Source organism: Ornithorhynchus anatinus, chromosome 1 (assembly GCF_004115215.2).
Source record: "Ornithorhynchus anatinus isolate Pmale09 chromosome 1, mOrnAna1.pri.v4, whole genome shotgun sequence".
Taxonomy (NCBI): Eukaryota; Metazoa; Chordata; class Mammalia; order Monotremata; family Ornithorhynchidae; genus Ornithorhynchus; species Ornithorhynchus anatinus.
Window position 1 is genome coordinate 167,856,148 of NC_041728.1, and position 282,128 is coordinate 168,138,275.

General features: G+C 48.0%; 2 protein-coding genes, 1 long non-coding RNA gene and 1 other non-coding gene across 6 annotated transcripts; 1 reads left to right on the forward strand and 3 right to left on the reverse strand.

Annotated features, from left to right (window-relative positions):
* Positions 1–19,170: 19,170 nt before the first annotated feature.
* Positions 19,171–19,308, reverse strand: LOC114816039. Its single transcript, XR_003763817.1, has one exon. It is a non-coding gene; the product is annotated as a small nucleolar RNA SNORA7 (small nucleolar RNA).
* Positions 19,309–126,511: 107,203 nt separating this feature from the next.
* On the reverse strand, positions 126,512–129,738 carry LOC114810086. Its single transcript, XR_003757821.2, has 2 exons — positions 129,681–129,738; positions 126,512–126,765 (listed from the first exon to the last, which is right to left on the reverse strand). It is a non-coding gene; the product is annotated as an uncharacterized LOC114810086 (long non-coding RNA).
* On the forward strand, positions 126,759–241,527 carry PPP2R3A (protein phosphatase 2 regulatory subunit B''alpha). Of its 3 annotated transcripts, none has more exons than XM_029059712.1 (13): positions 126,759–129,141; positions 155,817–156,086; positions 157,801–157,904; positions 163,968–164,070; positions 176,218–176,292; positions 189,711–189,797; positions 198,251–198,407; positions 203,757–203,805; positions 209,920–210,009; positions 217,147–217,322; positions 220,423–220,541; positions 222,384–222,490; positions 238,350–241,527. In XM_029059712.1, the coding sequence occupies exons 1-13, from the start codon at positions 127,171–127,173 to the stop codon at positions 238,474–238,476; spliced, it is 3,435 nt and encodes a 1,144-aa protein (XP_028915545.1). In that variant the 5' UTR covers positions 126,759–127,170; the 3' UTR covers positions 238,477–241,527. The 3 variants fall into 3 exon arrangements, with proteins under 3 accessions (XP_028915545.1, XP_028915562.1, XP_028915555.1); XM_029059729.1 differs by lacking the exon at positions 126,759–129,141 and adding an exon at positions 129,858–130,075; XM_029059722.1 differs by lacking the exon at positions 126,759–129,141 and adding an exon at positions 139,900–140,350.
* A 6,990-nt stretch (positions 241,528–248,517) lies between these two features.
* On the reverse strand, positions 248,518–278,196 carry MSL2 (MSL complex subunit 2). Its single transcript, XM_029071487.2, has 2 exons — positions 277,738–278,196; positions 248,518–250,173 (listed from the first exon to the last, which is right to left on the reverse strand). Exons 1-2 carry the CDS (start codon positions 277,877–277,879, stop codon positions 248,573–248,575), a joined length of 1,743 nt encoding a protein of 580 aa, XP_028927320.1. The 5' UTR covers positions 277,880–278,196; the 3' UTR covers positions 248,518–248,572.
* Positions 278,197–282,128: the final 3,932 nt, after the last annotated feature.

Below are 282,128 nucleotides of genomic sequence, written 5' to 3' on the forward strand. Positions count from 1 at the left end.
CATCAGGTCGGACAGTCCCTGTCCCACAGGGAGCTCACGATCTTAATCCTCATTTTACAGATGAGGTAACTGAGGCCCAGAGAAGTGAAGCGACTTGCCCACGGTCACAGAGCAGACAAGGGAGAACCTGGAATTAGAACCCAGGTCCTTCTGACCCCCAGGACCATGCTCTAGCTACTAGACCTCATTCTCACCGTTCAGGGTTCTCCTCCTATCTTTGGCCGTTCCTTCCCGGTCTCTTTCGTGGGCTCCTCCTCTACTTCCTGCCCTCTAACTGGGGGAGTTCCTCAGGAGTTAGTACCGGATCCCTTCTGTTCTCCATCTACACCCACTACCTTGGAGAACTCACTGGATCCTATGGCTTCAGTTATCATGTCTGCATAGATAATCGCTAAATATGTATCTCTAGCCCCATTGTCCTTTTTCCTCCACAGTCCCACAATTCCTCCTGGCTTCAGGACATCTCTACGTAGATGTGTCACCGATACCTCTAGACTGTAATCTCCTTGTGGGCGGGGAATGTGTCCGTTTATTGTTGTATTGTACTCTCCCAAGCGCTTAGTACAGTGCTCTGCACACAGTAAGCACTCAATACGATTGATACCTCAAATTTAACATGTCCAAAAAAACCCTCCTCATCTTCCCACTCATACCCGATCCTCCCTGTGTCTTTCCCATCACTATAGACATCACCACTATCCTCCATGACTCACAAGCCCGTAATCTTGGCATTATCCTCAACTCATTTCTTTCATTCAACTCCCATTTTCAATCTGTCACCAAATCCTGTCAGTTCTACCTTCCTAGGATGGCTAAAATCCACCCTTTCCTCTCTATCTTAACCGCTACTATGCTAATACAATCATTCATCATATCCCTCCTTGACTACTGCACCAGCTTTCTGGTTGACCATCCTGCCTCCTGTCTCTCCCCACTCCGGTCCACACTTCATTCTGCTTACTGGGTCATTTTTCTAAAAAACGTTTTGTCCGTCTCTCCCAACTCCTCGAGAACCTCCGGTGATTGGCTATCCACTTCCATATCAAACAGAAACTCCTTACCATCACCTTTAAAGCATTCAATCAATCAGCTTACCCTCACCTACCGTACCTTGTTGATTTCCTTTCGCAACCCACCCCACACACTCTGCCCCTCTAATGTCAACCTAGTCTCTGTACCTTGATCTCGTCTAGCTCACCGGCGATCTCTTGCCCATGTTTCCCTTTGACCTGGTACTCCTTCCCACTTCTTATATAACAGACCACCAAACCCCCCATCTTCAAAGCCCTATTAAAATCCCACACCTCCGAGAGGTCTTCTCCAACTAAGTCCTCATTTCTTCTACTTCCTCTCCCTTCTGCATCACCTATGCACTTAAATCTGTCCCGCTTAATAACAATGCTAATAATAATTGTGGTATTTGTTAAGCGCTTCATTCATTCAATAGGATTTATTGAGCTCTTACTATGTGCAGAGCACTGTACTAAGCGCTTGGAATGTACAATTTGAATGTACAAGCGCTTACTATGTGCCAGGCACTGTACTAAGAGCTGGGGTGGATCCAAGCAAATAGGGTTGGATGTAGTCCCTTTCCCACGTGGTACTCACAGTCTCATATTCATTCATTCATTCATTCAATAGTATTTATTGAGCGCTTACTATGTGCAGAGCACTGTACTAAGCGCTTGAAATGTACAAATCGGCAACAGATAGAAACAGTCCCTGCCCATTGACGGGGTTACAGTCTAATCCCATATGTCCATATGGGAAAAGGACTGTTCAAACAGATTCACTTGTGTCTTCCCTATCTTTTAGGACAGTGCTTGGCGCATAGTAAGTGTTTAACAAGTACTATTATTATTGCTATTATTATTATGTATTGGCTCCAGGTGGTAAGCAGAGTGGCAATCGCCCCATCAAAGGAAGAGTGGCTGGGCTTTGGTAGAAACTCTTAAAATAATAATAATTCTGGTATTTGTTAAGCACTTACTATGAACAAATCACTGTTCTAAACACCGGGATAGATACAAGTTAATCAGGTTGGACACAGTCCCCTTCCCACAAGGGGCTCACAGTCTTAATCCCCATTTTACAGATGAGGTAACCGAGACCCAGAGAAGCGAAGCGACTTGCCCAAGGTCACACAGCAGACATGTGGCAGAGCAGAGATTAGAACCCAGATCCTTCTGACTCCCAGGCCTGTGCTCTGTCCACTAGGCCATGCTCCTCCCTCCACCTCAGGCCTCTGCAGTTCGAACTGTCAAATTCCACGGCTCAGAAGCGGTGCCCGTTTCATTTGGGATTTGGGAAGAGAACGCGACCGGTCCAGATGGCTCCAGAGCAAGGAGGAGGAGCTTCCACATCAGGTTACACGGCGTGCTCGCCATAATTCCTACAGCAGCACCCACATCTGGGCACGGCAAGGGTTTTTCGCCTCACGAAGGCCGGGCATCTCAAACCGGTCCTGCTTCTGCTTCCTGGTTTTCCGCCACCTCCTCTTCCAATGGGGCGGTGACGCACGTTCCAATCTGTCCATCGTTACAGGCAGAACGGCAAACCCCAAAAGTTCTAACCATTCCTCAAGCAAGATTTAGCCCCAGCCCTAACCTTACCAGATGAAAGAGTTGCCCGCTCCAACCTCCCCTCCACTGCACGGGCCGTAAAATCGGTCTCGTTTATAGCCGCGTAGAGGTAGGTGCGGTTTTCCACTTTTTCCATTTACAGGTAATGGATCCCACCCGATCCATTCATGAAAATTGATCTATATTTTAATGTTCGTAACGGTCGACCGGTAGTAAAAACGGGCCCTGGTTTTAAAGAAAGGTTTTAAAGAAAGGAGCGGGAGGATGGGAAAGCGGGAAAGAGCCAAAAGATATTTCAGTACTTGACCTCTCTAGCCTATCCCCTTTTTTTTTCCAGAACTTTCATTTGAATACATGCAAGGAGAACGTGAACTTATCCATTGTGTTCACTGAGCCTGAGAACAGAGGGGATGTTTATGAATAGGAGGCAAATTTGGGCCAGATTAATGCAAATTCGGTGGAAAAATAGAATGTCAAGCTCTAAATGATTTATAGAAATCTCAGCATACTAAAATATTTACATCAAACCAGATAACTGAGGAAAATTTTCTGGCACGGTGCTTTTTCATTTGAGTCTACTGGTCGCGGTCGGGTTTTGGGTTAGGGGAGAGGGAGAGGGGGATGGAGGCCGAGACGCAGAAGCCCAGCACTTCAATTCCCCAGCCCCCACCCAAAAAAGAAATGGTCCTCCGGGTCCAAAGGAGAGTACATAGGAAGTCACACATCTCGGATCATTCCCTCTCCCCAATCCCTGGCACCCCAAGGAAGGGCGAGCAACTTTTATCTGTCCCTCCCCTCCAATACGTACACAACACACACACACATGTATATTCCCCTTGCTCTTCTACAAGACAAAAATGAATACAGAACACGGGAAAGCCTACAGCTAAGTCCTCCGAAACAGAATTACCTCTGCTGGGTATTTTTGTCGAAACATCTCTACCTCTGAAATCTAATTTCTTGCAACTTTCCATTCAGTATCCTGTATTGTATTATTTATAAGAAAAGAATATTCTCCCCTCCCCTGCCGGTGTCTCCTGGCTGCCGAAAGCACTGCAGCACTGAAGCGATGGGATGATTTTGGTAATGTTTCCATAGCTACCTTGCTTCTAAGTGTGGTTTATTCCTTTTAAAAGTCCACTGACCCGCTCACATCATCAGATGAGGTATTTTCAATCTAATCCCTCGTCTGCCTATTATTGACTAATGTTCTTGCGATTCATATATTTAAAGGGGTCCCAGCCGCATAAATACATGGTAAGTAGGCATCTCCGCTACCTACAGAAGGATGATAAATACGTTGTTTCTTTATTCTTCTCTTTTTCTATCTGTGTGTTCCATTCCTCCCTGAAAATACTGGGGGATCCTTTCAACGAATTTTGGAATTCAGGTGCGTTTGAGGTAGGCTGGTGCCCTCTAGTGGGTCCAAGCTTTTCGGGACTAATATTTGAAGAAGGAATCTTTCGAGCTGTTCATTAATAATAATAAACAATAATAATAATAATAATAATAATAATAACGATGGCATTTGTTAAGCGCTTACTAATAACGTTGGTATTTGTTAAGCGCTTACGATGTGCAGAGCACTGTTCTAAGCGCTGGGGGAGATACAGGGTCATCCCATGTGAGGCTCACAGTCTTAATCCCCATTTTACAGATGGGGTAACTGAGGCACACAGAAATGGAGTGACTTGCCCACAGTCACACAGCTGACTGGTGGCAGAGTCGGGATTCGAACCCATGACTTCTGACTCCCAAGCCCGTGCTCTTTCCGCCGAGCCATGCTGTTTCTATGTGCCAACCCCTGCTCTAAGTGCTGGGGAGATAAAAGGTTGTCCCAGGTGGGGCTCACAGTCTTCATCCCCATTTTACGGATGATGTAACTGAGGCGCAGAGATAATAATAATAATGTTGGTATTTCAGTGCTTACCATGTGCCCCCACTGTTCTAAGCACTGGGGGAGATACAGGGTAATCAAGTTGTCCCGCATGGGGCTCACAGTCTCAATCCCCATTTTACAGATGAGGTAACTGAGGCAACAAAAGGTGAACTGACTTGCCCAAAGTCACACTGCTGACGGGTGGTGGAGCCGGGATTCGAATCCATGACCTCTGACTCCTAAACCCAGGCTCTTTCCAGTGAGCCACGCTCCTTCTCTATTGAGAAAAAATAATGAGATGTTAAGTGACTCACTCAAGCTCACACAGCAGACAAGTGGTAGAGCCCGAATTAGAACCCAAGACCTCTGACTCCCAAGCCCGGGCTCCATTTGTTTTTCCAGTGGTATATGTTATATATATATATATATATATATATATATATATACTATATATATATACTATACTAAGCGCTGGGGCAGATACCAGATAAGGAGGTTGGGCACACTTGGGGCTAACGGTCTTTATCCCCATTTCACGGATGAGGGAACTAAGGTACAGGGAAGTGAAATGCCTTGCCCAAGGTCACACAGCATTCATTCATTCATTCATTCATATTTATTGAATGCTTACTGTGTGCAGAGCACCATACTAAGCGCTTGGAATGTATAATTGGGCAGACAAGTGATGGAGCCGGGATTGGAACCCAGGTCCTCTGACTCCCACGAGGCTACACTGCTTCTCTATTCATTTTCAGGAATATTGTTGTATTTGTGTTCTCTTCGAAGGAGGAGTCCATATAATAATAATAATAATAATGTTGGTATTTATTAAGCACTTACTATGTGCAGAGCACTGTTTTAAGCCCTGGGGTAGATACAAAGTAATCAGGTTGTCCCACGTGGGACTCACAGTCTTAATCCCCAATTTCCAGATGAGGTCACTGAGGCACAGAGAAGTGAAGTGATTTGCCCAAAGTCACACAGCTGACAAGTGACAGAGCTGGGATTCGAACCCGTGACCTCTGACTCCCAAGCCAGCGCTCTTCCCACTGAGCTATGCTGCTTCTCTATCACTGTATGAAATGTACACCCATTTGATGCAATAGTTACCTGCTGTGGGGTTTATTCTAGAAGAAGAGGATTTACAGAACAAGTAGAAAATTGGGTCTTAAGGAACAGACCAAATGGGTGGTTTTGGCTGTAGTAGTAGTAGTTAAACATAATTCTATTTATTTTACAAACAATTAATTATTTCATGAATTTATGTTATTATTTATTTTATTAATTTATTGTATTTATTGATTATTATTCTAGTAGTTAAACATAATTCTATTTATTTTACCAATAATTAATTATTGCATTAATTTATGTTATAATATATTTTATTAATTTATTGCATTTATTGATTATTATTCTATTATTTTATTAATATGCCTATAATTCTATTTATCTTGATGCTATTGGTCCCTGCCTACTTGTTCTGCTGTCTGACTCGCCCTTTTAGACTGTGAGGCCGTTGTTGGGTGGTGATGATCTCTGTCTGTTGCCGAATTGTACATTCCAAGCGCTTAGTACAGTGCTCTGCACGCAGTAAGCGCTCAATAAATACCATTGAATGAATGAATGACTAATTAATTGATCTACTTAAATATCTGTCTACCCTAGTAGACTGTAAGCTTCTTGTGGGCAGGGTTCACATCTAGCAACTCTGTTGTACTGTACTTTCCCAAGCACTTAGTACAGTGCTTTAAAGAAAGTAAAACACTCAGTGCATAGCATTTATTCATTCACTCATTCAATAGTATTTATTGTGGAGCACTACTACCTTTCCTTTCCAAAATCTTAGAACGAGTCGTCTACAATCGATGCCTAGAATTCCTTAACTCCCATTCTCTCCTAGACCCCCTCCGATCTGGCTTCCGTCCCCTCCACTCTACCGAGACTGCTCTCTCTAAGGTCACCCGTGACCTCCTTCTTGCCAAATCCAATGGCTCCTACTCCATTCTGATCCTCCTTGACCTCTCTGCTGCCTTTGACACTGTCAACCATCCCCTCCTCCTCCATACCTTATCTCACCTTGGCTTCACGGACTCTGTCCTCTCCTGGTTCTCCTCTTACCTCTCTGGCCGATCATTCTCGGTCTCCTACGCTGGAGCCTCCTCCCCCTCCCATCCTTTAACTGTTGGAGTTCCTCAAGGGTCAGTTCTTGGCCCTCTTCTGTTCTCCATTTACACTCACTCCCTCGGTGAACTCATCCGCTCTCACGGCTTCGACTACCATCTCTACGCAGATGACACGCAGATCTACATCTCCGCCCCTGTCCTCTCCCCCTCCCTTCAGGCTCGCATCTCCTCCTGCCTCCGGGACGTCTCCACCTGGATGTCGGCCCGCCACCTAAAACTCAACGTGAGCAAGACTGAGCTCCTCATCTTCCCTCCCAAGCCCGGTCCGCTCCCAGACTTCTCCGTCACCGTGGATGGCACGACCATCCTTCCCGTCCCGCAGGCCCGCAATCTCGGTGTCATCCTTGACTCGTCCCTCTCGTTCACCCCACACATCCTATCCGTTACCGAGACCTGCCGGTTTCACCTCTACGATATCGCCAAGATCCGCCCTTTCCTCTCCACCCAAACGGCTACCTTACTATTACGGGCTCTCGTTATATCCCGGCTAGACTACTGTGTCGGCCTTCTCTCTGACCTCCCTTCCTCCTCTCTCGCCCCGCTCCGGTCTATTCTTCACTCCGCTGCCCGGCTCATCTTCCTGCAGAAACGATCTGGGCATGTCACTCCCCTTCTTAAACAACTCCAGTGGTTGCCTGTCGACCTCCGCTCCAAACAAAAACTCCTCACTCTAGGCTTCGAGGCTCTCCATCACCTTGCCCCTTCCTACCTCTCCTCCCTTCTCTCTTTCTACCGCCCACCCCGCACGCTCCGCTCCTCTGCCGCCCACCTCCTCGCCGTCCCTCGGTCTCGCCTATCCCGCCGTCGACCCCTGGGTCACGTCCTGCCGCGGTCCCGGAACGCCCTCCCTCCTCACCTCCGCCAAACTGATTCTCTTTCCCTCTTCAAAACCTTACTTAAAAATCACCTCCTCCAAGAGGCCTTCCCAGACTGAGCTCCTCTTCCCCCTCTACTCCCTCTGCCATCCCCCCTTTACCTCTCCGCAGCTAAAGCCTCATTTTCCCCTTTTCCCTCTGCTCCTCCACCTCTCCCTTCCCATCCCCACAGCACTGTACCCGTCCGCTCAACTGTATATATTTTCGTTACCCTATTTATTTTGTTAATGAATTGTACATCGCCTTGATTCTATTTAGTTGCCATCGGTTTTTACGAGATGTTCTTCCCCTTGACGCTGTTTAGTGCCATTGTTCTTGTCTGTCCGTCTCCCCCGATTAGACTGTAAGCCCGTCAAACGGCAGGGACCGTCTCTATCTGTTGCCGACTTGTTCATCCCAAGCGCTTAGTACAGTGCTCTGCACATAGTAAGCGCTCAATAAATACTATTGAATGAATGAATGAATGCTTCAACTGTACATCGGTAACAGATAGAGACAGTCCCTGCCCTTTGACGGGCTTACAGTCTAATCGGGGGAGACAGACAGACCAATAATAGCAATAAATATCCACTCATTCAATCATTTATTTATTTAATTTATCATATAATTCATTTATTGAGCGCTTACTGTGTGCAGAGCACTGTACTAAGCACTTGGAAAGTACAATTTGGCAACAGAGACAATCCCCACCCAACAGCGGGCTCATGGTCTAGAAGGGGGGAGACAGACAACAAAACAAAACAAGTAGACAGGCATCAGTAGCATCAGTATAAATAGATAGAATTATAGATGTATGCACGTCATTAATAAAATAAATAGAATAATAAATATGTACATTTAAAAACAAGTGCTGTAAGGCGGGAATGGGGGTAGAGCAGAGGAAGGGTGTCAGAGCGATGGAGACGGGAGGAGGAGCAGAGGGAAAGGGGGCTTCAGTCTGGGAAGGCCACCTGGAGGAGGTGAGCTCTCAGTAGGACCTTGAAGAGGGGAGGAGAGCTAGTTTAATAATGATTATGGTATTTGTTAAGTGCTTACTATGTGCCGAGCACTGTTACAGGGTAATAAGATTGTCCCACGTGGGGGTCACATTTTTTTAACCCCCTTTTTTTTACAGATGAGGTAACTGAGGCACATAGAAGTTAAGTGACTTGACCAAGGTCACACAGCAGACAAGTGGTGGAGCCGGGATTAGAACTCACACCCTCTGACTCCCAAGCCCGGGCTCTTTCTACTAAGCCACGCTGCTTCTAATCAGCTCCCTTCTATTCTTTAACTCATTCGATCGGATTTATGGAGCACTTATTGTGTGCCAAGCCCTGTACTAAGCACTTGGGATGATGATGATGGTATTTGTCTAGCGCTTACTATGTGTCAAGCACTGTTCTAAGTGCTGGATAAGGATGGCATTTCTTAAGCGCTTACTATGTGCCAAGCACTGTTCTAAGCACTGGGGTAGATACAAGGTAATCAGGTTGTCCCATGTGGGGATCACAGTCTTAATCCCCATTTTCCATTTCCCCAATTCCCCATTCCCCATAGTTTGGCAGATGTGAGGAGGGAGGGCATTCCAGGTCAGCGGTAGGACGTGGGCCAGGGGTCGACGACGGGACAGGCGAGAACGGGGGACCGTGAGGAGGTGAGCGGAGGCAGAGGAGCGGAGTGTACCGGGTGGGCTGGACAAGGAGAGAAGGGAGGTGAGGGAGGAGGGGGCAAGGGGATGGACAGCTTGGAAGCCAAGAGGGAGGAGTTTTTGCTTCATGTGAGGGTTGATAGTCAACCACTGGAGATTTTTGAGGAGGGGAGTGATGTAGCCAGAGCATTTCTGAAGAAAATAATCCGGGCAGCGGAGTGAAATATAGACTGAAGTGGGGAGAGAAAGGAGGATGGGAGATCAGAGAGGAGGCTGATGCAATAATCCTGTCGGGATAGGATGAGAGATTGTACCAGTAAGGTAGCAGTCTGGATGGAGAGGAAAGGGAGGAACTTAGCGATGTTGTGAAGGTGAGTCCGGCAGGTTTTGGAGACAGATTGGATGTGTGGGGTGAATGAGAGAGCAGAGTCAAGGGTGACACAGTGGTTGAGGGCCTGTGAGACGGGAAGGATGGTCGTGACGTCTACAGAGACGGGGAAGTCGGGGAGAGGACGGGGTTTGGGAGGGAAGATAAGGAGCTCGGTCTTAGGTTGAGTTTTAGGTGGCGAGTGGACATCCAGGTGGAGATGTCCCGAAGGCAGGAGGAGATGCCAGCCTGGAGGGAGGGAGAGAGAACAGGGGAGGAGATGTAGATTTGGGTGTCATCTGCATAGAGATGATAGTTGAAGACATGGAAGCGAATAAGTTAACCTAGGGAGTGAGTATAGAAGCAGAACAAAAGGGGACCAACAACAGTGAGAAGCAGTGTGGCACAGTGGAAAGAGCCGGGTTTAGGAGTCAGAGGTCGTGGGTTCTAATCCCAACTCCACCACTTATCAGCTGGGTGACTTTGGGCAAATCACTTCACTTCTCTGTGCCTCCGTTACCTCATCTGTAAAGTGGGGATTAAGACTGTGACCCCACATGGGACAACCTGATTACCTTGTATTTCACCCAGCACTTAGAGCTTGGTACATAGTAAGCGCTTAACAAATACCATCATCGTCATCGTCATCGTCATCTACTAACCCTTGAGGAACTCCCACAGTTAGGGGGTCTTCTGTGAGAACTTGGGCAACTCACTTCACTTCTCTGGGCCTCAGTTGCCTCATATGTATAATGGGGAATTCAGACTGTGCGTCCCATGTGGGACAGGGACTGTATAATAATGTTGGTATTTATTAAGCACTTACTCTCTGCAGAGCACTGTTCTAAGCGCTGGGGGAGATACAGGGTAATCAGGTTGTCCTACGTGAGGCTCACAGTTAATCCCCATTTTACAGATGAGGTAACTGAGGTACAGAGAAGTGAAGTGTCTTGCCCACAGTCACACAGCTGACAAGTGGCAGAGCTGGGAGTCGAACCCATGACCTCTGACTCCAAAGCCCAGGCTCTTTCCACTGAGCCACGCTGCTGTATACAGCCCTATTACCTTGTAAGTACCCTATTTGCTCGGCATACAGTAAGTGCTTAAAAATACCACAATTATTATCATTATCCAATACATTAGAGTTTGTACGCACGTTCCCTGTCCACAAGGAGCTTATGGTTTAGAGGGAGAGACTAACATTTAAACATCTATATAATAAATACATCACGGATATATAGTGGTGTGGGGCTGAGGCGGGGGGGTGAATGCTAAGTGCCCGAAGGGTGGAGATCCAACCACATAGATGACGAGGAAGGGATAGGGCGTCGGGGAAAACAAGGCTTTACTGGGGAAGGCCTCTTGGAGGAGATGTGATTATAATGACAATTTTAAGATCTTAAACTCTGGGACGAGTGATGGCCTGGCATATATGGAGGGGGAAGGAGTTCTAAAGCCAGAGAGAGGATGTGGGCAAGCATTTGGCAGACAGAAAGATGAGACTGAACCCCAGTGAGCAAGTTCGCACTAAAGGAGCAGAGTGTGCAGGCTGGGCTGCAGTAGGAGATCAGTGAGATAATACAGTAGGGGCGAGCTGATGGAGTGATTTAAAGCCGATGGTAAAGCGTTTCTGTTTGACACGGAGGTGGATGGACAACCACTGGAAGTTCATGAAGTGTAAGGAGGCTTAGACTGAGTATTTTTTTTTTTTTGGTGGGAGATGTTGTAGAAAAATGATCTGGGCAGCAGAAAGAAGTATGGACTAGAGGGGGAGAGACAGGAGGCAGAGAGGTCAGCGAGGAGGCTGATGCAAGTGGTCATGCAGGAGAGGACAGTGCTAAATCACTTGGAAGTGACTCATCTGAAGAATTTTACAGTGGATTAAACCGTGTTGGGTCCACTAGAAATAGAGATGGCATGTTCTTTAAGGGGAGAGTTCCCCATTTCTCAGTGTTTGGGAAGTTTCTGATTTCTTCAGCTTCTACTTTAGTCCAGCAGTGAAACTGGGAATGGTCGGTGAGCAAGCAGGATTCTAGTGGCAGAGCAGAAGCAGTATGGCCTAATGGAAAGAGCCCAGGCCTAGGATCAGAGGACCTAATGATAATAATATAATAATGATAATGATAATAATAAGGACCTGGCTTCTAATCCGTGCTCCGCCACTTGTCTGCTCTGTGACCTTGGGCTAGTCATTTAACTTCTCTGTGCCTCAGTTCCCTCGGCTACAAAATGGGGATTTGGTATCTGTTCTTCCTCTTCCTTAAACTGGAAGCTCCATATGAGACCCGATTAGCTTGTCTCTACCCCAGAGCTTGGTAGAGTGGTTGGCACAGAGTAAGCACTTAACAAACTCCACAGTCATTATTATTGTCATTAAAGAAAAATATCTAGGTCCTGGTACCTTAGTATTGGCTACCAACGTATTCAATAGATGGAGATGGTGCAGACCACTGTACTAAGCACTTGGAAAGTAGAATTCAGAAATAAAGAGAGACAATCCCTGCCCACAACAGGTTTACACTCTAGAAAGGGGCAGATGGACATCAAAACAAGTAAAAGGGCATCAATATAACTAAAAAGAATTAGAGATATACAAGGGAGACAGACAACAAGGCAAGTAAAAAGAAAGACATCAATAGAACCAAATAGAATTAGAGATATATACACATCAAAACAAGTAAACAGGCATCAATATAAATAAATAGAATTATAAATTGAGCAAAGGGAGCGATTGAGGCGACGGGGAAGGGAGGGGTCCCTTTTTAATAGTAATTGAATACTCACCAAGTACAAGATTCCTTGCTCACAAGGAACTTAACCTTCAGTAGGGGAGAAAATCCTAAAAATATTTACAAATAGTGGAATCAGAATCAATAATTGAGTGTTTAATCAATTTTGCACTTATGCCCAAGTGCTGAGGGTGAGCATAAATAGATACAAAAGTGCTAAAAGCAGCTTTGGACTGATACAACCCTGGATGTTGGGATTTAGTGGGAGGAGACTTGTTGAAAAAAGTGGGATTTGGGGAGGGGATGAGGCCTGGCAGTTCGGGTGCTTATTCTCTAAGTTCGATGTGGGCAGAGAATGTGTCTGTTTATTGTTATACTGTCCTCTCCCAACTGCTTAGTACAGTGCTCTGCGCACTGTAAGGGCTCCATAATTATGATTGAATGAATGAATACTTTTGGTTACATTTCCCTCCTAGGAGAGCAGACGGAACAACCGATGGAGACAAGGCCTAATAAGGTCAGCTCTCTAGGGAAAGAAAAAGTTCAGTGCTCGAGCTTCCGCACATATTGAAGTAGTAAGTTTAGGGGAGCAGCATCGGTTTCCTGATTCTGTCATTTTTCTACACGCAAATGTAAAACCCCATCAGTGGTAGGAGGGATTAGAGGAAATCTATGTCAACCCTCCGAGTCCATAGTTGTTCAACCTAAAACAGAAGTCTTAAAAATGACCCTGAATGAATAATGTCAAATGAAATGACAGCTCAGCTGGACTTCTAAAACCGTCTTTCTAGATGGGAAAAGCGCTTCCCGAAGAAACTGACCCCAAAATGCTTGGCTCTCCAAGAGGTGATGTCAGGAGAATCCGACGTGGCTGAGGATCCAGCCTCTAGCCCTGCCACGTCTATACGAGGAAGTATGCCTGGGGAAGTGGGAGGAGAGAAGGGAAAAGGGGAGGAGAGAAAGAAAGACCCAAGAGAGGAAAACCAAGTTCTACCCCTAGCTGCCCACTGTTTCTATGAGCTCAGGAATTATGGTGATGAGAGTGATTAGGAAGAAATAAATAAAAACCTAAAGTGGAAATGTGGACCTCCCAGAGAATTCCAGCAGTCGTAAGGAAACTTGGCCACATTAGAATCCAGGGAGTTTGGGGTTTTTTTCCTTGCTGGATTGAATTTGGAACCATTTTGCTATATAGCCATAAACAACGACCAACATTTAGATTGCTAAAAGAAGATACCTAAGCCTCAATAGAGGGTTCTGTGAGGCCCCAGAAACCATGACCCAACTAAACTTCCAAACCAGACAAGCTCAAAATCGGGACTGAATTAGTAACACAGATGGAATGATGACAACAGAGACTATGAGAGAGCAGATTTGCCAGGGAGTCTTTACATCCACAGACGTTTAAGACCATCAGGGGCAAACCGTAGGTCTGATCATTCAGCCACGTGTTTTGGCCATGTGCTGTCTGAGAGCTTTCCCCTGAGGAAAGCGGTCAGACAGTCAATGGTATTTACCGAGAGCATTGTGCAGAGCACTGTACTAAGCACTTGGGTGGTACAATATAACAATAAACAGACACATTCCCTGACCAGAACAGTTCCTGGCTAAAATAACTCACAGATTAAGCTATTAACTAAATTAGTCCACCCTAAATTCCCTTTCCCTGAGGAGCAGCATGGCGCAGTGGATAGAGCACGGGTCTGGGAGGCAGAGGATCGTGGGTTCTAATCCTGCCTCTACGATTTGTCTGCTCTGTGACCTTGGGTAAGTCACTAAATTTCTCTGGGCCTCGGTTACCTCATTTGTAAAATGGGGATTTGAGACTGTGAGCCCCACGTGGACCATCTCCTGCCTTCAAGACAGCCCTACTTGGATGTCCTCCTGTCACTTCAAGCTTAGTCAGGGACAGCCTCTTGGAGGAGATGTGCGTAACTTATCCTAAACAGAACTTCTATCTTCCCACCCAAACCCTGTACTTGCCTTGAATTTCCCATCACCGTCGACAACACTACCATCCTTCCTGTCTCACAAACCCATAATGGCATTATCCCTGACTCCTCTCTCTCTTTCAACCCACATATTCAATCCATCACCAAATCCCGATGGTCCCACCTTCACAACATTGTTAAAATCCGCCCTTTCCTCTCCATCCAAACTACTACCAGGTTAATACAATCACTCATCCTAAGCTCCTGGATTACTGCATCAGCCTCCTTGCTGACCTCTCAGCCTCTTGTCTCTCCCCACTCGTCCATATTTTACTCTGCTGCCCAGATCAGTTATCTATATAAACATTCAAGACACGTCACCCCACTCCTCAAAAACTCCAGTGGTTGCCCATCCACCTCCGCATCAAACAAAAACTCCTCACCATCGGCTTTAAAGCCGTCCATCACCTTACCCCCTCCTACCTCACCTCACTACTTTCCTTCTACAATCCAGCCCACACGCTTCACTTGGATGTCGTCTATCTTGCTGCTGACCCCTCACCCACATCCAGCCTCTGGCCTGGAAGACTCTCCCTCCTCAAATCCCACACATAATTACTCTTCAAAGTCTTCTTGAAGGCCCATCTCCTCCAAGAGGCCTTCCCTGACTAAACCTTCCTTTCCTCTTCCCCCACTCCCTTCTGCATCTCCGACTTGCTAACTTTGTTCTCTCCCTGTCCCGGCCCCACAGCACTTATGTATATATTGATAATATATTTATTTCTATTAATGCTTGTCTCCCCCATCTCTAGACTGGAAACTTGTTGTGGGCAGGGAATGTGTCTGTTTATTGTTGTACTGTACTGCACCAAGTGCTTACTACAGTGCTCTGCACATAGTAACAGCGCTTAGAGAAGAGCATGGCTCAGTGGAAAGAGCCCGGGCTTGGGAGTCAGAGGTCATGAGTTCGAATCCTGGCTCTGCCACTTGTCAGATGTGTGACTGTGGGCAAGTCACTTAACTTCTCTGTGCCTCAGTTACCTCATCTGTAAAATGGGCATTAAGATTGTGAGCCTCATGTGGGACAACCTGATGACCCTATATCTTCCCCAGCGCTTAGAACAGTGCTCTGCACATAGTAAGCCCTTAACAAATACCAACATTATTATTATTATTATTATTATTATTAAATGTGATTGAATGAATTAATTGAATTAATTGAATGAATGATTGAATGAATGAAGGTGGATTGTGTCCACCTTGATTTGCATGTAACCACTCCTATGCTTAGTACAGTGCCTGGCACAGAGTAAGCGCTTAGCAAATACAATTATTATTATTTCACTCTAGGTATAGTTTAGTGGAGAGAAATCCAACACCACATGCAGATCTTTCTATATTTATATGGTTTTTGTTCATTAGTCAACCCATCAGTGGTATTTCTTGACCATTTACTCTGTGTCGAGTACTGTACTAAGTGGTTGGGAGAGTACAATTCAGTAGAGTTGGTAGACACATTACCTGCCCACAAGGAGAAGCAGTGAGGCCTAGTGGTTAGAGAATGGGCCTGGGAATCAGAAGGACCTGGGTTCTAATTCCCGCTGGGCCTCTTGTCCGCTCTGTGATCTTGGTCAAGTCACTTCACTTTTCTGTGCCTCAGTTTGCTCATCTAAAAAATGGGAGTTAAGACTGTAAGTCCCATGTGGGACAGGGACTGTGCCCAACCTATATCTCAGTGCTTAGGACATCCCAGACAAATACCATTAACAAATACCATTAAAAAGGAGCTACGGTTACTCGTGGCCTAGTGGAGAAAGCATGGGCCTGGGCGTCAGAGGACCTGCGTTCTAATCTTGACTCTGCCATTTGCCTGCTGTGTGACCTTGGGCAAGCAAGTCATTTCACATCTCTGTGCCTCAGTTTTCTCATCTGTAAAATGGAGATTCAATACCTGTTCTCTCTCCCTTCTTAGACTGTGAACCCCATTAGGTACAGAGACTGTGTCAGGCTTGATTATCCCGTATATACTCCAACACTTAGTTACAGTGCTTGGCACATAGTAAGTGCTTAACAAATATTGTTGTTATAATTATTATTATTATTCTCCTCCTGCAGTCCTGCTAACCCAACTAACTCACCCCTTTACCAACTCTGTTGTAGTGTACTCTCCCCAGAACTCAGTAAAGTGCTCTGCACACAATAAATGCTCAATAAATATGACTGATCGATCTCCCTACTTCTTCTATCTTTGCTCTTCACTCACTCCATTTCTCCCTTTTCTCCCCCAGTTTCCAAGCTGAGCGATAGCGTAGGTTTTATTGTTATACAGGTCTTGAGAGTATGTCATTTTAAAGTGTATTTCTGATTTGTGTTTCCTCTTCATTAGACCAGATTGTAAAATCAATTAAATTAAATTAAATTAAATGATGTACAAACCCACAATGGATAACCTAAATGTGGCACTCTAAACTGCTTCATTTGAACTGGAAAAATTCTTCTTCGGTTGGAAGAGGAGAGGGTTGCGTGGGGGTGGTGTTACTGATTTGGTGACTATGGAAGTGGTGTTAATTCACTGTGACCTGTCTGATGGAGTATATTTAGGGGCTTCACATTTCCTCGTGTGGTGGGTCCTTTCATTCGATTGTATTTATTGAGCGCTTACTGTGTGCAGAGCACTGTACTAGGTGATTTGCAGCTAAGAAGCCTATTGGGAAGAGAATCCTGATAATGAGATCTCCAATGCCTCCTCTCTCCCCTTTATAATCCATATGTCATTCAGCTGCCCAGATCATTGTTCCCAAACTTCATTCTGCTTACTTTTATTATTATCGAATATTATTATTATTACTATATGTCTTAAGTGCTTATCAGGTGTCCAGCACTGTTCTGAACACTGAGGCAGATGCACATTAATCAGGTTATAACTCCCCTACTCGTCTTGTTGAGTCTTGTCTTGTTGCTGTCGAGTCGTCTCCGACCCATCTCTCCCAGAACGCCCCACCTCCATCTGTAATCGTTCTGGTAGTGTAACCAAAGAGATTTATTGGTAAAAAATAAACAGTTTACCATTGCCTCCTTCCACGTGGTAAACTTTAGTCTCCACCCTCGACTCTCTCCCATGCCGCTGCGGCCCAGCACGGGTGAGTTTAGACTTGTAGCAGATGGTCTTCCGCTCCTTAGCCAGTGGCCAAGCTAGGAATGGAATGGACAGGCCTCGGTTTGACCCTCCCTCCCGTAGCCGAGACTGGTAGACTACTGGAAACTCTCCAGGTGCCATCCCGACAGGAGCGCCTTACTCCTCGTAAACCTCCGATTACTGCCCATCCCTCTCTGCATTAAGCAGAAATTCCTGATGCATGGCTTTAAGGCATTCACTCTGCTTTCTCCCTCCTCCTTCTCCACTCTCTTCTCCACTAAACCCTAGCTCACACTCTTCATTCCTCTCAAGCTCACCTACTGACTGCAGGCCTCTTTCTCGGCAGTGTGGCTTAGCGGAAAGAACCTGGGCCGAGAGTTAGAAGGTCATGTGTTCTAATCCCAGCCCTGCCACATGTCTACTGTGGCAGCAGCGGCAGGGGAGAGAGTCGAGGGCGGAGACTCGAGTTTACTGGGCGGAAGGTGGCAATCGTAAACCGCTTCTGGATTTTTACCAAGAAAACTCTCTATCCACTACCAGAACGATCGCAGATGGAGAGCGGGGCGATCTGGGAGAGATGTGTCCGTGGCGTCGCTATGGGTCGGAAACGACTCGACGGCATAAGACAAGACTCTCCCAAGCTATTAGTACAGTGCTCTGCACACAGTAAGTGCTAGATAAATACGATTGATTGAAATACGGTTGATTGATTGATTGTGGTATTTAAGTTCTTATTGTGCACGTGTCCAACAGTGTTCCGTAGCCACCCTAGTATAGCTACAGAAAAGTGGCAGAGCTGAGATGAGAACCCAGGTCCTCTGACTTCCAGGCCCGTGCTTTTTCCCCTAGTCTATGCTGTTTCTACTTTCTACCAGTGGGCTAAGAGTTATTTCTGCCATTAATCAATCAGTGGTATTTACCGAGTGCTTACCGTGTGCAGAACACTGTCCCGAGCCCTTAGGAAGAGTACAGTACCACAGAGTTGGTAGACACGGTCCCTATGCTCAAGGAGTTTATAATCCTACTGGGGAAACAGGCGTTAAAATCAATTACATATAGAGGACGTGATGGAGTATACGGTTATGTACCTAAGTGCTGTGAGCCTGGGGGTAGGGGAGTATCAAAGTGCTTAAGGGATACAGACCCAAGTGCTTAGGTGATGCAGAATTGAGAGATTAGGGTGGGGAAAAGAGAAGTGAACCAGGGAAGACTTCTTGAGGGAGACTGATTGAAGCGAGGTAAACAAGAAACTATGGAAGTGTATCCAGTTTTTCTGAAACACAAGAGTTGTGTGTCTGCAAAACCTGGGTTTAAGAATGCTGGCAATGTAGGACTCGCATGTTTTGACCCCGTGTACTTGCTGTCTGTCTCCCCTGTTTAGAGTGTGAGCCTGTTATTGGGCAGGGGTTGTCTCTATCTGTTGCCATATTGTACATTCCAAGCGCTTAGTACAGTGCTCTGCACATAGTAAGAGCTCAATAAATACTAATGAATGAATGAATGAATGAGATATGATTTTATTAGGGCTTTAAAGAGGGGAGAGAGTTTGACTAGCGGATAGGAAGGGGGGGAGTTCCAATCAGTCAATCGTATTTATTGAGTGCTTACTGTATGCAGAGAACTGTACTAAGCACCTGGGAGTGTCTTGCCTTATGCCGTCGAGTCGTCTCCCATGCCATGGACACATCTCTCCCAGGATGCCCCACCTCCATCTGCAATCATTCCGATAGTAGATTCATAGACTTTTCTTAGTAAAAATTTGGAAGAGGTCTACTATTGCCTCCTTCCATGCAGTTAACTTGAGTTTCTGCCCTCAACTCTCTCCTATGCTGCTTCTGCCCAGCACGGGTGAGTTTTGACTTGTAGCCCGTTGCCTTCCACTCGCTAGCCACTGGCCAAGCTAGGAATGGAACGGACAGGCCTCTGTTTGACTCTCCCTCCCGTAGCCGAGACTGGTAGACTACTGGAAACTCTCCAGGTGCGACCCTGAGAGGGGCCTTGGGAGAGTACAATATAATACGGACACATCTGCTGCCCACAGTGATCTTACAGTCTAAGATTCCAGGTCAGAGTGTGGAAACGAGCAAGAGGTCAGCAGTGAAAGAAACAAGATCAAAGTACTGTGAGAAGGTTGGTGTTAGAGGAGTAAAGTGTACAGGCTGAGTTGTAGGAGGAGATCAGTGAGGTTAGGTAGGAGGAGAGAATTGATCGAGTGCTTCAAAACCTACAGTGAGAAGTTTTTCTTTGATTCAGAGATGGGTGGGCAACCCCTGGAGGTTTTTGAGGAGTGGAGAGACGAGCGCAGAACTTTTTTTAGAAAAATGATCCGGGCAGCAGAGTGAAATACTCATTCATTCATTCATTCAATAGTATTTATTGAGCGCTTACTATGTGCAGAGCACTGTACTAAGCGCTTGGAATGAACAAGTCGGCAACAGATAGAGACAGTCCCTGCCGTTTGACGGGCTTACGGTCTAATCGGGGGAAACGGACAGACGAGAACACGTACTGGAGTCGGGAGAAACGGGAGGCAGGGAGGTCAGCGAGGAGGCTGAGGCTGTAGTCAAGGCGGTATAGGATAAGGACTTGGACCGGGGTGATAACAGTTTGGATGGAGAGACAGGGAAGGATTCTAGAGATGCTGTAACGATAGAACCAATGGATTTCATGACTGAATATGCCGGTTGAATCAGAGAAATGATGGAGGCTAATGCTAATGTTGTGAGTTTGTGAAAAAGGAACGGTGGTGGTGTCATCTACAGTGATAGAAAAGTTTGGAGGAGGACAGGGTATGAGAGGGAAGATGAGGAGTTGTTTTGAACTTGTTAAGTTTGAGGTCATGACAGGACATCAAAGTAAAGTGTCTTGAGGCCAGAGGAAATGTTAAATTGCAGAGAAGGGGAGAGGTCAGGCCTGGAGATGGAGATTTGAGAATCATCTGCTTGGAGATGGTAGTTGAAGCCAAGGGAGCCAATGAGTTCCCCAAGAAAGTGGGTGTAGATGGAGAATAGAAGGGAACCCAGAACTGAGACTAAAGGGCTTTCCACAATTAGGGGATGGGAGGCAGAGGAGGAGCCCGCAAAAGAGAATGAGAATAAGCAGCCAGACAGAGAGGAGGAGAACCAGGAGAGGACAGTGGCAGGGAAGCTGAGCTTGGAAAGAGCTTCCGAGAGAAGGGGGAGGTCTACAGTGTCGAAGGCAGCTGAGAGGGCGAGGACTAGGATGGAGTAAAGGATGTTAGAGTTGATAAACGGTGACCTGAGAGAGGGCAGTTTCCATGGAGTGAGTGGGTTAGAAGCCAGATGACCGAGCATCAAGGAGAGAATCGGAGGAGAGGAAGTGGAGATGAAGGCAGTGAAGGTAAACATCTCGCACAAGGAGTTTAGATCCGAATGGTGGGAAGGAGATGGGGGCGGGGGAGAAAACTGGAAGGATCCAGGAGGTTTTTAAGGAGGGTGAAAGAGAGGAGTGTTTGAAAGCAGCGGGGAAGGAGCCTTTGGAGAATGAGTGGTTGAAGATGGTGATCAGGGAGGGGATGAGTATTTTAATTAGATTATCAAATAATAATTAAGGTGTTTGTTAAAAGCTTACTCTATGGTGTTTCCTGCGATGATGTACGGATCCGAAAGCTAGACAGCAAAAAAACAGGATAGAAAGAACATCTATTCTTTTGAAATGTGGTGTTGGGGAAGGCTTTCGCAAATACCTTGGACTGCCCTAAAAACAAACAATTGGATTTTGGAGCAGATTAAACCAAAGTGGTCTTTGGAAGGCCAAATGACTCGACTTAGATTAGCATATTTTGGACTGATTCTCTGGAGAAGACACTCATGCTAGGAAAAGACCAGAGGAATCGTGGAAGAGGCAGACCGGCAGCTAGATGGATAGAGACCGTAACAACGATAACGGAAGAACCGTTAGAAAGGTTGCGTATTATGGCAGAGGACAGGACGTTCTGGACAAAGTATATCCATGGAGTCGTTATTAATTGGAAACGACTCGACGGCCCTTAATATTAATAAAAATGCATCAAGCACTGTTCTAAGCACTGGGGTAGATACAAGGTAATCAGGTTGTCCTACGTGGGGCTCACAGTCTTAATCCCCATTTTCCACATGAGGTAACTCAGGCCCAGAGAAGTTAAGTGGTTTGCCCAAGGTCACACAGCAGACAAATGGCAGAGCAAGGATTAAGACCCGTGTCCTCTGACTCCCAGGCTCACGCTCTTTCCACTAAGCCACGCTGCTTCTCAGATCAGAGGCACAGGTGGAGGAAGTGGTAAATCTTGAGACGGATACTGGAATGATGGAAAAGTGGAAAAGAGGAAGGAGGAGAGTGAGAGAGGAGAGGTGCAAAGGACATTGTAGGGAGATCAACCTTGATGGTTCCAATTTTTTTTCAATGGCATGGGCGGCAAGTTCAGTATGGGCAAGAGATGGGGAGGCAAGGGAAAGGGGATTTGATGAGAAAGTCAAAAGTCTGTAACACCTGAGTGGCAAAGGAGACAGGAGTCGATAAAGGTGAAGAAGTGTTGTTGACGGGCAGAAGTCCTTCTCTCCCCAAACTACTGCTTCTTGTCTGCTGGGTGATCTTGGGCCAGTCACTTAACTTGCCTTTGAGTCAGTTTCTTCATCTGTAAAATGGGGACTGAATCCTAAATCCCTCCTACTTAGACTGTGAGGTCCTTGTTGTGGGACGGGATCCGTGTCCAACATTTTTTTCATTCATTCAATTATATTTATTGAGCACTTACTGTGAGTAGAGCCTTGAGCAAATCACTTCACTTCTCTGTGCCTCAGTTACCTCATCTGTAAAATGGGGATTGAGACTGTGAGCCCCATGTGGGACAGGGGCTGTGTCCAACTCGATTTGCTTGTATCTGCCCCAGTGCTTAGTACAGCGCTTCACACATAGTAAGTGTTTAACAAATACCACAGTTATTCTTATTATTATTACAATATAACATTAAACAGACACATTCCCTGCTCATAATGAGCTGCCAGTCTAGAGAATGAGCTTAGTCTCACAATGATTATTTTGTGTTTTCCTCAGTACTTAATACAGTGTGCAGCACATGCTAATACATAACAAGTACCATAATTATCATTACTGATCATTATTAAACCTAATAATAATTATGGTATTTGTTAAGCACTTACTATGTGCCAGCCACTGTACTAAGCACTGGGATAAATACAAGCGAATCATGTTGGACAGAGTCCTTGTCCCACATGGGGCTCACAGTCTTGATCCCTATTTTACAGATGAGGTAACTGAAGCCCAGAGAAGTGAAGCGACTTGCCCACGGTCACACAGCGGACAAGTGAAGGAGCTGGGTTGAGAACCCATAACCTGCAGACTCCCAGACCTGTCCTCTATCCACTACACCATGCTGCTTCTCATAATAATAATTGTGTTATTTTTTTAAGCGCTTACTATGTGCCAGTCCCTATATTAAGTGCTGGGGTGAATACGAGCAAATCAGGTTGGACACAGTTCTTGTCCCACTTGGGGCTCACAGTCTCAGTCCCCATTTTACAGATGAGGTAATTTAGGCCCAGAGAAGTGCAGTGACTTGTTCAAGGTCATACAGCAGACAAGTGGTAGACCCAGGATTAGAACCCATGACCTTCTGACTCCCGGGCCCGGGCTCTATCCGCTACACCGTATTTTTATCCAGAGCAGAGATTTGAGGAGGAGGAGGAAACCCACTTCCCCTAGAACATGATCAATAATTTTCACATTCCTCAACCCGGATGTGATAATTAAGGTATTTAGTTAGCCCTTACTGGGTGCAGAAAACTGTACTAAACAACTGGGGAAGTATAATAGACTTAGGGAAGCAGCGTGGCTCAGTGGAAAGAGCATGGACTTGGGAGTCAGAGGTCATGGGTTCAAATCCCGACTCCGCCACTTGTCAGCTGTGTGACTGTGGGCAAGTCACTTAACTTCTCTATGCCTCAGTTACCTCATCTGTAAAATGGGGAAAGTCTGTGAGCCCTATGTGGGACAACCTGATTGCCTTGTATCTACCCCAGCGCTTAGAACAGTGCTTGGCACATAGTAAGCGCTTAACAAATACCAACATTAAAATAGACTTATTAGGCACATAAAATTATGGTTTTAAGACAAAGGTAACTAAAAGAATAGCGGGTCTAACCGCGAGTCTTCTGATTGTTTCCAGATGTTATATTCATTTCCATACACCGCCGTCAGATACTTCCAATTTTGCAATCTTACTGCCGCAGCTTTGCTGTTTATTACAGGCATTAAGACCGTAAGCCCAATGTGGGACGGGGGACTTTGTCCAACCTGATTAGCTTGTATCGACCCCAGCGCTTAGAACAGTGCTTGACACATAGTAAGCGCTTAACAAATACCATCATCCTCGTCGCTCAGTTCTTCCATTTACACCTCCCACAGTGGGTTTTATATAGCAACCCAGGAGTGTTTCCTAAAAATGTCACACTCATTTAAAACACTCCCTTTTTTATCATTCTCTAGGATGTCTAGGCAGTCTACATATTGCCTGAAAAATAGCAGACACCTCATGAAATATTGATAGAAAAGGCAAAGTTTGGAATTCAATATTTATGAGATTAAGTAGTCTCCTAGTGCAATTGCTTCACAACAGTATAATCAGATCAAGTAGCATGGCACAGTGTAAAGGGCACGGGTCTGGGGGTCAGAAGGTCATGGGTTCTAATCTTGACTCTGCTACTTGTCTGCTGAGTGACCTTGGGCATGTCACTTCACTTCTCTGGGCCTCCGTTACCTCATCTGTAAAATGGGGATTGAGACCGTGAGCCCCACGTGGGACAGGGACTGTGTCCAACCCAAATAGCTTGTATCCACCCGGCACTTAGTACAGTCCCCGACACACAGTAAGTGCTTAACGTGTGAGCTCGTCCCTCTAGACTGTGAGCTCATTGTGGGCAGGGAATGTGTCTGACGTTATAGTGTACTCTCCCAAGTGCTTAGCACAGTGCTTTGCACACAGTAAGCACTCAATAAATATGATTGAATGAATGAAATATCGTAATTGTTATTATCAAGGATGTGTGAAATGTCCTTGCCGAAAACCAAAGTATAAAGTGGGTGAAAAATCTCATTTCTTTGCCTGTTAGAATATCATTTTCTGGTAGAAAATAGTTCACTCTTTTTTATCTCTTTTGAAGTTTTTGTTTCCTCTAGAATGTAGACGGGTAAACTCCCTGTGGCCAGGGAATATGTCTACCGATTCTGTTATGTTCTACTTTCCCAAACATTTAGTACAGTGCTCCGCCCAGAGTATGAGCTCAATAAATATGATTGATCAATTGTTTTCAAAAATAGTACAGTTAGTCTAGTCTGAAGAGCCTTAAAAGTATAACCAGTTATCAAGAGAAGCAGCGTGGCCTAGTGGGTAGAGCACAGGCCTGGGCGTCAGAAGGACTTGGGTTCTAATTCCGGCTCCATCACTCGTCTGCTGCGTGGCCTTGGACAAGTCATTTTACTTCTCTATGCCTCAAACCGCTCATCTGTAAAATAGAGATAAAGGCTCTGAGACCCACGTGGGACTTGGACTTGTCCAACAGGTTAGCTTTTATCTACTCCAGGACTTAGTATGGTGCCTGGCAAATAGTAAGCACTTAACAAACACCATAAAATAATCAAGGGAAAGAGTTAAACAGCTTTTGTGTGATCACTTATATTATCAGAGTTCAATATTGCCCTGAATATAACCAGTCCCCTGACTGCACAAGTATTCATACTTTTATTTACTCATTCCATCTTATTGAGTACCTCCGGAATGATGGTTCTTCAGAAGATTCTTTAGAGTGAAGGAAGGAAACTTTATAGTAGTAATAACTGCATTTATTTAGGCCCCACTGGGTTCAGTGTACTTGCACTGAGTGTTTGGAAAACACACCGCGACGAAGCGATATATTCCCTGTCCACAAGTAAACAAAATAAATAACCGCGAGTACAACTGAACGTATGTAGACGCACAAGGGCTGAGGATAAGGACTTTAGTGCTCGAGTTGGGTAGTGGGGTTGTACAATTTAAGATGCCGAGAATGAATTAGGGAAAGCTAGTTGGAAAATCCCGGGTTTCAGGAGGATCCAAAAGTGGGGAGGACTTTGGTCCACTTGATTTGGGGAGAGAGGGGAGTTCTGAACCGTGAGAAGGGGGGAGAGTGGAGAGCAAGGAATAATTAGGTTTGCTTGGGAACGAACTTTCCCCCTGTTCTTTCTCAGCCTCCTCCTCTGTCCCCGTCCCTCTAAATATGGGAACCCCTCAAGGCTCGGTTCTGGGTCCCCTTCTATTCTCCATCTGCACCCCCTCCCTTGGAGAATATATCTGTTCCCAACTACCATCTCTATCCAGATGATTTCCAAATCTACCTCTCCAGCCCAGATCTCTCTCTTCCTCCACAGTCCCCCATTTCCTTCTGCCCTTAGGACATCTCTCTGTGGATGTCCGGCTGCCATCTCAAACTTAAGGTGTCCAAAACAAAACTCTTCCCACCCAAACCCAGTCCTCCCCCTGTCTTGCCCGTCACTGTAGACAACACCAGTAGCTTTCCTGTCTCACAGGCTGGTAAACTTGGCATTGTCGTCTAGTCATCTCTCTCGTTCAACCCACGTATTCAGTTTGTCATCAAATGCCAATCCTGCCAGTTCTATATTAAGCATTAGTCCAAATATATGACAATCAAGCAGATAACTATGGTGTTCTTAGATCAGATCGGATTTTAGAGCAGATCTAGTAGTTTTGTTTTTCTTTTTTTTTAAGAAAAAAAGCCTGGGAATCAGAAGGACCTGGGTTCTAATCCCGGCTCCATCACGTGTCTGCTGTGTGACGTCGAGCAAGTCACTTCACTTCTCTGGGCCTCAGTTACCTCATCTATAAAATGGGAATTGAGTGTGAGCCCCATGTGGGACAGGGACTGTGTCCAATCTGATTAACCTGTATCTACCCCAGCTCTTAGAATAGTGCTTGGCACATAGTAAGTGCAAAACAAGTCCATAATTATTATTATTATTGTTGTGTGGCAGAGCTGGGATTAGAACCCAGGTCCTCAGGCCTGTGCTTTATCCACTAGGTCACACTGCTTCCCAGTTACCCTAGGACTCAACAAAGGCACAGGAGCATGGCGTGGTGGATAGAGCATGGGCCTGGGAGTCATTCTTTCATTCGATCCTATTTATTGAGCGCTTACTGTGTGTAGAGCACTGTACTAAAGGCTTGGAATGTACAATTCGGCAACAGAGAGAGACAATCCCTGCCCAACAATGGGGTCAAAGTCTAAAAGGGGGAGACAGACAGCAAAACAAAGCAAGTAGTCAGGCAACAAAACAAGTAGTCGGGCATTTTTCAATACTATCAAAATAGATAAATAGAATCATAGATATATACACATCATTAATAAAATAGAGTAATAAATAACATATACAAATATACCCAAGTGCTGTGAGGAGGGGAAGGGAGTAGAGCAGAAGGAGGGAGTAGGGGGAATGGAGAGGGGAGGAGGAGTAGAGGGAAAGGGGGGCTCAGTCTGGGAAGGTCTCCTGGAGGAGGTGAGCTCTCAGTAGGGCTTGGAAGAAGGGAAGAGAGCTGGTTTGGTGGAGGTGAGGAGGGAGGGCGATCCGGGACAGCGGGAGGACGTGGCCTGGGGGTCGACGGCGGGAGAGGCGAGAACGAGGCCCAGTGAGGAGGTGAGCGGCGGCAGACGAGCGGAGGGTGTGGGGTGGGCTGGAAAAGAAGAGAAGGGAGGTGAGATAGGAGGCGGGAAGCGGATGGACAGCTTTGAAACCAAGATTGAGGAGTTTTTGTTTCACGTGAAGGTTGATAGGCAACCACTGGAGGTTTTTGAGGAGGGGAGTGACGTGCCCACAGCATTTCTGTAGAAAGATGATCTGGGCAGCGGAGTGAAGTATAGACGGAAGCGGGGAGAGACAGGAAGATGAGAGATCAGAGAAGAATTGTCATGGAGTCTAATCCTGGTTCCACCACTTGTCTGCTCTGAGACATTGGGCAAGTCACCTCACTTCTCTGGGCCTCAGTTACCACTTCTGTAAAATGGGCATTGAGACTGCGAGCCCCACATGGGACAGGGACTGGGTCCGGCCCGCTTTGCAAGTATTCACCCCAGTGTTTAGTTCAGTGCCTGGCACGTAGTAAGTGCTTAACAACTATCATTATTATCATTATGCACATAGTAAGCGCTTAACTATCATTATTATTATCATTATTATTAATAAACAGCAACATTCCCTGCCCACAACGAGCTCCCAGTGTAGAAGGGAGAGGCAGACATCTGTACAAATAAATAAAATGACAGATATATATGTAAGTGCTGTGGGGTTTTGGATGTGGGGGAAGAGCAAAGGGAGCAAGTTGGGGCGATGCAGAAAGGAGTGGTAGATGAGGAAAAGTGAGGCTTAGTCTGGGAAGGCTTCTCGGAGGAGACGGGCCTTCAATTTGCAGGGGAGGAGAGTAATTTGTTGGATTTGAGGAGGGAGGGCGTTCCAGGCCTGAGGCAGGATGTGGGCCAGGGTTGGGATGAGTATCAACGTGTTTAGGGGTGCAGACCTAAGTGTATGCATAGGTGACCCAGAGGGGAGGGTGAATACGGTGGGGAAGAGAGAGATTAGCCGGGGCAGGCTTCTTGAAAGACATATGATTTTAGCAGGGCTTTGAAGCAGATATTAAGGAGGATGCCAAGGGGAAGATGAAGGCAAGGGGGCGGCAAGACAGGAAAGACTCTGGAACAGCAAGCAGGTGTTTTATGGTATTTGTTAACAATAATAATAATAATGGTATTTGTTAAGCCCTTACTATGTACCAAGCACTGTTGATAATTATAATGATGGCATTTGTTAAGCCCTTACTAGGGGCCAAGCACTGTTAATAATGATGATGGTATTTGTTAAGCACTTACTATATGCCAAGCACTGTTAATAATAATAATGATGGTATTTGTTAAGCCCTTACTATGTGCTTAGTGTCCTTCCTCACTCTAGGCTTCAAGGCTCTCCATCACCTTGCCCCTTCCTACCTCTCCTCCCTTCTCTCTTTCTACCGCCCACCCCGCAAGTTCCGCTCCTCTGCCGCCCACCTCCTCGCCGTCCCCCGTTCTCGCCCGTTCCGCCGTCGACCCCTGGGTCACGTCCTGCCGCGGTCCCGGAACGCCCTCCCTCCTCACCTCCGCCAAACTGATTCTCTTCCCCTCATCGAAACCCTACTTAAAACTCACCTCCTCCAAGAGGCCTTCCCAGACTGAGCTCCCCCCTTTTTCCCTCTGCTCCCTCTACTCCCCCCCTTCACCTCTCCACAGCTAAACCCTCTTCTCCTCCTCCCCCTCTCTTGTCCCACCCCCTCAGCACTGTACTTGTCCACTTAACTATATATATCTTTATCACCCTATTTATTTTGTTTAATGAGATGTACATCACCCTGATTCTATTTATTTGCCATTGTTTTTATGAGATGTTCTTCCCCTCGACTCTATTTATTGCCACTGTTCTTGTCTGTCCGTCTCCCCCGATTAGACCGTAAGCCCGTCAAAGGGGAGGGACTGTCTCTATCTGGTGCCGATTTGTACATTCCAAGCGCTTAATACAGTGCTCTGCACATAGTAAGCGCTCAATAAATACTATTGAATGAATGAATGAATGAACGTGTCAAGCACTGTCAATAATAATAATGATGGTATTTGTTAAGCGCTTACTATGTGCCAAGCACTGCTCTTAAGCGCTGGGGTAGATACAAGGTAATCAGGTTGTCCCAGGTGAGGCTCACAGTTTTAATCCCCATTTTCCAGATGAGGTAACTGAAGCCCAGAGAAGTGAAGTGACTTGACCAAAGTCACAGAGCTGACGAGTGGCGGAGCCGGAATTTGAACCGAGGTCCTTCGGACTCCCAGGCCCGTGCTCTTTCTACTAGGCCACACTGCTTCTACGCATGACGTGGACAATCGACATAGAGAGAGGCCCCAGGCAGACACTCAGCAGAGACTTAATTTCATTCCTTCATTCATTCGATCGTATTTACTGAACGCTTACTGCGTGCAGAGCATCGCACTAAGCGCTTGAAATGTACAATTCGGCGACAGATAGAGACGATCCCTGCCCAACATTGAGCTCACAGTCTTAAAGGGGGAGAAGAGAGCAAAACAAAACACACGGCTGGTGGTGCATTGGGCATGCCCAGAGCCGTGACGGAGGGGTGGGAGAGACAGGTTCCAGGAGGAGTCAGGAGGTTGGCAGTGTCCCAGAGCTCCACTGCTGTAAGCATTACTTCAAGGCTGTGAGCCCCATGCCGGACAATAACTGTGTCCAACCTGATGAACTTGCACCTACCCCATCGCTTAGAACAGTGTTTGACCCAATTGACGAGTCCCACGGACGGCCCGAAAACCAACAGATGGATTTTGGAGCAAATTCAACCAAAGTGGTCTTTGGAAGGCCAAATGACTCAACTTAGCTTAGCCTATTTTGGTTGCGTCATCAGGAGGACTGATTCCCTGGAGAAGACGCTAATGCTAGGAAAAGTCCAGGGAAAACGTGGAAGAGGCAGACCGGCAGCTAGATAGATAGAGACCGTAACAACGATAACAGAAAAAAACGTTAGAAAGGTTGCGGGTTATGGCAGAGGACGGGACGTTCTGGAGAAAGTATATCCATGGAGTCGCTACGAATCGGAAACGACTCGACGGCACGTAATAATAATAATAAGAGCTTAACAGATGCTGTAAAAGAAAGCCGGTGAACCGTGTTTGGGATCTCATTGGTGGCGATCTGATTCCGCCCTTTGATACTGTGGGAGCTTCACGGATCGCGGTATTTATCGAGCGCTTACCATGTGCGGAGCACTGGACTAAGCAATTGGGAGAACACAATACCACAGAGTCGGTAGTCGCATTCCCTACCAATAACAAGTCGGAGTCTAGGGGATGCTTCTTTAACTAGGCTGCCGCTCCCTAAATTGCAGAATTAGGTGGCACCACTCGGTTCTGAGTTGCCGACGGAAATTTTTAGCACAGTATAGTGTCTCCTCGCTGCAGGCTGGAACGTATCTCCATCTTATCAGATTTACCGCAATCTGGTCTTGACTCCGTGAAGCTATGCACAAATATCTGCGTCAGTCAGGCAGGCAGTCAATCCTATTTAATGAGTACCTACTGTGTGCAGAGCACTGTACTAAGCCCTTGGGAGAGTACAAAACATCAATAATCAGACACATTCCCTGCCCACAATGATCTTACAGTCTAGGGAGAGACGAGGACACGACTCCATGTATATCCTAACCCTAACCAGGGTATAATTATTGAAATAGAAGAGTTGCTGGATGAAGACCATTTCAAGGACTTTCTATAAGATTCATGAGCTTTCGATTTGGAAGGCTTTTCCTGTATTTTGGAAGTATGTTCTAACACAAGCTTCCAGATCCCCTGTTGCATTCTCAAGCAGTACAGCAAAGAATAGGTTGAACAGGATTGGATTTATCATAACCCTAAACTCAATCATTCGATCGATCAATCATATTTATTGAGCACTGTGTAAACAGTGCTGTACTAAGCACCTGGGAGAGTATAATATAACAGAATTGGTAGACAAGCTCCCTGCCCACACCAGGCATACACCAATGGGGAAAGGGATTAGAAAGAATTCTTTCATCTCCGCCTCAAGCAGCCATCCATTCACGAATCAACCTTGGAATTTTGGAGAATTTCTGACGGTAGTCCAATTCACTCGGCTTCCAGAATCCAGATCCGCCGATGGTGTCAAATTATTTTGTAAGGTCTACAAACGCAGTACTGAGGTTCGTTCATTCAATCAGTCGTATTTATTGAGCGCTTACTGGGTGCAGAGCACTGTACTAAGCGCTTGGAAAGTACAATTCGGCAACAGAGATGATCCCTACCCAACATCGGGCTCACGGTCTAGAAGCGGGGAGACAGACAACAAAACAAGTAGACGTCGATAGCATAATCAATAGTTTCGGCACTGCTCCTTGATCTTATCCTGAACCCCAGTACTATTACAGCAAAGATCAGATGTGTTCGGCTGCGTTTTGGTCTGGAGCCGTATTAGGATTCAGATAATCAGCGTGGCTCAGTGGAAAGAGCACGGGCTTTGGAGTCAAAGGTCATGGGTTCGAATGCCGGCTCTGCCACTTGTCAGCTGTGTGACTGTGGGCAAGTCACTTCACTTCGCTGTGCCTCGGTTACCTCATCTGTAAAATGGGGATGAAGACTATGAGCCCCACGTGGGGCAACCTGATTCCCCTGTGTCTACCCCAGTGCTTAGAACAGTGCTCTGCACATAGTAAGCACTTAACAAATACCAACATTATCTTTCTTCTTGAAGATAGCGATTTTGGTAGCATCAATCAATATTATTTATCGAGTGTCAAGCCTAATATGTGCTAAATACTGTACTAGGTGCTTGAGTGAGTACAATAGAGTCCTGTGTGGCTCCTCAATATTCCACTGAGGAAAATTCTAGGCCAAGATCTCAGCGATAAATCCCCACCAGGCTTGTAAACTTCCATAGAAAGCCATCCATTATTGATGCCTTTCTATTTTTTCTGGCTTTGACTACAGACATGATTACCACAGGTTTGGGGCATAAGTCCCTTTATTCAGATGATGGTGTGAGGCTACATTACTTCTTCAGTAACAGAGAACCCCTCATTCAACGATATTTATTGAACACTTATCGTAAAAATAATGTTAGTATTTGTTAAGCACTTACTATGTGCAGAGCACTGTTCTAAGCACTGGGGTAGATACAGGGTAATCAGGTTGTCCCACGTGAGGCTCACAGTCTTCATCCCCATTTTGCAGATGAGGTAACTGAGGCACAGAGAAGTGACTTGCCCACAGTCACACAGCTAAGTGGCAGAGCCGGTATTCGAACCCATGACCTCTGACTCCCAAGCCCAGGTTCTTTCCACTGAGCCATGCTGCTTCTCAAATGGTGGTATTTGTTAAGCGCTTACTATGTGCAAAGCACCGTTCTAAGCACTGGGGGATACAAGGTGATCAGTTTGTCCCACGCGGGGCTCACAGTTTTATTCCCCATTTTATAGATGAGATAACTGAGGCAGCGAGAAGTTAAGTGACTTGCCCAAAGTCGCACAGCTGGCAAGCGGCGGAGCCGGGATTAGAACCCACGACCTCTGACTCCCGAGCCCAGGCTCTTTCCACTGAGCCACGCTGCTTCTCTATGGTGTGCAGACCACTGTACTAAATGCTGGAAGACATGGTCCCTGCCCACAGGGAGCTTTCAGTCTAGAGGAGGAGATAGACAGTAAAATAAATTACAGACAGGAAAAATAGTAGGGGGGCAAGAATACAAACATAAGTGCTGTGGGGCTGAGGTGAGTAGCATTCGTTTATTCATTCAATGGTATTTATTGAGCGCTTACTTTGCACTGAGCGCTTGGGAGAGTGCAATATAACAATAAGCAGACACATCCCCTGCTTACCAGGAGTTTACAGTCTAGCAAAGTGCTTGGGGAAGCAGCGGAGGCTTTTCTTGGGAAAAATACGGAAGTGGTTACCACTGCCTCCTTCTGCGAGCTCGATCTCTAGGACGCGCTAGACCGTAAGTTTGTTGTGGCGGGGAAAGTGGCTGTTTTATTGTGATATTGTGCTCTCCCAAGCACTTAATGCAGTCCTCCGCACTCAGTCAGCGCTCAATAAATATGATTAATTGATTGCTGCTGGTCTCCCTTCCTCTTGAGGCTTCCCTGGGTTCATGCCCTCAAGAATTAGCTCCCTGTGGGCATGGAGAGTATCTTCTAACTCTGTTGCATTATAATTTCCTAAGTATTGAGAAGCAGTAGGGAAAAGAGCCCGGGCCTGGGAGTCAGAGGACCTGGGTTCTCGTCCCGGCTCTGCCACTTATCTGCTGTGCGACCTTGGGCAAGTCGCTTAACTTCTCTATGCCTCAGTTTCTTCATCGGTAAAATGAGGAATAAATCCTATTCCCTCCTTCCTAGACTGTGAGCCCCAGGTGGGACAGGGACTGTGTCCAACCTGATAACCTTGTACCTACCATCGTGCTTGGCACATAGTAAGCGCTTAATAAATATCATTATTATCGTTATTCATTCATTCAATAGTATTTATTGAGCGCTTACTATGTGCAGAGCACTGTACTAAGCACTCGGAATGTACAAATCGGTAACAGATAGAGACAGTCCCTGCCCTCTGACGGGCTTACGGTCTAATCGGGGGAGACGGACAGACAAGAACAATGGCAATAAATAGAGTGAAGTAGGAGGAGGAGTATTTAGTACAGCATGGTCATATAGTAAGCACTCAATAAATGCCTTTGTTTGTTTCACTGATGCAAAAACAGCTACAACGATGCATACGCTTTTCAGATTCCACTGAGACAATAATTTAACCCAAGAGCTGTCACTGTTTGGACCTTGGGTACGTTGCCGTGATTATTTGGAAGATGCAAAATAACATTAATAACTCCGACCCGATGTTTGGAGCACCGAGTGAGCCGAAATAAGTTAACAATCTTTCGAGGTCCAACGGAAAGTTCCCGAGTTTCTGCATCACTATCCACTTAAGCAGTGAAATCCCCCATGACGATCGGTTTGTCAGATTTGGATACTACCGTGATGAGCCCGCCTAGACCCTATTTGAATTTTTCTTTGGGATTGTCATTATCTGTCAGTGTTGGGACATACAGGCACTGATGATCTTGACAAAGCAATTTCGTTTTAGAGGCCGGAGTAGGGATATCAATCAGTCGCTCGTACCTCCGTGCAGATTTAGGAGGCTGGAGTCTAAGGCCTATCTATTTGCAAATCCAATGCCTGAAAGACCTCAGTCTGAAACAGAAGCCCTCTCCAGAAGAAGGTCTATGTTTAAACACAAAGATGTAAGTTATAGTTCAAGCTCTTTCTCACTTCGGGTCGGTTTTGAAATATGAATCTAGATGACCACTGCTAAGCTGTGGAAAGGATAGAGTTGTTTTGCTTGGCATACTTAAATAACCTTATAAGCACTGCAATTATCCCGTATCTATCCCTACGCAACGTACTTTGCACATAGTAAGCGCTTTCAAAATACCACAATTATCGCTATCACTGCTTTTCAATCCCCTCTTGGCTCCTTTGGAATATCCATCATTCACTTTTTGAGAGCATTATCTTTGATCTGTCTCCATGGAACTCTCCATCCATCTCGTCTTATTCATTCCTATCGAAGAGGATTTCCACTTCTCTATTTGACGTAGAAATTCGTTCGGATGTCAAGCTGTATAAAGCCATCTCACATTCCAGATCCCCGGAATACGGATCTGTCAACACATATCAATATTAACCTTCGGTCCTGCTGGTTTTTCCAAACGTACATAGTTTGAGGCGGCCTTGCCTTTAGCGAGTAGACACTCGCCTTTTCCCAATCTCTCTTCCCAATCCCCTTCCCCTGTGGGTAGTCATCCTCCAGAGTGGAGGAAAGAAACCCGGGTTCTGATCCCAGCTCCACCGCCAGTCTGCCGTCTGTCCTTGGGCAAGTCGCTTCACTTCTCTGGGCCTCCGTTACCTCATCGGTAAAGCGGGGATTAAGACTGTGAGTTCCATGAGGGACAGGGATGGGTCCAACCCGATTACCTTGTATCTACTCCAGCGCTTAGGACGGTGCCTGGCCCTTGGAAAGCACTGAACAAATGTCATAAAAACAGACAAAATATCCCAATTCCAACTCCCACTTAGGCTTCCATCACAACCGCGCCCAACAAAGAGCCAAATGAAGGTAAATATCTAGAGGGGGAGTCCTTTTTTGAAGTATCAACATATACAGAGGTTGGTTTAAGGGCGCCTCCGGTCAGATTTAATATCTCCCTAGTAGCCAGTTGATCTACCCGAGGCCACACCGAACCCAGTAATGCTATTCCCTACTAAGCAGGTTTGAGAATGAGTCAGTGACTAGCACATGCAGATGGAATGGATACCTACGTTAAAAAGAATGGGTGCTTCCCTTGCCCTGGAGAAACGAACTTAAGCCAAACCTCAGCTGCAGAGCTGACTATATTATTTCCCTGACGTGATTTCGGCACGTACCTATGCACACCCACTTTACTCTTTCCCACTTGATATGCTCTGACACCTCACACATCTCCTATTTTGTGGGGGCAGGGAAGAAAGATAAGCTCTGCTGGAGTAGGGAAGTATAATTTCAACTCCATCCCCACTATTATTACTATTTTGTCGTTTATAGAACACTCTGTGTTTAAAAATGCTTCGCTCATTCATTCCTCTCAAACCCACAAATCCTTCCCAAATACATAGTCTCCCTATATTTCAAGTACCAACTTTCAACGTGCCAATATTCTACCTATAATAGATGGGGGCTTAGGAGGGAAAGAATGTTGGGGGTGAAAAAGAGCCAAACCAAAAATTTGGACCCACCAAAGGAGTTAGTAGTCCTAACCATTCCCCGGGAAGATCTGGAACCGTTCGGATCATTCCCACCGTACTGAGGCTGACCCGTTCCAAGTCGGACTCCAAAGACCTCTCTCTCCTGACATCGGGCCTGCCTCAGCCTGTCTTCCATTCCTTCATTCACTGTTATATTTACTGAGCGCTTACTCTGTGCTCTGCACTGTACTAAGCGCACCATCATCCTAGAGGTTAAGTGGCAGAGATCGGCCATTCTGGAAGCTGGAAATGAAGAAACACACATCTAGGTGATGGGGAAGACTTGGGAGTTCGGTCCGGTGAAGCAGCATGACCCCGTGGAAAGGGCACGGGCATGGGAGTCAGAAGACTGTCTCTATCTGTTACCAATTTGTCCATTCCAAGCACTTAGTACAGAGCTCTGCACATAGTAAGCGCTCAAAAAATACTATTGAATGAATGAATGAATGAAGACGTGAGTTCTAATCCTGGCTGCTGGGTCATCCTGGGCAAGTCACTTAACTTCTCTGAACCTCCATTTTCCCATGTGTAAAATGGAGATTTCAATCCTACTCCCTCCTACTTGGACTGTGAGCCCCTTGTGGGGCGGGGACTGGGTCCGACCGGAAAAACTTGTATCTACCCCAGTTCTTAGAACAGTGTTTGGCACATAGTAAGCTCTTAACAAGTACCATAAAATGTCTGTAAATGGTGAGAGGATGAATTAATGGCAATAGTTTAGCCAGGGTTTAAATCACCTAGTCTCAAAGTATTTCCTATAAATTCTTCAGTAGCGATGGAGAGATCGGCCTGGCGTGTCTTCCAGTAGATGGAGAGATGTAAGCAAGTCTCATTTTGTTTGAACTATGAAAACGCTGGAGGTTGACGATAATGATGGTATTTATTAAGCACTTACTATGTGCCAAGCACTGTTCTAAGCGCTGGGGAGATACAAGGTAATCAGTTTGTCCCATATGGGGTTCACAGCCTTAATTCCCGTTTTATAGATGAGATAACTGAGGCACGGAGCAGTTAAGCACCTTGTCCGAGGTCACATAGCGGAGAAGTGGAGGAACCAGAATTAGAACTCACATCCTTTAACTCCCAAGCCCGGGCTCTTTCCAAGAGTTAATTAGACCAAGCATGGGACCTGAGGAGTCTAAATAATAATCATGGCTCTTTCCACTAAGCCACGTTGCTTCTCTGATGAAGGGGCAAGAGCTTGAACAAGGGGATTATATCTTGGTCAACTCTGAAATGTGTCTGGGGCCCAGGAAACGAAAGCGAGCTGTAAACTGAGCTTTAACCAGGCTGGATTTTAATATTATAAGTCCCGTATTCATTTTCATTCACTCATTCATTCATTCGATCGTATTTATTGAGGGCTTAGTGGGTGCAGAGCACTGTACTAAGTGCTTGGAAAGTCCAATTCGGCAATAAAGAGAGACATTCCCTGCCCACACTGGGTTTACAGTCTAGAGCGGGGGAGACAGACATCAATACAAATAAATAAAAAATGACAGGTATGTCCATAAGTGCTGTGGGTCTGAGGAAGCGGAAGAGCAAAGGGAGCAAGTCGGGGCTACACAGGAGTGGGAGATGAGGAAAAGTGGGACGTAATCTGGGAAGGCCTCTTGAAGAAAGTGGGCCTTCAATAAGGCTTTGAAAGAGGGAAGAGTAACGGTCAGATTTAAGGAGGGAGGGCGTTCCAGGCCAGAGGCAGGACGTGGGCCAGGGTTCGACGGTGAGACAGGCGAGCGATCGAGGCACAGTGAGAAGGTCAGTACTAGAGGAGCAAAGTGTGCTGGCTGGGTAGTAAAAGGAGAGAAGCGAGGTGAGGTAGGAGGGGGCAAGGTGATGGACTGCTTTGAAGCTAATAGTGAGGAGTTTCTGATGCAGAGGTGGATGGACAACCACTGGAGTTTTTTGAGTAGGGGGAGGTGGAGACATGTCCTCAACGTTTTTGTAGGAAAATGATCCAGGCAGCAGAATGAAGTATGGACTGGAGTGGGGAGAGATAGGAGGCAGGGAGGTCAGTAAGGAGGCTGATGCAGTAATCCATCAGTATTAATGTGCTAGACTAATAATAATAATAATGTTGGTAGTTGTTAAGCGCTATGTGCAGAGCACTGTTCTAAGCGCTGGGGGAGATACAGGGTAATCAGGTTGTCCCACGTGAGGCTCACAGTCTTCATCCCCATTTTACAGATGAGGTAACTGAGGTCCAGAGAAGTGAAGTGACTTGCCCATAGTCACACAGCTGATAAGAGGCTAAGTTGGGATTCAAACCCAGCCTCTGACTCCCAAGCCCGGGCTCTTTCCACTGAGCCACGCTGCTTCCCTGGAAGTTTGGATGGAGAGGAAAGGGCGGATTTTAGCGACATTGGGAAGGTGGGACTGACAGGATTTAGTGACGGATTGAATGTGTGGGTTGAATGACAAAAAGGACTCAAGGACAACGCTCGGTTTAAGGACTTCTGAGGTAAGGATAGTGGCGCTGTCTACGGCGATGGGAAAGAGATAATAATAATTATGTTGGTATTTGTTAAACGCTTGCTATGTGCAGAGCACTGTTCTAAGCGCTGGGGGAGATACAGGGTAATGAGATTGTCCCACGTGAGGCTCACAGTCTTCATCCCCAGTTTACAGATGAGGGAACTGAGGCCCAGAGAAGTGAAGTGACTTGCCCACAGTCACCCAGCTGCCCAGTGGCAGAGCCGGGATTCAAACCCATGACCTCTGACTCCCAAGCCCGGGCTCTTTCCACTGAGCCATGCTGCTTCCCTATGGGGAAGACAGGGTTTGGGTGGGAAGATAAGGAGCTCTGTTTTGGACCTGTAAAGCTTGAGGTGACGGGAGGACATCCAAGCAGAGATGTTCTGAAGGCAGGAGGAGATGTGAGTCTGGAGAGATGGAGAGAGATCAGGGTTGGAGATGTAGATATGGGAATCATCTGCATGGAGGTGGTCGTTGCAGCCATGGGAGCAACAGATGGAAGCAGCGTGGCTCAGTGGAAAGAGCCCGGGCTTGGGAGTCAGAGGTCATGGGTTCGAATCCCACCTCTGCTACTTGTCAGCTGGGTGACTGTGGGCAAGTCACTTCACTTCTCTGGGCCTCAGTTCCCTCATCTGTAAAATGGGGGTGAAGACTATGAGCTTCACGTGGGACAACCTGATGACCCTGTATCTACCCCAGCGCTTAGAACAGCGCATAGTAAGCGCTTAACAAACACCAACATCATCATTATTATTATTATTCTCCAAGGAAGTGGGAGTAGATGGAGAAAAGAAAGGGGCCCAGAACTGAATCTTGAGGGACCCACACAGTTAGGGGATGGGAGGCGGAGGAGGAGGAGCCCGCAAATGGACTGAGAATGAACGGCCAGAGAGAGAAGAGGAGAACCAGGAGAGGACGGAGTCAGCCTTTTCATGTGGGAAAGGAGAAGAAAATTCATTCATTCATTCATTCAATAGTATTTATTGAGCGCTTACTATGTGCAGAGCACTGTACTAAGCGCTTGGGATGAACAAGTCGGCAACAGATAGAGACAGTCCCTGCCGTCTGACGGGCTTACAGTCTAATCGGGGGAGATGGACAGACAAGAACAATGGCACTAAACAGCGTCAAGGGGAAGAACATCTCGTAAAAACAATGGCAACTAAATAGAATCAAGGCGATGTACAATTCATTAACAAAATAAATAGGGTAACGAAAATATATACAGTTGAGCGGACGGGTACAGTGCTGTGGGGATGGGAAGGGAGAGGTGGAGGAGCAGAGGGAAAAGGGGAAAATGAGGCTTTAGCTGCGGAGAGGTAAAGGGGGGATGGCAGAGGGAGTAGAGGGGGAAGAGGAGCTCAGTCTGGGAAGGCCTCTTGGAGGAGGTGATTTTTAAGTAAGGTTTTGAAGAGGGAAAGAGAATCAGTTTGGCGGAGGTGAGGAGGGAGGGCGTTCCGGGACCGCGGGAGGACGTGACCCGGGGGTCGACGGCGGGATAGGCGAGACCGAGGGACGGCGAGGAGGTGGGCGGCAGAGGAGCGGAGCGTGCGGGGTGGGCGGTAGAAAGAGAGAAGGGAGGAGAGGTAGGAAGGGGCAAGGTGATGGAGAGCCTTGAAGCCTAGAGTGAGGAGTTTTTGTTTGGAGCGGAGGTCGATAGGCAACCTGGAAGGAGGCTGAGAGATGCAACTCCTTACTTGCTTTAGCAGCTCTGCAACGAGAATCTTGCTAACAGATTTGGGAGGAAGACGGGAGTTGAGTGTGGAAAAGAACCGGGTGACTGGAGGCTGTGGGGTGAGAATGAGAATTGGGGCTGGGGTTGGGGGGATCAAGAGCTAGGGGATATGAAGATGAAAGGATGTGAAAATGGAAGGAAGAGTCTTGATAAGGGCCACCAGCTTCTCCTTTTAAAACTATTCTATGTTCAGGATGAAAAGAGGAGCTGTGTGGTCTACAGCGCAGGCCTGGGAGTCCAAGGACCTGGGTTCTAAACCCGTTGTCTCCTGCGTGACTTGGGTGAGTCACTTCACTTCTCTGGGCCTCAGTTCCCTCATGTGTAAAATGGAGGAATTCCATTCCTGCTCTTCCTCCTACTTGGATTGCGAGCCCCCAGACTGAAAGGGGGCTCCCCCAAATCGACGGGGACCCCTCCCAACTTAAGCAGGGGGGTGGACCACCACCCCCATCAAGTCTGTGAGCTCCATGTGGGACGGGGACCGGATCCAAGCTGATTACCTTAAGACAGTGCTTTGCACAGAGTCAGTGCTTAACAAACATCATCACTGTTATTACTCTCCCAAGGGCCCAGAACAGTGCTCCGCACAGAGTCAAAGCTCAGTAAACACTAGAGATCGAAGGCTGCTCTGAGGCTCAACTGGGCTTCGGATGCCTTAGTGGAGGCTCCCACTTCTGGCCCAAAGTGGCTCTTGGCAGGACCCCTGGCCGAAGAGGTGGTGAGGAAGCGGAGGGGAAGGTGAGGTGATGGGGGTGGGGGGTAAGGGGAGATGGGGTGGCGGGGGGGAGGATGTGGATGGAGTGATGGGGGGATGAGGAGTATGAGGGGGTTAGGAGAGTGAGAAGGGTGTAGGGGGTGAAGGGGGTGAGGATGGTAAGGGGGTGAGGAGGATGAGGAGGGTGAGAAGAGTGAGAAGAGTGACGGGGGTGAGGATGGTAAGGGGGTGAGGAGGATGAGGAGGGTGAGAAGAGTGACGGGGGTGAGGATGGTAAGGGGGTGAGGAGGATGAGGAGGGTGAGAAGAGTGAAGGGGGTGAGGATGGTAAGGGGGTGAGGAGGATGAGGAGGGTGAGAAGAGTGACGGGGGTGAGGGTGGTAAGGGGGTGAGGAGGATGAGGAGGGTGAGAAGAGTGATGGGGGTGAGGATGGTAAGGGGGTGAAGATGGTAAGGGGGTGAGGATGAGGAGGGTGAAAACGGCAGGGACTGTCTCTATCTGTTGCCGACTTGTTCATTCCAAGCGCTTACTACAGTGCTCTGCACATAGTAAGCGCTCAATAAATACTATTGAATGAATGAAGGGGGTGAGGGGAGTGAAGGGGGTGAGGGGGTTGAGGAGAGTGAATGGGGTGGGGGGTGAGGGGAGTGAAGGGGGTGAGGGGGTTGAGGAGAGTGAATGGGGTGGGGGGTGAGGAGGGTGTAGGGGGTGAAGGGTGAGGAGGGTGGGGGGTGTAGAGGGTGAGGGGGTGAAGGGGGTGTAGGGGGGTGAAGGGGTGAAGGGGGTGTAGGGGGGTGAGGGGGTGAAGGGGGTGAAGGGGGTGAGGAGGGTGTAGGGGGTGAAGGGGGTGAGGAGGGTGTAGGGGGTGAAGGGGGTGAGGAGGTGTAGGGGATGTAGGGGGTAAAGGGGGGTGTAGGGGATGTAGGGGGTGAAGGGGGTGAGGAGGATGTAGGGGTGAAGGGGGTGAAGCAGGTGAATGGGGTGAGGGGGTGATTGGGGTGAAGGGGGTAGAGGGGGGGAGCAGGATGAAGGGGTGGGGGGTGAAGGAGGTGAAGGGGGGTGAGGGGGTGATTGGGGTGAGGATGAAGGGGGTGAGGAGGATGAAGGGGTGAGGGGGTGAAGGGGGTGAGGGGGTGATTGGGGTGGAGGGGGTGAGGAGGGTGGAGGGGATGAAGGGGGGGTGTGTGTGTTGTGGGGAGGCGGCGAGGAGGGTGTTGCGGAGGGTGCGAGGAGCGTGCAGGTGTGTGGCAGAGGAGGCGGGGCCGTGAGCCGTGCGGATCCCATCCCATCCCATCCCATCCCATCCCATCCCATCCCATCCCATCCCATCCCATCCCTGCCCTGCCCTGCCCTGCCCTGCCCTGCCCTGCCCTGCCCTGCCCTGCCCTTTCCGTCCGTCCCTCCCTCCGCGCGGCGTCCGGAGCAGGCCGGAGCAGGCCGGGCAGGCCGGGGCGGGGCCGGAGGAGGCGGAGGCAGGAGGCGGGGACCCAGGAGGAGGGAGGCCGCTCTTCCCCTCCCACACACCCGCCCTCCCGGCCGGGAGAGAAGCGGCCCCGAGCGGCGGCGGCGACGGCGCCCACCCCCGCCCCCCCCCCCCCCAGGACCGGCGGCCCAGGACCGGCGGCCCAGGACCGGCGCGGCCCCCAGCCCGACGAGCGCCCGCAGAGGTACGAGCCGCCCCCGAACCCCGCCGAACCCAGCCCGAGCCCGGCCCGAGCGCCGCCGAACCCAGCCCGAGCCCGGCCCGAGCGCCGCCGAGCGCAGCCGAACCCCCGCCGACGCCGTTGGTAGGGACCGGGTCGGCCGCTAGGGGGCGCGAGGGAACCCCCACCCCCCCCTCCCGCGCAGGCGCAGAGCAGCCGGGCCCCGGGGGGGGGGGGGCCCTGCCGTCCTCTGCGTTGCGCTGCGCTAGGGGCGGCCTGGGGGTGGGGGGCGGTCGGGGATGTTGTCATCAACCCCCGAGCGACTCCTTGCCCAGCCTACCACTTCTTGTGGGCAAGGAAAACTTGGCAAAGAAATAAATGCCAACTTGTTGGAAGACCGTGCCTCCGCCCTGCTGCCGCCTTCTCTCCCCTCCCCTTCTTTTCACCCCCTTCTCCTCTTCCACCTCCGCTTCTCCTTGCACCCTCTTCCTCCTTTACACCCACTTCTCCTTTTCTCCCTCCATTTCCCCTTGCACCCCTCCTCCTCTTCCACTTCCCCTTGCAGCCCCTTCTCCTTCTACCACCTCTTCCCTTTCCACCTCTTTTCTTCTTTTCCACCTCCACTTCTCTTTCCACCCTCTTCTTTTCTCCCTCCATTTCCCCTTGCACCCCCTTCTCCTTCCACCACTTCTTCTCTTCTTTTCCACCTCCACTTCTCTTTCCACCCTCTTCTCCTTTTCTCCCTCCATTTCCCCTTGCACCCACTTCTCCTTCCACCACCTCTTCTCTTCTTGTCCACCTCCACTTCTCTTTCCACCTTCTTCTCCTTTTTTCCCCCCCATTTCCCCTTGTACCCCTTCTCCTTTCCACTTCCCCTAGCACCCCCTTCTCCTTCCACCACCTCTTCTCTTTCCAACCCTTTTCTTCTCTTCCACCTCTACTTTTCTTTCCACCCTCTTCTTTTTTCCCCTCCATTTCCCCTTGTACCCCTTCTCCTTTCCACTTCCCCTTGCACCCCCTTCTCCTTCCACCACCTCTTCTTTTTCCACCCCTTTTCTTCTCTTCCACCTCCACTTCTTTCTCCACCCTCTTCTTCTCTACCTCCATTTCCCCTTGCACCCCTTCTTCTCTTCCTCTTCCCCTTGCACCCCCTTCTCCTTCCACCACCTCTTTTCTCTCCATCCTCTCTTCTCTTCCACCTCCACTTCTTCCCCTCACTCGCCATTCTCCTTTCCACCTCCACTTCTCTTTCCACCTCTTCTCCTTTTCCACCTCTTTGCACCTCATCTCCTCTTCCACTTCTTCCCCTTGCACCCCTTCTCCTCTTCCACCTCCACTTCCCCTGCACCCCTTTCTCCTTTCCACCTCCACTTCTCTTTCCACCCTTTCTTCTCTTCCACCTCCACTTCTCCATGCACCCCCTTCTCCTTCCACCTCCCTTTGCACCTCGTTCTCCTCTTCCATCTTCACTTTACCACCTTCTCTCCTTCCACCTCCACTTCCCCGTCCACCCCCTTTTCCTCTTCCACTTCCACTTGTCTTCTTCCCCCTCCACTTTTCCTCTTCTTCCACCTCCACTTCTCCTCTTCTTCCACCTCCACTTCTCCTTGCACCCCCTTCCTCCTCCACTTCTCCTTCCACCCCCCTGGACCCTCCTCCTTCCAAGCCCCTTTCCACCCCTCCTCTCCCTCCACCGACCTCTCACCCCCGAGGTTGGGCTGAGCTGGCCAAAGAAGGAGAAAGAAGTCATAAGGCCCCTTTCCTAAGGGCAGGGCTTTTGGTTTGGGTTTTTTTTTTGTCTTTCTTCGCCCTGGCACCTGAGCAGGGTGACTATCCGAGGCACCTTCCTCCACTCCCTGCAGAGGCAGCTCCCGGGAGCTGCAAAGCGCTCTGCGCTCCCACCTCCTACGCTCGGGAGCGAGTTTGTCTTTGGAGGTTGGAACCTTGTCCGGGTGGTAGCATCAGGATGCTCCTGACCGGGAATTGTCGGCTAGTTTGGAATTGTATGAAGCACGCCTTTCCAAAGAGGGAAGGAAGAGCAATGGTGTTCAGGGCTGGGGAGATCCGTTGCTGTTGGAAACTTGATGAGGTTAAGGCTGCTGGTTTAAAAATCGCGGGACGTCCCGGAGTTCAAACTCTGGGACGGGGCTGACGTCTTTCCCCTTCTCCCCCTTCCTCCAGTCATCCATCCCTCTCCCTTGTTCCCCAGGCCCTCCTGCTTCGTCATCAAATAGACGCCTCAGCAGGGCAATGGGTAAAAATAATTGGGCGGTGGAGACGTGGGTCTTACAAGAGCTGTCGTTGCTTCCGAGCTTTTTCCCTTCTTTTCCTCTTCCCGTCCGTCATAGCAGTTGGTCATTCATCCAGTTGGTGTCCTAAGAAATACCATTATTCAAGCAGGGCCCAGGAGGGAGTAGAATAATAATTATGGTATATGTTAAGTGCTTACACTGGGCCAGACACTGTACTAAGCGCTGGGGTGGATAAAAGCGAATCATAGACTGTGAACTCGTCGACTAGACTGTGAGCCCGTCATAAGGCAGGGATTGTCTCTCTCTGTTGCCGAATTGTACATTCCAAGCGCTTAGTACAGTTCTCTGCACATAGTAAGCGCTCAGTAAATACTGTTGAATGAATGAATGAAAGGTTGAACACAGTCCCTGTCCCACGTAGGGCTCACAGTCTCAATCCTCATTTTACAGATGAGGCAACGGAGGCCCAGAGAAGTGAAGTGACTTGTCCAAGGTCACGCAGCAGACCAGTGGCGGAGCCGGGTTTAGAACCCATGACCTTCTGACTCCCAGGCCCGTATTCTGTCCACTACATCATGCTGCTTCCCATAGACTCCCCCAACTCCGCTGCTGGTGGGAGATGGCTTTCCTCCAAGAGGCCTTCCCAGACTAAGCCCCCCTTTTCCTCATCTCCCACTCCCTTCCGCGTCATCCTGACTCGCTCCCTTTAATAATAATAATAATAATAATAATAATGTTGGTATTTGTTAAGCGCTTACTATATTCAGAGCTCTGTTCTAAGCGCTGGGGTAGATGCAGGGTAATCAGGTTGTCCCACGTGAGGCTCACAGTCTTCATCCCCATTTTATAGATGAGGTAACTGAGGCACAGAGAAGTTAAGTGACGTGCCCACAGTCACACAGCTAAGTGGCAGGGCCGGGATTCGAACCCATGACCTCTGACTCCCAAGCCCGGGCTTTTTCCACTGAGCCACGCTGCTTCTCTTTCCTCCTCTCCCTGTCCCCCAGCACTTATTTTTAGATGTCATTTTATTTATTTGTATTTATGTCTGCTTATTTCTACTGATGTGTGACCGCCCCCCCCCCACAACTCCAGACTGTGAGCTTGTGGTGGGTAGGGTTTGTCACCCTTTCTTGCTGGATTGTACTTTCCCAAGCGCTTAGTACAGTGCCCTGCACGCAGTAAGCGCTTAATAAATACGATTGAATGAATGAATGTGTCCTGGGGGAGGTGGAGTGGAGAGGGCACACCCAGAAAAGAAGGGGAGAATCCGATCCCCCCCGTTATCACCGGCCAGCTAGGAACTGTGGTGACAGCCCCTGCTGTGACCTTAAGCAAGACACTTAATAATAATTATAATGGTATTTAAGTGCTTACTTAACTTCTGGGTGCCTCAGTTCCCTCATCTGTAAAATTGGGATTAATAATAATAATAATGGTGTTTGTTAAGCCCTTACTATGCCAAGCACTGTTCTAAGCGCTGGGGCAAATACAAAGTAATCAGATTGTCCCACGTAGAGCTCAGTCTCAAGCCCCATTTTCCAAATGAGGTAACTGCGGCACAGAGAAGTTAAGTGACTTGCCCAAGGTTACACAGCAGACAAGTGGCAGAGCCGGGATTAGAACCCATGACCTCTGACTCCCAAGCCCGGGCTCTTGCCATTATTCCACACTGCTCCTCTAATTTAACTTTTCTGACATTCTGTTTCACTACCTGGAAAAAACGAAGATGAAATACCTGTCTTCCCTCCCTTTTAGGCTGTGAAACCCGTATAGGACCGGGACTGTGTGCGAACTGATTGTCTTGTGTCTACCCCAATGCTTAGCACGTAGTAATCAGTGATATCTAGAGAAGCAGCGTGGCTCAGTGGCAAGAGCCCGGGTTTGGGAGTGAGAGGCCATGGGTTCTAATCCTGACTCCACCATTTGTCTACTGTGTGACTCTGGGCAAGTCACTTCACTTCTCCGCACCTCAGCTACCTCATCTATAAAACGGGGATTGAGATTGTGAGCCCCATGTGGGACAACCTGATTACCTTGTATAATAATAATAATAACGTTGGTATTTGTTATGCTCTTACAATGTGCAGAGCACTGTTTTAAGCGCTGGGGTAGATACAGGGTAATCAGGTTCTCCCCCGTGAGGCTCACAGTCTTCATCCCCATTTTCCAGATGAGGGAACTGAGGCACAGAGAAGTGAAGTGACTTGCCCACAGTCACACAGCTGACGAGTGGCAGAGCTGGGATTCGAACCCGTGATCTCTGACTCCCAAGCCCGTGCTCTTTCCACTGAGCCACGCTGCTTCTCACGCTGCTTGTATCTCCCCCACCTCTTAGAACTAGGCTTGGCACATAGTAAGCACTTAACAAATAGCAGCATTATTAATATTATTATTATATTTAATGAACACTTATTTTGTGTGTTACACTAAGCACATGGGAAAAGTACAGTGCATTAGAGTCCTTGTGTACCCAGCCTGGCGTAGTGGCTAGAGCCCAGACCCGGGAGTCCCAAGGTCATGGATTCTAATCCCGGCTCTGCCGCTTGTCCTCTGTGTGGCTCTTGGGCAACTCACTTCACTTGTCTGTGTCTCAGTGACCTCATCTGTAAAATGGGGATTAAGACTGTGAGCCTTCTGTGGGACAGGGATTGTGTCCAACCCGATCTGCTTGTATCCAGCCCAGTGCTTAGCACAGTGCCTGGCACATAGTGAGTGCTTAAGAAATACCGTTATTATTACTATTGTTGTTATTATTTACCATATAGCAGTTGTATCCCACAGTATTTATGGATTTATATTAATGTCAGTCTCCCTCCTTGACTGTAAACTCGCTGTGGGCAGGGAATGCATCTGTTATACTGTTAAATTGTACTCTCCCAAGCGCTTAATACAGTATTCTGCACACAGTAAGTACCCAATAAATACCACTGATTGATTGAACAGAGCCAGAGGACGTGTTCCCTACCCCAAATGAGTGTACAGTCTAGAAGGGTAGACAGTCATTAATATAAATAAATTACAGATAATAATGTTGGTATTTGTTACGCGCTTACTAGGTGCCGAGCACTGTTCTAAGCGCTGGGGGAGATACAGGGTAATCAGGTTGTCCCACGTGGGGCTCACATACTTTTAATCCCCATTTTACAGATGAGGGAACTGAGGCACAGAGAAGTTGATTTGCCCACAGTCACACAGCTGCCAAGTGGCAGAGCCAGGAGTCGAACTCATGACCTCTGACTCCGAAGCCCAGGCTTTGTCCACTGAGCCACGCTGCTTCTCCACCAGACTGCTTCTCCATACATATCTTAGAAACAGATATGTATCTAAATGCTGTAGGCCTGTGGAGGAGTGAATATCAATGGTTTAAAGGCTACAGATCTATTATTATTATTATTAATAAGGGAAAGAGATGCCCAAGCAAGCAGTTACCCTAGGCACCGGAATATTTAGATGTGATGCTATATCCCCCAGACGCCTTGAAAGCAAAAACAGAGAATAAATCACCTTATGCCCCAAGATTTCTAAATCCATGTTTTTGGAGGGGGGTGATGATTTTGAGGGATAGAAAAACCAAAGAATTTCAGTATTGAAAGGGAACTCTGAGAAGCTTGCCCCGGGCACCTGACTCTAAGCAGAATTGCATGGAACTATTCTATTCTTAAACACCTATTGTCTGTTCTATTCTTAAACCTCTCCAGAGAAGGAGATTTCCCCCCAAGCCAGGCCTCCTCTGGAGGGGCATTCCGGTGGGGAATGCTTGCCTGGGGCATCTCACCCAACCCTGCCAGACACACGGAGCTGTGAGGATAGAAAGAGTGGGTGTACTTATTGAGCACTTACTGTGTGCAGAGCGCTGTATAAAGCACTTTGGAGAATAAGAGGTTCTAATCCCGGCTCCGCATTCGTCTGCTGTGTGACTTTCGGCAAGTCACTGAACTTCTCTGTGCCTCAGTTACCTCCTCTGTAAAATGACTGTGAGCCCCCAAGTAATAATAATGTTGGTATTTGTTAAGCGCTTACTATGTGCAGAGCACTGTTCTAAGCGCTGGAGTAGATACAGGGTCATCATGTTGTCCCACGTGAGGCTCACAGTTAATCCCCATTTTACAGATGAGGTAACTGAGGCCCAGAGAAGTGAAGTGACTTGCCCACAGTCACCCAACTGACAAGTGGCAGAGCCGGGATTAGAGCCCATGACCTCTGACTCCCAAGCCCGGGCTCTTTCCACTGAGCCACGCTGCTTGATTACCTTGTGTCTACCCCAGTGCTTAGAACAGTGCTCGGCACATAGTAAGCGCTTAACAAATACCATAATTATCATTATTATTATTCGAGAAGCAGCAGAGCAGGATTGCTCTTCAATCCTTTTTGAAGGCACACCTCCTCCAGGAGGCCTCCCCAGCCTAAACTCCCCCTTTCCTCATCTCCCACTCCCTCCTGCGTCGCCCCGACTTGATCCTTTTGCTCTTCCCCCCTCCCAGCCCGGCAGAACTTATGTACATATCTTGCAATTTATTTATTTGTATTTTTGTCTGCCCCCCCCCCCCGCTCTAGACTGTCAGCTCACTGTGGGCTGGGAATGTAATAATAATGTTGGTATTTGTTAAGCCCTTAGTATGTGCAGAGCACTGTTCTAAGCGCTGGAGTAATTACAGGGTAATCAGGTTGTCCCACGTGAGGCTCATAGTCTTCATCCCCATTTTACAGATGAGGCAACTGAGGCACAGAGAAGTGAAGTCACTTGCTCACAGTCACACAGCTGCCAAGAGGCAGAGCCGGGATTCGAACCCATGATCTCTGACTCCCAAGCCCGGGCTCTTTCCACTGAGCCACGCTGCTTCCCTAAAAGACATAAACCCTGGACCCTCAGATTAAAAGTCTGATGCTCTACCGACTGAGCTCTCCGGGCTCAGGAATGTGTCTGTTTATTGTTGTACTCTCCCAAGCGCTTAGTACAGTGCCCTGCACACAGTAAGCACTGAACAGATATGATTGAATGAAAGCATAATCCTGGCTCCGCTGTATGCTGCTGTGTGATCTCTCCCCCCGATTAGACTGTTCTCCCCCGATTAGACTGCAAGCCCGTCAAAGGGCAAGGACAGTCTCTGTTACTGATTTGTCCATTCCAAGCGCTTAATACAGTGCTCTGCACATAGTAAGTGCTCAATAAATACTATTGAATGAATAAATGAATCTTGGGCAAGTCACTTAACTTCTCCGCGCCACCGTTGCCTCATCTGTAAAATGGGAATTTAGAGTGTGAGCCCCATGTGGGACAACCTGATTACCTTGTATCTACCCAGCGCTTAGAACAGCACTTGGCACATAGTAAGCGCTTAGCAAATACCAAAATTATTATTATGTGGGACAGGGACTGTACCCAACCTAATTTACTGGTACCTATCCCAGCACTTAGAACAGTGCTTGACTTATAGTAAGCGCTTAACGAATGCCATCGTTATTCCACTTGTCAGCTGTGTGACTTTGGGCAAGTCACTTCACTTCTCTGTGCCTCAGTTCCCTCATCTGTAAAATGGGGATTAAGACTGTGAGCCTCACGTGGGACAACCTGATTACCCTGTATCTCCCCCAGCACTTAGAACAGTGCTCTGCACATAGTAAGTGCTTAACAAATGCCATTATTATTATTATCATATAAGAATTGGTAGACTCGCTCTCTGACTACAGTTCTTCCCAACAAGCCCGTCCCTCTAGACTGTAATCTCATTGTGGGCAGGGATGTATCTGTTTATTGTTATATTGTACTCTCCCCAGTGCTTAGTGCAGAGCTCTGCACACATTAAGCCCTCAATAAATACGATTGACTGACCCAACTGGACTGTGGATTGATTGGCAATAGATGTCAATCAGTTGAACTTATTGAGCACGTACTGTGTGCTGAGCACTGTAGCAAACGTTTGGGAAACTACGAATTAGCAGAGTTGATGACTCATTCCTTGCCCACAACGAATTTACAGTCTAGAGGTGAAGGCTGACATTAAAATAAATTATTGGTAAGTCAATAATAATAATAATGTTGGTATTTGTTAAGCGCTTACTATGTGCCGAGCACTGTTCTAAGCACTGGGGTAGACAGAGGGGAATCAGGTTGTCAGAGCAGCAGCACGGCATAGTTGATAGAGCCCGGGCCTGGGAGTGAAAAGGTCGGAGGTTCTAATCCCGGTTCCCCTACTTGTCTTCTGTGTGACCTTGGGCAAGTCACATTTCTCTGCACCTCAGTTACTTCGTCTGTAAAATGGGGATTGAGACTGTGAGCCCCGTGTGGGACAGGGACTGTGTCCAACCTGATTTGCTTGTATTCATTCAATAGTATTTATTGAGCGCTTACTATGTGCAAAGCACTGTACTAAGCGCTTGGGATGAACAAGTCGGCAACAGATAGAGACAGTCCCTGCCGTTTGACAGGCTTACAGTCTAATCGGGGGAGACGGACAGACAAGAACAATGGCACTAAACAGCGTCAAGGGGAAGAACATCTCGTAAAAACAATGGCAACTAAATAGAATCAAGGCGATGTACAATTCATTAACAAAATCCATCCTGGCACACAGTAAGTGCTTAACAAATGCCACAATTACATGTAAAGGCTGTGGGACTGAGGGTGTGGTTCATTCAACTGTATTTATTGAGTGCTTGCTGTGTGAATAAAGGGCACTCACTTCTCTGTGCCTCAGTTACCTCATCTGTAAAATGGGGATTAAGACTGAGCCCCACGTGGGACAACCTGATTCCCCTGTGTCTACCCCAGCGCTTAGAACAGTGCTCTGCACATAGTAAGCGCTTAACAAATACCAACATTATTATTATTAATGAGAGAAATGAGGGCTTAGTCAGGGAAGGCGTCTTGGACGAGATGTGCCTTTAATAAGGCTTTGAAGTTGGGAGGGCGATCGTCTGTCGGATGTAACCGGAGAGGGAGTTTCATGTAGGAGGCAGGATGTGGACGAGAGATCGGCCGCAAGATAGATAAGATCACGGTACAGCGAGTAGGTTGGAGTTAGAGGGGCGAAATGTGCGCGTTGCGTTGTAGAAGGAGAGAAGCGAGATGAGGTAGAAAGGAGCAAGGTGATAGACTGCTTTAAAGCCAATGCGGAGGAGTTTTTGTTTGATGGGGAGGTGGATGGGCAACAACTGGAGTTTTTTGAGGAGCGGGGTGACACGTCCCGATCGTTTTTGTAGAAAAAACGATCCAGGCAGCAGTGTGACATGTGGACTGAAGCAGAGAGACACAGGAGGCGGGGAGGAATCGGCAAGGAGACTGAGGTAGTAATCAAGGTGGGATAAGTGCTCGGATTAACGAGGAAGCAGTTTGGATGAGGAAGAAGGGGTGGATTTTGAGGGATTTTTTTTTTTTTGATTTTGATTTGAACTGATGAGATTTGGTGACAGGTCGAATATGTGGGTTGATTGAGAGAGCTGAGTCTAGGATAACGCCAAGATTACGGGCCTCTGAGACATTGCTTTCTACCGTCATGGGAAAGTCATATTTATTGATGTTGTTTTGTTTTGTTCTGTTTTGCTTTGCTGTCTGTCTCCCCCGTGTAGACTGTGAGCCCGTCAGGGGGCAGGGATGGTCTCTATCTTTGGCCGAATTGTACATTCCAAGCACTTAGTACAGTGCTCTGCACATAGTGCTCAATAAATACTATTGAATGAATATTGAGCGCTTACTGTGTGCAGAGCACTGTACTAAGCGCTTGGGGAGTACAGTATAACAGACATATTCTCTGCCCACAGTGAGCTTACAGTCTACAGCAGGGGAGACAGACGTTAATATAAAATTACAGATACGTACGTAAGCGCTGTGGGTCTAGGAAGGGGGATGAATAAAGGGAGCAGGTCAGGGTGACGCAGAAGGGACGGAGGGAAGAGGAAAGGAGGGCCTAGTCTGGGAAGGCCTCTCTGAGGAGATGGGCCTTCGTCAAGATGGGGAAAGTCGTTGTCTGTCGGATATGAAGAGGGAGGGTGTTCCAGACCAGAGGCAGGATGTGGGCGAGAGTCGGCGGCGAGACAGACGAGACCGAGGCACGGCGAAGAGGTGAGCATTAGCGGAGCCAAGTGTGCGGGTCGGGTTGTAGTAGGAGAGGAGCGAGGTGAGGTAGGTGGTTTAAAGCCGACGGTAAAGAGTTTCTCTTTGATGCAGAGGCGGATGGGCAACCACTGGAGATTCTTGAAGAGGGGGAAGACGGGGACTGAACTTTTTTGTAGAAAAATAATCCGGGCCGCAGAGCGAAGAGGGAGAACAGGGTTTGAGCGGGAAGATGAGGATCCTCAACCAGCCAGTGGGATCCCACGTATCTGTTCCCTCGCAGGTGACGGGGAGGTGAGGGGAAGCAGCATTTGGCTCCGTTGACCCCACCCCAAGTTGCCCCACGGGGCAGCTGGTCTGGAGAATCCCTGGACATGGAACTCAGAGCGATTGCCCAAAACTTCGACGGGCCAGTAAGGCTTTTCCTACATCCAACTTAGTGACTCTTGCTGTAATTTAGGGAAGGAGTGGATAGAGCACACGGGCCTGGGAGTCAGAAGGACCTGAGTTCTCACCCCAGCTCTGCCACCTGTCTGCTGGGCGACTTCGACAAGTCACTGCATTTCTCTATGCCTCAGTTACCTCTTCGGCAAAATGGGCATCTAAGACTGTGAGTCCCATTTGGGACAGGGACTGTGTCCAACCTGATCATCCTGTATCTACCCCAGCGCGTAATACAGTACCTGGCACACAGTAAGCACTCAATGAATACCATAAAAAAAAATTAAGCCAGTTTCCTCCCATGTTTTCCTCAGTAGAAATAGCTTCTGGTCATATATATTTGAAAACTGATTTTTTTTCCCCACTCATTCCCCCAGCCTTCTATTCTCCCTTGAATAAATAATTTTTGTAATCTTCTCCCTAGACCCTCTAATCTTTCTACACATCCTGCGTAAAAAGTCTAAACTAAAACTCCACGTAGGGACCCGTAAAGGGACGATCGATAAGAAATGTAGTTGGAGGATTATTTCCACATTTTTTTGTTTCATACTCTTGCTAAGTTTCCTTGGTCTTGGTATCATTCAGTCATTCATTCAATTGTATTTATTGAGCGCTTACTATGGGCAGAGCACTGTACTAAGCACTTGGAATGTACAAATCGGTAACAGACAGTCCCTGCCCTTTGATGGGCTTACAGTCTAATCAGGGGAGACAGACAAAAACAATAGCAATAAATAGAATCAAGGGGATGAACATCTCATTAAAACAATAATGAGATAAATCATTATTATGATTTACCATCATCAATAAATCAAATCAATCAATTAATGCCACTTATTAAGCACCTATTAAATATGAGACATTGTACCTGGCGCTTAGAGTTCAAAAGGAATAAAACACATATTCCTTGCCCTGAAGAAGTTTACAATCTAATGACGGAGACGGACAAAATTATTTACAGATAGTAAAGTCGAAGGAAGCATAGGGTAAACAGAACAGATGGGATGAAAATCCAAACAAAAATCGAGTGTAGAGATAACTGTACAAATGAATAAAACGTGCATATGGGTAGGAGAGCTGAGGGTAGAATCAGATTACATAGTACACACCTCAGGGTCAGTTCTGGCTCCCTTCTTTTCTGCATCTACACCCACTCCCTTGGAGATTCCATTTGCTCCCATGGCTTCAGCTCCCACCTCTGTGCGGATGATTCCCAGTTTTCCATCTCCAGCCCTGCTATCTCTCCCTCTCCGCAGTCTCGCATTTCCTCCCGCCTTCAGGACATCTCCACTTGGATGTCCTCCTCTGTGCGGATGATTCCCAGTTTTCCATCTCCAGCCCTGCTATCTCTCCCTCTCCGCAGTCTCGCATTTCCTCCCGCCTTCAGGACATCTCCACTTGGATGTCCTCCCGTCCCCTCACACTTAATAGAACTGACAGGATTTAGTGATGGCTTGAATCTGGATTGAATGAGAGAGGGGAGTCAAGGACAATGCCAAGGTTACGGGCTTGTGAGGCGGGAAATGGTAGGAGGGCTTTAAAGATGGGGAGAGCTGTTATCCCAGCTCTGCCACTTGTCAGCTGTGTGACTGTGGGCAAGTCACTTCACTTCTCTGGGCTTCAGTTACCTCATCTGGAAAATGGGGATTGACTTTGAGCCTCATGTGGGACAACTTGATTACCTTGTGTCTACCCCAGCGCTTAGAACAGTGCTCTGCACATAGTAAGCGCTTAACGAATACCAACATTATTATCTAGAGAGCTCCCCTCCTCCAGGAGGCCTTCCCAGACTGAGCCCTCCCTTCCCCTCCGCTTCTCCTCCCCTCCCCATTCCCCCTTCCCCTCCCTTCAGCACTGTGCATATTTGTATATATTATTTATTACTCTATTTATTTTGTTAATGAGGTCTATATATCTACGATTCTATTTATCTTGATGATATTGACGCCAGGCCACTTGTTTTGTTCTGTTTTGCTTTGCCGTCTGTCTCCCCGCGTTTAGACTGTGAGCCCGTCATTGAGCAGGGATGGTCTCTACCTGTTGCCCAATTGTACATTCCAAGTGCTTAGTACAGTGCTCTGCACCTAGTAAGCGCACAGTAAATACTATTGAATGAATCTGGCAGATTTGAGGGGGAAAGGAGTGCCAGGTGAGGGGGCAGCGTAAATTAGAAGCCAGAGGCAGGAGAGACAAATAATAAATAATAAATAATGTTGGTATTTGTAAAGCACTTGCTATGTGCCGAGCACTGTTCCAAGCGCTGGGGTAGACACAGGGGAATCAGGTTGTCCCACGTGGGGCTCACAGTCTCAATCCTCATTTTACAGATGAGGTAACTGAGGCACCGAGAAGTGAAGTGACTTGCCCACAGTCACACAGCTGACAAGTGGCCGAGCCGGAATTCGAACCCATGACCTCTGACTCCAAAGCCCGTGCTCTTTCCACTGAGCCACGCTGCTTCTCAAGAGCGAAGGGTATTTAGAAGCTCGGGAGAGTGGGTGAAGATGGCTCATCTACAACCTATGATTCTATTTTTCGTGATGGTATTGATGTCTGTCTACTTGTTTTGTTGTCTTTCTCCCCCGTTTAGACTGTGAGCCCGTTGTTGGGCAGGGATTGTCTCGATCTGTTGCCGAATTGTACGTTCCAAGCGCTGAATACAGTGCTCTGCACACAGTAAGCGCTCAATAAATACAATTGAATGAATGAAAATGGAAAAAGAAAAAAGATGGTCGAAACCCTTGCAGCCAGCTCTAATTATGGTATTTGTTAAGCGCGCTGGGGTGGATACAAGCAGATGGGGTTGGACAAAGTCCCTGTCCCACGTGGGGCTCACAGTCTCCATCCCCATTTGACAGATGAGGTAACTGAGGCCCAGCGAAGTGACTGGCCCAAGGTCACCCAGCAGACAAGTGGCGGAGCCGGGATTAGAACCCATGACCTTCTGACTCCCAAGCCCGTGCTCTATGCATTACGCCATGCCGCTTCTCTTGAATGCAGAGCGGAATTGCACGAAAATCAACACGATCAGGTCTGAGCTCCCCAAAGTCACCCCTCCGCCTCTCCCCTCCCCCCATCCTTCCCTTCAGTATCCTCAGAGGAGATCTCCTCCCTCCTCGCAAGTGCCACCCCCTCCACCTGCGCCTCGGACCCCATTCCCTCTCACCTTCTTAAAACCATCGCCCCTGCCCTCCTCCCTTCCTTAACTTCTATTTTTAACCACTCAATCTCCAAGGGCTCCTTCCCCTCTGCCTTCAAACACGCCCACGTCTCCCCCATCCTAAAAAAACCCGCTCTTGACCCCACTTCCCCCTCCAGTTATCGTCCTATCTCCCTACTACCCTTCCTTTCCAAAATCTTAGAACGAGTCGTCTACAATCGATGCCTAGAATTCCTTAACTCCCATTCTCTCCTAGACCCCCTCCAATCTGGCTTCCGTCCCCTCCACTCTACCGAGACTGCTCTCTCTAAGGTCACCCATGACCTCCTTCTTGCCAAATCCAATGGCTCCTACTCCATTCTGATCCTCCTTGACCCCTCTGCTGCCTTTGACACTGTCGACCATCCCCTCCTCCTCCGTACCTTATCTCACCTTGGCTTCACGGACTCTGTCCTCTCCCGGTTCTCCTCTCACCTCTCTGGCCGATCATTCTCGGTCTCCTACGCTGGAGCCTCCTCCCCCTCCCATCCTTTAACTGTTGGAGTTCCTCAAGGGTCAGTTCTTGGCCCTCTTCTGTTCTCCATTTACACTCACTCCCTCGGTGAACTCATCCGCTCTCACGGCTTTGACTACCATCTCTACGCAGATGACACGCAGATCTACATCTCCGCCCCTGTCCTCTCCCCCTCCCTTCGGGCTCGCATCTCCTCCCGCCTCCGGGACGTCTCCACCTGGATGTCGGCCCGCCACCTAAAACTCAACATGAGCAAGACTGAGCTCCTCATCTTCCCTCCCAAGCCCGGTCCGCTCCCAGACTTCTCCATCACCGTGGATGGCACGACCATCCTTCCCGTCCCGCAGGCCCGCAATCTCGGTGTCATCCTTGACTCGTCCCTCTCGTTCACCCCACACATCCTATCCGTTACCGAGACCTGCCGGTTTCACCTCTACAATATCGCCAAGATCCGCCCTTTCCTCTCCACCCAAACGGCTACCTTACTATTACGGGCTCTCGTTATATCCCGGCTAGACTACTGTGTCGGCCTTCTCTCTGACCTCCCTTCCTCCTCTCTCGCCCCGCTCCGGTCTATTCTTCACTCCGCTGCCCGGCTCATCTTCCTGCAGAAACGATCCGGGCATGTCACTCCCCTTCTTAAACAACTCCAGTGGTTGCCTATCGACCTCCGCTCCAAACAAAAACTCCTCACTCTAGGCTTCAAGGCTCTCCATCACCTTGCCCCTTCCCACCTCTCCTCCCTTCTCTCTTTCTACCGCCCACCCCGCACGCTCCGCTCCTCTGCCGCCCACCTCCTCGCCGTCCCTCGGTCTCGCCTATCCCGCCGTCGACCCCTGGGTCGCGTCCTCCCGCGGTCCTGGAACGCCCTCCCTCCTCACCTCCGCCAAACTGATTCTCTTTCCCTCTTCAAAACCTTACTTAAAAATCACCTCCTCCAAGAGGCCTTCCCAGACTGAGCTCCTCTTCCCCCTCTACTCCCTCTGCCATCCCCCCTTTACCTCTCCGCAGCTAAAGCCTCATTTTCCCCTTTTCCCTCTGCTCCTCCACCTCTCCCTTCCCATCCCCACAGCACTGTACCCGTCCGCTCAACTGTATATATTTTCGTTACCCTATTTATTTTGTTAATGAATTGTACATCGCCTCGATTCTATTTAGTTGCCATCGGTTTTTACGAGATGTTCTTCCCCTTGACGCTGTTTAGTGCCATTGTTCTTGTCTGTCCGTCTCCCCCGATTAGACTGTAAGCCCGTCAAACGGCAGGGACTGTCTCTATCTGTTGCCGACTTGTTCATCCCAAGCGCTTAGTACAGTGCTCTGCACATAGTAAGCGCTCAATAAATACTATTGAATGAAATTGCAAAGGTTTAATGCAAAGAGAATTAGATAACCAGCTGTTTGAGGAGCGGAGAGGGGTGTGCTGAGTGACCACGCAAGAGCGGGATTCCTGCAACAACGTAGAGATTGGACTGAATGGACGAGAGGGTGGAGGCTGCTGTGTGACCTCCGCCAAGTCACTTCACTGTGCCTCAGTTACCTCATCTGTAAAATGGAGATCAAGACACTGAGTCCCATGTGGAATACTGGCCGTTCCCAACCTGATTTTCCTGTATTTACCCCAGCGTTTAGTACAGTGACTGGCACATAGTAAGCGCTTACAAATACCGTTAAAAAAAAACAAAAAACCTTACATTAAGGAAAATCGTGTTATTGTGTTCAACTCTCTAGGAGTCACGTTTCCATTATGAATGTGGGGAAATAAAAGAGGGCAGTCATTTTAGAGGGAATGAAGGCTGGGAGGAGGGGAATGATAGGAGCTTTAAAGAGCTATTATAAATAATAATAATAATGATGGTATTTGTCAAGTGCTTACTATGTGCCAAGCACTGTTCCAAGCACTGGGGTAGATACAAGGTAATCAGGTTGTCCCATGAGGGGCTCACAGACTTAATCCCTATTTTACAGATGAGGTAACTGAGGCACAGAGAAGTTAAGTGACTTCCCCAAAGTCACACGGCTGATAAGTGGCGGAGCCAGATTAGAACCCATGACCTCTGACTCCCAAGCCCAGGCTCTTTCTTCTAAGCCACACTGCTTCTCTGCATAAGAAAACCACAATTAGGGGTCTTTTCATACATTCATTCAATCGTATTTATTGAGTGCTTACTGTGTGCAGAGCACTGTACTAAGTGCTTGAAATGTACAATTCGGCAACAGATAGAGACAGCCCTGGCTGAAAATTCTCAGATCTTACCTGAGATTGGGTGTAGACGCCTAAGACAAACACCGTGGCCTGGTGGATAGAGCATGGGCCTGGGACTCAGAAGGACCTGGGTTCTAATCCCAGCTCCGCCACTTATCTGCTGTGTGACCTTGGGCAATCACTTCACTTCTTTGCGCCTCAGTCACCTCATCTGTAAAATGGGGATTAAGATTGTGAGCCCCATGTGGGACAGGGACTGTGTCCAATCTGGTTTGCCCCTATGCACCCCAGTGCTTAGAACAGTGCCTGGCACATTCATTTTTTAAGCGCTTACTGTGTGCAGAACACCACAAAGCACTTGGAAAAGTACAATTCAGCAATAAAGGGAGACAATCCCTACCCACAGTGAGCTCACAGTCTAGACATATAATGTTGATATTTAAGTGCTTACTATGTGCAGAGCACTGTTTTAAGCGCTGGGGTAGATACAGGATAATCAGGTTGTCCCACGTGAGGCTCACAGTTAATCCCCATTTTCCAGATGAGGTAACTGAGGCCCAGAGAAGTGAAGTGACTTGCCCACAGTCACACAGCTGACAAGTGGCAGAGCTAGACATCAACACAAAATGACAGATATATATATAAGTGCTGTGGGGCTTGCGGGGGAGGGAGAGCAAAGGGATCAAGTCAGTGTGACGCAGAAGGGAGTGCGAGATGAGGAAAAGTGGGGCTTAGTCAGGGAAGGCCTCCTGGAGGAGATGTCCCTTCAATAAGGCTTCGAAGGAGGGGAGAGTAATTGTCAGATTTGACATTATTATTATTCTGACCCACGAATGTGGCCTAGTGGATAGAGCCTAGGAGTCAAAAGGACCTAGGTTCTAATCCCAGCTCTGCCCCTTGTCGGCTGTGTGATCTTGAGTGAGTCACTTCTCCTGTGTGACCTTGGGCAAGTCACTTCACTTCTCTGTAGCTCAGTTACCTCATCTGTAAAATGGGGATTAACTGTGAACCTCACGTGGGACAACCTGATTACCCTGTATCTCCCCCAGCGCTTAGAACAGTGCTCTGCACATAGTAAGCGCTTTCTCTGTCCCTCAGTTCCCTCGTCTGTAAAATGGGAATTAAGACTGTGAGCCCCATGGGGGACAGGGACCGTGTCCAACCTGATTTGCTTCAGTGCTTAGCACAGTGCCTGGCACATGGTAAGCACTTAAATATTATTATTACTGAGAATAAGTGAATCCAGGAATCAATCGATCAGTGGTATGTATTGAGTGCTTACTGTGTATAGAGCACTGTACTAAGCGCTTGGGAGAGTCCAATAGACTGTAAGCTCATTGCGTGCAGGGAATTTATCTGTTATATTGTTGTGTTGCACTCTCCCAAGCACTTAGTACAGTGCTCTGCACACAATAAGAGCTCAATAAATACGATTGATTGGTGCAATATATAATAATAATGATGCTATTTGTTAAGCACTTACTATGTGCCAAGCACTGTTCTTAGCACTCAGAGTCAATAGTCACATTCCCTGCCCACAGCAAACCTACGGGCAAACCTACGGTGTAGAAGGGGAAATAGTATGATCTTCCAAGCTCGCGCGGATGCAGAATGCCATGCGAATTCAGAATCAAAGGACTTGCTGAAGTTCAGTGGAGTGTGATGATTTTAAAGGAAATCATCAATCAGTCGGTCAGTGAGTCAGTGGTATTTATCGAGTGTTTATTGTGTGCCCAGCCCTGTATTAAATACTTGGGAGAAAACAGTCCAGTACCGTTGGAAGGCACAGTCTCTGCACACCAGGGGTTTACGTACTCTGATAGCAGCTTACTCTAATTATCTTTTTCTTAGTGCCGTCGAATCGTTTCCGATTCACAGCGGCTTCATGTTTCTTTCTCCAAAGGGTTTCTCGGTAAAGACCCGGAAGTGGTTTACCTCTGCCTCCTTCTGCGCAGAAAAAACTCAAGTCTCTGTCCTTATCATTGATCAACATTTCAATCACTTGATCATCCACCTTTGACTCTTTCCCCTGCCGCTGCTGCCCAGCACAGGTGAATCAACTCTGTCTGCTGCTTCGGCCTAGGCCTTTCCATTACGGGTAACTCTGACAGGAGAATCTCTCTCATTCATTCATTCAATAGTATTTATTGAGCGCTTCCTATGTGCAGAGCACTGTACTAAGCGCTTGGAATGTACAAGTCGGCATTGTTGCGTTCATTCGATCGTATTTATTGAGCACTTACTCTCCATGGAATAGCTCTAAGCTTCATTAACCTGGGCAAACTATTCTGCCACAATAAGGCCTTAATTCCCGGGAGAGTTGTGGCATAACGTGGCGTCCCTCAGAAAAGCTTTTCCAGCTTTGCGTTTGCTCCTAATCTTCTTTCTTCCTCGTCCCCCTTCTTCTCTTCCTCCTCCCATTTTCTTCTTCCCGACTACTCCAAGGCAGACACCAAGCTTCAGGTTACCGATCCCCAGCCTTCCTCCCCAGGTATCGACCCTACCCCTCACCTAGTTACACAATTTCCGCACACGCACGCACCTTTCTCCTTGCAGCTCATGTTGAGCTGTGTTTCTAAGGCGTGCCTTTGTTATCAGAGGAGACAACAAACTAATATTGGAAACGTCAGAAAAACATATTGAGCCCTGCCAGCATGTTGTAAGATTAGATGGCATATTTCTGCTATCTCAGCCCTAGGAAAGTAAGCAAAATGAAGACGTATTAGGAGAAAATAAACATATTTTATTGTATGGGATGTACTGCCGTATTTTTTTTTTGATTTTTTTGATTTCTGGGTGATGTACTGCAAGTCTTGCATGCCCTGACTTGAATTTACCTCTACTATGGTTTAGATATATTGTGTCCCCCACGTCTACATAACCTGACTTGCCATAAAAGAAGGTGAGATTGATTTAACAGGGTTTGCTCATCCATTTTTGCTCCATGCTAGATATTTTGGAATTCACTGATTGTCTCAGTATCTCGCTGGTTAAGTCGTCTAATCTTTTTCACCTCTCGTAAAGATGCGGATTGCAGTTGGTCTTTTGTAGTAATGATAATAATAAATTGGGGTATTCAGTGCTTACTATGTGTCAGGTACTGTACTGAACACGAGGGTGGGTACAAGCAAATTGGGTCAGCGTTCCCAAGTGGGGCTCACGGTCTCAATCCGCATTTTATAGATGAGGAACTGAGGCACAGAGAAGTTAAGGGACTTGCTCAAGGTCACTCAGCAGTCAAGTGGCAGAGCTGGGATTAGAACCCATGACCTTTTGCTTGAAGTTGGGGAAAGAACCCTGGAATGTGAATTCAGAGACCCAGGTTATCATCCCAACTCTTATCGTCCCAACTCTTATGTCCCAACTCTTCCACAGGGCTGCTGTGTGAACTTGGTTAAATCACTTTATCTCTGTGCACCTCTGTTTCCTCATATGTGAAAAGGGAATAAAACAGATGGTAAGCCTGGTGTGAGACAGACACAGTAAGGGCTCAATAAATGTCATCATTATCATTATTATTATTATTATTCAGTCATTTTTCCTATCCTTTTAAAGTTCCAAAATGATTGGTGGATTGTCAATAACATCTGCCAATTCCTTAAATGCCTTCAGATACATTCATCAGTCCCTGCTGATTTCAATTTATCCAGCTTTAAAAGTAATTTCCTTCCCTGTTCTGGTTTGCTATCCTTTCTCCTGTTATATGTAGTGTATGCTTTGGTTATCTAATAATAATAATAATGTTGGTATTTGTTAGGTGCTTACTATGTGCAGAGCACTGTTCTAAGCGCTGGGGTAGACACAGGGGAATCAGGTTGTCCCACGTGGGGCTCACAGTCTTAATCCCATTTTCCAGATGAGGTAATTGAGGCCCAGAGAAGTTAAGTGACTTGCCCACAGTCACACAGCTGACAAGTGGCAGAGCCGGGATTCGAACCTATCTAATTAGAGTTAACCTTGTACATTTCATCCCTTTTAATCTTTCCTCCCTATCTAATAAAGGGACAAGGCTGGGGAGGAAAAAAGAGGAGATTACAGATTCGGGGTATAGACTGAGATTACAGACTGCAGCTAGCTGAGTTAAGTGGGTGAGTCAACCAGACCCCTTAATGTTCAATTCTCATTCTCCAAAGGAACGAGCTATTGTTCCATAGTGCGCAGAGGCCAGGGTTGTAAACTCCACATAAAATGAAATAGAATGGAACTATTCAGCTAAAAGGTCAACTTGGCGTGGAAAACATTAACCAAAAGTCTTCATTTATGTGTGAGTTAGAACTGTAAAAAAAAAAAAGGCTTGTATTTCCCATTTAGGAAAACAAGGGGTCATTCCTTAATCTAGAAGAGCAGAATTTTAGTATTTTATTAAAGCAATCAATCCATCAGTGGTTTTTGAGTGCTTACTATGTGCAGTATACTGTACTAAGCGCTTGGAAGAGTAAAATAGAATCAGGAGCAATGTTCCCTGTCCTTAAAGAGCTTCCAATCTAGAGGGGGAGACAGACATTAATATTGAAGCTGTCAGAGACACGCCAATACAGTGAGAGAAAAAGGGCATCTTTCTTGCCACCGTGTTCGAAGGAGGTCCTGTTGCCCTCTCCCTGGGTGAATGAATGGGCCCCATTGAAATAATGAGGGTATTCATTAAGCGCTTAGCACTGTTCTAAGCGCTGGGGTAGATAACAAGCTAATCGGGTTGGACACAGTCCCCGGTCCGCCTTGGGGCTCACAGTCTTAATCCCCATTCTCCCCCATTAGACTGTAAACCCGTCAAAGGGCAGGGACTGTCTCCATCTGTTGCTGATTTGTACATTCCAAGCGCTTAGTACAGTGCTCTGCACATAGTAAGTGCTCAATAAATACTATTGAATTCTCCAGATGAGAAGCAGCGTGGCTCAGTAGAAAAAGCCCGAGCTTGGGAGTCAGAGGTCATGGGTTCTAATCCTGGCTCTGCCACTTGTCAGCTGGGTGACTGTGGGCAAGTCACTTCACTTCTCTGGGCCTCAGTTACCTCATCTGTACAAGGGGGATGAAGACTGTGAGCCCCAAGTGGGACAACCTGATTACCCTGTATCTGCCCCAGCGCTTAGAACAGTGCTCTGCACATAGTAAATGCTTAATACCAACATTATTATTATTATTATTATGAGGGAACTGAGGCCCAGAGAAGGGAAGTGACATGCCCAAGGTGACATAGGGGACAGTTGGCAGGGCCGGGATTAGGACCCAGGCCCGTCTGACTCCCAGGCCCAGGCGTTGAACCGTGATTCATTAATTCAATAGTATTTATAGAGCGCTTACTATGTGCAGAGCACTGTACTAAGCGCTTCCGTGATGACAGGCTCGTCGGCCCAGCCAGCAAACCAGAGCTTCCCTTGAGTTGATCTTCAACCGAGAAGCAGAGAACTGCCAATGTAGCGGTCACTGGAAGAGAGGTCATCTGTTCCTTATTCAGTTGCATTTATTAATAATGTTGGTATTTGTTGAGCACTTACTATGTGCAGAGCACTGTTCTAAGCGCTGGGGTAGATACAGGGTAATCAGGTTGTCCCACGTGAGGCTCACAGTTAATCCCCATTTTACAGAGGAGCTAACAGACACATTGAAGTGAAGTGACTTGCCCACAGTCCCACAGCTGACAAGTGGCAGAGCCGGGAGTCGAACCCATGACCTCTGACTCCGAAGCCCAGGCTCTTTCCACAGAGCCACGCTGCTTCCCACACTGCTTTATTGAGCGCTTACTGTGTGCAAAGCACTTACTAAGCACTTGGGAGACTACAGTGTAACAGCAAATAGACCCATTCCTGCCCACTGTGAGCTCACAGTCTAGAGGGGGAGATAGACATTAATATAAATAAATAGATAAATAAATTACAGATATATAGGTATGTGCTGTGGGGATGAGAGGGAGGATGAACGAAGGCGCGATTAAGCGGCGCAGAAGGGAGTGGGAGAACAGGAGAGGAGGGCTTAGTCAGAGAAGGCTTCTTGGAGGAGATGGGCCTTCAATAATAATAATAATGTCGGTATTTGTTAAGCGCTTACTCTGTGCAGAGCACTGTTCTAAGCGCTGGGGTAGATACAGGGTCATCAGGTTGTCCCACGTGAGGCTCACAGTCTTCATCCCCATTTTACAGATGAGGTAACTGAGACACAGAGAAATTAAGTGACTTGCCCACAGTTAAGGCTTTGAAGTGGTGGAGAGCCATTATTTATGTGATACGAGGAGGGAGGGCGTTCCGGGCCAGAGGTAGGATGTGGGCGAGAGGTCGGGCGGGGAGACAGACGAGGTGGAGGTAGAGTGAGAAGGTGACCGTTAGAGGAACGGAGCGTGCGGGCTGGGGTGTGGGAGGAGAATAGCGAGGTGAGGTAGGAGGGGGCAGGGTGATTATGCGCTTTATTCCTACATAATCAGGGTGGCCAGCGATGACGTTCCAAAATGGTAGAACTGGAGACCCACCTCCCCAACACCCCCTCCCCCAGCACACAGCGGGGATGTGGTGATGTCACATGGCCACCGTACAGTCCGTGAAATAATAATAATAATAATTGTGGTCTTTGTTAAGTGCTCACTCTATGTGCCGGGCATTCTACTACGTGCGGATGCGAGCAAGTTGGGTTGGACACAGTTCCTGTCCCCCATGAGGCTCACAGTCTTAATCCCCATTTTGCAGGGAGGTAACTGAGGCCCAGAGATGTGAAGTGACTTGCCCAGGGTCACCCAGCAGACAAGTGGCAGAGCCGGGATTAGAACCCAAGTCCCTCTAACTCCCAGGCCCGGGCTCTGTCCACTGAGCCTTCCCGAGTCCCACGTGGGGCTCACGGTCTTCATCCCCATTTTCCAGATGAGGGAACTGAGGCACAGAGAAGTGAAGTGACTTGCCCAAGGTCCCGCAACAGACAGGCGGCGGAGCCGGGACTAGAACCCAGGTTTCCTCTGGCTCTGATGTTGATGATGATGATGGTATTTGTTAAGCACCTACTGTGTGCCAAGCACTGTTCTAAGCGCTGGGGTAGGTACAGGGTAATCAGGTTGTTCCACGTGGAGCTCACAGTCTTAACCCCCATTTTTACAGATGAGGTAACTGAGGCACAGAGAAGTGAAGTGACTTGCCCACAGTCACACAGCTGACAAGCGGCGGAGCCGGGATTAGAACCCACGACCTCTGACTCCCAAGCCCGGGCTCTTTCCGCTAGGCCACGCTGCTGCTCACTTTGCGGCGGTTCATTTGATTTGGCCCACGCTGGCCCGAACGTAGCGTATTTCTCAGGAATATCCCGACCCTCCCAATTTCTCCAGAACCTCTGCGTTCCCCTCCCCAGAGCCCGGTCGAGACCGGCACGGGATCTGAGCGGGGAAACCTGGCGCCAGGAGCTGTGGCCGGGGGGACGTTTGGTGTCGGAAATCAACCAGAGCACGGGCCTGGGAGGAGCAGTGTGGCCTAGTGGATAGAGCCAGCGGGGCCTGAGTTCTAGTCTAGGGAAGCAGCGTGGCTCAGGAGAAAGAGCCCGGGCTTGGGAGTCAGAGGTCATGGGTTTGAATCCCGGCTCTGCCACTTGTCAACTGGGTGACTGTGGGCAAGTCATTTCACTTCTCTGTGCCTCAGTGACGTCATCTGTAAAATGGGGATTAACTGTGAGCCTCACGTGGGACAAACTGATTACCCTGCAATAATAATGTTGGTATTTGTTAAGCGCTTGCTATGTGCCGAGCACTGTTCTAAGCGCTGGGGTCGATTCAGGGTCATCAGGTTGTCCCTCGTGAGGCTCACAGTCTTAATCCCCATTTTACAGATGAGGTAACTGAGGCACCGAGAAGTGAAGTGACTTGCCCACGGTCACACAGCTGACAGGTGACGGAGCGGGGATTAGAACCGGTGACCTCTGACTCCCAAGCCTGGGCTCTTTCCACTGAGCCACGCTGCTTCTCCACCCCAGTGCCTAGAACAGTGCTCTGCACATAGTAAGTGCTTAACAAATACCAACTTTATTATTATTATTATGGGTTCTAATCCCAGCTCTGCCGCTTGCCGGCTGTGTGACTGTGAGCAAGTCACTTCACTTCTCTGGGCCTCAGTTCCCTCATCTGTAAAATGGGGATGAAGACTGTGAGCCACACAGGGGACAACCTGATCACCTTGTATCCCTCCCAGGGCTTAGAACAGTGCTTTGCACATAGTAAGCGCTTAACAAATGCCACCATTATTTATTATTATTATTAGTCCCGGTTCCGCCACATGTCTGCTGTGTGACCTTGGGCAAGTCACTTCACTTCTCTGGGCCTCAGTAAAATAAGGATAAAGCGTGTGAGCCCCGTTTAGGACAGAGACTGTGTCCATCTGATGAACTTTTATATACCCCAGTGCTTAGAACAGTGCTTGGCACATGGTAAGAACTTAACAAGCACCGTTATTAACTAAAAAGAGACGTGAGAGAATTCGGTTCCATACTGGATGGGCCGTCCGTGAGCTCGTTGTGGGCAGAGAATGGGTCTGTTTGCTGTTGTAGTGTGCTCTCCCCAGTGCTTAGTACAGTGCTCTGCACACAGTAAGCGCTCAATAAATCTCTGCCGCCTGTCAGCTGTGTGACTGTGGGCAAGTCACATCACTTCTCTGGGCCTCAGTTCCCTCATCTGTAAAATGAGGATTAACTGTGAGCCTCACGTGGGACAACCTGATTCCCCTGTATCTCCCCCAGCGCTTAGAACAGTGCTCTGCACGTAGTAAGCGCTTAACACATACCAACATTATTATTATTATTAAATGCAAATGAATGAATCTGAAAATCAGATTGTCCAGTCCAATTTCAGACCTATGTATAGTGTGAGTGAGTTTGTAGTCTGCTGTGTGGCCTTGGGCAAGTCACCTGACTTCTCTGTGCCTCAGTTCCCTCATCTGGAAAATGGGGCTGAAGACTGTGAGGCCTTTGTGGGACAGAGACTGTGTCCAACCCGATTATCTTGTGTCTACCCCAGCGCTTAGAACAGTGCCTGGCACATAGTAAATGCTTTTAACGAATACCATGATGATTATTATTATTAATGTGGGTATGTGTGTGTACCACTGCAGACCCTCTAAGCAGCATGGCTCAGTGGAAAGAGCACGGGCTTTGGAGTCGGAGGTCATGGGTTCGAATCGCGGCTCTGCCACTTGTCAGCTGTGTGCGAGTCACTTCACTTCTCTGTGCCTCAGTTCCCTCAACTGTAAAATGGGGCTTAGGACTGTGAGCCCCATGTGGGACAACCTGATTCCCCTGTGTCTACCCCAGCGCTTAGAACAGTGCTCTGCACATAGTAAGCGCTTAACAAGTACCAACATTATTAATCATAATAACAGTTTCTGCTTAGCACCAACTACCAGTGCTTAGAACAGTGCCCAGCACTTAGAACAGTGTTTGACACATATTAAGCGCCTAACAAATACCTTCATCATCATCATTATTATTATGTACCAGTGTAATGCAGATTAGGCACTGTCCCTATCCCGCCCCGGCCTCGCGGTCCAAAAGGGAGGGAGAAGAGATTTTTACAGACGAGGAAACCGAGGCACAAAGAAATAATGATGATGGCATTTGTTAAGCGCTTGCTATCTAAGCGGTGGGGAGGATACAAGGGGATCAGGTTGTCCCACGTGGGGCTCCCAGTCGTCATCCCCATTTGACAGTTGAGGGAACTGAGGCACAGAGAAGCGACTGGCCGGCGGAGCCGGGATTAGAACCCAGGACCTCTGACTCTCCAACCCCTGCTTTTCCCCTCCAGCTTGTTCACTTGGGTCTGCGAGCAACCACCTTTTTGAATTAGGTAAACGGAGCCACCCCAGAGGATTCCGCGTCTGGCCGAAAGATATGGGTCGGGGTGGGGCTTCTGGGCCGCCCACCAAAAGCAGATCACGCGTCTGCTCCTGGTTCGGCACACAGTGTTCCCAACACCTTTTTTAGGTTCGCCCGTGGACTCAAATAACCACCCCGTCAGCAGCATTGTCTTTAAATACTGCCTTTCGAACGGAGGGGGATTTAGGTATTAAGAGTCGGAGTCGCTTTCCAGCGCTCAAAGTGGGCTTCCTTGGGGAAAAGGTACCTTGCGATATAGCTGAAATTTAATTATGGAGAAATTCACAGATGCAGAGAGATGAAAAATACAGCTGGGTATTTTTGATAATCAAGTTCCCGTCTCATAATTTATTCGGGGAAACAAAATAGGCGGTCTGGCGTCTCGTTGTGGGAGATTAATTGATAGGAGATCTTTAGCACTTAAGGGAATTAAAAATATTGAAAATCTCCAACTACATCACTTTCAACGTTCAGAAGCAAATTTACCTCTGGCTTCTGGTTTCGTGTTTTTTTTAATTTTCAGCAAAGGCTTTGTGCGTGGAAATGGCAGATGAGTGCCAGAATTTCCATTTTCCCCAGCTTTTCAACTCCGAACTCCATCCTGGATTTTGATTCATATCTCTGAGCTTCCTCCCTGCAGATGCTCTGAGTTTCTGGAAATGGCATTAAATGGTTGGGCAGAGAGACGGAAATTGTACCGGTGGGGGCACGTGGAGTTATCCGGAATCATCTGGATTTCCCGAGGGGCCGTGGCGAATTCTCGCCGGAGGCTTCGGCTGCATCGGCTGAATTTTCTAGGCCGAGTCTATAAAACAGGGCTGAGCTGGCCCCGTTGTACCCAGACGTGGGTGGAGATCGAAGGATCAGACTGTGAGCCCGTCACTGGGCAGGGATCGTCTCTATCTGTTGCCGAATTGTCCATCCCAAGCGTTTAGTACAGTGCTCTGCACATAGTAAGCGCTCAGTAAATACTATTGAAGGAATTAATCCTGCTATTTGTTAAGCGCTTACTATGTGCAGAGCACCGTTCTAGGCGCTGGGGTAGATACGGGATGATCAGATTGTCCCACATGGGGCTCACATTTTTTAATCCCCATTTTTGCAGACGAGGTAACTGGGGCGCGGAGAGGTTGAGTGACTTGCCCAAGGTCACACAGCAGACAAGTGGCGGAGCCGGGATTAGAACCCACGACCTCCGACTCCCAAGCCCGGGCTCTTTCCACTAAGCCACGCTGCTTCTCGAAAGGAGGAGTCGGAGGAGAAAGGAATAGGAGTGAATGAAAAGAGACCGGGTGGTGGAAGCGCGGCATACTGGACGAAAAAACACGGGCCTGGGAGCCGGGAGGTCATGGGTTCTAATGCCGTCTCTGCTGCTTGCCTGCCGTGTGACCCTGGGTAAGTCACTTAACTTCTCTGGGCCGCAGTCACCTCATCTATTAAACGGGGATTGAGACCGTGAGCCCCACGTGATGCGTCCGTCCGATTCGTTCATATCCATCCCGGTGCTTAGCACAGGGCCTGGCATAGAGTAAGCGCTTAACAAATACCATCGTTATTATCGTCATTATTATTATTAGCCCTGCAATCCAACCCTGCACTTGAATCTGCACCCTTATTCACTCTTCCATCAGCCCCACTTATGTACAAATCCGCAATTTATATATTTATAATAACGTTGGTATCTGTTAAGCGCTTACTATGTGCAGAGCACTGTTCTAAGCGCTGGGGGAGATCCAGAGTTATCAAGTTGTCCCATGTGAGGCTCACGGTCTTTATATCAATGTGTGTCTCTCCCCCCGCCAGACTGTAAACTTGGGGTTTTGGGGGTGCGGGGCAGGGACGGTGTCCAACCTAATTAATTTGTACCTGCTCCAGCGCTTAGAACAGTGTCTGACTCCTAGTAAGCGCTTAACAGATGCCACTTGGGAAGCAGCATGGCGTAGAGGATAGATGATGGGCCCGGGAGTCAGAAAGTCACGGGTTCGAATCCCGGCTCCGCCATTTGTCTTCTCTGTGACCCTGGGCAAGTCACTTCTTTTCTGTGGGCCTCAGTCACCTCCTCTGTAAAATGGGGATTGAGACTGAACCTCGCGTGGGACAGGGACTGTATCCAACCTGATTAATAATAATGTTGGTATTCGTTAAGCGCTTACTATGTGCCGAGCACTGTTCTAAGCGCTGCGGTAGATCCAGGGGAATCAGGTTGTCCCACGTGAGGCTCCCAGTTAATCCCCATTTTCCAGATGAGGGAACTGAGGCACAGAGAAGTGAAGCGACTTGCCCACAGTCACACAGCTGACAAGCGGCAGAGCCGGAATTCGAACCCAAGACCTCTGACTCCCAAGCCCGGGGCCCTTTCCAGTGAGCCACGTACTTGTTACTGATTACTGCCTGTCTCCTTGTTTTGTCTTGTTGCCTGTCTCCCCCTTGTAGACCGTGAGCCCGTTGTTGGGCAGGGATCGTCTCTCCCTGTTGCCGAATTGTACTTTCCAAACGCTTAGTACAGTGCTCTGCACACATTAAGCGCTCAATAAATACGATTGAATGAATGATTATCTCGTATCTACCCTGTGGGACTGTGGACAAGTCACTTCAATTCTCTGTGCCTCAGTTACCTCATCTGTAAAATGGAGATTAAACTGTGAGCCTCACGTGGGGCAACCTGATGACCCTGGATCTACCCCAGCGCTTACATAGTAAACGCTTAACGACTACCGACATTATTATTATTTCCCCAGCGTTTAGTACAGTGCCTGGCACATAGTAAGCGCTTAACCAATCCCATGATGATGATGATGATGATTAGAAACAAAAGGCCTGCCTTTTGGGGCCGCAGGGAGAAAAATATAAGCGACCTTTTTGTCCGTAGAGGTGACCGAAATGAGCGACGGTCGGCCTCAGAAGAAAGGAGAGGAGGGAATGTGATGTGAGCCCGTTATTGGGCAGGGGCGGTCTCTATCTGTTGCCGAATTGTCCATTCCCAGCGTTTAGTACAGTGCCCTGCACATAGTAAGCGCTCAATAAATACGATTGAATGATGAGAAGCAGCGTGGCTCAGTGGAAAGAGCCCGGGCTTCGGCGTCAGAGGTCATGGGTTCGAATCCCGGCTCGGCCACTTGTCAGCTGTGTGACTTCGGGCGAGTCACTTCACTTCTCGGTGCCTCAGTTCCCTCATGTGTAAAATGGGGATTAAGACTGTGAGCCCCACGTGGGACAACCCGATTCCCCTGTGTCTACCCCAGCGCTTAGAACAGCGCTCGGCACATAGTAAGCGCTTAACGAATACCAACATTATATTATTGACCCTTAAGTAAACGGGAGAGTGGCTTGCCTGACTTCATATTGCCCTCTGGTGGGAAGAAAATATTCGGATGGACTTTCTGGAGTGGAGGACCGTGTTGTAGATTGATTTATTTTTTAATGGTATTCACTAAGGACTTAAATACCATAATAATAATGATGATAATTATTATCATCTGCTAAGCGCTGGGGCTGATACGAGCGAATCGGGTTGGACGCGGCCCCTGTCCCATGTGGAGATCACGGTCTCTGTCCCCGTTTTACAGACGAGGTGACTGAGGCCCAGAGACGTGAAGTGACCTGCCCGAGGTCACGCGGCAGAGAAGCGGTGGAGCCGGGATTAGAACCCGTGGCCTTCTGACTCCCGGGCCCGTGCTCTGTCCGCGCCATGCTGCTTACTATACGCCAGGTACCGAACAGCGCACTGGGGTGGACACAAGTTAATCGGGTTGGACACGGTCTGTGTCCCACCAGGAGCTCACGGTCACTTAATAATAATTACTAATAACTGTAGTATTTGTTAAGGGCTTACTATCTGCCAGGCACTGTACTAAGCGCCGGGGTGGATACAAGCAATCAGATGGACGCAGTCCCTGCCTCACGTGGGGCTCACGGCGTCGATCTCAACAGAGGAGGTAACTGCGGCCCAGAGAAGTGAAGTGACTTGCCTAAGGTCACACGGCCGGCAAGCGGCAGAACGGGGATCAGAACCCAGGTCCTCCGACTTCCAGGTCAGCGCTCCCTCCATTAGGCTTCCCCATGCTGCGATAGAGAAGCGGCGTGGCTCAGTGGAAAGAGCCTGGGCTTGGGAGTCAGAGGTCATGGGTTCGAATCCCAATTCTGCCACCTGTCAGCTGTGGGACTGTGGGCAAGTCACTTCACTTCTCTGGGCCTCAGTTACCTCATCTGGAAAATGGGAATTAATAATAATAATAATAATGTTGGTATTTGTTAAGCGCTTACTATGTGCAGAGCACTGTTCTAAGCGCTGGGGTGGATAAAGGGTAATGAGGTTGTCCCCCGTGGGGCTCACAGTCTTCATCCCCATTTTCCAGATGAGGGAACTGAGGCACCGAGAAGTGAAGTGACTTGCCCACAGTCACACAGCTGACAAGTGGCAGAGTCAGGTTTCGAACCCATGACCTCTGTCTCCCAAGCCCGGGCTCTTGTTATTATTAAATATCATTGATCCACTGATGAAATGCAGATCAGGCGGTCCCTACCGTCAGGCTGCTCCAAGACTAAGCCTTCCAGCCTGGAGAAGGAGTGTTCGGCCCTCCCTGCCAGATCGATCCATCCAACCATCAATCCTACTCATTGAGCATTCAGTCGTATTTATTGAGCGCTTACGGTGTGCAGAGCGCTGTACTGAGCGCTTGGGAGAGTACAATACAATAATGACCGGACGCATTCCCTGAACACAGCGAGCATACGGTCTAGAGCCGGGAAGAGACAGACACTGGTACAGATAAATTACATGATATGCGTACGGGTTCATGAGACGCAGCGTGGCTCGGTGGAAAGAGCCCGGGCTTGGGAGTCAGAGGTCGTGGGTTCCAATCCCGGCTCCGCCGCCTGTCGGCTGTGTGACCTTGGGCGAGTCACTCCACTTCTCTTTCGTCTCAGTTCCCTCATCTGAAAAATGGGGATGAAGACTGGGAGCCTCACGTGGGACCACCTGATGACCCTGGATCTCCCCCAACGCTTAGAACGGTGCTCGGCACATAGTAAGCGCTTAACAAATACCAACATTATTATTCTGTGGGGCTGTGCAGATGGTCGTTTTTATTGAGTGCTTACTGTGTGCAGAGCGGTGTGGCCTAGTGGATAGAGCACGGGCCTGGGAATCAGAAGGACCTGGATTGGCTTGTTGTGAGCAGCGAGCGTGTCTGTCTATCATTGTAGTATACTCTCCCAAGTGCCTAGTACAGTGCTCTGCACTCAGTAAACGCTCAATAAATAGGATGGAATGCCCTGCCACTTGTTTGCTGTGTGACCTTGGGCAAGTCACTTCACTGGGCCTCAGTTACCTCATCTGTCAAATGGGGATTAAGATTGTGAGCGTCACGTGGGACAACCTGATTCCCCTGGATCTCCCCCAGCGCCTAGAACAGTGCTCGGCACATAGTAAGAGCTTAACAAATACCAACATTATTATTATTATTAGAATAGAAGCAGCAGTGTATCCGAAGCAGCGTGGCTCAGTGTAAAGAGCCTGGGCTTCGGAGTCAGAGGTCATGCTGTGTGACTGTGGGCGAGTCACTTCACTTCTGTGTGCCTCAGTGACCTCATCTGTAAAATGGGGATTAACTGTGAGCCTCACGTGGGACGACCTGATGACCCTGTATCTCCCCCAGCCCTTAGAACAGTGCTCTGCACATAGTAAGCGCTTAACAAATACCAACATTATTATTCCCTGCCCACAGCGAGTTTAGAGTCTAGAGGGTGGGGATAGTACCCAGGTGGGCTAAATCTGCCTCGGGAGCAATCGAAAATTTCACTGATGGAGTCGGTGTCTGCAGTGGCGGAGGAAGATTCGGTCGTCTTCGGGGCCATCCCAGCAGCTCCCTTCAACACCCAAGGGAGGTAGGAAACCTCTCATGGGGTTTCATTCAGTTCACTCATTTAGTCGTATTTATTGAGCGCTTACTGTGTGCAGAGCACTGTGTTAATCGCTTGGAGAGCCCGATTCCGCAACAGAGACAATAACAATAATAATAATGTTGGTATTTGTTAAGCGCTTACTCTGTGCAGAGCACCGTTCTAAGCACTGGGGGAGACACAAGGGAATCAGGTTGTCCCACGTGGGGCTCACAGTCTTCATCCCCATTTTCCAGATGAGGGAACTGAGGCCCAGAGAAGTGAAGTGACTTGCCCACAGTCACACAGCTGACAAGTGGCGGAGCCGGGATTCGAACCCATGACCTCTGACAATCCCTGCCCACGCCGGGCTCACAGTCTAGAAAGGGGGAGACGGACATCAAAATGAGTAAACGGGCATCGTTAGCATTGATATAAATAAACAGAATTATAGATATATGCACATCATTAATAAAAATAAATAGAATTATAAATATGTACATAATAATAATAATGTTGGTATTTGTTAAGCGCTTACTATGTGCAGAGCACTGTTCTAAGAGCTGGGGTAGACACGGGAATCAGGCTGTCCCACGTGGGGCTCACAGTCTTAATCCCATTTTCCAGATGAGGGAACTGAGGCACAGAGAAGTGAAGTGACTTGCCCACAGTCACACAGCTGACAAGCGGCAAAGCTGGGATTCGAACTCATGGCCTCTGACTCCAAAGCCCATGCTCTTTCCACTGAGCCACGCTGCTCCTTCTACATGTGCACACCAAGTGCTGAGGGGCGGGGAGGGGGGTAGAGCAGAGGGAGGGAGTCGGGGCGATGAGGGGGGGGGACGGGGGAGCGGAGGCAAAGGGGGGCTTAGTCTGGGAAGGCCTCCTGGAGGAGGTGTTGCTTTAGCCCTGTCAGGGAAAGAGGAAGAAAGCAAGAGTCTGCTTTGTGACCTTCTGCGACTCACTTCTCTTCTTTGCGCCCTCAGTTACCTCATCTTTAAAATGGGGATTAAGAGTGTGAGCCCCATGTGGGACGGGGACTGTGTCTAACCCGATTAGCTGGTATCTGCCCCAGCGCTTAAGTCAGTGCTTGGCACAGAGAAGTGCTGAACACGTACCATTCAAAAAAATAATCAAGCATGGCTGACTTGACTCATCCGGGGCATCAGGCACCTTTTTGTTGTTGTTAAGAGCTTTCTACGTGCCCGGCAGCGTACGAAGCACTGCAGTACATATTTATTACTCGGTACATATTTGTTAGTCTGTTGTATTAATGATGTGTACATATCTGTGATTCTCTTTATCTATTTCATTTATCTTCTCTTTATCAGAGAAGCAGCGTGGCTCAGTGGAAAGAGCTTGGGAGTCAGAGGTCAAGGGTTCGAATCCCGGCTCTGCCACTGGTCAGCTGTGTGACTGTGGGCAAGTCACTTCACTGTGCCTCAGTTACCTCATCTGGAAAATGGGGATTAACTGTGAGCCTCACATGGGACAATCTGTTTACCCTGTATCTACCCCCAATGCTTAGAACAGTGCTCTGCACATAGTAAGCGCTCAACAAATATCAACATCATTATCATTATTATTATTATTGTTATTATTTTGATGGTATTTATGCCTGCTTACTTCTTTGGGTTTGTTTTGTTGTCTGTCTCCCCCTTCTAGAACGTGAGCCCGTTGTTGGGTAGGGATCGTCTCTTTCGGTTGCCAAATTGAACTTTCCAAACGCTTAGTACAGTGCTCTGCACACAGTAAGCGGATTGAATGAACGAATGATGATCTCGTATCTACCCCAGCGTTTAGTACAGTGCCTGGCACATAATAAGCGCTTACCAAATACCATGATGATTATTATTATTAGGGGAAAAAAAGCCCTGGCTTTTGGGGCTACAGGGAGAAAAATATAAGTGACTTTTTGTCTGTAGTGGTGACCGAAATGAGTAACGGTAGGTCTCAGAAGAAAGAAAAGGAGGGGGCATAATGTGAGCCCGTTATTGGGCGGGGATCGTGTCTATCTGATGCCGAATTGTACATTCCAAGCGCTTAGTACAGTGCTCTGCACATAGTAAGCGCTCAATAAGTACTATTGAATGAATGAATTGGAACAGTCCATGTCCCACACCTGGCTCACGTTCTTAATCGCCATTTTACAGATGAGTTGACTGAGGCACAGTGAACTGAAGCGACTCGCCCGAGGTCACAGAAGTGACAAGTGGCAGAGCCGGGATTAGAACCCAGGTTTTTCTGACCCCCAGGCCGGGGCTCTATCCATTACGCTGCTTCTCTGTCTTCCTCTTGGGTTCTTGGATGGTCAAGGCTGAAGTCTACAATGAGCCTGAGAGCCCTAAGAGGAACAGAGACTTTGATCAGATTATCAGACATCTACCCTAGCACCTAGTAAAATGATTTGGTATCTAGTACGCACTTAATAAATACCAAATACCATATTGCCCTCGTAATCTCACCAGGAGATAGCGATTCTTTTCACTTGCACAGTATACGTAATGGTCGTTATTGGGCCCCCTCATGTTGCAATATACTACTGAATTTGCCTCTTCTTTATTGTTGTTTGATATTCCTATTTTTGCTTGGTGAATAATTTATTTGGGATTAGCGTAACTTTTCCCAAGTGTCCGCTGGTGCCGTTGTTTTTTGTTTCCACTCCTAAATTCCTTAAGCTCATTTTAATTTTGTTCGCCGTTCTGACCGAGCTTTGCAACTCCTTCCAATTTTAGCGTCGTCCTCGGATTTCCTTTCCACGCTGTTTTTCCCCCCGTTCTGAACCATTTAATAAAAACAGACCACATTTAGCAGTTGCCCATTTGACACCTCATGTCCAGCTCATTGTTCAGCCGGTTGCGATCCCCATCGTCATTTCTTTTATACTAAGCATCTTTCAGCCAGCTCTGTGTTTGTGATTTTGTGTATGTACAAAGTATTTCATTTAATTCTGCAAGCATCTTTGGGTAATGCTGTACACCGATATCTTGAAGTCTAGATAGGGGACCCGTAGTTCATTTTGGAGATTCTTAAAATACGTCTCATCACCTTCCTTTAGGCTGGATGGTTTATATATTATATCTATGTATAACTTGATTCTATTTATTCTTGATTCTGTTTATTCTTGATTCTATTTATTTGCTATTGTTTTAATGAGATGTTCATCCCCTTGATTCTATTTATTGCCACTGTTTTTGTCTGTCCGTCTCCCCTGATTAGATTGTAAGCCCGTCAAAGGGCAGGGACTGTCTCTATCTGTTACCGATTTGTACATTCCAAGCGCTTAGTACAGTGCTCTGCACATAGTAAGCACTCAATAAATACTATTGAATAAATACTATTGAATGAATGAACTAGCTGTATAACTATATAGAGATGTTTATACCTAGATACCTATATTCTGATAATAATAATTATGGTGTTTGTTAAGCACTTACTATGTTCTAAGCACTGGGGTAGATACAAGGTAATCAGGTTGTCCCACGTGAGGCTCACAGTCTTAATCCCCATTTTTACAGGAGGTAACTGAGGCACAGAGACTTGCCCAGGGTCACACAGCAGACAAGTCACGGAGGTGGGATTAGAATCCACGTCCTCTGACGTATTCATTCATTCATTCAATCGTATGTATTGAGCACTTTCCGTGTGCAGAGCACTGGACTAAGCGCTTGGAATGTACAATTTGGCATCTAGATATAGAAGCAGTGAGGCTTAGTGGATAGAGCACGGGCCTGCGAGGCAGAAGGACCTGGGTTCTAATCCCAGCTCCTCCACTTGTCTGCTGTGGGACCTTGGGTAAATTACTTCGCTTCTCTGGGCCTCAATTCCCTTATCTGTAAAATGGGGATGAAGACTGTGAGCCCCATGTGGGACAGGGATGGTGTCCAACCCAATTTGTCTGGTCAACCTCAGCGCTTAGTACAGTGCCTGGTACATAGTAAGCGCTTAACAAATACCAAAATCATTCTTATTTTATGTATGGATATAATAATAATAATAATAATAATAATAATAATAATGGTATTTGTTAAGAGCTTACTATGTGCCAAGCACTGTTCTAAGTGCTGGGGTAGTCACAAGGTGAGCAGGTTGTCCCACAGTCTTAATCTCCATTTTCCAGATGAGGTAACTGAAGCACAGAGAAGTGAAATGAGTTGCCCACAGTCACACAGCTGACAAGTGACGGAGCCGGGATTAAAATTCATGACCTCTGACTCCCAAGCCCGTGCTCTTTCCACTAAGCCACGTCGATATACCAATATATGGTTTATATGTTTATACAAATAGAGATATACAGATATAGTTCCCTACCCCTGATTTTATAACCGTTTAAATTTTACAGTCTTTATAGATAGGCTTTTGTTCCAGACTCCCTGAATTTCCAGACTTCTCTTTGGAACAATCTGATCTTTTTCTGCTATCTCGCCCGCTTCGAATTCTTTATTAACAGAGTTAAGGGAAGTTAGGCGGATTTAGGGTGTTCCATTTTCTCCGCGCCTTCACAAATCTCAGACCCGGCCTTCCACCGAAAGCCGAGAAGCACGGGCTTGCCTAAACTAGTTTTGCCTGGCCGGGGGCCTCGTCTTTCCAGTCGTCTCTCTCGCGACGACCGGATGAAATGGCCGCGAGCGTGGCTCCAGCCAGTTGGACCCCGGCCATCCGAAGACGGCTGTGATGAGAAGGGAACTTCAGTCAATCAGCCAGTGGTACTTATTGAGCGCTAACCTTGTGCAGAACACTTGGGAGAGTACAGTAGAACAGAGTCGGGAGGTACGTTCCCAGCCCACCATGAGCTTCTTCATTTATATTGCTTTATATTAATGTCTGTCTCCCTCTTGAGACTGTAAACTCGTTGTGGGTAGGGAATGTGTCTGTTTATGTTATTCATTCATTCGGTCGTATTTATTGAGCGCTTATTGTGTGCCGAGCACCCTACTAAGCGCTTGGAATGTATAATTGGGCGACAGAGACAATCCCTGCCCCAACGACGGGCTCACGGTCTAAACGGGGGAGACAGACAACAGAACAGAACAAGTAGACAGGCGTCGATAGCATCGATATAAATAGAATTAGAGATATATACACATCACTAATAAAATAGTCATAAGTATGTACAAATCAGAACAGTGCTCTGCACATAGTAAGCGCTTAACAAATACCAACATTACAAATATACAGAAGTGCTGTGGGGAGGGGAAGGGGATAGAGCAGAGGGAGGGAGAAGGGGCGATGGGGAGGGGAGGAGGAGCAGAGGGAAAGGGAGGGCTCAGTCTGGGAAGGCCTCCTGGAGGAGGGGAGCTCTCAACTTTGTGCAGAGCACTGTACTAAGCACTTGGGAGAGTACAATAGAACAGAGTTGGTAGGTACCATTCCCAGCCCACCAGGATCTTATTTATTTATATTTATATTGATGTCTGTCTCCCTCTTTAGACTCTAAGCTCGTTGTGGGTAGGGAACATATCTGCTTATTATTGTACTCTCACAAGTGCCTAGTAATAATAATAATAATGTTGGTATTTGTTAAGCGCTTACTATGTGCAGAGCACTGTTCTAAGTGCTGGGGTAATCAGGTTGTCCCACGTGGGGCTCACAGTCTTAATCCCCATTTTACAGATGAGGGAACTGAGGCATAGAGAAGTGAGGTGACTTGCCCACAGTCACACAGCTGACAAGTGGCAGAGCCAGGAATCGAACCCATGACCTCTGACTCCCAAGCCCGTGATCTTTCCACTGAGCCATGCTGCTTCTACAGCGTTCTGCACACAGTAAGCGCTCAATAAATGCAATTGACTGACTCACAGCGGTGTGGACACTGCACACAGTAAGCACTCAAGAAATATGATTGAATGAATTTTGTATTCTCCTCTCTCAAGCGCTTAGTACAGGGCTCTGTACTCAGTAAGCGCTCGGTAAATATGACAGTCTAGAGGGCTGCCAACCAGTGGTATTTGCTGAGCAGTCACAGTGTACAGAGCATGGATTAGTGGACAGAGCAGTCAGAAGGTCATGGCTTCTAATCCCTGTGTGACCTTGGGCAAGTTATTATCCTTATTATTATTATGGTATTTAAGCGCTTACTATGTGCCAAGCACTGCTCTAAGCGCTGGGGTAGATACAAAGTCATCAGGTTGTCCCATCTGGGGCTCACAGTCTTCATTCCCATTTTGCAGATGATGATGATGATGGTCTTTGTTAAGCACTTACTATGTGCCACGCACTGTTCTAGGAGCCGGGGTAGATACAGGGTACTCAGGTTGTCCCACGTGGGGCTCACAGCCTTAATCCCCATTTTGCAGATGAGGGAACTGAGGCACAGAGAAGTGAAATGGCTTGCCCTGGGTCGCAGAGCAGATAAGTGGCGGAGCCGGGATTAGAACCCACGTCCTCTGACTCCCAAGCCAAACTCTTTCCACTGAGCCCACGCTGCTTCTCACGTCATTTCACTTTTCTTGGCTTCAGTTACCTCATCTATTAAATGGGGATCGAGACCGTGAGCCCCAGGTGGGACCCGGGACTGTGTCCAACCTGATAAACTTGTATCTACCCTAGTGCTTAGTTGAGTGCCTGGCACATAGTAAGCGCTTAACAAATACTAATTATTATTGTTAATATTATTATTCCAGGACACACAGAGAACGGTTTCCGTTCTGGTTTAGAGCCTCCCTTTTCCGCTTCTCTTCCCTAAGATCAGTGGTTTCAAGAGGTGCTCTCTGGCCTTTACTATTCGAAAAACTGTAGTTTCCTAGGCCGCACCCTCCCATCGACTTTATTTTCAGTCAGATCTGCTGCCTGAGAGCGCGGCCGGAACACCGAGGGCCGGGACAAGGATTCAGCCGTTGCTGGACGTTTGTCAGTCAGTCGGTCCTATTTATTGAGCGCTTACTGTGAGCAGAGACATTTGTCAGTCAGTCGATCCTATTTATTGAGCGCTTACTGTGAGCAGAGCACTGTACTAAGCACTTGGGAGAGTAATAATAATGATGGTATTTGTTAAGCGCTTACTATGTGCAGAACACTCTTCTGAGCGCTGGGGCCCGGGGGGATACAAGGTGATCAGGTTGTCCCACGTGGGGCTCACAGTCTTCATCCCCATTTGACAGATGGGGGACCTGAGGCCCAGAGAAGTGAAGTGACTTGCCCACAGTCCCACAGCTGACAAGTGGCAGAGCTGGGATTCGAACCCGTGACCTCTGACTCCCAAGCCCGGGTTCGTTCCACTGAGCCACGCTGAGGAGGGAGGGCCTTCCAGGCCAGAAGTGTCCATGAACAGTGGCAGACGTCTGACCAGATAGACGCCCCAAACTGGAGGAACACAACGTCTACCAGGCAGCGCGAAACCACGCTCGTCCGCTTGTTTAATACAGAGCCCGAGGCATCGACGGACACTTTTGTAGAGCGACGCGTCCGGGCCATACGATGGATGCCGTCGTCCCGGCCGCTGCTCCCTGCTGGCCCGCGGCCGGGCCAGAGGGCTTCCGAAACGAAACGGACCAAGGCCCTTCTGTCCGTCTGAACACACTCCGAAGGGGGAGGGGAACGAAGACGAGGAGCAGATGGGAGCGATGGCCTCCTGCCATCCGAACGCCCTATCCGTGCGCCTCAGAAAGGTAGCTCCTCTTTAGTCATCGGCTATTACCGGATCCAAGTTTCCCTTAGTTAGTGTGGAAAATGTTCCCCTGGGCGGTCGAGTTTGGAAAACAGGCTTTGCGGGAGTGCATTAAAGCCCCGCCCTCCCCAATAATTCACTTGTCTCACCTAAACCGTTCACGGCTCCTCTCTTCTAGGCTCCGAGGCGTCTCTCGTCAGAGAGCCCCGGAGTGCCTTGTAAAATCCTCATTAATAATAATAATGGTATTTGTTAAGCGCTTACTATGTCCCAAGCACTCTTCTAAGCGCTGGGGTAGATACAGGGTAAGCAGATTGTCCCATTTTATAGATGAGGTATCTGAGGCCCAGGGAAGGGAAGTGACTCATTCAATAGTATTTATTGAGCACTTACTATGTGCAGAGCACTGTACTAAGCGCTTGGAATGTACAAATCGGTAACAGATAGAGACAGTCCCTGCCCTTTGACGGGCTCACGGTCTAAGCGGGGGAGACGGACGGACGAGAACGATGGCAATAAATAGAATCGAGGGGAAGGACATCTCATTAAAACAATAGCAAATAAATAGAATCAAGGTGACGTACATCTCATTAACAAAATAAATAGGGTGATGAAGATATATACAGTCGAGCGGACGAGTACAGTGCTGAGGGGGTAGGATGGGAGAGGGGGAGGAGAGGGAAAGGGGGGAGAAGAGGGTTTAGCTGCGGAGAGGTGGGGGGGGTAGAGGGAGCAGAGGGGAAAAAGGGGGGAGCTCAGTGTGGGAAGGCCTCTTGGAGGAGGTGAGCTCTAAGTAGAGTTTTGTAGAGGGGAAGAGAGTTTGGCGGAGGTGAGGAGGGAGGGCGTTCCGGGACCGCGGGAGGACGTGGCTCGGGGGTCGGCGGCGGGACGGGCGAGAACGGGGGACGGCGAGGAGGTGGGCGGCGGAGGAGCGGAGCGCGCGGGGTGGGCGGTAGAAAGAGAGAAGGGAGGAGAGGTAGGAAGGGCAAGGTGATGGACAGCCTTGAAGCCTAGAGTGAGACTCGCCCAAGGCCACACAGCAGACAAGTGGCAGAGCCGGAATTAGAACCCAAGTCCTCTGACTCCCGGGCTCTTTCCGAGAGTTAATTAGACCAAGCACCGGCCAAGCATGGGACCTGAGGAGTCTAAGTAATACTCATGGTAGTTGTTAAGCACTTACTATGTGCCAAGCTCTGTTCTAAGCACTGGGATAGATAGAAGTTAATCAGGCTGGACACAGTCCCTGTCCCACCTGGGGCTCACACTCTTCATCCCCATTTTACAGATGAGGTAATCGAGGCCCAGAGAAGTGACTTGCCCGAGATCACACAGAAGACGTGTGGCGGAGCTGGGATTAGAACCCAGGTCCTTCCGACTCCCTGGCCTGTACTTTATCCGCTAAGCCGCGCTACTTCAATTGATCGGTGGTATTTATGGAGCACTAAACTGTGTGCAGAGCACTGTACCAAGCACTCTGGAGAGGACAGTACAACAGAGTTGGGAGACGCATTCCCCCCCTACCGCGAGCTTACAGTCTAGAGGTATAGCAAGCAGGCGATGCTATCCATTTTGGCTGAGACAAACATCTTGCCACGACTGGCCTGTGGAGAAACGTACTAAGAAATCTGCTGTGATTCGATCACTGGTATTTACTGAGCGCTTACTGTGTGCAGAGCACTGTACTAAGCACTTAGGAGAGGACACTGTTTGATTCTATTCATTGCTATTGTTCTTGTCTGTCCGTCTCCCCCGATTAGACTGTAAGCCCGTCAAAGAGCAGGGACCGTCTCCATCCGTTACCGATTTGTCCATCCCACGCGCTTAGTACAGTGCTCTGCACATAGTAAGCGCTCAATAAATACTATTGAATGAACGAATGACACTACAACAGAAAGAGCCTGCAGTCTATTCAGGAAGATTCAGCTCACGACTCACAGCGCCTGCTTCAGAGAACCATCCGAATTCATTCATTCAGTCGTATTTATTGAGCGCGTCCTGTGTGCAGAGCACTGTGCTAAGCACTTGGAAAGTTCAATACGGCAACAGATAAAGACAGTCCCTGCCCACCGACAGGCTCACGGTCTAGAAGGGGGAGACAGACAAGGGCAACTAAATCTCTCAGCTTCTAATAATAATAATAATGATGGTATTTGTTAAGTGCTTACTTTGTGCCAAGCACTTTTCTTCTTCAGGTGGGTTCTTTCAGGGATCAGTTTTCCCATTATGCTTTTTAGTGAAGGAGCAATTATTTTATTTCCCCTGTTGCGAGAGAATCCATTCTTCATCTGGGTTTTTGTCAGGGCTGATTTCTTCGGCTCCCTCTCCTCCTCTAGACTGTAGGCTCGTTGTGGGCCGGGAACGTGCCGGTTCTGCTGTACCCTCCCAAGCGTTTAGTATACTGTTTTGGGCACAGTAAGCGCTCACTAAATATGCTTGAAAGAATGAATGCTCTGATTTTTGTCGAGACACACCATCGGGGCCCGCCGGCTTCGTTCATCCCCATCATCATTAGAGAAGCAGCGTGGCCCGGTGGAAAGAGCCCGGGCTTTGGAGTCGGAGGTCATGGGTTCGAATGCCGGCTCTGCCACTTGTCAGCTGTGTGACTGCGGGCAAGTCATTTCACTTCTCTGGGCCTCAGGTACCTCATCTGTAAAATGGGGATTAACTGTGAGCCTCATGTGGATCAGCCTGGTTAACCCTGTATCTCCCTGGCGCTTAGAACAGTGCTCTGCACATAGTAAACGCGTAACAAATACCAACATTATTATTATTAGTATTAATCCTGGCTCCGCCCCCCCCCCCCCCAGCTGTGTGACTTCGGGCAAGTTACTTAACTTCTCTGTGCTTCAGTTACCTCATCTGTAAAATGGGGGTTCATTCAGCCATTGTCATATTTATTGAGCACTTACTAAGCGCTTGGAGAGTACATTATGGCAGCAGATAGAGACAATCCCTACCCAACAACGGGCTGTGAGACAACCTGATTACCTTGTATTCATTCATTCATTCAATAGTATTTATTGAGCGCTTACTATGTGCAGAGCACTGTACTAAGCACTTGGAATGAACAAGTCGGCAACAGATAGAGACAGTCCCTGCCGTTTGACGGGCTTACAGTCTAATAAGATTTTAGATTTTAGGAACAAAGGAGTGAGATCTAGGTAACAGCCCTAAACCAAACACCAAGTACAGTGCTCACCACGCAGTAAATGATCACTAGGTAGCACTGACTGATTGATAAGTGAGCCACTATTTAAGGCTCTGCATCAAATCTTCCCATCCTTTAAGTCAACTGTGAGGAGTTTGGATTTGATGAGAAAGAAAAAGAAGTAACTTGTACTGACCCTGAAATTCTGCATAACTAGAAAAAACCCAGCATCAGTAGTGCAGAAGGACTCACAGACCCAAAGCTAAGCAAAGGATCCGTTTCACCTTGGGCCACGGTTCACTTGGCAACCGGCATTCACCACAAGTCATCTGAGACCAACAAAAAAGGCTCCCTAAAAGGAAGACACACCGTCGTCATTTTCTACTTTACGTGTATCGTTTTCATTCATTCAATAGTATTTATTGAGCGCTTACTATGTGCAGAGCACTGTACTAAGCGTTTGGAGTGTACCTTGTATCTACCCCAGTGCTTAGAACAGTGCTTGGCACATAGTAAACACTTAACAGATACCATCATCATCATCATCATTATTATTATTATCCTTCTGCTTCTTAAGGTGGGTTCTTTCAGTGATCAGTTTTTCCATTACAGTTTTTTAGTGAAGGAGCGATTGTTTTATTCAACGACAGACTTTATTTCCCCTGTCTACAGAGAGTCCATTTTTCATTTGAGGAAATGTTTTTTTGTGGAGCTAATTCCTTGGCTTCCTCTCCTGCTCTGGTCTTGGTTGAAAGGCACCACTAGCTTCATTCTTCATCAGGTATTTACTGAGCGCTCACTGTGTGCCGAGCAGTGTACTAAGCGTTTGGGAGAGTACAAAGAGAGAAGCAGCGTGGCTCAGTGGAAAGAGCCCGGGCTTGGGAGTCAGAGGTCATGGGTTCAAATCCCGACTCTGCCCCTTGTCAGCCGTGTGACTGTGGGCAAGTCACTTCACTTCTCTGGGCCTCAGTTCCCTCATCTGTAAAATGGGGATGAAGACTGTGAGCCTCACGTGGGACAACCTCATTCCCCTGTATCTACCCCAGCGCTTAGAACAGTGCTCTGCACGTAGTAAGCGCTTAACAAATACCAACATTATTATTATTATTATTACAACAGAGTGGGCATTGATTATTCATCGTTATTGACTGACCATTTCTGTTCATTAGAGGCACATAAGCAGTAGTCCCAGGGCCTAAGCAAAAGTCTCAAAGAGAGGGGCCTAAATATCCTAGCTGAGCCCCTGAACACCAGGAAGTCAAGCAAGTCCAAGAGGAGATCAAGGGCAAATTGTGAAATCTGCAGAGGCCTAAATATAGTATCTCATCAGACATTTCTTAAGAGGTATCATTAAATAGGGAGGAGGGAGCTTGAAAAATCACTCGGTGTATCTTCTTATTTGGGAAAAGATAGTCGTGCCTGCATGTGGGGACAGAGGAAAAGGTGATGCTAGCGCTGGAATTATTACATTTATGCCAACGCCTCCCCCTTCCACCCTTCATTCGGCATGATGAATTTCGGGATTTGGGGTGACAATTTTGATAAGTTCCTTGAAGACAGTCACCAGGGCAATCCCCATCTACTCTCTGACAAGCACACATTCATTTTCCGGGCACCTTAGTGCTAAAGACAGCTTACTTTATCTGAAGTCTGCCCTGGAGATGTGAAGCCTTAAATTCCTTTCCCGTTTTCAGGGTGGGATTGTATTTTTCTTCGTTTTGGAAAGGGATAAAACAGTCCAAACCTAGGCATCTCAATAATCAACTCTCCGTCCAGGCCTTTCGTCTTCATCATTGTAACTCGTCTTTTTCCTCATTAACTTCATTACCTCTCCAGCTCCTTTACCAACTGCTGTTTTGAGTCCTTCATTCATTCAGTCGTATTTATTGAGCGCTTACTGCGCGCAGTGCACTGTACTAAGCACTTGGAAAATACAATTCGACAACAGATAGAGACAATCCCTACCCAACAACGGGCTCACGGTCTACAAGGGGAGGAGACGGATAAGAAAAATGCTTTGATCGGAGCTTTCCTCCCATGAAAATGTCCGCTGATTCCCAGTCACCTAAATGCCAGATTATAATTCTGCATTTATTTAGCCTCTACTCTGTGGTAAGCACATCAATCCATATGGATCGAGGTCTTAACTATGTGCAGAGCACTGTACTAAGTGCCTGGAAGAGTTCCAGCATGGCCTGGGAGAAGCAGCGTGACCTAATACAGGCTTAGACGTCAGAAGGACCTGGGTTCTAATCCCAGCTCTGCCTCGTGTCTTCTGTGTGACCTTGGGTCTGTCACAGCGCTTGACACGCAGAGCACTGAGAAGCAGCTTTGCCTGCTGGTTAGAGCACGGGCCTCGGAGTCTGAAAGACCTGGGTTCTAATCCTGGATTCGCCTCTTGTCTGCTGGGAGACCTTATGGACAAGTCACTTCACTTTTCATTCATTCAATAGTATTTATTGAGCACTTACTATGTGCAGAGCACTGTACTGAGCGCTTGGAATGGACAGATCGGTAACAGAGACAGTCCCTGCCCTTTGACGGGGTTACAGTCTAATATCTAGAGAAGCAGCGTGTCTCAGTGGCTAGAGCCCGGGCTTGGGAGTGAGAGGCTATGGGTTCTAATGCCGACTCCACCATTTTTCTGCTGTGTGACTGTGGGCAAGTCACTTCACTTCTCTGCCCCTTGTCAGCTGTGTGACTGTGGGCAAGTCACTTCACTTCTCTGTGCCTCAGTGACCTCATCTGTAAAATGGGGATTAACTGTGAGCCTCACGTGGGACAACCTGATTACCCTGTATCTACCCCAGTGCTTAGAACAGTGCTCTGCACGTAGTAAGCGCTTAACAAATACCAACATTATTATAAATCGGGGGAGACGGACAGACAAGAACAATAACAATAAATAGAATCGAGGGGAAGAACATCTCATTAAAACAATAGCAAATAAGTAGAATCAAGGTGATGTACATCTCATGAACAAAATAAATACTCTGGGCCTCAGTTCCCTCATCTGTAAAATGGGGATTAAGGCAGTGAGCCCCATGTGAGCCCCGTGTCCCATGTGGGACAGGGAACTGGGTCCAACTTGATCTGCTTGAATCCACCCAGCACTTAGTACGGTGTCTGACACGTAGTAAGCCCTTAACAAATGTCATTATTATAATATTATATAATAAATATATTAATATTATTATTATTATTACAATACAGCAGAGTTGGTAGACCTGTTCCCTGCCCACAAGGAGCTTACAGTCTAGAGGGGGAGACCTAGAAGGTTATCAGATGAACCCCAGTCCATGTTCCACACAGAGCTCACAGTCCCTCCTAAATGGGGATGAAGACTGTGAGCCCCACGTGGGACAACCTGATTACCTTGTATCTCCCCCAGCGCTTAGAACAGTGCTCTGCACATAGCAAGCGCTTAACAAATACCAACGTTATTATTAATCCCCATTTTCCAGATGAGGTAACTGAGGCACCGAGAAGTGAAGTGACTTGCCCAGAGTCACAGAGCTGACAGGTGGCGGCGCCGGGATTAGAACCCATGATCTCTGATTCCGTGATCTTGGGCAAATCACTAAACTGCTCAGTGCCTCAGTTCCCTCATCTGCAAAATGGGGATTCAATACCTATACTCCCACCTGCTTAGAGTGGAAGCCCCATGTGGGACCTGACTCTCTTATCTTAGTGGTGGAGCCAGGATTATCTCAGTGCAGCGCTTGACACATAGAGCATTGAGAAGCAGCTTTGCCTAGTGGTTAGAGCACGGGCCTCAAAGTCAGAAAGACCTGGGTTCTAATCCTGAACTCAGCTCTTGTCTGCTGGGTGGCCTTGTGGGCAAGTCACTTCACTGCTCTGTGCCTCAGTTACCTCATCTGTCAAATGGGGATTGAGACTGTGAGCCCCACGTGGGATGGGGACTGTGTCCAACCCGATTTGCTTGTGAATACCCCAGTGCTTAGTACAGAGCCTGGCACATAGTAAGCGGATAACAAATATCAACATTATTATTAGAACCCTAGCCTCCGGCTCCCAGTCCGTGCCAGATTGTGGATCTGAGAGCCAGAGGACCTGGGATCTAGTCCCTGCTCCTCCACTTACCTGCTGTGTGACCTTGGGTAAGTCACAACATCTCTGAGCCTCAGTTTCCTCATAAGCAGAAAGGGAAGTCAGTATCTGTTCTTCCTCCTACTTAGACTGTGAGCCTCATGAGGGACCTCATTATCTTGTTTCTGTCCCAGTACTTATTCATTCGTTCAATAGTATTTAGTGAGCGCTTACTACGTGTAGAACACTGTACTAAGCGCTTGGAATGTACAATTTGGCAACAGATAGAGACAATCCCTGCCCATTGACAGGGCTTACAGTCTAATCAGGGGAGACAGATGGACAAAAACAATAGCAATAAATAGAATCAAGGGGATGTACATCTCATTAACAAAATAAATACGGTAATAAAAATATATACAAATGAGCAGATGAGCACAGTGCTGAGGGGAGGGGAGGGGGGAGGAGGGAAAGGTGGGAAAGAGGGCTTAGCTAGGGGGAGGAGGGGGGGCAGAGAGGCAGCAGAGGGAGCAGAGGGAAAAGGGAAAGCTCAGTCTGGGAAGGCCTCTCGGAGGAGGTGAGCTCTCAGTAGGGCTTTGAAGAGGGGAAGAGAGTTAGTTTGGCGGAGGTGAGGAGGGAGGGCGTTCCGGGACAGCGGGAGGACGCGGCCCGGGGGTCGACGGCGGGACGGGCGAGAACGGGGGGCGGCGAGGAGGTGAGCGGCAGAGGAGCGGAGCGTGCGGGCTTGGTGGTGGAAAGAGAGAAGGGAGGAGAGGTAGGAGGGGGCGAGGTGATGGACAGCCTCAAAGCCTAGAGTGAGAAGTTTTTGCTTCGTGCAGAGGTCGATGGGCAACCACTGGAGGTTTTTAAGAAGGGGAGTGACATGCCCAGAGCGTTTCTGCAGGAAGATGAGCCGGGCAGCGGAATGAAGAATAGACGGGAGCGGGGAGGAAGGGAGATCAGAGAGAAGGTTGACACGATAATCCAGTCGGGATATTATGAGAGCCTGTAACAGTAAGATAGCCGTTTGGGTGGAGAGGAAAGGGCGGATCTTGGTGATATTATAAAGGTGAGACCGGCAGGTCTCGGTGACGGATCGGATGTGTGGGGTGAATGAGAGAGCAGAGTCAAGGAAGACACCAAGGTTGGGGGCTTGAGAGACGGGAAGGACGGTCGTACCATCCACGGTGATAGTGAAGTCAGGAAGAGCTTGGCACACAGTAAGTGCTTAACAAATGCCATCACTGTTATGGTATTATTATAATAATGATGTATTTCTGAAGTGCTTACTATGTGCCAAGCACTCTTTGTTCTAAATGCTGGAATAGATACAAGGTAATCAGGTTGGACACAGTCCATGTCCTACATGAGTCTCATAGTCTTAATCCCTTTTTAATAATAATAATAATAATGGTATTTAAGTGCTTATTATGTGCCAGGCACTGTACTAAGCACTGGGGTGGATACAAGCAATTTATGTCGGGGCCATGTCCCGTGTGGGGCTCATAGCCTCTATCCCCATTTTACACATGAGGTCACTGAGGCCCAGAGAAGTGAAGTGACTTGCCCAGGGTCCCACAGCAGACAAATGGCGGAGCCAGGATTAGAACCCACATCCTTTGGCTCCCAAGCCCGTGCTTTGGTCACTAGGCCGTGCTGCTTCATCGTTAGGCCACACCCGCTCCACAAACAACTTTCATTCGTTAATTCAATCGTATTTATTGAGCACTTACTGTGTGCAGAGCACTGTACTAAGCGCTTGGGAAGTACATTTCGGCAACAGAGACAATCCCCACCCAAAAACAGGCTCACAACTCTAGAAGGGGGAGACAGTCAACAAAACAAGTAGGCGGGCATCAGTATCGTCAAAACAGATCAATAGAACCATAGATAAATGCACATCATTAATAAAATAAATAGAGCAATAAATAGGTACAAATGTATACAAGTGCTACCGGGAAGGGAAGGGGGTAGAGCAGAGGGAGGGAGTCGGGGCGATGGGGAGGGGGAGCAGAGGAAAAGGGGAGCTCAGTCTGGGAAGGCCTCTTGGAGGAGGTGAGCTTTAAGTAAGGTTTTGAAGAGGGGAAGAGAATCAGCTTGGCGGAGGTGAGGAGGGAGGGCGTTCCGGGTCCGCGGGAGGACGTGGCCCGGGGGTCGACGGCGGGAGAGGCGAGAACGGGGGACGGTGAGGAGGTGGGCGGCGGAGGAGCAGAGAGTGTGGGGTGGACAGTGGAAGGAGAGAAGGGAGGTGAGGTAGGAGGGGGCCAGAGGATGGAGAACTTGAGATTTTAAGGCTGTCCTCCAGTTTCCTTCTGCTTATATCACCTGCTCTCCCTATCCTAGCTCATCGACTCATTCTGCTCTGATAACCCCATCCCTCCACCTAGCTCTAAATACCACTTCATCCTCCACTCCCTTGGAGCCTTAAATGGAAATGAGTCGTGAAGTCCAAATACCTAACAATTCTTGGCCACCCCCCAGACCGGAAAAGGAAAACAAAGGGAGCAATCCTAGCTTGTCTGTCCTGCTTTCATATCCTACTCTAACAGCGCACGGACTATGTAGCTTATATTGTATCTTACGGGCGACGTCGTGAACCTGATAAATAATAATTGGGGATGAAGAAAACTCTGTGAATCCGCTACCACGATGATTGCAGAGAGCGGTGGGGCGTTCCGGGAGAGATGCGTCCGTGGCGTCGCTAAGGGTCGGGGACGACTCGACAGCGGAAGACAAGATGGATTTATGATTTTTTCCATTTTGAATTTTCTGTTGGATTTGTTGTGCAATAAAAGGGGGCGGAAAGTGGGGGAGTAGGTAAGATTTTCGGTAGAATTTAGTGAAGGATTAGCAAAGGGATTAGCGGTGGTTTGTGACCCCAATCCATTAGGCTGGGCCCAACACACACAAGATTTTAGATTTTACCATCAGTGTAACTGCTTTAAACATGGAGCAGTTATAATCCTTTGTGTCACTATATGGTCTTCTAAACAGTTCAAAGGATTTTACACCCCTATAGCAGCCGATTAATTGCCACATCATTTTTATTAAATCGTAAAAGAGCGGGTCCTATAAAGTTCAGGGATTTCCTTTACAAACCGGTTCCTAACCACATCTCTGCTGGCTAAATCCGTCCATCCCTTTCCATAGCTAAGCATCTTACTGAATCAATATCGTTCGGTGCCTATTTCACAGTCGTCCCTCGGGTTTAAACCGAAAAGAATCTCATTTTGCTTTCTGTTTCTCCATTGTTTAAAAAAAAAAAATCAATCCCTTCTTGTTCCTAATTTCCTTCTGCTTTCATTCTTCCAGCTGTTGAGGTAGGACAGTCTTACTTTTAAATACCTTATTGCAGAGATTCGCCTGTAATGCACGAGCATTTATTGCTCTCTCAGTGTCTGTGCACGCCATTCCATTTCTGAATGTCTCATAAACTCTTCCTTTATAAGATTGATTTCTTAGATATGACATTTTCAGACTCATTACTGGTTTCTTCCAACGTGTTTTAGAAATGGACACTCACCGATGAAATGTTTCGCCGGTTCTATTAATTTCCCACAAGCAGCTCCAGAAGATGAACATTCTTGCATCTCTCTTAACTTCACATTTGCTCTTACAAGCAATTTCCCACACTGAATCATCCACAGAACGCCTGTGTTTTCCAGGCATTTTACTGGTGTTAATCATTCTAAGTGACTCGTACTTCTGATTCATCACATCCCATTTTTATAGACAAATTTAGCCCCGAAGATAACTTCATTCATTTTCTCCCTTGCTTTGCCATTTAAATCTCTCGTCTAAATCTTCCAGAAACATGCTCCTTTTGATCATCCTCTCTGTTTTCTTCCTCAGCAGAGAAGTTTCCATCCACCACTTCCTCAGTCGAGACAAATTAAAACGACACCTCCTTCCTTGTTCTTTCTGCTCCAGATGTTTCTTGGAATTGAAACGAACGTGCCTCCACACCAAAAATAGAATAGGGATGATCATCCCACAGTGTACTTCATTTTCATTTTCGCTGGGTCCAATTTTAGTGGGTTCACGGTTTTCCTCCCGTAAAGTTAGGGAAAGTGTCTCTGTGAAAGCCTATCGGCGTGACTGGCTTTTGGTAGAGAAATTACATAAAGAAAAGTTGGCTTTCAGGGATTTTTCTGTTCACTCTCTCCCACGAGCAAGTGTATGCAAAGTATTGTTTGAAAATGATACTAATGTAGGACAGTTTCGACGCTTGCCTGTTCTATGCTGTACTTTTTAAAAGCAGTGCGGCCTAGTGGAAAGAGTACAGGCCTGGGTGTCAGAGGACCTGCGTTCTAATTCTGCTTTTATCATTTGCCTGCCGTGTGACTCTTCTGTGCCTCAGTTTCCTCAACTCTAAAATAGGGGTTAGATAACTGGTCCCCCTCCTACTTATCAGTCACTTAATTCATCGTATTTATTATGCGCTTACTGTGTGCAGAGCACTGTACTGAGCACTTTGGAGAGGACACTGTAACAGTATAGCAGACACATTCGCGGCCCACAGTGAGCTTAGACGGTTAGACTGTAAGCCCATCAAAGGGCAGGGACTGTCTCTGTTACCAATTTGTACATTCCGAGTGCTTAGTACAGTGCTCTGCACATAGTAAGCACTCAGTGAATACTATTGAATGACAGAATGAATGAACCCCATATGGGTCAGGGATTGTCTGACCTGGTTACCTGATATCTACTCCCTCCCTCTGCTCTAACCCCTTCCCCTCCCCACAGAACTTATGTGTATTTGTCTAGATCATTTATTATTCTATTTTATTAATGATGTGTATATATCTATGATTCTATTCATCTATTTTGATGGTATTGATGCGTGACTACTTGTTTGGTTTTGCTATCTGTCTCCCTCTTTTAATAATAATGGTAAAAATGTTGGTATTTGTTAAGCACTTACTGTGTGCCAAGCACTGTTTTAAGCGCTGGGGTGGATGCAAGGTAATCAGGTTGTCCCACGTAGAGCTCACAGTCTTCATCCCCGTTTTACAGATGAGGGAACTGAGGCACAGAGAAGTTAAGTGACCTGCCCAGGGTCACATAGCTGACAAGCGGCAGAGCTGGGATTGGAACCCATGACCTCTGACTCCCAAGCCTGGGCTCTTGCCACTGAGCCACGCCAGTCAACTGCAACTTTTAGACTGTGAGCCGTTGTTGGGCAGGGATTGTCTCTATCTGTTGCTGAATTGTACATTCCAAGCGCTTAGTACGGTGCTTTGCACACAGTAAGCGCTCAATAAATACTATTTGAATGAATGAATGAATGAATGAATGAATGAATAACCCGATCTGTCCCAGTCCCTGTCCCTCATGGGGCTCACAGTCAAAGGGACGGAGAACATTATTTCATCATCAGGGGAAGCAGCGTGGCTCAGTGTAAAGAGCCTGGGCTTTGGAGTCAGAAGTCATGGGTTCGACTTCCTGCTCTGCCACTTGTCAGCTGTGTGACTGTGGGCAAGTCACTTCACTTCTCCGTGCCTCAGTTACCTTATCTGAAAAATAGGGATGAAGACTGTGAGCCTCACGTGGGACAACCTGATTACCCTGTATCTCCCCCAGCGCTTAGAACAGTGCTCTGCACATAGTAAGCGCTTAACAAATGCCAACATTATTATTATTATTATTATTTATCCCCATTGTAAAGGTGAGGAAACTGAGGCCCCCTAGAAGTTAAGTGGTATACCCCAGGTCAGTCAAATACCTGTAATTTATTTAAATATCTTCCTCCCTCTTTATTCTGTAAGTTCCTGGAGGGCAGGGATCATGTCTACCAACTCTAGGGTACTTTCCTAACAGCTTAGTACAGTGCTCTGTGCGCAGTAAGCGCTCAATAAATACGATTGAATGAGTGAATGAATGAACTTAGTACAGTGCCGAGGCACGTAGAATGTGTTTAACAAATGCCGCTATTATGACTGTTTTTATGATGATGATAACAATATTCTGATGTGTGTAATAGTATTAACATAATTAATTATTATTATTATTTGCCATTATTATTATTACTATTCTCTTTTCTCATCACTGTGACACCCAAAGATACCTTCACTACTTGCCTACAGAATGACCATGGGCATGTCACTTCTCTGCGCTTCCGTTTTCTCCACTGTAAAATAAGGATTAAATACCTATTCTTCTCCCCCCTTCGACTGTGAGCCGCAGATAGAGATTTTATCTGATGTGACTGTCTCGTGTGTCCTGGTGCTTATTACAATGCTTAGCGCAGAGTGACAAAGACCGTTATCATCGTCTCTTATCATTATTATCTTTTTGCTTCTTCTTACCTTTTCATTTGGTGTTCAGTCAGTGCCTAGGAATAATAAATTCACTCAGTCGTATTTATTGAGCACTTACCTTGTGCAGAGCACTGTATAATAATAATGATGATGATGGCATTTGTTAAGCGCTTACTATGTACAAAGTACTGTTCTAAGTGCTGGGGGGGATACAAGGTAATCAGGTTGTCCCACGTGGGGCTCACAGTTTTAATCCCCATTTTCCAGATGAGGGAACTGAGGCACAGAGAAGTGAAGTGACTTGCCCAAAGTCACACAGCTGGCGAGCGGCGGAGTCGGGATTAGAACCCATGACCTCTGACTCCCAAGCCTGGGCTCTTTCCGCTGAGCCACGTACAATAATTACAGTATTTGTTAAGCGCTTACCATGTACCAGGCGTTGTACTAGAGAAGCAGCGTGGCTCAGTGGAAAGAGCATGGGCTTTGGAGTCAGGGCTCATGAGTTCGAATCCCAGCTCTGCCACTTGTCGGCTGTGTGACCGTGGGCGAGTCAGTTAACTTATCTGTGCCTCAGTTCCCTCATCTGTAAAATGGGGATTAAGACTGTGAGCCCCACGTGGGACAACCTGATTCCCCTATGTCTACCCCAGCGCTTAGAACAGTGCTCGGCACATAGTAAGCGCTTAACAAATACCAACATTCTTCTTATTATTATTACTAAGCACTGGGGTGGCTACAAACAAATCGCAGTGGACACAATTCCTGTCCCACATGGGGCTCACCCTCGCGATCGCCATTTTCCAGATGAGGTAACCGAGGCCCAGAGAAGTGAAGTGACTTGCTGGAGGTCACCCAGCAGACAAGGGGCGGAGCCGAGATTAGAACCCACGACCTTCTGACTCCCAGCCCCCGTGCTCTATCCACTACGCCACGCTGCCTCTCCTGTAAGGTCCGAAAATGAGAGCTAGTGCCCTGGCGTCGTCCTTGCCCAGAAGGACGCATCCCGGTCTCCAACGAGCTGGAGGGAATCCTAGCCCCAGCCGGGGTCAGGCGGATTTCTGCAAGCTGTTTTGACATAGTTGAGGCCGTCCCAGAAACCCGGTGGGGCCTGCAATCCCAACCACCCACTGGGACAATGACACGAGTATAAAATGTCAGGCATGCTAGCGTAGCCAGACTCCTGCTCTGTACAGGAAAGCCACAATCCCCCTTCCCCTTCCCCTTTCCCCATCCTCTTCCCCTTTCCCCATCCCCATCCCCTTCCCCTTTCCCCATCCTCTTCCCCTTTCCCCATCCCCATCCCCTTCCCCTTTCCCCATCCTCTTCCTTCCCTTTCCCCTTCCCTTTCCAATGCCCATCCCCTTCCCCTTCCCCTCCCCTCTCCTCCCCTCCCCTCCCTTTCCCCTCCCTCCCCTCCCCTCCCTTTCCCCTCCCCTCCCTTCCCTTTCCCCTCCCCTCCCTTCCCCTCCCCTCCCTTTCACCTTCCCTCCCCTCCCCTCCCTTCCCTTCCCTTCCTTTCCCCTCCCCCTCCCTCCCTTTCCCCTCCCCTCCCTTTCACCTCCCCTTCCCTTCCCTTCCTTTCCCTCCCCTCCCTTTCCCTCCCCTTTCCTTCCCTTCCTTTCCCCTCCCCTCCCCTCCCTTTCCCCTCCCCTCCCCCTCCCTCCCTTTCCCCTCCCCTCCCTTTCACCTCCCCTTCCCTTCCCTTCCCCTCCCCTCCCCTCCCTTTCCCCTTCCCTCCCCTCCCCTCCCCCCCCTTTCCCCTTCCTCCCCCTCCCCTCCCCTCCCTTTCCTTCCCTTCCCTCCCCTCCCCTCCCCTTCCCTTCCCCTCCCTTCCCCTCCCTTCCCCTCCCTTCCCCTCCCTTCCTTTCCTTTCCCCTCCCTTCCCTTCTCTTCTCTTCCCTTCTCTTCCCTTCCCTTCCCCTCCCCTCCCTTCCCTTCCCCTCCCTTCCCTTCCCCTCTCTTCCCTTCCTTTCATCATGGGGTCTAATCCCTGCTCTGCTTTGCAACTTCAGGCAAGTCAGCATATCTTAGTGGGGATTGAGATTGTGCTCTATCTGGTACATGGACCGTGTCCAACCTGATTAGCTTCTATCTATCCCAGTGCTTAGTACAGTGCCCAGCACATAGTAAACACTCAACAAATACTGTAAAAGCATAACAAAATGATTCTAGAGCTATAACTCTGTGATTCTAGAGCTATATAATGATTCTATAAAATGATATAATGATTCTAAAATGATTCTAGAGCTATATAATGTTTCTAGAGAAGCAGCGTGGATCAGTGGAAAGAGCCCGGGCTTGGGAGGCAGAGGTCTGGGTTCGACTCCCGGCTCTGCCACTTGTCAGCTGTGTGATTGTGGGCAAGTCACTTCACTTCTCTGGGCCTGAGATACCTCATCTGTAAAATGGGGATGAAGACTGTGAGCCTCACGGGGGACAACCTGATTACCTTGTATCTCCCCCAGCGCTTAGAAACAGTGCTCTGCACATAATAAGTGCTAAACAAATACCAAGATTATTATAGTAAATGTTCAATAAATACCAGTATTTGAGGAACTGAGGCAGCAGGTTGATACAAAGCGTACAAGGAGTTGGGCCAGGAATGGGAGCGGGAAGCTGGGACGCTTACTAGTGTCTGCTGTGTGACCTTGGGCAAGTCACATCACTTCTCTATGCCTCAGTTATCTCATCTGTAAACGGGGTTTGAGTCTTTGAGCCCCATGTGGGACAGTATCCAACCTGATTGTATCCACCCCAGTGCTTAGTACAGTTCATGCCACATAATAAGCACTTAACAAATACCACAATTGACATTATTATTACAGTAGAGGAGAGGCTTAAACATGCAGCAGCGTAGCTCAGTGGAAAGAGCCCGGGTTTGGGAGTCAGAGGTCATGGGTTCAAATCCCGACTCTGCCGCTTGTCAACTGTGTGACTGTGGGCAAGTCACTTCACTTCTCTGGGCCTCAGTTCCCTCATCTGTAAAATGGGGATGAAGACAGTGAGCCTCACGTGGGACAACCTCATTCCCCTGTATCTACCCCGGCGCTTAGAACAGTGCTCTGCACGTAGTAAGCGCTTAACAAATAGCAACATGACCCCAGCACTTAGAACAGTGCTTTGCATAGTAAGAGCTTAACAAATACCAACGTTATTATTATTGTTATGTTTGAAGATAGAGGGGAAGGAGCCAGGGAAGATGACAGACGTTGATTTTAGCCGAAAGGGAGGGGTGAAGAGTGGAGACAGAGTGGTTTTAGGGGGTGAGAGAGCAGAAAGAGCAGATTTTGGGACCAAACGGGGGGCCTCCTTCATTATGGTACTTATACTTGTCCTTTTTGGTGGTTTTGTGTTTTTTTTAATAGCATTTGTTAAGCACTTACTATGTAAGCAGCATTGTTCTAAGCGCTGGGATAGAGACAAGGTAATCAGGTCAGACAAAGTCCCTGTCCTATGAGGGGCTCACAGTCTTAATCGCTGTTTTACAGACGAGGGAACTGAGGCCCAGAGAAGTGAAGCTAAACTCCAGGTCACACAGCAGACAAGTGGCAGAACCAGGATTAGAATCCAGGTCCTTCTGACAAATTCATTCATTCAATCATTCAATGGTATTTATTGAGTGCTTACTATGTATAGAGCACTGTACTAAGCACTTGGAATATAGAATTCGGCAAGAGATAGAGACAATCCTTGCCTAATGACGGGTTTACAGTCTAGTCGGGGGGACAGACGGGCAAAAACAAAACAACATAAACGTGATAAATAGAATCAAGGGGACGTACACCTCATTAAAATTAAATAGAGTAATAAAAATCTATACAAATGAGCAGAGTGCTGAGGGGGAGGAGCAGAGGGAAAGGGGGCTTAGCTGAGGGGAGATAAATGGGGGGGAAGGGGCAGGGGGATTCCTAGGCCCGGGCTCTTTCCGCCTGTCCACGCTGTGTGCCAGGCACACAAGAGCATGCGAAATCAGTCCCTGTCCCACGTGGGGCTCACAGTCTAAGTAGGAAGGAGTAGGATTTAATCTTCATTTTCCAGATGAGGAAACGGAGGTTCAGAGAAATTCAGTGACCGTTAAGGTCACACAGCAAACAAGCAGCCGAGCTGGGATCGGGACCCAGATAATAATAATCATCAAGGTATTTGTTAAGCGCTTATTGTCTTCTGACTCTCAGGCCCGGGCTCTTTCCGCTATATCATGCTGCTTCCTCCTCTTTAGAGCCAAGAGAAGATGTAGGGAGGAGAGGGTAGGAGAGGGTTGAAGCTGATGAGGAGGAGACGTAATGGTTTGTATTTCTATTTACTGACAAATTAGTCGATGATATCGTGTGGGGTTAAAGAATGAGGGGGAGGGGGGGTCCCTACTGTCTTTGGGAAGACGTTAAGAACTTCTGAGACCAGTAAAGTAACGCTTCTGAGCATTTTATAATAATGTTGGTATTTGTTAAGCGCTTACTATAGGCAGAGCAGTTTTCTAAGCGCTGGGGTAGATACAGGGTCATCAGGTTGTCTCATGTGAGGCTCACGGTCTTCATCCCCATTTTACAGATGAGGTCACTGAGGCCCAGAGAAGTGAAGTGACTTGCCCACAGTCACCCAGCTGACAAGTGGCAGAGCTGGTATTCGAACCCATGACCTCTGGCTCCCAAGCCTGGGCTCTTTCCACTGAGCCACGCTGCTTCTCTAATTCACTGGACTCTAAGCTCATTATGGGCAGGGACCGTGTCTACAATCTCTTTTGTTTTGTACTCTCCAAAGCTCTTAGGACAGTGCTCTGCACACAGTAAGCGCTCGATAATCACCACTGATGGATTCGTTCATTCGTTCATTCATTAGTACCATATTGAATCTCATGATTTTTCTCCACCGCATAATTGCCCCACCTCGATATTTATAATGTTGGTGTTTGTTTGTTAAGCGCTTACTATGTGCAGAGCACTGTTCTAAGCGGTGGGGTAGGCACAGGGGAATCAGGTTGTCCCACGTAGGGCTCACAGTCTTAATCCCCATTTTACAGGTGAGGTAACTGAGGCACGGAGAAGTGAAGTGACTTGCCCACATTCACACAGCTGACAAGTGGCAGAGCCAGAGTTCGAACCCATGACCTCTGACTCCAAAGCCCGTGCTCTTTCCACTGAGCCAGGAAATCAGTCAGCAGTATCTGTTGAGCACTTACTCTGTGCATCACACTGGACTCAGGGCTGGGAGCATAAACTAGAGTGAGTAGACTGGTTATCAGCGTGGCTCGGTGGAAAGAGCCCGGACTTGGGTGCCAGAGGTCATGGGTTCGAATCCCAGCTCTGCCACTTGTCCGCTGTGTGACTGTGGGCAAGTCACTTCACTTCTCTGGGCCTCAGTTCCCTCATCTGTAAAATGGGGATGAAGACTGTGAGCCCCACGTGGGACAACCTGATGACCCTGTATCTACCCCAGCGCTTAGAATAGTGCTCTGCACAGAGTAAGCACTTACCAAATACCAACATCATTATTACTTATTATTCAAGGAGGTTACGATCTAGTGAGATGGTCGGACACTGAAGTATTTTCTAAGTCCGGAGGAGCGACCTAGCGTAAAGGTTTGTTCGGAAGTGCCGTGAGCGGAGGGCGGGGTGAGTTCTTAGTGGGGAAGAACTCAAGCGCCGACGTGACGCAGAAAGAAAAAGAAAGGGAAATAGCATGGGGGAGATGAAATTGTTTTGGTGCCACATATTTGTAAGCAGTGATAGCGGCTCACGCTGGGGGAGGAGGAGGAGAGGCAGAATGAGATGATGCAACAGCGCGGATTTGCACTGGGGAAGGAGAGTTTCTTCTTCGAAAGAATAGTGATCGTGGTATTGGTTAAGCGCTTACTATGTGCCGGGCACTATACTAACCTCGGGGGTGGATACGAGCAGATCGGGCTGGACACAGTCCCTTAGCCCACGTGGGGCTCACAGTCTCAATCCCCATTTTCCAGATGAGGTAACTGAGGCCCAGAGAAGTGAAGTGACTTCCCCAAGGTCACACGGCCGGCGTGTGGCGGAGTCGGCATTAGAACTCATGACCTCCTGGCTCCCAGGCCCGGGGTCCAGCCGCTGCACCGTGCTGCCTCTCACACCAAGGGCAAGCACTGGGGAATAATAATAATAATAATAATGTTGGTATTTGTTAAGCGCTTACTATGTGCAGAGCACTGTTCTAAGCGCTGGGGTAGATACAGGGGAATCAGGTTGTCCCACGTGAGACTCACAGTTAATCCCCATTTTACAGATGGGGGAATTGAGGCACAGAGAAGTTAAGTGAGTTGCCCGCAGTCCCACAGCTGACAAGTAGCAGAGTCGGGACTCGAACCCATGAACTCTGACTCCCAAGCCCGGGCTCTTTCCACTGAGCCACGCTGGGAAGGGAGAGGAGAAGGAGGTGGGGGTTCGTTCATTCAGTTGTATTTATTGAGCGCTTTCTGTGTGCAGAGCACTGTACTAAGCGCTTAATCCATCATGTGCTGCATTTGAGAGAGTGCAGTGGAAGAGATGCCATCTCATATCAATTAATAATCCATGTAGAGGAGAACTGTACTAAGCACTTGGAAAACTACAGTATCATGCCCTCTTAATCTTCTTCTTTGCCCCTCCTTTCCTCTTTTATTTATGTATGTATGTATAATAATAATAATAATGTTGATATTTGTTAAGCACTTACTATGTGCCAAGCACTGTTCTAGGCGCTGGAGGGAATACAAGGTAATCAGATTGTCCCACCTAGGGCTCATAGACTTCATCCCCATTTTTCAGATGAGGTAATAATAATAATGTTGGTTATTTGTTAAGCGCTTACTATGTGCAGAGCACTGTTCTAAGCGCTGGGGTAGATTCAGGGTCATCAGGTTGTCCCACGTGAGGCTCACAGTAAATCCCCATTTTACAGATGAGGTCACTGAGGCCCAGAGAAGTGAAGTGACTTGCCCACAGTCACACAGCTGACAAGGGGCGGAGCCGGGATTCGAACCCTTGACCTCTGACTCCCAAGCCCGGGCTCTTTCCACTCAGCCATGCTGCTACTCCTCTATATTAATGTCTGTCTTCCCCTCTAGACTGTGAGCTCGTTATGGGCAGGGAACGTGTCTTTTTGCTGTTACATTGTCCTCTCCCAAGCACTTAGTACAGTGCTCTGCACCCAGTAAGCGCTCACTAAATGCGGTGGAACAAATGAATGTGACCTTTTTTCTTCCTTTAATGCCAGACTTATTCATAAATGACCAATATATCAGTCCCCTCTCCTGTTTCAGTGTGACAAAAATTCTGCCCCAAATGGGACCATTAGAGAAGTAAATACATTATTTATTGAGCACCTACTATTTTCAGAGCCGTTAACTAAGTGCCAGGAAGAGGCAGTGGAGGATAAATTAGAAGCAGGCTCTCTTGTCCCTAGACTGTAAGCCCACTGTGGGCAGGGAATGTGTCTTTTTATTGTTGTATTATACTCTCTCGAGCGCTTACTCCAGTACTCTGCACACAGTAAGCGCTCAATAAATACAACCGTATTTATTGATTCACTGTCTGACAGGCCTCCAGTGGGGTGGGGAGGTTGGCCAAGGGCTCCCTGTCTACCACCTCTACTCTGTTGCTCTTTCTCGTTCATTCAGTTGTACTTATTGAGCGTTTCCTGGGTGGAAAGCACTGTACTAAGCGCTTGGGACAGTACACTACATTCCCCGCCCACAACGAGCGTACGGTCAATGGGAAGCCACGAGGCCTAGTACCAAGAGCACGATTCTAGGAGTCAGAGGATCCGGGTTCTAATCCCAGCTCCGCCACGTGTCTGCCGTGTGACCCTGGATAAGTCATTTCACTTCTCTGTGCTTCAGTTATCTCATCTGCAGAATGGGGATTTAATACCCGTTCTCCCTCCTCCTTAGATTGCGAGCCCTGTGCGGAACAGGGATTGCGATCCGATCGTCTTGTATCTCTCCCCCGGCCCTCGCCGAGAAAGGAGGGCGGAAGGAAGAGGAAAGCGTCTCTTGTTTCTGGTTTACTCTAATAATAATAATGTTGGTATTTGTTAAGCGCTTACTAGGTGCCGAGCACTGTTCTAAGCGCTGGGGGAGATACAGGGTCATCAGGTTGGCCCACGTGGGGCTCACACACTTTTAATCCCCATTTTACAGATGAGGGAACTGAGGCACAAAGAAGTGAAGTGACTTGCCCACAGTCACACAGTACCGAGGGCTGCGTCCACTAGGCGCTCAGTGGATGACTATGGTCCTCTATCTCCCAACTTCTTGTTTCTGCAGCGTGACTTTGTGGATAGAGCAAGGACCTGGGAGTCAGAAGGTCGTGGGTTCTAATCCCAGCATGTCTTCTGTAGCGTGGCTCAGTGGAAAGAGCCCGGGCTTGGGAGTCAGAGGTCTTGGGTTTGAATCCCGGCTCTGCCACTTGCCAGCTGTGTGACTGTGGGCGAGTCACTTCACTTCTCTGGGCCTCAGTTACCTCATCTGGAAATTGGGGATTAACTGTGAACCTCACGTGGGACAACCTGATGACCCTGTATCTCCCCCAGCGCTTAGAACAGTGCTCTGCACGTAGTAAGCGCTTAACAAATACCAACATTATTATCTTGGGCAAGTCACTTCACTTCTCTACGCCTCATTTACCTCATCTGTAAAATGGGGATTAAGAGTGCAAACCCCACGCGGGACGGGGACTGTCCAGCCTGACTAACTTCTATCTACCCCAGAGCTTAGAACAGTGCTTGGCACATAGTAAGCATAGTAATCCCTACTGAAAGCTCACCTCCTCCAGGAGGCCGTCCCAGACCGAGCCCCCCTTCTCTCTTCCTCTTCCCCTCCCCATCGCCCCGACTCCCTCCCTCTGCTCTACCCCCTCCCCACCCCACAGAACTTGTGTATATATGTACGTATTTATTAGTCTATTTTATTAATGATGTGTAATAATAATAATAATGTTGGTATTTGTTAACCGCTTACTATGTGCAGAGCACTGTTCTAAGCGCTGGGGTAGACGCAGGGGAATCAGGTTGTCCCACGTGAGGCTCACAGTCTTAATCCCCATTTTACAGATGAGGTCACTGAGGCACAGAGAAGTGAAGTGACTCGCCCACGGTCACACAGCTGACAAGCGGCAGAGCATGGATTCGAACCCATGACCTCTGACTCCCAAGCCCGTGCTCTTTCCACTGAGCCACGCTAGTCCTCCATGCCCTCCCTCCCTCCCGGGCCTCATGTGGAAATCTCCCAAAAACACTTGACAAACTAAAACGGTTAAAAACGGATTTTAAACCCACCTGTAAGAACCCGAAAGAATGCCAGGCATGTACGTCTGCGCCGACGTGGAAACGGAGCCGCTAAATCTGGAAATGAAATCAAATGTGGCTGAGGTCATTGGCGGTAGCCCACACGTGTCCCCGCAGCTGGGGCTATTTAGTTATGTCGGGGCCCGGGACCTAGTCCCAGAACTGCGTCTCGGTTGCCTCTCGCCGGCAAATAGGAACATTTCGGAACGCGCGCGTGCTACGTAAATGACTCAGAATAAGGCCGAGGGGCAGACACAGAATTTAGAATTTCATTTCATTGGTTTGGCAGAACACTTCTAGCAAATCTAGGGCAGAGAGGGAAGCAGCACGGAGTAGTGGATAATGATAATAATACTAATGGGGGTATTTGTTAAGCGCTTACTATGTGCAGAGCACTGTTCTAAGCACTGGAGTAGACACGGTCATCAGGTTGTCCCACGTGGGGCTCGCAGTTTTAATCCCCATTTTCCAGATGAGGTCACTGAGGCACAGAGAAGTGAAGTGACTTGCCCACGGTCACACAGCTGACAAACGGCGGAGCCGGGATTTGAACCCATGACCTCTGACTCCCAAGCCCGGGCTCTTTCCACTGAGCCACGCTGCTTCTCTGCGTGGATAGAGCCCGGACCTGGGAGTCCGAAGGTCATGGGTTCTGATCCCGGCTCCTCCGTGTCTGCCGTGTGACCTGAGGCAAGTCACTTCACTTCTCTGGACGTCAGTTATCTGTAAAATGGGGATTAAGAGTATGAGCCCCATGTGGGACGGGGACTAGGTCTAACTTGATTAACTTATATCTACCCCAGGGCTTGGCACATAGTAAGGGCTTAAAAAAGAACAAAATTATTATTGTCACTATAATTAAGGAAGAACCATGGCAAAGAGTAATAATAATAATAATTATGGTATTTCATTCAATCATTCAACCGTATTCATTCATTCAATAGTAATAATAATGTTGGTATTTGTTAGGTGCCTACTATGTGCCGAGCACTGTTTTAAGCGCTGGGGTAGATACAGGGTAATCAGGTTGTCCCACGTGAGGCTCACAGTTAATCCCCATTTTACAGATGAGGTAACTGAGGCACCGAGAAGTTAAGTGACTTGAGCGCTTACTATGTGCAGAGCACTGTACTAAACGCTTGGAATTCGGCAACAGATAGAGACCGTTCCTGCCCAACAACGGGCTCACGGTCTAAGAGGGGGAGACAGACAGCAAAACCAAACAAGTAGTCAGGCATCAATACCATCAAAATAGGTAAATAGAATCATAACTATATGCACATCATTTGTAAAATAGAGTATTAAATAATTTATACAAAGAGAGACAAGTGCTGTGGGGAGGAAGAGAGGGTAGAGCAGAAGGAGGGAGTAGGGGGAAAGGGGAGGGGTGGAAGGAAAGGGGTCTGAATCTGGGAAGGCCTCCTGGAGGAGGCAAGTTTTCAGGAGGACATTGAAGAGGGGAAGGGAGTCAGTTTGGCGGAGGTGAGGAGGGAGGGCGTTCCGGGACAGCGGGAGGACGTGGCCCGGGGGTCGACGGCGGGACGGGCGAGAACGGGGGGCGGCGAGGAGGTGGGCGGCGGAGGCGCGGAGTGTGCGGGGTGGGCGGTGGAAAGAGAGAAGGGAGGAGAGGTAGGAGGGGGTAAGGGGATGGACAGCTTTGAAGCCAATAGTGAGGAGTTTTTGCTCGATACGAGGGTTGATAGGCAACCACTGGAGATTTTTGAGGAGGGGGGTGACGTGCCCAGAGCTGTCAAGGCACAAAGCCGGGCAGAGCACAGGCCCGGGAGTCAAGAAGGATACGGATTCGGAGCTCGTCTGCTGTGTGACCTTGGGCAAGTCGCTTCATTTCTCTGGGCCTCAGTTACCTCATCTTTCAAATGAGGTTTAAGATTGTAAGCCCCGCGTGGGAAATTGACTCTGTCCAACCTGATCAGCTTGTTTCTATCCCAGCTCTTAGTACAGTGTCTAAGCGCGTAAAAAACACCATAAAAATAGTGGGAAAGAGACGGGGCTTGCCAAAGAATGGCATGTGCCTAAGTAATAATTGTAATAAAAATTGTGGAAATTTTTAAGCATTTGCTTCATGTCAAATAATGTACTAAACACCGCAGTCACTGGAATAGAAGCAGTTCAGACACGATTCCTGTCCCCACAAGTGGCTCACAGTCGAAGAGGGTGGGAGAATAAGTATTTTATCCTCATTTTACAGAAGAGGGAGCTGAGGCACAGAGGAATTAAGCGACTTGCCCAAGGACGCACAGCAAAGAGGTGAAGCGGCCAGGATAAGAACCCAGCTCCTCTGACTCCCAGGCCTGTGCTCTGTCCAAGAAGTAGCGTGGCATATGGATAGAGCCCGAGCCTGGAAATCAGAAGGTCATGAGTTTTAATCCTGTCTCCGCCACTTGTCTGCTCTGGGATCTTGGGCAAGTCCCTTCACTTCTTCGTGCCTCGGTTCCCTCATCTGAAAAATGGGGATTGAGACTGTGAGCCCCATGTGGGACAGGGACTGTGCCCAACCCGATTTGCTTTTAATAATAATATAATAATATTGATGGTATTTGTTAAACGCTTACTGTGTGCCAAGCGCAGTTCTAAGTGCTGGGGTAGATGGAGAAGCAGCGTGGCCAGGCTTGGGAATCAGAGGCCATGGGTTTGAATCCCGGCTCTGCCACTTGTAAGCGCTCAATAAATACGATTGAATGAACTCTAAATCCAACTTTCACCCTGTGAGAGGAAAGTCAGAAATGGAGGGCGTCGGAAAAAGTCATTTTTTACCGAAGGCTGTAAAAGTATTGCTGTAAATCATCACGCGGTCGAGGCGAATTGGTAAATAAAAGGGCCGCTTTCATCACACTGTGTCCCCTCTTAGCTCCTTTGGTAAACTTATTCAATGAAAAAAGCATTTTCCCTGGAGAAGCGGCATGGGAAATGGTGAGTTCCGGCCGCCTGTGAAGGAACTCTAGAAGAGGCCTTGGTCGAAAGTTTCGTCGACCAAATCAGTCCCCAACAGAGGCGATGGCGTCTCTTGCCAATAACTGGAGTGTGTGTATGAGTGTGTGGGGCGGGAGACCCGCTCAGGTGATTAGCACCATTACCGTTCCCCACCTAAGTAAAGAAGGAGCAGCGTGGCTTAGCGGAAAAAGCCCGGGCTTGGGTGTCCGAGGTCATGGGTTCTAATCCCGGCTTTGCCACTTGTCAGCTGTGTGACTGTGGGCAAGTCACTTCACTTCTCTGGGCCTCAGTTCTCTCATCTGTGAAATGGGGATGAAGACTATGAGCCCTATGTGGGACAACCTGATTACCTTGTATCTTCCCCAGTGCTTAGAACAGTGCTTGGCACATAGTAAGCGCTTAACAAATACCAACATTATTATTATTATTGTGCCCTGTGTGACCTTGGTCAAGCCACTTCACTTCTCTGTGCCTCAGTGACCTCATCTGGAAACAAATGGGGATTAAAAAATGTGAGCGTCACGTAGGACAATCTGATTATCCTGTATCTGCCCCAGCGCTTAGAACAGTGCTCGGCACAGAGTAAGCGCTTAACAAATTCCATAATAATTATTATTTTTATTACCCTTCTCTCAGCCTCAGTTACCTCAGCTGTCAAATGGGGATGAAGACTGGGAGCCCCTCGTGGGACACCCTGATTATCTTGACTCCCCCCACCCAGTGCTGAGAATAGTGCCCGGCACAGAGTAAGCGCTTAACAAATGCCATCGTTATGATTATTATTATAAGCGGTTGGGGGAGTTGGATAAAAGAGAGTTGGTGGTCACCATCTCTGCCCTCAGGGAGCTCACAGTCTAAAAGGTTTCGGGGGACAGAAGCAGGGCATGGCAAGGAGATCTGCTTTATTCTAAGGTCTTCCCCGATGCACGGGGAGCATGTAATAATAATGATAATAATGTTGGTATTTGTTAAGCATTTACTATGTGCAGAGCACTGTTCTAAGTGCTGGAGTAGATACAGGGTAATCAGGTTGTCCCACGTGAGGCTCACAGTTAATCCCCATTTTACAGATGAGGGCACTGAGGCACAGAGAAGTGAAGTGACTTGCCCACAGTCATTCATTCATTCAATAGTATTTATTGAGCGCTTACTATGTGCAGAGCACTGTACTAAGCGCTTGGAATGAACAAGTGGGCAACAGATAGAGACGGTCCCTGCCCTTTGACGGGCTTACGGTCTAATCGGGAGAGACGGACAGACGAGAACGATGGCAGTAAACAGAGACGAGGGGAAGAACATCTCGTAAAAACAATGGCGACTAAATAGAATCGAGGCGATGTACATTTCATTAACAAAATAAATAGGGTGATGAAAATATATACAGTCGAGCGGACGAGTACGGTGCCGAGGGGACGGGAAGGGAGAGGGGGAGGAGCAGAGGGAGATGGGGGGAAAAGAGGGTTAAGCTGCGGAGAGGTGAAGGGGGGGTGGTAGAGGGAGTAGAGGGAGAAGAGGAGCTCAGTCTGGGAAGGCCTCTCGGAGGAGGTGAGTTTTAAGTAGGGTTTCGAAGAGGGGAAGAGAATCAGTTTGGCGAAGGTGAGGAGGGAGGGCGTTCCGGGACCGCGGGAGGACGTCGCCCGGGGGTCGACGGCGGGATGGGCGAGACTGGGGGATGGCGAGGAGGTGGGCGGCGGAGAAGCGGAGCGTGCGGGGTGGGCGGTAGAAAGAGAGAAGGGAGGAGAGGTAGGAGGGGGCGAGGTGACGGAGAACCTCGAAGCCTAGAGTGAGGAGTTTTTGTTTGGAGCGGAGGTCGACAAGCGACCGCTGGAGGTGTTTAAGAAGGGGAGTGACAGGCCCAGAGCGTCTCTGCGGGAAGATGAGCCGGGCGGCGGAGTGAAGGATAGACCGGAGCGGGGCGAGACAGGAGGAAGGGAGATCAGAGAGCAGGCTGATGCAGTAGTCTAGCCGGGATATAACGGGAGCCCGTAGCGGTAAGGTAGCCGTCTGGGTGGAGAGGAAAGGGCGGATCTTGGCGATATCGTAAAGGTGAGACCGGCAGGTCTCGGTAACGGATAGGATGCGTGGGGTGAACGAGAGAGACGAGTCAAAGATGACACCGAGATCGCGGGCCCGAGAGATGGGAAGGACGGTCATGCCGTCCACGGTGATAGGGAAGTCTGGGAGAGGACCGGGTTCGGGAGGGAAGATGAGGACCTCAGTCTCGCTCACGTCGAGTTTTAGGTGGCGGGCCGACATCCAGGTGGAGACGTCCCGGAGGCGGGAGGAGATGCGAGCCCGAAGGGAGGGGAAGAGGACAGGGGCGGAGATGTAGATCTGCGTGTCATCTGCGTAGAGATGCTAGTCGAAGCCGTGGGAGTGAATGAGTTCACCGAGGGAGTGAGTGTAAATGGAGAACGGAAGAGGGCCGAGAACTGACCCTTGAGGAACCCCTACAGTTAGAGAATGGGAGGGGGAGGAGGAGCCCGAGAAGGAGACCGAGAATGAATGGCCAGAGGGATAAGAGGAGAACCCGGAGAGATCGGAGTCAGTGAAGCCAAGGTGAGATAAGTTGTGGAGGAGGAGGGGACGGTCGACGGTGTCAAAGGCGGCAGAGAGGTCAAGGAGGATCAGAATGGAGTAGGAGCCATCGGATTTGGCAAGAAGGAGGTCACGGGTGACCTTAGAGAGAGCAGTCTCGGTAGAGCGGAGGGGACGGAAGCCAGATCAGAGGGGGTCCGGGAGAGAATGGGAGTTAAGGAATTCTAAGCGGCGATTATAGACGACCCGTTCTAGGATTTTGGAAAGGAAGGGTAGTAGGGAGATAGGGCGATAACTGGAAGGGGAAGTGGGGTCGAGAGAGGGTTTTTTTAGGATGGGGGAGACGTGGGCATGTTTGAAGGCAGAGGGGAAGGAGCCACTGGAGATCGAGTGGTTAAAGATAGAAGTTAAGGAAGGGAGGAGGGCAGGGGAGATGGTTTTTAAAAGGTGAGCGGGAATGGGGTCCGAGGCGCAGGTGGAGGGTGTGGCATTTGTGAGGAGGGAGGAGATCTCCTCTGAGGATCCTGGAGGGAAGGATGGAAAAGTAGGGGAGAGGGTTGGTGGGGAGGGGTGACTTTGGAGAGCTCAGACCTGATTGTGTTGATTTTCGTGATGAAGTAGGTGGCCAGATCATTGGGGGTGAGAGATGGGGGAGGGGGAGGAACAGGGGGCCTAAGGAGAGAGTTAAAGGTCCGGAACAGTCGGCGGGGGTGACGGGCGTGGGTGTCGATGAGGGAGGAGAAGAAGTTTTGCCTGGAGGAGGAGAGGGCGGAGTTAAGGCAGGAAAGGATAAATTTGAAGCGTGTGAGGTCGGCTCGGTGCTTGGACTTTCGCCAGCAGCGCTCGGCAGCTCGAGCGTAGGAGGCGGACGGAGGAGGTGATCCGGGGCTGTGGGTTAGCGGAGCGAGAGCGGCACAGCTGACAACTGGCGGAGCTGGGATTCGAACTCATGACCTCTGACTCCCACGCCCAGACTCTTTCCACTGAGCCAGTCTGCTTCTCTATGTCTATGATGGTACTGGGTAAGTGATTATTATGTGCCAGACACTGTTCTGAACGCTCAGCATCCACCGAGGCTACAGGGAGCATCCGAGAATTGAGGGGGAGGGCAGAGAGGGAAGGAAGAAACACGACAAAGGGTGGCAAAGAAAGTGCTAGTGCGGGGCTTAGTGAATAGAGCGCCGGCCTGGGAGTCAGAAGGACCTGGGTTCTAATCCCAGCTCTGCCGCTTGTCCACTGTGTGTCCTTGGGCAAGTCACTTCACTCATCCTTGCTTCGGCTGCCTCATATGGAAAATGGAGGTTAAGATCGCGAGCGCTGCGTGGGACAGGGACCGAGTCCAACCCGATTACCTTGTACCAACCCAGTGCTTAGTATTCATTCATTCATTCAATAGTATTTATTGAGCGCTTACTATGTGCAGAGCGCTGTACTAAGCACTTGGAATGTAAAAATCGGTGACAGATAGAGACAATCCCTGCCCTTTGACGGGCTTACAGTCTAATCGGGGGAGACGGACAGACAAGAACAATAGCCCGGCACGCAGTAAGCACTTAAGAAATACTACAATTATTATTATAAATATAAAATATAAGTCTAAGTGTTACAAGTATTATAGAGAAGCAGCATGGCTTACTGGAAAGAGCACGGACCCGGGAGTCCAAGGTCGTGAGCTCTAATCCCAGCTCCGCCACTTGTCAGCTGTGTGACTTTGGGCAAGGCACTTCACTTCTCCGGGCCTCAGTTACCTCATCTGGAAAATGGGGATTAAGACTGGGGATAAAATGGGGAAAATGGGGATTAAGACGTGTCTCCATGTGGGACAACCTGATCGCCGTGTAGCCATCCCAGCGCTTAGAACTGTGCTTGGCACATAGTAAGCGCTTAACAGAGACCATCATCATTTGAATTATCATTAAGGAAAACGTCCCTTTGCCGGTCTCTTTTTCTCAGTCTCCTCGCAGGCCCACTCGAGGCCATTTGCAGGACTTTCGCTGCCACCTTCCGTTTCTTCATCAGCACGGAGAACCGGTGCTACCCAAAGCTCCCCGGGGTCCTGGAAGCGAGGCTGAGGGCTCTATAAATAACCTTATTTCGCTCCCCCCGCCTCCACCTGCCCATCCTCACTCCCTCCACCCTCTTCTCCTACTGCTCTCTCGTCAGACGGCGGGAAAGACAGCAAGAACCTTAAATCTTTCCACGCTAAATATACTAAAAGGGGCTACATCGTTGCAGCAGGTCCTCTCTTTACGCTCCGCAATATCATCCGGGCCCTGATCGACGATGCCTCTTTTCCCGCGGCAGAGGATCCGGCGAAGGCCACTTCCTTTAAGGTTTACCGCCTAGGGGAAGGAGACGGTACCTGGGCGAATTCCAGAAAATGCTGCAGAAAGCCGGGACCGTCTTTCGGTCGCCTGTTTCTCCCCAAACATATTCCCCGCCGCCGTCCCCTCTCACGGTGAACGCCGCCGGGTGTCCGATTCGGACGGAAAACCACCGGGCTTGGACCGTGTCCAGTTGCGTTCTGTTCGAATGACTCGTGGGAGATTGTGGTTCCATAAATATTAAGTAAACATTAAAAGATAACGTACCCTCTGGCCACCGGGTTATAAGAGCGTTATCGAAAGGAAAGTTAGTGTTGAGACTGAATACCGATAATAGTTAGTATTTTTTTTTTATTTTTAGAGTTCCTGTCCTCTGAGGAGTGCAAGATGTTTGACCAGCTTAACTATCAAAAACATTACAACTCTGTGAGGTCAGTGGAGCTGCAATTACTTAAGGAAGAAATGGAATTAAGCTTAAGAACTAAAGAAAATCCAAACTGCTGATGATGGCCGTGGGGTTGAGTGGTGGGCGCGTAGAGCGGTGCTGAGGGAACGAGGAATGGATTATTTCCACCTCGGCGCTTAGTACAGTGCCTGGTACGTAATAAGCGCTTAACAAATACCACAGTTATTATTATTATTATCAATTATTAAGGAAGGAAAGCGACAGAGAAAGCGTCTTTAGGTGTAGTCACTTTGTGGCACTCAGGAGTTACCAAAAACAAATTCATTCCTTCGTTCAATCGTATTTATTGAGCGCTTACTATGTGCAGAGCACTGTACTAAGCGCTTGGATTGTACAATTTGGCAACAGATAGAGACAGTCCCTGCCCAACAATGGGCTCACAGTCTAAACGAAGGTGTGACCGCTTGATAAAGGGACCGCTGACGCTAATATTCATTTAGTGATGGTCTTTGTTAAGTAAAGCAGCATGGCCTGATAATAATAATAGTAATAATTATGGAAAGAATGGAATCCTGGAAAGAACACGGACCCAGGAGTCAGAGGACTGGGTTCTAATTCCGGCTTCATCACTTGTCCGCTGTTTGACCTTAAGCAAGTCACTTCTCTGTGGCTCAGTTACCTTAAGTGAAAAATGGGGATTAAAGCGTGAGTCCCGGCTGGGACATGCACTGCGTTCAACCTGATTATCTAGTATCTACCCCAGCACTTAGTACAGTGCCTTGCACGTGGTAAGCGCTTGACAGATGCCATTTAAAAAAAAAATGAAATGACCTTTATTTGAGAAGCAGTGTGTCCTGATGGGAAGAGCTCTAGCCTGGGAGTCTGAGGACCTGGGTTCTAATTCTGCTGTGTGGCCTTGGGCTAGCCACTTAACTTCTCTGTGCCTCAGTTACCTCATCTGTAGAATGGAGATTAAGACTTTGAGCCCTATTTAGGACAGGGACTGTGTCCAACCTGATTAACTTGTGTCTATCCCAGTGCTTAGCACAGTAACTGTCACAGAGGTCACACCCTTAACAAATGCTGTTAAAAAAAGGTGCTTACTATGTGTCAAGCACTGTTCTAAGCATTTGGGTAGATGGAAGTTAATCAGCTCAGACGCAGGCTCAAAGGGTAACTAGAAGGGAGGACGGATGTTGGATTTCCATCAGTGCTTAGAACAGTGCTTGGTAAGCACTTAATAAATTCCATTATCGTTACTTTAAAGATGAAGAAACTGCAGCCCAGAGCCATCAAGTGAATCGTCCAAGGTCACGCAGTACAGAAATGGCGGTGCCGGAATTAGAACCCAGGACCTCCTAAGCTCACGCTCTTTCCACTAGGCCACGTTGCTTCTCATTTGTATCTGTAGCCATTTCAACTAGCCACTCTAGCCATCCTCCTCTGAGTCCAGTGGAGCAGGGCTGCAAAATCACTCTAACAACAGGCTGAACTAATGAGGTTGCATGATTTGAGTGGCATTCAGATACTTTAAATACATTTAGAAATCCGTTAGTTTTTTTCCACTCCAGCGTGCAGTGCATTTTCCCATCTCATCACTGTTGTGTGAGCGAGTGTGTGTATCCCAGCTCAGCCTCTTGTCAGCCCTGTGACTTAGGGCAAGTCACTTCATTTCTCTGTGCCTCAGTTACCTCATCTGTAAAACGGGGAGGAAGACTGTGAGCCCCACCGTGGCCTCCCTACGCTTCAAGAACTTCCAGTGGTTGTCCATCCAGCTCCGCGTCGAACAGAAACGCCTTAGCGTCGGCTTTAAATCACTCCATCAGCTCGCCCCTACGGCATTATCTCACTGATCTCCTACTCCACACTCTGCTCCGAACTTGCTCACTGGGGTTCAGTCTCATCTTTCTATCTGCCACCTGCTTGCCCACATCCTCCCTCTGGCTTTAGAACTCCTTCCCCCTCCATATATGCCAGACCATCACTCGTCCCAGGTTTTAAGATCTTCAAATCGTCATTATAGTCACATCTCCTCCGAGAGGCCTTCCCCAGTAAAGCCTTGTTTTCCCCGACACCCTGTCCCTTCCTCGTCATCTGTGCGCTTGGATCTCCACCCTTCGGGCACTTGGCATTCACCCCCCCCCCCACACCGTAATATATACATATCCATAAAGTATTCTATTAATTTTTAAATGTCAGTCTCTCCCTCTAAACCGTAAGCTCCTTGTGGACAGGGAACGTGCCTACCAACTCTGATGCATTGTAATAATGATAACTGTGGTATTCGTTAAGCACTTAGTATATACCCAGCACATTGGGTAGTTACAAGCTAATCTGGTTGGACACAGTCCCTGTCCCACATGGGGCTCACAGTCTGAATTCCCCTTTATACAGATGAGGCAACTGAGGCACAGAGAAGGAGACTATGAGCCCGTGATTGGGCAGGGATTGTCTCTATGTGTTGCCAAATCGTACACTCCAGGCACTTAGTACAGTGCTCTGCACATAGTAAGCGCTCAATAAATACTGTTGAATGAATGGAGTTGCCCAACATCTCACAGCAGACCCCCTAACTGTAGCAGTTCCTCAAGGGTCACTTCTTGTTTCCCTTCTATTCTCCATCTATACTCACTCCCTTGTTGAACTCATTCGCTCCCACGGCTTCAACTATCATCTCTAGGCAGATGACACCCAAATCTACATCTCCTCCCCCGTTCTCTCGCCCTCCCTCCAGGCTCGTATCTCCTCCTGCCTCCGGGACATCTCCGCCTGGATGTCCGTCCGCTGTCTAAAGCTCATCACGTCCAAGACTGAGCTCCTCATCTTCCCTCCCAAACCCTGTCCTCTCCCCGACTTTCCCGTCACTGTGGACGGCTCGACCATCCTTCCGGTCTGACAAACCCGCAACCTTGGGATCATCCTTGACTCCGCTCTCTCACTCACCCCACACATCCAATTCATCACCAAAACCTGCCGGTCGCACCTTCACAACATCTCCAAGATCCGCCCTTTCCTCTCCATCCAAACTGCTACCGAGCTGGTACAAGCTCTCATAATACCCCGACTAGATTATTGCATCAGCCTCCTCTCTGATCTCCCATCCTCCTGTCTGTCCCCGCTTCGGTCTCTACTTGACTCCGCTGCCCGGATTATCTTTCTACAGAAACGCTCTGGGCACGTCACCCCCCTCCTCAAAAATCTCCAGTGGTTGCCCGTCAACCTTCACATCGAGCGGAAACTCCTCACTCTTGGCTTCCAAGCCGTTCATCCCCTTTCCCCCACCTCCCTCACCTCCCTTCTCTCCATCTCCAGCCCAGCCCGCACGCTCCGCTCCTCTGCCGCCGCTCACCTCCTCACTGGACCTCGTTTTCGCCTGTCCCGCCTTCGACCCCTGGCCCACGTCCTACCTCTGGCCTGTAACGCCCTCCCTCCTCACATCTGCCAAACTAGCTCTCTTTCCCTCTTCAAAGCTCTACTGAGAGCTCCCCTCCTCCAGGAGGCCTTCCCAGACTGAGCCTCCCTTTTCCTCTGCTCCTCCTCCCCATCGCCCCTACTCCCTCCTCTGCTCTACCCCCTTCCCCTTTCCACAGCACTTGTGTATATTTGTACATATTTATTACTCTGTTTTATTAATGATGTGTATAAATCTCTGATTCGATTTATATCGATGGTATTGATGCCTGTCTGCTCGTTATGTTTTGTTGTCTGTCTCCCCTTTCTAGACTGTGAGCCCGTCGTTGGGTAGGGATTGTCACTATCTGTTGCCGAACTGTAGTTCCCAAGCGCTTAGTACGGTGCTCTGCACCCATTAAGTGCTCAATAAAGAACACTTTATTTTTTTGCTTCTAGAGAAGCAGCGTGGCTCCGTGGAAAGAGCCCGGCCTTGGGAGTCAGAGGTCATGGGTTCTAATCCCGGCTCTGTCGCTTGTCAGCTGTGTGACCGTGGGCAAGTCGCTCAACTTCTCTGTGCCTCAGTTACCTTATCTGTAAAATGGGGATTAACTGTGAGCCTCAAATGGGACAACCTGATTCCCCTGTATCTACCCCAGCGCTTAGAACAGTGCTCTGCACATAGTAAGCGCTTAACAAATACCAACATTATTATTATTAATAAATATAATTGAATGAATGAATGAAGGGGCAGAGCCCACTTAGAACCCAAGACCATCTGACTCCCAGGCCCTCTAAACGCTGCACTGTGCTGCTTCTCTCCCAATCGCTTAGTACAGTGCTCTACATACCATAAGTGCTCAATAAAAACCACTGATTGATTGATTGATTGATTGGCCGATGGCTCTCACAAGCTCAGTGATACCAAAAATGGTGGAATGGGCCAAAAAGAATGGTGATGAATATAATAATAATAATAATGTTGGCATTTGTTAAGCGCTTACTATGTGCAAAGCACTGTTCTAAGCGCTGGGGAAGATACAGGATTATCAGGTTGTCCCACGCGGGGCTCACAGTCAATCCCCATTTTACAGATGAGGTCACTGAGGCACAGAGAAGTGAAGTGACTTGCCCAAAGTCTCACAGCAGACAAGTGGCAGAGCCGGGATTAGAACCCATGACCTCTGACTCCGAGGGCTCTTTGCACTGAGCCATGAATACCTAGCTCCCACTGGTTTGGTTAGGAAAAGAAAACAAAGATTACTCTCTTGGTGAATACTGACATTTTTCTCCTTGTTTGGACCACAGCAGGAAGGAGAAATGGGAATCCGTCAATCAGTTGTATTTATTCATTCATTCATTCAATAGTATTTATTGAGCGCATACTATGTGCAGAGCACTGTACTAAGCGCTTGGAATGAACAAGTCGGCAACAGATAGAGACGGTCCCTGCCGTTTGACGGGCTCACGGTCTAATCGGGGGAGACGGACGGACGAGAACGATGGCGATAAATAGAGTCGAGGGGAAGAACATCTCGTAAAAACAATGGCGACTAAATAGAATCGAGGCGATGTACATTTCATTAACAAAATAAATAGGGTAATGAAAATATATACAGGTGAGCAGACGAGTATGATGCTGAGGGGATGGGAAGGAAGAGGGGGAGGAGCAGAGGGAAATGGGGGGAAAAGAGGATTTATTGAGTGCTTATTGTGTGCAGGACACTGTTCTGAGCGCTTGGGAGAGTACCATTCAACAATAAACAGACACACTCCCTGCCCTCAACAAGCTGACAGTCTAGAGTGGCTCAGTGGAAAGAGCCTGGGCTTCGGAATCAGAGGTCATGAGTTCGACTCCCGGCTCTGCCACTTGTCAGCTGTGTGACTGTGGGCGAGTCACTTCACTTCTCTGGGCCTCAGTTCCTTCATCTGGAAAATGGGGATGAAGACTGAGAGCCCCACTTGGGACAACCTGATCACTTTGTATCCTCCCCAGTGCTTAGAACAGTGCATTGCACATAGTAAGCGCTTAACAAATGCCATCCTTATTATTACTATTATTATTCTCAGTCTCTTTTGCAGGCTCCTCTTCTGCCTCTCACCTTGGGACAGTGGGGGTCCCTTAAGGCTCAGTTCTGGGTCCTCTTCTATTCTTCATTTACATCAACTCCCTTGAAGAATTCGTTCGCTCCCATGGCTGCAACTTACGTCGCTACTCGGATGATTCCCAAATCTACTTCTCCAGCCCTTTCCTCTCTCCTTCTCTGCGGTCTCGTATTTCCTCCTGCCTTCAAGACACCTTTTACCTGGATGTCCTGCCAACGCCTCAAACTAAATACGTCCAAAACGTAACTCCTTCTCTTTGCACCCAAACCCTGTCCTCCCCTTGTTTTTCCCATCATCGTAGACAATACCGCTCTCCTCCCTGCCTCCCGAGTCCATAACCTTGATGTTGTCCTTGACTCATCTCTCTCATTCAACCCACCTATTCATTCTATCCCCAAATCCTGTCAGTTCTATCTTCACAGTGTTGCCGAAAGCAGTGCGACTCAGTGGAAAGAGCCCAGGCTTGGGAGTCAGAGATCATGGTTCTAATCCCGGCTCCGCCATGTGACTTTGGGCAAGTCGCTTCACTTCTCTGGGCCTCAGGTACCTCAACTGGAAAATGGGGATTAAGACTGTGAGCCCCATATAGAACCTGATTATCTTGTACCCCCTTCCCAGTGCTTAGAACAGTGTTTGGCACATAGTAGGTGCTTAACAAATGCCATCATTATTATTATTATTATCATTATTATTATTAAAACCTGCCCTTCCTTCTCCATCCAAACTGCTACCAGGCTGATCTAAGCACTTTTCCCATCCCACCTTGACTACCGCATCAGCCTCCTCGTTGACCTCCCTGCCTCCGGTTTCTCCCCCCTCCAGTCTATACTTCACTCTGTTGTCCGGATCATTTTTCTAAAAAGTCATTCAGTCCACGTCTCCCCACCCCTCAAGAACCTCCAATGGTTGTCCATCCACCTTCTCATCAAAGAGAAATTCCCTTCCATCGGCTTTAAAGCACTAAATCATCTCCCCGCTTCCTACCTTACGTTGCCGTCTTTCCTACTGCAACCCAGCCCGTGCACTTCACTCCTCCGGCACCAGCTTAGTCACTGTGCCGAGATCTCATCGATCTTCCGGCCAAATCCCTTTCCACTTCTTCCCTCTGGTCCCGAACTCCCAGGAGTCCCTCTCCATAAATATCAGGCTACCACTCTCTCCACCTTCAAAGCCTTAATCAGGTCACATCACCTTCCGAGAGGCCTTCCCCGATCAAAATCTCTTTTCCCCGGCTCCGCCTCCCTTGTGTCACCTTAGATCTATACCCTCTAAGCACTTGATATTCACCCCACCCTCGGCTTCACAGCGCTTACGTATATGTCCATACTTCAATTATATTAATGTCTGTCTCCCGCTCTAGTCCTCTTGGAAAAGAGGTGATTTTAGGGTGGCTTTGAAGGTGGGGAGCGTGACGATCTGTGATACGTGAAGGGGAAAGGAGTTCCAAGCCAGAGGGACGATGCGGGCAAGGGGTTGGCAGCGAGATAGACGAGATGGAGGTATAATAAGTTGGTGTTATGCTGTCGAGTCAACTCTGACCCATAACGTCTCCGTGGACCCATCTGTCCCAGAACACTCCACCTCCATCTGCAGTCCTTCTGGTAGTGTATCCAAAGGGTTTTCTTGGTCAAAATACAGAAGTGGTCTTCTTCAGTGCGGTAAACTTGAGTCTCCGCCCCGACTCTCTCCCGTGTCGCTGCTGTCCAGCACAGGTGAGTTTTGACTAGTAGCAGATTGCCTTCCACTCGCTAGCCACTGTCCAAGCTAGGAATGGGATGGGTAGGCCTCTCTGGTTGATTGATTAGGTCACCATGATTGACTGATAAATAGAGACAGTAAAGCTCATTTTATTATAAAAAGTGAATACAGTTGGCTTTGTGTGGGATACAGGGGCTCCTACCTGCAGTTTTTTTCCAGGGACAAGCTTCTAGCAATCTACCTTAATCTGCTGATCGGCAAACTTTGGACTAATGGAAGTGACAATAAAATTTTTATAGAAATTTTCCTCTGTGGAGTTTATGAATGAGCTTTTTAGTACTATAAAGAGCTCAACAATAGCTACCTTAAAATAACCTGATTATTGAATCATAACATTCTCTCACTGCATTAAATAACTGAAGGCTTGTTAACTAAGAATTTTTTATTCGGAATGTCTCGTCTTAACTGGGATATCCTAACCTCTACAACCCAATCTTCAAAAATAGAAATTTTAGTTAAACATTTTCAAGAGTGGCACGTTCTACTTAATAGAGCATCGGTCTGGGAGTCAGAAGGACCCGGGTTCTGATCCCAATCCCGCCTCATATCTGCCGTTGGGACCTTGGGCAAATGATTTCACTTTTCTGTGCCTCACTTATCCCATGTGTAAAATGGGGATTAAGACTGTGAGCCCCATGTGGGACAGGGATTGTGTCCAACCTGACTAGCTGGTATCTACCACAGCGCTTAGTATACTGCGAGTGAGTGCTTAGTAAATACCATTTTAAAAAGTGCTGTGTGGCTAAGGTCGGTGTGAATGAAAGATGCAAATTCAAGTGTAGACTCGGAAGGGAGTGGGAGAAGAGGAAATGAGGGTTTAGTCGGGGAAGGTCTCTTGGTGGAGATGTGCTTTGAATAAAGCTTTGAAGGTGGGAAGTATAATCAATCATCGGTCGGATATGAAGAGGGAGGGAGTTCCAGGCCAGAGGTAGGAGGTGGGTGAGAGGGCAGTGGAGAGATAGATGGCAAGATCTGTAAAATCTGAGAGGCAGCTGAGAAACTGCGTGGCTCAATGGAAAGGGCACGGGCTTGGGATTCAGAGGTCGTGGGTTCTAATCCCGGCTCTGCCGTTTGTCAGCTGTGTGACCTTGGGCAAGTCACTTCACTTCTCTGTGCCTCAGGGACCTCATCTGTAAAATGGGGATGAAGACTGTGAGCCCTACGTGGGACAACCTGATTACCCTGTATCTACCCCAGTGCTTAGAACAGTGCTTGGCACATAGTAAGCGGTTTAACAAATGTCAACATTATTATTATTAAAATGGGGATTAAGACTTTGTTCCCCATGTGCAAAAGGGACAGCGTCCCACCTGATTATCCTCTATCTGCCCTGGTGCTTAGTACAGAGCCTGGCACATAGTAAGGGCTTAACAAATCCCTTAAAAAAAGTAATCATCTATTGTGAGCCCCCCAAGAGACTACAGACCATGTCTAATTCTCACTTTTGAATTCTTTCTCAGGGATTAGAACAGTGCTCTGCACACAGTTAGCACTTAATAAATACTATTACTATTGCTGTCACTACTAAGACATTTTAGCCGAAAAGTTCTTAATGTGGTCAGCGGCTGCTGCTTCAGTCTGCCTCCCCTTTCTCTCCCCCAGGTCCCTGTAAAACCTGGTTTTTATTCCCTTCACTCCACTGCAACAACATTCTCCTAAGTTACCAATGACCATGATGTTACGGGGTGCTCGGCCCTAAACCCCAGCCGAAACAGCCGCCTGGAGTCACTTTGAGAGTTCCCAGACCCCGGTAGTCTTCCGCTGGATCCTGAAACCCTCTAGTTTTCCCATTCCGGGGCAGGTTTTGGAGGCACTCTCAGGATTCCCCAAATCCCTGCACCCCATAGCTGCCAACACTCTACAGCTGAAGTCCAGACATCTCCCCAAAAGGCATAGAGATCATCGGGGGACTAGTCTAATAATAATAATAAAAATAGTACTTGTTAAGTGCTTTCTAGGTGCCAAGCACTATTGTAAGTGCTGGGGTAGATACACGTTCATCAGGTTGGACGCAGTCCCTGTCCCACAAGGGGTTCACCGTCTTCATCCCCATTTTACAGTTGAGGTAACTGAGGCTCAGAAAAGTGAAGTGATTTGGCCAAGGACATACGGAAGATGAGTGGTGGGGCTGAGATTAGAACCCAGGTCCTTCTGACTCCCAGGCCCGTGCTCGATCCGCTAAGCCACGCCCAGGGCAGGCTGCAGGAAGCCCACGGACAAAACTCTCCCATCCACACCTGCACCTCCTCCACCTGGCTCCTGGAGCTTCTCCCCTTGCTCCAATCACCAAGATCTGAGATGGCCACAGTGTTCGATCCAGGTCACAGATGAAAGCAAATCCGGTTCCAACTGGCTTTCCTTGGAGGGCTGCCCCCTCCGGGAGTCCCTCTAGGCATTCGGGGACTTACGTTCTTCTCCCCCGTGAGGGTCAAGAGCCTCGTTCCTCCAAAGTAGTAGCCTCTGGACTCTGAAACTCCAGACATCCTCTCCAGTCCTTCCTTGTGCCCCAGGTCCATCCAGCGACCGCAGCAAGATCTCTCCCCATGTCCCGCTCTTCCAAGCACTCAGCTCCCTACCCTCTCCTCAAGATGGCCCAGGGTGGTCTTCTTGTCGCCCCGGCAACCTGGCCTCTCTTCTTCCTCCCCAATCCCTCTCTCCGGTTGGTTCGGCTTAGTTTTTACACTTCCTTGAGGGAGGGTCGCCACAGAATGACTTTTCTGGCTTCCTCCTCCTAAGTGTGGGGCCGAGCGGAACTAGTCAGCGCACCTCCTCCTTGCCAAATCCAACGACGTCTACTCGATCTTAGCCGACTCAGGTCTCGTGGCTGCTTTCGACACTGCAGATCGTGCCAACCAACCAGTCGGCCAGTGAGAAGGAGCGTGGTCTAGTGAAAAGCAGCATTACCTAGTGGAAGGAGCTCGGGCCTGCTGTGTGACCTTGGGCAAGTCACTCAACTGCTCTGTATCTCAGTTTCCTCAACTGTAAAATGGGGATTCAGTAGCGTTCTCCCTCCTACTTAGAACGGGAGCCCCATGTGGGATTAAGGTCTGTGGCCATGGCCAACCTGATTGGCCATCAGGCTACTCGCTGCCTGGCCTAGCGGAGGGAGGCCGGGCCTGATAGCCGGAGGACCTTGGTTCTCATCCCAGCCCTGCCAGTTCCCTGCTGTGTGACCCCGGGTGGGTCACCTCACTTCCCTGCGCCTTGGTCTCCTCATCTGTAAAATGGGAATTCAATAGCTGGTCTCCCTCCCCTCAACTTTAAAGCACTCGATCCCCTTGCCCCTTCCTTTCTCACCTTGCTACTCTCCTACTGCATCCCAGCCCGCTCGCTTTGCTCCTCTAGTGCTAACCTTCGCACACTGTACCTCGATCCCGTCTATCTTGTCACGACCTCTCACCCGTATCCTGCCTCCGGCCTGGACCGCCCTCCGTCTTCATTACCTACAGACGATCGGTCTCCCAGCCTTCAAAGCCTTATTGAAGGCCCATCTCCTCCAAGAGACCTTCCCCGACTGAGCCTCCCTTTTCCTCTTCTCCCACTCCTTTCTGCATCGCCCTGACTTCCTCCCTTTATTCATCCCCCCGCTTCCAGCCCCACAGTACATATCTGTAACTGTATTTATTTTAATATCTGTCACCCCCTTTAGATTGTCAGCTCGTCATGGGCAGGGAATGTGTTTGTTATATTATACTCTCCCAAGTGCTTAGTACAGTACTCTGCACCCAGTAAGCACTCAGTAAGTACAATTGACTTGACTGACTGACTGAATGACCGCAGAGCTTAGAACAAGGCTTGACATATAGTAAGTGCTTAACGTATAATAATAATTCATTCAATAGTATTTATTGAGCGCTTACTGTGTGCAGAGCACTGTACTAAGTGCTCGGAATATACAATTCGGCAACAGATAGAGACAATCCCTGCCCAATGATGGGCTTACAGTCTAATAATGAGAATAATAGTAGTAATATATATTGAGCACTTCTGTGGAGAGCACTCAACGAAGGTCTTGAGAGAGGGCTTTTTTTAAATTTACAATAGAGTTAGTAGATATGATTTCAACCCTCAGGGAGTTACCAATCTAGCAGGGGAAAGGAATTACAAATAGGGTGAAGCAACAGAGTTTAAAGTACTGTTGTGGGCAGCGGATGTGAATGAGTACTTAATGCTGAGGTGCAGAGGAGGGAAAATAGGGTGGGGAGATTAGGTCTCTTGGAAGAGATGAGATTTCAGAAGGATTTTGAAAATGGGTCGAGCAGTGGTTTGCAGGATGTGAAAGGGTACGGCATTTTAAGCATGAGCAAGAATAATAATAATAATGTTGGTATTTGTTAAGCGCTTACTATATGCAGAGCACTGTTCTAAGTGCTGGGGTAGATACAGGGTCATCAGGTTGTCCCACGTGAGGTTCACAGTCTTAATCCCCATTTTCCAGATGAGGTAACTGAGGCCCAGAGAAGTGAAGTGACTCGCCCACAGTCACACAGCTGACAAGTGGCAGAGCTGGGATTCGAACCCATGACCTCTGACTCCCAAGCCCGCAGTCTTTCCCCTGAGCTATGCTGCACTTCTTCTGTGCAGAGCACTCAACGAAGCCCTTGGGAGAGGGCTTTTTTTATTTTCAATACAGTTAGTAGATATGATTTCAACCTTCAAGGAGTTACCAATCTAGCAGGGGAAAATGAATCACAGATAGGGTGAAGCAACAGAGTTTAAAGTACTGTGGTGGGCAGTGGATGTGAGTGAGTACTTAATGCTTAGGTGCAGAGGAGGGGAAATGGGAATGGGGAGATTAGGTCTCTTGGGAGAGATGAGATTTCAGAAGGATTTTGAAAATGGATCGAGCAGTGGTTTGCAGCATGTGAAAGGGAAGGGAGTTCTAAGCGTGAGCAATAATAATAATAATAATAATGTTGGTATTTGTTAGCGCTTACTATGTGCAGAGCACTGTTCTAAGTGCTGGGGTAGATACAGGGGAATCAGGTTGTCCCATGTGGGGCTCACAGTCTTCATCCTCATTTTAATAATAATAATAATGTTGGTATTTGTTAAGCGCTTACTATGTGCCGAGCACTATTCTAAGTGCTGGGGTAGTTACAGGGTAATCAGGTTGTCCCACGTGAGGCTCACAGTTAATCCCCATTTTACAGATGAGATAACTGAGGCACAGAGAAGTGAAGTGACTTGCCCACAGTCACAAAGCTGCCAAGTGGCAGAACCGGGATTCAAACTCATGACCTCTGACTCCCAAGCCCAGGCTCTTTCCACTGAGCCACACTGCTTCTCCAGAAAGATGGTAAGCTCGTTGCGGGCAGGGAATGGGGCTAGCAATTCTGTTGGATTGTACTCTCCCGAGTGCTACGAACAGTGCTCTGCACACCGTAAGCATGCAATAAAGACCATTGATCGTTGATTGAGACGGGAAGTGCTTAGTGGAGCGCTGTGCACACAGTAAGCGCTCGATAAAGACCATTGGTCGACAGAGATGAGAAGTGCTTAGTACGGTGTTCTGCACCCAGTAAGTGCTCAGTGAATATCATTGTTTGAAACAGATTGTTAGAGAAGCAGCGTGGCTTAGGGGAAAGAACACGGGCTTGGGAGTCAGCGGTCATGGGTTCGAATCCCGGCTCTGCCACCTGTCAGCTGTGTGACTGTGGACAAGTCACTTAACTTCTCTGGGCCTCAGTTACCTCTTCTGTAAAATGGGGATTAAGACTGTGAGCCTCACCTGGGACAACCTGATGACCCTGTATCTCCCCCAGCGCTTAGAACAGTACTCTGCACATAGTAAGCACTTAACACAAACCTACATCATTATTATTAAACAGATGAGAATGAGGCAGGCTGGTGTCGGAGGAGTAAAACGTGCCGGCTGGGTTACGGGTTTTTTTCTGCATCCTTCAGGTTTCCGTCGTAACAAGAATCAATCAGTCGATCGTGAAGCAGCATAACCTAGTGAATAGAGCGCGGGCTTGGGAGTCAGGAGGACCTGGGTTCTAATCCCGAGTTTGCAACAATGAGCCCGGTCCATAAGGAGCTAATGCAATTAATCGTCTCTTATTATTCATTGAAAGCATCAATGGTTTTAGGTTTTCTTGAAGATGTTTGTTTTCTTCTGTCTGTTATTAAGGAAGTATAGGCCATTCTTTCCGACTCTTCATTTTTGTTGTTCTTGTCGCAGGTGCCTCTCGTAAATGTAAGAGATGGATTATTCGGAGTCACGGTGGTCTCTGGGATCACGGCGCATCCGCAATGCAGACTGAGACCCGCCTCCCCTCTCCACCTCGAAGACCTGCAGAATAACCAAAGGGAAAAGGTTTTCCAGGAAAGAACTTGGGAATGATCACGTTACATTTCCTAAAATAGTCTACCAACGGGGACTGCATTTGAGAAGTTGGAGAAGTACACCTTGTCCCTTGGGTCAGCAAAATAACCGCAGGATGTGACCTCCCCCACCCCCCGGCCCCAAGCCCCACTTCACATGTGCACAGGCTACTGTATTCAGGCAGGAAAGTCCCATCTCAGACTTTGGGGGCGGTCGGTGTTTCCCAGTGAAGGAAACGCCATTTCTCTGAATGAGCGAGTTACCTGCGAAACTTGAACGCCCTCAGATACGTACCCGGCCCGGGTCTGGAGACAGCCCGAAGCCCCGCTCGTTCCCGATTTCGGAGTCCCCCTATTGAGAGGAATTAATGGTATGGCAGCAGCCTATCGGCTTGTAGTTAGCACCGTGAACTGCTACAACAGCGTCGTGATAGATCGACGCTTTCAACAGGCCGTCCACTATTGCACCGGCACGTGCCAAACCTTCCGACATGGAGTGGACTGCATCGTGGCCCATCATGGTGTCTGCGCGGGCCTCCTGCCCACGACCGGGCCCGTCCACGGAGACCCGGAACTGGGCCGTAGATTTTTGCCCCAGGAGAATGGACTCTCGCTGGCCGGGAGTGACGAGAATCCTCAGGTTTTCCCGGGGATTGCCAAGGTCAAGAAGGGATTTGCCGTTCAGAGCACCTGCAATCTAAAAGACATCGCGGGAGAGGCTATAAGTTTTGCCAGTGGAAAAATAAAGGAATTCTCCCTCGAGAAAATCAAGAACAGCAACCACGCAGCGTACAAAAAGGGAAGGAAGGTGAAGTCGGACTCGTTCAGTCGGAGGTCGGTGGATTTCGACCTGATCTATGGCCAGTGCCAAGGTGACGGGAGCGGGCCGCCTTTCGGACTGCTCCGGAGCGCCTCGGTGGAAGAGAAACCTCTGTCCCACAGCGGCTCCCTGGAGACCAACGTGGCATCCTGGTTTCTCCAGAACCTCTCCGAAGAGAACCTGATCGCCCAGATTTTGGAAAAACACAAGCTGGACAGTTCGGCTTCGGGGGCGGACATCAAGATGTGCTTAGATATCCTGCTGAAGTGCTCCGAAGACTTGAAGAAATGCACAGACATCATAAAGCAGTGCATCAAGAAGAAATCGGGGGGCAGCGGCAGCGAGGACGGTGGTCAGGACTCATTTCACAGCTCGGAAACCGTCTACGTGAACGTCATGACCAAGTTGGCTTCTTACCTGAAAAGGCTACCCTTTGAATTCGTCCAGTCCGGCTATCTCGAGGGCTCCGATCTGACGGAACTGGCCAACAGTTTTCCTGCGCTGCAGCCTCCTCCGTTCTCCCCGATATTTGGCACCGAGCAACCCCCCAAATACGAGGACGTGGTCCAGATACCTTCCTCAGTCACGGGGCAGTTCCGGGCCGCCGAGTCACAAGGGGGTAAGGAGGACAGCAGCCGCGCGGAGGACCCCACCGGTGTCCTAGCCAACATCGGGCGACGCGATCCCCGAACCGTGAGATCTGGCCAACGGGCCCAGAGTCCAAAGCCGTCAGAATGCGCGTCTTCCCCGGATTTCATGGAAACTCTCTTCATCGACGAAGAATCCGAGGGGGAGAAAGGAGCGGGCAGGGCCAAGACGAGCGAGAACCAACTTCCCCAGCTCCCTTTAAAGGGAAGTCAAAGTAGGACAGAATGTAGAGATGAGAATTCAGATTTTGACAAAGTCCCTGCCTCACCGCCAGCCGAAACGCCCGACGAGGTCTTTGAGAAACCAGCCCTCCTTCACGTATTCGAAGAGGGGCCGGGGTCGAAAGGCCCCGGAGACGAAGCGCCGGGCCACAGGGATTCGACAAAGCTTAATAACCAGGAGGAGATCGATCGGTTGCTGTTGGATTTGGAATGCTTTTCCCAGAAGATGGAGAGCACCCTGAGGGAGCCTTTTGCGGCGGGGGGTGCCGTCGCGTCTCTTCCCGACCCAAGTCGATCGATCGGGCAGGCCCCCGTGGATCCCGAATCCAAATCGAAAGTCCCCTCCCTCTCGGAGAAAGCCCCTTCTTCCTGTTTGTCGAGGATCATAGAAACCAATGGCCATAAGATGGAGGAAGAGGACCGAGCCCTCTTACTCCGGATCCTGGAGAGTATTGAAGACTTTGCGCAAGAGCTAGTCGAATGCAAATCAGGACGAGGGAGTCTATCCAAAGAAAAGGAAGTGATGCAGATTCTCCAAGAGACCTTGACAGCATCCTCCCAGACCCCGGCACCTCTGTGTAGGAATCACCCAAGTGATAAAACCAAAGAAACCACTTCAATGGTATCGATTCAGCAAACCCCGGAGGTGATCAAGGTAAGGCCTGACAATCCTTCTTTCTTGTCTTTTTTTTTAAATGGTTGAGCACTTACTACGTGTCACGCACCGTTCCAGGAGCTGGGGTAGGGACAAGCCAATCAGGTTGGACCCTGTCCCTGTCACAGTTTTAATCCCCATTTTGCAGATGAGGTGACTGAGGCACCAAGGAGTGAAGTGACTTGCCCAGGGTCACGCAGCAGACAAGTGGCGGAGCCGGGATTAGAACCCAGGTCCTCTGACTCGCAGGCCCGTTCTCTATCCACTAGGCCACGCTCCTATCAGGAGACCCCATCTCTCCCAGTTGGAGATTTGGGAGGAGGAGCTTTTAATCCTCATTTTACAGATGAGGTAACTGAGGCGCAGAGAAGGTAAGTGACTCGGCCGAGGTCACACAGCCGACGAGGGGCGGAGCCGGGAATAGAGTCCAGGCCCGCGCTCTTCCACTAGCCTACCCTGCCTCTCTGGCGACTTGCAGATAAATGGTTGAATTGTTTGAAATGCACAGGTGGAGGGAATGGTTTTGTGCTTTCCCTTACCTTCCCGTCGTTGAGAAGGCCAGGCCCCCCGACCTGACAGGAGAATGAATTGATTCTACCCAGGGTAGAATCATAGAATCCGAGGCCTGGAAGTGTTCTCTTGAAGCAGGACTCTAACCCCTATCCATTGTTGCCTCCCATTTTCTTAAAGCCCCCCCTCTCGGGAGAAGAATCCGTAGCCGCTCTCGATAATGTGTCTCCGGTTTGCCGCAAGTCTTTGCGGTCGGGAAGTTCTGCCTCGCGGCCAACCTCCAACTCTCCGGCTGCAAATGTAATATTGGGGATGGTTTTGCTATCCGGCCGAGTCTTCCTCTCTCTGAAGAAAGTGGATGCCTCCCAAAACGGCACCTGGGCAGAAGGACCAGCCCTGTACGTCAGCACTTATGCCCTCTCAGGTCGATATTACCCTCTCTGACTACGACCCTCTGGGAAGTTAGGCGTATGCCCAAATCAGCCGTATTATGGGCTACGATAGGACACCGTGCCCACATGTACAGGGAAGTAAATTAGGCAGGGCAAAACCAAAATCCGCTTTTCGGACAAGCATGTTCACCGCTTCGCTTCAGCGTAACAAGTCTGCCGCTCTGTCTTGGGAGAAGGTTAAGTACATTCAGCAAGATTTTTTCTTAGCCAAAATGGGGCAGGGGGGGAATAATTGATGCAAAAGCTAATTAAAGGAGACAGCTACCTCAAAATGTGAAGCTTGGAAAGTTATTTAATCGTGACTGGGATAAGGCTTTCGTCCCTGGCTCAGCTGACTTCCTGTTCTCCTGACGGCGTGCTGAGCCTTGTTCTAGGAGCAGAGGGTCGTAAGATTCTCTCATCTCCGCCTCTCCTCTTGCAAGGTAATATTGTCTGCTGGAAAGAGCACAGGCCTGGGATCAGTCAATCCACTGATGGTGTTTATTGAGCGCTTACTGTGTGTAGAACACTGTACTAAGCCCTTCGGAGAGTGCAACAGAGTTGGTAGACATGTTCTCGCCTCACAGGGATGCACTACAGTCCAGAAGGAGAGACAGACACTAGAATAAACTACACACATGTACATAATAATAATAATATTGTGGGTATTTGTTAAGCACTTACTATGTGCAGAGCACTGTTCTAAGCGCTGGGGTAGACACAGGGGAATCAGGTTGTCCCACCTGGGGCTCACAGTCTTCATCCCCATTTTACAGATGAGGTAACTGAGGCACAGAGAAGTGAAGTGACTTGCCCACAGTCACACAGCTGACAAGTGGCAGAGCCGGGATTCGAACCCACAACCTCTGACTCCAGAGCCAATTTAATTCATTAATGATGGTATTTAATAATAATAATGTTTATTGCTATTGTTCTTGTCTGTCCGTCTCCCCCCGATTAGACCGTAAGGCCGTCAAAGGGCAGGGAATGTCTCTGTCTGTTACCGATTTGTATATTCCAAGCGCTTAGTACCGTGCTCTGCACATAGTAAGCGCTCAATAAATACTATTGAATGAATATTTGTCAAGCGCTTACTATGTGCCGAGCACTGTTCTAAGCGCAGGGGGAGATACAGGGTCATCAGGTTGTCCCACATGACGCTCACACTCTTAATCCCCATTTTACAGACGAGGTAACTGAGGCACCGAGAAGTTAAGTGACTTACCCAAAGTCACACAGCTGACAGGTGGCGGAGCCGGGATTAGAACCCATGACCTCTGACTCCTAAGCCTGTGCTCTTTCCACTGAGCCACGAGTTTACTATGTGCCAAGCACCCTTCTAAGCGCTGGGGTAGATACAAGGTAATCAGGTTGTCCCGCATGGGGCTCACAATCTTAATAACAATGCTCGGCACATAAGTGCTTAACAAAGGCCATCATTATTATTTTTATTAATCCCCATTTTACAGATGAGGTAACTGAGGCACAGAGAAGTGATTTTCCCAAGGTTATACAGCAGACAAGTGGCAGAGCTGGGATTGGAACCCATGCCCTCTGACTCCGAAGCCGTGCTCTAGCCACTAGGCCATGCTGCTTGGACTAGAGTGGGGAGAGATAGGAGGCAGGGAGATCAGCGAGGAGGCTGAGGAGTAGTAAAGACGGCTAGGAGAAGTAATTAAATCAATGTCGTAGCGATATGGCTGGAGAGGAGAGGGCAGCTTTTAGCGATGTTGTGAAGATAGAACCGACGATATTTGGTGACAGATTGAAGATGTGGATCCAAGGAGAGAGATGAGTCGAGGATAATGCCAAGGTTACGGGCTTGTGAGACAGGACGGGGAGTGGTGTTGCCTAGAGCGATGGGAAAGACGGAGAGGGCAGGATTTGGGGGTGAAGATGAGGAGTTCTGATTTGGCCATGTTAAGTTTGAGGTGTCAGCGGGACATCGATGTCGATACGTCCCGAAGGCAGGAGGCAGTGCGAGACCGTCGAGTAGGAGAGAGGTAGATCTGGGAATCATCTGTGAGGCGATGGTAGTTGAAGCCGTGGGACTGAGTGAGTTCTCCAAGGGAGCGGGTGTAAATGGAGAATAGAAGGGGACCCAGAACTGAACCCTGATGGACTCCCACAGTTAGAAGGTGGATGGCAGAGGAAGAGCCTGCGAAAGAGACTCAGGAGCAATCGGAGGAGAGATAGGAGGCAGGGAGATCAGTGAGGAGGCTTAGAAGTAGTAAAGATGGCTAGGAGAAATAATTAAATCAACGTTGTAGCGATTTGGCTGGAGAGGAGAGGGCAGCTTTTAGCGATGTTGTGAAGATAGAACCGACGGGATTTGGTGACACATTGAAGATGTGGATAGAAGGAGAGAGATGAGTCGAGGATAATGCCAAGGTTATGGACTTGTGAGACAGGAGGGGGAGTGGTGTTGCCTAGAGCGATGGAAAAGACGGAGAGGGCAGGATATGGGGGTGAAGATGAGGAGTTCTGATTTGGCCATGTTAAGTTTGAGGTGTCAGCGGGACATCGATGTCGATACGTCCCGAAGGCAGGAGGCAGTGCGAGACCGTCGAGTAGGAGAGAGGTAGATCTGGGAATCATCTGTGAGGCGATGGTAGTTGAAGCCGTGGGACTGAGTGAGTTCTCTAAGGGAGCGGGTGTAAATGGAGAATAGAAGGGGACCCAGAACTGAACCCTGACGGACTCCCACAGTTAGAAGGTGGATGGCAGAGGAAGAGCCTGCGAAAGAGACTGAGGAGCAATCAGAGTCACAGGAGGAGAACCAGGAGAGAACGGTATCAGTGAAGCCAAGAAGCAGCGCGGCTTAGTGGAAAGGGCACGGGGTTAGGAGTCAGCGATTGTGAGTTCTAATCCCGGCTCGGCCGCTTGTCAGCTGTGTGACTTGGGGCACGTCGCTTAACTTCTCTGTGCCTCGGGTACCTCATCTGTCAAATGGGGATTAAGGCTGTGAGCCCAAATGGGACAACCTGATTACCATGTATTAGGGCTTAGAACAGTCCTTGGCACATAGTAAGTGCTTAACAAGTACTGTCATCATTATTATTATTAATATAATGTTTCCAGGAGGAAGGGGATGGGTCGACTGTGGTGAAGACTGACATAAAGTCAAAGGGCAGGGACTGTCTGTATCTGTTGCCGATTTGTACGTTCCAAGCGCTTAATACAGTGCTCTGCACATAGTAAGCGCTCAATAAATACTATTGAATGAATGAATGAAAGACTGCTGAGCGGTCGAGGAAGATTAGGGTGGAGTGCCTTTGAATTTGGCAAGAAGGTCTTCGATTACCTTAGAGAGGGCAGTTTCTGGGAGTAAAGGGGGTGGAAGCCAGAGTAGAGAGGGTTGGAGGAGAGGAAGTGGAGGTAGCGAGTGTGGACGATTCGCTCAAGGAGTTTGGAGAAAAATTGTAGAGGGAGATGGGGTGATAACTGGGGAGGCTAAGCTTTTTTTAGGGTAAGGGATACCTGAGCATGACTGAAAACAGTGGGGAAGGAGCCACTGGAAGTGAACAGTTGAAGATGGCAGGGAAGGGAGAAGCAGCGTGGCTTAATAATAATAATAATAATAATTTAATAATAATGATGTTGGTATTTGTTAAGCACTTACTATGTGCAGAGCACTGTTCTAAGTGCTCGGGTAGATACAGGGTCATCAGGTTGTCCCATGTGAGGCTCACAGTCTTAATCCCCATTTTCCAGATGAGGTAACTGAGGCCCAGAGAAGTGAAGTGACTTGCCCACAGTCACATAGCTGACAAGGGGCAGAGCTGGGATTCGAGCCCATGACCTCTGACTCCCAAGCCCGGGCTTTTTCCACTCAGCTATGCTGCTTCTTTAAGTGGATAGAACACAGGCCTGGGGGTCAGAAGGACCTGGGTAATAATCTTGGCTCCGCCACTTGTCCGCTGTGAGACCTTGAGCAAGTCATTTCACTGCTCTGTACCTTGGTTACCTCATCTGTAAAAAAAATGGAGATTAAGAGCGTGAGCCCCTGCGTCCAACCTGATTACCTTGTAATTGTCTCAGCGCTTAGAACTGCGCCTGGCACATAGTAAATGCTTAACAAATACCATAAAAAAAGAAGAGAAGGAGGCTGGGAGGAGAGGCACAGTTGGAGGGGGGTACATTTTGAAAGGAGGTTGGAGATTTCCTCTGGAGGTACTGCTGGGAAAGATGGGATAGTCAAAGAGGGAATTGAGCCACCTGGGTTCTAATCCTGGCTTTGCCATTTGCCTGCTGTGGGGTTTGGGCAAGTCATTTAACTTCTCTGTGCCTCAGTTTCCTCATCTGTAAAATGGAGATTCAATACCTGTTCTTCCACCACCTTAGACTCTAAGCCTCATGGGGGACAGGGACCGTGTCTGTGTCTGACTGTCTGCTTATTTGCCCACTATTTTTAGTGCAGTGCTTCACACCCAGTAAGCACTTAACAAGTACCATAATTATTATCATTAGATTTATAGTTATTATTAAGACCTCCCAAACATATCTCTAAGGGCGTGGCTCAGAGGCCTGTTCTCCTCAGAATCCCGGCATTTATTGAGTACCTATCCCTAAAGTGGTCCGAGTGAAGAACTATTAAGCCTTACTTAATAGTAGTAGTAGTAATAATAAAAGCAATTATTATTATAGCATTTGTAAAGAGCTACTATGTACCAGGTACTGGGCTAAGCACTGGGGTGGTTACAAGCAAATCAGTCACTGTCCCACATTGGGCACACAGACTCAATCCTCATTTTACAGATGAGGTAACTGAGGCACAGAGAAATGAAGTGACTTGCTCAAGGTCACACAGCAGACAAGTGGCGAGGCCGAGATTAGAACCCATGACCTTCTGACTCCCAGGCCCGGGCTCTGGGAGTAGTAGTATTAGCAGCAGCAGGAGCAGGAGCAGTAGTTTTTATTAAGTGTTTACTGTGTGCAGAGCACTGTTCTAAGCACTGGGAAATAATACACAGGTGGGTATTAGACATGGTCCTTGTCCCTTCAATAATAATAATAATGTTGGTATTTGTTAAGCTTTTACTATGTGCAGAGCACTGTTCTAAGCGCTGGGGTAGACACAGGGGAATCAGGTTGTCCCACGTGGGGCTCAGTCTTAATCCCCATTTTACAGATGAGGTCACTGAGGCACAGAGAAGTTAAGTGACTTGCCCACAGTCACACAGCTGACAAGTGGCAGAGCCGGGATTCAAACCCATGACCTCTGACTCCAAAGCCCGTGCTCTTTCCACTGAGCCACGCTGGGAGGAGGGTTGAGCTCCCAATTATGGGGTGATGATCAGCCAAGTCAAGCTGCCAATTAGACTGGTCTGTGACTGACCTCTGAGAAAATGGCAGTCAGTCAGTTCTTGTGAGAAGAGAGAAGGGGGTGGGAAAATAATATTTTAACATGTTTAGACAGTGAACCCGATACTGGACAGGGATTGTCTCTATCTGTTGCCGAATTGTACATTCCAAGCTCTTAGTACAGTGCTCTGCACATACTAAGCACTCAATAAATACGATTGAATGAACATGTACCAAGTAACATGACGCGTCTCAGTGCTGTTCAGTACCATTAATAATAATAATAATAATAATAATAATAATAATGGTATTTTGTAAGGGCTTACTATGTGCCAAGCCCTGTTCTAAGCACCGGGGTAGATACAAGGTAATCTTGTTGTCCCAAGCTGGGCTCACAGTTTTAATCCCCATTTTACAGATGAGGTCACTGAGGCACAGAGTAGTTAAGAGACTTGCTCAGAGTCACACAGCTGACAAGTGGGGGAGACGGGATTAGAACCTGCGTCCTCTGACTCCGAAGCCCGTGCCCTTCCCACTAAGCCACGCTGCTCCTCAGTTTGGCAGCTACTTATCTAATTTGCAGTTCATGGGTGGTATGTGGCTGGCCTGGGAGTTGTAGCCTTAGATGTCATTCCAAAAATGTGTGTTTTATATAAACACACACACAGACAAGCATATGCCTCTACTGTGTGTATCTAGCTCTCCTAAGTATATAAAGATGATGTTCCTGATAGCGAGATTCCCTCCACGTGTACGAGTATTGTTAAAAGAAACTCGTCTTCTCCGAGCTCATGAAAATGAAAGAGGGCCTTTTTTCTAGCCCTTCACCCGAGGTGGGTGACTAGGGCACCCTTAAATATAGGTGCTCAGATAATTGTTTTCTCTTCAGCAGTGGAGTGAGGCTTCGTAACTTCTTAGGGTTTGAATGTAGGGATTGTTCATGGGAGGAAAAGGGATATTTCCTGCAGTCAACCAAGCGTACACTGGGTCTTTATTTTAGTAATAGTGATAGATTGCACGGAGCCATCCCCACTCCCTCGCCCATTCTTCAACAGCTTGCAGTGGAAGATGGCTGGCAGGGGCAAAGAAGGGCAGATGGTTCGACTATTTCGCTCCCTTTCCCCCCACCTACTCTGATGGGCTCTTGCTGGGATGACAGTGTAAATAGCTGGGGGGGAGAGGAGGAGGGAAGACAGGGTGGACGACAGCACTTCATCCTGCCCGCGAAAAGAACCGGGTGAGATCAAAAATGGTGTGAAATTGCACGTTCCATTTTTTAGATTTTACAAAGGGGTGAAAATTGACATTATCATTCAAAGCATTTCCCCATTAGCTTAAAGCTCTCACTTCTTTGGGGAATCAGTTATTAAAATGTTTCATTTATTAGAAGTTGGGTGGAAAATGGGGGTTTAAATGTCATATTAAAGAAGGGTGAGATGACCACAGCCATGACTCAAGGGTAATTGACAATTACCTTTCCGGAAAAGAGGACTGACATTCCATTGAAGGCCATTAACCCTTGAATCCACTCTACAGAGAATTAGCAGGAATTCTTCTCAAGGCGATAGCTACATTTATAGGCAAGGTGGCTAAAAGAGTTCAAACAAGTGAAATAAGGGGGAAGAAAATAGAGATAGTTTGGGATATTAAGAGAAAGAGCAGACCATGCAGAAAGCAGAGAATAGCCAGGCTATCTTTTAAGTGTAGACCAGGAAAGAGCTTATGATAAGGAAGGACATGATCTTTTATTTAGACTATTGCAAGTGTCAGTACAATTGGTTAAATGAATGAAAATAGAATGTAATCTAAGAGATAACTAATCCGCAAGTGTCCAGGCAAAGACAGAAATGCTAGGAAATGACTTTCAAAGACCACAGTTCCAAAGCTCTTCATCGTGGTAAACATCACCTGCTTTCTACTTATCCTTAACGACTCTCTTCCTCATTGTGTGTCCTTGGACAAGTCATATGACTTCTATGCCTTGATTTCGTCATCAGTAAAATGGGAGCCCTGTGTTGGAAAGGAACGGTACCCTATATGACTCCCTTGTTTCTTCCCCAGTGCTTACTCCAGTGCTTGGCACTTGGTAAGCCTTTAACAAGCCCTTCCCTTCTTTGCCTACCTTTCTCCTGGGTTTAAAAAATTCTTTAAAAAAAAAAGAGACTTTGGAAGTTGGCACAATAGAAATTAATAAAAATAATAATTGTAGGAATTTTTTAAGCACCTACCGTGTGCCAGGCACTATACTAAGCGCTGGGGTGGATACAGGTAAATCGGGTTGGACACAGTCCCTGTCCCTCGTGGGACTCACAGTTTCAATCCCCACTTTAGAAATGAGGGAACTGAGGCCCAGGAAAGTGAAGTGACTTGCCCAGGGTCTCAAGTCGGACGAGTGGCGGAGCCGGGATCTGAACCCAGGTCCCTCTGATTCCCAGGCCCGTGCTCTATCCACTAGGTCATGCTATGGTTATTCCTCATTCTCCGTATTCCTAAGTATGCAGAAGGTACATCAGCGCTTAGTACAGTGCCTGGCACATAGTAAGCATTTAACGAATACCACTATTATCATCCAGGGGCTAAAGGTGCAAATCAACGCTCTGTTTTCTAGTTGAGGACACTTTTGTCCCTCACAACTCCCTAGAACTTAACTCCTGCCCTTCAAAGGGTAGGCGACTCAGACTGTTTACCTTTCTTATCCTCAGCATCATTTTACCAATCCTGCCTCCAGTGATTTCCTTTGCTATGGCCCAGTGCTCCAACACTGTGATCGTAATTCCCTTTATTTCGATCAATCGGGCCTGGGATTGATCGATCAATCAGTGAAGTTTATTGAGCACTTACTGTTTGTAGAGCATTTGCTAACCACTAGGGAGAGTACAAAGAGTTGGTAGATATGTTCCCTGCCCTCTTTAGCCTAGAAGGAGAGACAGATATTAGAGTAAATTACAGATATAATAATAATAATTATTATTATTATTATTATCATGGTAGTGGTTGAGGTCTTATTATATGCCAGGCACTATTTATTAAATGCTCAATTTATTGAGTGCTTATTAATAATTATTATAATAATAATAATCGTATTTGTTAAGCGCTTTCATTCATTCAGTAGTATTTATTGAGCGCTTACTATGTGCAGAGCACTGTACTAAGGGCTTGGAATGTACAAATCGGTAACAGATAGAGACAGTCCCTGCCCCTTGATGGGCTTACAATCTAATTGGGGGAAACAGACAAGAACAATAGCAATAAATAGAATCAAGGGGATGAACATCTCATTAAAACAATAGCATATAAATAGAATCAAGGTGATGTACATCTCATTAACATCAACCACTGTTCCAAGCTTTGGGGTAAATACAAGTTAATCAGGTTGGATCCAATCCTGTCCCACATGGAGCTCACAGTCTTCATCCCCATTTTACAGATGAAGAAAGCGAGGTACAGAGTAGTGAAATGACTTGCCTGAGGTCACCCAGCAGACAAGTGGCGGAGCCGGGATTAGAACCCAGGTCCTTCTCATTCCCCCGTCGGTGTTCTGTCCGTGCTGCTTCCCATATCTACCACCTGTCTTACATTATACTCGCTTATTATACTCAGAACACACTACTAGGCTCTTGGGAGAGTCCAGTACAACAGAGTTGGTAGACACATTCCCTTACCCCTCTAGACCGTAAGCTCGTTGTGGGCCGGGAATGTATCTGTTTGTTGTTACATCGTATTTATCGAGTGCCTACTGTGTGCAGAGCACCGGAATAAGCACTGGGAGAGTACAATATAACAATAAACAGACACATTCCCTGCCCACGACAAACTTACCCAATGCTTAGTTCAGTGCTCTGCACACAGTAAGCACTCAATAAATACAACTGACTGGCTGACTGACTGCCCACAATGAGCCTACAGTCTGTATTTCTTCCAGGAATTGGTTTGAAGGACTTCAGACCGTTATGCGTTTCCACCAGAGATCTGTAAAGGATTCCAGGAGTACAGTTAGTTGATCTCCAAGTAGTCTTCTCCTATTTGATATCCGAAGTGAAATTTAGAGGAAACGAAACAGAGGAAGCACCTTATCGAGCCCATTTGGCCTAGAACCCTATTGTTTCTTTCCCAAGGTGTTTTCCTGGACCTATTTTATTGAGATTTGGAAAAAAATGAATGTTTCCTTTCTTTTTCCCAGATGAGAAGTAGAGTTTAAGGCGTGCTTAAAACGATAGCCCAAAATTTGAAGTGGAACCTGTTGTCTCGTGTCACAAAAAATGAGAGAAAGAGAGGAATTGTTGAGGCGTCTAATGCTGTTTTTACTGCCGATTTCCACGTGAAGATAACTTTTTCCATTCTAAGAGGAGCTGGTGGTAGAGGTTTACCCCTCGTATTGAAGTTGGAAGTTCCCAAAGTTAACACTGAAATGGATATTTTTAGGCACAGCTGTAATGTTTCTAACTTTAGCGCTTTTGGTGGTGGTTGCTTTCTTTCCCAGAATGCTCCTTAGCCAGTCCATGTGCAGGTCAGATTGTCACAAAGCCCACAAGAGCATAGATCCTGTTGCACGTTGCGATTCTGGGTTGAAAATTATGAGCAGCCTACGGGACCCGCTAGCCGCGTTGGGGAATCGTTCGAATGTCAGAAACAGCGAGGGTTGTGGTCACAGGAAGCCAGGAGGCCACAATGATTGAATACTGTCTCAGTGAGACCCAAGAAGAAGCAATCCACTGCTACCCGACAAGACTCCCGACTTTCTGCCTGTAAAAACCGTAGCCTAAGAGCCGAACCGAACCCTTTCCACGAGGGGCGTGCTGGACTGTGGCTAAGCGAGCGGCTGTTTTTCAAAGATGATGATCAAGGAGACCTCTCTTCGAAGGGACCCGGATTTAAGGGGCGAGTTAGCCTTCCTCGCCAGGGGCTGCGATTTTGTTCTGCCGTCACGGTTCAGGAAGAGGCTAAAGTCGTTCCAACAGACCCAGGTTTGAAACGCGGGTGCTTTTTCAAGAGCGCCCGTCTTCTTTGATCGCGTTTATTTCGGTGACTGATAAAATAAACTGCCCCCCCGAATTAAATTATGAAGTGATCTAACTATTCACTTCTATCTTGATATTGGATCACGGCAAAAAAAAAAAACAACTCTGCCCCCTCTTCAGTTGTCTATTTGCAGAAAGCTATTTGCAGCTAGATACCAACCGATTTAAAAATAGACCCGTTTGACCTGGAGTTGAGTATTCACATTTTTCATTAGTACAGAGAGGGAACAACTTTCAGAGACAATGACTCCGGTTTCAGGAAGATTTAACAACAGAGTTAAAATGTGTTGAAACTTTCTGAAAACTACTTCAGAAAATCCAGCTGCCCTGTATTAGCAGCCTTCTATGGGCATTTTGATATTTTGTCATAACTGAGTAGTAATAATAATGTTGGTATTTGTTAAGCGCTTACTATGTGCAGAGCACTGTTCTAAGCGCTGGGGGAGATACAGGGTATCAGGTTGTCCCACGTGAGGCTCACAGTCTTAATCCCCATTTTACAGATGAGGGAACTGAGGCACAGAGAAGTGAAGCGCCTTGCCCAAAGTCACACAGCTGACAAGTGTTGGAGCCGGGATTCGAACCCATGACCTCTGACTCCCAAGCCCGTGCTCTTTCCGATGAATATGGTACATAGTGTGTGGAATTAAGGAGAGGAAATGCTGTCGTCGAATGTATCGAGCTCGCAACACCTGTGGTGCTATTAATTGATCGATCAATGATATTGGAAGGCTTATTGGGTACAGAGTACTGTGCTGAACGCTTGGGAAAGTACAGCGTAACAGAGTTGGTAGACATGATCCCGGCCCACAAGGAAGTTACGATTTACAGGAGGAGGCTGACATTGAAATAAATAACAGATAGCCACATGTGTTCATAGAAGCGGAGTGGTCTAGTGGATAGAGTGCAGGCCTGGGAGTCAGAAGGACCTCAAAAGGACCTGGGTTCTAGTACTGGCTCTGCCACCTATCTGCTGTGTGACCTTGGGTAAGTCACATAACTTCTGGGTACCTCAGTTCCCTCATCTGTAAAATTGGGATTAATAATAGTAATAATAATAATGGTATTTGTTAAACCTTTACTATGTGCCAAGCACTGTTCTAAGCACTGGGGTAATAATAATAATAATGTTGGTATTTGTTAAGCGCTTACTATGTGCAGAGCACTGTTCTAAGCGCTGGGGTAGACACAGGGGAATCAGGTTGTCCCACGTGGGGCTCAGTCTTAATCCCCATTTTACAGATGAGGGAACTGAGGCACAGAGAAGTTAAGTGACTTGCCCACAGTCACACAGCTGACAAGTGGCAGAGCTGGGATTCGAACTCATGACCTCTGACTCCAAAGCCCGGGCTCTTTCCACTGAGCCACGCTGCTTCTCTAATCCCCATTTTACAGATGAGGTCACTGAGGCACAGAGAAGTTAAGTGACTTACCCAAGGTCACACAACAGACAGGTGGTAGAGCTGGGATTAGAACCCATCTCCTCTGACTCCCAAGCCCGGGCTCTTGCCACTAAGCCACACGTGAGCCCCATGTGGGACAGTGACTGTGTCCAACCCGATTAATTTGTATCTACCCCAGAGCTCAGTATAGTGCCTGCTACATAGTATGTGCCTAACAAATACCGTGATTATTATTATTATTAGATATACTTCTATCAAAAGGGCAGCTGATAGCAGTGTTTCTAACTAGACCACATTTTCCAAGCCCCTTGGAGGAGATGTGCTTTTTATAAAGCTCTGAAGTTGAGGAGGGCGATCGTATGACAGATATGAAGTGGTCTGTCTGAAAGAGCATGGGCCTGGGATTGATCGATCAATCACTGATGTTTATTGAGCACTTACTGTTTGTAGAGCACTTTACTAACCACTAGAGAAAGTACAACAGAGTTGGTAGATAATGTTCCCTGCCCTCTTTAGCCTAGAGGGGAAGACAGATATTTAGAGTAAATTACAGATATAATAATAACAATAATTATTATTATGGCCTTTGTTCTTACTTATTATATGCCAGTCACTGTTCTAAGTGCTGGGGAGGATACAAACAAATCAGGTTGGACCCAGTCCCTGTCCCATGTGGGGTTCACAGTCTCAATCCCCATTTTCCAGATGAGTGAACTGAGGCACAGAGAAGTGAAGTGACTTGCCCAAGGTTACACAATAAGGGCTTTGGGGCTGATGGTGCGGTGAATATCAGTACTTTAAAGGTGCAGATCCAAATGCATAGGTGACCCAGGAGGGAAGAGGAGCAGAAGAAATGAAGGCTTAGTCGGGGAAGGTGTCTTGGAGGAGGTTTGATTTTAATAAGGTTTTGAAGGTGGGGATGGTGGTGATACTGTCATATACGAAGGGGAAGGGAGTTCCAGGCCGGAGGCAGGATGCGGGCGGGGGGTCGGTGGCGAGGAAGTTGAGATCGAGATAAGATGAGTGGGTTGGCATTAGAGGAGCAAAGTGTATGGGCTGTTGTAGTAGGAATTCAAAGCGGTAAGGTCGTGTAAGGTGGTTGAACGTCTTCAAGCCGGTAGTTGGGAGTTTCTGTTTGATGATGAGGTGGCTGGGCGACCTCTGGGGGTTCTTGAGGTGTGGGGAAATGTAGACCGAACGTAGAAAAACGAGCTGGGCAGCAGAGTGAAGTATGGACTAAAATGAGGAGAGGTAGGCAGGGAGCTCAACGAGGAGGCTGATGCAGTAATTTTGTTTTAATGGTATTTATTGAGCACTATGTACCAGACAAATAATAATAACTGTGGTATTTGTTAAACGCTTACTATATACCAAGCACTGTGCTAACCACTGGATAGAAACAAAGTAATCAGGTTAGATACCATCCCTGTCCCACATGGGGCTCAAAGTTTTAATCCCCATTTTACAGGTGAGGTAAGTGAGGCCCAGAGAAGTGAAGTGATTTGCCCAAGGTCACACAGCACACAGGTGGCAGAACTGGGATTAGAACCCAGGTCCTTCTGACTCCCAGGCCCCAGCTCTATCCACTAGGCGATGCTGCTTCTCAAGACGGGAGAGGATAAATGCTTGGATTATCATGGTTGGAGAGGAAAAGGCAGATTTTAGTGACGTTGTGAAGGTTGAAACAACAGGGTTTTGTGACAGATTGAATATGTGGATTGAATGAGAGAGATGAGTTGAGGATAATGTCAAAGAGGCAGGATGGATGGAGGATGGTGATGCTTTCTACAGTGATGGGAGAGTTGGAGGAAGGCACGGTACGAGTGGAAAACGAGGACTTCTGTTTTGGACGTGTTAAGTTTAAGGTGTCAGTGGGGCAGACACTCTGGGCGTGTCACCCCCCCCCCCCTCAAAAATCTCCAGTGGTTACCTATCAATCTCTGTATCAAACAAAAACTCCTCACCCTTGGCTTCAAAACTCTCCATCCCCTTGCCCCCTCCTACCTCACCTCCCTTCTCTCCTTCTCCAGCCCAGCCTGCACACTCCGCTCCTCAGCTGTTAACCTTCTCCCTGGGTCTCGTTCTCGCCGCTCCCGCCGTCGATCCCTGGCCACCTCCTACCTCTGGCCTGGAACGCCCTCCCTCCTCAAATCTGTCAAACAATCACATTTCCCCCTTTCAGAGCCCTACTGAAGGCTCACCTCCTCCCAAGAGGCCTTCCCAGACTAAGCCCCCCTTTTCCTCAGCTCCACCTCCCTTCTGTGTCGCCCCGACTCGCTCTCTTTGCTCTACCCCCCTCTTCCTGCCCCACAGCACTTGGGTATATATGTACATATCTATAATTGTATTTATTTATATTTATGCCTGCTTACTTGTTTTGATATCTGTCTCCCCCCTTCTAGACTGTAAGCCCAGTGTGGGCAGGGATTGTCTCTCTTTATTGCTGAATTATGCTTTCCAAGCACTTAGTACAGTGCTCTGCACACAGTAAGCACTCAATAAATACAATTGAATGAATGAATGAGCATCCAAGTAGAGATGTACTGAAGATAGAAGGAAATGCGAGACTCCAGAAAGGAAGCGAGATCAGGGATGTAGATTTGGAAATCGTGCACATATAGATGGTAATTGAAGCAGTGGAAATAAATGAATTTTCCAAAGGATGGGAGGCAGAGGAGGAGTCTGTGAAAGGGCCGAGAAAGAGTGGCCAGAGAGATAGGAGGAGAATTGGGAGAGGATAGTGTCGGAGAAGCCGAGGTTGGATAATATTTCCAGGAGAAGGGGGTGGTCGACAGTGTTGAAGGCAGATGAGAGATCAAAGAGGATTAGGATGGAGTCGAGACCACTGGATTTGGCAATAAGGAGATCGTCGGTAACCTTTGAGAGGGTAATTTTGGTGGAGTTAAGGAGATAGAAGACAGATTGTAGGGGGGGTCAAAGAAAGATTCGCAGGAGAGAAAGCGGAGGCAGCGGGTGTAGATAACTCGTTTGAGGAGTGTTGACAAGAAATGGTAGAAATATGATGAGATGATAACGGGAGGGAGTCATGAGTTCCCGGGAAGATTTTATTTAGGCTAGGGGATAAATGAGCATGTTAGAAAGCAGTGAGGAAAAGCTATTGTAGAGTGAACATTTGATGATGGTACATCAGGGAGGGAAGAAGGGAGGGGGTAAGTGTTTTGAAAAAGTGCAGAAGGATGGAGTTGGAGGTGGAGGGGTTGGATTTTGAGAGGAGATGAGATGGGAGAATCAAAGAAGGGGCAGGCGGACAGAGGGACTGGAGATGATCAGGGAAGCTTTTTCAGAGAACACGCCTGATGGTTTCAATTTTCTTAATAAAGTATATGGCCAGGTCATAGAGGCAAGAGATGGGGGAGGCAGGGGGCAGGGGGTGTGAGGATGGAGTTAGACGCCTGAAACAAATGGCGATGGCAATGGGCTTGGGAGTCAATAACGATGGAGAAATAATATTGCCGGGCGGAGGAGAGGACAGAGTTAAAGCAGACAAGGATGAATTTGGGATGGTCAAGGTCGGCCTGCTATCTGGATTTTTGCCAGCATCTCTCTGTGGTTCATGCGCTGGAACGAAGGAAGTGGACCGGGGAAGTCCACTCAACAAATACCACAGAATGATAAAACTCAAGATGAATAGGAATGAGACCAGGAATAGTTTCCACATTTCTGTAGAGAAGTGGGTAGACTTATGGGCAACAAATAGGGTCATCATTTGTCCAGCTGAACAAGAAGACAGTGAGCTTTTTCCGCAGACCTGTGCTCTTGCCTGGTGTCAGTGTGATCCGGGATGCTTTTATGCCATCAGCTGTGTGACTTTGGGCGAATCCCTTAACTTCTCCGTGCCTCAGTTCCCTCATCTGTAAAATGGGGATTAAGACTGTGAGCCCCACGTGGGACCACTGGATAACCTTATATCTGTCCCAGCGCTTAGAACGGTGCTTGGCACATAGTAAGCGCTTAACGCATACCATCATTATTATTATTATTATTCTCTTCTTCCACCATCCTTCACCCAGAGAGCCTGCCTTTGGCTTCCACGGCTCAGACGTGGCATCCGAGTTCACATAAACACAGGAAGGGTACACAATGACTCTGGAATCATTTGGGCAAGGGGGTCAGAAGAAAGTCCAGTAGTTGCCCATCCATCTCCGCATCAAACAAAAACTTCTCCTCATTAGCTTTAAAGCATATAATCACCCTGCCCCCTCCTACCTCACCTCGCTACTCTCCTACTACAACCTAGCCCGCACGCTTCATTCCTCTAATGGTCACCTTCTCATTCTACCTCCATCTCATCTATCTCACCGCCGACCTCTCACCCACATCCTAACTCAGGCCTGGAACGCCCTCCCTTCTCATATCAGACAGATAATTGCTCTTTCCCACTTCAAAGCCTTACTGAAGGCACATCTCCTCCAAGAAGCCTTTCCTGACTAAACCTTCCTTTCCTCTTCTCCCACTCCCTTCTGCGCTGCTCTTACTTGCTCCCTCATTTTTCCTCCTTCCCATCCCCACAGCACATACGTACATATCTGTACATATCTGTAATCTGTTTATTCAGTCAGTCATATTTATTGAGCGCTTACTGTGTGCAGAGCACTGAACTAAACACTTGGAATGCACAATTCAGCAATATCTGTCTCCCCCTCTTGACTGTGAGCTCGTTGTGGGCAGGATTGGATCTGTTGTTGTTGTATTGTCTTCTCCCAAGCGTCTAGTTGAATGAAGGAAGGAAGGAAAAACTGTAGTTTGAGGCAGTTTCTGGTCAAATTGGGTGTACTTCTACAGAAATGATGACTGTAGAACATCTCCTCTGGTCAGCATGGCAATATGTGACATTATGCACATTTAGAGGTCTAGTTTTTTCTAATGCTTTCACTGATTACCATAGATTCAGTGAAGGACAGGTCCAAGCTACCATTAAGTTTGGGATTATTTTCCATTCCTGAGCAGGCAGGTGGTCCAAAGAGTTTAATAGTTTTTCAGTCGTATTTAGTGAGCGCTTACTGTGTGCAAAGCACTGTACTTGGAAGAGTACAGTATAACAACAAACAGGTATATCCCTTGCCCACAACAAGCTCACAGTCTAGAGGGAGAGACAGACATTAATATAGATAAATAAATTACAGATACATACGTATGTGCTGTGGGGATGGGAGTTCATTGATTAAGTTCAATTCATTCAGTCATATTTATTGAGCACTTACTGTGTGCAGAGCACTGTACTAAGCGCTTGGAAAATACAATTCGATCAATCAATTAATCATATTTATTGAGTGTGCAGAATGCCGTACTAAGTGTGACAGAATTGTATACAATGAACTTGCAGTCTAGAGAGGAAGGCAGGCATTAATATGAATAAATAAATTATAAATATGTACGTAAGTGTTGTGGAGCTGTATGGGGCTGGTGAATAAAGCGAGCAGATCAGGGTATTGCAGGAGGGAGTCGGAGAAAAGGAATTAAAGGCTTAATCAGGAAAGTCCTCTTGAAGGAGCTGTGCCTTCAATAAGACTTTGAAGGTATGGAGAGTGAAATTCTGTCGGATATGAAGAGGGAGAGCATTTCAGGCTAGGGACAGGACACGGGCACGAGGTTGGCGGTGAGATGGGTAACATCAAGGTGCAGTGAGTAGGTGGGCATTAGAGAAGCAAAGTATATGGGCTGGGTTGTCATAGGAGGGAGAGCATTTCAGGCTAGGGACAGGACACGGGCAAGAGGTTGGCGGTGAGATGGGTAACATCAAGGTGCAGTGAGTAGGTGGGCATTAGAGAAGCAAAGTGTATGGGCTGGGTTGTCATAGGAGAGTCTGGAGGTGCGTAGCAGAGGGAAACATGGTGATTGAGTGCTTTGAAGTTCACAATTTCATTTGTTCCTGTCACAGAATGAATAGAGGACTACACTTAGGTCTCTTCTGACTCTGAGCCTTGCTCCAAAAGACTATGTTTTCCAGGCTTTTACTTTTCACTGTCTCTAGCATCAGCAAGCCGCCAAAACCCCAAGAAAGAAGTGTCTGTAAGTCAGGGGGTCACAGGCCCCCAGAAGTCAATATGTAACTTACCATTTGAAAAATCCTGAAATAAAGGCCTAAGTTCAAATGTCAAATGATCGGGCTTTGAGACCTTCAATCCATAAGAAATGTCATTTGAAAGGCTGTAGGAATTGATCCGTTGAGACCAATATTCTCTCTCCAACAGTGTCTCCATAAAGCGGTATTAGAAACACCTGACGATCTCCTTTCTTTTAATTTATCTTCATCAATCAATCAGTGGTATTTATTGAGTGCTCATTGTGTGCGCTTGGGAGAGTGCAAAACAACAGAGTTCATAGACATAATCACTGCCCAGAAGAGGCTTACAGACTAGAAGGGGAGACAGACGTTAAAATAAATTACAGAGGGGTGTGTATATAACTGCTATGGGGTTGAGATAAATTTCATAGTGCTTAAAGAATACAGTCCTAAGTGCATAAGTGATACGAAAGGAAGAATTTAGGGATGGTCTGTTGAAGGAGATAAGATTTTAAGAGGGCTATGAAGGTGGAGAGACTGGTGGTCTGTTACATATGAAGGGGGAGGAAGGTCCAAGCCAGAGAGAGGACATGGAAAAAGGTCGGCGATGAGATAGATGAGATTGGGGCTCAGTAAGCAAGTTGGCTCTAGAGTAGCAAAGTGCGTAAACTAGGCCGTAGTAGGAAATCCATGAGGTAAGGTAGAAGAGGCGAGCTGATTGAGCGCTTTAAAAACAAAAGTAAGAAGTTTCTGTTTGATATGGAGGTGGCTGGGCAATCATTCATTCATTCAATAGTATTTATTGAGCACTTACTATGTGCAGAGCACTGTACTAAGCGCTTGGAATGTACAGTTTGGCAACAGATAGAGACAATCCCTGCCCAGTGACGGGCTTACAGTCTAATCGGGGGAGACAGACAGACAAAAACAATAGCAATAAATAGAATCAAGGGGAAGTATGTCTCATTAACGAAATAAATAGGGTAATAAAAATATATACAAATGAGCAGATGAGCACAGTGCTGAGGGGAGGGGGAGAGGGGGAAGAGTAGAAGGAAAGGGGGGAAAAGGGGGCTTAGCTGAGGGGAGGTGAAGAGGGGGCAGAGAGGCAGCAGAGAGAGCAGAGGGAAAGGGGGAAGCTCAGTCTGGGAAGGCCTCTCGGAGGAGGTGAGCTCTAAATAGGGCTTTGAAGAGGGGAAGAGAATTTGGCGGAGGTGAGGAGGGAGGGCATTCTGGGACAGTGGGAGGACGTGGCCCGGGGGTCGACAGTGGGATAGGCGAGAACGGGGGATGGTGAGGAGGTGGGCGGCAGAGGAACCGAGAGTGTAGGGTGGGCAGTAGAAAGAGAGAAGGGAGGAGAGGTAGGAGGGGCAAGGTAATGGAGAGTCTTGAAGCCTAGAGTGAGAAGTTTTTGTTTCTTGCGGAGGTCAATGGGCAACCACTGGAGGTTTTTAAGGAGGGGAGGGACATGCCCAGAGTGTTTCTGCAGGAAGATGAGCCGGGCAGCGGAATGAAGAATAGATCGGAGCGGGGAGAGACAGGAGGAAGGGAGATCAGAGAGAAGGCTGACACAGTAATCCAGCCGGGATATTTTGATAGCCCGAACCTGTAAGATAGTCGTTTGGGTGGAGAGGAAAGGGTGGATCTTGGCAATATTATAAAGGTGAGACCGGCAGGTCTTGGTGACGGATCGGATGTGTGGGGTGAACCACTGGAGGGTCTTGAGAAGTGGGGAGATTGGATGGAACAGTTATTTTAGAAAAATGATCGAGGCAGCAGAGTTAGGTATGGACTGGAGTGGGGAGAGGCAGGGGGCCATCAGCAAGGAGGCTGGTGCAGAAGTTGACAGGATATGATAAGTGATTGAACCAGCGTGGTAGCAGTTTGGTCGGAGAGGAAGGCATAGATTCTAAAAAGTTTTGAAAGTAGAACAGACGGGATTTGGTGACAGGCTGAAAGTGCAGGTGAATGGGAGAGTTGAGTTGAGGATAACGTCAAGGTTGTGGACTTGTGAGAAGAGGATGGTGGTGGTGTCTAAAGCGACGGTAAAATCACAGGAAGGACAGGATTCGGGTGGGAAGATGAGGAGCTCTGTTTTGAACATGTCAAGTGTGAGGCGTCAGAGGGACATCCAAGTAGAGATGTCCTAAAGAAAACAGGAAACATGAGATGGCAGAGAGGGAGAGAGGTCAGGGCTGGAGAGGTAGATTTGGGAATCATCCACGTAGAGATGGTAGTTTTAGTCATGGGAGCAAATGAGTTCCTCGAGGGATTGGGTGTACTTGGAGGATAGAAGGGGACCCAGAACTGAACTTGAGGGGTGAGGTGTGAGAGTCAGAGAAGGAACCTATGAAAGAGACTGAGAATGAGAATGATAGAAGGAGAACTAGGCAAAGACGGTGTCAGAGAAACCCAGATTAGATAATAATAATAATAATAATGTTGGTATTTGTTAAGCGCTTACTATGTGCCAAGCACTGTTCTAAGCGCTGGGGTAGACATAGGGGAATCAGGTTGTCCCACGTGGGGCTCACAGTCTTAATCTTAGATAGTGTTTCCAAGGCTAGACAGTTTTCTTCATGTTTAGAGATGCATCTAATAATAATAATAATAATGATGTTGGTATTTGTTAAGCGCTTACCATGTGCAGAGCACTGTTCTAAGCGCTGGGGGAGATACAGGCTAATTAGGTTGTCCCACGTGAGGCTCACAGTTAATCCCCATTTTACAGATGAGGTAACTGAGGCACAGAGAAGTTAAGTGACTTGCCCACAGTCACACAGCTGACAAGTGGCAGAGCTAGGATTCGAACCCATGACCTCTGACTCCCAGGCCCGGGCTCTTTCCACTGAGCCATGCTACTTCTCTAATAGCCCCCTAATAATAACCCCCTAATAGTCCAACTTGAGCCTGTCAGCCAAACCCTCTTGAACCTACTGATATTTTTTGCCAGCACAATTTTGTGAGGTAGCAAATTTCATAGAATGGCCCACTCCAAACCCCACCAGGGTCTTTTAGGGTACTGCTTTGCCTAATAGCTAGAGCATGGGATTGGGAATCAGAAGGACCTGAGTTCTAATCCTGATTTCACCCCTTGTCAGCTATGTGACCTGGGGCAAGTTACTTCACTTTTCTGTGCCTCAGCAAACTCATCTGTAAAATGGAGATTAAGACCACACAGTGGTCCAAACGCCTATATGAATAGAATGGCAGGGAAAAAATAGCACCGATGTTTGCAAAGCACTCCATGGATAATGGCCAAAAAGAACTAGAAACTGTCTACTAAAGGCTATTTTTTAAAATTACCTTCAATTGGCTTTTCACTATGATAGTCATGGTTTGAAATGATGAATATGCTCTTCTGATTCTCCTAGAGCATCTTACCTAATTACATATTACTTCGTGGCTCAGTGGAAAGAGCACGGGCTTTGGAGTCAGAGGTCATGGGTTCGAATCCCGGCTCGGCCCCTTGTCAGCTGTGTGACTGTGGGCAAGTCACTTCACTTCTCTGTGCCTCAGTTACCTCATCTGTAAAATGGGGATTAAGACTGTGAGCCCCACGTGGGACAACCTGATTCTCCTGTGTCTACCCCAGTGCTTAGAACAGTGCTCTGCACATAGTAAGCGCTTAACAAATACCAACATTATTATTCTCCCTAAAAATCTCCCCTGCTCCTCTTTATTCCCTCCTCCTCCTGCCCGTTTTTCAACTCTCCCATCTTTCCCAGCAGTATCTCTAGTGGAGATCTCCTGCCTTCCTTAAAAACCACCCCTCCACCTGCGCATCTGACCCCATCCCTTTGCACCTTATCAAAGCATTTGTCCCCTCCCTCACCGCTCTCTTGAACTGTTCGCTCTCCAGTGGCTTTTTCCCCACTGGTTTCAAACATGCTCACATCTCCCCTTACCTGAAAAAGCTCTTCCCTGATCCCACGGCTTCCTCCAGTTATCGCCCCATCTCTCTCCTACCCTTCCTCCCCAAATTCTCTGAGCAAATTGTCTACACCTGCTGTCTCCAGTCCCCCTCCTCCAATTCTCTCCTCGACCCCCTCCAATCAGGCTTCTGCCTTCCCCCCGGCCGAAACTACTCTCACAAAGGTCACAAATGATCTCCTTCCTGCCAAGTTCAACAGCTTCTCCTCTCTCCTAATCCTCCTCAACCTCTCAGCTCCTTTCAACTGTCAGCCACACCCTTTTCGTAGAAAAAATTATCCAATCTTGGCTTCTCTGACACTGTTCTCTTCTGGCTCTCCTATCTCTCTGGATGTACTTTTTCAGTCTCCTTCACAAGGAGTCTCTTCCTCTGCCTTTCACCCCCTAACAGAGGGAGTCCCTCGGGGTTCATTTCTGAATCCCCTTCTGTTCTTCATCACTTGAGGAACTCATTCACTCCCATGGCTCCAACTACCATTTCCCAAATCTACATCTCCACCTCTGACCTCTCTCCTTTTCTACAGTCTCATATTTCCTCCTGCCCTCTGGGCTTCTCTACTCAGAAATCACACCAACACCTCAAATTTAACATGTTGAAAATAGAACTACTTATCTTCCCACCCAAATCCTGTCCTCCCCCTGACTTCCCATAACTGTAGACAGCACCACTTTCCTTCCTGTCTCACAAGCCCCTCATGGCATTATCCTTGACTCATATCTCTCATTCAACCCACGTATGCAATCCGCCACCAAATCTTGTCGGTCCCACCTTCACAAGATCACTAAAATCTGCCCTATTCTCTCCATCCAAACTGTTATCATGTTAATACAGTCACTCATCCTACCCTGCCTTGGTTACTCTATCAGCCTCCTTGCTGACCTCCCTGCCTCCTATCTCTCCCCACTCCAGACCATATTTCATTCTGCTGTCTGGATCATTTTTCTACAAAAACGTCCAGTCCACGTCCCACTCCTCAAGAACCTCCAGTGGTTGCCCACCCACCTCTGCATCAAACAGAAATTCCTTAAAAGCGCTCAATCGTATTGCCCCTTCCTACCTTACCTCACTACTTTCCTATTACAACCCAGCCCCTACACTGATGCCAACCTACTCACTGTATCTCATCCATCTCGCCGTTGACCTCTCGCCCACATCCTGCCTCTGTTCTAGAAGACCCTCCCTCCTCAAATCTGACAATGACTCTCCCCACCTTCAAAATCTTACTGAAGTCACATCTCCTCCACGAGGCCTTCTCTGACTAAGCCCTCATTTCCTCTTCTCCCACTCCCTTGTATGTCACCCTTGCACTTGTATTTGAACCCTGTCTTCACCCATCCCGCAACCCTCCAACACTTATCAATCATTCAATCGATGAAATTTAATGAGCACTTACTATGTGCGGAGCAATGTTCTAAGTGTTTGAGACAGTACAAGGCAACTTAACAGATATGTTTCCTGCCCATAATGAGCTTATGTACTTACCCATAATTTTTTTATAGTGATGTCTGTCTCCCCTTTAGACTCATTGTGGACAGGGAACATGTCTACCAACTCTGTAGCCTAAGCCCCAAGCACTTAGTACAGTGACCTGCCACAGTAAGCACTCAGCAAATGTGATTGATTGATTGACATCTTCATCTTGAGGAGCAGTAGTGAGGAAAGCAACATGGCTCAGTGGATACATCACGGGCCTGGGAGTCAAAGGACCTGGCCTCTGCCACTTTTCTGCTACGTGACCTTGGGCAATTCAGTTCACTTGTGAATGTCTCGGGGTTTTAATACCTATTCATCTTCCTCCTTAGACTGTGAGCCCCAAGTGGGATAGAGACTGTGTCCAACCTGATTAACTTGTATCTACCCCCAGTGCTTAGAACAGTGCTCGACACATAGCAAGGGCTTAATAAATACCATACTAAATAAATAGCTACGATTATCCAGGCCACGTGAGCCCGTTTCTAGACTGTGAGCCCGTTGTTGGTAGGGATTGTCTCTATCTGTTGCCAAATTGTGGTTTCCAAGCGCTTAGTACAGTGTTCTGCACACAGTAAGTGTTCAATAAATACGGTTGAATCAATCAAGCAGGATGTTTTGTTTTAATTGCAGCCACTGCAGTATGTCAAGTCGTATTTTAGTGCCCATTTTCTCTGTAGGAATCTTAAAATTCTACATCCAGGAGCAAGCGCAGTCAGTTTTGATTATCTCAGGAGATATTGGTCCACTCACTGAAGATCAATTGCACTTAAAATTCTCAAGAAGAATGATATTTGATTCAAGGGATGCATTATAGCGTAAGGTCCTTGAAGACAGAGACTACATATGACTTAGACTTTTATATATTCCCTATGCATCGATCAATCACCAGTCAGATTTAGTGAGCACTTACTGAGCGCTTGGAAAGTATACTCTAACAGAGTTGGTCGACATGTTCCCTGCCCACGACGAACTTACGGTCTAGAGGGCCAGAGACATAAATAAATACATTTTGGATACGTACATAAGTGTTCTGGGGCTGAGGGTGGTGAATTAAGGGTGCAAATCCAAGTGCAAAGAGGATACAGAAGGGAGTGGGAGAAGACGAAATGAGGGCTTAGTCAGGGAAGGCCTCATGGAGGAGATGTGCTTTGAATAAGACTTTGAAGATGGGGAGAGTCAGATACGAAGGAGGGAGGGAGTTCCAGGCCAGAGGCAGAACATAGGCTTGCAAACAGGTAATATTTTAAAAATGTGGTGGCTAATGAGAATAATGACGATGAAGGAGCGGATAATTAAGAAGAACATCAGGACTTTGTGTGCCCAAATTGCTATGGAACAGTGACTCAAACTTTCTCATCCTCCGTGCCCTTCCACACCCTTCCCGAAGGATCCACATTCCACAACCCCCTGAATAATTTCCATGTGTCTAAGCGGCTTTGAGGAGGCATATTTCCTTTGCTGAGTCCTGTAGGCGCTGCAGAGAGAGGAGGCCAGAAGTGAGATGATAATGAGGAGGTTAATGGGGACAAACTACCGGGGCTCAACAAATAGCCATTTGAAGGGCACGGCGTAGTGGATAGTCAGAAGGTCATGGGTTCTAATCCCAGTTCTGCCACTTGTCTGCTGTGGAACCTCGGTCAAGTCACTTCACTGCCCTGGGCCTCAATTACCTCATCTGTAAAATGGGGATCGAGACTGTGAGCCCCTCGTGGGACAGGGACTGTGTCCAACACCATCTGCTTGTATTCACCCCAGCGCTTAATATAGTGCCTGGCACATAGTAAATGCTTAATAAATGCCATAGTCATTATTATCATTAATATAGCGTCAAGTCTAAACAAGTGCCATAAAAAACAAACAAAATTGGCCTGGAGTGAAATTTTTACCAATCATCACTGACCCTGACAACTTACCTAAATCTTTAACCAGCTCAAAAAACAAGTTAGAGCCCCCAGGGTGAAGATACCAGAAATATCACATATGAAATTAGAAGCAAAAACCCAAAGGCAGGAGTTTGCCCTTTTGCCCCTTTCAAGATGATAAACAGAAGGAAAAGGAATAGAAGATGGCATTCTACTATACCCAAAAACAAACTACAGAAAAAGGAAAAAAAGGCTTAGTCCCCCCCAGTGCATTCTAGATCTAGGGTGAAAGACGGGAAATAAAATCTAGACAATCACACTGATGAAAGAGGAGCCACCCGTACATTCTAGATCCGTGTGTCGAAGAGAATCACTAAAATCTAGACAGCCACAATGAGGAAAGGGAACTGAGAGATTATAGAAAGATCCAACACCCAGTCAGATTGGAAAATGGGATCTAGAAATATTTAGAACATCTAGAGGGACATTGACTTTTGATGATTTTGAGTGACAGAAATAGGGTGATATTGAATCTGCCAAATTGAAATCTATCATGGCTGGGGAAAAGCGCCAGTATATTTAAAAAGAGAAGGCAGAAATGGGCGGGTGAGCCTCTGCCCTCTCCAATTACCAGCAAGGTCTCTCGATAGTACGTGCCTCTGCTCTATTCTATATCAAGATAGTATTTTTTGTTGTGTTTATGTTGCCTTTTTAGGTTCAAAATAAGCAAGATAAGAAAGCCGCAACACCGCTTCCACCTTCGGGAAACTTTGCAAGTAGCCCTCGCCCTCTGTCCCCTCTCCCGAACGTGAATAATGCCGCCAGCCACGCGCCTTCGTCTGTAAACATTCCACGCTTCTACTTCCCCAAAGGCCTCCCCGATACCTGCACAAACCACGAACAGTCCCTAGCAAAAATCGAAGCCACCTTTGGGGAAATCGAGGATGAGAAATCGGACATCTACGAAATGGGGAAAATTGCAAAGGTAATGTATGTTCCCCGCCTCGGGAAGGGCATTGCCAACCGGACTCCAGGCTCGTGCGGGGCACTGCCCCGATCGATTCAAGGCTGATGGCGATTGGGACGGCGGCCCGCGGTGCGGGGAGAAAATGGCTAAAAGCTGGGAGACCTGGCTCCTGAAAAATTATTGGGGCAGCCCTGCTGGGTGTATGTAGGTGGACGGGAAATGAAAGAGGGGGATGCTGAAAAGGCTTAGGGCTTTAAGGGAAATTAATCACTTGTTTGGGTCAGAAAATGAACTCATCCATTTTAATCCCTTCGGACTATTTGTGCTGAGGCTTAGGAGGAAAGGAAGAACCGTGAGGAGCTATGAAAAAGATTATTGGGAAAAGAAAGAAAGAAAAGTAACCTGTTCCCCTTTTATTGTAAGCTTCCCCAAACCCTCCTAGAACATTGGGAAATAGAATGCCTTTTTTATAGATGATGATTTCCAATCATCAGTAACGGCTACCTCGTTCCAGTTTCTCCTGATATCTTCTGTGAGATTTTCAGCCATCTTCTACTGCCCCCTGGCAATCACTTTCGAATAAACAGTGCCGTTTGAGTAGATTCCCCTAACTGATTTCTTCTACAAGTGAAGCTGTTCTGGTTTTCCCCTCACGATGCAGGCTTTAGAGCAAGAGCAAGCTAAGAAGAGGGCTAAAAAACAGCCCACCGCCCTGACCTTTCTCACCTGATTTTGGGGAGGGAGGGGTGTGTCTCTGGGCGTTATTTGGGGGGCTTGACACAGCCTTAAAATTCTACCCCCCGTTTCCAATTTGAAGAATTCGAAGACGACAATACTGATGGTGAAGTTTCCCATTAAGGGTATGCCTCTGTGTGTGGTGTGTGTGTATGTGTCTGAAAAGGTCAATGCGGGATCCACATTGTGCACAGAACATCGTTGGCCACTGTTGTGCGGGCATGCTTGATGTTTGTGCTCTTTACTCTTTTATCTCCTTGTCTCTCCTTCCTTTTTTTTATGGTAGTCGTTAAGCACTTCATAGGTGCCAGGCATTCTACTAAGCGCTAATCGGGTTGGACACAGTCTTCGTCCCATAAGGTGCTCACAGTCTTAATCCCCATTTTACAGATGAGGTAACTGAGGCACAGAGAAGTGAAGCGACTTGCCCAAGGGCACACAGCAGGCAAGAGGCAGAGCTGGGATTAGAATCCAGGTCCTCTGACTCCCGGGCTCGTGCTGTGTCCATTAGGCCATTCTGATTCTGCAGTCTTTGCTTCAAGAGGACTGATAAACAGATAAATTCAGATTAACAGTATTCAGTCATTCAGTGGTATTTATTGAGCACTTACTATGTTCAGAACACTGTACTAAGTGCTTGGGAGAGTATAGTACAACAGCAGACACGTTGCCTGCCCACAATGAGCTCACAGTCTAGAGGGAAAGACAGACATTAATATAAATAAGTTAGAATATATAATTCAAAGGTATGAAGAGAAGTGCTGGGTGGTGGGGCGAATATCAAATGCCCAAAAGTCACAGATCCAAGTGCATAAATGATACGTATCACCCGATATGCTTATCACTCAGCTAGAGAATTCTTACAATTAGATCTGCCCACTTTCCTACCACCCAAAGAGGCAGCTGAGCCATAAAAACAGTCAAAAAGGCCTTTTCTTTTTCAGTCCATCTATTTCTCCATTCCATCTTAGTTTACAATTCATCTTTGTGTTCGCAGGCCTGTGGCTGCCCTCTCTATTGGAAAGCGCCTATGTTCAATGCTGCGGGGGGAGAAAGGACGGGATTCGTCTCTGTACATTCATTTATAGCAATGTGGAGAAAGTAAGTATGTGAAAGCGGTCATTCTCGAACAAGGGGAAAGCTCATCTGACCCACTCTGTATTTGGCTGGGTTTTTTTTGTTTTGTTTTTACCTATCAATCCCTTTCTTTCCCAGAAATAAATAGCAGCTTCTTGGACCCATTTCCAGCCCTTACTCAGTAGCCATTTCCTTACGTCCATTACCTCAGCCAGTAAAGTAGAACTGTGGGAATTCTGATTTAATAATCATGCCCTCTCTTTAACTTTCTGGGGTGTGGTCACGCAGAAATGGAATCAGTTCTTTCGTGGTGAAGTGACTTGACGTGATCAGGCTTGCAATGTAGACGACTTTGGGCAAGCCAGATATGCAAGCGGGGAGGTCTGGAGAGGCTAGGCTCTGAGGTGATTCAGGCTTTCCGACTGGGGGTAGAAAACCTGACAAAAATCCTCATATGATGAAGGGAAACTCCAGCCTGGTAACCCTCCGTGGAAAACACTCTACCCTCATTTTCCCGTGATCCAAATCTAGGATTCATTTCCGTTAACTTTAGTTGTTGTGAGGTTCCAGTTATAAGCTTCCGATGCCCTGCTTTGGACTGGGAATCGGCTGGTTAATCTGAGCTGCCCGAGGTAGCTGGTGGAGGCAGAGGTAGTGGTGGTGATGGTGGTAATATTAGCAGCGTGGCTCAGTGGAAAGAGCACGGGCTTGGGAGTCAGAGGTCATGGGTTCCAATCCAGGCTCTGCCACTTGTCAGCTGTGTGACTGTGGGCGAGTCACTTAACTTTTATGTGCTCAGTTACCTCATCTGTAAAATGGGGATTAAGACTGTGAGCCCCACGTGGGACAACCTGATTCCCCTGTGTCTACCCCAGTGCTTAAAACAGTGCTCTGTACAGAGTAAGTGCTTAACAAATACCAACATTATTATTATTATCAGTCATTTAATCGTTTTCATTGAGCACTTACTATGTGCAGAGCACTGTACTCAGCGCTTGGAATGTACAATTCGGCAACAGAGACGATCCCTGCTCACAATGGGCTCACAGTCTAAAAGTACACATCGTAGTTGTATTTATTGAATAGCCACTAGATGCTGTTGGAACGCTGTACTAGGCGCTTGGGAAGTACAGAATAAGGATGCGGTATGTTCCCTTCCCACAAGGAGCTTACACTCTAATGGGGGAGACAGCCGTTAAAATATTTACAGCTAGAGAGATCAGCCCTCTCAGGGTCGTATCTGGAGAGTTTCCAGTAGTCTCCCAGTCTCAACTGTGAGAGGGAGAGTCAAGCAGAAGCATATCCATTCCATCCCTAGCTTGGCCAGTGGCTAGCGAGTGGAAGGCAAGTCAAAACTCCCCCGTGCTGGACAGCAGCGGCAGGGGAGAGAGTGGAGGGTGGAGACTTGAGTTTACTGCGCCGAAGGAGGCAACGGTAAACCACCTCTAGATTTTTATCAAGAAAACTCTACGGCTTCACTGCCAGAACGACTGCAGGTGGAGGTGGGGCATTCTGGGAGAGGTGTGGCATCGCTATGGGTCAGACATGACTCAACGGCGTAAATCAAGACAGGTCAAGAGTGATCAAAATAAATAATTGATTAGACATATATACATGAACATAAAGAATGGGTAGAAATAGGTAAATACACACCGGCGTTGGCTGGTGGGATTATAGATAACAGTCTAATGCAATGAAGATAAAATTCATCTGACCGTGCAGCCCTTCCTTGAAGTTAAAGAGGGGAGGTGAAGAAACTGAGACACAGAGAGGTTGAGTGACTTACCCAAGTCTAAACAGCAGGCAAGCAGTGGAGCTGGGATTGGAATCCGGGTCTCCTAACTCCCCAGTCCTGTGATCTTTCCCCCAAATCATGGTGCCTAACGCCCAGAGAGAAGAGTTTGAAAAGCGAGAGGCAACTGATGATGTTCTGAATGACGTGGGAATACATAAACTGGGAGGTTGAGAGCTATAGTGAGAAGCAGCGTGGCTCAGTGGAAAGAGCAAGGGCTTGGGAGTCAGAGATCATGGGTTCCAATCCCACCTCTGCCATTTGTCCGCTGTGTGACTGTGGGCAAGTAGCTTAACTTCTCTGTGCCTCAGTTCCCTCATCTATAAAATGGGGATTAAGACTGTGAGCCTCATGTGGGACAACCTGATTACCTTGTATCTACCCCAGTGCTTAGAACAGTGTTCTGCACATAATAAGCGCTTAACAAATACCAACATTATTATTATAATAGATTATGCAATAAACAGGTTGATCTGAGTAGATCGACAAGCCGGGTCTTTGGTTTCAGACAGTACGGAGATGGTTGAGCGTGGACGTCTCGACTGTAAACTCACTGTGGGCAAGGGAACAAGCCTACCCACTCCGTCATCTTGTACCTTCCCAAGCGCTTAGTACAGTGATCTGCAAGCAGTAAGTGTTCAGTAAATATGATTATTGTTCGATCGATTTCCGAACTGAAGGATTAAAGCAGTACCATTCACCAGACTGCAGGAAAAGAACTGCTGTTTTTACTTCATCTAAAGAAGGAAGGGTTTTCTTCCAATAATAATAATAATAATAATTTTGATATTTGTTAAGCACTTACTTTGTGCCAAGCACTGTTCTAAGCACTGAGTAGATACAAGGTAATTAGGTTGTCCCACGTGGGGGCGTAGCTCAGTGGAAAGAGCCCGGGCTTGGGAATCAGAGGTCACGGGTTCAAATCCCGGCTCTGCCACTTGTCAGCTGTGTGACTGTGGGCAAGTCCCTTCACTTCTCTGGGCCTCAGTTCCCTCATCTATAAAATGGGGATGAAGACTGTGAGCCCCACGTGGGACAACCTGATTACCCTGAATCTAGCCCAGCACTTAGAAAATGCTCTGCAAATAGTAAGTACCATAATTATTATTATTATTCCCCATTTTTAACAGATGAGATAACTGAGGCCCAGAGAAGTGACTTGCCCAAAGTCACACAGCTGACAAGCGGCAGAGCCGGCATTTGAACCCACGGCCTCTGACTCCCAAGCCCGGGCTCTTTCCACTGAGCCACGCTGCTTCTCGCGAAGCAGAAAAGAGACTATTAGGGACATAAGTGTAAGGTGAGGTGGCAAGCTTTTTTTTTTAAGGCACTCTGGAAAACGTCCCCTAAATCCACGTGGAATGAGAACTAACCCAGGGGTGGGTTTTTTGTCATTTTTAAAAATCCATAAAAAATAGCCTTTTCTGGGTCTGCTAAGACTCAGGATCTAAGGTTCTGGTGCTTTAAATGCCCTCTAGTGGTAGTTTGTATCTTAGCCGTTCTCCAAACCAGAAATAACTCTACTTCCACACAGATAATAACTTTCCTTCCACAAAGGTATGTCTATTTGGGGAGCAAAATAACTAAGCCCGTTGGTTTAAGTTAGCAGACCAATTATCCTCTGCAAATGTGTTCGTTGATCTGATTTGGAAACTTGCACGCTTCGCATAAAGTGCGGGGGAGGGGGGTGCGGATAGAGTGAGTGAAAGCCTTTAATTAAAACCCATAAAACAACTTGCGGCGGATAATAAAACCCTATTAAATGCCGTGACATATATAAGAACGGGCTATCTGGCTCCTGTGATAGGTTTTATTCCATCTTGCCAAAATAATAGTGACAAATGCAAAAGTCAAGAAGATAAAGGAAATTCATTTGGCTCCCATCAGGATGGCGGTGTCTGGAAGACAAATCCCTATCTCTCGATGGGTTTACTGTGAGATGCCAAGTTTTTCGCCCACTTCACATTGGGTCTTTTTGCAACGGGGGGACAGAAGTTTGTCCCAGAGTCCCATGTTTGCCACAGGATACCCCGCATATCTACAGGTCTCTTCTCTTCAACCCGGGCGTTCCCATGAACACTTCCGTCTCCACTCATGATCGACCATCCCTTTCTCCTCCTACCCTTTCCCATCCACCCCCCACAACAGCCATCTTTCTGTTCTTGTTATGCTCCACTAAGTTCTGCTGGTGGATAAAGTCCATCCCTTGATGGCTTTTTCCTCTGGGGTTTTCCACAGCTCCGCCCTGGCCAAACCTCAGGATTTTTCCTCCCTTATCCCATCAACCTGAATAATGATAATGATACCTGTTAAGCGCTTACCACGTGCCGAGCACCGTTCTAAGCACTGAGGTAGACACAAGGTGATCGGGTTGGACACAGTCCCTGTCCCACAATCCCCATTTTACAGATGAGGTAACTGAGGCCCAGAGAAGTGAAGTGGCTTGCCCAAGGTCACACAGCAGATGCGTGGCGGAGCCGAGATTAGAACCCAGCCAGGTCCTTCTGACTCCCGGGCCCGTGCTCTAGCCACTAAGCCACGCTCCTTCTCTCTTCCCTTTTAATTCTCTCCTTCAACCTTAATTTCGTCCTCTCCACCCGCTGGGAAACGTCTCCTTTGAAAAAAAAGATGCCATCAACCCTCACTCCCTGCCCCTGTTTTCCCAGTGGGATGTTCCCACTGTTTTGGGCTAAATGTCAGCACGTGATCCCCATATTCTTCTTCAGCAGATATGGGTACCCCCACCATTCTCTTCCCTGGGCCTCAATCTCGTCTCTCCCACTGTCGAACCCTCATGTCCTCGCCCCTCCCTGGAATGCCCTCCCCCTTCAAGATAATAATTATGGTATTTGTTAAGTGCTTACTATGTGCCAGGCACTGTACTAAGCACTGGTATCCAATGGACCACCACTCTCCCCGTCTTCAAAGCCCTACTAAAATGATATCTCCTCCAGGACGCCCTCCCTGACTAAACTCTCCTCTCCCCACCATATTTTTCCCCCATTCTACATCGTCTAGGCACTTGCCTCTGTATCCCTAAGTACTTAATTAATACTTGCATCTGTGTCCCTAAGCACTTAATTACCCACTCCACCCCCTCCAACAGCATTTGCGCACACATGTTTATACTCTGTTTCTTCCCCTACTTTATTTTAATGTTCGTTTTACCCACTAGATTGTGAGCTCCTTGGGCAGGAATCATGTCTATCTACTCTGTCGTTGTGCTCTCAGTGGAAAGAGCCTGGGCTTGGGAGTCAGAGGTCACGGGTTCGAATCCCGGCTCTGCCACTTGTCAGCTGTGTGACTGTGGGCAAGTCACTTCACTTCTCTGTGCCTCAGTTCCCTCATCTGTAAAATGGGGATTAACTGTGAGCCTCACGTGGGACCACCCGATGACCCTGTATCTACCCCAGCGCTTAGAACAGTGCTCTGCACGTAAGTAGCGCTTAACAAATACCAACATTATTATTATTATTATTAGTGCAGTGCTCTATATATGGTCTGATGGTTAGAACCCAGGCCTGGGAGTCAGAAGGACTTGGATTCCAATCCCAGCTTTGCCAATTGTCAGCTGTGTGACCTGGGGCAAGTCACCTCACTTCTCTCTGCCTCAGTGACCTCATCTGAAAAATGGAGATTAAGACCGGGAGCATGTATCGACCCCGGCGCTTAGTATAGTTCCTGGCACATCGTAAGCACTTAACGAATACGTTAAAAACCACTCAAGTCCCATTGGTCGATTGATAGAAAGGTGCCAGCACAGAGATCTGTAAAATACATTCTCTGGATGAAAATGCCAAGCACACTGGGTTACAGATGGAAGTGTTTTGGGGGTTTCAGCTTCTGTTGGAACCTGATTCTGTGCCTGATTTCTAGTTCACCACCACCCTCCCGCCCCCCCTGGAAAGCAGCTCCTGGGCACAGTCAACCGTCAAAAATTTCTGGCCGTCAATTCTGAGGCTCTGAATCTGGATGTGTCCCTATTATTTTTGTGGGAGGCTGCCAGCCAAAAAGATTTCAATCTCATTTCTTCTGCCTTCTTTTAATTTAATTGCTAGCATAATCACGGCCCAAATCATCCCACCAAAATAACAAAATGCCATCTCGTTACGGAGATGTTCCTTTGACGGAATCAAGGGCGTGGAAAATCTGCACGGTTAATAACTGGAAAGAAACAAGTTGATCCTTGAAATAATTGGCCTTGAGGTCAAACTGAAGTTACAGATTGTTGAGTTGGCTGATCAGCGATTCTAATGGGAGTACTTGCCTTTCACAGACTTTTGTTTCTTTTTCAGATTGCTTTATAACTACCACGATGATGCATCCAAGTTTGTCTCTCTTCTAGCAAAACCCAACTGCAACTATCTTGAGCAGGAAGATTTCATCCCATTGCTTCAAGTAATCGTCCCTTCCGATCTGGGGTTTGCTTAAGGCAGGAGGAGATGTCGGGGGGCACGTGAGAAAGTTGTAAGGCTCCCAGGCTAACTGGGGCTCTTTGCTGGCTGAAGAATAGAGCAGCCCCCCCACCATCAGCTCCACAAATATTTTTTATGGTATCTGTTAAGTGCTTACTATGTGCCAAACATTGTTCTAAGCACTGGTGTAAGTGGCAATAACTCAGTCATATTTATTGAGCGTATACTATGTGTAGAGCGCTGTATTAAGCACTTGGGAGAGTGTAATACAGCAGAATTAGCAGACACATTCCCTCCTCATAGCACGCTTACAGTCTAGGAGGGATGACAGATGTTAATCTGAAAAGTACTTTATAATATAAAGATGCGGACGTAAGAGTTGTGGGATTGTGGGTGGGGTGGATATCAAATGTCCAAATGTCACCGACCCAAGTGCAGAGACAACGAAAAAGGGAAAGTGAGCCGGGAGAAAGAGGGCTTCCTGGGGAAAGGCCTCTTGGAGGAGATGTGACCTTAGTAAGGCTTTGAAGATGGAGAGAGTGGTGGTCTGGTGTATGTGGAGGGGGAGGGAGTTCCAGGCTAGGGAGAGGAGGTGGGAAGGGGCGAGATAGTCGAGATCGGGGCCCAGTGAGTAAGCTGGCGCTAGAGGAGCGGAGTGTGAGTAGATTAGCCTGTAGTGGGAGATTAGGTAGGTGAGGTAGGATGGGGCAAGCTGATTGAGTGCTTTAAAGCCGATGGTAAGGCATTTCCATCTGATGAGGAGGTGGATGGTCAACCACTACAGGTTCTTGAGGAGTGGGGAGATGTGAACTGAACGTTTTTGTGAATGATTTGTGCAATAGAGTGAAGTGCGGATTGGAGTAATAATAATAATAATGGTATTTAAATGCTTACTATGTGCGGAGCACTGTTCTAAGTGCTGGAGTAGATATAAGGTAATCCAGTTTCACATTTTTTAAACCCCATTTTTACAGTAACTGAGGCACAGAGAAGTGAAATGACTTGCCCAAGGTCACACAGCAGGCACTTGACAGAGCCGGGATTAGACCCACGACCTCTGACTCCCAAGCCCGAGCTCTTTCCACTAAGCCACGCTGCTTCTAGGGAGAGACAGGAGGCCGGGAGGTCAGCGAGGAGGCGGATGCAGTAGTCAAGACGGGATGGGAGAAGTGCTTGGATCATTCATTCATTCAGTCATATTTATTGAGCGCTTACTGTGCGCAGAGCGCTGGACTAAGAGCTTGGAATGTACAATTCGGCAACAGATCGAGACAATCCCTGCCCAACAACGGACTCACAGTCTAAAAAGGGGGAGACAGCAAAACAAAACAAGTAGACAGGCATCGATACCATCAAAATAGATAAATAGAATCATAGATATATGCACATCATTAATAAAATAGAGAAATAATATACACAAGTGCTGTGGGGAGGGGAAGGGGGTAGAGCAGAGGGAGGGAGTAGGGGTAGTGGGAAGGGGAGGAGGGGCAGAAGGAAAGGGAGGGCACAGTGTGATAGCAGTTTGGTTGGAGAGGAAAGAGTGAATTTTAGCAATATCGTGAAGGTAATAATAATGTTGGTATTTGTTAAGCGCTTACTATGTGCCGAGCACTGTTCTAAGCGCTGGGGTAGACATGGGAATCAGGTTGTCCCACGTGGGGCTCACAGTCTTAATCCCCATTTTACAGATGAGGTAACTGAGGCACCGAGAAGTTAAGTGACTTGCCCAAAGTCACACAGCTGACAAAGAACCGACAGGATTTGGTGACAGATTGAATATGTGGGTGGAATGAAAGAGATGAGTCTAGGACAATGACAAGTTTATGGGCTCCTGAGGTAAGGATGATAGTGGTGTTGTCTATAGTGATGGGAAAGACATGGGGAGGGCAGGATTTGGGTGGGAGATAAGGAGCTCAGTTTGGGATGTGTTTAATTTGGGGGACCAGTGGGACATCCAAGTAGATATATCTTGAAGGCAGCCTGGCATACAGTAAACACTTAACAAATATCACAATTATTATTGCTATTATTAGGAGGAAATGCGAGATTGCAGGAAAGGAGAGCGATCAGGGCTGGATATGTACACTTGGGAATCATCGGCCTAGAGATGTAAATTGAAGCCGTGGGAGCAAATGAGGTTTCCAAGGGAGTAGGGGCAGAGGGAGAATAGACGGAGCCTATAAATAAGCCATGAGGGATCCACGTACTCTCACACGGGGGGGAGGCAGAGGATCCCACGAAAGAGACTGAGAAAGAGCAGTCGGAGAAGTAAGAGGTGAACCAAGAGAGGAAAGTGTCTGTTAGGCCAAGGATGGATAAAGTTTAAGGAGAAGGAGGCGGTCTGCAGCGTCAGAGGCGGCTGAGGGGTCTAGGATGGAATAGAGGCCGTCAGAGTGGGCGAGGAGAAGGTCACTGATTAGCTTAGAGAGGGATGTCTCTGTGGAGTGAAGGGGGAGGAAGCCAGATCCAAAGGTTTCTAGGAGAGAATTGGAGGCTAGGAAGTGGAAGCAGCGAGTGTAAACAACTCTCTCAAAAAGTTTGGAGGGAGAGGGGCCGATAACTGGAGGGAGCTGTGGGGTCAAGGGAGGATTTTTTTTTTAGGTTAGGGGAGACATAAACATATTTGAAAGCAGTGGGGAAGAAATCCTTAGAAAGTGAACAGTTGAAGTCTAGGAGGGAAGAAGGGAGAGTGCCAGTATTTTGAAAAAGTTCATTCAATAGTATTTATTGAGTGCTTACTATGTGCAGAGCACTGTACTAAGCGCTTGGAATGTACAAATCGACAACAGATAGTCCCTGCCCATTGACGGGCTTGCAGTCTAATCCGGGGAGACGGACAGACACAAAAAATAGCAATAAATAGAATCAAGGGGGTGTACATCTCATTAAACCAATAGCAATAAATAGAATCAAGGTGATGTACATCTCATTAACAAAATAAATAGGGTAATAAAAATATATGCAATTGAGCAGACGAGCACAGTGCTGAGGGGAGGGGAAGGGAGAGGGGGAGAAGCAGAGGGAAAGGGGGGGAAAAGGGGGCTTAGCTGAGGGGAGGTGAAGGGGGGGCAGAGGGACAGCAGAAGGAAAAGGGGAAGCTCAGTCTGGGAAGGCCTCTCGGAGGAGGTGAGCTCTAAGTAGAGCTTTGAAGAGGGAAAGAGAACTAGTTTGGCGGAGGTGAGGAGGGAGGGCGTTCCAGGACAGTGGGAGGACGTGGCCCAGGGGTCGACGGTGGGATGGGCGAGAACGGGGGACGGTGAGGAGGTGGGCGGCAGAGGAGCGGAGTGGGCGGGGTGGGCAGTGGAAAGAGAGAAGGGAGGAGAGGTAGGAGGGGGCTAAGTGATGGAGAGCCTCGAAGCCTAGAGTGAGAAGGTTTTGTTTCTTGCGGAGGTCGATGGGCAACCACTGGAGGTTTTTAAGAAGGGGAGTGACAGGCCCAGAGCGTTGCTGCAAGAAGATGAGCCGGGCAGCGGAATGAAGAATAGACTGGAGCAGGGAGTGACGGGAGGAAGGGAGATCAGAGAGAAGGCTGACACAATAATCCAGCCGGATTATTGTCATTGATTAGTTTAGAGAGGGATGTTTCTGTAAAGTCTGTTTTAATAATTATTATTATTATTATAGTATTTGTTAAGTGCTTATTATATGCCAGGCACTGTACTAAGCACTGGGGTGGATGCAAGGAAATCAGGGAGGACACTGTCCCTGTCCCGCATGAGGCTCACGGTCCCATTCCCCATTTTCCAGATGAGGTAACTGAGGCCCAGGGAAGTGAAGTGACCTGCCCGAGGCCACACAGCAGACAGGTAGTGGAGCCTGGGATTCGAACCCAGGTCCTTCTGACTCCCAGCCCCGTGCTCTAGCCACTAGACCACGCTGCCATTGGTCGTGGTGGTGATAGTAGTAGTAATAGTAATAATAATAATTCCATCCACTTTGAGATATTCAGGAAGCAGCGTGGCCTAGTGGATAGAGCACAGGCTAGGGAGTCAAAAGGACCCGGGTTCTAATCCCGGCTCCGCCACTTGTCTGCTCTGTGACCTAGGGCAAATCATCCCCTTCTCTGGACCTCGGTTACCTCATCTGTAAAATGGGGATTAAGACGGTGAGCCCCATGTGGAACAAGGACTGTGTCCAACCTGATGAGCTCGTGCCTACCTGAGCGCTTAGAACAGTGCTTGACACATAGTAAGCACTAAATAAATACCAGAAGCAACAAACAGAGCATTTAATTGGCTTTCTCCCTCCTACCTTACCTCGCTGATCTCCTCCTACAGCTCAGCCCACACCCGCCCCTCCCCTAATGCCAACCTACTCTCTCTACCTCCATCTCTTCTGTCTCACCTTGCCTACAGCGTCCCTCAGGCTTGGAATTCCCTTCCCCTTCAAAGCTGATAATCCACCATTCTCCCCATCTTCAACCCCCAGCCCCCAATCACATCTCCTCCTGGGGGCTTTCCCTGACAAATCAATCAATAAATCGATTGTATTTATTGCGCGTTCTCTGAGCAATATATAGAGCACTGTAGTAAGCAGTTGAGAGAGTGCAGTTCAACAGAGTCGGTAGGCATGTGCTCTGCCCAAAATAAGCCAGGGTGTTTGGCTGTAGAAAAGAAGCTAATTAGTGCATTCATTCAGTCATACTTTTTGAGCGATTACTCTGTGCAAAGCACTGTACTAAGCGCTTGGGAGAGTACAACACAATGGCGTTGCACTCTCTGGCCCTGTGTGGGGGTGCTTTTGCTCAATAGCCAGATTTGGTTCCCAGGAGAGCGTATGTGGTTCACAAGTCAGGGGTCCCCAACTATCCATGTCTAGTCTAGACTTTAAGCTTGTTATTATGATTATTATTCTTATTATTATATTTGTCAGGCGCTTACTGTGTGCCAAGCACTGTTCTAAGCTCTGGGATAGATATAGGGTAATCAGGTTATCCCACGTGAGGCTCACAGTTTTAATCCCCATTTTACTGATGAGGTAACTGAGGCACGGAGAAGTGAAGTGGCTTGCCAAAGGTCACACAGCAGACGAGGGGCAGGGCAGGGAATGCGTCCGTTATATTGTAGTCTCCCAAGCAATTAGTGCACAGCGGTCTGCACGTAGTACGCGCTCGATAAGTACGGTTGCCTGTCTGACTGGGAAGACAAGCTGGTGATGTGGAGCTCAGGACCTTTAGCACCCCCAGACAACAGTGGTGGTTGAGACGCAGAATTCATTAGGGGATGAATTCCTCCAAGAGAAACCACTCAGAACGAATTCTTTCGGCACTCAATTGCCAAAAAAGCACTTTTAAATAATCATCACACCTAACGTTAGCTACCCCTTGAACTGGGCATTGTCTGCGCCATTGAGAAAACAACGGAAATGACGCTAGATCTTTCCCGTGCGGATGGAACCACCAGACTAAGCCCCATTTTTCCTCAACTCCCACTCCCTTCTGACTCACCCTGACTTGCTCCTTTTGCTCTCCCCCTCTCCCTCCATCCCAGCCCCACAGCTTAGGGATATATCTGTCATTTTATTTAGTTGTTTTGATGTCTGTTTATTTGTATCAATGTCTGTCTCCCCCCATCTAGACTGTGAGCTCATGCTGGGCAGGGATTGTCACTGTTTATTGTTGTATTGTTCTTTCCCAGAAGCTTACTACAGTGCTCTGCACATAGTATGCGCTTAATAAATACGAATGAATGAATGAATGAATGAATGAATGAATGAATGAATGAATGAATGAATGGTGGCAAAGGAGGACATCCCAGCTGGGGACACCCACCCCAATCTGGACAGGGAACGTGTCAGTCAGTCCCCACTTTAGAGATAATAATAATAATGTTGGTATTTGTTAAGCGCTTACTATGTGCAGAGCACTGTTCTAAGCGCTGGGGTAGATAGAGGGTAATCAGGTTGTCCCACGTGAGGCTCACAGTTAATCCCCATTTTACAGATGAGGTAACTGAGGCCCAGAGAAGTGAAGTGACTTGCCCACAGTCACACAGCTGACAAGTGGCAGAGCTGGGATTCGAACCCATGACCTCTGACTCCCAAGCCCGTGCTCTTTCCACTGAGCCACGCTGCTTCTCGATGAGGTAACTGAGGCACAGAGAAGTGAAGTGACCCAACTAACTCAAGCTTATACAGCAGACAAGTGGCGGAGGCGGGATTAGAACCCAGGACCTCTGACTCCCAGGCTCAGGTTCTTTCCACTAGTCCACGTAACTTCCCATAGCAACATGTTTACCAACTCTGTTGTGTTGTACTCTCCCAACCGCTTACCACAGGGCTCGGCACACAGTAAGCGCTCAATAAATACCCTTGATCGATAGATTGGTTCTCTAACAGGCTCTGGAGTTGAGTGGAAAGAACATGTTATTCTAAGAGTGAAGTTCCTGATATTTTAGGATCTAGAGGCGTGGAAATGTGAGAAGGTTCGAAGGGACAAAGTATTGAAGGTTTGTTTTTTCGGTTTTGTTTTATGGTATTAAAATTAATAATAATAATAATAATGTTGGTATTTGTTAAGCGCTTACTATGTGCAGAGCACAGTTCTAAGCACTGGGGGAGATACAGGGTAATCGGGTTGTCCCACGTGAGGCTCACAGTTAATCCCCAGTTTACAGATGAGGTAACTGAGGCCCAGAGAAGTGAAGCGACTTGCCCACAGTCACAAAGCTGACAAGTGGCAGAGCCAGGAGTCGAACCCATGACCCCTGACTCCGAAGCCCGGGCTCTTTCCACTGAGCCACGCTGATTAAGCACTTACTATGTGCCAGGCACTGTACTAAACACTGGGGTGAATACAAGCTAATCAGGTTGGATACAGTCCCTGTCCCACTTGGGGCTCACAGTCTCAATCCCCGTTTTACAGATGAGGTAACTGAGGCACCGAGACGTGAAGTGACGTGCCCAGGGTTACACAGCAGACAAGTGGGAAAGCCAGGTTGAAACCTCAGGTGTTCTGACTCCCAGGCCTGTTCCCTTTCCATTAAGCCACACTGCTCCTCAAAAATAATAATTGTGGCGCTTAAGTGCTTACTGTGTACCAAGCACTGCACTAAGCAGTGAGGTAAATACAAGATAATCAGGTCCCACATGAGATTCGCGGTCTAAGTAGGAGAGAGAACAGGTATTGAATCCCCATTTTGCAGGTGAGGGAACTGAAGCACAAGGAAGGTAAGTGACTTGCCCGAGGTCACACAGCAGACCAGTGGTAAAGCCAGTATTAGAACTCAGGACCTCTGATTTCCAGGCCCTGGTTCATTCATTGCGTGACTCAGTGGAAAGAGCCCAGGCTTGGGAGTCAGAGGTCATGGGTTCGAATCCCAGCTCTGCCACTTGTCAGCTGTGTGACTGTGGGCAAGTCACTTCACTTCTCTGGGCCTCAGTGACCTCATTTGTAAAATGGGGATTAAGACTGTGAGCCTCACGTGGGACAACCCGATTACCCTGTATCTCCCCCAGCGCTTAGACCAGGGCTCTGCACATAGTAAGCGCTTAAATACCAACATTATTATTATTATTTATTAAGTGTTTCCACTAGGCCATGGTGCTTCCCCAAGCGATTCAGCGCGGTCCCAAGAGCGTTCCCGTCTTTTCTCTCACCTCCTCCTGCGACATTTATTCTTCCGCCTTCCCCTGGTGGAGTGGGTAGAACCGGAATCTGCTTACGGGCTCCTCAGCACTAAGTTTAGATCTTGGTGATGGAAAATCATCAAAGCTTTGAGGAAATCGTCATCCACAGCAGGAAGCCAGATATCTTCTTTAGAGGGTCTTCGCTATAGTCCGTAACTTCAGTCGATGGATCGATAGTATTCATTGCGTGTGCATAATGCGTGCAGAGCACTGAACTAAGCGCTTGGTACAATACAGGCGCTTTCCCCGTCAGTCTAGCGACGGAGACTGACTTTAATATAACTTGATTCATTTCTTCATTCAATAGTATTTATTGAGCACTTACTATGTGCAGAGCACTGTACTAAGCGCTTGGAATGAACAAGTCGGCAACAGATAGAGTCCCTGCCCTTTGACGGTGACGGGCCTACGGTCTAATCGGGGGAGACGGGCAGACGAGAACAGTGGCAATAAATAGAGTCGAGGGGAAGAACATCTCATAGAAACAATGGCAAATAAATAGAATCAGGGTGATGTACATCTCATTAAGCAAAATAAATAGGGTGATGATTCAAATGCACATCTGTCCTGCTGAAGGTGTAAGCTGCAGGTGTCAGTGGTTTGGGATGGAATGAAATTGCTGGTGCAGAGGAAGCATTTAAACACTAAATATTTGATATTGACCCCACTCTCGGCACTTCCGTACGTCTCCGTTATTAATATTTTAAGCTCTCTCTCCCCGGCTAGGCTATAAACTCGCTCTGGGCAGGGAAGGTGTCTTCCAACTCGGTTGCGTTGTACTCTTCCAAGTGCTTGCGTAGTGCTCTGCAAGCAATAAGTTCTCAAAGTCACCGATAGAGTCATGACTGGGATAAAGAGCTCAGTACAGTGCCCAGCGCTTAGTCTTCATTCATTCAATAGTATTTATTGAGCGCTTACTATGTGCAGAGCACTGTACTAAGCGCTTGGAATGTACAAATCGGTAACAGATAAAGACAGTCCCTGCCCTTTGACGGGCTTACAGTCTAATGGACGGGCTTGCAGTCTAATCGACTGGCACATAGTGAGCGCTTAACAAATACCGTAATTATTAAAGAGCGTCAACCGGGGGACAGAGAGGGACTCCTATTTAAGAGCCGGTGAGAGACAAAGAAGCGGCGTGGCTCAGTGGAAAGAGCCCGCGCTTGGGAGTCAGAGATCATGGGTTCGAATCCCATTAGTCAGCTGTGTGACTGTGGGCAAGTCACTTCACTTCTTTGTGCCTCACTTACCTCATCTGGAAAATGGGGATTAACTGTGAGCCCCACGTGGACAAGCTGATGACCCTGTATCTCCCCCAGCACTTAGAACAGTGCTCTGCACGTAGTAAGCGCTTAACAAATACCAACATTATTATTATTTCCCCTAACAGAAGGGAATAAAGAATAGAGAATCTGGTCTAAAAAATACCAATCTTAGTTTCGTTCCCCAACTTAAGCTAGGAAGATTTGTCTCTGGGGGGAATAATAATGTTGGTATTTGTTAAGCGCTTACTATGCGCCGAGCACTGTTCTAAGCGCTGGGGTAGACACAGGGGACTCAGTATGTCCCATGTGGGGCTCACAGTCTTAATCCCCATTTTACAGATGAGGTAACGGAGGCACAAAGCAGTTAAGTGACTTGCCCACAGTCACACAGCTGACAAGTGGCAGAGCTGGGATTCGAACTCTTGAGCCTGCAAAGGTCACTGTGTGTTCATATTTCCAACTGCTTAGCACAGTGTTCTAGTATCAGACTAGAGAGAGGCAGTGACTGGATATGACTTGACCCGGAAATGTACGACACTGTAAACACTTTAAAAGAGTTAGTTGTAGGGTAGGAGTAATGACATTTATTAAGCACTGACGATGTGTGAACGGGAGAAATAGAAGGAAATCAATTCAGACATGGTCCCTGCCTCACAATCTAGAGGTGAGGATGAAAAAGAAAACAGGAAAGAATAACAAAGTAAATTAAACTATGAAAGGAAGAACACCAGTTCACTTCTGCTGATAAGGAAAGGTCACAGGTTCCTCCTCCTTGGGGCCTTTAGCCTTCCTGAGAAGCAGCGTGGTTTAGTGGCTAGAGCGCGGGCCTGGGAGTCAGAAGGACCTGGGTTCTGATCCCGGTTGCGCCACGTGTCCGCTGTGTGACCTTGGACAAGTCTCTTCACTTCTCTGGACCTCAGGTCCTTCATCTGTAAAATGGGGGCTGTGAGCCCCACTTGGGACAGGGACTGTGTCCAACTGATTGACTTGTATCTACCCCAACGCTTGGAACAGTGCTTTTCTCATAGTGAGCGCTTTACAAATACCAACAAAACAAAACCACGTTCCCCGGCACTTACGCCCTGAGGTAGATACAATTTAATCAGGTTGGACACAGTCCCTGTCCCACATGGGGCTCACAGTCTTAATCCCCCCTTGTAGGTGTGGCCCCCGAGGCCCAGAAAAGTGAAGTGACTCGTCCAAGGTCACACAGCAGACAAGTGGCGGAACGGGGATTAGAACCCAGAATTTTCTGACTCCCAGATCCGCGCCCTTGTCCACTTAGTCAAGCTTCTCTCCCGAGCAGCTGCTCTAGAACTGGTTCTGCCAGTGTCTACTGTGTGGCCTTGGGCAAGTCACTTGACTTCCCTATGCCTCAGTTTCACCATCTGTAAAATGAGAATAATACCTAACAGTACCCCGCAGGGGAATTGTCTGGGTTCAATTGAGGTAAGCGGTATAAAGTGCTTTGGCATTAAAGACGGTCAATAAGACTAAGTTATCATTTTAAGTACCAAAGCGCTGAGAAACAGCGTGGTCTATTGGAAAGAACCCAGGCTTGGGAGCCGGAGAACCAGATTCTAATCCCAGCTCTACCACTTCCCTGCTGTGTGACCTTGGGCAAGTCACTTAAATTCTCTGTGCCTCAGTGTCCTCATCTGTGAAATGGGCATCCCCGATCCTTCTTCTCACTCCTATTTAGACTGTGAGCCCCACGTGGGACAGGGGCTGTGTCTGACCTGATTAATTGGTATCTCCACCCCAAAACTTAGAACAGTTTTTGACATATAGGAAGTGCTTAACAAATACTCAATTATTGTTATCAATTATTAGTAGTAGAGCAGCGCTGTGCATACAATACATTTTTAATCAATACCACTGATTGAAAGAAGTAAGAAGAACTTACTCCAGAGAAGCAGCATGGCCTAGAGGATAGAGCACAGGCCTGGGAGTCAGAAGGACCTGGGTTCTAGCACGTAAGCTTGTTGTGAGCAGGGAATATGTATGTGTCTTCATTCATTCAATTGTATTTATTGGGTGCTTCCTCTGCCGAGCACTGTACTAAGCGCTTGGAAAGTAATCTCCCCCGATTAGACCGTAAACCCGTCAAAGGGCAGGGACTGTCTCTATCTGTTACCGATTTTGTCCATTCCAAGCGCTTAGTACAGTGCTCTGCACATAGTAAGCGCTCAATAAATACTATTGAGTGAATGAATGAATGAAATAACGTTGGTATTTGTTAAGCGCTTACTATGTGCAGAGCACTGTTCTAAGTGCTGGGGCAGATACAGGATAATCAGGTTGTCCCACGTGAGGCTCACAGTTAATCCCCATTTTACAGATGAGGTAACTGAGGCACAGAGAAGTGAAGTGACTTGCCCACAGTCACCCAGCTGACAAGCGGCAGAGCCGGAATTCGAACCCATGACCTCTGACTCCCAAGCCCGGGCTCTTTCCACTGAGCCATGCTGAATGAAAGTACAATACAGCAATAAAGAGAAACAATCCCTGCCCACAACAGGCTGTTTATTGTTATATTGTGCTCTCCCAAGCCACATAGTACCCTGCTTTGCACACAGTAAGCACTCAATAAATACAATGGAATGAATTAGCTCCGGCCACTTGCCTGCTGTGTGACCTCGAGCAAGTCACTTCACTTCTCTGTGCCTGTTAACAGTCAAAGGGGATTAAGACTGTGAGCCTTATGTGGGATAGAGACTGGGTCCTACTTGATTTACTGGTATTCATTCATTCAGTAGTATTTATTGAGCGCTTACTATGTGCAGAACACTGTACTAAGCGCTCGGAATGGACAAATCGGTAACAGAGACAGTCCCTGCCCTTTGACGGGCTTACGGTCTAATCGGGGGAGACGGACAGACAAAAGCAATAGCAATAAATAGAATCAAGGGCTTGAACATCTCATTAAAACAATAGCAATAAATAGAATCAAGGTGATGTACATCTCATTAACAAAATAAATAGGATAATGAAAATATATACAGTTGAGCAGAGGAGCACAGTGCTGAGGGGAGGGGAAGGGAGAGGGGGAGGAGCAGAGGGAAAGAGGGGAAGAGAGGGCTTGTATCTACCCCAGTGCTTAGTATAGTGTCTGGTGTATAGTAAATATCAAATACCAAAAAAAAAGGTACCTAACAATACCCAAATAAATAAACTTAGAGGTCACTGAAGGGAAAGAAATGTGATTTTTTTCAGCTTTACTTCTTGGCCTCTTTCAGGATGTGGTGGACACACACCCTGGTCTGACGTTCTTGAAGGATGCACCAGAATTCCATTCCCGTTACATCACCACGGTAAGTCGGCCTCTCTACTTTTCATAGGATCGAATGGCCATTAAAACCCACCCTCGCCAAAGCCATCTATTAAGACGAGCTCTCCGCTCCTTGTGAGAAAGGTGGGAAGAGGATGAATTCTGAGAGAGAATTAATCATTTATTTTATTTAAGCCTGTTCCATTTGTTTTAAATGGCCAAGTACTTTAAGAGGTCCCTCACGTACCAAATTAATGTGAAATCAATTTGAAGTGTAGCCAACAGTGAACTTTCTATTTCCAACGAAGAGTCTCTCCCTAGTTTGCCAGTGAATAATCTCACCCAGTTAATGCCCATATGGCAGAGAGCAGAGCCAGTTGGGCAGAAATGGAATCAAATTGCCTATTCTTATTCTAGGCTCTTAATAGGTGGGTCCCATATTGTGCCCTGGATATTGATATTTAACCAAACTTAAACACTCTCAGTCCAAGGTGGAGCAAAAGATCGACTGACATTTTCCACAAAAATCCCCCGCACCGGGCCCTGAGAATTAAATCTGGATATGATTGTGGAAAGCAGTTTCTAAGGCAACCCGAGGCCCAACATCATTAAGAATTTATAGGTCATAACCTGCTCTTTGTTTTCCCCTGGAGATGATTGGTTATATCCAACACCTACTGTGGAGCATAAATAATTACTTACTCCACGCCGAAGACTCCATTTCACCACTTGGGAAGCAGCACGGCTTAGTGGTTAGCGCACGGACCTGGGAGTCAGAAGGTCACGGGTTCTAATCCTGGTTCTGCCACTTGTCTGCGGGGTGACCTTGGGCAAGGCACTTCTCTGAGCCTCAGTTCCCTCATCTGTAAAATGGGGATTGAGACCGTGAGCCCCACCTGGGTGTCACCCGTCACTGGGGGGAGGTCCTTTCGGAATCGGTGCGGGGAGAGAGAGAGGCCGGGGATGGAAAACCTGAGTTTTGTATAAAATTTATTCCACGGGGCAAATTGAATTAATTAGTTATTTATATGAGACAAATCGGCCTTCCCTTTTGGGAGAAATATGGTGTTAAAGCTTCCCTTTTGGGAGGAATAGGGTGTTAGAGCTTCCCTAACGGGAGGAATACACTGGTATGTTACTCGCGTGTGGCCGGACACCCGGGCCCACCCAAGCAGAGCTCACTTATGATTTACTCGCACGTGGTGAGGTGGCTAGTTCCCACCATGTGCGCACCCCACCCAGCAGGAATCCACCTTTGCGTTAAATACGCTTATGCATTAAATGATAGTAATAATAATGTTGGTATTTGTTGAGAGCTTACTATGTGCAGAGCACTGTTCTAAGCTCTGGGGGGGCTACAAGGTGATCAGGTTGTCCCATGTGAGGCTCACGGTTAACCCGATTTTACAGATGAGGTCACTGAGGCCCAGAGAAGTGAAGTGACTTGCCCACAGTCACACAGCTGACGAGTGGCAGAGCCGGGATTCGAACCCATGACCTCTGACTCCCAAGCCCGGGCTCTTTCCACTGAGCCACGCTGCTTCTCTATACACTTATGAGTTACATACACTTATGCGTTGAACCCAGTTATGCGTTACCCACTTAGGTGTTACTCGCACTTGGTGAGGCGGCTAGCTCCCACCCTGTTCACGTCCCACTGGGGAGGCACCCACTTAGGCATGTAGAAGCAGCGTGGCTCAGTGGAAAGAGCCCGGGCTTGGGAGTCAGAGGTCATGGGTTCGAATCCCGGCTCTGCCACTCGTCAGCTGTGTGACTGTGGGCAAGTCACTTCACTTCTCTGGGCCTCAGTGACCTCATCTGTAAAATGGGGATTAAGACTGTGAGCCCCATGTGGGACAACCTGATTCCCCTGTGTCTACCCCAGCGCTTAGAACAGTGCTCCGCACATAGTAAGCGCTTAACAAATACCAACATTGCTATCAAATCCGTTTAAACGTTACATAGAAGCAGCATGGCTCAGTAGAAAGAGCACGGGCTTGGGAGTCAGAGGTCACGGGTTCTAATCCCTGTGCGCCGCTAGTGAACTGTGTGAACTTGGGCAAGTCGCTTAACTTCTCTGTGCCTCAGTTACCTCATTTGTAAAATGGGGATGAAGACTGTGAGCCCCATGTGGGACAACCTGATTCCCCTGTGTCTACCCTCCAGTGCTTCGAACAGTGCTCTGCACATAGTAAGCGCTTAACAAATACCAACATTATTATTATTATTAACTTCTCTGTGCCTCAGTTACCTCATCTGGCAAATGGGGATTAAAACTGTGAGCCCCACGTGGGACAACCTGATCACCTTGTATCTCCCAGCGCTTAGAGCAGTGCTTGGCACATAGTAAGCCCTTGACAAACATACCCATGGTGAAGCGCCTGGCTTCCAACCCCACGAGCGCTCAGCAGGCTGGGACGCTCACCCATCGCACGGCTACTCACTCGGTGCAGGCAGAGCGGCCTTCTCACGCTCTGGACTGAGGAGACCCGCAAGGTTAGAGGCGGCAGGTATTTATCACCACTGCCCTTAGGCCATTCCAGCTTCCGGCCTCAGTTTATCCAATCTCTGCCCTCCCCCATCCTCCATTCCTAATTTGATTGGCACAGGGGCGAGGGCACCTTCTGTATTCTCTCTGCTCCCTCTACCCCTCCCTTCACCTCTCCGCAGCTAAACCCTCTTCTCCCCCCTTTCCCTCTGCTCCTCCCCCTCTCCCGTTCCACCCCCTCAGCACTGTACTCGTCCGCTCGACTATATATCTTCATCACCCTATTTATTTTGTTTAATGAGATGTACATCACCCTGATTCTATTTAGTTGCCCTTGTTTTTACGAGACGTTCTTCCCCTCGACTCTATTTATTGCCATTGTTCTCGTCTGCCCGTCTCCCCCGACGAATAATAATAATAATAATAATATTGGTATTTGTTAAGCGCTTACTATGTGCAGAGCACTGTTCTAAGCGCTGGGGTAAACACAGCTTACTATGAGAGCTTACTATGTGCCTGGCACTGTACTAAGCACTGGGGAGTATACAAGCAAATTGGGCTGTCCCAGTGTCCCAGAGGAGACCGTAAGCCCGTCAAAGGGCAGGGACTGTCTCTATCTGTTGCCGACTTGTACATTCCAAGCGCTTAGTACAGTGCTCTGCACATAGTAAGCGCTCAGTAAATACTATTGAATCAATGAATGAATATTCCCAGCTTGGGCTGTCAATCTGGGAGTTTCGATTGTGGGGTCGGTGTCCCACCTTCACTTCCGAGTTCCGCCCGCTGGCTCAGAAGGTCACGAGATAGCAATTGCCCTTGAGATGGTCGGTCCCCCAGGGTCACCTTGGGACACTGGGACAGCCCAATTCGCTTGTATACTCCCCAGTGCTTAGTACAGTGCCAGGCACATAGTAAGCTCTCAACAAATACCACAGATATTATTAGTATTACCACTTCAACGTATGATTTGTACTAGCAGTAGGATTTATTGAGTGCTCCCTGATGCCGTGTACTGTCTTTGGCACTTGGGCAGTACAGAGTAACAAAGTTCATTTATTCATTCGGTCGTATTTATTGAGCTCTCACTGTGTGCAGAGCACTGTACTAAGCACTTGGGAGAGTATGGTATAACAATAAACAGACACGTTCCCTGCCCACAACAAGCTTACAGTCTAGAGGGGAGACAGACCTATGGAAGCAACCCGGCCTAGCGGTTAGAGCACGGACCTGGGAGTCAGAAGGTCATGGGTCCTAATCCCGGCCCCGCCACTCGTCTGCTGCGTGACCTTGGGGAAGTCACTTCACTTCTCTGGGCCTCAGTTCCCGTCTTCTGTAAAATGGGAATTCAGACTCTGAGTCCTATGTGGGACAGGGACTGTGTCCAACCCTATTATCTTGTATCTACCCCAGCGCTTAGAACGGTGCCTGGCACATAGTAAGCGCTTAACAAATACCATCAGTATTAATTATAATATAAATGAATTAGAGATATGTATATAAGTTCTTTGGAGGATGAATAAAGGGAGGAAGTCAGGGTGATGCAGAAGGAAGTGGGAGAAGAGGAAAGGAGGGCTTAGTCAGGGAAGGCCTCTTGGAGGAGATGGGCCTCAGTAAGGCTTTGAAGGGAGGAAGAGTAATTGTGACATAGACCCGGCTCACAAGGAGATTACCCTCTAATGAAAGTCGCCACGGGTCTAACCGAGAGTGTCTTTAAAAGAAAAAGCCTTATCTTCATATTGAATAGTCCTCTGGACTATATGGGTAGGAGTCAGTGATCGATCCCGATTCTCTATCGACAGCCGTAGATGGCTACGTTTGAGGACAGGTGCTTAACAGTGTCAGAACTTTTCTCCTTCTCCAGGGGAAGCATTCCATGAGGGCTCCCTGGGAGAGTCCCCCACCCCTCCTCATCCCACAGCTCACATCTGTCCCGGGTGAGGTCACCGAGCGACCTAAAAAACCTCCAAGCCCAGAAACAAACACGGTGCCTCGCTTTCTCAGTTTTCTTTGGGGCTTTTTAACCCCAGAGTTCCCCAGAGCCTGGGGCACCTCCGTCATGCTAGTCATTCGCTCGTTCAGTTGTATTTACTGAGCATCTGCTGTGTGCAAAGCACCGTACCGAGCACTTGGAAGAGTACAACACAATAGTAGACGCATTCTCTGCCCACAGTGAGCTTACAGTCTAGAGGGGGAGACAGACAATATAAAGAAATAAATGACGGATATGGACATAAGTGCTGTGCGGCTGGGATGAGGGGCATGAATAAAGGGAGCGAGTCAGGGAGATGAAGAAGGGAGTGGGAGAAGAGGAAAAGGGCGGCTTAGTGAGGGAAGGCCTCCTGGAGGAGCTGTGCCTTCAATAAGGCTTTGAAGCGGGGGAGAGTCACTGTCCGTTACATCTGAGGAGGGAGGGCCTTCCGGGCCAGAGGCGGGACGTGGATCGGCGGCGAGATAGACGGGATCAAGGTGCGGTGAGAAGGTTAGCATTAGAGGGCTCACCTCCTTCCCAGAATGAGCTTCCCCCTTTTCCATCTGCTCCCTCCCTCTGCTGCCTCTCTGCCCCCCCCCTTCACCTCCCCTCAGCTAAGCCTCCTTTTCCCGCCTTTTCCTTCTGCTCCTCCCCCTCTCCCTTCCCCTCCCCTCAGCACTGTCCTCATCCGCTCATTTCCATATATTTTTATTACCCTATTTATTTTGTTAATGAGATGTACATCCCCTTGATTCCATTTATTGCTATTGTTTTTGTCTATCTCCCCCGATTAGACTGTAAACCCATCAGTGGGCAGGGACTGTCTCTACCTGTTGCCGATTTGTCCATTCCAACCGCTTAGTACGGTGCTCTGCACATGGGAAGCGCTCAATAAATACTATTAAATGAATGAATGAGAGGAGTGCTGTGTGCAAAGCATTGTTCTAAGCACTTGAGAGAGTACAATGTAACAATAACCAGACACATTCTCTGCCCACAACGAGCTTACGGGATATAGTCTACCAGCCAACGACCTAGAGCTAGCTCCAATCCAAAGAGGAAGAGTCTGCCTACGCTCTTATCTGGTTGCAATAGTTTCTTTCGGCGGGGAACACGGGACGCGCTGCCCTTGAAGGCTTCTTGTCTCTTCCGGACTTAATGTCGTCAGGAACCAGGCCCCGCTGTCTCCCACAGACGGCAGAGGGGAGCTTTCCCCTCCTTAGCTGCCTCAGTCACCATCCGAATCCTGTCAGGAGCCACTAAAGAAGCAGTTCTTCTTTCTGGACAGTGGAGGTCATGTTTTAATACAGAAACTCATCTGTTTAATGCCTTTCTCCATTTGGCCGGGGCTTGGCTCTGTAGCTTAGAAAGCAAATAAACGACTGGGGGCTGCTCTGCTCTCCTCAGTGGGGAGCCACTGGCCTCTGAGCGTCTCGAAAAATTCGAGGTTGTGGAGCTCAGGGCCAGAAGCGGCGTGGCTCGGTGGGAAGAGCCCGGGCTTGGGAGTCAGAGGTCGGGGGTTCGAATCCCAGCTCCGCCACTTGTCAGCTGTGTGACTGCGGGCAAGTCACTTCATTTCTCTGGGCCTAAATTCCCTCATCTGCAAAATGGGGATTAACTGTGAGCCTCACGTGGGACAACTTGATTACCCTGTAACTAACTCAGCGCTTAGAACAGTGCTCTGCACGTAGTAAGCGCTTAACAAATACCAGCATTATTATCCCGCTTCTGCCGCTTGTCAGCTGTGTGACTTTGGGCCAAGTCACTTCACTTCTCTGGGCCTCAGTTATCTCATCTGTAAAATGGGGATTAAGACCGTGAGCCCCACGTGGCACAACCCGGTTACCTTGTATCTACCCCAGCGCTTAGAACAGTGCTTGGCACATAGCGCCTAACAAACACCATCAGTATTATTATTATTATTTGGGGCTGCAGTTTGGTTCTCTAACAGTGGCATTTTGAATGCAAAGGTGTTATGTATCCTCTAACAGAAAAGCAGGACGTGACCTTTGAGTTGTCCATAAAATGATTATATAGATAAATTATCTACCTGGCTTTAAGTGACGTATTCTGAATGATTTATTTCTATTAATGGCTGGCTCCCTCTCCAGACCGTTAAGCTCACTGGGGGCGGGGAACATGTCTACCGACGCTGTTGTGCTGCACTTTCCCAGGTGCTTAGTACAGTAAGTGCTCTGCACACAGTAAGCGCTCAGTAAATAACGTTGACTGATGGATTGAAAATGCCTAAATTGGCATCTGGGAATGAGAGGAGGCATGGGAGTGGAGTGAGTGTGTATATGTTTATGTGTACGTGTGTGTGTGTACCTGAGGGGTGCGTACATGGGGGTGCGTGTGTCTCTACTTATTAATAATAATGATTATTATGGTAGTTGTTAAGCACTTACTATATGCCGAGCACTGCTGTAAGCGCCGGAATAGTTACGAGGTAGTGAGGTTGGACACAGAGAAGCAGCGTGGCTCAGTGAAAAGAGCCCGGGCTTGGGAGTCAGAGGTCATGGGTTCGAATCCCGGCTCTGTCACTTGTCAGCTGTGTGACTGTGGGTAAGTCACTTAACTTCCCTGTGCCTCAGTTACCTCATCTGTAAAACGGGGAATTGATTGTGAGTCTCATGTGGGACAACCGATTACCCTGTATCTATCCCAGCGCTTAGAACAGTGCTCTGCACACAGTAAGTGCTTAACAAATACCAACATCATTATTATTATTATCCCACATGGGGCGCACACTCTTAATCCCCATTTTACAGATGAGGAAACTGAGGCCCAGAGAAATGAAGTGACATGTCCAAGGCCACACAGCAGACATGTGGAGGAGGCAGGATCAGAACCCCTGACCTTCTGAGCCCCAGGCCCGTGCTCTGTACGCTAAGCCCCACTGTTTATCGTACACTTATCACTTGATCCAGTGTCCAGGGCGACTACCTAGCCCCTAAAGGCTCAGAAGAGCCGATTTTTCTCAAGACCTGAGCGCTCCTCGCTTCACCTGAGATACCTAGAGAGGAGCCCTCCAGACCAAGGCTGATGATGAACGTGGACGAGCTAAGCAGCGCTGGATCCATAACAACAATTTGCTCCGCCTTTCCTAACTCTCCTTCCGTCTGCTTCCCACTTTTTCCCATGAAGAACAGAGAAAATGAACAGAGACGCAGAGACTGAGAAGTAGGATGGCCTAGTGGTTAGAGGACAGGTCTGAGAAGGACCTGAGTTCTAATTCTGACTCTGCCACCGACCTGCACTCCCGACACAGGTCAAAGCAGAGGCCCTAGAGCTAAGATTCATTCATTCGTTCATCCAGTCGTATTTCTCGAGCATACAGAGCACCGCACTGAGCGCTTGGGAGAGTACAGTACAACGGGAAACGGACACATTCCCTGCCCACAACGAGCTTACAGTCTAGAACGGGGGAGAGAGACATTAATATAAAGAAATAAATTACAGAGATATACATAGGTACTGTGGGGCTGGGAGCGGGGAAGAACAGACGGAGCAAGTCAGGGCGACGCAGAGGGAGTGGGAGATGAGGGAAAGCGGAGCTTAGTCTGGGAAGGCTCCTTGGAGGAGATGGGCCTTCGTTAAGGCTTTGAATGGAGGGGAGAGTAGTTGTCTGCCAGATTTGAGGAGGGAGGGCGTTACGGGCCTGAGGCGGGATGTGGACTAGGGGTTGGCAGCCAGAAAGGCGAGATGGCGGCACAGTGAGAAGTTCGGCGGTAGAGGAGCGAAGTGTGCGGGCTGGATTGGAGGAGAGTAGCGAGGTGAGGTAGGAGGGGGCAAGGTGGCGGATTGCTTTAAAGCCAGTGGTGAGGAGGTTTTGTGCGATGCGGAGGTGGGTGGGCAACCACTGGAGTTTTTTGAGAAGTGGGGTGACACGGCCAGAGCTTGAAGAGTGAAGTACGGACTGGAGTGGGGAGAGACCGGAGGCTGGGAGGGCAGCAAGGACTGGTTAAATATCACTGGTTAATGCAGAGGTCCCAAAACTCCCATCGCCGTTTAGAGCAGTGTCTCCAGAGCTCCAGCCACTGGTCGGAGAAGACGCCCCAGAGCACCGGCATTGTGGCTCTGGGCAAGTCCCTTAACTTCTCTGTGCCTCAGTTCCCTCATCTGGAAAATGGGGATTAAGACTGTGAGGCTCGTGTGGGACAGGGACCGTGTCCAACCTGATCGGTTTGTGTCTACCCCAGTGCTTAGTACAATGCCTGGCGCACGATAAGTGCTTAACAAATACTCTTAAAAAAAATCCTGGCTTCTTCGGGCAGTGACAGAGATTTAAAGTCCCACCTTGAAATCTGTCCAGCTAATCCACCTGGGGGCAGCTACGGGATTCACAAAATGGCCCACTACAACAGCAGCATGGCTCAGTGGAAAGAGCACGGGCTTAGGAGTCAGAGATCATGGGTTCGAATCCCGCCACCTGTCAGCTGTGTGACTTTGGGCAAGTCACTTCACTTCTCAGTGCCTCAGTTACCTCATCTGGAAAATGGGGATGAAGACTGTGAGCCTCACGTAGAACAACCTGATTACCCTGTTCTACCGCAGCGCTTAGAACAGTGCTCAGCACATAGTAAGTGCTTAACAAATACCAACGTCATTATTATTATTATCTCCCCAGTGACAGCTCCGAACTAGCCAGTTTGGCTGCCATCCTCGTGTGCTTCGGTTCTGTAATCCATGCCGATAGGCAGGACTTCCATTTTCTCCAGGAGAAAAAGGGAGATGATGGGAGATGGGAGAAGGACACACGCACAAACACGGGTACAGCATGGCCTCGTGGAAGGAGCACAGGCCTGGGAGTCAGGTGACCTGGATTCTAATCCCGGCTATGCTACTTCTCTGCTGTGTGTCACTGGGCAAGTCACTTCACTTCTCTGGGCCTCAGCGATCTCATCTGCAAAATGAGGATTCAAACCGTCAGCCCCGTGTGGGACATGGACTGTGCCCAACCTTCCCAGCGCTTAGTAAAGTGCCTGACGCAGAGTAAGCGCTTAACAAATACCGTAACAAGAGGTGGGAGAACTTTGTAGTTTTTTCTTCCTCAGTAGTCTGCCTTACGGATACAGGCGGTAGTGGAAAACATGGTTTATGTGAAATAATCCACAGCCAAGGGATTCAGGTATCAATCAATCATTCAATAGTATTTATCGAGCGCTTACTATATGCAGAGCACTGGACTAAGCACTTGGAATGTACAATTCGGCAACAGAGTTGATCCCTGCCCAATGACAGGCTCACAGTCTAATCAGGGGAGAGATCAATCGTATTTATTGAGCACTTACTGGGTGCAGCACTAATAATAATCATGGTATTTGTTAAGCGCGTACTGTGTACCAAGCATTCATTCATTCAATAGTATTTATTGAGCGCTTACTATGTGCAGAACACTGTACTAAGCGCTTGGAATGTACAAGTCGGCAACAGATAGAGACAGTCCCTGCCCTTTGACGGGCTTACGGTCTAATCAGCACAAGCCCTGGGGCAGATATAAATTTATCAGGTTGTCCCACGTGGGGCTCATGGTCTTAATCCCCATTTTCTAGATGAGCTAACGGAGGTACAGAGAAGTGAAGTGACTTTGCCCAAAGTCACCCAGCTGGTAAGTGGCGGAGCTGGGATTAGAACCCACGACCTCTGACTCCCAAGCCCGGGCTCTTTCCACTAAGCCAAGCCTCTTCCCATACTGGACTAAGCATTTGGGAGAGTAATAATAATAATAATGTTGGTATTTGTTAAGCGCTTACTATGTGCAGAGCACTGTTCTAAGCGCTGGGGGAGATACAGGGTAATCAGGTCGTCCCACGTGAGGCTCACAGTTAATCCCCATTTTGCAGATGAGGTAACTGAGGCCCAGAGAAGTGAAGTGACTTGCCCACATCACACAGCTGACAAGTGGCGGAGCCGGGAGTCGAACCCATGACCTGACTCCGAAGCCCAGGCTCTTTCCACTGAGCCACGCTGCTTCCCCTAATATAACAGAGTGATTAGACACATTCTTTGACCATAACAAGCTCACAGTCTAGAGGGGGAAGATAGAAATTAAATAAGTTAGGGACGTGTACATAAGCACTGTGGGGCTGAGGGAGAAGTGAATAAAGGTACAAATCCAAGGGCAGGGGTGACACACAAGGGAGTGGGCAAAGACAGTCCTGGGTGTCAGAAAGACCTGCGTTCTAATCCTGCTTCCTCCACATGTGATCTAGACTTCGAGCTCGCTGTGGGCAGCAATGTGTGTGTTTGTTGTTATATTGTACTCTCCCGAGCGCTTAGTACAGTGCTTTGCACAGAGTAAGCGCTCAATAAATACGATTGAATGAATGAATGTCTGCCGTGTGACCCTGGGCAAGTCACTTAACTTCTCTGGGCTTCAGTTATCTCGTCTGTAAAATGGGGATTAAGAGTGTGAGCCCTGTTGAGACAGGGACTGGTTAATTTGTATCTACCCCAGCGCTTGGCACATAGTAAATGCTTAATAGGTACCCTAATTATTATTAGTTATAATTATGATTCGCAGAGGCTAAAGAAATGTGACAAGGGGTGACCCAGGTTGGGGCCAAATGGAAACACATTTTCTAGCGTGCGCAGTCTAGCTGCTGATGTCTGGGAGGGCCTCTCTGGGACCCCTCACAACTGGGATTTTGGTCGCCCCTGGGCCATCTGGAGATTGGGTTCCCAGCATTGGGCCGGGGCCTTCTCCTATTTCCCCAGACATAATCAATGGTATTTATCGAGTGCTTACTTATTTCCCCAGACATAATGGTATTTATCAATGTGTATTTATCGAGTGCTTACTTAGTCCAGTGGTCTACACAGACTAAGCGCTTGGGAGAGTAGAGTACAACAAAATTAGTGAGCATGTTTCCTGCCCATAATGAACTTCCGGTCTAGTTTAGCTAAGACTGGATGGGGTAGGAGGAGGAGGACATGAAAGGCTGCTTGGCCTTCCACTGCTAAAAAGTGCCATCCTTTGTGAGCAAGGGAGAAGAGAGCCCAGTGGCGGCTGCCTCTTGAAATTCCCGGTTTATAATCAAGCCATTAGGAGAGTCTTCAAAGCTTCTCTGCCGCTCACCTCCTCACGGTCCCCCATTTGCGCCAGTCCCGCCGTCGACCCCCGGGCCACGTCCTCCCGCCGTCCCGGAAGGCCCTCCCTCCTCACCTCCGCCAAACTAACTCTCTTCCCCTCTTCAAAGCCCTACTGAGAGCTCCCCTCCTCCGGGAGGCCTTCCCAGACCGAGCCTCCCTTTCCCTCTGCCCCTCCTCGCCTCCCAAATCGCGCTTCTCCCTGCCTCTGCCCTACCTCCCTCCCCTCCCCACAGCACTTGTGTGTATTTGTATATATTGTTCATTACTGTATTTATTAATGATGTGCATATATCTATGATTGTATTTATCTATTTTGATGGTATCGATGCCCGTCTACTGGTTTTGCTTTGCTGTCTGTCTCCCCGTTGAGCCCGTTGTTGGGCGGGGATTTTCTCGATCCGTTGCCAAATTGTACATTCCAAGCGCTTAGTCCAGTGCTCTGCACGCAGTAAGCGCTCAGTAAATACGATTGAATGAATGAATATTAAAAGCACATCTCCTTCAAGAGGCTTTCCGGGACTGAACTCTCATTTCCTCCTCTCCCACTCCCTTCTGTGTTGCCTTTAAACTTGGATTTGTTCCCTCTCTTCACCCCTCCCTCAGCCCCCCAGCACTTTGTACTTTATATTAAGATCTCTCTCGTCTTCTAGACTGAATGCTTATGGGCCAGGAATGGTTGATGATGATGATGATGATGATGATATTCATTAAGCGCTAATTATGTGTCAAGCACTGTTCTAAGCACTGGGGAAGATAGGAGCTAATCAGGTTGGACACAGTCCCTGGCCCACATGGTGGTCACAGTCTTAATCCCCATTTTATAAATGAGGTACAGGGATGATGATAATAATGTTGGTATTTGTTAAGTGCTTACTATGTGCCGAGCACTGTTCTAAGCGCTGGGGTAGATACAAGGGAATGAGGTTGCCCCACGTGGGGCTCACAGTCTTCATCCCCATTTTACAGATGAGGGAACTGAGGCCCAGAGAAGTTAAATGACACCCAAGGTCACACAGCTGACAAGTGGCAGAGGCGGGATTAGAACCCACAACCTCTGACTCCCAAGCCTGGGCTCTTTCCATTGAGCCATGCTGCTTCTCTAATGTGAAGTGACTTGCCCAAGGTCACAAAGCAGACAAGTGGTGGAGCCAGGATTAGAACTCAGGTCCTTCTGACTCCCAGGCCCTTGTTCTAACCACTAGAGACACTATTCTACCAACTCTATGTGGGACTCTTCCAAGCTCTTAATAATCATAATGATAATGTTGGTATTTGTTAAGCGCTTATTATGTGCAGAGCACTGTTCTAAGCGCTGGGGTAGATTTACAGGGTAATCAGGTTGTCCCACGGGAGGCTCACAGTCTTCATCCCCATTTTCCAGATGAGGTAACTGAGGCACAGAGAAGTGAAGTGACTTGCCCACGGTCACACAGCTGACAAGTGGCAGAGGCGGGATTCGAACCCATGACCTCTGACTTCCAAGCCCGGGCTCTTTCTACTGGGCCACGCTCCTTCTCTTAGTACTCTGCACACATATGCAATTGATTGATTGATTGATTGAGATGGATCAATAAAACCTCCAGTCACGCTGGAGTTACGAAATGGTCTTATGTAAAGGAACAGGCATCAGAGAAGCGACGTGGAAAGAGCGCGGGCTTGGGAGTCAGAGGTCATGGGTTCTAATCCCGGCTCTGCCGCTAGTCAGCTGTGTGACCTTGGGCGAGTCACTTAACTTCTCTGTGCCTCAGTTACCTCATCTGTCAAATGGGGATTAAAAAAACTGTGAGCCCCACGTGGGACAACCTGATCACCTTGTATCCCCCCGCGCTTAGAACAGTGCTTTGCACATAGTAAGCGCTTAACAAATACCACAGTTATTAATAGAATGTTCACTTTGTTTCTGATGCAGGTGATCCAGCGGATATTCTACACGGTCAATCGGTCTTGGTCTGGAAAAATTACCTTGACAGAGATGAGGAAAAGCAACTTCCTGCAAGTATGCTGCCGCGATTCTAACCCAAAAAGTCCATCATTCTCTTGGGAGCTTTCCGTTGGAAGCGGATTCCCTGTGGTGAACAGTCCCAAGAGCCTTAATTCTTCGAAACCCTCCGTTAGCTCCCGGAGCACATTACTAGGGCGTGTAGTCAATCAGTGGTGAAGCAGTGTGGCTTAGTGGATTCGTTCATTCAGTCGTATTTATTGAGCGCTTACTATGTGCAGCGTGGCTCAGTGGAAAGAGCCCGGACTTGGGAGTCAGAGTTCATGGGTTCGAATCCCGGCTCTGCCACTTGGCAGCTGTGTGACTGTGGGCAAGTCACTTCACTTCTCTGGGCCTCAGTTCCCTCCTCTAAAATGGAGATTAACTGGGAGCTTCACGTGGGACAACCCGATCACCCTGTATCTACCCCAGCGCTTAGAACAGTGCTCTGCACATAGTAAGCACTAAACAAATACCAACATTATTATTATTATTGTTATGTGCAGAGCACTGTACTAAGCGCTTGGAATGTATAATTCGGCAACAGAGACAGTCCCTGCCCCACAGCGGGCTGACAGTCTAGACGGGGGAGACAGACACAAAGCAAAACAGAACAAAACAAGGGCCCGAGAGTCAGAGAGACCTGGGTTCTAATCCCGGGTCCTCCACGTTTCTGCTGTGCGACCTTGGGCAAGTCACTTCCCTTTTCCGGGCCTCAGTTCCCTCATCTGTAAAAATGGGGATTAAGACTGTGAGCTCGATGTGGGACAGGGACTGTGTCCAACCTGATTTCCTTGTATATACCCCAGCACTTAGGACAGTGCTTGGCGATTATTCATCCGTTCATTCGATCATATATCGTATTTACTGAACGCTTACCCTGTGCAAAGCACTGTATTAAGCATTTGGGAGAGTACAGTTATCACAATAACAATAATAATAATGTTGGTATTTGTTAAGCGCTTACTATGTGCAGAGCACTGTTCTAAGCGCTAGGGTAGGTACAGGGTAATCAGGTTGTCCCACATGAGGCTCACAGTCTTCATCCCCATTTTAATAATAATAATAATAATAATGGTATTTGTTAAGCGCTTACTATGTGCAGAGCACTGTTCTAAGCGCTGGGGTAGACATAGGGGAATCAGGTTGTCCCACGTGGGGCTCACAGTCTTAATCCCCATTTTACAGATGAGGGAACTGAGGCACCGAGAAGTTAAGTGACTTGCCCAAAGTCACACAGCTGGCAAGTGGCAGAGCCGGGGTTCGAACCCATGACCTCTGACTCCAAAGCCCGTGCTCTTTCCAGTGAGCCACGCTGCTTCTCATTTTACAGATGAGGGAACTGAGGCACAGAGAAGTAAAGTGACTTGCCCACAGTCACACAGCTGACAGGTGGCAGGGCCGGGATTCGAACCCATGACCTCGGCTCCCAAGCCCGGGCTCTTTCCACTGAGCCCCGCTGCTTCTCACAACAAACAGACACATCCCTGCCCACAACAAGCTCACAGTGTAGAGGGAGACAGCACATAGTAAGCTCTTAAAAATATCAAAATTGTTATCATTATTATTGTTGAGTGCTTACTGTTGTGATTATTGAGTGCTTACCATATGCAGAGCACTGTACTAAGCGTTTGGCAGAGTACAGTACAACAGAGTTGGTAGGCATGAGGGTTTTACAAGTGCAAACGATCAGTACACGTCTCTACACACAATAAGCCCTCAATAAACACCATTGATGGATTGATTGCTTATATAAACCTATGGATTGATTGATTATATAAACCCACATGGTAATATCATGGGAAGAAAGTCCCAAGGTGTTTTGCAAAATAAGAAACCTAATCCCTAGTCCCAGCTCCACCGCCTGCCTGCTGTTTGACCTTGGGCAAGTCACAACTTCACCGGACCTCGGTTTCCTCATCTGTAAAATGGGCTTTCAAAAGCTGTTCTCCCTCCTACTTAGCCTGAGGGACAGCAACTGTATTTGATCCGATGATCTTGTAATTACTCCAACACTTACTACCGTGCTTGACCCATAGCAAATGCTTAACAGATGTCACAATTATTTTTATTACCATAATTATTATTGTAATTGTTGTCGTTAGGAGAAACCACCACTTTTTTATATCCTGGCACAGACAAGGCTCGCGTCGGCCTAAACCCTGAAGAAACTAAGGGATTGTTCGGGTTCGGTGTGAGGGAAATGAAGCATTTTGTTTTCGTCGAAGCAGTTTCATTGACGCCTGCGTAGTTATGAAGGGCAAACAAGTTTTTTAACGACATCGGGTTCTTTTTTTTCCATCTGGGTAACAGACACGATAAGCATGGCAAGCAGCATGGCCTGGTGGATAGAGTGGGCCTGGAAGTCTAAAGGACCTGGTTTCTAATCCCGGCTCCTCCACATGTCTGCTGTGTGACCTTGGGCAAGTCAGTTAACTTCTCTGGGCTCCAGTTACCTCATCTGTAAAATGGAGATTGAGGCTGTGAGCCCCACGTGGAACAAGGACTGCGCCCAACTCGATTATCTTGTAATAATGCAGGGGAAGCAGCGTGGCTCAGTGGAAAGAGCACAGGCTTTGGAGTCAGAGGTCATGAGTTCGAATCCCAGCTCTGCCACGTGTCAGCTGTGTGACTGTGGGCAAGTCACTTAACTTCTCTGTGCCTCAGTTACCTCATCTGTAAAATGGGGATTAAGACTGTGAGCCCCATGTGGGACATCCTGATTCCCCCGTGTCTACCCCAGCGCTTAGAACAGTGCTCGGCACATAGTAAGCGCTTAACAAATACCAACATATCTTGTATGGACCCCAGCGCTCAGTACAGTACCTGACACATAGTAAGCTCTTAACAAATGCGATTATTATCATTATTATTAATGAAGAGCACTATTCTCTGAAGGGCTAGGGGTGCTACTCCCAAGTAACTTAGGAACTCTGGGGGAAGCATTAATACCCAGAGATAACCAGTAGTATTTATTGAGTGCTTGCTGTGTGCAGAGCACTGTACTAAGCACTTGGGAGAGTACAGAACAACAACAAATAGACACATTCCCCGCCCACAACGAGCTTACAGTCTAGAGGGGGAGACAGATATTAATATAAATAAATGACAGGCCACATCCTCCCGCGGTCTCGGAACGCCCTCCCTCCTCACCTCCGACAATCTAATTGTCTTCCCCTCTTCAAATCCCTACTTAAAGCTCACCTCCTCCAAGAGGCCTTCCCACACTGAGCTCCCCCCTTTTTCCCTCTGCTCCCCCCATCCCCCCCCTTCACCTCTCCGCAGCTAAAACCTCTTCTCCCCACTTTCCCTCTCCTCCTCCCCCTCTCCCGTCCCATCCCCTCAGCACTGTACTCGTCCGCTCGACTGTATATATCTTCATCACCCTATTAATTTTGTTTAATGAGATGTACATCACCCTGATTCCATTTATTTGCCATTGTTTTTACGAGATGTCCTTCCCCTCGACTCTATTTATCGCCATTGTTCTTGTCCGCCCGTCTCCCCCGATTAGACTGTAAGCCCGTCAAAGAGCAGGGGATTGTCTATCTGTTGCCGATTTGTACATTCCAAGCGCTTAGTACAGGGCTCTGCACATAGTAAGCGCTCAATAAATACTATTGAATGAATGAATGAATGAATAAGTGGTGTGGGGCTGGGAGTGGAATGAATAAAGGGAGCAAGTCAGGGCGACTCAGAAGGGAGTGGCAGAAGAGGAAATGAGGGCTTAGGGAAGGTCTCGGAGGAAATATGCCTTCAGTAAGACTTTGAAGCTGGGGGAGAGTCATTGTCCGTCAGATCTGAGGGAGGGAGGGCCTTCCAGATCAGAGGCAGGACATGGGCGAGAGGTCGGCGGTGAGCTAGACCACTTCGGGGGTGTGCCAACCCCCGGCTGAACCCCCACTTCAAACTGGAGTAGCCTAAAAGTGTTTATGCTCTTCCCAAATTTCCTAATTTATTACCGGCGAGTAAATCTGGGCATTTAGAGGAGTTGCAATGACAGCATGATCAACTAACTGGTCCATGACATGCGTATGCACAACCTAATTGAAAAATTCAGAGGCATCGCTATTAATTAATAAACTCGAATCCAGAAAAGGTCCGCGGCGCTGAATTTGATGCTGGGCTGAATGGAGGGCAACGGAATAGCGAGGAGATGTGCTTCCTTCCTAATTAAGATGGAAGATGAAATTGCAGCCAAAATATTTGAGTTCAGAAATACCAACAGACATATGCTTTTTCTGTGGGTTAAGGGGCCGTGATGAAAATGGAAGTCACCGTGAAGGATCTGGGAAGCAGCATGGCGTAGTGGATAGAGCACGGCCCCGGGAGTCAGAAGGTCATGGGTTCTAATCCCGACTCCACCACTTGTCTGCCCTGCAGCCTTGGGCAAGTCACTTCACTTCTCTGTACCTCGGTTACCTCATCTGTAAAATGGGGATTAAGACTGTAAGCCCTATACGGAACAGGGACTGTGTTCCACCTGATTTGCTCGTAACCACCCCAGTGCTCAGTACAGTGCCTGGCACATAGTAGGCGCTTAACAAGCACCGTCAATATTATTATTATAATCTGGGCTTTGAGTGGTGCTTTAGGGATGGGAGGAATATCCATGAGGGAGGCTGTTCTTGACCTTCTTGGCCTAGGGAATAATGGGGGAAAACCTTTAGGAAGAACAGGGAGAAAAATTAGGTGTGTTGGGGTGACGTCAACCGGGGCCGGGGACTGGCGGCAGGGAGTCTCAACAGTCCGCCTTGATTGGAACTGCATTACATGCAGGGAACTCGGTCCTATTGGACTCTCCCAGGCGCTTAATACAGTGCTCTGCACATAGTGCTCAATAAATATGATTGATTGAACTAAGGGATTGCACAGGATAGCCATAGGGTTAAGAGAGGATGGGGGAAGAGAGAAGACCTTGAAGCCCAGGATTAGGAGTTTGGATCTGATTCTGAGAGGATTGGGAAGGATAAAAAGATAAAGGAAGATGAAGTATAGCAAAGCAGTGTGACCCAGTGAAAAGGACGCAGGCCGGGGAGTCAGAGGACCTAGGTTCTAATCCCGGCTTTGCCACTTGTCTGCTTTGTGACCTTGGGCAAGTCACTGTACTCAGCACTGGGGTACAAGATAATCAGATTCAAGCCATGTCCCTCCTGGGGCTCACCGGCTAAAGAGGAGGGAGAATGGGTATTGAATCTTTATTTCACAGATGAGGTAACTGAGGCACCGAGAAATTAAGTGACTTGCGGGTAAGCGGTGGAGCCAGAATTAGCATCCAGGTCCTTCTGACTCCCAGGCCCGTGTCTCTCCACTAGGCCATATTGCTTCTCAGTCAGGCTCTTGTTAAAACTTGGAAATTCAGTCCATAAATACCATATTTATGTAAATCCTGCTTATGCAGTATTTATTAAGAGCTCACTGTTCTAATAGTATTAGCGGCATGCATTTTGCGTAACACACGATAGTAGCTAAGGGTAACACAGTCTCTGTCCCCAAGGAGCTTACAGACTAATAGGGAGGGGGAAAGCTAATATATGAATAAAATATTGCCTCGACTTACAGGTGTATTACAAAAGTTGCTGGGGAGACCAGTATGAATGAAATGACCAGGAGAGCAAGTGTAAAGTCATGGAAGACTTCATTTAGAAGTGGATTTTGAATAGGTCTTTTTTTAAAGAGCTTTCTTTCATTCATTCATTCATTCATTCAATCGTGTCTATTGAGTGCTTACTGTGTGCGGAGCACTGTACTAAGAGCTTGGAAAGAGCTCTTCCCCCGATTAGACCGTATGCCCCGTCAGTGGGCAGGGACTGTCTCTATCTGTTGCCGATTTGTACATTCCAAGCGCTTAGTACAGTACTCTGCACATAGTAAGCGCTCAGTAAATACTATTGAATGAAAGTGCAGTTCGGGAATAGATAGAAAAGATCCCCACCCAACAAGGGGCTCACAGTCTAGAAGGGGGGAGACGGACAACAAAACGAAACACGTAGGCAGGCATCGATAGCATCAAAAATAGATAAATAGAATTGGAGATATATACACATCAGTAATAGAATAAAAAGAGTAATAAATACGTACAAATATACTCAAGTGCCGTGGGGAGGGGAAGGGGGTAGAGCAGAGGGAGGGAGTAGGGAGAATGGAGAGGGGAGGAGGGACAGAGGGCTCAGTGTGGGAAGGCCTCCTGGGGGAGGTGAGCTCTCAGTAGGGTTTTGAAGAGGAGAAGAGAGTTAGTTTGGTGGATGTGAGGAGGGAGGGAAATCCAGGTCAGAGGTAGGACGTGGGCCGGGGGCCGACGGCGGGACGGGCGAGAACGAGGCCCCGTGAGGAGGTGAGCGGCGGCAGAGGAGCAGGGTGTGCGGGCAGGGCTGGAGAAGGAGAGAAGGGAGGTGAGGTAGGAGGGGGCAAGGTGATGGAGAGCTTGGAAACCAAGAGGGAGGAGTTTTTGCCCGATGCGAAGGTTGACGGGCAACCACTGGAGATTTTTGAGGAGGGGCGTGACGTGCCCAGGGCGTTTCTGTAGAAAGATAATCCGGGCAGCGGAATGAAGTATAGACCGAAGCGGGGAGAGACAGGAGGAAGGGAGATCGGAGAGGAGGCTGATGCAGTAATCCTGTCGGGATAGGATGAGAGATTGTACCAGCTCGGTAGCAGTCTGGATGGAGAGGAAAGGGCGGATCTTGGCGATGTTGTGAAGGTGAGACCGGCAGGTTTCGGTGATGGATTGGATGTGTGGGGTGAATGAGAGAGCGGAGTCAAGGATGACTGAGAAGCAGTGTGGCTTAGTGGAAAGAGCACAGGCCAGGGAGTCAGAGGACCTGGGTTCTAATCCTGCCTTCATCATTTGTCTGCTGTGTAACCTTAGGCAAGTGAGTTTACTTCTCTCTGCCTCAGTTCCCTCATCTACAAAATGGAGACTCACTACCCATGCTCCCTCCTACTTAGAGAAGCAGCGTGGCTCAGTGGAAAGAGACCAGACTTGGAAGTCAGGGGTCATGGGTTCGTATCCCAGCTCTGTCACTTGGCAGCTCTGTGACTATGGGCAAGTCACTTAACTTCTCTGTGCCTCAGTTACCTCATCTGTAAAATGGGGATTAACTGTGAGCCTCACGTGGGACAACCTGATTACCCTGTATCTACCCCAACGCTTAGAACAGTGCTCTGCACATAGTAAGCGCTTAACGAATACCAAACTTACTTGGAATGTGAGCTTCATGTGGGACCTGATTGTCTTGTATCTACCCCAGCGCTTAGTACGGTGCTTGACACATAGTAAGCATTTAACAAATAAAAATAATAATAATAACTGTAATATTAAGCACTTACTATGTGCCGGGCACTCTACTAAGTGCTAGGATGGAGACAAGCAAATCGGGTTGAGCACAGTCCCACGTGGGGCTCACCGTCTCAATCCCCATTTTACAGATGAGGTAACTGAGGAACAGAGAAGTTAAGTGACTTGCCCAAGGTCACACAATAGACAAGTGGCAGAGCCAAGATTAGAACTGGATTAGCCCCCAGGTCCGTCTGTCTCCCAGTCCCATTCTCTATCCACTAGGCCATGTTAATTATTATTATGAAAAATGTGATTTTGATAATAATAGTAATGATGGAATTTGTTAAGTGCTTACTATGTGCCAAGCACTGTTCCAAGCACTGGAGGGGGGATACAAGGTAATCAGGTTGTCTCACGTGGGGCTCACAGTCTTCATCCCCATTTTACAGGTGAGGTAAGTGAGGCCCAGAGAAGTGAATTGACATGCCTAAAGTCACACAGTTGACAAGAGGCGGAGCCGGGATTAGAACCCACGCCCCCTGACTCCCAAGCCCGTGCTCTTTCCACTGAGCCACGCTGCTTCTACTTTTAAGTGACTACTGTATTAGTCAGCCCATTACATTCAGTGAGAGAGGAGAGAAACAGATTGTGGGTGCTTGCAAAGCATTTTAGTAGGTGCTGAATGAACGGTCCCCGCTCAGAATTGCACCTGGAGAGTTTTTAGTCGTCCACCAGTCTCGGCTACAGGAGGGAGAGTCGAGCAGAGGCCTGGCCATTCCATTCCTAGCTTGGCCAGTGGCTAGCGAGTGGCAGGAGATCTGCTGCAAGCCAAAACTCCCCTGCGCTGGGCAGCGGCGGCACGGGAGAGAGTCCAGGGCGGAGACTCGAGTTTACTGCGCGGAAGAAGTCAGCGGTAAACCACTTCCGTATTTTTACCGAGAAAACCCTATGGATCCACTAATGGAACGATGGCAGACGGAGAACGGGGCGTTCTGGGAGAGACGCGTCCATGGTGTCGCTACGGGTCGGAGACGACCCGACGGCGTGAGGCGAGACCGACGTGGACCGTAGAGGAAGATATTGGAAAAATCTAAAAGGGACAGATGGTCATCGTGATCCTTGTGTCCCCTCAACGGCCGAAGCTTCCCTTTCTTGGTCTTAAAGTCAGTTTCTCCTGTTCATCCCGTTTCAGACTCTGGCCCTTTTGGAGGAAGAAGAAGACATAAACCAAGTCACGGATTATTTCTCCTACGAACACTTCTATGTCATCTACTGTAAATTCTGGGAACTAGACAGTGACCATGACCTCTACATCAACCAAACCGATCTATCGAGATACAACGATCAAGGTCAGTGGGGTTTGCAGTGGGGGTCGACGCACGGGCCTCGAGGGAGGAGGTTGCGATTGCGTAAAATTACCCGCAGCCCACTGCGGGAGACGGCCCCTTCTTCATAGAAAAAGCTAGTGGATTGGTCATTTCAGGGTAGCCTGTGATTAAGATGGCGATGCCTTGAGAAGCAGCGTGGCTCAGTGGAAAGAGCACGGGCTTGGGAGTCAGAGGTCATGAGTTCAAATCCCAGCTCTGCCACTTGTCAGCTGTGTGACTGTGGGCAAGTCACTTCACTTCTCCGTGCCTGTTACCTCATCTGTAAAATGGGGATTAAGATTGTGAGCCCCACGTGGGACAACCTGATTCCCCTGTGTCTACCCCAGTGCTTAGAACAGTGCTCCGCGCATAGTAAGCGCTTAACAAATACCAACATTATTATTATTGAGTTTAATTTTCTTTCCAGTTTAAAGAGCGGGAGGCGGGGAGTGTAGCGGGGAGGAGACAAATAACTGACTTAATCTAAGAAGACAGGTTCGCAGCTCTTTAAATGATTACATGTTGGTGCCTGTGGTTTTCATAACTCAGTTGACTGCAACCGGTTGTAAATATTTAATGGCGGACGCGTCTCTTGAGGCGCGAGGTTTACCAAAGCCAGGATCAGAGCAAATGGGAGGGCAGGCAGGGTAACTGTATACAGTCCAAAGCCAAGTAAGGTCGGCAAGTAAGTACCGAAGCAGTGTGGCTCAGTGGAAAGAGCCCGGGCTTGGGACTCAGAGATCATGGGTTCGAATCCCGGCTCTGCCACTCGTCAGCTGTGTGACTGTGGTCACTTAACTTCTCTGGGCCTCAGTTACCTCCTCTGTAAAATGGGGATTAACTGTGAGCCTCACGTGGGACAACCCGATGACCCTGTATCTCCCCCAGTGCTTAGAACAGTGCTCTGCACATAGTAAGCGCTTAACAAATACCGACATTATTATTATTACCCAGAGCTCCAAAGCTTTGTGGCCTGGAAACACAAAGGAACTTGTCATCCTAGTCCCAAATCAGCAGCCCCTCCAGCTCCTTTTTCTTAGAACCTGTTTTTTTCCACAAAACTCTCTGGCCTCAAAACAGGAGGAACTTGTCATCCTAGTCCCGAATCAGCAGCCCCCACAGCTCCTTTTTCTTAAAACCTATTTTTTCCCCCTCTGGTATTTGTTTAAGTGCTTACTATGTGCCAAGCACTATACTAAGGGTTGAGGTAGATAGAAGCTAGTCAGGTGGGACACAGTATTTGTCCCACATGGGGCTCATAGTCTCGATCCCCATTTTACAGATGAGGGATCTGAGGCACAGAGAGGTGAAGTGACTTACCCAAGTAAGTATCAGCTGTGTGACCTTGGGCAAGTCACTTAACATCCCTCTGCCTCAGTTATCTCATCTGTAAAATGGGGATTAAGACTGTGAGCGCCACGTGGGACAATCTGATTACCTTGTATCTACCCCAGCGCTTAGAACAGGTGCTTTGCACATTTCAAGGGTTTAACAAATGCCATTATTATTATAGTAAGCGCTTAAAAAATGTCATTATCATTGACAAGCCTTCTGGAATCTAATGGGAAGAGCTTGTGTCTGGGGGTCAGAGGACCTGGATTAGAATCCAAATCCCAGCTCCGGCCTCCACTTGCTGGGTGACTTTGGGCAAGTCACTTCACTTCTCTAGGCGTCATTTTCCTCATCTGTAAAATGGGGATTAAATCTGGGAGCCCCTTTTGGAACAAGGACTGTGTGTGACCCAGTGTCTCTCATCTACCCCAGTGCTTAGTACAGTGCCTGGCACCTAGTAAACACTTTACAAATATCATTATTATTATCAACATCATCATTCTGATCCCAGCTCTGCCACCTGCCTGCTGGGTGATCCTGGGCAAGTCACTTCATTCATTCAATAGTATTTATTGAGCGCTTACTATGTGCAGAGCACTGTACTAAGCACTTGGAATGTACAAATCGGCAACAGATACAGTCCCTGCCCTTTGACGGGCTTACGGTCTAATCGGGGAAGACGGGCAGACAAGAACGATGGCAATAAATAGAGTCGAGGGGAAGAACATCTCATGAAAACGATGGCAAATAAATAGAATCAGGGTGATGAACATCTCATTAAACAAAATAAATAGGGTGAGGCAGATATATACTTCACTTCTCTGTGCCTGAGGTTCCTCAATTGTAAAGTGGGGATTAAATCCTGCTCCCTCTTACTTAGACGGAGAACCCCATATGGAACGGAGACTGTGTACAACCTGGTTATCTTGTATAATGATGATGGTATTTGTTAAGCGCTTACTATGCGCCAAGCACTGTTCTAAGCGCTGGGACAGATACAAGGTAATCCGTTTGTCCCACGTGGGGCTCACAGTCTTCATCCCCATTTTCCAGATGAGAAAACTGAGGCCCAGAGAAGTTAAGTGACTTGCCCAAAGTCACACAGCTGATATATGGCAGGGCGGGATTAGAACCCACAACCTCGGACTCCCAAGCCCGCGCTCTTCTCACTAAGCCCCGCTGTTTCTCCTCCCAGATGCTGAGGCTGCTTGTATCTACCCCAGTGCTTAGTATAGAGCTCGGCACAAAACAAGTGCTTAACAAGCACCATGATTACTAGGTCCTGGGAGAGAGAGGGGGACAAAGAGAGGTAATTGAGCAGAAGAGCCTCACACTCGATAAAGCTCCGAACCAACTCTGGGAGGATAGAAAAATACTTCCGCCCCTCCGGTGATGCTTTCACTCATTCATTCAGTCAGTCATTCATATTTATTAATAATAGTAACTGTGGTATTTGTTAAGTGCTTACTATATAATAATGCTGGTATTTGTTAAGCGCTTACGATGTGCAGAGCACTGTTCTAAGCGCTGGGGGAGATATAGGGTAATCAGGCTGTCCCACGTGAGGCTCACCGTTAATCCCCATTTAACAGATGAGGTAACTGAGGCACAGAGAAGTGAAGTGACTTGCCCACAGTCACACAGCTGACAGGTGACAGAGCCGGGAGTCGAACCCATGACCTCTGACTCCGAAGCCCGGGCTCTTTCCACTTAGCCATGCTGCGCACCAGCAAATTCATTCATTCAATAGTATTTATTGAGCGCTTACTATGTGCAAAGCACTGTACTAAGCGCTTGGAGCGTACAATTCGGCAACAGGTAGAGACCATCCCTGGTCAACGACGGGCTCACTGTCTAAACGGGGGAGACAGAGAGCAAAGCAAAACGGAACAAAACAAAAACAAGACAACATCATCAAGATAAATAGAATCAAGGCGATGTACACCTCATTAACAAAATAAATGAGGGGAGGGGAAGGGGAAAGAGCAGAGGGTGGGGGGGAGGGGAGAGGGGGAGCTCAGTCTGGGAAGGCCTCCCAAATTGAGTTGGACACAGTCCCGGTCCCACGTGGGGCTCACAGTCTCAATGCCCATTTTACAGATGAGGTAACTGAGGCCCAGAGAAGTGAAGTGACTTGCTTAAGGTCACCCAGCAGACAAGTGGCAGAGCCGGAATTAGAACCTATGTCCTTCTGACTCCCAGGTCCGTGCTGTATCCACTAAGCCATGCCCCTTCTCCAAAGCGCTTTATTGAGCGCTGTGTGCAGAGCACTGTACTAAGCACTTGGGAGCGTACAGTACAACAGTAAACATTCCCTGCCCATAACGAGCTTACGGTCTAGAAGGTTCTGAGTTCCTTGGCGGAACTGTCTGGGGCAGAGAGCTGGGACCTGCCTACACCAAAGGCTCTCACTAGTTTGCAGAAGAAACAGTTTGAGAAGCAGTCGTTTTAATCACTCAATCATATTTATTGAGTGCTTACTATGTGCTAAGCACCCTACTGAGCACTTGGGAGTACAGTATAACAGTAGACACATTGCCTGCCCAAAATGAGCTCACATCCAAGTAGATAGAGCACGGATCTGGGAGGCAGAGGACCTAGATTCTCATCCGGGCTCCTCCACTTGTCTGCTGTGTGATCTTGAGCAAGTCACTTCACTTCTCTGGGCCTCAGTTACCTCATCTGTAAAATGGGGATTTAAGACTGTGAGCCCCATGTGGGACACGGACGGTGTCCAACCTGATTATCTTGTATAATAATAATAATAATGTTGGTATTTGTTAAGGGCTTACTATGTGCAGAGCACTGTTCTAAGCACTGAGGTAGATACAGGGTGATCAGGTTCTCCCACGTGAGGCTCACGGTCTTCATCCCCATTTTACAGATGAGGTAACTGAGGCCCAGAGAAGTGAAGTGACTTGCCCACAGTCACCCAGCTGACGAGTGGCAGAGCCGGGATTCGAACCCATGACCTCTGACTCCCAGGCCCGGGCTCTTTCCACGGAGCCACGCTGCTTCTCATAGTCTCATAGTAAACACTTCACAGCACTTGTGTATAGATGTGCATATTTACTATTCTTTTTTTTATTAATGATGTGTATATATCTATAATTCTATTTATTTATATTTATGCTATTGATACCTGTCTACTTCCTTTGTTTTGTTATCTGTCTCCCCCCCCCACCCGTCTAGACTATGAGCCTGTTGTTGGGTAGGGATTGTCTCTATCTTGCCAAATTGTACTTTCCAAGTGTTTAGTACAGTGCTCTGCACACAGTAAGTGCTCAATAAATATGAATGAATGAACTTTGCAAATATCGTTAAAAAAGCCACATGAGTTTCCTTTAGACAGACTTCGAGTATGACTGCAATCACAGGAATGTATTTCCAGCCCAGCCCAGTGCTACCCGTCTCTTTTTTTTTTAATGGTATTTACTGAGTGTTTATTTCGTGTTCTAAGCACTGGGGTGGATACGTTAGGTCAAACACAGGCCCTGGGGCCTATTTTCGTTGTTATTAATATCATTATTACTATTATTATACCAGTTAAACTGTGTTCTAAGCACTGGGGTAGGTGCAAGTTAATCAGGTCAGACGCAGTCCCTGTCCCACATGGAGCTCACAAGCTAAGTAGGAGGGAGGAAGATTTAGTCCCCAATTTACAGATGAGAAAACTGAGGCACAGAGAAGTTAAGTGAGGCTCCCAGTCTAAGAATCAGGTTGTAGATAAAAGATACGAGATACAGACCGTACCCATTTGGGGCACGGATATTATCTGCCAACTCTCCCAAGCGCTTATTACAGTGCTCTGTACACAGTCAGCGCTCAATAAATACGATGGGCTGGCCGATCGATCGTCACCGAGCAGCTCACGCGAAGCCCGGCGAATGTTCTAACCACGTGACCGGCCCCTCTCACGGGTGGAAAAAAACAGATTTACAAAAATGAGGTCCACCGGGAGCCTTTTCTAACTAGATGTGGATATTCATTTATTTTCAGCTTCATCGAGCAGAATCGTTGAGAGGATATTCACTGGAGCAGTGACGAGGTAAGAAGAATCTCCCCAGCTGGAGACTGAAAAGAAAACATGAAACCAAGTAAAATTAATGAGTCCAACTCGCCCAGCCTGGGCCCCCAGGGGCACGGTATTGTCCAAATGCCAGGTGGAAGCCACGGAGAGGAAAGCGAACCGTTCAGTCGTATTTACTGAGTGCTTTCTGTGTGCAGAGCACTGTACCGAGCGCTTGGGAGAGTACAACATAGCGATACCTCCACCCCGTCCTCACTCTCCTTCTGAGGCCGTCCCGTAAACCCGCCATCACCGGCTCTGACCGGTGGTCCATCCAGCCCGGTATTCTCTCCCCAGCTGCGGCAACAGGATGCTGGAAGCAGCGGTGTGGTGAATAACGATGAATGACTACGGTACTCGTTAAGGGCCTGCTATGTCCCGAGCGCTGTTCTGAGCGCCGAGGTAGATAGGAGGCAGTCGGGTTGGACACCGTTCTTGGGGCACACAGTCTAAGTTGGAAGGAGGAGGATTCGAATTGTATATTCCAAGCGCTTAGTACGGTGCTCTGCGTAGAGTAAGCGCTCAATAAATACTATTGAGGGAATGAATGAATGAGGATTTCATCCCCATTTTCGTAATAAGGGTACGGGTTAAGCGCTTCCTATGTACCAAGCACTGTAGGCGACAGCAAGCAAGAGGCAGAACCGGGACTAGAACCCATATCCTCGAATCCCGGGCCCCTGCTCTGTCCACTGGACCACCCTGCTTCTCAGTGTAATGTATAGAGGTGAGCTGCCTACAGCCCCCAACTTTTCCTCTTCATCCCTAACTTTCTCTCTATGAACCCGTTTTGCACTCAATCGTTAATTCATTCGTATTTATTGAGCACTTATTGTGTGCAGAGACCTGTACTGAGCGCTTGGAAAGTCCAATTCGGCAGCAGAGACAATCCCCACCCAACAACAGGCTCACAGTCTACAAGGGGGAGACAGGCAACAAGACAAAAGGAGTAGACAGGCATCGATAACATCAAAATAGGCATAATAATAATAATGTTGGTATTTGTTAAGCGCTTACTCTGTGCAGAGCACTGTTCTAAGCGCTGGGGTAGACACAGGGGAATCAGGTTGCCCCACGTGAGGCTCACAGTCTTCATCTCCATTTTACAGATGAGGGAACTGAGGCACGGAGAAGTGAAGTGACTTGCCCACACTCAGCTGCCAAGTGGCAGAGCCGGGATTTGAACCCATGATCTCTGACTCCCAATACACAATTATAGAATATAGACAATTATAGACATAAGGAATTATAGATATATACACATCATTAATATAATGAATTCCTGGTTGCATTATTGGCTGAACCAATTCCTCTTGCCCCGATTCCTCTCCTGACCTTGCACAACTTCTCATGGTAACAGATTCCATGTCTACCACCCACTGATTGGGAACCATCCCTTGGCCATGGCAGGGAATTCCAGCGCCTAATCAATCAGTCATCTGTGGTGCTTGACACACAGTACGCGCTTAACAAATACCATAATTATTATCATTTATTGAGCGTGTACTGTGTGCAGAGCACTATAATAATAACGGTGGTATTCGTTAAGCGCGTACTATGTGCCAGGCACTGTTCTAAGAGCTAGGGTGGACACAAGCAAATCGAGTTGGACAGAGTCCCCGTCCCATTGTGGGGCTCACAGTTTCAATCCCCATTTTCCAGATGAGGTGACTGAAGCACAGGGAAGCGAAGTGACTTGCCCAAGTTCACACGGCAGACAAGGGGCAGAGCCGGGATTAGAACCCATGACCTTCTGACTCTCGGGCTTGAGATCTATCCACTACACCATGCTGCTTCTCTAAGCGCATGGGAGAGTACAGTATAACACCCAAGCACTAGGCCCGAAGAAGGGTTAGGTCAATGATGATGACAACATATGATATTAAATATGATAGTAAGCAGCGTGGCTTAGTGGAAAGAGCACAGGCTTTGGAGTCAGAGGTCATGGGTTCGAATCCCGGCTCGGCCACTTGTCAGCTGTGTGACTTTGGGCAAGTCACTTAACTTCTGGGTGCCTCAGTTACCTCATCTGGAAAATGGGGATTAAGACTGTGAGCCCCACGTGGGACAACCTGATTCCCCTGTGTCTACCGCAGCGCTTAGAACAGTGCTTGGCACATAGTAAGCGCTTAACAAATACCAACATTAATTAATTAGTATGATAATGGTATTTGTTAAGCGCTTACTATGTTCCGGGCACTGTTCTAAGCACTGGGATGGATACAAGTAAATCGGGTTGGACACGGTTTAAATTGGGATGGACACAGTCCCTGTCCCACATGGGGCTCAAGTCTTAATCTCCATTTTACAGACGAGGTCCCTGAGGCCCAGAGAAGTGAACTGACTTGCCCAAGGTCACAGAGCAGATGAGCAGAGTCAGGATTAGAACCCAGGTCCTCTGACTCCCAGACCCGTGCTCTTAACACTAGGCCACGCCGCTTCCCCTACGGTCAGCTGACGGTATTGTGTGTCACTGCCCACACATGGAGAGGATGCCAGGAAGGAGCTGAATAATAATAATAATAATAACAGTATCTGTTAAGTGCTCACTATGTTCTAAGCTCTGGGGTAGGTACAAGGTAATCAAGTTGTCCCATGTGGGGCTCACGGACCTAATGCCCATTTTACAGATGAGGGGATGAGACGGGTGAGGAAACATTTTCTCTTCCTCCAGCCCCCGCGAAGCAGACTCATAAAAAGTCTGTTAGGCGAAGCAGCGTGGCCTAGTGAAGCGATCCCAGGCCTGAGAGTCAGAAGGACCCGGGTTCTAATCCCACCTCTGCCACTTGTCTGCCGTATGCGTCTTCGGCAAGCCACTTCGCTTCTCTGGGCCTCAGTTCCCTCATCTGTGAAATGGGGATTAAGATGGTAAACCCCATACAGGATATTAATTTTGGTATTAGTTAAGCGCTTGACTATGTGGCAGGCTAGTCTCTGCTTGGAGACAAGCAGCTGGACACAGTCCTGGCCCCACGTGGAGCCCCCAGGCTCAATCCCCATTTTACAGATGAGGTAACTGAGGCCCAGTGAAGTGACTTGCCCAACGTCACACAGCAGACACGAGGCGGAGCTGGGATTAGAACCCATGGTTATGTCCAACCTGGTTCGTTTGTAGCTACACCTGTGCTTAGTCCAGTGCCTGGCACCTAATAAATGCTTAATAAATCCTTCTAAAAAATAAATCAAAAGCCATTCTTCCCTTCAGCAGAGAAGATAATACATAAGGCTTAAAGGTAAAAGTGAAGGTTTCCTCCTGCACATTATTTTAATCCAAATTTAGAGCCAAATCTTCTTTCTGATTTAACATCTGCTCAGGCTTTAGTTGGCGAAGTAATCTACTAGGATTTTCCCAAAGGGCACGTCGAGATGCATGAAATATTACAAGAAGCCGCCATCTTTAATTCGCATTAAAATTCGAGTGTAATTTACGTATGACTTCATAGATTTTTATTGTCTCTTGGGCAGTTTTCTAATGAACATTTTCATTAATGCATTCGTGTAGGTTGGTACTTCTTATTATCCCTTTTTCTCCCCCTACCTTTAACTGACCTAGATCCCTTTCACAAAATTGTACAATAGAGAAGGAGGAGGCCCGGATAGCCTGAGAAAAGATGAGGAAGTTGTTGAATCACAGTTGGGAAAACACTGGCACCGATCAGACCGTAAACCCGTCAAAGGGCAGGGACTGTCTCTATCTGTTACCGATTTGTACATTCCAAGCGCTTAGTACAGTGATCTGCACATAGTAAGCGCTCAATAAAGACTAGTGAATGAACTGGCACGTAAATATAACAACAACCGGAATTGGTGAAAATGTGAAAATATTGAGACTCCACTGAGTGCACTGTTCACCAGACTGAGCGCTTGAGAAAGCACAAGCGAAGCATGAGAGCAGTGTAGCTAAGTGGCTAGAGCACGGGCCTGGAAGTCAGAAGGTCCTGGGTTCTACTCCCAGCTCTGCCACTTGTCTGCTGTGTAACTTTAGGCAAGTCTCTTAACTTCTCTGGGCCTCAGTTCCCTCATCTGTAACTTGTTTTGTTGCCCGTCTCCCCCTTCTAGACTGTGAACCCATTGTTGGGTAGGGATTGTCTCTATTTCTTGCCAAATTGTACTTTCCAAGCGCTTAGTACAGTGCTCTGCACACAGTAATCGCTCAAAAAATACGAATGAATGAATGAATGAATGAACGAATGAATAAAAGGAGGATTAAGACTGTGAGCCCCATATAGGACAGGGACTGTGTCCAACCCAATTATCTTGTATCTCCCCCAGCGCTTAATATTCATTCATTCAATCATTTATTGAGCGCTTACTGTGTGCAGAGCGCTGTACTAAGCGCTTGGAAAGTACAATACAGCAATAAAGAGAGAAAATCCCTGCCTACACTGGGCTCACAGTCTAGAAGGGGGGAGACAGACATCAAAATAAGTAAACAGGCATCAATATAAATAGAATTATAGATACATACAAACATCAAAACAAGTAAACAGGCATTAATATGAATAAATAGAATTATAGATACATAAATATATACATAAGTGCTGTGGGGTGGAGGGGGGAGAGCAAAGGGAGCAAGTTGAGCTGATGCGGAAGGGAGGGGGAATTGAGGAAAAGGGGGGCTTAGTCTGAGAAGGTCAGATTAAGAGAGTGCCATGCCTGTAGTAAGTGCTTAACAAATATTATTATTATTATTATTGAGAAGAAGCTTAGAAAATTGCCTTGTTCTTCATTCCTTTTGCATTCCCCCTCTAGACTGTAAGCTCATTATGGACAGGGAATGTGTCTGCTAATTCTGTTTTATTGTACTCTGTGCTCTGCATATAATAAGTGCTCAACAAATGCCATTGCTTTATTGATTGATTACAGTAGTCAGCAGTTCTCCAAGGAAGCGGAATGGGAGAAAACCCCAACTTCACCAGGGTGGTCAGCGCCCTGTCTCCTCCAGATCACCCAAACCAAGCCATTCTGGTCACGCGGAAAGCCTGGGAAATGGTCTTTCTAATGGCCACGAAAATCTGTGTAGAAGCAAGTTGGGGAGGCAGGGTGGCCTAGTGGAAAGAGCGTAGGCAGGCAGGATGGTCTAGTGGATAGAGCGTAGGCCTGGGAGTCCGGAGACCTGGCTTCTGATCCCAGCTCCACCACTGACCTGCTGTGTGACCTTGGGCAAGTCCCTTCACTTCTCTGGGCCTCAGTTTCCTCAACTGCAAAATGAGGATTCAGTCCCTGTTCTCCCTCCCACTTAGACTGTGAGCTCCATGTGGGGCAGGGACTGTTTCCAACCTTCATTCATTCAATAGTATTTATTGAGCGCTTACTATGTGCAGAGCGCTGTACTAAGCGCTGATAATAAGGATGGCGCTTTTGCATTTAAGTGCTTACTATGTGCAAAGCACTGTTCTAAGCGTTGGGGGGATACAAGATGATCAGGTTGTATCCCACGTGGGGCTCACAGTCTTGATCCCCATTTTACAGATGAGGTAACTGAGGCACAGATAAGTTAAGTGACTTGCCCAAAGTCACACCGCTGACAGGTGGCTGAGCCGGGATTAGAACCCATGACCTCTGACTCCCCAGCCCGTGCTCTTTCCACTGAGCCACGCTGCTTCAACCTGATTAGTTTGTATCTATCCCAGTACTTAAAACAGACCTTGACACTTAGTGTTTAAAAAAATAACATTTATAAATGAAGAAATAAATCAATACCATTGATGGATCGATCGAAGGGAGATTATGGTATTTCTTAAGCATAACTAAATGCCAGGCACTGAACTAAGCTTTGGGGTAGATATAAACTGATCAGGTTAGACACAGTCCCTGTCCCATGTAGAGCTCACAGTCTTAATCCCCATTTTACAGATGTCACGACTGAGTCACAGAGAAGTGAAGCGACTTGCCAAGGTCACACAGCAGACAGTGGTAGAGTCAGGATTCGAACCAAGGTCCTTCTGACTCCCAGACCCATACTCTACCAACTAGAGCACGCTGCTTCTCGGCACGTTTCTTCCAAGAACGTGATCGGTATTTCCCCATTTGGCATCCATTTGTGTTTCCCCAAAACACGATGTGGGAAATCTCTCCTTGTGTCTTTTTCAGGGGAAATACAGTACAAAAGGAAGGACGGATGAGCTACGCTGACTTCGTATGGTTTCTGATCTCTGAGGAAGATAAGAGGAACCCCACCAGGTATGATGGCCTTTGCCAAAATGTGTATATTCTGAGCCAGAGAGAGCGAGAGTGTGTTTTCCGGGGGCATCGGGGGGACGGACGAAAGAACCGTGGATTTCAGTAAATAGACTGAAAATGTTCGAGAGACCATAATTTGGGAGAGGTGGTCAAAACTCTGAATGCCTTCTCCGCACTTTTTTATGGTATTTGTTAAATGCTTACTATGTGACAAACACTGTTCTAAACACTGGGATAGATTCATTCATTCATTCAGTAGTATTTATTGAGCTCTTACTATGTGCAGAGCACCGTAGTAAGCGCTTGGAATGTACAATTCGGCAACAGATAGAGACAATCCCTGCCCAGTGACGGGCTCACAGTCTAAAGGGAGAAACAGACGGCAGAGCAAAACAGAACAAAACAAAAACAAGACAACATCATCAAGATAAATAGAATCAAGGAGATGTACACCTCATTAACAAAATAAATAGGGCAATAATATATACAAATGAGCACAGTGCTGAGGAGAGGGGAAGGGAGAGGAGCGGGGGGAGGGGGGAGGTGGAGCAGAGGGAAAGGGGGGTCACAGTCTGGGAAGGCCTCCTGGTGGAGGCGAGCTCTCAGTAGGGCTTTGAAGAGGGGAAGAGAGTTAGTTTGGCAGAGGTGAGGAGGGAGGGCGTTCCAGGACAGCAGGAGGACGTGGGGCAGGGGTCGACGGCGGGACAGGCGCGAACGGGGGACCGTGAGGAGGTGAGCGGCAGAGGAGCGGAGTGCACAGGGTGGGAAGTAGAAAGAGAGAAGGGAGGTGAGGTAGGAGGGGGCAAGGGGATGGAGAGCTCTGAAGCCAAGAATGAGGAGTGTTTGTTTCGTGTGGAGATTGATAGGCAACCACTGGAGGTTTTTAAGGAGGAGAGTGACAGGCCCAGAGCGTTTCTGTAGGAAGATGAGCTGGGCAGCGTAATGAAGAATAGACTGGAGTGGGGAGAGACAGGAGGAAGGGAGATCCGAAAGGAGGCTGACACAATATTCCAGTTGGGATATTATGAAAGCTTGTACCAGTACGATAGCCATTTGGATGGACAGGATAGGGCGGATCTTGGCGATATTGTGAAGGTGAGACCGGCAGGTGTTGGTGACGGATTGGATGCGTGGGGTGAATGAGAGAGCAGAGTCAAGGATGACACCGAGGTTGTGGGCTTGAGAGAGACTGACTGAGCTCCTCTTCCCCCTCTACTCCCTCTGCCATCCCCCCTTTACCTCTCCGCAGCTAAAGCCTCATTTTCCCCTTTTCCCTCTGCTCCTCCACCTCTCCCTTCCCATCCCCACAGCACTGTACCCGTCCGCTCAACTGTATATATTTTCATTACCCTATTATTTTGTTAATGAATTGTACATCGCCTTGATTCTATTTAGTTGCCATTGTTTTTACGAGATGTTCTTCCCCTTGACACTGTTTAGTGCCATTGTTCTTGTCTGTCCGTCTCCCCCGATTAGACTGTAAGCCCGTCAAACGGCAGGGACTGTCTCTATCTGTTGCCGACTTGTTCATCCCAAGCGCTTAGTACAGTGCTCTGCACATAGTAAGCGCTCAATAAATACTATTGAATGAATGAATGAATGAATGAGAGAGGGAAGGATGGTCGTGCTGTCCACAGTGACCGGGAAGTCGGGGAGAGGACAGGGTTTGGGAGGGAAGATGAGGAGCTCAGGCTTGGACATGTTGAGTTTTAGGTGGCGGGCGGACGTCCAGGTGGAGACGTCCCGAAGGCAGGAGGAGATGCGAGCCTGGAGGGAGGGAGAGAGAACAGGGGAGGAGATGTAGATTTGGGTGTCATCTGCGGAGAGATGATAGTCGAAGCCTTGGAAGCGAATGAGTTCACCAAGGGAGTGAGTATAGATGGAAAACAGAAGAGGACCGAGGATAGAGATGTGTTGGATGGGTGACTTGGGGGAGCTCAGACCTGATAGTGCTAATTTTCTTAATGAAGTAGGTGGTCAGATCATTGGGGATGAGGGGAGGGGGAGGGAGAGGAACAGGGGGCCTGAGGAGAGAATTAAAGGTCCGGAACAGTTGGCGGGGGTGATGGGCATGAGCATCAATGAGGGCAGAAAATTAGTTTTGCCTGGCAGAGGAGAGGGCAGAGTTAAGGCAGGAAAGGATAAATTTGAAGTAAATAAGGTTGGCTTGGTGCTTAGACCTTCGCCAGCAGCGTTCAGCAGCTCGAGCATAAGAGCGAAGGAGGAGGACAGAGGCAGAGATCCAGGGCTGTGGGTTAGTGGAGCGAGAGCGGCGGAGGGAGGGGGGGCGAGCGAGTCGAGATGAGTAGAGAGGATGGAGTTGAGAGCGGTGCCCTGATCGTCGAGAGTGGGAAGAGAGGATGGGGGGCAAGGTGGGATGAGTTGCTTTGGGAGAGACGGATGGGATCAAGAGAGAGGAGGCCTCTGTGGGAGAGTAATGCAGATTTGCAGGGGGAGGGAGTGTGATAGAGGAGGCAGGTGAGAAGGTTATGGTCTGAGAGAGGGATTTCAGAGTTGGTGAAGGAGGAAGTAGTGCAGCGGTGAGAGATGATGAGATCGAGGGTGTGACCAAGTTGGTGAGTGGGCGAGGTGTGGTGGAGCAGGAGGTCGGCAGAGTCAAGGAATGATAGCAGGCGGGCGGCAGAGGGGTCACCGGGTACGTCCGTGTGGATGTTGAAGTCTCCGAGGATCAGAGTGGGCAGAGAGCTTGGTGGGCAGGGAATTAGGTTGGACACAGTCCTGTTCCACATGGGGCTCACAGTCTAAGTAAAAAGGAGAACAGGAGAACTGGGGCACGGAGAAGTTAAATGACTTGCCCAGGATCACAAAGCAAGCAATTGGTGGAGGCGGAATTAGAACCCAGGTCCTCTGACTCCCAGGCCGGGGCTCTTTCCCCTAATAATATAATTTGTGGTATTTGTTAGTGCTTACTCTGTGCCGGGCACAGTTCTAAGCGCCGGTGGAGATATAAGATAATCGGGTTGGACCCAGTCCCTGTTCCACATAGGGACTCACTCCATTTAGGGCTCCAGGCTTAATCCCCATTTTCCAGATGAGGTAACTGAGGCCCAGAGAAGTGAAGTGACTTGCCTAAAGTCACACAGCAGACAAGTGGCAGAGCCGGGATTAGAACCAAGGTCCATCTGACTCCCAGGCCCGTGATCTATCCACTAGGTCATGCTGCTTGTCACCTGGGCCTGGTAGGATCTCTGGCTTAGTGGAAAGAGCCCGAGCTTGGGAGTGAGAGGACGTGGGTTCTAATCCCGGCTCCGCCACTTATCAGCTCTGTGACTTTGGGCAAGTCACTTAACTTCTCTTTGCCTCAGTGACCTCATCTGGAAAATGGGGATTAAGACTGTGAACCCCACGTGGGACACCCTGATAACCTTGTATCTCCCCCAGCGCTTAGAACAGTGTTTGGTAAATAATAAGCGCTTAACAAATACCATCGTTATCATTATATTTATCATCATCATTAATGTTTTGCCTTAGGCCAAGGTAAGGACAATGTCTCTGCAGCATTAGCCTTGTTTCCCTCCCACAACAGTTGCCGAGATGGCTATAGTATTGGTTAAATGCTCATTGGGTGCAGAGCACTGTACTGAGTGCTGCGGGAGTTGGAGGGTGGAGCCGGGGAAGAGGGAGATGGGGGAGCGGGTGAGAATTAGACAGGGCTCTGAGCCCCAGGTGGCTCACAATCAGACCAGAGCAGTTGAAACCACCATGCAGTCTCCCCAGACTACTTCATGCCACACTCAAGTCTCCAGCGACCTCAACTTCCAAGGTCATTCATTCGGTCGTATCTATTGAGCAATTACTTGTGCAGAGCGCTGTACTAAGCACTTGGGAAAAATATAATGCAACGATAAACAGTGACATTCCCTGCCCACAACGCTCTCACAGTCTAGAGTGTTGGGGAGACAGGCATCAAATACAAATAAATAAAATGACAGATAAGTACACAAGTGCTTTGGGGCTGGGAAAGGGGAAGAGCCAAGAGCAAGTCAGGGTGAGGCAGAAGGGAGTGGGAGATGAGGAAAAGTGAGGCTTAGCCTGGGAAGGCCTCTTGGAGGAGATGGGCCTTCACAGTAAGGCTTTGAAGCAGGGGAGAGTGGTTGGCTGGCGGATTTGAGAAGGGAGGGACTTCCAGGCCAGAGGCGGGATGTGGGCCGGGCGTCGGCGGCGAGACAGGGGAGATGGAGGCACAGCGAGAAGGTTAGCGGCACTGGAGGAGCCAAGTGTGTGAGTTGTGTTGTAGAAGGAGAGAAGAGAGGTGAGGTAGGAGGGAGCAAGGTAATGGAGAGCTTTAAAGCCAATGGAGAAAATAGTGTCTCCAGCTTCATTCGCTGGAGAACAGGACTGTGGCAGGAGAGTGTCTTTCTTCTTTTCATCGTTCCCGCCCGTTGGCACCCCTTCTTAGCTCCTCCCTTGTCATGCTCCGAGATCTCAAAGTGATGATGTGGGTGGGTCTGGCCTAAGGTGCGTATGATTGGATTATGGGGGTGCCTGGGTGCCCTTATCTGATCATCCTCCACTCAGTCCTCCGACCGGCTCACTGCAGATGGACTCTGATTCGTTTGGAACCCCTGCCGATCATATGATGCCATCTAACCCAGCTGGAGGGTGGGGAGGGAGGTATATCACTCTACTTGGAACCCCACAGGGGGCTTTTTCTCCAAAAAACATCGTCATCATTGTTATTAATCAATCAGTCATGTTTACTGAGGGCTTACTGTGTGCAGAACACCGTACTAAACGCTTGGGAGAGTAATAGAGTCGCTAGACACATGCCCTGGGAGTTTACAGTGGAGGCTGTAGTATTTAATATTAGTATTTAGTATTAATTTAGTATTAAATTAATAAATATTAATTTAGTATTTAATTCCCCTGGAGTTATCACCATCCGGTTTACTGATTGAGGTGCTCGAGGCGTGTTTTGGTGATTTCATCATCCTCTGGGCTGGGAGCTTCCCATCTGGCTTCAGGCGGACCATCTCAGTGGCCAGCGGACCCATGTAATTAGAGCCCCTGACCCGTAATCCACTGGTCACTCTCCCACCAGCGAAGCTCCACTAGACTGGAAGCTTATGGGCAGGGAATGGATCCACTAATTCTGTTTTATTGTGCTCTTCCCGGCACTTATTCAGTCTTCTGCACATAGTAAGTGCTCAGTAAATACCATTGACTGATTGATAGTAACCATGGTGTCTGAACTTCCTCCAAGTGCAGTGTTCATGTCTAAATGTCCGGGAAAGTGCAACAGGATGGTAAGCCCCCTCCACCGCCCCCATCCACAAGGGCCTTACCGTCTAATGAGAGATTGACAGACATAAAAATATTTACAAAGAGTGGAATCAGAAGAAGTAAATTATTCATCATTTATTGATGGCGTTTGTTAAACACTTACTATGTGACAAGCCCTTTTCTAAGACACACGTCAATCAACTCGGACACAGTCCGTGTCCCAAGAGGGAAAGAGAACAGGTTTTGAATCCCCACTGTAAGCATTCAATAAATACCACTGATGGTTGTACAGTTGAGGAAACTAGGGCACGGAGAAGTGAAGTGACTTGCTCAAGGTCACCTGTCAGGCAGGAGGCTGAGGCAGGATTAGAAACCAGGTCTTCTGACCGCCAGGCCCGTGCTCTTTCCACCAGGCCATGCTGCCTCCCATGAAATTAAATGTATAGAAGTTACTCCATGTGAATCAGCTGTATAAGTTAGGGAAGCAGTGTGGTAAAAGGTCAGAAAACATCTGATGTGGCTTTCCCATCAGAATTCCCAGAATTGGTTGTAGCCCAAACCTATGGTGTGGATGTCAAAAGCCGTCAATCAGAACAACCTTAGGTAACCACCCACATAAGAAGCGTCCCGTACAGATTAAGGCCAAAAAACCATTTTTCTTGCCCATGCTCTTTTCAGGCATAAAAGAAGCTACAAAAAAAGGAGGGGGACGAATTAGGTAGGAAGATAAAGCGCTGAATCGCTTCGATTCAGTTGGAGCTAATGAAGAAATCCCCTTCCGCGATGAAGCCGAAAGACCGAGGTCTTTGCTGAGCAGCGGGTGATAAATAGACGATAAACTAAATAGGTTTGGCCTTAAGGAGGAATGTAGTTCGTAAGTTTCACAGATGAATGTCGCAGATTCCTTCTTCCAGGGTTAGACATTTCAGAAGAAGTGGAGCACAGTAACAGGAATAGGAAAATCAACCTCCAACTCCCTTGGGATGGAAGGCCAAAAGGAATTGGCTTCGCCACTCGACCTATAGATACTGGCCGTGACGTCTTCCCTAAGTTTGATTCAATTGCAGGAACGCTTCTGGAGAATCAACGTTGTCATCCTTTCAAGCCTCCCTTCTCGCGGGTGACCCAGGATGGATCGCCGGAGTCTGACGTTTAAAATGTGTCCATCAACCAGTCATATTTATTGAGCGCTGACTGTGACTTGTAAACAAAAGGGGTAGCAAAGTTGGTTTATTTTCTTGAATCGGTTTTTAAGGGTGGTGTGCTCTAGGTATCTGTGAATTATCTTTCAGCTCGATGCGGGCAAGGAACGGATTTAGCAACTCTGTTGGATTGTACTCTCCCAGAGGCTGAGTACAGTGCACACAGTAAGCGCTCAGTAAATACCATTGATGAGGATAATTGCCTCCAGGTGATGTTTGTTTTTCCACATCGGATAAACCACAAGATAAAATGCGGGTTTCGAAGGACACTGGGCACATGAGAAGCAGCGGGGCGAAGTGGATAGAGCACGGCCCTGGGAGTCAGAAGGTCCTGGGTTCTAATCCCAGCTCCACCACTTGTCTGCTGTGGGACCTTGGCCAAGCCACTTCACTTCTCTGGGCCTCAGTTACCTCATCTGTAAAATGGAGCTTGAGACCGTCAGCCCCACATGGGACAGGGACTGTGTCCAACCCGATTTGCTTGTATCCACTCCAGCGTTTAGTACAGTGCCTGACACATAGTAAGTGCTTAACAAATACCGTCATCGTTGTTATTATTATTATATGAATGAATGTAAGTGGTCTGAGGTAAATAAAAATGAACATAGTTCTCAGAGCCTGGCACTAGGAATGCAAAATATTACCCTCTCTTCATCTGATGGGCCTCTGAGCGTGATTTTTTTTTCCCTAGCATTGAATATTGGTTCCGCTGCATGGACCTGGATGGGGACGGTGTGCTCTCTATGTACGAGCTGGAATATTTCTATGAGGAACAATGTGAGAGGATGGAAGCCATGGGCATCGAGCCTCTGCCATTCCACGATTTGCTCTGCCAGATGCTTGACCTGGTGAAGCCCGAAGTTGACGGTGAGACCTGCAGAAAACACTTAACTTGCAATGACACCCAGTTCTCCTATAAGGAAGCGGGGCCTAGTGGAAGGAGCCCGGATCTGGGAGTCAGAAGGACTTGAGTTCTAATCCTGACCCTGCCACTTGTCTGTTGCGTGGCCTCGAGCAAAGCACTTAGCTTCTCTGGGCCTCAGTTCCCTCATCTGTAAGATTGGGATTGAGACTGTGAGCCCCATAAAGACAGGAACCGTGTCCAACCCGATTTGTTTGTGTCTTCCTCACTGCTTAGTACAGTGCCTGATACGTAGTAAGCTCTTAAGAAATAATAATAATAATGTAGGTATTTGTTAAGTGCTTACTACGTGCTAGGCACTGAACTAAGCACTGGGGTGGATACAAGCTAATCGAGTTGGACACAGTCCCTGTCCTATGTAGAGCTTGAGTCTATTTATCTTGATTCTATTTATTGCTATTGTTTTTGTCTGTCCGTCTACCCCGATTAGCCTGTGAGCCCGTCAAAGGGCAGGGACTGTATCTGTTACCGAATTGTATATTCCAAGCGCTTAGTACAGTGCTCTGCACATAGTAAGCGCTCAATAAATACTATTGAATGAATGGAGCTCACAGTCTCAATCCCCATTTTACAGATGAGGTAACTGAGGCATAGAGAAGTGAAGTGACACGCCCATGGTCACGCAGCAGACAAATGGCAGAGCCAAAATTAGAACCCATAAACTTCTGGCTCCCGGGCCTGTGCTCCAGCCACTACGCCATTCTGCGTCTCATACCACAATTATTATGATTATCGTTATTATTATTTGTGTCCACCCCAGCACTTAGTACAGTGTCTGGCACCTAGTAAGCTCTTACCAGATTCCACAGTTGTTATTAATGCAACAGTTGAACACTTGCAGAATCCCAGAATAAGGAAAACTTGCACTGTATTATTCACCGAGTAGTCCTTCCCTGGTTAGTACAATGCCCTGCCGCCAGTAAGCGCTCAGTAAATACCACCGATTGACCGATCGTCCATCTTGACGTCACGCGCAAAGAGTTTCTTTAGTGATGCAACACACAGAGCACAGTTTTGCACTGTTGGGAACATTCTCCGATTCTTCCAGTCTACCCCATTAAGGCAGGACTCAACACACTCATCAAAGCCCCCGGACTTGTCACTGCTCGGATTTCTGAGACAGAGGCCTTCCTCCTGGCGTATGCTGAATGAGGAGTGGGATTTTCAGAAGGAATGAGAGAGGAGAAGTCTAGCCAAGATTCAAAGGAGGGATCTAGAGAGGCTCTGGTGAACGTGGTTGAGAGAGAGAGAGGGAAAAACTAGTGCTTTAAGTAAAATGCAAGCCGAAATCCAGGTAAAACCCACAAAGGAAGATTTAGACCCCGCAGCCGAACAGCGAACCCCAAAACAAGAAAGTCAGGCCTCTGTCGCTGATTAACCTTCCCCACTGTACGGATCCACTACCGGAAGGATCGCAGATGGAGAGCGGGAGAGATGTGTCCGTGGTGCCGCTACGGGTCGGAAACGACTCGATGGCAGAAGACAAGACGAGACAAGGATCGACTAGGAGATAAAGGGGTCTCTTGCCCCGTCTCAGGGCAGGCGAATCTTTACTCCGGACTGTAAGCTCGCCGCGGGCAGGGAACGTGTCTACCAACTCCTAAGGTCTCACAGCAGACAGGTGGCGGAGCGGAATTAGAACCCAGGTCCTCCTGACTCCCAGTCCCGTGTTCTATCCACTAGGCCACGCTGCTTCTCCGTCTCCTTTTTTTGGATGTTGTGGAGTCCCAGAACTCTCACCACAGACTGGTGGCAATATAGGACCGTCTCATCGGACTGTTAAGAGCTCGCTCTGTGCCGGGCTCCGTCCGTCCTGAAATTTGTCTTCCAATACCACATGGGGCTCTAACCACCCAGGTGTTGAAGGAAGAACGAACCCTAATTTCTCACTCTTAAAGCTGTTGAATGTTGACTAATCCTCTAGAAGATGAGCTTCTCAAAGACGGACCTCATTCTCAGGATTTTAGTCTTGTAATACCCGTTACCGGAATATCAGCAGTCTGCGATCCACGAGAACCGATGATGGTAAATCCACTGTTGACAAAAGAATCAATCGTTGACGATTAAAAATCACCAACGTGAGCCTACGCAATTGGTGGCTTTGTTCAGAGTAAAGGAATTTTCATTTGTTCTAATCCCGGCTCCACCACTTGTCTGCTGTGTGACCTTGGGCGAGTCCCTTTACTTCTCTATGCCTCAGTTACCTCATCTGTAAAATGGAGATTGAGACTGTGAGCCTCAAGAGGGACATTCATTCATTCATTCAATAGTATTTATTGAGCCCTTACTATGTGCAGAGCACTGTACTAAGCGCTCAGAATGGACAAATCGGCAACAGATAGAGACAGTCCCTGCCCTTTGACGGGCTTACGGTCTAATCGGGGGAAACGGACAGACAAGAACAATAGCAAATAAATAGAATCGAGGTGATGTACATCTCATTAACAAAATAAATAGGGTAATGAAAATATATACAGTTGAGCGGACGAGCGCAGTGCTGAGGGGAGGGGAAGGAAGAGGAGAGGAGCAGAGGGAAAGGGGGGAAAAGGGGGCTTAGCTGAGGAGAGGTGAAGGGGGGGTAGAGGGGGAGCAGAGGGAAAAGGGGGAGCTCAGTCTGGGAAGGCCTCTTGGAGGAGGTGAGCTCTAAGTAGGGTTTTGAAGAGGGGAAGAGAATCAGTTTGGCGGAGGTGAGGAGGGAGGGCGTTCCAGGACCGCGGGAGGACGTGGCCCAGGGGTCGACAGCAGGATGGGCGAGAATTGGGGACGGCGAGGAGGTGGGCGGCAGAGGAGTGGAGCGTGCGGGGTGGGCAGTAGGAGAGAAGGGAGGAGGGGGCGAGGTGATGGAGAACCTTGAAGCCTAGAGTGAGAAGTTTTTGTTTCGTGGGACACAGGGATTGTGTCCAACCTGATTTGCTTGTATCCACTCCAGCCCTTAGTAAAATGCCTGGCACTTAGTAAGCGCTTAACAAATATCTCGATTATCATTATTGTTATTGTTGTTATTAAACAGCCTTTGATGAAATCATCGTTCTGTTCTTCACGCAGGGAGAATCACACTCCGAGACCTGAAAAGATGCAGAATGGCTCACATTTTTTATGACACCTTCTTTAATCTGGAGAAGTACCTGGACCATGAACAGAGGGACCCCTTTGCCATGCAGAAGGTGCTAGCACATTTTTTATTGTTATTCTTGTTTCCCAAACCCTGTCCTCAAGAAGCTTCTGTTCTTAAAACCCAAACAGGCGCACATTGACACCACAGCATGTGTTCCAACCCTAAGGGGAAGGAAAAGCCGCATGATCTGGTGGATAGAGCACAGGCCTGGGAGCCAGAGGACCTGGGTTCTAAACCCAACCCTGGCACTTGTCTGCACTGTGATCTTGGGCAAGTCACTTCACTTCTCCGGGCCTCAGTTACCTCATCTGGAAAATGGGCTTAAGACTGTGAGCCCCACATGCGACGGGGACCGCGTCCAACCCGATTAGTTTCTATCTACCCCAGTACTTAGAACAGGGCCTGGCACATAGTGACTGCTTAACAAACGCTGCCTTCCCAAAAAATAATAATAATGTTGGTATTTGTTAAGCGCTTACTATGTGCAGAGAGCACTGTTCTAAGCGCTGGGGGAGATACAGGGTAATCAGGTTGTCCCACGTGAGGCTCACAGTTAATCCCCATTTTACAGATGAGGTAACTGAGGCACAGAGAAGTGACTTGCCCACAGTCACACACAAATACCACAGTTATTATTATTACTCAAGACTGAGGGTTGTAAAGTCCTTGAGGGCAGGTTTTACTTGAATAGAATTGAACTCTAATAATTGGTGTATTTTTTGAACACTTACTATGTACCAGGCACTGTTCTAAGCACTGGGGTGGATACAAGCAAACTGGGTTGGACACAGTCCCTGTCCTACATAGGGCTCAAAGTCTCAATCCCCATTTTACAGATAAGGAAATTGAGGCACAGAAAAGTGAAGTGTCTTGCCCAGTGTCACACAGCCAAGTGGCAGAGCCGGGATTAGAACCGAGGTCCTACTGACTCCCAGACCCAAAGTGCTTAGGGTAGTGTTCAGCACCCAGTAAGTGCTCAATAAATACCATTTACTGGTATGTGGCCTGGTGGATAGAGCACAAGCCTGGGAGTCAGTCAGAAGGACCTGGGTTCCAATCCTGGCTCTGCCTCATGTCTGCTGTGTGCCCTTAGGCAGGTCGCTTAACTTCTCTGGGCCTCAGTTACCTCATCTGTAAAATGAGGCTTAAGACTGCGAGCCCCATGTGGGACGGGGACTGGGTCCAACCTGAATAACTTGTATCTACCCCAGTGCTTAGAACAGCGCTTTGCACATAGTAAACTCGTTATAATGATAACGAGTATCATTATTATCACTGAGACTGTGAGCCCCACGTGGGCCAGGGACAGTGTCCTACCCCATTGGCTTATATTCACCCCAGCCCTTAGTACAGTGCCTGCCACATAGTAGGTGCTCAGCAAATAGCACAATTATTATTTTTATTAATTGGATTACTCCAGCCTTCTCCTAACCTCAGGAAGGGGGGTATAAATGGCATTCCATTTTTTTTTTTTAAACGTATTTCTCACCTGCACAAAAAATGTTTCCATGGGTAAGGAGCCACTGGCTAGTACACACAGACTAACGGTGGGTGGTCCGATAGGCACCAGGACACTTTCCAAGCGCTTAGTACAGTGCTCTGCACGTAGTAAGTGCTCAATAAATGCGATCAGATGAATGAACCCCATGGAGAGGGGAAGTGGGGACCGCGGCCACGGTCTCCTCCGGTGGCGAGCCAGACAAACCAGTCACCGAACGAATGAACCCCGTGGAGAGGGGAAGTGGGGACCGCGGCCACGGTCTCCTCCAGTGGGGACCAAGACGAACCAGTCACTTTCAACACCCCCGTTCCCATCCCGAAGCTGCCGCGCTTCATCGTCAAACCCGAGGGTTTTCGCTCCCTAACGCCCGTCTTCCCTCTCGCCAATCAGGACGCTGAGAATGACGGGCCCGAGCCCTCCGACTGGGACAGATTTGCTGCCGAGGAGTACGAAGTCCTTGTGGCGGAGGAATCCGCCAGTGAGCAGATACACGAGGGGTAGGTGAAATTCTCCCCGCCGTGCTCAGCAGCCGACAGGGGAATCGTTCAAGCTGCCGTGTCACCACCACCTTCTGTTCCTCTGGCCCTCACACCCATTCTCCGGTCTCGTGGATCCTTATGAGTTCCATTCGCTGAAAATATATTAAAAAGGCAAGGTTCCGTATCCTTCATCCCTCAGCATGCTTACTCCTTTCTTGCCATTTCGCTCCCTTTCTTTTCGTTGCTTCGCAGAGATCTCTGCTGTCAAACAAAAGACTGACGAGCGAGGTAACCTTGGCAGTCAGTGGAGTTTTAAAAGGGGCCGGACTAGGCACCAAGCAGGTCTGTTGTTAAATCGTCCTCTCCCAGGTGTGTGGTTCATTCAATAGTATTTATTGAGTGTTTACTATGTGCAGAGCACTGTACTGAGCGCTTGGAGGGCTCTGCACACAGTAAGGGCTCAGTAAATATGATTGAAAGTTTATTTGCCACTGTATCAAGCAGTGCTTAGAATAGTGCTTGGCACAGAGTAAGCGCTTAACAAATTAGATTGTTTTTATTGACCATTTACTATATTGTACTAAGCACTGTATTAAGTTCATTCAATAGTATTTATTGAGTGCATACTATGTGCAGAGCACTGTACTAAGCGCTTGGAATGTACAATTTGGCAACAGATAGAGACAATCCCTGCCCATTGATGGGCTTACAGTCTAATCGATAAATGTTGGTATTTGTTAAGCGCTTACTAGGTGCAGAGCAATGTTCTAAGCGCTGGGGTAGATACAGAGTAATCAGGTTGTTTCACATGAGGCTCACAGTTAATCCCCATTTTACAGATGAGGTCACTGAGGCACCGAGAAGTTAAGTGACTTGCCCACAGTCATACAGCTGACAAGTGGCAGAGCCGGGATTCGAACCCATGACCTCTGACTCCCAAGCCTGGGCTCTTTCCACTGAGCCATGCTTCGCTTGGGCAAGTACAAAATAATAGAGCAAGTTTGTAGACATGATCCTTGCCCACAAGGAGCTTAGAGAATACAGTGGGGGGACAGATATAACAATACATTACAGATAATCAATATTTATGGAGCACCTACTGCGTGCAGAGCACTCCAATAATAATAATAATAATAATGTTGGTATTTGTTAAGCACTTACTATGTGCAGAGCACTGTTCTAAAGGCTGGGGTAGACACAAGGGAATCAGTTTGTCCCACGTGGGGCTCACAGTCTTAATCCCCATTTTCCAGCTGAGGTAACTGAGGCCCAGAGAAGTGAAGTGACTTGCCCACAGTCACACAGCTGGCAAGCGGCAGAGCTGGGATTCGAACCCATGACCTCTGACTCCGAAGCCCGGGCTCTTTCCACTGAGCCACGCTGCTTCTCTAGATTTCCCTAGAGGGGAAATCTTAGAGTGTAAGGATATTTACATAGGCTTTGTGGGGCTGGGGTGAGTATCAGAGTGCTCATGGAGTAAAGCACGGAATGGTGATGATTCAATCGAGAAATGGTGTTTAATGAGCACTTACTACGTGTGGAGCACTGTATTAAGAGCTTGGTACCGAATTGGCAGACATATTCTCCGCCCACAAGGAGCTTACAGTCTCCAGGGAATTTGCCCAAGAGCAGCCGGCGGGGGAGCTGGGCTTCAGTTCTCTTCGCTGCAAAGTTCCCACCACTAGACCGTGAGGATGAGGCAGTTTGGCCGTACCATGGGGGGTCCAATCCCTGAGTAATAACAATAATAATAATTACGGTATTTGTTAAACGTTTACTGTGTGCCAGGCACTGTACTAAGCGCTGGGGTGGGTACAAGCAAATCGGGTCGGACACAGTCCCCGTCCTACGTGGGGCTCAAAGTCTCGATCCCCACTGTACAGATAAGGGAACCGAGGCCCAGAGAAGTGAAGTGACTTGCCTAAGGTCACTCAGCGGATAGGAGGCGGGATTAGAACCCATGACCTTCTGACTCCTAGGCTCGTGCTCTATCCGCTAAGCCACGCCGCTTCTCTGAGAGGTTCTCTGAAGAACCTCGCCTTCACAAACGCTCACATTATAGCCCTCACGCTGCACAAGACGGTCCTTTCTGACACCCTATCGTGCTGTATCCAGACAGGCGCATGTTAACGGAAGGATGTTCCTTAATCCTGCAGCAGTGTTCTATCCAGAACGGGTCATGAAAACACGTGTTTTGGCAAAACTGAGTTTTGGCATCTTTCTTCTTGCAGATGACCTCAAACCTAGGGCTAGACAGTCAATTTTCCAGTAATTGGCGGGTTCCATTCCCACAGAACTCCATGTCAAGAAGAGATTGCTTTAACGTCCGCAAACCCTGACCACTCCACGTGCACGTCCACAAATGTGTCTTCCAACACCACATCGTGTTCTGACCGCACAAGTGTCGAAGGAAGAATGAACCCTAATTTCTCCCTGGCGTTCTCGCCAAAACGCATATTGAAAATGTGGGTTGTGGCAGAACTGACCACAGCATTTAATTTATATAAATTAATCAGTTAAAATTAATGGCAGTTGCTCCATTATGACCTCTGTCTAGGACTACGTACTTGCAGCGTGGCTCAATGGAAAGAGCTTGGGCTTCGGAGTCAGAGGTCATGGGTTCGACTACCGGCTCTGCCACTTGTCAGCTGTGTGACTGTGGGCAAGTCACTTCACTTCTCTGTGCCTCAGTTCCCTCATCTGTAAAGTGGGGATTAACTGTGAGCCTCACGTGGGATGACCTGATGACCCTGTATCTCCCCCCAGTGCTTAGAACAGTGCTCTGCACATAGTAAGCGCTTAACAGATACCAACATTATTATTATTATCAGATTGGCTTTCTTTAGGGAAGAGAGCAGAAGGAATTAAAGCATTCCTTTAAAAAAAAAACCTATTTGTGCCAGTCACTGTACTAAACACTGGGGTAGAAACAAGCTAATCAGGATGGACACAGATTCTGTCCCACGTGGGGGGGGGGGTCATGATCTTAATCCCCATTTTACAGGCGAGGTAACTGAGGTACAGAGAAGTGAAGTGACTTCAAAAATACGCTAATTGTTATTATAGCCTAGTGGGAAGAGTTTACAATCCTTCCCCCCTCCTTAAAATGATTTCGCCATTTACTTGAGGGGGGGCAGGGACCGTGTCTATTAACTCTATCGAATCTTACTCTCCCAAGCGCTTAATACAGTGCTCTGCACAGTAAATACTCATTAAGTACCATTGATTGGTGCCTCCCATGTGCCTCACCTCCTCACCACCGCAAATTCTCTCCTCTAGAGAGAGTGCCATAAAGGAGACTAATAATAATAATGTTGGTATTTGTTAAGCGCTTACTATGTGCAGAGCACTGTTCTAAGCGCTGGGGTAAATACAGGGTAATCAGGTTGTGAGGCTCAGTCTTCCTCCCCATTGTGCAGATGAGGGAACTGAGGCACAGAGAAGTGAAGTGACTTGCCCACAGTCACGCAGCAGACAAGTGACAGAGCTGGGATTCGAACCCATGACCTCTGACTCCCAAGCCTGGGCTCTTTCCACTGAGCCATGCTGCTTCTCTGGTGTTGTGTAGTCAAAACCCATCTGTTGTAATGCTGAAACAAGTGTAGTAAAATGGGTGCTATTTGTTGTACTTCAGAACTTCCCAAAGCGAGCCCATCATTGGGCAGGCTCTATCTGTTGTCGAACTGTCCATTCCAAGCGCTTAGTACAGTGCTCTGCACATAATAAGCGCTCAATAAATACTATTGAATGAATGAATGAATGAATGAGAACTGCCTGCCGCATTACAGGGTGATACAAGTGGTAGCCCATTTAATAATTCCGCCACTACAGAGTCCCTAGTTAATATTTTTAGGACTTACCAGGCTTGCCTAGTTCTTTCCAGTTCTTAGACTCTGAGCCCTAAGTGGGATCTAGTGATCTAATATCTACCTCAGTGCTTAGTATAGGGCTGGGCGCATAGCAAACACTTAACAGAAACCATTCATTCAATTCAATAGTATTTATTGAGCGCTTACTATGTGCAGAGCACTGTACTAAGCACTTGGAATATACAAGAGAAGCAGCGTGACTCAGTGGAAAGAGCACGGGCTTTGGAGGCAGGGGTCATGAGTTCGAATCCCAGCTCTGCCACTTGACAGCTGTGTGACTGTGGGCAAGTCACTTCACTTCTCTGGGCCTCAGTTACCTCATCTGTAAAATGGGGATTAAGAATGTGAGCCCCACGTGGGACAACCTGATTCCCCTGTGTCTACCCCAGCGCTTAGAACAGTGCTCTGCACATAGTAAGCGCTTAACAAATACCAACATTATTATTATTGTTACAAACCACAGTTATTATTATTATTATTGCAGGACAGAAGAGCCGTTTCTTCGTCATCAGCCTTAAATGAGAACTGCATTACCCAAGCCTACCTCAAGGCTGTTGTAATAACGATAATAATAATAATGATGGTTTTTGTTAAGCACTTTCTATGTGCTGAGCACTGTTCATTCATTCAATTCAATAATATTTATTGAGCGCTTACTATATGCATAGCACTGTACTAAGCTCTTAGAATGTACAAATCGGCAACAGATAGAGACAGTCCCTGCCCTTTGACGGGCTAAGTGCTGGGGTAGATACAGGGTATTCAGATTGTCCCACGTAGGACTCACATTTTTTAATCCCCATTTTTTTTTTTACAGATGAGGTAACTGAGGCACAGAGATGTGAAGTGACTGGCCCAAGGTCCCACAGCAGACAAGTGGCAGAGCAGGATTAGAACCCATCCCCTCTGATTCCCAAGCCCAAGCTCTTTCCACTAAGCCACGCTGCTTCTCTAGTCATAGCTACACTAGACATAAGCATAGTTGCAGTCATAACACACAGAAGCAGCGTAGTTAAAGAGAAGCAGCGTGGCTCAGTGGAAAGAGCCCGGGCTTGGGAGTCAGGTCATGGGTTCGAATATCGCTCTGCCACTTGTCAGCTGGGTGACTGTGGGCAAGTCACTTCACTTCCTTGGGCTTCAGTTACCTCATCTGCAAAATGGGAATTAACTGTGAGCCCCACGTGGGACAAACTGACGACCTTGTAGCTACCCCAGCGCTTAGAACAGTGCTCTGCACATAGTAAGCGCTTAACAAATACCATCATTATAAACCAGAAAGCCCCCCAACCCCCGCCTCGGACCCCTAATCGATCAATAGTATTTACACGCTATAGAAGCACTTGGAAAAGTGCAATGTAATAAATAATTACAAATACAGTGGAATCAGAAAACTTTAACTGAATTGGACATTTAGAAATCAGATTATCCTGAACTGGCTTTGTAAACTGAAATTGACTTTCAACCCATTTTTCAAAAGAAGGCTATTTTGGAGGAATTCTTTGTATGTTTCTAGAGAAGAATTTGTGGTTCATCATGCATCAGGCAGACATCACCCCAGCACAGACATTCCTGGGAAAATTATAAAAAATTTTTCAGGCCTTGGGGAGCAGGAGGTAGGCTCTCCGAACCAAACTGGTCCCATTCCAAAATGGCTCCATTTAGTGGGTTTTTTAAAATGATATTTGTTAAGCGTCCTCTCTGTGGCAGCTACTGTACTAAGAGCTGGGAATAGGTGCCGGCTAATCAGGTAGGATACAGTCCCTGTCTCAGATGGGGCTCATTCTCTTAATCCCCATTTTACAGATGACGTAACTGAGGCACAGAGACTGTAAGCCCGTGATTAGACTGTAAGCCCGTCAAACGGCAGGGACTGTCTCTATCTGTTGCCGACTTGTTCATTCCAAGCGCTTAGTACAGTGCTCTGCACATAGTAAGCGCTCAATAAATACTATTGAAATACTACTGAAGCGACTTGAGCAAGGTCACACAGCAGACAAGTGGCAGAATCGGGATTAGAACCCAGGTCCTTCTGCCTCAGTCCTGCGCTCTACCCATTAGGCTACGCCGCTTCTCAAGTGAGCAGAATTAAAACACTCCGGAGGGCTCCCATCACCCACAGTGTCTCTACTTCTTGCCACATGGCAGGGGGCAAGTCTCAGAGGGAGTTGAGGGTACAGCATAGTCCAGGATAATAATAATGGTATGTGTTAAGTGCTTACTATGGACCAGCCGCTGTACTAAGCGCCGGTAGATGCGAATTAATCGAGTCGGACACAGTCCCTGACTCACACAGGGTTCACGGTCTACGAGACAGAGCAGGCGATGAGTCCCCGTTTTACAGTTGAGGAAACTGAAGTTCAGAGACGTGAAATGACTCGCCCAGGTCCACCCAGTGGCGGAGCCAGGATTAGAACCCAGCTCCTCTGACTCCAAGGTCCATGCTCTTTCCACTAGGCCGTGCTGCTTCAGGATGTGAGAGCGACCTGCCCACCCAGTTCACAAAGGCTGCCGCGTTCCACTCGCATGACAATCCAGCAATCAGTGGTATTTACTGAGCGCTTACTGTAGGTCCAGGACTTAACTAAGCACTTGGGAGAGCCCAGTGCGACAGAGTTGGTAGACACATTCCCTGCCCTCCTGGAGTTTACGGTCTAGAGACGGGAGAACAGAAGGATGATCAGAGGAGGCTGTGGAGGCCACCCCAGCCCCTAGGGACAAGGGAAGCAGTGTGGCCTGGTGGCTAGAGCACGGGCCTGGGGGTCAGAAGGACCCGGGTTCTAATCCCAGCTCCGCCACTCGTCTGCTATGTGACCGTGGGTAAGTCACTTGGCCTCTCTGGGCCTCAGTTACCTCATCTGTAAAATGGCGCTCAAGACTGTGAGCCCCATGTGGGACAGGAACCACGTCCAACGCGATTGGCTTGTATCCACTCCAGCGCTTAGTACCGTGCCTGGCACACACCAAGCGCTTAATAATGACGATATAATAATAATGATGATGGCATTCGTTGGGCGCTTACTATGTGCCAAGCACTGATAGAACAATCACTATCATTACATCCCCCTTGACGTTCCCGGGTTTCCGAACACCAGTTCATAGGGATGAGTCAACTGAGAATTCAGAAACAGAACGCACATCTTCCGAACTAGACCGCGCTCACTGGAGAAACTGGTCCTAAAGTAAGGGAAAAGGCATGAAATACTGCCCGTGTGCGTAACCGGAACCCAAGAGTTCGGCGAGACCTCTTTGTCCCTTTACCGGAACACACAGGTACATCTCATTTTTCCTCCAGGCTCATACGGGAGCCGCACCAGAACACATATTCTTGATTCTATTTATTGCTATTGTTCTTGTCTGGCCGTCTCCCCCGATTAGACCGTGAGCCCGTCAGAGGGCAGGGACTGTATCTGTTACCGATTTGTCCATTCCTAGCGCTTAATATAGTGCTCTGCACATAGTAAGCGCTCAATAAATACTATTGAATGAATGAACGTATCAGTCCATTCTCTAGCAAGAGAAGAGGGGAGAGCGTGATCCTCGCCCAGGATCAACAGTCGACTCAGGGCAGAGCCGGAGAACAGAAACCCAAGTCTCCCGATTTCCATGCCGATGGTGGAGAGAGGGCAGAGACTCACAGAGAGGGAGACGGCCGATCCTTAACTGCAAGAACGTACTAGGAAAAGGAGCGCAAGGGTAGACAGGCACTTACCGTCACCGATGCCAGGCAGGAAGGTCCTTCTCCGAGAGGACCATGGAAACCATTAAAATGGGGCCAAGGGGGTTGTACTAGGCCAGCTCAGGGGCCAGGCCGTGAGGCGGACGGTCACCCGGGCTCTCCCTAGGATCAATCCCTCAGCAAGCAGGGCGGAAGGACTGAACGGGACCCGACCAATCCATCGTATTTATTGAGCACTTACTGTGTGGGGAGCACTGTGTTGAGCTCTTGGTACAGTTCGACTGGGGGCTGGGAGTGTGTCTGTTTACTGTTATATTTGGCTCAGTGGCGTGGCTCAGTGGAAAGAGCCCGGGCTTTGGAGTCAGAGGTCATGGGTTCGAATGCCGGCTCTGCCACTTGTCGGCTGCGTGACTTTGGGCGAGTCACTTCACTTCTCGGTGCCTCAGTTCCCTCATCTGTAAAATGGGGATTAAGACTGTGAGCCCCACGTGGGACAACCTGATTCCCCTGTGTCTACCCCAGCGCTTGGAACAGTGCTCGGCACGTAGAATAATACCAACATTATTATTATAGTCTCCCAAGCGCTTAATATAGTGTTTTGCACACAGTAAGCACTCAATAAACACAATTGAATGAAGGACTGAATGAATACATTATAACAGAGTTGCTAGGCACATTTCCTAACGGCAAAAAGGTTGGAAAGGGTAGCCTGGAATCAAAGAAATTCGTCTTTGCAGTCTCAGAAGTTAAAAACAAAACCCGCAAGGCTAACGGGTTAGGAGCGGGTTTCAAATCACTATTAATCACCAACCGCAGGCGGTTAGTTGACAGAACATCAGTCAACTGTATTTATTGAGGACTTACTTTGTGCGGAGCACTGTACCATTTGTACCTTTGTACTGCACTGTGACTCAGTGGAAAGAGCCCGGACTTGGGAGTCAGAGGTCATGGGTTCTAATCCCAGCTCTGCCACTTGTCAGCTGTGTGACTTTGGGCAAGTCACTTCACTTCTCTGGGCCTCGTTACCTCATCTGTAAAATGAGGATTAAGACTGTGAGCCCCATGTGGGACAACCTGATCACCTTGTATCCCCGCCCCCCCAGCGCTTAGAACAGTGCTTCGCACAGAGTAAGCGCTTAACAAGTGTCATCATTATTATTATTATTACCAACCACATGTGAGAGTATAGTAATAGCGGAGCTGGTAGACACGTTCTCTGCCCGCCAAGAGCTTTCGGTCTACAGGGGGATACAGACATTAATATAAATAAGTGAATTACGGATAGGTACGTAAGTGCTGTGGGGTTGAGGGAGAGGTGAATCAAAGGCGTGAATCCAAGGGCAGTGGTGACACAGAAGGGAATAGGAGGATGCCAGCCAAGCTTACCCGCTGGAAACAGCGTGGCTCGGTGGAAAGAGCCCGGGCTTGGGAGTCAGAGGTCATGGGTTCGAATCATGGATTTGCCACTTGTCAGCTGTGTGACTGTAAGCAAGTCACTTCACTTCACTGTGCCTCAGTTCCCTCATCTGTAAAATGGGGATGAAGACTGTGAGCCTCACGTGGGACAATCTGATGACCCTGTATCTACCCCAGGCGCTTAGAACAGTGCTCTGCACATAGTAAGAGCTTAACAAATACCAACATTATTATAAACCAAACATCGCAACAAACACAACAGTGCTCTCTCCCCGAAGAGGCAGGCCCTGGGCCCCGATCCCACCGTCTATCTCTCCACCGACCCCTTTCCCACATCCTCCCTCTGGCCGGGAATTCCCTCCCCACCTAAGCCCTAAGGTGGGCTAAGCCCTTAGGGAATTCCCTAAGCCAGGCCACCACTTTCCCCACCTGCAAAATCTTATTAAGGGCACATCTCCTCCAAGAAACCTTCCCCGATTAAAGCCCTCTTTTCCCCAGCTCCCTCTCATCTCGGAATGATCCAGTGTTCCTGTAAGGGGGCAAAGAGTTTTCTCTCAACTGTTGGATTCATTCATTCTTTCATTCGTTCAGTCGTATTTATCGAGCTCTTACTGTGTGAAGCATTGTACTACGCACTTGGGAGAGTGCAATAAAACAACAAACAGACCATTCCCTGCCCACAACGAGCTCACAGTCTAGAGGGGGAGGCAGATATTAATATAAACAAATAAATAAATTACAAATATATACATACACACATAAACGCCGCCCACCTCTGCACTCTGCACTTCGTGTCATCCATACTCTTTGGACATTTATTTGCTATTCACCCCACCCTCAGACCCAACAGCACTTTTGTACATGTCTATAATTGTACACTGCGCATTGTTTATATCGATGTCCGTCTCCCCCTCTAGACTGCAAACTCGTTCTGGGCAGGGAGTGTGTCTACCAACTGTTTCATTGTATTCTTCCAAACACTTAGTATATGGTGCTCTGCACACAGTAAGTACTCGATAAATACCATTGTTCATGTTGATGATGATGACAGAGGAGCTCTCAACTCCATTCTTACCCCGCAAAATCCTCGACCGCAACTCTGTTGGCAGAAGATCACTCAGATGGGAAAAATCACCTTACTATAAATCTGCAATTTCTTTCGGTCATTCATTCAGTTGTATTTGTTAAGCGCTTACTGCGTGCAGAGCACCGTACTAAGAACTTGGGAAAGTATAATACAGCAATAAAGAGTGAAAATCCCTGCCCACAACGAGCTCACGGTCTAGAGGCGGGGGAGACGGACATTAATACAAATAAATGAAATTAGAGATATATGCATAAGCACTCTGGGGCTGGGAGAAGGGGGAAGAGCAAAGGGAGCAAGTCAGGGAATCGCAGAAGGGAGTGGGAGAAGAGGAAAGGGGGGCTTAGTCAGGGAAGCCCTCTTGGAGGAGATGGGCCTTCGGTAAGGCTTTGAAAGGAGGGAGAGTCACTGTCTGTCGGATTTGAGAAGGACGGGCGTTCCGGACCAGAGGAAGGACGTGGGGCAGAGGTCGGCGGCGAGGTAGGCGAGATTGAGGCCCAGATAGTAGTAGCGGGCAGAAATCCTCTGTACGTTCAAGTCATTAGGGTATAAGTGTGAGTAATGGCATCCATCTGTCAGGGGAGAAAGAGGGCCTAGCGGAGAGAGCGCGGGCCCAAGATTCAGAAGAGCCTGGGTTCTAATCCCAGCTCCGCCACTTGTCTGCTATCACTTAACTTGTCTGTGCCTCGGCTACCTCATCTGTAAAATGGGGATTCATAATAATAATAATTACGGTATTTGTTAAGCGCTTACTCTATGCCAGGCACTGTACTAAGCACTGGGGTGGATACAAGCAAATCGGATCCTGTCTCTGTCCCATGTGGGGCTCACTGTCTAAAGTCCCATTTTACAGATGAGGGAACTGAGGCACAGAGAACAGAAGTGACTTGTCCAATGCCACGGAGCAGGCAAGTGGCTGAGCCGGGATTAGAACCCATGACCTTCTGACTCCCAGGCCCGGGCTCTATCCGCTACACCATGCTGCTCCTGTGAGCCCATCTGGGACAGGGACTGTGTCCAACCTGATTAACTTGTATGTAGCCCGGCACTTAGAACAGTACTTGACATACAGTAAGCACTTAAAAATATTATTATCATTATTATTATTACTATATGCCATGGAATCTGTTTATACATAAAATCATTCCACTCTCCAGAATTCCTTGCTGCTGCTGTCTGAACCTATCAATCAGTGATATTTATAGAGCGCTTACTGTGTGGAGAGCACTGTACCAGGAAACAGTGAGGCCTAGTGGGTAGAGCACAGGTCTGGGAGTCAGTCAGAAGGATCAGGGTTCTAATCCCAACTCCGCCCCTTGTCTGTGTGACCTTAGGCAAGTCATTTCACTTCTCTTTGCCTCAGTCACCTCCTCTGTAAAATGGGAATTGAGACTCTGAACCTCATGTGGGACAGGGACTGTGTCCAAGCTGATCACCTCGTATCTACCCCAGCACTTAGAACACTGCTTGACACATAGTAAGCGCTTAACAAATACCATCGTCATCATAACACAAAAAGGAAAGTGTGCATCATAACACAAAAAGGAAAGTGTGAGGAAAGGGGAACAGGAAAGAAAACTCCAGTGGATTAAAAAAAAGAGATACGCAAACCCAAAGGTGGGGTGACATAAATGATGAGCCCCATGTGGACAGAGACTGAGTCCAACCTCTTTATCGTCAATCTACCCCAGTGCTTAGTACAGCGCCTGGTACAGAGTAAGGGCTTAACAGATAGCATAAAAAAACCATGAACATACACAGAGAAATGGAAATAAAAAGGCACAGAAACAGAGTCAGTAAGATAAAGACGGGGAAAACTCGAGGCAGAATCCCAGTCGGTGATAGACACATCACTTGTACCGTAACCAGACAACCTTGTACTTATTAAAAATACCCACCTATAAATAGAAGTGAAATAAATAAACACGGCATATGCTAACGTGTCAAGAGGGCCGGCTCCCTGGGTATCAGATGCGCTGATACAGGAAACTGGGAAACTCAGAGGAACAACAGTTAGAATCCGGATCTGCCGTTCACTCACTGCTTGACCTTGAGCAAATTGCCTCCGTTGGTTAATTTTGAAAGAGGGGGCATCTCCCCTCACACGTTTGTCATGAGGGACAAAAAATGTCACCATTTCATTCCAGGCCATTTCGCCTTAGAGCGCCGGTCTTAAAACTAGTAGAAGCACCTAGTGGGATTGTCCAATAGTTCTTTAGCCCTCTGGCCCCAGCTGAGAGAGACAGTGAAGATTCTCTCATTTCTTTTTTTGTTTTTATGGTATTTAAGCGCTCATTCATTCATTCAATAGTATTTATTGAGCGCTTACTATATGCAGAGCACTGTACTAAGCGCTTGGAATGTACAATTCGGAGTATAAGTGCTCGCTCTGTGGCTGGCAGTGGACTAAACACTGGGGTAGATACAAGCTAATCAGCTTGGACACCATCAATGTCCTACATGGGGCTCACAGTCTTCATTCGCATTTTACAAATTAAGGAACTGAGGCCCAGAGAACTGAAGTGACTTGTCCAGAGTCACACAGCAAACAAGTGGTGGGGCCGGGATTAGAACCTAAGTCCTCTTGACTCCCAGGCCCGGGCTCTATATCCAGCAAGGTCAGGCTGCTTCTCATCTTCTTTGGCACCTTCTACTACCCTCTCTTCCCCACCGCGCCCCTCTGACACCTAGCGAGGAGCCGCACGGTCTAGTGGAAAGAGCCCGGGCCTGGGAGGCAGAACATTTGAGGTCTAATCCTGGCTCTGCCACTTGCCTGTTTTGTGACCTTGGGCAAGTCACATAACTTCTCTGCGCCTCAGTTCCCTCACTTGCAAAATGGGGTTGCAGTACCTGTTCTCCTTCCTATTTAGACCGTGAACCCCACGTGGGACAAGATTGATTTCTATCTACCCCAGCGCTTAGGACGGTGCTTGGCACATAATCCTGGCTCTGCCAATTTGCTTGCTGTGTGACCCTGGGCAAGTCACTTAACTTCTCTGTTCCTCGATTTCTTCAACTGTATAAAACAGGGATTCAATACCTGTTCGCCCGCCTACTTAGACTGTCCGCCCCCCGTGGGATAAGGAACCGTGTCCTATCCGATTAACTTGTACCTACCTCGCCATTCATTCAATCATATTTATTGAGCGCTTGCTGAGTGCGGAGCACTGTACTAAGCGCTTGGAAAGTACAATTCAGCAACAAATAGAGACAGTCCCTACCCAACAACGGGCTCACCACTTAGAACGGTGTGTGACACATAATAAGTGCTTAACAAATGCCCTTAAAAAAATAGTAAGCATTTAATAAAAAACCATTAAAAAAACTAAATCAAAGATCAAGGAAAGGGTTGGAAATTTGGAAGAATAAGGACTTCAACAGGGTAGGGAAGAGGGGACTTTAACATAGTAAGGAAGAGGTAGCTCACTAAAAGTGATCTTAAAAGAATAGGACTGGAAAAGGCAAGTGTGAGCTGATGGAAGGAAGGAAAAACTCATTTAATGTGGTGCTCCGAGCTAAGTGTCCCTGCTGCCTGTCTTAATAACAATAATAATAATGATGGTATTTTTTAAGTGCTTCCTATGGGCCAAGCACTGTTCTAAGTGCTGGGGTAGATACAAGGTAAGCAGGTTGTCCCATGTGGGGCTCACAGTCTTAATCCCCATTTTATAGATGGGGTAACTGAGGCACAGAGAAGTTGTGACTTGCCCAAAGTCACACAGCAGACAAGTGGCAGAGCTGGGATCAGAACCCAGGACCTCTGACTCCCAAGCCCGTGCTCTTTCCACTAAACCACGCTGCTTCTCTAGTGGCCAAGAGGCTCCGCTTTCTTTCAAACTGCTTTGAAAATTAGAAAGAAAGCCAAGACATTAGAGTTCTTCAAATCGCCTCGTGTAACAACCTGAATTGGGCCACATGATCCATCTATTAATAGTATTGAGTCAGTCAGGCGTATTTATTGAGCGCTTACTTAATGTTGGTATTTATTAAGCGCTTACTATGTGCAGAGCACTGTTCTAAGCGCTGGGATAGATACAGGGTAATCAGGTTGTCCCACGTGGGGCTCACAGTCTTCATCCCCATTTTACAGATGAGGTAACTGAGGCACAGAGAAGTTAAGTGACTCGCCCACAGTCACACAGCTGACAAGTGGCAGAGCCGGGAGTCGAACCCATGACCTCTGACTCCGAAGCCCAGGCTCTTTCCACTGAGCCACGTTACTGCCTGCAGAGCACTGTACTAAGCGCTTGGGAGAGTACCATATAAGAATAAACAGACACATCCCCTGCCCACAACGAGCTTACACTGGCTGCATGCTCAGAGCACTTGCCATAAGCCCCTGGGAGAGAACATCCGAGGTCAAATTTCCAAACCCTGCCCTCCAGGGAATTCCGGTCTAAAGGAAGAGAAGTAAAGGGAGAGAAGCAGCGTGGCCCGGCTTAGTGGAAAGAACCCAGATTTGGGACATCCCCGGCTCTGCCCCTTGTCAGCTGTGTGGCCTTGGGCAAGCCACTCCACTTCCCTGTGCCTCAGTTCCCTCATCTGTAAAATGGAGATGAAGACTGTGAGTCCCACGTGGGACAACCTGATTACCTCTTATCTACCTTGATTCTATTTAGTTGCCATTGTTTTTAGGAGATGTTCTTCCCCTTGACTCTATTTATCGCCATTGTTCTCGTCTGCCCGTCTCCCCGGATTAGACCGTAAGCCCGTCAAACGGCAGGGACTGTCTCTATCTGTTGCCGACTTGTTCATTCCAAGCGCTTAGTACAGTGCTCTGCACATAGTAAGCGCTCAATAAATACTATTGAATGAATGAATGAATACCCCAGGGTTTAGAGCAGTGCTTGGCACATAGTAAGCGCTAAACAAATACCATCATTGTGATTATTATTTACTGGAAGGGGAAAGAATGGAATGATGAGGAGAGGTGAATAAGTAAGTGCCTCAAGAGCAGAGTATGTGAATCAACGTGGACCAATAATAATAATGTTGGTACTTGTTAAGCGCTTACTATGTGCAGAGCACCATTCTAAGCGCTGGGGGAGATACAGGGTGATCGGGTTGTCCCACGTGAGGCTCACAGTCTTAATCCCCATTTTACAGATGAGGTCACTGAGGCACAGAGAAGTGAAGTGACTTGCCCACAGTCACACAGCTGACAAGTGGCAGAGCCCGGGATTCGAACCCATGACCTCTGACTCCCAAGCCCGGGCTCTTTCCCCTGAGCCACGCTGCTAGTGAGAGCCTAGAGTGTTTCATGCCAGAGGAGAGGACACAACATGGAGAGAAGATGTGCTCCGGGGATAACCTATACCAACCAATCAATGGTATTTACTGAACGCTTACTACACGCAGAGCACTGTACTAAGCACTTGGGAGAGTACAATTTAAAGGAGTTGGTAGATACGTTCCCTACCCACAACCGGTTACGATGTAGAGGGAGAGACAGACTTTGACGTAAATAATCACAGATAGAGGTACACAACCTAAATTAGGGCAATGAAAAGTTCAGACACAGGCCTGGAGCGCCCCATTATGGACTGGAATCAGACGATCTAAAAGATCATAGGAAGCACTTAGAGCCCAGAAAGAGTTTTCCCCAGATCCTTCCTCACTTCACTATCACAGTTACGTTATACTCTCCCAAGAGCTTAGTACAGTCTCTGCGCACAGTGAGCGCTCAATAAATACGACCGAATGAACGAGAGTGAAGGCAGAGAGCGCGAGAAGCCGGACAGTACCCTGGGCGGGAGGAAATCGGCGGGTCGTATTTCCTAGGCTGCCACACTGGAAACGGACCCGGAGACAGACTCTACTTTGTTCTTCCAGATCTCTGGAAGACGACGAAACGGATGAACCCGCCCCTCCCTCCGAACTCGGACACAAGGGAGATGTGTCAGTTACCTCAAACCTTTCCGAGAAATCTGCCAAGCTCCCCTCAATGGATGAGGAATAGCTGCCACTGGTATTTCCTTGTGAAGAGCGACGCCCTATTTTGTATAATGCACTTCAAAGTCTACCCTTTCTACAAATGTGTACTTGCCTTGGGTCAACTTAAAATGGCTTTGTGAGACGACTGTGGTCTTGCGCGTGCTTCATGACGGGCTCTCTTCCGATTTCCTCCTTACCTGGGGTCCGTTGCCTGAAAGTAACAGAATTGAAAATGATCTCCGCATTTCTCACCGGCTGAAGCCTGTCTAATCGGGATCGTACTGGCCTCTCGTTCCCATTGCATTTATCAGGATCGGTCTAGACACGGATAACGTCTGTCGGCTCTCGCGGGAGGACCTGGTTCACGTGGAAAGAAAAGAAATGGACAAATCCAAATCGTAGAAACTAAAAAAGTAGGCTCAAGAGAGTCGATCAATGAGCACTCCAGAATTCACTTGACCCCTTGGAAGCCTTCTTCAAAGATAACTTCTCTAACAAAGATCCCGTTTCCTGTTTGTTGTACGTTGATGATCTAATGCCAACGCTGCCAAACCGCTAAAGTCACTTTATCCCTAGGTGTCCCAAACAGCCGCTGGGAGCTGCGGACCTTTAATTTCAATTTCCTTCTTTTGAAATTCTTCTTCCTCCCCCCACCTCCCTCAAGGAAGGAGAAAGAAAGACTTTTAACTGCTAGAGCCCTGGTGAAAATTTTCAGGAAGGAAACAGGTTTGAAGTCAAGATAAAGTCAAGTTATGGGCAGAATTCTGGCTCAAAGGCTGTACTGTGGTTGAATTTCTATTAAAATACCTAGGGATTTAGGGTTTTGTTTTCTTTGGGCGGAGGTTTGGAGGAGTGGGGTGGAGGGAAGGGGTGAGGAGAAAATCAGCCCTTGGATGGGAAATGTCACAAACTGGATGATCCAGAACCTCTTCACCCACAGTTCGCTTCCTGGTAAGGGATAAGAAATGAAAGCCACGCACGAAAACCTCTGCCATGCGAATGTATTCTTTCCTCCAATTAGTATATTAACGATTGTTATTTTTCCTTTTCAAATGTAGAATTCCCCTTTCCACCCAGGTCATCTGCCTACCAATAAATAAGTTACACTTGGACGGTGACCATAGCAGTGGAGAGTCTGACCAAAGCAGGCGTTCAAATACTACTGGCCTTTTGAGGACAACCAACCAACCCCCAAAGGCACATGAAAGTATTCACCACTGGGAGAAGTTTTTCAGGAAACAGTAAAATGGTCAACGGTCATATTATCGATTACTCTTTTTTCCTCCTTTAAGTGAAGGAGCACAGAGAATGGAAATGGGCAGCTTAAACGCTGGGATTCTGTAGTAAATCGACTCGGTTACCCGTTCCAATGTAAAGGCAGGTAGGATGTGAACAGTGGAAAGGGCAGGCAAAAGCCGGGCCTTTGTCGTCAAAAACTTCAACCTCTCGACCGCCAAATGCTTTCCGAGAGCGACCTAATAAATACCACAATGAATAATGACGGTATCTGTTAAGCACTTACTGTGTGCTATGCAATTATTCTAAAAAGCAGCCAACCTCACTAAGGTGAACTTCGCGCTCTTCTGTCTACCCTCCTCTCTCCCCGAAATTCAGGTGGGCCGACCGATAAGCAGCGACGTGTACCAAAAAGGGGACAGAAGCAGGAAGACAAAAGGTGAGAAAGGGTCCGAAGGGTAATCGGCAGTCAGATGGGCCTGAATTATCAAGAGTTAGCCGCCTTCACAGGCGAAGCTCGCTTTCCCCAATTTTCTCAGCTGTTTCAGAACGTGAGGATCCTAACCTCCTACTTGAGAAAAACGGCCTTTGGCTGGTCTAACTTAAGCTTCTCTCCTCGGCGACAACCTGTTTCCATATTTCGGAGCTAATGCGTGTGTTAAGTGTGAGGGAGATACAGAAGGACACTGTGGGTAACGTGTGTAATCCTTTCTGGTTCTCCAGGATTGAGCTGACAGACTTTTGCCCCTCTCCGATGTTCCTGGGGATGAAAGCAGCAGCTTTTGAGTTTGCACGGTATGGCCGGAAAAAAAAAAACCCACCCGGCTTTTCTAGAAATTAAGTCGAATCTACCTTTCGACATGAGAGTTCATTTAGTTACCTAGTTCTTTTCCTACGGCGACTCAGGAAAAATAAAACTGTAATTAAGCTCTGAATTTAAAAGCAATACAAGTTGGATTGGGGCTTTTTACCTCACTTTCACGTCTTTCTGACTGCCTCCCTTAATTTTTCCTGGCTTTCATTTTGGTGTATACTTTGAAGATGATTTTGCATTTTATTCTGTAAAGTAATGAAAAAGTGCAACTGCCAATGCATTCTGTTTAAGAATGACTAAGAGTAATAATGAAATTTTCTTCAGGTCTAAACTCTGTCTTTAGAAAAACGCAGATATTGTGTATCGGGAACTCAGCTCTTTTTGGCCCCGCCACCACGTGGCAGTATTTTTAAATAGATCACGTAGAGAGCCGAGATATCACGCTTTCAGTAAGGATAAAGAAAGTTTAATCTGTTGTGATTTCTGAGAGCAGAGATATTCCAATGGAACTAATGTAGTGTACTTTGTTTGACTTTCCGCTATGAAGAAAAAAAGCCGCAGAAAAATCCATAAAACTAAACCTCATGCTGACAAATTCTCCACCTGATGATAGTTCTATTTCTGACACCTTAATTCCATGCAAAAAGGGGTTTGATACCACAGCAAAAATGGGTGTGGACAATAACCAATAGCTCTACGTAAGATTTTAAATCTTTTCCGTTCACTGTAACCTGTTCTGTTGTCACATGATCAGATAACTTGTGTGATTTGCCGAAATATTTTAAGACTTTTGTGTTGGCATGGCTTTGTAATGATTGATTTGCTTCATGTCTACCTTTTTTGCAAAGAAAATAAAGTTTAAAAAAAAGAAGATTCCCATTCACCCTGCGGAGCTCATTGCAGACTGCTCTTCGTTTTTGCCATACTGGATATTCTCGCGATGGATTTGAGTATGTATTGTCTAAAATGAAAAATAAATTCATTTTACAAGATATATTAATGTACATTAAAATATTCTAAATGTAATTTGAGGAGAGTCGAATACTTTTGTGATGTATTGAACCTTACCATTCTGTCAGAGGGCTTTGAATGCCAGTGTTTCGGGTAAAGGGGGTTGGGGGTAGGGGAGGAGGCACATTTTATTTTTTACACCTGCTTTTCATGAAAATCTGCTTTTCTTCAGCCTTTTGCAGCACAGGATGTTATGAAGCATTGTACTATGCTAAGTTAGATTAGCATATTTCAGACACGTCATTAGGAGGACTAATTCTCTGGAGAAGACGCTAATGCTAGGAAAAGTTCAGGGAAAATGAGGAAGAGGCAGACCGGCCGCTAGATGGATAGAAACCACAGCTAACCGTTAGCAAGGTTATGGATTACGGCAAAAGACGGGACATTCTGGAGAAAATATATCCATAGAGTTACTGTGAGTCGGAAACGACTCGGCGCTTGATAATAAGTGCTTAGTACAGTGCTCTGCACACAGTATGTGCCCAATAAATACTATTATGTGCTGTTAACATAAAGATTAACTCATATCTCAAAGCCTCGAATTAAATTTAGATATAAAGGAAGATAGCATTAAGTGTTTAACCAAGTGCCATAATAATGATAATAATAAGCAGATACTTGGCTACAGACCTCTGCTTTTAGGTTTACGTCAGCATTAGAAAAATTCAACAGATAATAATGCTAATAATAATAAGCAGATACTTGGCTACAGACCTCCGCTTTTAGGTTTACTTCAGCATTAGAAAAATTCAACAGTCAGATAATAATGCTAATAATAAGCAGATACTTGGCTACAGACCTCCGCTTTTAGGTTTACTTTCGGCGTGAGAAAAATTCAACAGACTGATCAAAATGATTTCTACAAAGTCCTTGAAAAGTAATAATAAGGGGAAAAATCAAAGAATACATTTTTGGAAGAGAATGTCCATTTTTAATGACTATTTAGGGGGCTCTAAATGGCTTCTATGTAAGGGCAATAACAATCGCCCCGGGCAGCAGTTCAATCGAAGAATGGAGAAAGTGAGACAGTGACTTGCTCCCTTTATTCATGCCCCATCCCAGCATTTAATGTGCATATCTGTAATTTCATGAATTTAATGCCTGTCTCCCCCTCTAGACTGTAAGCTCGTTGAGGGCAGGGAATATGTCTGTTATATTGTTTTATCGTACCCTTCCAAGTGCTTAATACAGTGCTCTGCACCCAGTACGTGCTCAATAAATACAATTGATTGATTGATGAGACAGGTTCAAAAACCTGACAGAGGAACGTTATGAGGGCTCAATTTGAAGAGCCTGAGTTTCTGTGATGCAGCAAAAATTCCCACGCTTGCCAAAAATATGCAGAAAATAATCACTCCTGCCATTTATTCATGCAACCCTATTGAACCAAATTGGATTGAAGTTTGGAGGCACTGTACAGTGGTCGGGGGAGGGAGGAGGGAAGAGGGAGGAAGATTCATCAGGTCCTCTGTCTACCTCCTCTAATTCACTCTGAAATACCAAAGGGTTTCCTTCAATATGGTATTTCTTAAGGGCTTACTGTGTCAACCACGAGGATAGATACAAATCAATCTGGACAGACACCATCCCTTTCCCACATGGGGCTCACGGCCAATACCCATTTTTCAATCGAGGAAACTGAGGCAGAGAGGAAGGGAAGTGACTTGCCCAAGGTCACACAGCAAGCAGGGGCGGAGCTGGAATTAGAACCGTGTGCTCTGCACACCGTAAGTGCTCAATAAATATGATTGAATCAATGAACAAACCCAGGTCCTCTGACTCCCAGGTCCTTGTTCTTTGATTCAATCATATTTATTGGGTGCTTACTGTGTGCAGAGCACTATACTAAGCACTTGGAAAGTACAATTTGGCAACAGATAGAGACCGTCCCTGCCCAACAAAGGGCTCGCAGTCTAGAAGGGGGGAGAATGGTTGAGGCGTTTGAGTGCCCAAGGATGCAAGTGGACAGTTGATTTTTAATTGCCTATTTAAGGCAGAGTGAAGTAGCGTAGCCCACTGGACAGAGCATGGGCCTGGGAGCCGGAAAACGTGGGTTCTAAGCCCAACTCCGTCACCTGCCCACCGCGTGACCTTGGGCCAGTCACAACATCTCTGTACCTCATTTTCCTCCACTGTAAAATGAGGATTTGATACTTGTTCTCCCGCTTTAGAATGTGAGGCCCACCAGGGACAGGGACATTCACTCATTCAGTCAGATTTATTGAGAGAAGCAGCGTGGCTCAGTGGAAAGAGCCCGGGCTTGGGAGTCAGAGGTCCTGGGTTCTAACCCCAGCTCCACCGCTTGCCAGCTGAGTGACTTTGGGCGTCACTTAACTTCTCTGTGCCTCAGTTCCCTCATCTGTAAAACGGGGATTAAAACTGAGAGTCCCATGTGGGACAACCTGATCACCTTGTATCCCCCCAGTCCTTAGAACAGTGCTTTGCACATAGTAAGTGCTTAACGAATACCACTATTATTATTGAGCGCTTACTGTGTGCAGAGCACTGTAACTAAGCACTTGGAAAGTACAATTCGGCAACAGAGACCATCCCTACCCAACAACAGGCTCACGGTGTCCAACCTTATTAACTTGGATCTTCCCAGGATTTACCACAGTGCTTGACATTAAAAAAAATACCATAATGAAATATTATTATTCTTTGCTTTCTCCAAGCAGTCTCTTCTTGGAAAGGGGTAGCAAGTTATCTTTACGTTAGAGAAGCAGCAAAGCCTGGTGGAAAGAGCCTGGACATCAGGAGACCAGGGAGCTGCTCAGAGCTCTACCACTTGCCCTGATTCAGGGCAAGTCATTTCAATCCTATTTATTGAGTGTTGTGTGCAGGGCACTTTACTAAGCGCTTAGGAGAGGACAATTAAATACAACAGCCACATTCCCTGCCCACAGCGAGCTTACGGTCTAGAAGGGGAGAGACGTTAACATGGGATTTCTCTGGGCCTCAGTTTCCTTAGCGGGAGGACCTCCGGTCTCCATCCCGTGTGATGCGAATCTGTGCCTGATCTGCTCAGTGTCTCTACCCCGGGGCTTACCACAGCGCTGGGCCCACAGTAAGCACTTAGCCAATGCCACGGATGACAGTGGGGATTACATTTTTTGTTCATTTAAAGGATACTCTAGTGTTAAGTGGCTCTGTGGAAAGAGCCCGGGCTTGGGAGTCAGAAGTCACGGGTTCGAATCCCCGCTCTGCCACTTATCAGCGGTGTGACTGTGGGCAAGTCACTTCACGGGGCCTCAGTTCCCTCATCTGTCAAATGGGGATGAAGACCGTGAGCCTCATGTGGGACAACCCGGTTACCCCCTATCTACCCCAGCGCTTAGAAAAGTGCTCTGCACATAGTAAGCGCTTAACAAATACCAACTTTTTTAAGTTAGAGGCTCCGCGCATTGGACCCATCATTAAACATTTCTTGAGATTCTATTAGACCCCGCCCAGAACTTGATGGCCAAGACAAGCTTCCTGCCTCTCCAGCTTCCTTCCTTCCCTCCCACCTACCCTTGTCATCTAAAAAAGTGATCACAATTAGGTGACTTTTTTTCCTCCTCATGACCCCCTTCTGATAACTTTGCAACGAAGAGGAGCAAATGGAAATGAGCAGGCAATGAACACGCACGTGCATTCGCGAGAAACAAACCAGTTTTTCGGGATGCTGATTTGGGACGTCTTCTCGGGTTGCCGGAGAGCGCGAAGCCCAACTGTGAGGTCGGAGCACACTGGTGGCTACCGTGAGGACGGCGTGGGGGACGGGATTGACACTTAATGGGGAGTAGGGGCATCTCTCCCTTCCAGTAGAGTCCAAAAGCTTGGGAAAAGTTGTGAAGGTAGTGACACTGTTCTGTTGTGCCTTCACGGCTTGAAAGTTGCCGGCAACTCTATCAACAGATTGGTGTTGCGGAGTATTTTTTGGTGGAACTTTCAGTGTGGACTTCTGGTTTACAAAAACCGGCCACAGAGCAAAGTCTTCAGAGAAGAAAGGCAAAAATGACTTGACTTATTCCCCTACAGCCTACATAAAACAGGACTAAGGAGAGTTTATATCTCTAGACTCTGTGGGCAGGGAGTTTATCAACTCTGTTGTATGGCACTCTGCCAAGCGCTCAGTACAGTGCCATGCACACAGTAAATATGCACACAGGCTGATTTACCTGATGGGTTTTTGGGGCGGGGAAGCTGTTGATCAACTGATCTCTAATCACTGAGAACTGAATGAGAGGAAATGGCTTACATTAAAGCAAGAAAGATGTCGGACAAACAAAAGGCCGGCCTCCGGACAGCCAAGTGGAAAGAGCAAAAAGATCCGGGTCCGGGTCCCAGATCTGCCACGGGCCTACTGTGTGACCTCAGGCAAGTCACCCACCCTCTCTGGGCCTCGGTTTCCTCGTGCGTGAAATGGAGATAAAGACAGATTTTGAGCTCCGGGTTGGAGAGGGACTGTTTGCGATCTTCCCTACTCCAAGGTTTAGCACACGGTAATGACAATAATGCTAATAATGGTAATTGTTAGGCCCTTACTAGTGCTGAGCACTGGGCTAAAGACTGTGGGGCGACACAGGATGATCACACGGGACACGGCCTGAGGGGGAGGTAGAACAGATGCATCGCCAATGTTCCTGGCTCTGTATCCATTTAAGCACTCACTCCACCCTCCGCCCCCCACAGCACTTTTGTGCACATCCACACACTGTCATTTCCCTTATCTGGAATCGAACTGAACGTCTGCCTGGACTGGTAGGTCTCAGCAGGCAGGGATCGTGTCTACCGACTAGACTGTACCTTGCTCTCCCAGGTGCTTAGTGCTCAATAAATACCCGTTTGATCGTAAGTTGAGCGTCTGTGGAGAAGTAAGTACGCCCGTGACATGTTTGGGTTGGTTAGACAACCTAACTGATGCAGTCTCCGGAGAGATTATTTTTACCCAACGCAAAATTCCCACACATTTCTACCCAATTTACCTTCCCTCCCCCAGGAAGCTAAACCTTGGGTATAGCGAGGGATGGCAAAATCAAGACAACACAGCCAAGTAGCATTTTCCACCATTTACTCTTGTTATCAAAAATAGTTCAACTCTTCTTGCAAAACAAAAACAAAATAGTACATACTGGACACATACATCACATTTTTCTTCCTATGGCTTTAGCCCCCCCACCCCACCAAAAGAGACACAAAAAAAAAAAACCAAAAAAAAAAACCCAACAACAAACAACAACCAAACAATTCTACCTGACCACGTTCACAGAAAATGACACCAGGATACACTACAAAACAGAAGGAGGTGTCATCTGTTCTGTGTCCAAACAATTTTCTCTCTCATTTCTTAGAATAGGTGAGTAACCATCATTGTACATGCTGTGTGCCAAATCAAAAGGTCTCCAACATTTATCTGTCAGATCTCCCGAAAAGACTTTGTCGCAAAAACACTAATAGGATTTTTCTTCCTCCATCCTGTTAAGGCGGCACTTCCGGCCTTTTCAAAACCAGAGAGGCATTCCTTGATCTAGTCAGGTCTCGTGTTTTATTTGTACTGTGCTCTTTGCAGAAACTGACTAGATTCCCCTTCTCCGTGGAACTTCTGGGGCGGTGCCTCCCAAGCGTATTAGGAAAGGGGTGGGAAAGAAATGCACCAGAAGCACGCTTTGTGATCTTCAGACAAAAAAAAAAAAGAGAAGATTTCCCCCCACCCCCCCCCCCCCCCCACCCCCACCCCCCACACCAAAGGCTACCTTTACCGACAAATAATCAGGGATTTCTGGCCAGTAAACCTTCGGAGCAGAGGCTTCCTACAAGGGTTTTCTTCTTTCCGGTTTCTGTCGAGCCACCTTCACACTGAATAGCACCGTTTTTTAACCAGTGGCCCTATCTGTTCTTACCCGTGGGACGATAAACTATTAATCGAAAATGAACTTAGCCAATGATGGAAAACACGGGCTCGCTCGAGAGAGACTGCGAGCCTTGATCCAAAGATTTCTAGACAACCTCCAATCACTAAATTAATCACAGTTCACACCTATACAGATTCCGGTCGTCAGCCAACAGTTGAAATTCGGGTGCCTTCGGAGTAAAACTACTCTTCTTTCCCTTTCCTGATCAACTGGAGAGAGTCTAGCCAATTACTGAAAGTGAAAGGTAAAAAAAATAGAAATATAAAAAGAAAAATATCCGCCACTTCAGCAGAAAGGGGGAAAAAATAAAAATCCATGTGCATTTTCTAACACGGGGGTCGGGGCTCGGACGAAAAGAACTTCCATTTTCCAGCAGCGTACTCTGCAGACGAGGATCGACTCGCAGGACGTTGTGTGTGTTCCTTCGCTTTTTGACAGCAGTCAGAATTCTTCTCGGGCAGCTCCAGCGAGGAACCGGTTCTCTCTCTCTCCTAATAATACTGCTAATTTAAGAATGGCTACATAGGTCACGTAGTCCGTTTTCATGATCGGAAATGGTACTTGTGCCAGCACAAAGGATCGGATGAGTACGTCCGCTCGTCGACAGGCGGCAAAAGAAAAGAAACGGCGGCCGGCCCCCGGGGGAGCGACCCTGCCCTCTCCTCGCCCGCCGGGGGGGAGCTCTCCCCGCTCGGAATCGGCACCCTCTCGATGGATGGGTTGGACGCCACTTCCTTTCGCTTTCGATCGGAAACTTTGATTACGCACAGAGCATGACCGGGACACAATGAGGTTAATAGGATTTCCTCGCCAAAGGTCGTTTCGTACAATTCAGTCGGCCCCAGCGCTGGATCTCAAAACTATGAGGTTCTGTAAGAACTAAGGACATATAGTTGTAGGGTTACTCCTCCGTTATCTGCAAACTATTTCCCCGACACTAACACGTATAACTTAGCAGTGAAAACACTTGATACAAGTGATCGATGCGGGCGGGCGCTCTGGCAGAGTCTCAACCATCAGGACCGTAGCTGCCTCGAAACTGGAGCTGGATCCCCTCCCCCCAGGCCCCTCCCCGCCCCCACCCCGGCCCCCCTCCCCGCCCCCCGGCTTCCCCCCGGGCCCGCCCCGCCCAGCCCGGGGCAGGGTGGAGGACGAGACGGGCTTCAACAGTCATATCTCATGTCTATAGCTTCGTCCAGACTTTTGTCGTCGTGCGTGCCGGCGGCTAAAAAGGTGGCGACGGGGGACCCCGTGACGTTGATGACGCTGGCGCTCGTGCTGGCGTTGCGGACGGCGATGCTGGTCACGTTGATGCCCAGGGTCAGCCGCGTCTGCTCCAGGGCCTTCTCGGGCACGGCGAAGGCCTCCAGCTTCTTCTCGCCGTTGGCCATGTAGGAGTTTTGGCAGCCGCGGCATATGCAGTCCAAGCAGGCTTTCCGGTTGGAGTAGCACGGGCAGCGTTGGCCTCGGCACGTAAGAACACTTGGATTCTGGGTGGCGCGCCCACACTTGCACCCCTTCTTCTCCTGGGGCTTTTTGTACACAGTCTTGGTAGGGCTGCCCGGCATCACGTTATTGCTCGGAACCTTCTCCTTGGCGGCCTTGTCCTTCGTTTTCAGCACTCCCGGTTTGGCTTTGGGGTGAGATTTTTTGGGCCCGTGGTCCAGGTTCTTCTTCACGCTCTTAGTCGCCAAGAGCACCGTCTTGCCCATCTTGGGGGCGGTCCCGCCGTTGGGGACGGTCGCGACGGGCTGCGGGGAGATTTTGGTCTCCCGCTTCACGGGGACGGGAGCCGACGCCCCCAGGGCGGGCCCGCGGAGGATGCTGGCGATGGGGAGCGGCTGGACCTTCTCGCTGTCGCTCTCCGATCGGGAGCGCTTCCGGTTGAGCTTCGCGACCTTGGGGGCGGCCGGCGGGCAGGCCGGCCCGTGGGGCGAGGGGCTGGCGGACACGAAGACGTTATGGCTCAGGGGCGGGGGAGCGAGCTGCACGAACGGGCCGTCGGCCACCCCGGCCTCCAGGCCGGGCTGCAGGTTGGAACAGCAGACCTCGGTGCTGGACACCGTCTCCAAGCTCCGCAGCACCTCCTCCACGCTCAGCAAGAGGGAGTCGCCGGGCTTGATATCCTCGCTGAAGCCGCAGATGTCGATGCCCGCCGGACACAGGTCGCCGGCGGAGACCGCGTCGCACACGGGCGGCAGGCCGCCGGCGACGGCCTCCGTCTTGACCTCCTCCCCGGGGTCGCACACGTCCGTCGTGCTCGGACGCTCGGGGGACTGGACGTTCGCGCCCAACTTTTCGACCGAGAGCCCGTTGCAGGCGGGCAGGCCGTTGAGGACGGAACCGCCCACGTCGACGTTGAGGGTGCTCTCGGGGATGGGCGAGAGGCTGGCTTGAGGGTCGCCGGCGGGTTCCGAGGTCGAAGGCAAGGGGGAATGCGTCAGACACAGAGCAAAAGAGGTTTCCGAGGGCTTGTCGCTCTCCTCGCAGAGAAGCGAGCCATCTTGGAGCAGAGCCAGGATGTCGGCGGGGCAGTCCACCGCTTCGATTATGTCCCGGGCTAACGTCGTCTGGGTGATGTATTCGCACAGCTTTTTGTAGCAGTTCACTAGGATGCTCAGCTGCTTATTTTCCTCAAATTGTTCATAGTCCTTGCACCAGCTACATGACGGTTTCATCATCATTTTCTTGCCTTTACAAGTCTTACAGACATAGTGTTGACATGTAGAGTTGGTGGGAGCGATCGGATCTTGGAGCAAATTCCCTAAAGAAGAAGAAATCGAGAGTCAGCACGACCGATCTCGGCTCTCGCGGGGCCGGAGGACGAGAAAACGGCTAAAGAGATGAGTCCCCGGGGGAAAGAGACGAACCAGAGTCACCCCGTTCTCCTCCCCTGGCCCCCAGTTCCTTGTTCCGACTCCTGCACCTCACCCCTCTTTTTCTCCTCCTGCACCCCGACATGCAAAGGCTGACAGGAAACGCGGTCTTAGGCGAGGACGGAAGAAGGCACAGAAGAGAATCTGCCTGGACAAGTGTCCTCGAGATCTACCCTGGCCAACCTAATCTTCCTCAATACTAAGAGAGAAGCACCGCGCCCCCCCCCCCCCGCCCCTCAAAAAAGCCACCACATCAGAAGGAAAAATCCCCTGATTCTAATGACTTACCAGCATGCCGCAAAGGAAAATGAAAGTTAAATATAAAACAAATAAGGGCTCGAATTCTGACAAGACTATGATTATAAGCCACCCCCTCAGCAAGGAAAAGAAGATACATGGGGGAGGCTACGGCTCCTAAAAGGGAAGGCAGGGATCTCTCGGCTCCATAAAGTCTGGAGTTTATCAGGGAAACAACCTTTTAAAGAATTTTTTTTTTTTATTAGAGGTGGAAAAGTATGCCCCACTTAAATTCTACGTACGGAAAGGGCAGCCCTCCCTAACCCTTCCCCAAAAATAATGTATCAGAAATGTAAAAAGGGTCTTATAAATGTGGAGTGTGTCTGCAAAACAAAAAAATGAATATACAGCAAATAACAAAAAGGTAAAACTACTGAAATCATTCCTTAATAGACTGGAAGGCTACTGACCAAAAAAAAAAAAGGTGATAAGCAGGGTGGCATAATGGAAAGAGCACAGGCCTGCGAGTCAAAGGACCTGGGTTCTAATCCCACCTCTTGCCACTTGCCTGCTGTGTGACATTGGGAAAGTCATAATTTATCTGTGCCTCAGTTTCCTCAACTGTAAAGTGACGATTTAGTAGGTGTTCTCTCCCCCCATATTAAAACTATGAGCCCTGTGAGGAACATTTATCGGGCCTGACCTCTCTTGCGGCTACCCCTGCGTTTACAACACTACCTGACACACAGTACACAGATACGACAATTAATATTTTATTATCACTATTATTTCAGATGGGGTCAAATGCCGTTGGGGATTAGGGAACATTCTTCCAACCATGTACATCTGTTTGGTTAGAACGCTCCGCCAGTCTCGGCATATTATAATGCAATGCTGAGGGAACTTAGCACAAGATTCATCAAGAACCTAAATCCCACCGTTACAAAAGAACTGACTGTACTTCTGATATCAGATTGTCGGCTCTTTCCTGTGGCTTTTATTTTTTTACTTTATTTTTAAAGTTGAAAGGACTCTAGGCACACAGCATCCCTATAACATCCCCCCTTTTTACTTTCGGATGGAGCCCCCCTGAGGATCAGAGACCGTGTCTTCCCTTAGTACAGTCCTCTGAACCTAATAAGTGCTTAATAAACACTACTAAAAGGAGAGCTTCATGGCAGAGTGGATACAGCCCAGGCCTGGGAGTCAGAAGATCATGAGCTCTAGTCCTGACTCTGCCACTTGTCCTCTATGTGACATTGGGCAGGTCACTTAACACCTCTGTCATTCACCTCATCTGTAAAATGGGGATTGAGACGTGAGCCCCCACGGGACAGGGACAGTGTCCAACCCCATCTGCTTGCACCCGCCCCAGCACTTAATACAGTGTCTGGCATACAATAAGCGCTTAACAACTACCATAATATTATTACTACTGCTGCTTTAACGTAGTCTGTGGGCCAGGTTAGACCACAAGCCAAGACTCTGACATCCAATTCTAGTCACCGATGGTTTCCAAACCACCAAGTTGTAGTCTATTTATAGTGGGCAACCTATATATAGCAAGGCTGGGAGTGGGCCCTTGGGATCCGTCTTTTACAGCTTTTTCAAGAAACCCCTCACTGCCTCTTAAACCCTGGAGTTTCAGCCAACGGGTTTGAAAACTGCTGCATCAAACCGCACTGCTTCTCTGAGCAAAAGAGAGCAACATCTAAGAGAAACATCTCTTCAAATTAAGAGACCACTGAAGGCATGAAGACCAAGAGTTACAGGGTTCCTGGAAATAAATCAGAACAAGGGAACTGATCCTTTCTCACGAGGACGTCAAGGATGTTCGACAGGAAAATATCAAGTGAAAATGTCAAATTTCCAGAATTCAAAATACTATTTTTAAATTGTCTGAAATCGCATATCAAAGAACACCTTCAAAAGAAAAGATATCCTGTTTGGCAGATGGCTGATTTCCTTGTGAGTATTTACTGGGTAAACATTTTCTTTATTATTGGTCAGGAGGAGAGTCAAGAAAACACAAGCTCAAGGAAGGAAACAACAGTACTGATATTTAGTGAGATAAACTGCATTTCAATACAAATACTAGGATATTGAAAAAACAAAAAAAGGATAAGACTAACATTTACTTGTCAAATATAAAAACTGCTACATACAAAATACAACTGATGCTTTCATTTTGTGTGCGAAATACTGGTTTTCTCTAGAGCTCAGCAACACACCTTGTGCTGACAATGTTGAACTCAATCTCTGACAGGATTAACAACTAAAATACATAGATAATGCATATATGTAGCTATATCTATGTAGATATATAAATACAATACATATACATAACCAGATAGAGCTAGGGACGTCAAGAGGAAAATAAAAAAAAGAGAGGGGCTCAACTCTCCTCCTCTCGCCAGCCAAGCAGATCGGATGTTTGAACAGTGGGAAGAAAAGAAATCTCAAGGGTAGAGAAGTGAGAAATGAAGAGGCTTCTGAGCCCAAACATGAACCAACCTCTCTCAAGCCAATCTATCCTGAATTTTCTAGCTTCCCACCAGGCTACTGAGCGGCTTCCTCCGGCCTGCCAAATGTTTCTTCAGCTCCTGCCTCCTTCATTCTTTCTTTTTCTTATGATTCTCACGCCTTTTCCACCACCCACCAACTATTTCAGTCAGTCACTGGAATTTATTGAGCGCTTACTGTGTGCAGAGCACTAAACCCAGCACTTGGGAGAGTGCAATACAAAAAAGTAGGTGTGGACTGTAAGCTCCTTATGGGAAAGGAACATGTCTACCAAGTCTGTGCAGGTTCTGATATTTTATTTCCACCTCTAAACTCTTTCCTGGCTCCTTAATTGTGGTAGTTGACTGTAAGCTCCTTGAGGGCAGGGGTCATGTCTGCCAACTCTGTTGTATTGGACTCTCCTGACCATTTAGTAGTAGCAGTAGTAATAATAATAATAATAATAATAATATTTGTTAAGCACTTACTATGTGCCAAGCACCATACTCAGTGTTGGGGTGGATACAAGCAAATTGGTTGGGCACAGTCCCTTGTCCCAGTTGGGATTCACAGTCTCAATCCCCATTTTACAGATGAGGCAAATGAGGGCCAGTGAAGTGACTTGCACAAGGTCACACAGTAGATATGTGGTGGAGCGGGATTAGAACCCATGACCACCTGACTCCAAGGCCCATGCTCTATCCCCTACGTCATTCTACTTCTCTGTACGGTGCTCCGCACACGATAAATATGTTGAGAGACCTTCGGCTCCCTCCTGATGGCCCAACCTCTTTCTTCTCAATTACTCTGTTGATAAAATCAAATCCCTCATATGTTAGCTCCCCCAAAATATCCCCTCACCTCCCCCCAGCTCCCTCGCCAATCTCGATATCCTCTTTTGTTCTTCTCAGCCAGCACCTGATTTCAAAGTCTCCCCCCTCTACCTCTGATCCCATCTCTTCTCATCTCCAAACCACTTATGTCCACACTTTTTCCTTTCTTGACTATCTTCAACCCCTCACTCTCTCAATGGCTCCTTCCCCTCCGCCTTCAAGCACACCCACATCTTCCCAGCTTAAATCAAACAAAAAACTTTCCCTGGACTCCACTGCACCATCAGGCTACCGCTCCACCTCCCTCCATTACTAACCAAAAACTCCCCGAACGGGCTACGTGAACCCCTACGTAGCCCATCATTGGGCAGGGATGGTCTATCTGTTGCCGAATTGTACATTCCAAGCGCTTAGTACATTCTTCTGCACATAGTAAGCGTTCAATAAATACTACTGAATACATAGAAACATATATCCATTCATCTACTGCTTTTGCTCCCTCTCTTCCAACTCCCTTCTTGACCTGCAACAGTCCGGTTTCCAACTCCTTCACGTCACTAAGACCACTCCGACCTGGGTCACTTAAGACTTCCTGCCAAACCCTAACGGGCTCTACTCGGTCCAGTTTTCCTCGACATCTCAGCTGCCTTCAATCAATGGTGGTTAATGAGTGCTTACTGTGTGCAGAGCACCGTATTAAGCGCTTGGGAGAGTACGATACAACAGAGTCGGTAGACACTTTCCCTGCCCACAATGAGCTTACAGTCTAGAGGAAAACATATCCATTGGTCATCCATGCCTCTCCACAGCAGGCAGGATTTCCTGACCATCGGCTTTAAGGCGCTTTCCTCCTTCTACTTGGCCACTCTCCTTTCCCCCAAGTCCCCACACCCCGGCTTGCACTCAAGCTAAGCTGCTCAGGGTGCTGTGTCACTCTCCTATGACCTCTTTGACTCTCTTCACATCCAGCAGACCACTATCCTCCCTCATGGTCACAAATCTCCTCAAATCACATCCCCAGGCCTTCTCTAATTAATCTCTCATCCCCCTCTCCATCCTACACCCCTCAGCTGCTTCCCAGTCACCTAAGTTTTGGGGGATATTCACCCCTCCCCCTATATCACTTGTTACTATTATTGTTATTTTTTTTTAGACCTTTACTTCGTACCAAGCGCTGGGGCAGATACCAGTTAATCAGGTTGGGCACCGTCCCTGTCCCACATGGGGCTTCCAGTTTAGTAGGAGGAAGAACAGATATTTAATTCCCATTTCACAGTAAACAGACACAGAGAATTGACTTGCCCAAGGTCACACGGCAAACAGTTAGCAGAGCCAGGATTAGAATCCATGTCTTCTGACTCCCAAGCCCATGCTCTTTCCACAAGGCCACTCCTCCTATCTGTAATTCATTTTTAGATTGTGTTTCCCTGGTTACAATGTAAGCTCCTTGAGGGCAAGCAGGGATTACATATACTAATTACCGTACTTTCTCAAGGGCTTGGTACTTAATAGAAAATGCTGATCGACTGGCTGACCCCCTGCAATCAATTCTCATTTTTCCCACCCGCAAACCAAATCACCTCGGCTGCCCTCGTTTGCACTGTTTGCAATTATTGTTCCAGGAGAGCACTCACTAAATTAGTATATTTTCATAATACATATGTATGGCTGCCTACCCCGACACTAGCAAGGAGCTCGGGAGAAGAGGAGAAAGGAGGGGAAGAGAACGGAGGAAAGAGCGGGAAGGTTAGCCATTCATTTCCCAGGGGGACCCAGGCAGCTTAGGAAGCAGTTTGAAATGAATAACAACATGTTTTAACCACTTCATTTGTCCTAGTGGCAATAAAAAGCACATTAATCTTTATTTTTAAACCTTTGAAAGAATAACTCTGAAAGATTAATCCTTCATAGAATAACAGCAGTATAAACATAAATTCATTTTTTTCTACTCAAGTGATTTTCTCTACGAAAGGTTTATGCAAATAATACTTGGTTTAAAACTACAGAGGGTGTTGGGGTGTGTGTGTAAGTCTGCATATGCATCCTAGAAGTGTGCTCGAGCTGCACTGCCCCATTAAACTGTCTTTGCCTAGACCCTGCTGTGATGATCCCGCTGTTTTCTGGCTCTCACTTGTGGGTAGGCTAACCATTTTTTGTTGCTGCTGCAGTTTCAGTTCTCTCTTTTTTGGCTTTTCCTACGTTTCTGAAAGCCGATGGAAAAACAGCACCCTAACCCCACCCACCATGACCCTCAGGGTGCCTCTAGACTGGAAGCTCTTTGTGAGAGGGAAACATACCTATCATCTGTTATTCCGAACTCTCCCAAGTGCCGAGTTCAGTGCTCTTTACCCAGTAAGCGCTCGATAAACGCAATTGACTACGCCAATCTAACCACAGTAATCAATAATGGTTTATCAAATGGGGGACTCCCTTCTGAAGTCTACTTGGACATTCCTCACACCCGGTCCTTCATCGGCTTCTCCTCAACATCTTATCATCCCCTTCAAGCATGGGAATCCAAAGAGTATAACAACCTTACTCATTCTCTCTCGCTCTGTTTTCCTTGTCCTATTTTTCTTAAGGTTTCTAGTTCCCCACAAGAATGCTCTATTTAATGGTTTTTTCCTCAAAACACTCTATGTTTGAACAATATTATAAGCCCTAGTTACCAATTCCTTAATCAACTGTACTGCACCTTTCAAAATCACCCTCCAGTTTGCCAACTCGCCCGGTTCTCCTAGTGTGTGAATTACTATTATAAGTGTATTTAAGTGTCAACTATGTGACAAGATACTAGATATTGGGCTAGATACTCTATAAATGGATTGGACCAAGTTCCTGCCCCATACAGAATGCGCAATCGGTAAGGATTAGGGAGAACAAGTATCGTATCCCTATTTTTACAAAGTTAAGTGGCTTATCCCGTCATTCATTCAATTCAATCACATTTACTGAGCGCTTACTGTGTGCAGAGCACTGTACTACGCGCTTGGAAAGTACAACTCAGCAATAGAGACAATCCCCATCCCCCCACCAGGTTTACAGTCTCTAAGGGGGAAGGCAGTCATCAAAGCAAGTAGGCATCAATAAAAATAGAATTATAGATCTATACACATCAGATCAAATAAACAGACATCAGACACATAGGCAAGTACAAGATCTGGAATTAGAACCCAGTTCCTCTACCTCCCAGGCCTATGCTCTTTCACTCCCTTTGAGAAAACCTCATGTTACGGAAAATTCAGGCTACAAACTTAGGGCTCTTAGAACTCACCCATTATGATGTTTGAACTCATGCCCAGAAGCCATCTCTTCGACAGCCCTAACAGGCCTGTTCGGTCCAAAGAACACTCCCTAACCCTCTAAGCACGTTCTCTCCAAAATGTTACGGCACAACTGAGTGCACAGTCGTAATACAATGTATCAACTGGGCCGGACCATTTGAAAATTAGGTCAAACTCCTTCAACGCTTCCGAGGGCCAGCCTAGCAATTGCACGTTCCAAAGTGAAAGTGAATATTCTTTCACCTGCAACATACGCAAAAGCAAGACTGTATGTTGCTTCCTAAACCTTCTTTTATCCCTCCCGTTCAGTCTGTCGTTATTCATGCATTCAACAGTATTTATTGAGGGCTTACTATGTGTAGAGCACTGTACCAAGCGCTTGGAATGTACAATTCGGCAACAGATAGAGACTATCCCTGCCCAATGACGAGCTGACAGTCTATATATATATATCTGATATCTGTTGCCGACTTGTTCATCCCAAGCGCTTAGTACAGTGCTCTGCACATAGTAAGTGCTCAATAAATACTATTGAATGAATGAATGTGTATATATATTGTTTATATATTAAATATATATCAGAATAAGCTGCCTAGGTGCAAAGGGTAGAAGAATCACTAGAAGTGCCTGGGGGGGTGGTGGCTGCTGGATGAATCTGACCTGCGAAGCAATCAGAGAGCTGGTTGGGACCCCGCCACATTACTTTCCCAAGCGCTTAATACAGTGCTCGGCACACAACAGGCACTCAAATAGCACCGACTGGCTATTGGATGCAATAGGTCCTGGTGTCCCCCGCCGAGAGCGGGCATGCTCCAAGAGCACCACGGAGCCTCTCCCCATTCAACCTAAGGTGCTCAATAAATACTACCGACGACTGACCAAATGCAGTCACTGCAACGACCAGGCCCAACCTCCGCACTCTTCCAACCCATTTCTGGGACCTGGGTGGTTCTCGTTCCACTCCTATCAGTTCCTACACCGTAAGCTTGTGGTGGGCAGGGAATGTGTCAGTTATATATTTGTATTGTACTCTCCCAAGCACATAGTGAGCGTTTAAATTAACACGATCGACTGACTTTCTAGGCTTCCCACTGGCCAAACACTTGTGTTGGATTCTTCCCCCTTTCCCCTGCCATCCCCCTCCAGGGTATGTCTGCATTTTTTATATCTGACTGCCATCATTTTCTGACCTTTATTTCTACCTCGCCTGCATTATTCCATTTATCTTTCTTTTACAGAAAGAGTATTGAGACCCACCATCTGGAAATCCAATAATTTGAAAGAGAATATTAATGAGATATTAAAATAAAGCATGCATTACGATACAAAACGCGGGGCATAAAATGCATTTCTATGGCATCTGAATAAGCATCTTCTGTCATCCACAGGATACATTATCCAAAGAATCCAATGATGATAAACGGCTGTTGCAAAAATCTCATGACAATCCCTATTAATCTACAATTAGCAAGTAAAATGATCCCATTCCAGTATAACTTTCCTTCCCTTTCAAACTACCCTGGCTCTCCCTTTCTTTTATCCATTAATTACTTAGTTGGAAATTGCCAGAAATTGCCACGAGGTTAATCTTGCATAATTCATCCTAATGAGTTGCCATCTCAGAATCTACTGGTCCCTACTGACTATTTCTTTCCACTGCCTCTTCCTACTGTAGATATTCTACTGTTGATATTTCCAGTGTTTTTATCTTTACTGTGTCCTTTCCTGCCATCACAAATGTTCATACCTTGCTTCAATCATGACTCTGGGAAACGGAAAGTAGCTCTGCATAAGCTCGTTGTGGGTGGGGAACTTCCTGACCAAGTCTATTACACTGTACTCTCCCCCACGCGGGACAGCGTTCTGCACACAGTAAGCGCTCAACAAGCACCGTTGATTGACATAAGCAAGTGAAAATTGACCACTGGCCCAGCTCACCTGGTGCCAGAACTCTAGAAGAAAGGATCTCTTAGCTGGCTCGAAGAGCCGAGGATTTACATAGCCTCCCTCGACTCCGTCGCCCTCCAATTTCCTGACTGTACTACTGGTGAGAAAGAATATCCATTGCATTTGAGTGTTCCCCATTTGCAAAGCACTGTACGAAGCACTCGGGAGGTGAGTTGGTTGGACCCATTCCCTGCCCACGAGGGGCTGTTCCTGCCCCTTCGCCGAGCAACTCTGGCCAAAAGCGGCTAGAGAGAGCTTGCTTTCTCAACGGGAAAAGTAGAGCTAGTGAAGATATGATATGCAAAAGGGGAGGTCTGAGAGGTCTTTGTGACGAAAACGGACAGTGTGGAATGGAGAGACGGTGATCAAGAGCCAAGAATGGAGAGAGGAAGGAGAGAAGAGTGTCTTGGGGAAAATTTGGTAGGTGGCGGCTGTCCATTTCCTACCCATTGCTCCTGACCAAAGGCTTCATGGCTCTTCCCCAGCTCTGTCCTTGCTCGAACAGGCTGGCTCCACCCCAGCCTGCTCCCCTGGCTTCTCCTAAATTAGCCTGTTTTAGACTACTTCGCTTTCGACCCTTTTGCCTCAGATCCATTTCTCACGCTCTCCCCCCGAAATGGAAACTTCCCCCCATTTCACAGAGGCCGGGCCATACTGCTCCCTGTCTTCAAAGCCCTCCCAAAAACCACCTCCTCCAGAACGTGTTCCCCCAAATAACCACCAACCCCCTAATTTCATCATCCCAGCCACTTGCACCTGGCCTTTATCAATTAAGGGTACTTTCTGAGCGCAGACTACTGTGTGTACTGAGCACTTAGGAGAGTACAATACATTAGAGTCGGTAGACACGTTCTCTGCCCACAAGGAGCTTACACTGGCATCAATGTAAGAACAAATTTTTCCCCCCCAATTCTTGCCTTTGATGTATTCCATATTTTTCCTCCTGTTCTCACTGAATGGACACGATCTGTTTTCCTAGCTCTCTCGTTGGGTTTAGCCTTTGGAATTTATCCTCTTTGCCTCGTTTTTATTGTACCCTCCCATGTGTGGGGTACAGTGCCCTGAACAAAGTAGGTGCTCAATAAATACTGCTGAATTGAAGGAAGGGCATCGTTGTATGAGACGTAGAGGATGTAGCTCCTTATGGCCAGGGAGCTCATCTTCCAACTCCATTCATTCAATAGTATTTATTGAGAGCTTACTATGTGCAGAGCACTGTACTAAGTGGTTGAAATGTACAATTTGGCAATAGATAGAGACAATCCCTGTTCATTATTGGGCTTACAGTCTAATCGGGGGAGACAGACAAAAACAATAGCAATAAATAGAATCAAGGGGATGGACATCTCATTAACAAAATAAAGAGGGTAATAAAAATATACACAAATGAGTGGACAAGCACAGTGCTGAGGGGAGGGGAAGGGAGAAGGGGAGCAGAGGGAAAGGGGGGGAAAGGGGGCTTAGCTGAGGGGAGGTGAAGCGGGGGGGGCAGAGAGGGAGCAGAGGGAAAAGGGGAAGCTCAGTCTGGGAAGGCCCCTTGGAGGAGGTGAGCTCTCATTGTATTGGACTCTCTCAAACGTTTAGTACACTGCTCTGCAGAGAATAAATACTCAAATGCCACTGACTGATTAGGGAGGAAAAGGAGAGAAGTCTAAGAAGATAAGCTAGGTAGAGTGCTAATCTTAAACAACTCCAGTGGTTGCCTATCAACCTCCGCTCCAAACAAAAACTCCTCACTCTAGGCTTCAAGGCTCTCCGTCACCTTGCCCCTTCCTACCTCTCCTCCCTTCTCTCTTTCTACCACCCACCCCGCACGCTCCGCTCCTCCGCCGCCCACCTCCTCACCGTCCCTCGGTCTCGCCTATCCCGCCGTCGACCCCCGGGCCGCGTCCTCCCGCGGTCCCGGAACGCCCTCCCTCCTCACCTCCGCCAAACTGATTCTCTTCCCCTCTTCGAAACCCTACTTAAAACTCACCTCCTCCGAGAGGCCTTCCCAGACTGAGCTCCTCTTCTCCCTCTACTCCCTCTGCCACCCCCCCTTTACCTCTCCGCAGCTAAACCCCCTTTTTCCCCTTTTCCCTCTGCTCCTCCCCCTCTCCCTTCCCATCCCCACAGCACCGTACTCGTCCGCTCGACTGTATATATTTTCATTACCCTATTTATTTTGTTAATGAATTGTACATCGCCTCGATTCTATTTAGTCGCCATTGTTTTTACGAGATGTTCTTCCCCTTGACGCTGTTTAGTGCCATTGTTCTTGTCTGTCCGTCTCCCCCGATTAGACTGTAAGCCCGTCAAACGGCAGGGACTGTCTCTATCTGTTGCCGACTTGTTCATCCCAAGCGCTTAGTACAGTGCTCTGCACACAGTAAGCGCTCAATAAATATTATTGAATGAATGAATGCCTGCCCTTAAAAATTACTAAAAGGAGAAAAGACTAAATCAAGAAACTTTTTAAAATAAGCTTAGCTAATTATATAATGCACTACTGATAGGGCAAAAGGATTAAATTTCAGTCCTCCAAAACCTTCTATTAAGACCTTGTTTGGCTTGTTCTAGCTCTACCCGAATGGGTTTCTAACACGATTCCCTCCCTTTTTTATTTTTTCATTAGTCTCTACATTCATTCTTTTGTTTCCAGGAAAGGGGCCAATCTTCACTTTTCAAGATTTATGGGCTGATTTACTTTCATCCATTTCCAGATCAAGCGGCCTGAACCTTTCAGTCGGTTGAATCTGGCGCAAACTGGCAGGAAAGCTTGATTCAGGTGCTCGGTCCCTGTGTATTGGATGTCACAGGACTGATGGGACCAGTTTCTTTCTTCCCCCAAAGTTCTGAATATACCTTTCTTCTCCGGGTTTTGCCCTAACTTGGAGGATCTTGCCCTATTTTCAGTCAGGCCTCAGGTCTGAGTCTGGAACACAAACTAAACCTGACTTCAGTGAAAGACCACTGGTTTTCAGTAATTGTTTAAAATGGTTATTAATATAAAAACGTGTAGCAGAAACAAAACGAAAACCAGAGACAGGGCCGTACGTTTTTTATATTTTAAAGGATTTGTTGCCATTCAGATAGCGTGAAGGAATTGTTTTATACACCCAGTTATCAACTCTAAAAAGGTTTTAGCTACTTCATTTAGGATCTGTTTGAGGATTAGGCCAGTTGAATCAGACAAATTTAGACCATCGAGGGGCAGTTCCTGTGTTCCGCTTCGATTTTTGTCCAGAATACAGATAATGTCCTTGAGTGGAGGAAGTGTGGCCTGGTGGGAAGAGCACAAATCTGGGAATCAGAGGGCCTGGATTCTAATCCCGGCTGCTCTGTGACCTTGAGCAAGTCAATCATATTTACTGAGCACTTACTATGTGCAGAGCACTGTCCTAGGCAGTTGGGAGAGTTCAATGTAAGAGCTGAAACGTTCACTGCACACAACAAGCAAGGCACTTAAATTCTCTGTGACTCACGTCTTCAAAAAGGGGGAATTCAATACCTATACTCTCCCCTGTTTAGACTGTGAGTCCCATGTGGGACCTGGTTATCTTGTAACTGCCCCAGTGCTTAGTACAATGCTTGGCACAAGCAAGTGCTTAAATACCGCAATTATTAATTATTACTAGCAACAGCAACCATAAGGGAGAGAGCCACCCTCCCCTCCTGAAGAATTTGAGACCAGAGACTGAAGTAGAGAGCAAGGTTATTTTAGGTGACCAAAGGGGGGTGAACAAGTACTGTGTTGTTGTTGTTGTGTGGTTGTTTGCTTTTTAATAATATTTGTTAATTACATGAGTTCTAATCCTGGCTCTGCCTCTTGTCTGCTCTGGGATCTTGGGCATGTCACTTCACTTCTCTGGGCCTCGGTTACCTCATCTGTAAAATGGAGTTTGATACTGTGAGCCCCACGTGGGCCAGGGGCTGTGTCCAATCTGATTTGCTTGGATCCACTCCAGTGCTTAGTAGAGTGCATGGCACATAGTAAGTGTTTAACAAATCCCATGATTATTATTATTCTTATTTGTTAAGCTCTAGACTCTTAAGTTTGTGGTGGACAGGGAATGTGCCCGTTTTACTGCTGTACTGTACTCACCCAGTCCGATGCTCTGACAGAGTAAACTCTCAATAACTATGATTAACTTGTATCTACCCAAGTCAGTCAACCGAGCCAGGTATCATCTCTGTCCCACATGGGGCTCACATTCTAAGTAGGAGGGAGAACAGGTATCAAATCTCCATTCTGCAGTTGAGGAAACTGAGTCAGAGGGAAGTTAACTGACTGGCCCAAGGTCACACAGCTCCCAGGCCTGTGTTTGATCCACCAGGCCCCACTGCTTCCAAAAGGTCAACAACCCTTCTACCTGTGTTGCTCTTAATTGGACAGAAACTGGAGGGGAAAAGAATCCTGAATGCAGTTAAAAAAAAAAAACCACAAGTGCTCCCGCTTCTACTAAAGAGTAGGCGGTAGCCTCTCCCTGACTGTATTTGAACAAAGCAGGCTTCATAAACTTTAAAGGAAAACCGAATAATAAAGCATTGTGACAAAATGCCAAAGAGCACCGAAAATACACCACAAAAACCCCTTCTCTACTCTTGTGGAAAGATTCCAATGAAAGCAGAAAGCTACCCACTCACTCCACACTCCCAACATCTGACAGCACCAGTAATAGACATGGCTGTGTAGCTTGCTTGCAGAATTGAGGTAATTGGATTGGAAACCTCTAGAGGGGAAAGCTATTAAAAAAAAAAAATTCTAAATCTGCAAAACATCCGCGGCCCAAGGTACGCGATACCTTTACAGTAACCCTATGCTGCCATGGCCATGGAGCGTAGCTTTGAGTGGGGAAAGTTGGCTTTGAAGCAAATTCTCTGCCCCTCTACTCCACTCAATCAGCAGAGCAGAGTGAAGATAACTGTGGTTGTTTTCTTTAGTCGCTTACTACGTGCCAGGCACTCTACTAAGTGCTGGGGTGTATACCATAAATTCTAAATCTGCAAAGCATCCGAGGCCCAAGGTACACGACACCTTTACAGTAACCCTGTGCTGCCATGGCCATGGAGCGTAGTTTTGAGCGGGGAAAGTTGGCTTTGAAGCAAATTATCTGCCCCTCTACTCCACTCAATCAGCAGAGCAGAGTGAAGATAATGATAATTGTGGTTTTTCTTAGGCGCTTACTATGTGCCAGGCACTCTACTAAGTGCTGGGGAGTACACCAGCCAATCAGGTAGGACGCAGTCCCTGTCCCACAGGAGGATCACGGTCTCGATCCCCATTTTGGGGCAACTGAGGCCCAGAGAAGTGAAGTGACCGGCCCGGGGTCGTGCAACAGGCAAGTGGCGGAGCTGGGGATAGAACCCACAACCTCCTGATTCAGCCCCTTGCTCTCCACCCGCTTCGCCACGCTGCTTCTCGTGTTGTGGGTGCTACCTGGCAGGCAGGTTTAAACTGAAGCCGGCCAGCACGGAAGCTGAGGAGAGGAGGTAGGGGGTGGGGTGAGACAATCTGTTTCCACTTGCTGTTGGCCGGAGAAGAATAGGAGTAAAAAAGCATGACCTCTCCCAAGCACTTGGTTCAGTGCTCCGTACACAGTAACGGCTCAATAAATATCACTCCGTTGTCTGACTGATTTAATACTGGCTTCAATTTCTCCCGGCTTTTAGGGGTTGATTAATTCCTGCACCACTAGCTTATACAGCTGTCCAGTAGAAGCAGTGTATTGTACTAAGTGCTTGGGAAATATAAAAAACAGCAGTGGCTTGTATTTGGAGAGTCAACTCAAAATACACATTTATAAGGTTTTCCGGCAGGTCCAGACAACACGCCGACATGAAGAAATTACTACGGCTTTGTATGCACACGCTTCGAGTTTATTTAAGGGAAAAAAAAGTCACACCCACAAACACTGCCTGGCCAACGGGGGTTATTACTATATATCCGATCCCTAATCTCTTCATCCTAAATCAATTCAAATTGTATTTTCTGAGGGTCTACCATGTGCAGTATACTGTACTAGGGGCTTGGGAGAGTACAACTCAATTCCTGGGCCTGATCCCTGTCCTCAAGTTTACCATCTAGGAGGAAGGGAGGAGACAGGAGGAGCATACGGACTATAAAGATATGTACACAGAAGGAGGAGCGTGGTGTAGTGGATCGAGCAAGGGCCTGGGAATCAGAGGGTCATGGGTTCTAATCCCCGGTCCCCGACTTGTGTGCTGTGTAACCTTGGGTAAGTCACCTCACTTCTCTCGGCCTCAGTTCCCTCATCTGTAAGCATCGGGGGTAAAGAGTGTGAACCCCATATGGGACAGGGACTGTGGATTAATTTATATCTACCCCAGTGGTTAGAACAGTACTTGGCACATAGTAAGCAATTAACAAGTACCATAATTATCATTATGATGAGGATGATGCACTAAGGGCTGACAACTTTTACCTCTTACCTACAGCATTACCCAAAAGGGCCTTCAAAACGATAAAGAAAATACTAGGTAAGGACCTAAATATAGGCCAGTTGGTATCCCAACTTTAAATACCCAAACGGTGCTTTCAATTTAAGTGGTGGAGCAATTATGTCTAAACAATCAATCATGTTTAATGAGCACTTACTGTGTGCAGAGCACTGAAGGAAGCACTTGGGAGACTACAATACAAGAGAGGTGGTAAACACAACCCCCACCAACAAAGGGCTTCCGGTCTAGAGGACTGCGGGCATGAGAAGTGGCAAGGCAGTCGGTGGACCTGAGTTTGAATCCTGGCTCTGCCAACTTGGGCAAGTCACTTAACTGCTCTGTGCCTCAGTTTCCTTGTTTGTAAAATGGGGATTCAATACCTGTTCTCCCTCCTGAACCCCCTGTGGGACAGGGACTGTGTCCAACCTGATAAACCTGTATCAACCCCTGTGCTTAGAACACTGCTTGGCACCTAGTAAGCACTTAAATAGCATTTAAAAATAGGAGTTTGCAGAGAGGGAGAAAAATGACAGTATAGAAGCAGAGAAGTAACTGCAATTCGTGTTGAGTTTTGCCGGGTTACATGTAACCGTTGATTTCTGAGAGTTGTAAAATCGAAACAGTTGAAAACTTTGAAACTTTCAAATCACTTCCCCATAGGGAGGGGCTACTAAAGTTTACACTGCAGTTTGCTCAAAGGTAATAGTTACTAATGTAAGACAACTTATGTAGAGCAAACTAATAATAATAATAATAATGTTGGTATTTGTTAAGCACTTACTATGTGCAGAGCACTGTTCTAAGCACTGGGGTAGATACAGGGTAATCAACTTCTCCCACGTGAAGCTCACAGTTAATCCCCATTTTCCAGATGAGGTAACTGAGGCCCAGAGAAGTGAAGTGACTTGCCCATAGTCACACAGCTGACAAGTGGCAGAGCCGGGAGTCAAACCCATGACCTCTGACTCTGAAGCCCAGGCTCTTTCCACTGAGCCACGCTGCTTCCCTGAAACTACATAGAAGCAACGTGGCCTCCCGGATAGAGCACAGGCTGGGAGTCAGATGGAACTGAGTTCTAGTCCCAGCTCCACCACTTGTCTGTTGTGCGACCTTGGGCACGTCACATCAAGCAGCGTGCAGAGAAGCAGAGAAGCAGAGAAGCAGCATGGCTCAATGGAAAGAGCACGGGCTTTGGAGTCAGAGGTCATGGGTTCGAATCCCGGCTCGCCCAATTGTCAGCTGTGTGACTTTGGGCAAGTCACTTAACTTCTCTGTGCCTCAGTTACCTCATCTGTAAAATGGGGATTAAGACTGTGAGCTCCACGTGGGACAACCTGATTCCCCTGTGTCTCTACCCCAGCGCTTAGAACAGTGCTCGGCACAAAGTAAGCGCTTAACAAATACCAACATTATTATTATTATTATTAAGCTCCTCACTTCTCTGGGCTTCAGTTCCCTTATGTGTAAAACAGGGATGACGACTGTGAGCCCCCTATGGGATACGGATTGTGTCCAAACGGATTACCTCATACCTACCTCATACCCAGCGCTTAGAACAGTAAGTGCTTAACAAATGCCATTAAAAAAAAAAAAACTACTTTGAATTTATAAGCTCTCAGAAAGTGTGTTAGATGCGATTCTTCTTCTACGTCCTTTTCTGTAACTTCCCAAATCCACCCCTTCTCCTCCACCTAAATGGCTACCAAGCTGTCTCAACTCACCGCAGCGCTGATCACAGCATGGCTGGGCTAGGGGAATCCCCCAGCCTCAGGTTTCCTTTAAATCCATACTCTGTGCTGTTGCAAAAAGCCTCTTTTTGAAGCATCACCTTGGCACTCATCTCTCCTCCAAACCCTCCAATCGCTATCCGTCTTCGGCCACACCCAGGAAAAAACACCTCGCGACTGGCTTCGAGGCTCCCTACCAGTTTTCTCTCTATTAAATGATGGGCTCTCCAGCTCTCCATCTCGCACACGCCGTGCCTGGCCTGGAACTCCATACACCCTAAGTCTCCCAAACCCCAAACTCCTTTCAAAGTTCTCCTGAAATCCTCCCTCCTTCTGGCAGCTTCTCCAATGCACAACATTCTAAATAACTCAGAAGTCATAGAAGCAGCGTGGCTCAGTGGAAAGAGCCTGGGCTTTGGAGTCAGAGGTCATGGGTTCGAACCCCGGCTCTGCCACTTGCCAGCTGTGTGACTTTGGGCAAGTCACTTAACTTCTCAGTGCCTCAGTTCCCTCATCTGTAAAATGGGGATTAAGACTGTGAGCCCCACGTGGGACAACCTGATTCCCCTGTGTCTACCCCAGTGCTCAGAACAGTGCTCGGCACATAGTAAGCGCTTAACAAATACCAACATTACATTATTATTGTCACCCTTGCAATTGATGCATTTTATTCCTCTCCTTAGCATTTACACATTCACACACATATTTCTATTTGTTCCTGTTTTACCTTCCTTTGGCACGGGGCCTGGAGTCAGAAGGACCTGGTTTATAATCCCGGCTCGGCGATGTCTCTCCTATGTGACCTCGGGCCAGTCAATTAACTTCTCTGGGCCTCAGTTACCTCATCTGAAAAATGGGGATTAAGAATGTGAGCCCCATAAGGGACGGGGCTATGTCTAATCCGATTCGCTTGTCTCTCCCCTGATGCTTAGAAGTGCTTGGCACATAGCGCTTAATGAGAAAGAACCATAATTACTATTATAAATAACTTTTGCCTCCCTCACCCAGGCCTATTACTCCTTGTGGGGCAGTCACACGGCATGCTTAACGCAGTGCTTCACACTCAGTAGGGGCTCAATAAGTAACAGAGTACTCCTTGAAAACCTGATTGCAGAAGACTGTATCAAGCACTTTGGAGAGTACTATTTTGGTATTTCTACTATTTCCTCTTCACCATTTCTGTGGCCAAACTCTTCCTCACCTTAGTTTTAGACTGTGAGCCCCTGAAGAATTGGGCCCCGCCCCCCGCGCTTAGTAATAATAACTGTGGTATGTTAAGCGCTTAAGCCCTTAGTAGGCACGAGTTGACAATCTAGGGGTGTGAGGGGGGAAGGGAAGTCAATTCAGACCATCGGTTTCAAGGTCATTGGCTTCTAGTAAACCAATACCACTGATTGACTATAGGAAGGACAGTACAGGGAAGCCCTGAAGTCTTTTTCAGCTCCTGCCAGAGAAAGGAAACACCTTTCCCCTGCCCTTCAGCCTCTCTCATTCCTTAAAGCAAAGGGGAGGATAATTTGCCACGAAGGAGCTAGAAGAACATTTCTGACACACGTGATAGCGATTTGTTTGGTTCTTATGGGAAATGCTGAGCAGCAGCAACAACAACAAAAAAACCCCAACACATTAATCAGGATGTTTGAGTGCTAGGTTTCCGTGGTCCAGGAAAAGTGAAAGAATACCACCCCATCTCACGGGAAAATCCTTCAGTTGTGCACCTGAACACTGCTCTGAGGCAATCATGGAAATCAGAAACTACCTTGCCTTTGCGGAATTCTATCCTGTGGCTCTAAATTGACCAGAATGCTGTAGCTGATGAAATTAGTTTCCCCATAATGTATGATGGTCTGGAAAAACAAAGGTATTTCATCCACTTACTAAGGCCATATATTTTAATGAAGGCTATGGAAAGTGCTTTAAAATAAAATTATGTCAAAACAGAATTATTAGCCTAGGGGCTTTAAAGTCTTTTAACCTAATAAAGAGGAAAAAGTAAGTAGGAGAATGTCAACAGGCATCACCCACTGTTTTTCAAAGTCAGTCCCGGAGTTTGAAGTTCACACGGCAGAGATCTCCAGGACTGGAGCATCGATGTCAGAAAATTAAATCGTCACGGCATTTTTGGATGGACTGCAGGCAAAGGGAAAGATGCCAAGAGATAGACGGGTAAGGAATGAAGTTTTGTCAGTACTAATACGTCTAATACTAATTCTAATAATTCTAATACTAATACTTCTACGTGGAGTCCCCCAAAAGGCATGAAGGCAAGGTCAGAAAAGCATTGAGAGAAATTAGGCAGGGACGTATATATAAAAGAGAAGAGTAAATAACAACAATGATAACAATAATAATAATAATAATGCTGGTATTTGCGAAGCGCTTACTATGGCAAGAGCACTGATCTCAACGTGGGGGAGATATGGGGTCATCAAGGTTTCCCACGTGGGGCTCACAGTCTTCATCCCCATTTTACAGATGAGGGAGCTGAGGCCCAGAGAAATGAAGTGACTTGCCCACAGTCACACAACTGACGAGTGGCAGAGTCGGGATTTGAACCCATGACCTCTGACTCCCAAGCCCGGGCTCTTTCCACTGAGCCACACAGCTTCAAGCCTGGATTGGCTAGCTGAGCATACACAGAGATGAAACCAGAATGAAGTCACCTTTTGGCAGGTCAAAACCAGAGGAAAGAAAATAGCTTCTGCTTCTTGCCTAGCTGAAGACTTCCTCAGTGGCTCCAGTCTCTCTGTAGTAATTAATATTAACTGTGGCATTTACTAAGCGTTTACTGTGTGCCAAGCACTGTATTAAGCACAGGATAGAGGAGAACCAGCAATCTAGCAACTCCCAGCTACGCTTGGTTCATTCAACCAATCATATTTATTGTGTGCCCAGCACTGTCCTAAGCTCTTGGGAGAATACAACAGAGTGGGCAGACATGTTCCCTGCCCACAAGCAGCTTGCTTACAGGCTAGAAGGCGAGACAGACATTTAAATAAATTACGGATGTGTACGTCTTTTATTTTTATGGTATCTATGAAGCGCTTACTATGTGCCAGGCACTATACTAAGCACATGGGTGGATCGGATTTAATCAGGTTGGGCACAGTCCCTGTCTCACACCCTGAAATCCCCTTTTTGCAGATGAGGGAACTGAGGCGCAGAGAAGTGAAGTGACTTGCCCAAGGTCACCCAGCACATTAAGTGCTGAGGAGCTGAGAGGGTGGAGGGGTTGTGTGCATCCAAGTGCAGGGGGGATGCGGGTGGGAGAGGCAGCAGAGGAAAGAACAGCTTAGTGGGGGAAGGCCTTCTGGAGGAGATGTGATTTTAAAAAAGCTTTGAAGGTGGAGAAGAATGATGGTCTGTCGGATAGGAACGGGGAGGGAGTTCCAGGCCAGATGCAGGACGCAGGCGGTGAGATCGAGGTACGGTGAGTTGGTCATTCCAGCCCAGAGCCAATCCAGAAGACCCGGTTAATTCCAGAAATCGAGCCGCTTTAGTTCAAGATTCCAGCCCTTATCCTGCTCCAAACCGACCCCATTAAAGCCCTCAAACTTAGCAGGTCTCTTGTTAACATCTTCTCACCTCCCACAAGCTGACAACTGGCTCAGATGGGGGTGGGGGAAGAAAAAAAACAAAAAACCCACCAACAAGGGGCAAAGTGAGGGAGAAGAGAAAGCCAAGTCCCCTAAAATAGTGCATAGTCCCCCTATGCACTCGGCTCTGACCTCTGGGCATCTGATATCCACCCCACCATCAACCCCATAGCACTTACATACGTATCTGTAAATTATATATTATAAATGACTTAATTACATTAACGTCTGTCTCTCCCTCTAGACTGTAAACTCCTTGTTGGAGGAGAAGGGGTCCGCTAAGTCTGTTGTACTGTACTCTCCCAAGCGCTTAATATAGTGCTCTGCACATGAAAAGCACTCAATAAATATCACTGATTGATACGTTAGATTAGAGGAGAGGGAAATGGAAGGCAAAAGCAAAATAAAGAGGTATTTTAGAAATCTTTTTTTCCAGACATTGGTCTCTGCAAAATTGAAAGTCTTTAAGCAATAAAGTTGTAGGCAGAGTTTTCCTTACACTGAAATGGGTTCCAGCAGAGAATTCTCCAGGGACCTGCAACCGGTGCCCTGTGACGGGGCATTCACTGAAAGCCCCAAGGGGAACACCCAGACTTTTCCCCCGGGGGACCTCCAATCGCCCCACACTTTCTCAAATCCTCTTGCAAGAGTCAAAAGTCTTCCGAGCGAATCGCATTTCAGCCCAGGTTTTCCCCCACCCAGATAAACCATCGCCTGGTTGGAGCAAACTAGTTCTTACAACCCTATGATCACGAATACCTGCTCATTCTCAAATTTGAATTTGAAAAATCTGGCAGAGTGAATTCAGTCTATTTGCTGTCAAAAGACCATATTAATACTGCAATTGAAATTTGGGATGATGGTTGCCCCCTCCACCTTTTTTGGGGACGGAGAAGGAGCAAGAAGCTTTAAACTTCTCAGAAGGAAGTGCTACAGAATTGCACTACAGTGAGCTTTAAATTACTTTTTGCACGTACATGTAAAGTGACCTTACAAAATTCAGTTTCATTGAGGCATTCTGACTTACATGGAGCCACTCCTTAGTACGGTGGAGCATTCAAATTGGGAATTGTTCCAAGCCCTCTCCACTAAATTGTTTCCATTAGGTTAAATTAAGTTGAACTATTTTAGTTACCATTTTAAACCATCTCACTAGGACTTTCGGGGGAACTCTTTTATGAAAGGCTTTCTGTTACATTATACAACAGAATAGTCAACGGTATATATATTTTAGGGTAGATGAAGGAGAGTTCCTTTGTTCAATGTAGACTGTAGTCAGCTATTTCACGAGGCTCTGATCCCAGAGGTAATTTTTTCTAAAATAACATTATTGATATAATAGCAGTATTAATATAGGTTTCCTAATTTACCAGAAATTATAGGATTTCTGTAAATTACACATCTTATTTTAAGGTTTCAGCTGGCTAAAAAAAAAACGGGGGGCGGGGGCGGGGGGAACAAGAACTTTTCCGACAGAAAAACTGGTAAAGGAGAAGGAAGTTATGAGAGATGCCATAACGTATTACTCTTAAAATAATTGATGGCAGATAAAGCGAGCTTGGTACATAACCGCCAGAAAAAGTTAAAAATGTATTTCAAAAATTGACATGGAAATGCCACCTATTTATCACGAGGGAGGAGGGGCCGAACAGGCAAGCCTTTTTTCCAAAGGAAGTCAAGCAAAAAAAAAAAAAAGGAAGAAAAAAGTGTTGTAGAAATGGGAAGAACTACAAAGTCCCATTGTCACACAAAATTCCCCTACACTGCTAAGGTTACTAGGTTGCAAAGGGCCCTGCCACCACAGAAATTTACCTTTTATGCCTTTTTTTCCCCCCAGAGAGGGTCCAATCTGAAGGTGGGAAAATGCTTCATTAACACCTTATTGAGAAATCTTTCTAAAGCCATCGTTTTATAACTAGCCACTGATAAGAAATGCACTTCCTATACGCTCTGACAACTGCGAGGAACCAATGAGTGGCTCTCAGTGGAAAGAGCCCGGGCTTGGGAGTCAGAGGTCATGGGTTCGAATCCCGGCTCTGCCACTTGGCAGCTGTGTGTCTGTGGGCAAGTCACTTCACTTCTCTGGCCCTCGGTGACCTCACCAGAAAATGGGGATTAACTGTGAGCCTTACGTGGGACAACCTGATGACCCTGTATCTCCCCCAGCGCTTGGAACAGTGCCCTGCACATAGTAAGCGCTTAAATAGCAACATTATTATTAAAGTTGGGGCACAATTCAGCTTTTGCAGAGGTAAAGGACATCCGAGCGAGCTGTCGATTCCAAACATCCCCTTGTCAGGCTCGAGAGTCTTATCAGAAACTCAAAGTTACTGGCCTTGGAGGGCTGATCCCCACCCCAGTGGGCCGGTTTTAGGAAGGGGGCTAAAAAAATGAAAACTGTCCCTAACTTTCCTGATGCCTTCCACGGCTAGCCTTCTGAAAACTCACAGTCAAACGTGCACGTCTGATATGTAGACACTGAATCGGAGCCCTTTGCCATTTAAATGCATGTTGGAGCTCGCCTGCAATAAAATAATAATAATGTTGGTATTTGTTAAGCGCTTACTATGTGCAGAGCACTGTTCTAAGCGCTGGGGGAGATCCAGGGTTGTCCCACGTGAGGCTCACAGTTATTCCCCATTTTCCAGATGCGGGAACTGAGGCCCAGAGAAGTGAAGTGACTTGCCCACAGCCACCCAGCTGAGTGGCAGAGTCAGGATTCGAACCCATGACCTCTGACTCCCGAGCCCAGCCTCTTTCCACCGAGCCAAGCTGCTTCATCCGAAACTGGCCCATTTTTCCCCAACCCCCAGTGCCTACAAATGAAAAAGGTAATAGTAAGACTAGACGTCAACAAAAATTCCCCCAGCCCCCAAAAAGTAATGGAGTCCGTCTGCCAGAAGGTGGAATCCCACGCAAACTTAAAAGGCCGAGGGACATCGTTTTAAGAAGGATAGGGAAAGCAGTGTGGCTCAGTGGAAACGGCCCGGTCTTGGGGGTCAGAGGTCTTGGGTTCGAATCCCAAACTCTGCCATTTGTCAGCTGTGTGACTGTGGGCAAGTCACTTCACTTCTCTGGGCCTCAGTGACCTCATCTGTAAAATGGGGATTAACTGTGACCCTCACGTGGGACAACCTGATTACCATCTACCCCAGCGCTTAGAACAGTGCTCTGCACATAGTAAGCGCTTAACAAATACCGACATTTTATTTTTTTTAAAAGAGATCTCTCTTTCCCTGACTTGTTTTCCAAACCCCGCCAGCCTCCAACATCTGCAGAGAAGTTTAAGGGAGCCCAAGGGTTGCTCTCGGTTCCCCAACTGGCAGTGAGAGAGGCCGGATCTTCCAACTGGGAGTCAGGGGTCGTGGGTTCTAATCCCAGCTCTGCCACTTGTCTGCTCTGTGACCTTGGGCGAGTCACTTCGCTTCTCTGGGCCTCAGTTCCCTCATCTGGAAAATGGGGATGAAGCCTGTGAGCCCCGCGTGGGTCAACCTGATGACCTTCTATCTACCCCAGCGCTTGGAACAGTGCATCGTTAAGCACTTAAATACCACTATAATTATTATTATTAACTTGGTTTGCAATCTACACGTCACCTGATGTTAATAATAATGTTGGTATTTGTTAAGCGCTTACTATGTGCAGAGCACTGTTCTAAGCGCTGGGGTAAACACAGGGGAATCAGGTTGTCCCACGTGGGGCTCACAGTCTTAATCCCCATTTTACAGATGAGGGAACTGAGGCACAGAGAAGTGAAGTGACTTGCCCACAGTCACTGTTGATGATGATGGTGTCCGTAAAGCGCTTACTATGTGCCAAGCACTGTTCTCAGCGCTGGGGTAGAACCCAGGTAATCAGGTTGTCCCATGTGGGGCTCACAGACTTCATCCCCATTTTCCAGACGAGGGAACTGAGGCCCAGAGAAGCGAAGTGACTAGCCTGAGGTCACACAGCAGACACGTGGCAGGGCCGGGATTAGCACCCACGTCCTCTGACTCCCAAGCCCGGGCTCTTGCCCCTAAGCCACGCTCCTTCTCTAACAATATAATTGCAAAGCGGGTGGAGGAGCAGCGTGGCTCAGGGGCAAGAGTCCGGGCTTGGGAGTCAGAGGTCATGGGTTCGCATCCCGGCTCCACCACTTGTCAGTTGTGTGTGACTTTGGGCAATCACTTAATTTCTCTGGGCCTCAGTTCCCTCATCTGTAAAATGGGGATCGAGACTGTGAGCCCCACGTGGGACAACCTGATCAACTTGTATCCACCAGCGCTTAGAACAATCCTTGGCACATAGCGCTTAACGCATGCCATCATTATTATTATTATTATATTAGAAAGGAGTTTTCCAACTGAACGATCGGGCACAGGAGCAGGATGGGGATGAAGAGTGTGAGCTCCACGTGGGACAACCTGATCACCTTGTATCCCCCCGGCGCTTAGAAAAGTGCCTTGCACATAGTAAGTACTTAAATGCCATCATTATTATTATTAGAAAGGAGTTTTCCAACTGAACCATCGGGAACAGGAGCAGGATGGGGATCAAGACTGTGAGCCCCACGTGGGACAACCTGATTCCCCCGTGTCTCCCCCCGCGCTTAGTACAGTGCTCTGCACGTAGTAAGTGCTTAACAAATACCATCCTTATTATTATTATTAGAAAGGAGTTTTCCAACTGAACTATCGGGCACAGGAGCAGGACGGGGGATGAAGAGTGTGAGCCCCACGTGGGACAACCTGATCACCTTGTATCCCCCCGGCGCTTAGAAAAGTGCCTTGCACATAGTAAGCGCTTAAATGCCATCATTATTATTATTAGAAAGGAGTTTTCCAACTGAACCATCGGGAACAGGAGCAGGATGGGGATCAAGACTGTGAGCCCCACGTGGGACAACCTGATTCCCCCGTGTCTCCCCCCGCGCTTAGTACAGTGCTCTGCACATAGTAAGTGCTTAACAAATACCATCCTTATTATTATTATTAGAAAGGAGTTTTCCAACTGAACGATCGGGAACAGGAGCAGGATGGGGATCAAGACTGTGAGCCCCACGTGGGACAACTTGATCACCTTCTAAGCCCCAGCGCTTAGAACAGTGCCTTGCACATAGTAAGCGCTTAACAAATACCATCCTTATTATTATTATTATTATTGGAAAGGAGTTTTCCAACTGAACGGCCGGGAACAGGAGCAGGATGGGGATCAAGACTGTGAGCCCCACGTGGGACAACCTGATTCCCCCGTGTCTCCCCCCGCGCTTAGAAAAGTGCCTTGCACATAGTAAGCGCTTAAATGCCATCATTATTATTATTAGAAAGGAGTTTTCCAACTGAACCATCGGGAACAGGAGCAGGATGGGGATCAAAACTGTGAGCCCCACGTGGGACAACCTGATTCCCCCGTGTCTCCCCCCGCGCTTAGTACAGTGCTCTGCACATAGTAAGTGCTTAACAAATACCATCCTTATTATTATTATTAGAAAGGAGTTTTCCAACTGAACAATCGGGAACAGGAGCAGGATGGGGATCAAGACTGTGAGCCCCACGTGGGACAACTTGATCACCTTCTAAGCCCCAGCGCTTAGAACAGTGCCTTGCACATAGTAAGCGCTTAACAAATACCATCCTTATTATTATTATTGGAAAGGAGTTTTCCAACTGAACGGCCGGGAACAGGAGCAGGACAGGGATCAGGACTGTGCGCCCCACGTGCGACAACCTGATCACCTTGCATCCCCCGGCGCTTAGAACAGGGCCTTGCACATAGTAAGCGCTTACCAAAGGCCATCCTCATTATTACTATTATTAGAAAGGAATTTTCCACCCGAAGGGGCGGGAACAGGAGCAGGACCCTGTAACGGAGTTGAAAAAAATCACGCCCCACGCCCCATTTCCAACCTGCCACGACACTGCTTTAAAAGCTGCTCGGGTTACACCCCCAAACCTGGCCGGAGGGGAGTGGGGGGCTCCCTTTGGGGTTTCCTTGGAAGACCCCCCCGCCCAACCCCCTCTCTGAGCACTTGACAAGGCAGAGACCCTGTGTGGCGAGCAATAATAATAATGTTGGCATTTGTTAAGAGGCTTGCCAAGGGAGAGACACGGTGGCAAGCAAAAATAATGATGAGGATGTTGGTATTTGTTAAGCGCTTGCCAAGGGAGAGACACTGTGTGGCAAGCAGTAATAATAATAATGTTGATATTTGTGAAGCGCTTACTCTGTGCAGAGCACTGCTCTAAGCGCTGGGGGAGATCCAGGGTCATCAGGGTGTCCCACGGCAGGCTCCCGGTCAATCCCCATTTGACAGAGGAGGCCCAGCGAGGCTCCGTGGAAAGAGCCCGGGCTTGGGAGTCGGAGGTCACCAGTTCGAATCCCGGCTCTGCCACTTGTCAGCCTGGGTGCCTGTGGGCGAGTCACTTCTCTGGGCCTCAGGGGTCCCATCTGTCAAATGGGGATTAACTGTGAGCCTCCCGACCTGGATCTCCCCCAGCGCTCCGAACGGTGCTCGGCCCCTAGTGAGCGCTTACCAAAACACCGAGATTAAAAACACCAACATTAAGGGACTTGCCTCTGCCACTCAGCTGGGTGACCGGGGGCAAAGTCACTTCCCTTCTCTGGGCCTCAGTGACCTCACCTGTCAAATGGGGCTTGAGCCTGTGAGCCCCACGTGTCTCCCCCAGCGCTTCGAAAGGTGCTCGACACCTAGTAAGCGCTGAACCAATACCAACATTGTTCTTATTATTGCCCCCAGTCCCCCAGCTGCCAAGTGGCAGCGCCGGGAGTGGAAGCAACGAAAGCCCCTTCTCTCTCTGTGGGCCTGGGGGTGGGGGGGAGGGGGGGGGTTGCCTCCCAGCGCTCAGCACAGGGCTCGGCACCCCTTCGGTCCAAGGGCCTTACCGCAAACGCAGCACGACAGCGATTGTCTGAAGTAGGGCAGCAGCCTGTTGATCTCCGTGAACGACTTGGGATCTCCGGGGTCGTAGTTGAGCACCAGGCGGCTCGCTGAAATGTAGAGAGCAGTGGCATTCACCGGGTTCATTGCAGACGCTTCGGCTCCGGGGGTTCCAGGGTACAAAAAAAGGTCGGGTCCAACTCGCCCACCGGTCGAGGGGCGACGACGGAGGGGCGCCAATCCGCGGCCCGACCCTCGGCCCGGACCGCTGACTTAAATCCGTCAGAGTTCCCGGAGATGAAGAAATCCTCCCACACATGGGGCCCGGACGGGCGCCCCTCCTCCTCCTCCTCCTCCTCTTAGCCCGAGGTTTCCAGCAAAAATCAAATCCACACACCCCACGATCCTGCCTGCTGCTGCTGCTGCTCCCAATCCCAGGTGGATGCAGCTGCAGGCCCTGCTGCTGCTGCTGCTCCCAATCCCGGGTTGCTGCTGCAGCTGCAGGGCCTGCTTGCTGCTGCTGCCAATCCCGGGCTGCTGCAAATGCGGGTCCTGTTTGCTGTAGCTGCTCCCAATCCCGGGCTGCTGCAAATGCAGGTCCTGTTTGCTGTAGCTGCTCCCAATCCCGGGTTGCTGGAGCTGCAGGGCCTGTTCGCTGCTGCTGTGGCTCACACTCCCGGGCTGCTGCAGCTGCAGGGCCTGTTTGTTGCTGCTCCCAACCCCGGGTTGCTGCTGGAGCTGCAGGGCCCGTTCCGGCTGCTGAGGCTGCAGGCCCTGCTGCTGCTCTCAATCCCGGGCTTTTGCAGCTGCAGGGCCTGTTTGTTGCTACTGCTCAAAATCCCGGGTTGCTGCTGCTCCCGATCCCGGGCTGCTCCAAATGCAGGTCCTCTTTGCTGTAGCTGCTCCCAATCCCGAGCTGGTGCAGCAGCTGCAGGGCCTGTCCCCCCTGCACCTCCCAATCCCCGGTTGCTGCTGCGAAGGCAGGTCCTGTCTGCTGTAGCTGCTCCCAATCCCGAGCTGGTGCAGCAGCTGCAGGTCCTGTCCCGCCTGCACCTCCCAATCCCGGGTTGCTGCTGCAAAGGCAGGTCCTGTCTGCCGTAGCTGCTCCCAAGCCCGAGCTGGTGCAGCAGCTGCAGGTCCTGTCCCGCCTGCACCTCCCAATCCCGGGTTGCTGCTGCAAAGGCAGGTCCTGTCTGCCGTAGCTGCTCCCAATCCCGAGCTGGTGCAGCAGCTGCAGGTCCTGTCCCGCCTGCACCTCCCAATCCCGGGTTGCTGCCGCAAAGGCAGGTCCCGTGTGCCGTAGCTGTTCCCACTCCCGGGTTGCTGCCGCAAATGCAGGTCCCGTGTGCCGTAGCTGCTCCCCTCCCGGGATTGCTGCAGCCGCAGGTCCTGTCCCAAGCCCCAGCTGCTGCTGCCGCAGGTCCCGTCCCGCCCGGTCCTGCAGCCGCCGGTCCCGTTGCAGCCGCTGCGGGCGGCCCTCACTCCATGGCGGCGGGGCGAGGTCCGGCCTCCCCGGCTCTCCTGCGGGCGGCGGCGGCGGTAGGGGCGGAGGCCGAGGCGGCCCGGGGGGAGAAGGAGGAGGAGGAAGAAGAAGAGAAGGAGAAGGAGGAGGAGGAGGAGGAGGCCGCTTCCCCCATGTCGGGGCTTGGGGCCCCGAGGCCCCGCCGGGTTGTGGGGCCCCGGCGATGCGGGGAGAGCCGAGCGGGCCGGGCCGGGCCGGGCAGGGCGGAGGCCCGAGGCCTGACCCCTCACACAGCGGGGTCACCAGGCGCCGCCGCCGGCCCCCTCACTAGCCCGCCATCTTCCCCGCAGGCGCGGCTCCTCCTCCTTCTTCTCCTCCTCCTCCTCCTCTTCTTCTTCCTCCTCCTCCTCCTCCTCGTCGTCTTCCCGCTCCCCTGAGGCAGGTCCTCGGCCTCCACAGGCCCCGGTGACCGTTAGCCCAACGGGCAGAGCGCCGGTCAGCCCCGACACCTCCCCCCCCACGCCTCGTGCGCATGCGCCGCCCGCCCCTCCCCGCCACTTCCCTCTCCCTCCGCCCGACGCGGCGCATGCGCCTTCCGCCTCGCTCCCCCGGCGCGCAGGCGCGCAGGCGCCCTGACCGCCCCCCAGCCATTCCCCCCCCTCGATGTGCGCACGCATGTGCGCGCCATCCCCCGCCCCGTCCGCGGCCGCGCATGCGGCCCCTGACCACCCCTCCCCAGCCATCACCCCTCCCCCGATGTGCGCACGCATGCGCGCGCCGCGCAAGCGCCCTGACCAGCCATCCCCCCCTCCATGTGCGCACGCATGCGCGCGCCGCGCAAGCGCCCTGACCACCCCTCCCCAGCCATTCCCCCCCCCATGTGCGCACGCATGCGCGCACCGCGCAAGCGCCCTGACCACCCCCCGCCATCACCCCCCCCATGGGCGCACGCATGCGCGCGCCGCCCTTCCGGGCCGCGCATGCGCGCTTTGAACGGCCTGGGTGGCCTCACAGGGTGGGGGAGGGGTAAGCTCGCCGGAAGTGCTCCCTGTCCAGCCATTAATCATTCATTCAATAGCATTCATTCATTCATTCAATAGCATTGATTGAGCGCTTACTATGTGCAGAGCACTGGACTGAGCGCTTGGAATGGACAAATAGGCAATAGATAGAGACGGTCCCTGCCCTTTGATGGTCTTACAGTCTAATGGGGAAGACAGACAAGAACAATAGTGTTTAATGATAATAATGTTGGGATTTGTTAAGCACTTACTACATAGATACAGATACAAATGGGTAGATACAGCATTTTAGGTTGGACACCGTCCCTGTAATAATAATTATAATAATGTTGGGATTTGTTAAGCGCTTACTATGTGCAGAGCACTGTTCTAAGCGCTGGGGTAGACAGAGTAATCAGGTTGTCCCACATGAGGCTCACAGTCTTCATCCCCATTTGACAGATGAGGGAACTGAGGCCCAGAGAAGTGAAGTGATTTGCCCACAGTCACACAGCTGACACGTGGCAGAGTTGGAATTCGGACCCATGACCTCTGACTCCCAAGCCCGGGCTTATTGAGCACTTACTATGTGCAGAGCACTGTACTATTCATTCATTCATTCAATAGTATTTATTGAGTGGTTACTATGTGCAGAGCACTGTACTAAGCGCTTGGGATGAACAAGTCGGCAACAGATAGAGACAGTCCCTGCCGTTTGACGAGCTTACAGTCTAATCGACTGTACCAAGCACTTGGAATGGACAATTAATAATAATAATAATAGTAATGTTGGTATTTGTTAAGCGCTTACTATGTGCCGAGCACTGTTCTAAGCGCTGGTGTAGACACAGGGGAATCAGGTTGTCCCACGTGGGGCTCACAGTCTTAATCCCCATTTTACAGATGGGGGAACTAAGGCTTTAGAGAAGGAAGTGACTTGCCCAAGGTCACCAGCGGCAAGTGGAGAGGCAGCGTGGTTCAGTGGAAAGAACACGGGCTGGGGAGTCTGAGGTCCTGGGTTCTAATCCCGGCTCCGCCACTTGTCAGCTGTGTGACTTTGGGCAAGTCACTTCACTTCTCTGGACCTCAGTTCCCTCATCTGGAAAATGGGGATGAAGACTGTGAGCCCCACATGATCATCTTGTATCCCCCCAGCACTTAGTACAGTGCTTTGCACATAGTAAGCACTTAACAAATACTAACATTGTTATTATTAAGTGGCTGAGGCAGGATTAGAACCTGTGACCTCCAAACCCACTTAAGCACGATGCTTCCCGGCGGCCTCTTGTCAGTCCCTGAGCCTTGGCTGTACCTCGGCGCTGGATCGGGCAAGAGGCAAGGGGCAAGAGCTGGGGCTGCTCGCTTGTCCCCGCCCCCTCCTCCTCGTCCTCCTCCTCATCCTCCTTGTCTTAATAATAATAATGTTGGTATTTGTTAAGCGCTTACTATGTGCAGAGCACTGTTCTAAGCACTGGGGGAGATACAGGGTCATCAGGTTGTCCAACGTGAGGCTCACAGTTAATCCCCATTTTCCAGATGAGGGAACTGAGGCCCAGAGAAGTAAAGTGACTTGCCCACAGTCACACAGCTGGCAAGTGGCAGAGCCGGGAGTCGAACCCATGACCTCTGACTCCCAAGCCCAGGCTGTCTTCCTCCTCCTCCTCCTCTTTGCCCTCCAAGTCGTCGTCGTCCTGGTCCTCGCGGCCTAGCGCCTTTTTCCAGGGGCCGAGTCGCGCGTTGTCCAGCCCGCCGGCCCGCGGCCTTGTCGGCACGAAGCCTTCCCTTTGACACAGTCCACATCCCACGTGGGGCTCACAGTCTTCATCCCCATTTTACAGATGAGGGAACTGAGGCTAAGTGAAGTGACTTAGCCAAGGTCCCACAGCCAAGTGGCAGAGCCAAAATTAGAAGTCCGGTCCTCTGAATCCCAGGC

Excerpts from the sequence above, each read along its gene's own strand:
- PPP2R3A (XM_029059712.1), top strand. The coding sequence starts at position 127,171 with ATGGCAGCAGCCTATCGGCTTGTAGTTAGCACCGTGAACTGCTACAAC. Across the intron at positions 157,905-163,967 it reads TTTATAGCAATGTGGAGAAA|ATTGCTTTATAACTACCACG; the intron begins GTAAGTATGTGA and ends TTTCTTTTTCAG. Across the intron at positions 198,408-203,756 it reads ATCGAGATACAACGATCAAG|CTTCATCGAGCAGAATCGTT; the intron begins GTCAGTGGGGTT and ends ATTTATTTTCAG.
- MSL2 (XM_029071487.2), bottom strand. The coding sequence starts at position 277,879 with ATGAACCCGGTGAATGCCACTGCTCTCTACATTTCAGCGAGCCGCCTG. Across the intron at positions 250,174-277,737 it reads GCTGTCGTGCTGCGTTTGCG|GGAATTTGCTCCAAGATCCG; the intron begins GTAAGGCCCTTG and ends CTTCTTCTTTAG.